The sequence below is a fragment of the Anarhichas minor genome, unplaced genomic scaffold, assembly GCF_050575085.1.
Source record: "Anarhichas minor isolate MPS153535 unplaced genomic scaffold, ASM5057508v1 ptg000074l, whole genome shotgun sequence".
Lineage (NCBI taxonomy): Eukaryota > Metazoa > Chordata > Actinopteri > Perciformes > Anarhichadidae > Anarhichas > Anarhichas minor.
Window position 1 is genome coordinate 8,108,803 of NW_027466520.1, and position 258,632 is coordinate 8,367,434.

A 258,632-nucleotide genomic window follows, 5' to 3' on the forward strand; every position below is an offset into this window, starting at 1 on the left:
TGAAACGCAGAACAGACCAAAGTGCTCTTAAAGCTCCGTCTGAAGCCCTGTTTATCACAGGCAGCATCAGGCCGGTGGAAAAAAACGGATAAACATGATTTACCTATAAACTCGTTTGATGTGTTGGTAAGAGAAGACAATTTGTAGGTGTAGTATGTTGTGCAGGGCCATCTGTTTGGCACATCCATGAGGAGCAAGTGTTTGCAGATGTAGGCCTTTTCTGGATATGCGCTTTCTGTGCGTTTGTGAAAGGACTGAAGCCACATGTCAAAAAAATTTGCTGATACTGATTAAAATGTTGATACACTTATCCAGAGTGCCTTCCATTATGAGTCCGACACCATACATGATCACTTATTTTAGGTTTTCTGCTCTTTGGCAATCGGGAGCGGCCCTTTGTGGAAATGAGGGTGAGGGTGGAGGCGCTCAGTGGGGTTTGACACGGCTCAGGTGTCATAGACCTCCCGTTTGTTTTCAGGCCATTAACTCAGGGAAGCGAGCAGTATGAAGTGAAGTGTGGACTGCTGTCCATAAGGCAATGATGGAGTGCTTATTGCTACGGCGTCATGGTTCATCTCACAGCCACAAGCCAATCTTTCACATACATTATTGTTACTGAAAATTACAGTCAATCTCATAATGGTACGTTGGATTTATTGATCAACGTTTGAAATTTATTTAAATGAGTGTGATGTGTCTTTAAACGATGGCATAATATCTACCTACGAGCTCAGGCTTAGCGCTAGTATACATTTTACGCTGGTCCGTGGCATTTAAGCAAAGGATATGCAGACTTTTTTTATGACCAACCATGCCGTTATAAGTGAGTAGGAGGCTGCAAAGTGCTACGATGACTCGGTGGTAATCTGTGATTGGCGACATTGGGGTTAATGTAGCGGAACCCTCTCTCCGCCTCCCGTGCCCCCTAACCCCCTCCGCCCTAGTGTGGTCCCATCCTCCCCACTGGCCCTCTGTCACGCTTGACTCACCAGGGGGTGACTTTTGAGTGACGGGTGGAAGGTGGACCGTGATTGGCCGGCACAGGAGACTGGCCGTGGGTGTTTGAGCGCGGGCAGCCAATGGCGCGGTCTCGGCACAGTTAGCGCAGCAACAGCTCCCCAGTAGAGATAGAGAGTTTCTGTGTGCGAGTGTGTGTTATCTGACACAGAAGGAGAGAGTGAAAAAAACACAAGAAAACTTGGATACGATAAGAAAAGGCCAAACAAAATGAGACTTATGGGATTCTCTGAGGTGAGATCTTTGTTTCTAGAGCTTTGCTTGCGGTTTCTGTGATCAAGTTGTTGTTTTTTTTCAGTTAAGATCAGTGGAGTTGATGTTGAGGGGTTTTGTTTACAGGGCAGAGTATTGAAGGGGTTTAAGTCAGCACGCAACTTTAGTTGGAACTGTTGGGTAAGTTTTCCTTGGTGGACCATCAATGGCTTAAGCACGGAAGAATCTTTTTTGGCTTCTCTGTTTATGGATAAACTGTGTTTCCGTACGATTTGTGAGCAGATGCACACAGTGTCTCTGAAGTAAATATGCTTAAATGGTCCTAGAATGGTTTCTAGGCTTTTCACTGACTGTCTCTCTTAGAATTGAATGCAGTTTTCTATTCTATGACTTTCAAATTCCCCCCTTTATTTCTCTTCTTTTTTTTCCCTTGTTGTAATGTCTCCATGTGTTTTTCTCCTTCTCTCTCTCCATAGTTGACCACGGCTGCGAGAGCTGCCCGAGTGTAAGTGAGTGGCCTGGCTGGACCTCTTCTCCCTCCCTTCATTTCTCCATTAATCCTCCTCCCCGCTACCCACCCGGTCTCTTGTTGTTTCGGGAACCATGCTGATGCAGTGGCTGGCTTGGTTGGCTCTGCTGTCTCTGGACTGGGCTCCAGGCAGCTGGGCCTTCACCACCACCAGGGCTCAGGGCCTGAGGGGTCGCATCCAGAGAGACCGCAGAAACATCCGGCCCAACATTATCCTCATCATAACTGACGACCAGGATGTTGAGTTGGGTAAGGTTGGCACACTTTCTGGTCTTCCTTGAATTCTATAGGCCCTATTCACTTTTCATGGATTTTGGCACTATTATTGCCCTACTTAAAAAAGAAAAGAAATGTTGTTTCCAGGATTTTTTTTCACACTGCCTTAATCAATTTCTTTGTCCTCGAGTACATTTGCATCAGGATGTATGTGGTCTTTCTTCACACATGAAATATTAAATAGAGGCCATAAGCCAGAGCAGAATGGCCATCTGGCCTATTAACTGCTGAATAATAATTTGCCACTCAAGAGAATTCAGTTAGAAAAGATCAGGAGATCTGACTGGACTGGACTTTGTTATATACACAAGTGATTGTCATTTTGCAAAAATAATAACATTTGTCGTTGTGTGTATTGTCACAAGCAGTTTTTTTTCCTTAGTATTAACAATGCATGTAACACAATTAAGACTTCAGTGAATCCGCACTGACCTCCATACTTTGTCCTCCAGGTTCTCTGCAGGTAATGAATAAAACCCGTAAGCTCATGGAAGATGGAGGCACAACCTTCACCAATGCCTTTGTCTCCACACCCATGTGCTGCCCGTCACGGTCCTCCATGTTGACGGGCAAGTACGTCCACAACCACAACACTTACACCAACAATGAGAACTGCTCCTCCCCTTCCTGGCAAGCTCAGCACGAGCCACGCTCATTCGCCGTCTACCTCAACAACACCGGCTACAGGACAGGTTGGTGAAACAAGGACACGCACTTGCATATTTTAACCCTTTTATACACAATGATCACCATTAAGGGCCTGTTGTATGTCCACCAAAGACCTCCTAATGCAGCAGTGCTGGTGATGTTTTCCCATTACTTATTTTGGAAAAGTGGCATTTCTCAGATTCTGATTGGGAACCGTGACCATCTCACTTTTTTTTGCCAATATACTGTCAATCACCACCAGCTCATAGGTCCTCTTAGGCCCTCTTTATTCAACGTGTTTGTCAATGAACATTTTTTACCGTCAGCTAGACTCCACCGCTCTGCCTGGCTGTCTGCTGTGAGAAATGCAAACAAGGTGAGCGTGCCAGATCGCTGTCGTCTCTCACCAGACAGTGTCTGTGTGAGTGATGGGCAGGCGTTGGACGTTTGGACTGGGCAGCTCAGTGGGGTCCTGTGGGGCTGCAGCACGTCCTGCGGTTTTAGAGCTGATGCGTTAGTCCGCAATTAGCCTTCTCGAGGACAGGCTGGCTCCCTGCCCAGCCTGTCCGAGAATGCTGTTCAGTGAAGCCAGCAAAAAGGAGACGAGCTAAAAACGTTATGCGTCACATACACACACACAGATAAAGTCACACAGAGACAAGGAATTTTCACAGGTACAGGTGTAAGCCAGCAATGAAAACATTATTTATGGCCTAAATTTTGGTATTTAAAGAAACCTTCCTTTGTCTCTCTGCAGGCTTCTTCGGCAAATACCTCAATGAGTACAATGGCACCTACATCCCACCTGGGTGGCGCGAATGGGTTGGATTGATCAAAAATTCCCGCTTCTATAATTACACTGTCTGTCGGAATGGTTACAAGGAGAAACATGGTGCCGATTATGCAAAGGTATGTGTTCCTATAATTTCGAAAAAAGGGGACCGTTAACTCATTTATTTTTCCTTTATGGCCTGATATAAAGACTTGACAAATTACAGGTTCCACTCCACTTATAAATACAGACAGTTGAAGCACTTCACTTATCACGGTGTTATGATCTAGGCTGGCAGGAATTTTCATTCAAGAATTAAAGGGAATGACTTGAGCTGGAGTCTCCTCTTTCTGCAGCATCCCTTTATTATGACGTACCTTAACATTTAGACAGCATATTTATGAGAAGCCTGTGATAAATGCCACCCTGCATTTGTTTTTGTCTCACTTTCTGTCTGTCTGCCTTTTCCTCTTATTTTGTCTCACTCTGAAGTTTTACAGAATGATTTTGTGCTATAATGCCACAATAAAAGAAGAGGGAAAACTTCATTTTACAGCTGTGTAACTCTGGAAATGAACACTGTGGTTACAATGTCTTTTTGTAGCTCTGGATGGCATCGGCCATCAATCATCCCCAAATGTTTTTGTAAGAGCTGTCAGTTTGTTTTTCGCAGCTCCATGCCAATATCTTCCCAGGTAGCGTAGTCCTGGGTACATGAAGAATCCATGAGGAGGGTTTACAGTTTGGACATATGTCAAGTTTCAAGATGGCCTACCCAAAAGATGGGCAAGCAAATGTTTGGACTGCTATTCCTCTGCCAAGTTGGACTGAGGTGTAAAGTTACCCACAAGCTGAGGCCAAGGTGTTTACATGACATGGGCTTGGTCAGTAGTTTGTGGTTTAGAACCAAATGGACACACTATTTGCTATTTACTGACAAAAACCATGAACCTGCTACTACTGGGACAACCACAGGTCCTGTTTTTAGATTCACACGGGGTCAGAAGGTTGTGATATTCCAAACAGTCATTGTGATTAAATGAGTCAATTGCCCAGTGATTTCATTCAATGAGGTCCCATTTGATTTTAGGAGGATGAGCCCATTGAGGTTGAGGCCTTTGTCAAAGACAAAGGCCTGTACAAAGACTTTGTACAAAGACAAAGGCCTCTCATCCAGACCTGCATGAGATTTAGTTGAAGAATATGATCCATGCAATATGTTTCTTCAAATTGCATGACAGAAGACAACAGTCATTATGACACAAAGCAATGCAAATTCAAGCCAGATGTGATATGTTGGTGTCAACGGTGCTTGAAAGCTTGTAAATAATAACTCTTCGTGAACAAGTCTCATGACTTCAAAGCCTCAACTCCCTACTGCATTGACAGTCAAACCATCTTGGCTGTTATACAACCTAAAATGTCAGAGTATCAATTTTAATGGGTGAATGTCATTGGGGAAATTAAACCATGTGTGAATGGGTTTGTATTATGTGACACTTAGTACTAATCATCTCCAAAAGGTTCTGGGAAAAGTGATACTTTTCACCTTCCTGACCACTTTGGAGCTGTTGGCCGGTCATTCCCCATGACACATTTGCTTCCTTCTGACCTGCCAGAGCCTTTAGCAGCGGTGGCTCAGATTATGGGGAGCTGGCAACACATAGAAAACAAGGATGGCGATGCTTCGCCATATGCACGCAATCACCAGCCTCCATGGGCATGTGCAGCCGCCAGGCCATTGAAGCTGGCCCGGCTATAAAGCCTATTAATAGAGACAGGATGAATCAGCCAAACCCACTTCTGACATTTCAGGAAAATCACCCTTTACCCTTTCATTCCGAACCCGGCACTCCCTTCCGCATGTGTTATGCCAGACAACTGTGGCAAGCCAAAACTGCAGGTAGAATGGTTAATCTGTTGGAAACTTGGCAAATGATATTGTGATTCTTGTTCAGGGTGTGACCTCCTGTACATTCAAAAAAACAGACTCCAGCGTCTTTTATTCAGCCTGGAATAAAGGTTTTGAGATGTCCGGCCTGTGGGTGGTTTGATGTGACAATATCACAAGTCTAAGCTCTTTATAGTAAGCTACAGTTTAATTCACTCATTTGTCCTCCCTGCCAAATAGATCTGAAAAACAGAGCATTCGGGGACTTTGTGTCCTTCCCATCTCCTGTGTACAAGTCGCTTCTCACTCGAGCTCATTTCCCTGGTAGAGTTTGAGGCTTATAACTGTCGAGGCTATTGTGTCTTATTTGTGTCGTTCCATTATCTCCCAGAGTGAATCCGTGACAAGAAGCAAGAAAACACATGTTGAGTAAAAGGGAGTCAAACGAAGCTGAATAGGAGAGGAGGAAGCTGAAGGAGAAAGGGAATGGATTGCCCAGAGAGGATTAGAGGATGGGAGCTGTCATAACAACATACCATTTGAGAGCGCCAGGCTCCTCTCACCATCAAGTGGTGTCACATTCAATAGTGCGGAGATTCACTGATGAGGCAACAGCCCATATACTGTATACACATGCACAGACTCAAGCACACACTCACACAGGCAAGCTGCCAGCTGTTGACTCGACAAATTGGTAGTGTATTCAATGGCCCCAGTTCATATGCTCAGTGGCCCTTGTCCATTTATTTGAAAATGACTGGATGAGGGAAAGCAGCATGTCGTGGTGATTGGACTGCGAACGAGTTTTATCAAAGCCCATGTTGTTTTGCATTCCCCCCCCCCCCCTATTCCACCTTCTCTGTAGCCTTCTTCTCTAGATGTGATTTTAGCCCTGCAGCACCTAATAAATCCTGTTTATTCTCTCTTTTCCAGGACTATTTCACAGATCTGATCACCAACGACAGCACTAACTTTTTCCGCATGTCTAAGCGCATGTACCCTCACCGCCCTGTGATGATGGTCATCAGTCACGCTGCTCCTCATGGCCCAGAGGACTCGGCTCCACAGTATGCCGAGCACTTCCCAAATGCTTCGCAGCACATGTAAGATGCATTCAGACTCACTTTATCACACGTGCACTCATCATGGTTCCTACATAGCTGCTGCTTTATGGATTTTTTTTTTCTCGTTAACCTTCGATTTGAATTTTCATGATTTGGTCTGTATAACATTACAGTATTCATGCGCCTCAATCACCAGTGATGACAGGTTTTCTTAGAAGCTGCTTGGAGCGACGACTTGGCAAGCGTGAAATCAAAATGATTTATCATCCGAGAATAGCCGGGGCACATACCATGAAGAAGATCACGGATGGCCTTTTTTTTAATGGAGCACATGCCAAGCCCACGTTGGCCTCCAACAACTCTCATTACTGAGTTGAGGCAGAGTTGCAGCACTGTGGGTCTTTCCATGGCAACATGCCCTGCCATCTCTTGGTGGGCCTTCCAAAAAGGCTCCCAGGTTGTCCCACTCCACGGGGTGGGGGGGAGGAGGTTGTTGTAGAGAAGTAGATATAAGTTTCAAGACTGCCATTTCTGCTCAATATTCCTTTTTTCTGTTTTCCAGCACTTTCAGTGTTCCCCACTTCCTCCCTCTCACTTTCAAACCCACTTAACATTCTCCTCTGTCTGTTTGCTCTACCTCTCAGTCGCTCTATCTGTTATATGTCTGTCTGTCTGTCTCTCTCTCTCTGTCTTCTGTCGTTTTCTCATCCCTTGCCGCTCTCCCCCCACCCCTCCCTCTCCTCCTGTGAAATTCGCAAAGCACTTCCTGATCTTGTCCATATCAATCAGTACTTTCTCCCCGCGGGCTCTTGGGATGAGAGGAATGCATTGTGTGCTTGGGAGAACACCCTTTGTGACATTAATAATTTATTTTTAGCTCAAGCCTCTGGGTGAAGGGGGTGGACCTGGGGCCCGGAGGTGACTAAAGGGGTTGCCCCAGTGATTGTGCGCCTGAATATGTGGTGAGGTTACTGTGGCAGCAAACACAGTCGGTATGGGTCGGTGTTTGATTTGGTGTTTGTTGACTACATACTTGCATAACAGATATGGAAAAACGTTTTACTGGCAGATGTTGTGGAGCAAAGTTCTTTGATATATATGATTATGTTTTGAAGTTGTTTGAGTTTGAATTGGTTCAATGGGCTTTGGTAATTCTCTACAAAAGCCATTAAGTCCCTGGTAAGGTCAACCACCAATGGAAATGTGTCTGGTCTGCCACTTTCTGTCTTTCCAGCAGATGTCGTATACCTCTAACCCCTAATGCATATAGTTGGGAAGAGACTGCGTGGCAGTAAAGAAGGAGCTGCTTCATAAATCAAATGAGCATCTGTACTTTTGACAGCAACAATAGCCGGGGAGGGTTTGACGTTAATGTCATTAACATTCCTCACTGAAGGTGTTTTTTACCCCGTCTCTTAGATGTCAGCCAAGCTCCTGACTTATTTTAAACACTATAGATGTAATGCGGTCCCTCAATGGCATGCCTTCTTTATAGCAGGGAGCGTATTGAAGTTATTCTGGTTGTAGCTAGTTGTTTACGGGAATGTCACTAATCCTCATGCGGGATGTGTCTATGTTAGGTTCTGTAAGGTCAGGAGGCATTCTGGGGTGAACAGCGGGCCCTTGGGCTGTAATCCAGGGCTAATACAACAAAACACCGACGTACGTATACGTGACAGGTGGCAGGTGTGACCTCCCCTATGGACTGGCTTCGTTCCATTGACCTCTGCATTCCTGGTTCCCTTGTGCCCAGGGCCCCATACCTTGGTGGCCCATTGCCCAGAGACAGGGCCCTTTGTGGGGCTTATTAGACCGCCTGGCTAGGTGGGTGAAGAGTTCACCCTTCCCACAAAGCAGGCCTGAGGAGACGAGGGCAGAAGGCGGCTCACTCAATCAGAGCAAAGCAGCTCCCAGCAGGTCTTCATTAAGTATCTAAGTCTTGATACTTGTCCAGCTGCTTATTCAGCGGTAGAACCCGTTCGTTTGTAGTTTAATTTGAGTGAATTTCGACAGTAATTAATTGTTGTCGTCACATTATATGCCAACACTACTGACGACAAATATGACTATGAATTCTGGGGATGACTATATTATGCTTACAGTATGTTATTCATATACTATTTTGCTTTGAACTGCAGAAACCTTGCAGGCAGAAAGTCAACTTCATACATTAGTCTACCATTTATCTCTCTCCTTTACTCTACAGCTAATACCGCAGACAGGTGAACAGCTTCTCTCAGTTCTAACTCTCCACAAACAAGACTGCCTCTGCCTCCCTCTTGCTCTTTATCCATGCTTGTTATTCCCCATTTCAAATGACCATGTCTTATTGAGTTTTTGGTCCAGAAGTTGTTGCAAACTTGACTTTGGGGCCTATTATTTTCTCAAGCAAGTGCCAACCCTCAAATGACTTGTCTGTGCCAAGAGTGCAGCGGAGCGGGGAGACTCTCGTCTCTGTGTGAGGGGAGAGATGGTCGGAGAGAGGTGTGGAAAAACAGCTAAGGTGCTGGCTGCTCAGTATTAAGACATTTCCTTCAACAAACAGAGGCGCTATTGATGCGTGTCAAACACACTGGACAATTGCGGCACCTGTTACCGAGCAGTAGTTTGTGAGAAGTACCAGACAGGTGTTTCTTGGCATCTTAAATGGAGTCCTCATAGATGTTGCGTGCTCTGATAACTCACCATGACTATTTTCTTACTTCTATGAGACTTCATCAGGTACACGGTGTACATGCATGTTCTCAATCCCAAATGCCTCACGTCTCCCTCCTTTGTGTGTCCTCCTACTAGCACCCCCAGCTACAACTATGCCCCAAATATGGACAAACACTGGATCATGCAGTACACAGGCCCCATGAGACCCATCCACATGGAGTTCACCAACTTCCTTCATCGGAAGAGGCTGCAGACACTCATGTCTGTCGATGACTCAGTGCAGAAGGTAAGTGTAGTTATTGATGGACTTTTTTCCTATTTCTTCCTCTGAGGCATTTTCTCTAAATGTCTGTATCTTCTTATCGTCACTCACTTTACTCCTTAGGTGTTTGACATGCTAGAGGAAACTGGAGAGCTGGACAACACTTACATCATCTATACAGCAGACCATGGCTACCACATTGGTCAGTTTGGATTAATCAAGGGCAAGTCGATGCCTTATGACTTTGACATCCGCGTGCCGTTCTTTCTGAGAGGACCCAACATAGAGTCGGGGGCCGTGTAAGTCCAACTAAAATCATTATCAGAGTTTCTTAGCTTGCAAATTACATCGTCTCAGAAATGAACTGTGCTGGGTGTGTCTTTTTTTTTCCTCAGTGTTTGTTCGCGTTCCTTGGTTTTGTCATCTATCATCACTGTATCTATTTCAGAAGATTAACTAAACTTTATGTGCATGTATTTCTTCAGAAACCCTCATCTGGTGCTGAACATTGACCTAGCCCCCACCATTCTCCACATTGCTGGGCTGGACACGCCTCCAGACATGGATGGAAAGTCCATCCTTAAGCTGTTGGAACAGGAAAAGACTGGCAATAGGTCTGTATGGATCCATCATGCCATGCTGTAATAGATATCATGTACAGTAATTGCATGGTGTGCATGACATGTGCAACAGTCCTATTCGTTTGCCATTATTGAGAAAATGCAAATTTCCATAGCAAAAATAATTGCTTTTGCTCCAGCTGAGCTCAAAGTGGGTTCGGGGGCAATTTGGTGGATTTTCCTTGGCTGCAGGACTTTGGCTCGGATTTACTGAGGTTATTCTTCCGAGTAGAATTTGTTTGCAAGTTGAATCATTTGTTTCCCAGCAAACCGTACAAACAGTGTCCAATATGAATAAACCATAAAAAAGGCACAATCATGCTATTGTTAATATATCTGCACTGTTAAAGAAAAAATATAGACATAAACATTTCCAGGGCCACATAATCAAGTTAATGCTCAAATAGCATTTAGACTGTTCCCTTGAACCCACAAGGTCTTGAGCTCACTATGATCAATCATAATATTGGCTTGCTGCATGCCTGACATACTGCAACTGATGGTGAGTGCAAAGGCCATATGAATTTTATAAACTTTGTGCGCTTTGTTTTCCCAGATTCAAACCCAACCGGAAACCCAAAGTCTGGAGGGACACATTCCTGGTGGAGCGAGGGTAAACTGGGGTTTTTTATTCCCTTTCCACACCACAGGCACATCCATGTCATTGCAGAGCATTGTGTGTCACACAAAACCTGACCAAACATTTCAATGAACCCGAAATGTGCAAAAGGCTCAACGACGTTCCCTAGTCCAGCAACACAGCCATTTTCCCCCAGTTAGTTGTCTTCTGACAGACATTTCCTGACCACAGTCGGCTTGGAAGGCAGTGGCGGTGGATGAGGTTGAAATATTCCAAGTTGTTTGGTAAAGCGATAAGCGGCTGGCAAATTATGACAGTTCACGCAAGAGGCGCCGACACATGTGTAACCAGGTCATTTGAGTCTTTGTCTTTTAAAGGGGACCTTGCATGTTTTAAGCGCATGACCGGGGGCCCTAAATCTGACTTAGCCTGCTGTTCGTGCACTGGCAGAGACGGACGGAAGATAGCTAGGCACACGCAAAAATAAACAAAGACTAGCCAGGCTCAGGATGATGTTACCTGAGGAATGGCTGGAAGGCTCACACTCAATCCACTCGCAGGACATGTCACCAGCTCCCCACGGTGAGGAATGCAGCAGCCACGCTATAGCCAACGCTCGACTGTTTTCTTTGTAGCGCACGCAATCGTTTAGAGCACATGCTCTCTCGCAAACCCTGTCAGTTCTTTATTTAACCTCGCCTCTGCTGCCCGATACGTGCTGCAGAAAGTTTTACCTCCAATCTGACAGCCCGCTTTTGTTCACTTAACATGTTAAACTGTGGTAATGCCAAGGGTTCACTGACAGACACCTGACAGCTTGGAAAGAAAGAATCCCATCAAGACGTTGCATGATACAGGTGCCCAAGATGAAAAGGTTCAAATTAAATAAATAAGAGGGCGGAAAGACATGGGTAGGAAAAGCACTGGGAGAGAACAGTAACACTGGTTGAGGCCAGATTTTACTGGCGGCATGTGTAATGATACTGTATATTACGGCATGTCACGTTCTCCCATACAGCTGCTGTTTTTCCCCCACAATCATTTCCTCACAATTCCTCCCCCCCCCCCCCCCCCCAAAACCCTGTCATCTCCTTTCCACTAATTTGCTCATTTGCCAACATCTGCAGACACGCATCCAAGAGTACAAAAGAAGCACTCGTTAGCTGTGCCGCTGTGCATACAGATCAGTCTCCTGCTGGCGCATGTTTTCGTGACAGAAGAACTAGTTGTTCTATGGACCGCTGTGTATGAAATGAAAAGAGTGTCACCTTTGACATGTGGGGGCTTTAGCTCTTTTAATCCATTCCTCCATTAATCCACACTGTTTATAAAGGCTGCCAGCTTGTGCGCCTTGTCTCTAAATACTGAGATTAGCCTCCACGGACCTTTCGCTCTGTTACTCAAGCACTGATGTAGCAGCACACACACACACGGAGTAGCTAATGTTTCTGGTACAGTTCTCTCACTGCTCGATGATTTAATATCCTCACATGACCTTACAGTACCGTTCCTCTGAACCAGGGAATTGCTGACAGACAGCTGGGGCTGACTATGTTGTTTGAGAATCTAATAATCTGCATAATGCAGCCGTCAGGGAGTGACATCGACAACAACTGTTAGCTCTTTAATCACCCTTGGCTGAAAGGGGTTGAGACTACAGCCAAGCCAGTGTGTGAACGTTGGCCGTTTTCCCCCTGGAACAGAGCGCTAGACAGGATTGTACAAGACAACGGCCCTAGTCTTGCAGGGCACAGGTTGTTCTGTGAGTCGATGTCGCCGTCATTCTGTCTGTGGGTCGCAGGGTATAGCCAGGCCATGTTGGCAGATAGTTGGGGGTTAGGGGAGGTTGGCATGGCCTCAGCAGAGACTCAGCCAGGCCTTGTGGTAGTAGCAGAGGAGAAAGGGGGGGGGGGGGGCAGTGCAGTTGAACGGTCGAACAGCTTGGCCTGGAGCTGAGCACTGGTGTGAGGCTGAGCAGCGCTACATGCCCAGACCCTCTGGCACACAAAGATGCTTCATAACGTGTCCATTCAGTGGCCGTGACCATGAGAAGCACACAGTGACAGAAAGTAACACAACAGGAAACAGTGACTTAAACCTTCAGCTCAGTTCAGTAATACTTTCATAATTTAATAGTATATTGACTCGCTGAATAAGTCTCTGTTGATGCTGATGCAGTTGTGTTTACTTGGTGTGTTGTGCAGAAAGATCCTGAGGAAGAAGGAAGACTCAGTGACCACTCAGCACACCAACAGCCTGCCCAAGTACAAGAAGGTCAAAGAGACTTGCCAGCAGGCCGAATTCCAGACACCCTGCGAACAGCCTGGACAGGTAAAACAAACACACCCATGTGCAAATGAAATGAGCCCCTGATACCCACCAAGGAAAGTTCTTTTCTGTAACTGTAATGAGTACCACTCTTGCTGTGGCCTCCAAGTAGCCCGTTGAGCTGTTCCACAGAGCCAAAAAGTGAAATAGCCATTTAAAGTGCATCAGTTGGTTGATAATTGGATCCTTTTGCACAGTTTTGTTAATGTGTTGGTACTTTCCCCTTTCATCTGTGCCCATTAAACAGCCAAGTGGTACAGTATGTGGCCTTGGAGCGCACAGACCAGAACAATACAAATTGTTACAAGTTTTAAGTTAGCGTTAAATGACAGGCAGGGTTTCTGAGGGGCTGACTAATGCAGTCCAGATCCCAGTTTATGGTCACATAAGTGTGTGTATGAAGCAATCAGTTAGAAAGACAGTGATGGAGCAATTCCAGCGGAGCTCAGCAGTGTGTTGTGCGATTGCACGCGAGGCTTGTGAATACAGTTACATGTATGTGTGTCTGCACCTGTAATAGTGCACACAGCATTTGTCTTCTTGCAGCAGTAACCATTTACAGCGTACGTCATAATATGTTGCTGCATAGCATGCAGGATACGGTTTGGTCCTAAGTGGCCCGTCTGGCATGATTTAACATGACCTCCCAGTGAGCGGCCTGAAAGCCTGCGGTGTTTGTCTTACAAAATTACAGGGGAGATGTTACTCACAAACAGCCGGCAAGTGCTTCATCGCTCGTCTTCATTTTGTTCTTATCTCTCTTTTTTCCAGCTGGTGTTCTGCATTTTACAGTTTATCTCCCTGTTGCAGTTTAAAAAGTCAAACTGGAGCATTGGGGTCTTCAACAAGGACATTAAACCTCTTAAACCCCATTTAGGTTAGAATGAGAGAAGTTTTTTTTTTTTTTGAAGTCTTGGAAGTTGCTGCCTTTTGAATATGACAGCAGAGCAAAGCCTCTGTAGTGTTTCCTTTAGAATCATTTAAGTTATAACGGTATAGGTTTGTTATGGGCACACCAGATTTACTCACGAGGGACAGAGACAAATCTCTGTTACTGTATAGTTTTGGGGGTGCATACTTTGGGTCTTCCACTATCTGCTCATGTTTCAGCTTGCACGGTCAACCATGTCTGCTCCTAACTAACCACTCCCCATCCTCCGCGTTTCTCATCCATCTTTGCTGTCCTCTCTCTCTCTCTCTCTCTCTCGTTTTGTCTAATGCTGATATAACAGCTCTGTTTAGCAAGCTATTCGTCACCATGTGAGCCTTCCAGAAGAAACCTGAGCTGCCTCATGGCCCTTTGTTTGGCCCTTCGTTCCCACACTCACCACCGATCATCAGCCCTGCGCTCTACAAATGTGTCTCATCCATTTATACAAGACCTCACCAGCGACACTACTCAGTCACAGCTTTCTTTTCCGAGTGGGAATACATGTTGGGGAGGACAGAAGATGTAGGCAAGTGCGTGGACATGTATTTATACAATTACGCTGGTGACGCACTTGGCACAGACGTACCCCGTGTGAGAGTGATAGGGGTTTCCTCTTTATTTTCTAGACACCAGACAGCCACAATTCATCTCACACGGTCGTTTTGGTTTATCTTTCCTGTTGCTTTTGGATGCCATTCCTTCCCACAGGCTGCGATTTTCCTGATATATCTCACATAAGTATGTGTTCCTCGAGGAGTTTCTGAGATTGAGACAGAGGCTTTTGTCTGAGATTGAGCTTTTCACTTATTATTGGCTCTGCGTGACAATCTGCTCATTGTTAAAGAAACATGGACATTTCCAAAAAGGGATACAGCTCAAGGACACTTCAAATTTACACAAAGAAATGAAGTTAGCAGAGAGACTATTGTTTCTCCCTGTTTATTTCTGCTGTGGTTGTCGTTGTGCAGAAATGGCATTGTGTGGAGGAGATCACAGGGAAATGGAGGATACAGAAGTGCAAAGGCGGTTCCAAAGAAGGCTCCAGGAAGAGGGCCCGCAGCCTGAAGCCCCGCAGCAGTTATGACAACAGAGAAAGGGGCTGTGACTGTGGGGAAACGCTCCTCAACCCCTCCAGATCGGACCGCCGTTCCCACCGCCAGTTATCTGGCTCATCAGGCCATCGTGAGTATACGTGAATCTTTTTTTTAATTTTTTAATTTTTTTTACTTATAACATTGTATGATGTCTGTCTATCGAAAGGAAATCTGCATCGGCTCAAGCCTTGACCTCCTGCTACTAATTATTTACACTCTTAAGGGGAGACATGTGTGTGGAAAAAGCAAACATCCTGCAACAAGTCCTGCAATTTGTTCTGTGGATGTTGCCTTGAGTGTGTGCGGGGTTGGGATTGTGGTTTTGAATGGTTTGATGCCCTCTAGTGTTGCTTAGAAAAGGTGCAACTGATGTGTGAACACCGAGAAGCTTTTAAGATATAAGATGAGTTGAACATTGGGGGTTTGATACATCAGGAACACTGAAATAAGGAGTTAATGACTGAAATTGGTACATAAAAGCATTGCTTGACTCAAGTTTTTTATCACTTTTGTAGGTTTTCGTCCTCGTTTTGTCCACACCCGGCAGACCAGGTCCCTGTCTGTGGAGTTCGAAGGTCAGATATACGACATCGACCTTCAAGCAGATGATCAGTCTGCAGTCCGCCGCCGTGTCATCTCAAAGCGCCACTACAACCCAGAAGACCCCGAGTTTCACTTGGGGTCAGATGACCGTTCGGAGGAAATGCTGGCGGATGATACCAATGCTGTGGGATACCCAAACTCTGTGAAAGTCACCCACAAGTAAGAAGGCAGCTTCCCTTCAGTATCTCAGCGATGGCTTCACATGCAGATACACTTTGTATGTCTTTCAAAAGAGCAGCGTGTGACAGGTTCCTCTGCATCTGTTCCAGGTGTTATATCTTGATGAATGACAGTGTTCATTGTGAAAGAGAAATCTACCAGTCCTCTAGAGCCTGGAAAGACCACAAGAGCTATGTGGACCAGGAGGTGAGTGTACAAAGCTCAGAATCTCAGACCATACGCCTGACACACACACACACACACACACACACACACACACACACACACACACACACACCTTCTCCAGGTTACTAATGTTGTCAGTGGTCAAGGATTTGTCTTAATAGTTGAATATAATTGATAGTATTTGTTGCATATTTAATTCCAGATTGAAGCACTTCAAGACAAAATCAAAAACCTCCGTGAAGTAAGAGGCCACCTGAAGAGGACGCGACCAGATGAGTGCGACTGTGGGAAGAAGAGGTTCGTCGTTTACATTTTCACCTCAAAAATACGTTTCTCTCTCTCTCATGTTATTTCCAAACAGAATGCAAGTTATCGTGACATGTTTGAGGCCTGATGCAAACCCCTATTGGAGTCCTTAGTCTCTGTTTCTGTTCATAAAAAACAGCTATTTTAGCAAAGGAGACAGAAACAAGGCAGAGAGATTGAAGAGCAGGAATGGTCAACTCCATCCGTTTAAGTGAGTTTCCCCTTTAATTATGGGTTTGCCGCATTTAGATTCACCCCTTTCCTTGTTAATGAATACTGACCATGATTTGCATCCGATCAAGTGTGAAAAGATTGTATGTTATGATGCCTAACTGTACATTCTTGCTGAATGTCTGCATGGTCACTGCATGTCAGCTAAACCTTAAAGCTCACATTCATTTAGATGACTTTGTAGATCCCGGATGACCAGCCCAGCATGTGTGTGTTTTAGATGTGTACTGTTGATGTTTGTCTAGAAATGTTCTTTGTTTGGTCCCTGAATGGAGTTTAAATGACAATGCAGATGCATGGCCAGGGATTTTGTTTTTGTGTGTGTGTGTGTGTGTGTGTGTCTGGAAGTGATTTGAGTGTATGGAAAGACAGTGACTCAGAATGACTCAACAGAGGGGGGGAAATCAGTCGATCCCTCAAACACGGTGATCAACTTGCACCAGGAAACATTGGAAACAGATTCTGCCGATACAAAGCAGCTGTTTTCTCGCTGTGCCTGTTCTGTGTTCAGGCCGGGAGGAAGAGGGGACAGTGGCTAGAATGTCATGCCAGAGAAAATTGGACCTAGTGAGAGCTTAAACATGAAAGTAAACAGGCTGTCATCTTCTGGCATCGGCGAGGCCTTCTGGAAGTCCCCTCCGGAATCCTCCACCACTGCGGTTACTGGCATTAGAGAGGGGCAGGGGGCTGATGTCATCTTTTGCCTCAACGCTGTTTTGTAATTCTCTCACGTTTCTACTCACAGGGAGCCAGCGCACGAACTAGACGGGAAGGCCCAGTTGTACAACGAGATCCGCAGAAGAAAGAAGGAAAGGAAGGAGAAGAAACGGCAGAGGAAAGGAGACGACTGCAGCCTGCCCGGCCTCACTTGCTTCACACATAACAATGACCACTGGCAGACTGCTCCTTTCTGGACGTGTATGTACATCGACTTCAAGCTCCTTTGACAATGAATAATTTCTAATGCCTGTTAAGATATTTGTTAGTTGTTGAGGTGGAATTGAGTGCAATTACAATGAATCTTGATTCCTGTCTAGTGGGGGGATTCTGCGCGTGCACCAGCTCCAACAACAACACCTACTGGTGCTTGAGAACCATCAACGAGACCCACAACACGCTGTTCTGCGAGTTCTCCACTGGCTTCCTGGAGTACTTTGATCTCAACAGTGACCCCTACCAGGTGGGTGAACAGCTGCTTCCAGGCATGCAGCTATGAAGCCTTTCCAGTGGCACCTGCTTTCAAAAAAACTGTAATCTCGGAAGTTTAGAAACATGCAATTTACATCCGGCCCTTTGTTGGAGATGGCTAAAAATGCAAATGTAACACCATGACACTAAAACAACATTATTTGTGTGATTGTTATTAAACTTCTGTGTGTGTTGTGCCTGTGCAGCTGACCAACGCGGTGTACACGGTGGATCGGGACGTGCTGAACTCTCTCCATGCCCAGCTGATGGAGATGAGGAGCTGTCAGGGTTATAAGCAGTGTAACCCTCGCCCAAAAGGCCAGGACACAGGTGAAGATGCTGACTTTCTGCACGTGTATTGATCCCTAGTTAGCTGTCCAAAAAAAATGTGTGGACATGTTGTGCCAACAATGACTGAAACAGATTTCACACACAGAATAATTGAACCAGTTAAAGTCTCGACCAGATTATTAAATTCAAATGAGTTAAATGAACACTTGAATTAGCGATATGAATGTATGGAAGTCTAGTCTTCTGCCGTGTTTCCAGTCTGTTTCAGTCTCAGTGGTGTGTGTATTTGCATATATCTGCATGCTGCATGTGTTGATGACCCTCCTCACTGATGTATGCTGGGATTCCAGGAGGGAGGTCAAGGAATCTTCACAGTGTGTCTTTTGTGTTCAAAGTTCTCTTCATAAGGACACACACTAAGACCTCTCTCTCTCAGCCCAGGACCTTCCACTCTTCCCCCACTTACTGTACAAATACTGAGTTTTGAATGAGAGTATTTTTCAATAAACTTGGGCCATGACGTCCTGGCCATCCTCCCCGTTGTGACTCACTGAGTGTTAGAGATATTATTTGGAGGGCGCTGTCATCAAGGCAGTTGAGGCTGTCATTTCATTTTGGGCCCGTTCATGCATCACTGCCATAATCAGCCACAATGTAGTTTGTTTTTTTTTTTCTCCTTACGACCACCAAACGACCCAAGCGTCCTTACTGAGCAAACATCCCAGCAAACGGAGGTGGTTAATAAGTAATGCAGTGATGACGGAAGCCTGTATGGCAGAGCCGTAGCGCGTTCGTGTGTGGCATGAACTGGCTGCGTTGTTTATGTCCTGAGGATAAAAAAACTCAATGTCTGTAATTACCAGCTGGAGAGTGGGGAGCACTGGAGCGGCCAAGCTGCTCTGAGAAAACTGATTGTGTTTCAGCGCTGGCAACGGTGGACTTGTCAAAGCCGTGCCAGCACACGTCACATAGCAGCCTAAAATCTCTTACTTTTACTGGCTGCCCTTGCTCGGCTGTGATGCCAGCTCCCTGAACCAATGAAATTGCTTGTTGTGGCTCCACCAAAAGTGATGTTTTTGTTGGAAGAATAGGATTATTAAACTATTACTATCTGGTGAAATGGATCTCACGTTTACTTGCATCTATTTGCGGAGTGTGACTTCACCATCGTGACCACCTGACTGGATAACCTTGTGTGTTTTGCTTTGAAGGGGAAACCCCCGTTGAACTCTACACCTCACAAAACACTGAACAATCATCATCTCCATCCAGCCCAATCGTATGACCTTTCAAACTTTTCCTCCCAGTTTTTCCTTCTATTCAAATCCAAAATCTCTTTCCTCGTCATTCCTCCCTCCTGATTCTGATCCGTCGGATAATTGCATTTCTCCGTAGGGAGTCGCAGCTGTGCATGAAGACCTCTTCAGTGTGAATGACCTATTTATTTCCCTCCCGTATCTCCCTGATTCAGAGCATTAACAATCGATTGCTTTTATTTTTCCGATCAGGAGGTAAAGATGGAGGAAGCTATGAGCCACACAGGTATCCACCAATTTTTGTTTCTCTTCAGTGGCTTCTTCTTTAACACCTGCATGGGCCGAATTGCCTCATTCCCACTAATCCATCCATCCACGGAGCTGCTGGCGCTTAATCTGTGGCTGCATGCTGGGGACACGCTTTATTTATTTTTTTATCCTCATTAAAGCACATTCATTTGTTGTCACCTCTGTGCAAACAATCTGCCTTCGCTTTTATCTGCTGCGTAAAATCAGTCTGAACATATTACAGATACTACATATTACATATTACAGTTACACCCCCCCCCCCCCCCCCCCCCCCCACACCCCAAAAAAGAATTAGGAGGTCACAGAGGTGCTGAATATGAGCTTCTACTTGAGACCCAAGCATCAAGTGCACGTGGATGACAATGCATGATACTGTATCATCCCACCTCATGCATCACATTCTACATGAAAGCTTAAAGGAGTAGTGAGACATTTTGGCCAAAAAGATCAACACTACTCTCGTATCTGCACGCTAAATATGGAGCTTTAGTCCACAGCTGGTTAGTTTAGCAGATTATCAAACGCCAATTAATTAACTTTTTACAAAAAAAACTGTATAATTTGCAGTTTTACAGCGGAGTGGGCTAGCCATTTCCCCCTGCTTCCAGTCTGTATGCTAAGCTAAGCTAACTGTCTCCTGGTCTCAGGAGGTAGATCGGCTGTTCGATCCCTGGCTGTCGGTGTGTGTGTGTGTGTGTGTGTGTGTGTGTGTGTGTGTGTGCATTAGATCAAATCCTGATGAGCAGTTTGGCCTCTGCCATCAGTTCTATGAATGTGTGTGTGAATGGGGTAAAAGTTGGGTAGGGTAAAGCGCTTTAAGTGGTCGAAAAGACTAAAACGTTGTTTAAATCTATTTATTAACCATCTAATTCTCGGAAAAAAAATCCAAAAAATGTCGGACTATTCCTTTAATATCACCCTCCATGTCATTTCAGCCACAAATAAACCGTCATCCCATTAGTGTTGCAGTGTAGCATGCCATTCAGATGCCTCTCATATTCACTCATCAGCTCGTGGTAGAGTGGACACTTGAGTTGCTGTGACCTCTCTGTCCTCCCACTGATCTCTGTTTGTGTGATACCTGCTTACCAGGCAACAGCAGCATCCAAAGTGGTCAAAGAGGAGACCAAGCCTCCCCTTCCTGTGAGTCCCTGAGCCTCTATGTCCAACCATCTTCATCCTCCCGCTGCAGTAGCTACAATGAGTCTGATCGCACGAGGAAAGCCAACCTAAAGTGGCACTGATGCTTCTTTTCCTCAGCTTTTACTTGCAGACATCAAACTGAGCCTTTTTTCCTGCAATTTTCTTTTATTTGTGTCTTTTTCTGATATTCTTTTGAATTCCATTATGATTTTGTGTGGGCTTACACCATTCAGCAGCAAGCTCCTTTTCTCGTTGTTTCCTGAGCATCTTCTTTTGTTGATCACCTTTTCTGAGTCCTCTGCTGTTAAATTATTTTATTTCAGGTTGCCTGACTTTGCATTTCAATCCAGTGCAGACCTTTCATTAACTACGCCATTCCATTTTTTTCTTTCATGTGCAGATCATTATGTTAGTCTATTATGTATCATTTAATATTTTTCATTTCAGTCTGTCTCTCTTATGTGAATTTCTAAGGCCGCATGTGTTTGCACTACTCGTGGCTTGAGCTTAGTGTGGGTGCCGTGTTTGTCTAATGCTGCTTTGCAGTTAGTGTGTGTGTGTGTGTGTGTTGCTTGGGGCCTCGACCCCTATGCAACTGGCTGCTGTAGAGAGAGCCGGAGGCTGGGCATTACTGCATGGTGTCTGACTCCTTCTTCTTTCTGCAGCAGATTCTCACCGTCTTCTGTTTCTTTCTGTTTGGCAGCACACAGCCAATGTGGGACGGACGACAGGGTTAAGCTGCCCAACTTGACAGACGAGGAGGTGAACTGGCAGGGACTGGAGGATCTGTATAGCATGAACGAAAGCCTTTATGAATGTAGGCCTGACTACAGCCCCGGCCCAGACAACTGGGTCAACTTCCAGAAGGATATAGATAATATGTTTGCACTGCGACACGTTTTTAACAAATTCAACCGAACCCATGACGACTCCACCCTGCCAGAGCTGGGCTCCGGGGCCGGGGGTGGAGGCTTTGAAGAGGGCAGCGGGGAGCAGTTGGCCTCAGCCGGCGACGTCTGGCCGTTCCCGGCCACAGAGGCTCGCCACACCACCCCCGCCCCCAGCAAAACGCCGTCACCACCACCCACACCCAGGCAACTGGAACCTGTTGTCAACGACCTTCCCGAGAGGCCTGCGATGTCATCACCATCGGGTCCAAGAAGAGACGGGGTTATCTTCCAGAGCGACATGTGGGCACCGCAGCTGGAGGAGCTAGAAGGGGAGATGTTTAGCGGGAACGGAGTGACGGAGCTGGAGACTCGACACGACAACCTGCTGAGTACTCACAACAGCCTGCAGGCCCAGCTGGAGCCCGGCCTGGGCCTCGGAGAAGAGGACATTTTCCAGGCCCAGGGCTACCTCCCTTTCTCCCCGCAGACGTTGAGGCCCAAGGTGCAGGCCAGCACCACCCGGAGCCCCCCCACCACACAGACTAGTGTCGGGTTGGTAGTGCAGGTGCTGCCTCAGTCCACGCTGCCCCTCACCTTGGACTACGAGGGCAGCGGTTCTCTGCCTCAACCCTCCAATCAGACCCTCTGAGGCCGACGCATGCGCTGATTCAGCATACAGACAGTTATTGGGAGATGAGCTTGCCGAGAGCAACGGCAAGTGATGCCACCTCAGTCAGTCGGAGTTGTATGAGTATTAAAGTTATTGTTTATTTTTTTACAGGTGCCTACTAGTAAACAGTGTTATGTTTATGTTTTTGTTTTTTCAAATATATATAATTAGAAAAAAGAAAAAGCCTTAATGCAGCTAAACGTAAGTGTCGGGATTAAAAGTGATTAATTCCGCATTGATAACACCATTGATGTTTTTAATGTTTTTATGAAAAACAAGTGCGAGTGGTGAAACCATTTCAACATCAGTCGGCTTTAGAGTCTATGCATCATAAACCTGCCCAGTCACCGGACGCTTCATCAGTACAGTACTCTCTCTATATTCATAAAAAGGTTCAAATGTACATTTCAACTTTTCCACGTGATGACCCTGTTTGCGGATATGAAGTCTGTGTCCATGTGTAAAATTAAATTTTATAAAAAGATTATTTCCTACCAACTAGTTTTTTTTTTTAAACTAAGACGAGAACTGGATTGTCACTTGTGAAAAAGTTCCAGAATCAACATCTGTTTTACAAATGACTTTTAAAAAAAAGTATTTTTAATATTGCCGAATGACAACATTCTTTGCATTTGTTTCACCTCTCTGTCATAGAGCATTAATAGTATCAGAAGGTTTAGACAATAGGACAGTTAACAGTAAGTAAAGTACTGACAGCTCGAGCTTATTAACTGATTAGTTGCACGAGTTCCGAGTTGCGTTTGTCACAGAATCTTATTTTCAGTAAAGTTATTACAAATCGCAAGCAAATGCTGACACAATCACCAAGGATTAGAACATGTTTGTTTTTAATGGAGATGTCACCAATGCCTCATGTGCTGTATGATGTGGAGCTTCTGATAATCCGACAGTAAAGCGCTGCACATGGCCAATTCATTTTGAATGTAACTGCGTAGTCTCTAAGAACCGGTTATAGGACAGCACACTGTGTTCTATGACGGTAAAATACTCTGCAGACGTTGCATAAAGTAGTCCCATGTTTAACCTTTATGCCTGTAGTTCATCTGTACCTTCTGGGTAGAATACGGTTCCGCAAAAAACCCAACGCTGTCCTTTTCTTTCTTGGCAGCGTGTATGTGTGTGTACAAAGTGTTAGAACAACTCTGGTTTCAGGAAAGCCACGAAGCTGTTAAATAAACCCTTTCAACCTTCCCTGTGACGTTTCCGTTGTAAGTTTTTGCCGCACCCCATATACACGACGCTCTGCAACAATTCATCCATCCGAGTCCATTTTTATCTTTTTTTTTTTTTAATGACAAATATCAAGTATTCAAGGCATTTGTAAACCAAGAGTTGACAAACATCAATCAGACCTCTGCTCCCGAGGAACAAAAGCCATCAGAGCTCGACTTTCAGAATACAGCTTCTACAGTCAACCCCAAGTCATCTGTGTCAGTAGTAGTCCAGGCATGTGAACAGCAGGACACGGAAGTAGTAGGTGTCCAGTAACAGTAGTGTCCAATAATGATCCTTTACCCTCCTCTGTACAGCACTGTTCTAGCAGGGAAGTCTAGATAAAAGCTTCAATCTAAATTTTTAACATTTTTATTCAAACATGTTCATTTAGTATTTTATCAGAACAGTATTTCTCAACCCTTCCCGTGTGAATAATACTGTTCAGGCACGAGACAAATCCTCTGTTTTGTAGCTGTGTCATTTACAACCCTTTTTTCATTTTAAGCTACAATATCGTGGGTAAATTCATAAATATGCTTCTAGCTATGCGCGAGCTCAATAATACGCTTCATTTGATTTCTCAATATTTACACATCGATCACTTATGAATATGTAATTTGAGGTACTAAGTCACGATAATACTAAAATGAGTTACTGCCATTACCACGTGATCATCTTTAACTGGCAGAATACCACGAATCTTGGCCCAAAATGTTAACTTTTAAAATGTATTCACTGCATCGAACTAATCAGAATCATTTATACAATAACTTTATCAGATTAGTTTAATAGTTAACCTTTTAAGCCAAGACTTTCATAGCAGTCAGACAAACCGCAACATTCACTGGCCTTCACACAATCACCTCTTTGTCCACTAGAGGGCCCCAAACACCCAGGAACTGAATACTCAACATCCAATCACTAGAAAGGGAGTTCATTGTTTTACATGCTCGCTGCACTACTTTCTTAAAAGCCTAGACTACTAGATAACTACTATGTACATCTGATGACCATTAGAATGGAGAAGCCAAAGTGACGCATTCCTTTCCTTTCTTGTTGCAAATAGATAAGATACAAATAATTTAACTTTGAAGAAGTTTTAAAGTCGGTCAGATTTGTTGAGGTTTTGCCACATTCTTTAAAATCTCCATCGCATTTCCAGTTTCAAGTACAATCACATCTTTTGGACATACAGTAGCGTCAGCACATGGTCAGAGATGAGTTACCTTTCTAATTATTACACGTCACAATAGTAAAGTAGTGTGGTGTGTACTGAAATATAGATTTCATAGAAGTCAAACACTACCATTGGTGCTTGATCAGCTTTAAGCTACATGGTTACTTTGCCCAAGGCGAGGAGCTTCGTCCGACGGGCGCAAAAGACAACAAAGCAGAATATCGTCGCTCGACTGAGAGGACAGCGACTGGCTTCTCGATAGCTAGCGTGTACCCTGGTAGCTAGCTTTGTGTACTGGACTGGCCGAGACAGCCTGAGAGGCACTGTTGCAGAAAAAAGGGGGAAAAAAAAAACCACTTCTTCAATTCTTATGATCCAAACGACACCAGAAAAGAGAAAAGGCTCAAATACAAGAGAGGTTGCTGATATGTTCACAGCTCAAACTGGAAGGGGAAATGGAATTATGAATGAGCCGACAATAACATGTAGCAATAGAGCGGGGAATAAGAAAGAGGTACAGATGTAGTACAGAGGGAGCTGTACAGGACTGAGGAGGGAGGAGCTGTACATAGGATCTTGCATAGTACAGGTTTGTCAGTTGTGCTTTAGAGGCTGTGTTGATGATGACTCATCTGTACAGAGATTTTAATGCCCTGCACTTTAACAGTAGCACCATGTGATGTCTTTACATCATCCGAAACCTTCGAGCAGAGGTCTGACCTCCTGTGTGGACGCTTGTGTGTGGCTGCGGCTGATGATATGCTCAGAAAGAAAGAACATTTGTCAGTCTCCTGCACAAGCAACAATGAGCAGCCCTTTAAATATGGTGGCTGCAACCTGCGTCTCTGCCCGTATGTCCCACGGCAGCTGTGGAGCCCCGCCTGGCGTCTCATTGGTGGGAAGCAGACACTGTGTGGTGAAGAAACACAAACAGGAAGGCACGTGTCACAATGGACCCCCGGAGGGATGCTTGGAGCGCTCTCAGACACGGGCGGAGTGGTGATGTGGCAACAGGATGGGCGGGGTTATTGCTTTGAGGGCGTTGCCGGGGCAGCTGAGGCTGCTGTGGCCACGGTTGAGCAGCAGGGCGGCGGGCGGGTCCGGCCGAGGCGGGATGAACACGGGGCAGGAGCGGGTGCGCGCGTGGCTTTTGTGACCTCCGGCGTGGCAGATGAGCTCGCTGACTGTGCCCAGAGGAGGCAGGTGCTGGCGCCAGCGATCCGCTCGCTCCTCCTTATGCTTGATCGAGTACCAGGTGAGAAAGATGAAGATGAAGCCCACAAACTTAAGGCTGGCCGCCAGGCCAAAGTAGACGAAGCGGAACGAGGTGACGTCGTACTCCCAGCAGGAGCCGTGCACTCCGCAGTCCTGCTGCCACAGCATGCAGGTGGTGTCGATCACAGCGCCAAAGTAGATGGGCGTGGGGATGTAAGCTGAGGGAGCAGAGAGTTCAAAACTTAAAATCTGGTAAACAAAACAGTTGCTGTGTGTAATTTCCTGTAAGTACACACGGTGAAAGTAGATCTAAAAAATCATGACAATTTTGTATACAGTAAATTGTGTACAACACGTACTAAGCAGAAATAGGTTATTTTTTCCATGGTTGATGGCAGGCAGTTGAACGGCTTTCAGGGCAATACGCCACGCCACGCCACGCCACGCCCCCTCTCCGGCGCGATTCACGCGAATGAACACAAATAGTCCCCGGCGAGACCGGCGGTGCGAATGACGCGAATACGTTTGGTGTGAACACGGCATAAGAAGAGAGGCCCGAGGCCTGCAGACTCACAAGTGAATCCCTTTGCAGTTTAAGTGAATGGGGACGATATTGTTGATTGTCATAGTGTTCAACCAATCAGATCTTTAGTTTGACATGTTGGGCGTATTCTTTGACGTGCCATAGCCTGCTAGCTGGCCTACAAGTACGTGATTGGTCAGTGGGCTAGCGTGACATGTTGGGCGGTGACAATCCCAATATCTGCTGCCTCTGTGAGCAGACATTTTCAGCTGCAGTCAGAGCAGACGCACTCCATCAAAAGGTGTTGGCTTCAAATAATAACCGTAGCTGTGTTTCAGCTGCAGGACAGCAGTGAAGGGCCCTGTATAAAATGCACGGCCCGCCCGCCACTGCAACTGACTAATTCCCAAACTCAGGTGCAGGTGAGATTTGGGTGTGGATATAGTTACCATACTGTACACGGGATGCAATATATTAGCATTTGAATATGAATTCGCAAACATAGACAGCTTAACAATGTTAAAAGGATCATTTGTGGAGTTACTTGCAACAGTTTAAACTTTTGTTGTGACTTGTATGTATGATTTAAAATATCTGCAATCTGCAAAGCAGAAAAAAACAAAATATTTGTTTTGTAATATACAGCGCTATGTCATTACTGCTAATGGGTCATAATAGGTGGAGTTTTGTGAAAACTGTGCCATGGAAAACATAGTGAACGCTGGACTAGCAAATAGTGGATTGATAAAAGGAGACATTATCTGCCCTTCAGAACAGAACAGAATAGAACAGAATAGAATAGAATGCTGGAATAGAATGCTGGAATAGAATGCTGGATGGAACATGTGTGTTCCATCACAAGTTCGAATAAAGCCAGATGGCTTGTGCCATTTAACCTCAGTATCTTCAACCACTCAACACCCAGGTAGGAGCTGGCTTCCAGCCTGAGGTCTTTTGTCGGTAGCCACGGACCTGATGACCGGAGTTGGAGAAGTGACAGGCACGTCAGGATAATCCATAACAGGCAGGAGATCGGAGCTGAGTGAAAAAGTGGTGATGGATGAGGCGAGGAAACGGAGGAGGCAGTTCAGTCAGCTGCCAACGTTAGCTACACGCGGACTGGAGGGCGGCTAGCTAACAGCTAGCTGAAGAAGCAGCAGTCAGACTGACCGCACCAGGACCAGGAGAGGCTATCCAGGCAACCCGCCTCAGGGCAGGAGCAAGGAGCATGGACACGAGTATCCAGCAGGGAGCCGGCTGGCTCGTCGGTAGCCGCCGGCTAGCGAGAGACCGCCAGCTAGTTGTTCAGGGAGTAGACGGTAGCAGTGGAGAGCAGGTGCAACAGGTAAGCAAACAAATCCAAGACGAAGCGTTGCAGTAGAGTTCAAAAACAGAGAATAACGGCTATTTACGGTGATTGAACTTAACGACACTGTTAAATAAAACCAAAATGTAGGTTAATTTGTGATTAGGGTAGGAAAAACAAACAAACAAAAACTGCCAGACTGAGCGGAGTTGGACTCTCCAGCGTCCCCCGTCAGTTGTCAGCGTGACAACTTCCGCCCAGTCTTCAATGCTACCAGGGGGCAGGTAAGATACCAAACTCCTGTCGTGTAAACCAGTAGCATATCTGACCTGTAACATTAGGACAGTGTTTGTATGCTCTCGTTCACTCACAACTCTCTGGCTCCTACTCTATCAGCTGACAGTGGGCGATTTCGCCACGGCCTCCCTCAGTCAATCATATGTTTCCCATCAAACTTTAAAGACCTGTTCTCTTCTCTGCAGTCAGTTGTCATTTCAGAACCGATGTGACCCTCCTCCTCATTCATCATCACATCCGGTGCTCAAGGTTTCTTCCACTGAGCTCAGTCCCACTCCATATGCCATCGTCTAGATCTTCAACCTACCCCTACTGCTTTAAACAACTCCACAGCTCTGAGGCAGGCCGCGGCAAAACCACTGCTCATAGTAGCTATTACAGTTATATATATATGGGATTGTGGTCAGGCTTCCTGAGGGACTCTCTGGTAGTAGCCCTGGCTTCTCTTAGCCAATGCTGACGGTTGGCGATCGAACTGTGGGGAAGACACAGTCGCGCCCTTAAAAGCCCTGCATAGTTGGTTATCGCTGTGTGGGGCAAGCCACAGGCTGCGTCAGCATTGCGTAAATAAGGTCGACCAGTCTTCAATGCTACCAGGGAGCAGGAAGTCTGCGTGCCAGTCTGCCTCAGAGCTCACTTCAGGCTTCCGGTGTGTCCGATGTAGTTGGAAGGTTGGTATAGTTGGTAGGTTGAAGATCTAGACGATGGCATGTGGAGTGGGACTGAGCTCAGTGGAAGAAACCTTGAGCAGCGGATGTGATGATGAATGAGGAGGAGGGTCACATCGATTCTGAAATGACAACTGACTGCAGAGAAGAGAACAGGTCTTTAAAGTTTGACGGGAAACATATGATTGGCTGAGGGAGGCCGTGGCAAAATCGCCCACTGTCAGCTGATAGAGTAGGAGCCAGAGAGAGTTGTGAGTGAACGAGAGCATACAAACACTGTCCTAATGTAGGAAGTTAGAGTAAATCCCAACATTTTACATAGTTAATTATTTTACAACTGTATGATTATAAATACTATATTTCAAAATAGCACTCCTATAAGCAAAGCCCTCTAAGTTTTACTGTACTTTACTCTCAGTAAATAATCAATGTTAACAATTTGATATTAAAGGAGTGATTTGGTAATCCTAAAGTCACTATGGTGGCACCAAACATCCTGACCAAATTACGTAAAGTGGTAGCAGTCAAAGTCTATTCTGAATCCAAAGTTACAGGTCAGATATGCTACTGGTTTACAGGACAGGAGTTTGGTGTGAGTATCTTACCACAGCATCCTACTGCTTTCAACAACTCCACAGCTCTGAGGCAGGCCGCGGCAAAACCACTGCTCATAGTAGCTATTACAGTTATATATATATGGGATTGTGGTCAGGCTTCCTGAGGGACTCTCTGGTAGTAGCCCTGGCTTCTCTTAGCCAATGCTGACGGTTGGCGATCGAACTGTGGGGAAGACACAGTCGCGCCCTTAAAAGCCCTGCATAGTTGGTTATCGCTGTGTGGGGCAAGCCACAGGCTGCGTCAGCATTGCGTAAATAAGGTCGACCAGTCTTCAATGCTACCAGGGAGCAGGAAGTCTGCGTGCCAGTCTGCCTCAGAGCTCACTTCAGGCTTCCGGTGTGTCCGATGTAGGATGCTGTGGTAAGATACTCACACCAAACTCCTGTCGTGTAAACCAGTAGCATATCTGACCTGTAACTTTGGATTCAGAATAGACTTTGACTGCTACCACTTTACGTAATTTGGCTCAGGGTGTTTGGTGCCACCATAGTGATTTTAGGATTACCAAATCACTCCTTTAATATCAAGTTGTTAACATTGATTATTTACTGAGAGTAAAGTACAGTAAAACTTAGTTAGAGAGCCGTCACGGCCAAGCCGTGTGTGTGTGTGTGTGTGTGTGTGTGTGTGTGTTTTATGGGGTGGCTCGGACCTAGTCTCCTCCTGGCTTCTTGATTACAATTCACCTCACCTGCCCAGTCAACCCAGCTGCCTTCCAACAGTATATCTACCCCGGTTCTTCATCCACTCTTCGCAAGATCGATGTTACAACTTATGTGGTAGTTTGTTCGTTCGCAGCCGCTCTGTTTGAAAGTATTTCAGAGTTTTTAACCAACTGTCTTTTCATTGCATTGACAATGTCTTCCTGTTCCTGCAGTTTGGTTCATCCTCCCGGTTCCCCAGTCTGCCTGCCCTGCCGCGCGTCCTGCCTGGATTCCACCCTCGCCCTCCTTGGATTTCCTCGCTGTTTTCCCTGTAAATAAACCATTACACGCTCGTACTCCCTGTTCTGTGCCTGCGTTTGGGTCGGCCACCACACCCCGTGACAAGAGCTTTGCTCATCGAGTGATATTTTGAAATATAGTATTTATAATCATACAGTTGTAAAATAAGTAACTGTTGAAAAAGGAAAAAAAAGGTCATAGTATAGTATGTCGAAAAAAGTTTTTAAGTCATACAGTCATTAGTATTTTATACAAAGTAATAAAAAGTCTAGTACATCTTGAAAAGTCATCAAAAAATGATGGTATGTGTCATAAAAAGTCATCAGAAAGTCATAGTATTATGTGTCGTAAAAATGCATAGTATAGTATGTTAAAAAATGCTAAATATAGTCTATCATAAAAAGTCACAGTATAGTAGGTCGCAACAAATGTCCTAAAAGGTAATAGTATTTCATAAAAAAGGTAAGAGTCATAGTATAGTAAGTCATAAAATATTTTAAAAAGTCATAGTACAGTATGTAACAATAAGTCAAAAATATCTAAAGTAGTATGTCGAAAAAAGTATATTGTAAAAAATGACATGGTATAGTATGACATAAAAGTCATACAAAAGTTTTAATTTAGTATGTCATGAAATTATTACACAAGAATATATAGTATATATAGTAATGAAGAAGTCAAAAGAAACAGACACAACATAGTGTCATAACAAAATTAAAATCCTTCAGTGGTTCAAGAGAAGTGATGTGGCAGCTTTATGTTCACACAGCCATACCAAGCAGATTTGAGGCATGTAAGGGCAGTGTTTACTAACCCTGAGGGCTGCTCAGGTGGTCATTTACTGTCCAATTATTGACAGATTTATTACAAATATGTTGCTTTGACTCATTGAAACCATTTCTCCTTTCCAAAATCCTTTTAACCTTAAAAAAACAGCAAATTGAATACAATCGACAAGGGATTATAGTAGTTTAAACCCATAAACAAGGTCACAAAACACACAGTATGTGGTCCTAATATGTTTATCATTTAACACAGCGCAAATACTCAGGAACTTACCAAGAGTTCGGAGCAAGACAAACTGCATCCCAAGAGCAAAAGGCCTCTCCTGTGCTTTGACAGACCTGAGAAAGGAGACGCAACATGCAAATGATTCACTGCATTCAAATAAAAGAAAAAAATGTTCCATGTATTATAATTGTAAAACAGACAGAAAGAGACTTTAAGCAAAGTGGACATGAACTGAAACTAACAACCAGCTGTAACAGCACTGTGAGAACTCTGTGATGATTGGCAGAGCCAGTCACTTACCTGAGTGTGACGATGATGGCGGAGGGCTGGGCACAAGCGGTGATAAGAGTGACAATGAAGAGGAAGATGAGGAAAGGGATGAGGGTGTTGCAGGTGCGGTCACACTTCCCCGAAACGGCATAGCCGTTTTCGTTCAGGTAGGTTTTAACGATGACCAGTTGGAGCTGGTTGACCTGGCCGCCGGAGGATGGGGTGATGACCTGTCTGCTCTGCACACAGCCACAGTCTGTGTAGTTCCTAATCTGTGGTGAGAAACAATACAAGTATGTATGGGCACATACATGCCCACTCGGATGGGGTAGCTCTCTTTGTAAGATGACTAAAATCTGACGCTGATTCCAAACATTACTGATATTGTTGCTACATTGACACACACACACACAGGCTGAATGGGTGGCACCAGGGATATGGTGCAATCTAGACATTCCTTTTCCTCATGCTGTTATAACTTCCTATCTGACATTGTCGTGGAGTCGGACACTTCCTGTGCTATGGGAGCAGAATGTACAGAGAACAGGTCTTTGTGTATTCATTGTGATTATTAGTGTGTCCGTTCTCTGAAATCAGAATTTTGCATTCTACTTGATGTATAAATGGCTACATAGCAATTATTTCCGAAACAAGAAAGCAATGAAGCTATGGGCGTAGCGAGCATGCGTTATGTGTGTATGAGTTTACCCCGGTGCTATCATTGCCCACGGTGTTGCATCCAGCCAGACAGGGGTTGAAATAGGTAATGCCGTCAGAGCCGCAGACCGGAGCGTACTCGTGGCTCCTGCAGCCACAGTTCACGTTGCAACTGCCCGTCAGGTTCCTGTGGGTCATCGTAAGAGTCGGACTGCACGAAGGGACACAGAAAACATTTGTTAGGAACAACAGGGACCCATTATATCCACTTAATAGACTGTTTTAGTGCAGGGGCTACATGCACTGAGAAGGTTTATTTTCTTTTTTTGAATCCCACTTTGGAGATACCCAATGCTTCCTGGTGCAAAGAGGATGATACTTATTTTCCCCTCTCTTCTTCCCTGCATGGCATCCCCTCTAGAAACGTTTGTTTCAGCAAGAAACAAAGACCCAAGCAGCCATTGGGTGGGGAGTGACACCTCCAGTGCCTCGGGAGGCAGTGTGGGAACAGACGCTGGACTTTGACTTTGTCTAAACCGGGAGCAGTGAAGCGAGTCCTGGGTTTTCTCTGGGAGGCTTCGCTCTGAGCCCTGCGGAACAGCCGGGGACGGGACCCCGACAACACAACAGCCTGGGAGCGACGCTGCAGCGTGCACTTACATACACAAAACCAACACTGACAATACATATTGTTATTATGTGTTTAAGATACCAAACAGGAAAAAACATACAAATATCTTTTGCTACTTCTTGAAATCAGTGGAACGTCATTTTTCACAAGACCATAAAGTGAAACTCAGCCTCATTTTTATATTGGTTGTCACAGGGGAAGTAGGCCCTGACATAACAGTGTTACATTCCACACACTGTGTGTGAGGGAGAGAGACTGTGTGTGTGTGTGTGTGTGTGTGTGTGTAAAAAAAGGCATTAGCCCTTGCCTGAGTCACCGGCTCACTGCACTGATTGCACATGTCTTTTTTCCCCCCAGACTAAACCCCGGCTCTCACTGACCTCTCCAGATGTTGTGGCACCCGAGCAGAGTGTTCAAGAGGCCGAGTGGCTTAATGTGGTTTAGTGCTGCAGACACTGAACAGGCAGAGTGAAGGTTTATCAAGATGCTTTGTAACAGAGGACACAAAGTTGTGTTCAGCTGATTCTGAGCATTGGACCGCCGACTCACTACACAGCAGCTTTTCATTAAGCATACAGGCCAGACTCATAATCATGCGACGCTTTTGCAGATATTCAAGAACATTACATAACTTCATCTCTTGGCTCTGAAAAAGTTGAGGACCTTTAGACTTTGTCTTGTCCTTTTTCTGTAAAATAGCCTCCAGCCTGCCAGCGGGGGAGAGTTATGTCTAGACTAGTGACACAAAGGGTGGGCTTGGCCTAAACATTCCTCATGTGGGTGCTACCGGCGACTAGTGACCAGTGCTGTTCATAATGAGGAGCCGCTACTGGCTCACACGTCTTGTTGACCCCTCTTATAAACACTGGCTTAAACAAAGACCACAGTTGTTAACGGGTCAGCCGTGGGGCTTTAAAGGGCCCGGTAACTATTTGGCAAATAATCACTATGGTTAACTTAGTTATGTGAAAAGTAAATTCACAGAGGTTCAGCAGTCTCACCTCTTTGTGTTCAGTGTTTTTGTGAACTTCTGAGATGATGCAGTTGGCCTACAAAGGCAACCAGGTCCATTATCAAAAAGTATTTTTATACATCTAATACTTTTAAATTAAATGATTACGCGACATTTGGCAGAATAAGTTATGAAACATTAGAATTTGTATACAGTAGATATGTGTTATATTTGTATGTCTTTTGCATCATAGTGCCCCTCTGCTTCTGTAAGAGTGTGTTTAATAGTCGTGTGTGCCAACAGACCGGCCGCTCCGTATTTCTGTCTGCAGGGGCTGACACATCGGATGACTTGTTGTGTTAACTGTGCAGCCTGGCTGCTGATGTGGTGTTGAGCACCAGCCTCAGAAATAGAGGTGGCAGAGTGAGTCAACGGAGCCACGAGAGCAGATGCCAGTGTTGCCAATTAATCATTTGTACTCCCAACACATGATGGCCCACACCTTTCTCCTGTATTTCTATAGATAGATATAAATTCATAAGCAGACTTTTCCTTAAATAAGCCGTTTAGAAACAAATGTATACCTGGCTTCATGTACCGCACACATAAAACGAGTCATATTGAATACATAGCATAGACATTGGTCCTTACCCAGTGGTGTAAGGTATGTTGATGCCTCCTAAATTGATGCTCTCGCAGCCCACTATGAAGAGTGTGGAAAAGCAGAGCAGAGACACCCCGCTGCAGATCATGGCCAGCTTGGCCGACTCTCTGGCGCCGAGCTTCAGCTTCTTGATGATGTAGCCCCCCAGCACGATGCCCACCCCGGCACTGGGTACGATGATCAAACCTGCGAGACATCGGGGGAAAAGAAGAGAGGGTGAGATGGAGGGGGGGAAAAAAAACTTCAGAAGTGTTGCGGCATGAACGGCATAATAATAGAGCAGCTAATTGGTGGCAAGAAAAAAAATGTTAACACTGACTTAATTGCTGTAATGCACGACTGACTGAGTGAGAAGCATCTGATCTACAGTATTTGAAACCAGGAGCACTAACATGAATAATGTGAACTCGTCATGGCTTCATATAAACGATTGTATGGTGGGATCACAAGAGGATTTGCCCCATCATTGTGACCAAGCTACGCTGTGGGCTACCACTGAGTCATTATAGACAGCTGTGCTCTGTGGCAGCACAGAGCACGCGCCCTCGGTCCACTAGAGCTGGTCTAATTGACAGCGTGAAGAAAAGGCAAAGCTCTGCTGCTGGCAACTTGGAACCGGGTGTAAAGTGTCACATTGTGCAGGAGTTAAGGCCCGGGGAAGGTTGCACATGGTCAGCCCTCGAGCACCGGCCACAGGCACTCGCGCCTGCTTAACGAGCAAGATGGGGGTCAGTCGGCGGGGGTGAAGGGTCGTCAGAGATAGAAAATGTGTCTCTTTGAGGACACTCTGAGAGAGCTCGGCAACAGACAGCTGTGCCATAACATTGTCCTGTTAAGTGCATGTTTATGTGCTAAAACCTTGTGCTTTCTGCAGGATTAAACATGTATACAGCCACGCCAGATATCATATCACAGTGACATAAGGCGCACACACACACACACAAACTATTTTGTAGGATTAACTGCCACACAAGTGCTCTACACATATTTTATCTGGATTGAGAGTCATTTGATGAATGTGAGCATGTCGGTGCTAATCTATTATAGAGATCCTACATCACAGACGTTGTGAATCTCATGACAAACCTTTGCACTGCTTTGTCAGCTCGTACAGCAGAGATAGAAGAAGAGAAGTCAGAGCGTAGAAAGAGCATAATGGGGGAAACTGCATCCGAGGGAGGCGTGTGCGACGGGCTCCAGTGCTATTTCTGTAGCGACGTCTAATCAGCATGTAGTAGCGATACGGACTCACCGAGGTGGTCATTTGTGAGATTTCCATTTATCATATTTTGACATCTTTTATTTCTACATTGCAGTGTTTATGGTTCACTTCCTACAGATCGCTTGGCATATAGTAAGACAAAGCTATTATATATTTTTATTTATAGCCTTCTTTGGACTCGTTAGCCACTGTGGCTAATGCTGCTAATACTAGATGCAATGAACGTAACAGTGCAAATACTTCAAGATTAAGTGCAAAGTTATGTTGATGTTTTATGAGTCCAGTTATTTGGTTATTTGTTGCATTTGAAGCAGGATGTTTTACATCCAATCACAGCAGTTTGAACAAATAACACACAATGAACAGGAAATGTAATGATATTCCCGTAGTTGACCCGTCTTGAAAAAAAAAAACAATCAGAGAAATGTCAGTTGGCAAGTCCATCCGTCTGTCTGTCTGAGGAAGCACTGTGCTCCCATCAACAGGAGCGCCCTCTCCTCCTCCTCCTCACCGAACATCACATCCCAGCAGCTTGGCATCGTTCAAGTAGCCATGGCAACCGCACCGCCCTCTTGCCCTTACCCCTTGTATCCTGGCAACAGGCAAATGAGATGAGGCAATGGCATTGTGCGTGTGTTTGTATGTGCATCCAGAGGTGACCATATGTTAGCTAGAATACATGGACGCACACACACACACAGACTTAATTGAATTTTCAATCACTCCTAATAATCCTGAAACCAAATTTGTTGCGTTTTAGTACGACTGGCTTGGATCTGTAGATGATATATCTGTGGTGCACAATTTACAGGCTCCCTCATTACAGGCTCCCACACATCGTTCATGGTGGCCCCACAGGGGACACAATCACTCACAAGACAACTCTATTTATGCCCGACTCTGCTTCTGCAACTGTGATGGAGTCGATTGACAGACGCCCCTTTTAGACTCACCGGTGTATATGCTGGCGCTGGAGGCGGGGATACCAAACTGGGACTCGATAAACTTGGGGATGAAGGTGATGAAGGCGGTGACGATGGCACACTCTGCCGTGTAGGACAGGCTGACGAACAGGAAGGTCGTGTTGCTGAGGATCCTCAGGGCTGCCTTGGGGAGTTCTGGGGAGGGATACAAGACAAGAACAGAGCACTTTATTACAGTGGTTCGGCAACTAACACACAATCAGCCTCTTCGTTTGGCTCTCACGCCCCACACCAGCTGAGCTCGACGGAATCATCAGAAGAAGGGTCATTACCGGAAAGCTGTAAATAAGAAGAAGCTGGTGTCATAATTACCTCGTGTAATAATGAGTAAATACAACACCGTCTTTAAATGTCTCTGAAAAACACATAAATAAACCAACCATGTCTCATTACATCTGGTAGCAACTATCCTTGTTTCACGCCAGACTGCAGGAACAAACAAGACAAACACACAGACGCCCATTGTAGCCTGAAACCCTATGAAGCTTGAAAAACAGCCATCTAGCTACCGGCAGGTTTTGATGTATAATAAAAGTATGAGGATCATGTGCATTTCTGCCGGGAGCCCAAAACAATCCACGCTCTGCAAATCCAGCCCGAATGCCGTCATCCTTGGTTCATCATAACAAGGGCAAGCATGCCCTTTTTACGACTGCCCGAGGGGCAGTGTCCATACGATTTGGCTGACATGATGGAGAACACCCTCTCAGCCTGAAAGTCAAAAGTCATGTGGTCACACTGTAAGTATACATTTCTGTTACCAGGCAGAACGGGGGTTTTAAGCTTTCCTCTATGGATCCATTGATCACTAAAGATAAACATCTAATGTCACTTTCTGCTATGCAGAATAAAACAAACAGGAGCTAGAGGGGATTCAGTTCCTTACTCAGCACAAAATGACCGATTAGATTGAAAATGACACACCATCAATGTCCATTTTGCCATTCTCCTGCCCAATTTACAAGCATCAAATCATGTTCCTCTCAACTGTAAGTCCCATTCCTAACATCCCGTTTAATATGGAATCATGTCACAACTTTGAGAGAGAGAAAACTACGTCTGTCAGATCATTTTAGGACCACTATGATGGTTGTCCTGATTTGTTCAGTGTCTAGTCTCTCGCATTTCAAAAGTTTGCTTTAAAATGTCTTTGCCAGAGAACACAGTCCTCAGGGTCACCGCAACATACAAGCTCCTTCATCTCCAGACGGAGGGCAAAAGATTTCAGGAGCAGGTTTGACAGAACGGGGATCTCCGCAGTCCACAGGGACCTCGGAGAACACCCAGGACACGCTGCGGGGACGACATCTCCAAACTGTCCTTGATCTGGAACACACTGCTGGAGAGAGCGGAGGTCTGCTTTGTTATTTCGTTCGTCTTACATCCAATGGAAAAAGAAGAATCAGATTGAACTATCGGGTTATTCATTCAAATTAAGGCCACGAATATAAAGATTCATATTTTCAGCTCACAAGAGACACGATTTTCTCTTCGCTTCTTTCCTGCAGTTGATATCCAAAAAGGCCAGGAGAGGTCCCTTCCTCTAAAATGATTATCAGGAACTTAAAGAAGCGAGGTCACTTATGTGCACGCAACGTTTCTCTATTTAAATGAATCTTAACTTTGGGGGCTGATCGTTTTAACTTTAATTAGATACGGAATGATAAATGGCAGAGGAGAGAGAATTTATCAGCAGAATATGAGTTTTGGGGATTTTATCATCTACCTCAGTTCCTGTTCTCTGTGAAGTCTTTTTTCCTCTCTCACTCTCTTTCTGTGAGTGTATGTGGTCTGTGAAGGGCCACATTTGGCAACAAAAGTCAGACATCAGTGTGTGTTTTAAGCCACGTGTTGAGGGCAAATATTAAGACTTTACAGTCATACAGCTATCATGAGGGGCGTCTGCTGTCTCATGTGCTTCACACACACACAGACGAAGAACAGAAAGAACAAAAGAAAAAGGCAGGACAGGAGTATGTAAAGTGGATTAGTATTATTTTAGTAAGGAGGTTATTATGAAGGCGGCACGTTGCATTTATTTGGGGATAGCCGTCTTAGCACTAATTCAACTAACCTTGTTGTAGGCGGGGCAATGTTAGCATCTGTCGATGTTATCTCGGATCAAAACAAAAGGTATGAATAGAATGGTGACGCTAATTATTTCATTCCTGTGGAGCTGGGCTGTAATCTTGTCTGGAGGGGGGGGGGGGGGGGCAGATGGCGAGGTCCTGTTGACGTCTACAGCAGCTGCTCTCTCAATCAGACCGACCACCGGCTTCGCAATAGTTGCCACACTCGCTCCGTTCTTGTGGGAAATGTATTTGAGGACTTGGTCAAACCGTCTCCTCCATCAGCTTTTTGCTGCACATTTCTCTTTGCGAGGAGACGGGTGTTAATAGCATTGTATTTGTGATAGCTGTCAATGCACTGTAGCTTAAACAAGTGATGTTTCAACCCATGAAGCGAGCCTCAGCAGTGGCAATAAAAAAAAATCCCCAACCAACCAGTTTAAACCAATAATAATATGAGATCCATCCAGCCAATCAATCGGAAACTTTCATAGAGAAGGGAGGAGTGTGTGGACCAAACAATCCGTTGCAGCTCCGTATCAGGCTACATTCTCAGCCCACCCATTTGAGCGGTCCAATCAAATGCATTTGATTGTGTGACTCATACCCCTCTTGTAACTGTGCACCGCTCAAATATGCATCTCACTGGGGAATACGTCACAGTACAGAAGCTAAAGACGCTCTAACCTCCATTTCACTGGGATTTTAAGAACAATGGTGGGCACAGTCTAAAAACACTTTAAATTTCTGACAGATTTCATGAATTTAATTACGACAACTAATCTAATCTGTAATCTGAGCATTTAATGTAAAAGCAGGCCAATTTAATCCACATTTGGATGGGAAATAAATCACGGATTAGACAAGCTATACATTTATATAAAAGTCTTCAATGATTAGTCAATCGACAGAAAATGTATCGCCAGTTATCTTGATTATTGATCTGGTTCTAAAATAACATTGGGAGGATGTCACCTTGGCTTGGAACATACTTGACAAGCAATTAGTCGATCAATCGATTAATTCCTTTTGTCAGTTTCTTACCATCCGTCAGGAAGTTTAAACATTGAGAATTAAATAGTGAGAGTTGAGTCACACCTTATTTGAAAGTATTCGTTGAAACTACTTTTGTAAAATATCACTTTGCTTCACGGTATCTGTCGGGTATCTGCCACTGAAATATAATTGTGATAGAACATTTGTGGCTCATCTATTCTAGCAGAAAGAAAGACATTTTAAGAGTTGCTTGCAAACAGCAGTTGCACAAGGTCTGCAACATTCCATAGTCAAAAGTGCGTCCCTGATGTGCACTACTGAAAATATTCAGTGTTGGCATTTTTCAGTGTTTGCTGATGATCAGAAGTGGAAAAAAAAAAAAAAAAAAAAAAAAAATCCTCGATGAAAACAGCTTCTTCACACATTTCACTGAAAGTGCTGAATTTGTGCGATGGACGAAACACAAACCTCAATAGAAGGACACGCACAGCACTATAATACATTACAGATCCAAACATTGAAGTGCCTGGGTCGGCAAAACTGGCCATAGTTTGCACAACAGCCCCAAACATCCTGCTGGGACGAGTAGACCAGTAGGAGAGCCGCTGGTCTGAAAAAAAGCTTTAATGCATTCATGGTTGCATTTCGTGTTATCTGCTAGACTAATCCTGCTCCAGGGAAAGCACATAAGCATGATTCTGTGAGCTATACACCCATTTAAATAAATGTTAAAATTCACTTTAGTTGTTTTGCGTATAATAAAGAGTGTGAGAGCAAACATGCACTCTACAGTTTTGCTCTGCTGCTTAGACTCTCTACTCCTGTGTGGGGGAACGTGACTGAGGTCCCCTGAGAGCTCATTTAAGAGAGAGCGAGTGTGTGTGTGTGTGTGTGTGTGTGTGTGTGTGTGTGTGTGTGTGTGTGTGTGTGTGTGTGTGTGTGTGTGTGTGTGTGGTGTCTAGCTGAAAAAGAATCAGACAAGAGGAAGCTGGGAAACACTGGAGCAGAATAGAGCTTTAACCAGGGGGCTCTTCCAGGGAAAGCCAGGAGATCCCTGGTCTATCTGACTCAGAGAAGGAAAATAAATGCTCTTAAACCATTTCAAATCTTCCTAATTTGTATGTTTTTTTTATTCAAAACTGAAGAATTCCTGATTGTTTGAAGAGTATAATGTCAAAAGCCGACTGTCCTAAATTTGAACAGCAAGTCCCCAACTGACAGGAATTATTTATGACTTTAAGCCATGTTTGCTATTAATCTACTAAAGTAAATGGAACCACATGTCCACCAAAACTGCCCGTGTTTAAAGTGAATCCCTGCTTCCAGCCTCCTCCGTCACAGATCAATAACATCTTTAAAAATGAGATCTCAACGGAGCTTCCGCTGTTAGATAAAATGACTAATCCTGGCCATCGATGGGATCACGGGCCATTTGTACATCAATAACTCACAGTTCCTTTATGTCGGGTACTCGCGACACCTCCAGAGGCGGAAAGGGAAGGCTGATATTATCCGTTTCTCACCTTTGATGTCCTTTCCAAAGCCCATGGAGGAGGAGACATTCTGGTCTTTGCTACTGGACTTTTCCTTCATCACATCGTCGTCGCTGGACACGTCGCCGGGCGAGCCCATCTTTTTCTTCTTCCTCTTTTTGTGGCGCGGGGGAAGCTTTTTGGGGAAGGCAAACATGGGAAAGATGACCAGAAGCATGGCTACGGCGCACAAGAGAAAGCCGCTCCACCTGACGGGAAGAAACGACAGGGCGGGTTGTGAAGACACTTGAGAACACATCATTGCACGAGAAACGCACCTAAGGGATCGGGCAATTGCACAGGTGTATATTTACCAGTTGCCAACGAAGCGGGGGTCACTCTGATCAATGTTCACGACCGTTTTGGGGTCGACGTAGAAGCCGATGAGGACGCCTCCCAGCAGGTAGCCAGCTGCAGGTCCCAGAGCTCCCATCACGTACATGATGGCTGGAAGAGACACAGAGAGAAGCAATCAGAAACTTCTAGAACATCAAACACCCTTTAAACTAGAGCTACTATAACTCATTTATACATTTTGATGAGCATGACTCTCCATTTATTCCCATTATTAAAACAAGACGACAACACTTTGTTTCAGAGCAAGTTTGTTCAACTTCCTTCATTACTACTCTTAATGACCTACTGTTAACTGTTTAAATCAGACCCGTGGGTGCTGCTCATTACCCCTGATGCATAGTCCACCACATTCAGAACACCTGCACCGAGATCAGTGGGAACTCTCCACCGGCCCCGAGGTCATATCTCACAGCTTTTGAAGCGCCTGTAGCAGCCGACCTAAAAGCTCCGGAAGGTCTCGCGCTGACCGGAGGGCCCGCCGGCAGCTCTCCCACGCCAGCAAACCTCCGAGAGCGAGTGGGGTGAAACATTAGCCCCCGGGGGCTCTCGGGGCCCCTCACTGGAGGTGAACAAATCACTCACTTTGCCGCAGGAAGGGAAAAACTCATTAAAGTTAGATAACCTCAGTTGGACAAGTGGAAAAACCTCCTGTGGACATCCAGCAGAGACGAGAGTCAAAGCCATTTACTAGCTGTAATCAGGGGGCAAACTTTCTATAATTACACCTGGAACATTGCTGCTAGCGGTCAGGGTGTGAGAGTGCATGTGTGTGTGTGTGTGTGTGAGGGGAGGAATCAGCTTTTTACGATGTGCGTGTGTGTGTGTGTGCATATGCATTAAATGTTTCCGTGAATGACTCATTCACAAGTAGACTGAACAGTTATTTTTCAATTTTCACTGGCGAGATGTCTACAAACATATCTGCCAGATTACATAACAGATGTGCACACACACACACACACACACACACACACACTTCTCCATCAACAAAGTTTGATTTTCTCAGAATTAAACCTCAGAAGCCATTTCAGCCGCCCTGCCAACATTTGCATACAGCACACCTACATCACAGGAGGGTTGCATCTTTTACTGCCCTCATATTTTCATCCCAACACTTTGAGTGCTTTTGGAAATCCATTCCTCCCTGGATGTGGCCAACAGAGCACACGTTAACGCCTATAGTGCGGTTCCAACAACGTCCCAAAGCTCACATCCTTATCCACAGTTAATTAAATCACGGCTTCTTTAAAACGGAACTATTGGGGAGTGAAAGAGAGGAATATATTACTGTAAGAACAGAAGGCCCTCCAACAAATCTTATCAGCCTAAATAGGACACACAAACACGTATAAGTCTATGCGAGTGTATACATTTAAAAATACATTTGGCAGTTTCATACCTATAAATCTAGCAGACATGAATCCCTTCTCTAAGCAGGTGTCCCTCCCTCTTTCACTTCTCTGTCCCTCGCATATCCCATTTCATCTTTGGAACTCCTTTCACTGCACCATTTCTCATATCCTGCTGGCTGAGAGAACCAATTCCCCGTGGCAGTCAAACAGCTACACAACGAAACCGGAGAAATTACCCACCAAAGACAATAAACAATTAATTACAATACCTGTGCTGGTGAATCACGCTCTTGTGGTAAACAGCTAAATCATTTCTAAAAATCTATAAAGCACAGAACATAGTCTATAATAGGCTGTCTGGCTGTAAAGCCGACTATGTACAAAGATGAGGGTGAGACTGGTACGCATGGATTTTAATCTTCAATACAACTAAACATCTGCCACATAAAGAAAAGCCCAAAAAAGAATCATTCTCGTTACATCACCTTGCAGACTGCTGACCCTTCCTGTGCCCCAAAATATAACACACCATCATTTAAACACACCCAGGATTCAACCAGATACACCGGGCGCACCCAGCCGTTCACTCGTTAGGCAAAGGTTGAGCGCCAAGCGTGGTCCCTTTGGATGCCCCTTTAATCTCCATCATCCCCCATATTTCATCCCCCTTTGGGTGATTGTGTAAGCGCCTGTCTCGCCACTCCATCCATCACGTTAACAGCACTCGTGTCCGATTGGAGGACGAAGGGGGTCGTAAACCGCGCCTGGATCCGTCGCCCTACCCTGCCCGCTTGGCACCGAGCCGTGATATTCAGGGATGAAGGGATTGGAGGGCGGAGGCCGGGCTGAAGGGCGGCCAGGGCAGAGCCATCGGATTGAGGAATATGCTGGCACAGCAGCAGCGCTCCATCACACACACACACACACAGGCTGCGGTCGCAAACGTCAGTCGAGCACAGGGGGTGAGCGCCAATGTGACGCGCATGACGGGTTCACCTCAATTACGCAACACACCTTTACCAGCAGCACGTGAGGGAGGACACATTACAGGCTTCATATGGCTTTCTACACGTGTGGAGGTAATGCATTAGTGGCTCTCCATTGCCGTTATTAAATTAAAAAAATACACAAAAGAAGCACCACAGCATCGATTATAACTCAGTGACTTTACCGTGAAGCAAGGTCACTTCCTCCCTGCATATTAAATACACACACACGAATGCTTAAAACGTGCATGCACATGGACATGTGACAGGGGCATCATGGGTAAGAACAGAGGAGGGATACGGTTAGAGAGTTTTATAGTGCATCCGTTGACCTCAATTTAGAGTTTCCGGTCCATTATTTGTGAGGGATGGACACGGCGGTGTCAGGAGGAGGAGATTTACGCAACAATATTCCAGAAGCAGGAAGGTAATATAGAAGGAAATAAAAACTGATAAATGGAAAGAAAATTGGCCAGGAGAGCAAGCGGAGACAAAAAAAAAGGAGAACAGATGAGGCAGGAGGAAAACGGCCGAGAGTGATGGAACATAAAGAAACAGAAGGAGGGAAGAGAGTCTGTGGCGACTGATCCGGCTGTGTAACAGAGTGTAAGGCTTGCTCAGCAACAATCCCTCTCATTTCTAACCTTCGGGGATCTGCGCGGCTCTGTTGTCTCCACTCTGCCTCCTCCCGACTCTCCGTCTGTATTCATGAGCTGCACTGACTCATTCAGAGCTCGAAGGAATGAATGGGGGTGAGTCGGAGAGAGAGAAGACGAATGGCAGCAGAGAGGCGTGGATATGAGGCATGACTACAGGAAGGTAGAATGCCCAGGTGGCTGCTGATGCTTCCGAACTGGTGTAAATATCGTCACTGCAGATCCATTGTATCTTAATGCGTTTCTGTTATCTTGCAATCCTCTTCACATACAATTAATTTGTTTAACTGATTGCTCCTTTCAGCTTTGCGGTAAGTCTTAAGTCTTGCAACGGAGCAACTTCCCTTTCCTGAAACAACTTCTGCAAGAACTGCAAGGAACTCTGGGATACACGGCACCCAGCGGCTTCAACAGTTGCCGTGGCTGTGAATGGAATTTCAGGCACAACAATAAAATGTCGTCTGTAACGCTCCCCCCCCCCCCCCCTCCCCTCTCCTCTCCTGACCTTCTGTTCTCCTCACCCCTCACCCTTGAGACGCAGCCGGAGCAGAGCAGAGGATGAAGGAAGGGAACGCAGAGCGACCGGACCCCATGAGGAAGCACATTGCGCCTAATGAAGCGGCTCCCTGGTGGCCGAACTCATTAGCACAGGTTAATGATTTGATTTCATCGCGCAGACAAAATAGAAAGGACGGGACGTTCACTGCCTTGTCGGAACACTGCAGGGTTCAAAGGTTGAGGCGAGGCACTTTTATCACATCTGTAACTCCACACAAACTGGATTTGAGCACACCGTGTGTGTGTGTTTAGGTTTACATGTAGGCCATGTGCAGTAAGTCTCATTTGTGTTCAGATTTTCTTACCATTTTGCAATAAAGGCTGCAGAGCTGTGAGCCTGGCTCTCTGTAGACAATCAATTATGTAGCGGCCCACCGGGCTATTAGCCTCCAAAGCCCAGGCAGGATGGCAGGCAGCAACACAACTACCTTGGATTTGTATTCAGTGGGTAACGCCAGCGAACCAATCTCTAAAAAGATTCAATCAAAACGGTCTTCTCTGCATTATTCAAGAGCCGTGTCATGTTGATTTATGCGACGCTATGCCTCACGCGTTATCTATTTGCTCTGACGCGGGGTAATCGATTCCCACATCTGCCGTGTGACAGAAATAAATCGAAATCAGCCATTCCGCTTTATTTAATAACATCCTCTTTATGCGACACGTCCGCACACAAAACTAAGAATCCTCACGCGCTGCACCGACTCTTTGAGAAAGTGACGCTGCAGGTGGCGGCTGTGTGACGGATGATCTGTGCGGCTGTGAAAGAGGACGAAAAGAGAGGGACAGTGCTCTATGTATCCCTGTGTTACAGGGATCAATTCAGTCATGTGACCTCACCCCCTGAAAGACAAGAGGAAAAAAGACAATGAAACAGGGGGGGGGGGGGGGGTGACAGCATTGTCATGGCAACTTGCTGACACAGCAGTGTCTTCTTACAAGTCCTAACCTTACAATTCTACCCAGAGGGCATGCACGGGAGCTGTGGCCTCACACATACACGGATGCACACAGTGGGACTAGTAGCATTAATATGCCTTTGTTATATATGCCCGCGTTGATCCTCTCATGTTGCATCACGTTCTGTACCGATGATCAATCGGACGCTATTTCAGGTCGTTAATTGTCTCATCGCAGCCTCAAATGTGAAAGCAGCAGCATTTGCACCGCAACGCATTTCAAGAATAAAACAAACCGCTGATGAGTGTTTTTTTTTTATTATTAGTTGGAAAGGAAGGATCAATCCGGGCAGAACACAGACAGCCAACCAGTCTGAAGTGTGTGGAGGTGTGTGGCAGTTATTCTGTAGCAGCCGGGTGTCATTTGCATGTTTTAATGAAGGTAAACACGGCGGACGGCCGTGCATAATGGCACTGTGCTCTGGCAGGCTGCAGTTGCAGATCTATCAATATATTTGTCATGTTGCCTTCAAATATTTTGCGCGGATTTAAGGAACTTAAGAAGATTTTCACACAGTATAAAGCAGCTGTATGTACGACAGATACTGTACACATCGCTCATATTAATGCAGAGATAAATGGAGACTGATTTACCGACGTTCATGCTTTCACCACATTCAAATTATCGCTCATAGCGGAGATTGCACGATTGTGCTCCTGCACTCAGCATCAGGTCAATAACGGTCTATATGGGTACTTGTACAAGTGCTTCGCTCCTATAGAATGAGAACCATCAGGGAGGGAATCAAGAGGAAGTCGAGAGAGAGGGTGTGAACAGAGAAATAGGCCGGGGGAAGTTAACAGCGGTAGTAGTAGAGGTGGTGGAAATGAATGAGAATGAAGTGCGATTGAAAAAAAAAAAAGACACCGTTACAGTTTCCATCAAGTAAGATTAAATTTGAAGTGGCACAGCAGCGTCAGGCAGGTATACCAATATGTGATTGCATGTGTGTGCATATTGCCAGGAAACAGTTTGAACTTAGTATACAAGACAATATCTGTCAAATGTTTTTTGTAAATGTGGACTATATAACTATATAACATTTTTGAGCACCTTTTCACTGTTGGCTTACCCGACGGCTTCGTTGTATGCGATACTATTCATTAAAATGACTGCAATGGCCAAACAGGTGGGAATATAATCCACTCATGCATTCATAATCTGATGGTATTCATGTAACATTGTATAGTACGGTACTACTAGTCAATGAAAAGAGTGCTGGCGTCCCACAGGCGGAACAGTGGGTGGTAAAAGGATGAGATCAGAATGAAATGTGGGCAGGATGTGGTGAATGTTTTAATGGATCAAGTACAGTAAAGAACTTTGATCCCGGTATGCAGGTGAGACTGGTACAGACAGAACCATACGAACAGCAACATCAAAGCTGACTTTGGAAATCGGCGTTCAGGCCACCCATCAGGCTTTTGAACCGCTGTACCTCCGGGCGTTACTGTTATAAGCCCCTTCAGCAAAAGACAAGACTTATCACAAGGGGCACAAAGGACTTAATCAGCATCTTGAGTCTGCTTTTCACATCCCATCCCCCCCTCTTGCGTTATTCGTCGATACTCAAATATTTAGAAATTCAGTGAAAAGAGAATTTTCTTTATCTTTGGCTGCTCCAATGCTGCAGGAGGGAGGCGAGTCAACGCTTCGTGCGTTTCCTCGCCATTGATATTATTAACCGTTTTAACCAGATGCGATTCAGCCAGTCAGCAAAGACAAGGCAGCTGTACCAGTGAGCCTCATCAGTTGCCGCTTAAGCTTCTAGCATGCTTAGGCTCTCCTGAGGGACCCCGGTACGACGTCCCGTGTGCGTCACCACGGTCACGGATCGCGGCTCTGATGCAAAATGACCGTTTTCTGCTGATTCCGATGCTGGCGTCAGGCTTCTGGACCTGCACTGACAGCAGAAGAAACACAAAGCTGCTGCCGCTGCTAACTTCTGTCAGCATACACTTAAGGGACCGAGGGCTGCGGTTGAATGAGAAGAAATCGAAATGGCAAACGGGCAAAAGATGTGGGATGGTGGCGATGGAAGGAGAACACACACCAGGCCAGTCCTCAGCGGCTCACTGTTCTGCGCTGCATTAAACGTGGGACTGAGCCTCTGAATCCATCACTTGATTCCTACATAGTGTTGTATAAATGAATGAGTAAGTGAAGATGGTTGATGCGATGTGATTTTACTGTCATGTTAAATTCTGTTCACACCAGCTGCTGGAAAGGTATTTTTGTGAATGCCGTACACAAAAGGAATCCTACGTTGTTGTCAGTCAAGAGGAGAAGAGTTCTCGCCATCCATGCCAGTATTATTTATCAGACAGCTGGTAATGTATCTCACTCTCTCTTCCCCACAATCCCCCCTTGTGACAAGCCAACACAGCTCTCTTTAACTGGCTTACTGATGGAATGTCATCCAAAGACTGGGCCTAATTTCTTTGCGCCTCCGCCCTTTTATAGGACTTCATTTTTTAAATATCTCTCACACACTGCCACATTGAGTAAATCCTATTGCTCTATACTTAATTGTCTAATCCACCATCTTTGGTGGGTTTTCCTCATAATACATCTTTCTTTGTGAATCTTACTCCCGTGCCTTTTACAGAACTTGAGCAAATACACAATTTCTATTCTATTCTTGATGAATTGCTTCCAATGGAAGGGCAGTTCCAAGAATTTTCACAATAAAAGCTCCTATTTAGACAAGTTCGGGTCAGTATCTAGCAAATTTACAGATCATGATGCACAGGTAGGCCAACAGGCAGGAACAGAGGGTCCACGGTTATTTTGTCCCCCATTTCTGGACACGCTGTTAAATCAACAAATTGCTGGTCTAGGTTCGGATTAGTCATCAGATTTGTGAGATTAAGGGCACAATGAAGGTTCATAAAAAGGCATTTCCAAGTGGAAATTGACCACACTGTAGCTTCACAGCTTCATCAAACCGTTGGAGTCATTGTGGAGAGGAACACTGGGCGTTTACCTCCATTGGTTGACGGAAACATATGCCGTTATTATGCCTAAACTTGCTTCATTATCAGCTTCTGATCAAAACTGTTCCAGCCAATCAGAGGGGATCCTTACACTACCTCTCGCCAAAACACACGCACACTGGTGGAGTGCCGTCACCACTTTGTGCATACATAATGTTCCAGCATTCGAGAGGGTGGCAGATAATCTTTCAGCTGATGAGGGGCCGTGAAAGGGACATCTGGGCCGGGGGGTGCAACCACATTATACTTAGGCACTGAGCATGTGTGTGTGTGTGTGTGTGTGTGCGTGTGAATCCATTTGAGTAGGGAGTACGGGGCTTAGGTGTTATGCCAAAAGCTTGCAACAGTGAGAAAATAGTTTTCACTGGTATCTTGAAAGGATAACAGGCTAAACGATTATTAATAGCTGAGCTTATGTGATCTTAACCATTAATCTGGAATACTTTGAGGACTATTGGTGTGAATATAATGACTGTGGCAGAACACGCAGCAGATGGAGTGAGTACATAGCAGCCCTGCTTTCATTCATATTGCCTGTTGTAGACCTGGTCTGCAGCAGAGGTGCCGCCCGCACACTGTGGCACAAGTGTCTGAAGCCGGCCTCGCCATTGACTGGTCACACTTCTCTGCAGACTCTTCGCACGGGCACAGACGTTTGAATACCGCTGCATGCTTGTGCAGGAAAACCAACACAAACACTTGTGCTCACTCTCAACAACCCACTAAGCCCCTAACCTCACCCACCCCCAACTGCAGGTGCACACACACACATACACACACATACACACACACACACACACAGGCAGCTCTAAACAGCTGCACTCTCACCATTCGCATCCCTCAACGGTCTTCCAACAACTAGGCCCCCCAAAAATGTAAAACACACCGCTACAGGAACAAAAACCTGATAGAAAATTAGCATTAAAGTAGCGGGCTTTTATTTAAGATGACCATAGTACCTACCTGTTTAAGGCTATTAAAAGAATGCTACTGTGTAAAATTAAAACTTTTCTCCCAAACATCCCACAATAATGAGCAAACTCGGATCAGCTAACATAAGTGGACGGCTCTTGTCTAAACACTGTCTGTCCAATGAGCAGTGTCGCAGTTACACGTTAGCCTATTAGCCCGAGTTATATAATGCACAACCAGCTTAACGCTACATTTAGAGGCATAACAGAGCTTGGCAGAGCCGCCGCAACAGACAGAAGAATGTGCACGGGGAAATCTTTATGCATTATTTTTCAACAGATTTGTATTTGAGTGTGCATGTGTGTGTGTGCAGCCTGGACACTAGAAAAACAGCTGAAGGTCAGAAGGGGACAACAATAAGAGTCCGAGCAAAAAGGACAACCAGTGAAAAGAAAATGTCAATGAATCAAACACATTTTATAAAATAAATGCTCTAGTTGTCTCACCAATGTCGCTGTAGTTAGCAAATCTGCGTGGATGTCCATGTCGAGGACCGTATTTGTTGACATTATCCTCAAATTTGTGACCAATAATACGTTTTTTTTTTTGTGCTCAACATGTTCTTACACTTATGTAAATGTCATTAATACCAGCGGCCCCTCCTCCATCACGCTCCATCTTAGCAGCAAAGGGGTCAAGGAGAACAATAGCCAGTCCACTGCTCTGAGGGCATAACACTCGGACGGTGGGGGGATTTTTTTCATTTCTGTAGGAAAACAAACACCCGACAGGCTGAATCAACTCGGAGGGCGGGCTGAGCCGAGCAGATAAGATGAGGCACGGAGGGGGATGTAATTGAGCTCGATGTGGACGTACAGGCCGTGTGTGTTCACTATACGCGACCACTTGATTCCAGAGAGAGTTAATGCAGGTCAGATATGTCGATTCTAGGAATCTAGTGCTTAATAACAACCGTATCCTCTGTTCTGATTGCCATCGTAGGACATACCGCACCCCTGGCGCCAGATACTTAGTGACAATAACTCATTTCCTGACTGGACACAACAGGCAAAAAGGGATGGGCATGTTTCTCTTCATGACGCTGATTAGTTCAATCAGAGAAGATACACAGAGAGGCTTCAGGTTTTTGAGTGATTTCAGCCAGTAGAGACGAAACGACAAAGGACATCTTAAGTGGAGTGGCCTCTCCTCTTGTTTGTTTTTTTTGTTACAGGCCATAAAACACGTAGAAACGGATGCGATACCTCAGGGGACATAAAGAAGTATTAAAGCTATCCATCTAGACGGGAAATGTAAAGTGAGAAATAAAAATAGAAGGCTTTTTGCAAGTAAGATGGTGGTACTGTAATTTGTCCACATTGACCGACATGGTTCAGGTAATTATGTAATCCCCCCCTGACACTCGATAATTAGGATTCATGGCTTCGTGGGTAGAGGGGGAGGAAGTGTCTGCCAGCCTGAGCTTTTTGCTCTGACTGTAGAACATCTGACCAAACACATAAACCACTCAGCCATAACATTAATCAGTCTGGAAATCTGAATCATGTTTTATTTCCCCAAGCAGATTTCTAATGTGTTAAACGTCCAAAAACACACGAGAAGCAACAATCCCCTGCAGTGTTTCTCTGCAGTCACAATTGAACCGCCTCAAAAGCTATTTGGGGGCATTATTTAATCTCAAGTCAATCCCCAGCCAACAACAGCCAGGGATCAAGGCAGATTTGGTAGAACAACACGGACCAAAGAGCCAGCGGGGGAACAAAGAAAAAAATAATAATAATTCTTTCCCGCATAGCTTAAAACAAAAGGTTTCTCAGAATTCCTGCGATCACGAAAAACCTCTTGCAGCGTTTCCCCAGGAACCTTCCCACACTTTCAAAACAACACTGAAAAAGTGTCCAGCAGTCATCGGCCAATGAGGCGCTGACCGTACTACGGCTGCTGAGGTCAGGACCCCTGCCTCTGGAAACAATCGCACTCCCACACTAGTCTGAACGCTTTCCGCGTTATTCCATCCCTCCTACTCTGACTGCGGACTTATTAAAAGACAAATTGTCTGGAGGGAGTGCAGGTTGGTGGAGAGAGGAAAAAACAAAGAAAGGCTTTTGAGTCATCAGTGGCACAGGATCCGCCTCAGAGGGGTCAGTGGTTCACAGGAGAGTCATGATAGTAGTAGTGGTGCTGGTCAGAGCTGGCAGGCCTGCAGTCTGCAGCTAAAGAGGTCGCCTGCTGCTGAGTAACAGCACTGAGTGAAGGGACACGGCAGTATTTAAAGCTTCCTTGAGGATAAGCCAAGGGGACAGTGATGAAACAGCCATCTTCTAATATGTGTGCCAGCCTCTGATGGGGTCAAACGTGTACCCTAACAGATCCCGAAATGTGATCCGTCAGCAGCCTGGTGGGGCGGAGAGAGCGGCGGGGAGAAGGCAGCGTCTCCAGGGACGCGTGTGTGTTTGCGTCTGTGTGCGAGTGTGTGTGCAAGATCTGCATTTTGCTTTGGCTGCTAGGCAGAATAGGACAAACAGTTTAACGGAATTGACTGAGTGAGCACAGAAAGGAAAGCGCCAGGGCTGTGACTGGTAATACTTAATAAAAAAACACGGCGAGGTACGACTGAGAATTAAATGTTCATTCCTGTTGTTTTCTCTCTAATCTGGTGGACACACACACACACACAACACACACTTTAGGAGAGAGACTGAGAGCAACTGTTCTTTCTAAATTTGTCAGAGGGAGAGAGCAGAGAACACAACCCTTGTGCTTATGCGAGCATGTGTGTGTGTGTGTGTGTGTATATCAGAGAGCGCAGACAAGACCAGTCTTCAAGCCGTCCCCGTGGGTGTTAAAGCTCCTTCTCTTCCTAAATTGGGCCCCACCTCTTCTCCTCCTCTTTAGTAAAATAAACGGCCCTCTACAGTCCCACTATGTCAGGCCGCCCTACGTCCGACGTCTCGGTGTTTCCGTGAGCATCTAACAGAACATTAATAATGCACACAAGCACCAATAACACTCACGAGTGTGTCATCGGCACTACAGACGAGTTAATGCAGAGGCAGTGGGACTTTTGTAGGCCGGGAGGAATCGATTAACATGATCCTGCATGTAGAGAGGGGGCAGCCGCATGTGCATTTGTTTGCAAAGTGGCTGCAAAGTCAAGACAATAAACAGGTTGTTAAAGACAAACTGTGCACAAACAAAGGGTTATAACAACAGTATGAATTCCAGTTGTATTTTTGCAGCAAACTGAGTTCATACACCTCGTCTGGAAGGCGGCGCGGACATGCAGACAGCAATCTAATTAGAGCCGACCTCTCCATTCACCCCACATCAATAACAGCTTCTCAGTATCATTAGCCTGTAAATCACAGAGGTTGTTGCCCCCCCCTCATAGCTGGAGGTCACAGCCACTGTCCGAAGCTTGTAATGGATCAACAATTCAATGAGGAGAATTTAGGTTATTGATCATTTAGATCTGTGGGTCATAGCGTTGCCAAATCAGACGGAGATGTTGTCAGAGTGTCAGAGTGTTGGAGGCAACAGTAAACAGCGGAGACTGCAAATCGAGAACAAAAGCCGGGTGTTGTTTCAAATCAAGTTTGTTTTCTCGTTTACTCCAGAACTGTTACTCAACAGAAGAACAGAAGCCTCAGCGAGTCACCTTCGTACAAGATGGAGTGGCTCCTCAGAGACAAACGTTCACCATAGTAACGCCGAGAATGGTATGCTGTAAATCTGTCAGAGCAGAAAGAGAGAAAAGAGGCAGAAATGTGCACACGGTGGCTACTTCCACACACGAGCTGCCAGGTTTTGTCCTTATAGTCTCTGGAGGAGTGCTATAAAACCACTAAAAGAGAGAGATATACGAAGCCAAATTAACTACACCCTCATTTCACCGTTCGCTAACAAAGTGGAGAAGAAGATGAGGTAAAGTTCAGATGCTGTGCCCGTTACATTACCATAGAGATGTGGGGCCAGAGCTGGGAAACGGGGTGACGGGTCAGAGGGAATGCCCTACTGTGTGTGTATGCATGCATACACAAAGATAACATCCTGACGCGCACACACACACACACACACTCTCTCTTTCTCTTCCTCCAAGGGCACCAGAAGTACCCTCAGTGTAAATCGCATTGTCCTAGAAAAGCAAGCAGCTCCTCCCCTCTGAGCCGAAGTAAATTGAGAAGGGGTTTACATTAATGGGTGTGTGTGGGGGGGACCATCTCACGGTAATTCCGGGTGGGGGGGGTAAGTCTCCTCGAGAAATGGGTAGCCTATATCCACACAAAATTAGAAAATGTAAAAAAATTGCTTGGAGGGTTTAAGGATGAACAGGTTTAGAAGAAGCTACATGTGACCCTCTTGTAGGGAGAACGGGGGACGGGTGGAGGTTAAAAAGCTACATTTCAATGTTAACTCTTACACTCGCCAAACAATGTGTCGTTTTCTGAGGTGAAATAAAGAATGTCTAAAAGGTGGATTGGATTTAAACTACCGTGACAAGCCATCACCACCTGGACTTTCATGCACCAAATACCAGAACAAGCCTTAAGAGAATGTCAAACATTAAAAAATGTACTGAAAACACCTGGATAATAAAACTGAAGCCCAGCTACCATGGTTATTGTGACTATGTGATATAACATCTAGGACATTTTCCCCCAATTCACCGCAACCACAGACATGTCAGAACATGTCTGCTTTCCCAAAACAGCTTATCCCTCCGGGACTCCTCCGACAAAAGCCATATCAAGGTCAGTGCATCTGTACTCGTTGCCTTAGGAGCCTTAGGAGGTCCCGATGCATCTGCTCTGCAGTGCCGAGGTTTGGGCACAGCAAGCCCGTGTTCGGGGTTGTTTTCTCCTTGTTTTCCAGCCTGGTTCAATAAGCTATGCTGCATTGGCTCCCTGTGACGCAGGGTCCCGATCAATACTGGGTCTCGGGGGCAGCGAAGCGGGGAAGCGAAAGGACTCAACAGAGAATATGCTTCACAGGCTGGGTAATGTTGTGATCAAGTGTAGCAGCGCGGCTAATGCTGTGCAACCGTGTCAGTGTTGTTTTCCGTCCAACATGGGTGCACGCACTGCTCCTCACACGAGACCAAAAAGAAAGAAACACAACTCGCATACTGAGAATTTAACGCTGAACGGATCAATTGAAAGAGGCAAACATTCAGCGGCCATTTTTCGCTACTTTCTGGGATTTAATCCAGAATATAAACCAATAGATTAACCGATGATGGGTACAATCATTAGCTACAGCCGTACACACAGGTGAGTGGGACAGTGACCATCTGTGGAAAGACACCAGATCGAGGGGCACCCCATGGCCCCCATGGCCCAACTACAGCGCTCAGGGAGACAGCAGGATTACTTCTGCAGTCATGAACTCCTCTGTGAGCCATGTACAGTATGTGGTATGCGTGTACCAATCACTCGGAGCGAAACCATTAAGGCTAGCAAAGCACCGGCATACCAGATGAATCACAGAATACCTGTCAAGACGTGCACAAAATGATTTGCCAAAGGACAATCGGACAATCTGCTAAACATCAAAGCATGTTGCGTTACTGCTGCGAGCCTTCTGTGCGCACACGCGCACACACACACACACACACACACACACACACACACACACACACACACAGCAGTGTTATGGAGACACACACCCAAGACAGTACAGGATCATTAATCATAAGCAACCCAGTTCTGCTTCTCGTCCCATACTCTCATGTTCTTCCGGCCCGTCCATGGTTGACTTTGCAGATTCTGTATTTACCTCGATGTGGTGCAGAGGTTGCATGCCGCGGAGAGAGGACAAAGGGGGGGCTGGTGGGGGCGAGTGCATTTTGTTGAACTCTGGAGGTACACATACATATATACATACAAGACCAAACCAGCTAAAAGCCGCCTTCTTCATCTATCAAAATGCAGACATCAAATAAAATGAATGACAGGACATCTTACCCAAGTAGAGAGATGCATTTTCTTTCTTCACGTTGTCGTCCAGGTAGGTGGGCCCCAGGGTGTAGATCGGCGTGGACCCCATGCCCACAAGTATCTGGGCGCATATGAACAGAGTCACATACAGGTTGTGCTCGTTGCCTTCCTGGTCGCGGGGGCACGACGCCACGTCGAGCTCGCGCCCGCTGCCGTTGCCGGTCTGACAGAGGCCTTCGCGGCCCATCGAGGAGTTCACCTCCTGGATCTGGTAGGGCGGCGAGATAAAGTGGGGGAGGGAAAACAACGCCGCCCCTACGGCGATGATCACACCGCCCACAGCCAACCAGCGGGGCCTCTGGCCCCTGCCCCCGAAGTAGGAGATGAAGACCACCACCAGCAGGCTGCCGATGTCGAAGCAGCTGACCAGCAGGCCGGACTCGGAGCTGCGCAGGCTGTAGCGCTTCTCAATGGTGGTGATGACACTGCTCAGGTAGCCCGAAACCATCAGGGACTGAATGAAGGTCAGGTAGCACATGCAGAACAGGAAACAGCGGGAGTCCCTCAGGATGACCCGCGCATACTTCCTGGCTGGGATGCAGATAAGGCGGGTGAGAGAGAAACCGAGTTTTTTACCGCCAGCGGCCCTGCGGCCCTCCACGGGTAGAGAGCTACTGAGTCCCATCATGCTGGAGGCCGAGGGTGAGAAGTCCGTCCTGGAGGAGGGAGTCTCCGCCTGACTGGAGTCTGGAGTTTTGGACCGGAGCTCGCTGGCCTCCTCCACGGCCACACAGGCGCAGGCGGCCTTTCGATCTGCCGGACAGGGTCCGTTCAGGATGGGCAAGCTTTTGGACTTGAAGCAGGTCTCCGGGTCCATCGTATACTGGTCCTGGAGCTCACGGATCTCCAGAGACTCGGACAGATCGCTCCCCGTTTCGTCATTGTCCGATGAAGTCATGGTGCGGCCGGAGATGCAGCTTCTGTTGGCCCCTGGCTGCGCTGAAGAATCAGTCAATAACTCTACTGCCACATGAGGACACAGTGGAGCTGGTGCTGGAGAAAAGACCTGCCAGCGGGTCGGACCGAGCCCCTCTAGTTATGTGCATGTTTTATTCCACATAGCTTACAAGCCAAGAGGGATATCTTGCCTGAATACAGAGGAACATCAGCTTCCTTATCTTAACACTTTAGAATATTGTCTGAGGAGTGAATTTTCAATAAATATCTTATACGGTTAAAAAATGATCATATAAAGATAACAAAAAGGTGCTGTCTTGTCAATGTTCCCCCAAATTAGGATTCCATGTGGATTTTATGGCTCTTTGTTAGATTCATTGGGGGTTTTGTAGCCCTTGTCCCATAGATGTGCAGCATCCTATAAAAAAAAAAGGATAAAAACATGAAAATAAAATGTTAACACGTTTCAAAAAATGTTGCTACTTGCAAAGTAGACATGAATACATACATACCTAGAAGTAGAGACAATAAAACCGCTTTCACTTCTGGCTTTATGGTAATATGTCCACCCTGGATTAAACTGGTCACTTCATAACGATAAATCGCTAACGCTAGACACATGGAAATATCACAATAAAAACAAAGAAAATGTACCTACAAGGCCCAACAAACGCATATGTGTATAGGTGTGATACTGTCGCAGCGGGGAACCTTAAATAACAACGAGCGTTCCTTTGTCAAAACGAGAAATATATCTAGAGAACAAAAGACCACGCTGTCCACAAACGTCTCACTCATGACTTTGAAAAGAAATTTAAAAAAAACCCGATTCAGCACGAGACATTTCTGAAATTAAGCGACGGTAAGTCTCGGCCTCGACTAAAAACGGCGACAAATATTATTTGACGTAACTTGAGTGAAAGGCTGGTAGGTTCAGAGGGCTGTAATACTCACACAGGACAGAGGGAGGTAGCCTGTTGTTCTCACGGAGCGGCCACTCAGCGAATGAGGTCTGTTTGATGCGGATGGCTGCTGCTGGTGGGCAAATGCTGCCTTCGAGGGCTGTTGGAAATTGTAAAATTCAGAGATCGAAGCACCAATAAAGCGGAGGGGGAAACGCTGAAAGAGGTTTGATCACTTACACTCATTAGTACATACATATAAAAGGTGATATAGATGAAGATTATACAAAGTGATTTACTAACACATTTATTAATTATTGATATTATCCATGTAGACTTACCCTACTGCTTTTATAAAGTAGCTTTGTGATACTTGAGCTCTACAATTAAAAAGAAAATAATCAACATCACACATGTCTTGGTCTTCTTCGCTTTTTTTTTTTTTTTTTACCAAACACACAAAGATGTGACAACTCTTATTTACAACCTTCCAGATACACTGAAACCCAACGAGGAGAAGGTAACTGGAATGCAGCAAACGTGCGTATGAATTATTTGTGTCCTCAGACACATTGGGACTTGTAGTTTCTAACGTGAACAATGTATAACTGTGATGAGAAACAGCGACTCTCTGAGACATGGCATGTGTGGAAATGCCAGTGCATTCATATTTTCATTCGTTAATTTCGATTACTGTATGACATCGTATACCAGCATGCCTTTCGGCCCATATGGTGGCTTGTTAAGCGCATATGGACCGCACGGGACCCTTGCTGACCCAGCAGTGATTGGTAGAAAGGATTCTGATGGCCATTGCAACAATACATTTGGTACATTTATAAGGTAAACATTAATAATATTGTAATATATAAATAAAGGTAATTGATTCTGTATCTGTCTACATAAACATAAACATTTGACACTATATTTTTGAAAGGTAAAATGCCACTGAATGGAGATTAATTGGAAAACGTCGTTGCTGACAGAGAATTAACTTGCACCTTTTTGTAGAGAGGGAGTTGACTCCCAGTGCCTGTCAACAGGATGGATGACTTACCCCAAGGTCATTAATTCATTTCCTGGACTAAGTAGGCGGGTGATCAATCCCGCTCCTCCTCCTCCACTCCTCATTCTGATGCTCTTTGGTTCCTTCTTGGAGGAATAGTGTTTGAACGAAACCTGAATGTCAAATCTCTGCTTCACTACCCAAAATTGGTACGTGTGAAAGCAAATGTCTAATATTTTTGTGACGTCTCCTATCATCAAAAACACTTTGTTTTAAACTAAAGTGACACACAAGCTTAGATTTTATTCCCCAAAGTGTGAAGACTCATGCAGTCCACCACCTTGTTGGTGCCTGATGGAGAAAGACTGTCTTTCATAGGGATCAGTGAGAAGCATCATGGTCTATAGAGGCCTCTGTGGCCTCTGTTCAGGGGTTTTAATGTCCCTCTCTGGCTATCAGCATGCAGAAGGCCAATCAATACCAATCAATACCTCAAGCCACCATGAATACAAAACAGCACAAAGGGAAGAGAGGAATTATTCCACAAATAGTGGCACTGTATCATTATGGCAAATCATTTTGCATATTTTGAAGTCCAACACAATACTGCATCTCTAATTCTTTGCAATCAAGTAGAAGGAGTTCAAGAGGAGGAATATGCAACACACTGTTTATATTCTTTGTCCACAGCAGATTTATTTTTGCCAGACAAATGCCATTGAGTTAGAGAAGATAGGGAAGTTGCAGGGGCATTCAGTTCTCCCAGAGTGTGACTGGAGACAACAGGAGTGGCTGTCTAAAGGTTAACATGTTCATGCTTCTTATAAAATAGTTCTAATGTAGAGTACAGTACAGCTTCAGAAGAATCAGCTGCAGAGGAACAAAACGTGTCTGTTTTTGGTGCAGAAAAACAAACACAAAACTTCCCGTGTGAAGGAGTGAACCAGTACAATAGAGACTGAACAAGCATGCCTGCATTTTTAAAGGGGGGGGGGGGGGGTCGTTACAAAGCTTTCCTTCATATCTAAATGTTTCCCACAGTCATCGCCAACCGTTATTGCTGCATTGCATTTCTCATAATACCCAGCAATAAAACAGCCTCTTATTAGAGCAACTGTAAAAATCTGTTTATCGCTCATAGGGGGTCAGAAATCAAATCTATTTAAAATATCAATATTGATGGGCATAATTCAGACCAGTGTTATGCAGAAATTGATCGCTCCCCATTGAGCTGGCTCTTCAGATGGTGATGAATGTTTTATAGAGAGAAAATTCAATCAAACCCAGAACAATTTACAGTGTGATGGAGCGATGCACTGATTTCTAAACTGCGCACCGCTTCCACAAAGGAGAGAAATACAACACCACCCCCTGGTGCACGATGTAGTTCAATGAGGCCAGCATCTGCCGAGCGGCTGTGTTTCTGAACAAGACCAGTAGATGGCGCCCAGTCCTCAAGACTGTAAGCATCAAACAGAGGGACGGGTTGCATCATATGCAGGTTGGGTATTTCTCTGGTTACACTAATATTGCATATAAGGCTTTGATTTTAATTAGTAAAAGATCTATGAACGATGTGTTTACCAGGTGCACAGTCTAACCAAAGTTTGTATCAAGTTGCATCAATTTTGATCGATCTTTTGAATCTGTGCCTTACAAATGTACATATAACCATTATGATAGAGAGCTGTGTTACCACTTTAAATGAATTGAAAAAAAAGGAAAAAATGGAGAAAATTATTTTCTTTAATTTCATAAAAATTGATTGTTAAACTGGCAATATACATATTACTTTTTATTTTATACGTTATTTACCGCCAATGACATTCAGCATTCCTTTGATTAGGGCATTTAATTTGGTTTTGTCTTCCTTTTCCACATATAAATATTAAATTTACTCTTTCCAATGTTCCAAAATGCTTGTTGCAAAGATGTTGTGCTTGTGAGATATCTTCCTGTCAGTCACTGAGTGATTACATCATCACCATCATCATCCTTCGCCATCATCTGCAGCCTGGTCCGACACTTCCCATGGCCTTGGGCCGGTCTCCCCCTGCTCCATCCCACACTCTTCCTGTTAACCATCCCAACTCTATTGACATTACAGGAATCACTAATGAAACACAGTCTGTTTCTCAGCTCACCGTGTCTGCCTGTGGAGCTATTAAAGGGCCTCACACACAAACCTATGCAGACATGTGTGCTCATAAATATACTGTACGTTCCCATCCCCCCAACAGTTCACCCATACACACAGCAGTCTTTTCCTGTATGTGTAGCCTTGGTTATCATATCCACCCAGTAACATACGGGAAAATGCAACGATGACAGACATTGAAGTGTTTGCATCTGTAACTGGAAGTCAGGGGTGCTTCTAGTTCCAGGACTCCAGGATACCTGCCTCATAAGGAAGCATAATTAAACCTGAATAATCAGCGGGCTCTTCATCTCAGGGCCTCTTGATTGTTTTTTTGCATCATGAGAAGAAAGGTGAAGGAAACAATCCATCCGTCTCTGACTGTTGCACGGCTTCATCAGCTAATGGCTTTACAACAGCACTCAAAGATATAGGAGGACTCTATGCTTGAACTATAACCCTCTGTGGTACTGTTTTACCACATTCTGTTTACTGGAAAGGCATCCTTTTAAATTAGCAGTCCTCCTTTGTGCTGCATTCTAAGGTCAACATTCTTGTGATGTGGACAGACTCCCTGGTCTGCTGTCGGGACTACTCCCCAAATTAGGTTACCCATTCAGAGGGGCTTGCAACTGGGAACTTTGCAACCCAGAGAGCGGCTGATGCATATGAATAAGGCAAGCAGATCAGGACAGAAGGGTGGTGTAGTAATTGTGTTAAAAAAAAGTGCAAGGGCCCCAAAATAAAGACCCCCAGTATAAACCTGCGGAGCCCCCCTCACTGTGCAGAGCAATCCCAGCAGATTGGGCCCCATGCTTATGCAAAAGTCATCACCCCCATCCCCTCTAGACCCATCACCCTCAACCCTTGGTAGGCCAGGTCACCCAATGAGCGGACATACACACAGGACCCTCCATGACAAAGACTGGCTGAATGTCCCTTTCCTAATAAATCACCAGGACATTAATTAACAAATATGTTCATTGGTAACAAGAGCACAATAGCTCCATTGCCTGTAGAGACTTTTAACAGTGATAACACAAAGATGACCTGAGAATTCCCCCCCCTGCTGAGGGGAGAATTGGAAAACATTTGACTGATTATGGATTACTGCAATGCAAATTTTTCATATCAAGAAAACCTGAAAAAAGGCAATAAAAGTCTTAAATGTTAGAATATAGCATACTCCTTCTTCTTGTGGGGAGTTTACTGATTTAATTTCAGTGTCTAGTATAAAATAGAATATTTGCAGTCAGTTACACACATCTGCCATCTCACTTTAATCCAACATAGCTAAACTATTGTATATTACATTATTATTAAGGTTTGCTATCAATCTTGCACTGAAAACAGCAATGGCAGCTCATCTTACAGTAATCAATAATCAAAGCTACTTCTTTTGAATCAAATCACCATCTCAATACTGGTTACATTTCTTCCTCGTCAACATTGATGACGAACGAGAAAAAGACATGTGTCAGTCATTTATTTTAATTTCAATCAAAACAGAAGTGCACATGCAAATAAATGAGCTCAACTCATGTTGTTTAATAGACTGATGGGCCGCTTCTAGTATTAGTTAAAAAAAAAGGCAGTTTAGCTGCATACTCAGCATGACTGTCCTTGGAGAAGAGACCCTGGGTTTACTGTAAACAGTGGGGCTGCTTCAAGCCCTCTTCAATTCCCCTAACACATATGGAAATGGGCCATACCTTCAAGGCTTTGTCCTCCTCCAAGAGCATCCACACAGCCTTCACACTGTTAAAGGAGGGACTGCCAAACATTTCATATTCATGGGCCACAATACCTCCATATGAATGGGAATAATTGCCCTTTAGAGGCTTAACTGAAGTATGTATGCAATTTTCAGGCCCTTGGGCTAAGGTGATCAGCCACCTAAGCAAGAGGGTGTGCTCTATCATCTGTTGGAGGGAAGGAACATCTGACCGCTCTAGTATGTTACATAGCTCCCAATATTATGTACAGTATGTATGTGTGTGTGTGTGTGTGTGTGTGTGTGTGTGTGTGTGTGTGTGTGTGTGTGTGTCAAGCATCGCTGTATCTGTGCAGATTCAGATTTTTATCTGCTGAAAAGAAATGCGAAACTTGTGTTTGTTTTTGTTTAGAAAAGGAAGGACGAGTGAAATAATTCAACACATTACACCACAACAAACACCTTTTGGATGCAGAACTTTGAAAGGAAAAGAACTCATCCGTCTGCTGAAACTAATGCAGCTTTGCCATTGCATATTTTTCTTCCCAAAAGAAAACATGTTTCCATTGCTGAATGAAATAGTTCTGATATAACAACATCAGATAACTGAAATGTTCTTTTTGGGACAGCTGTTGATCGTGAAAACATGTATGTCACCCAGCTGTGGTGCACCTCTTCTCCTCTGTGCAGGGTGGGCCCTACTTGGATGAACCTAAAGGGAAATCCCCTTCCTATTGTTGTCATACCACCCTGACACACATCAGCCCCTCTGAAGCCAAAGGTACTTGAGCGTGTGCCTTCTTAACCCCTAATGAGGATCCTTGTGCCCAGCTCATCCCACTAATTACCTTCTAGCCATACTGTAAATGGGCCACTCCTGATAATCAGCCTAAGCCGGGAGGAAGGCTGGATGGAAGCGCAGACAGAGGGAGACATGGATGGATAGGGGATGAAAGGAATTAGGGTATTTCAATGAAACTGATTAGCTGGGACCAAAAGCCCCAGTTTGACAACTTGTTAAGTTTTGATGACATCATCCCTGATGCTTACGGTGGATCTGAGCAGCTGGTTGATTTCTTTTTCTTGAGTGTGTTTCTGCTTACAGAGTTGGGTAAACTGTGCTGTGTTAGCAGTGCAATAACAACTTTTGCATGTCTGATTTTGTACTGAACAAACGTTCACTAATTAGGTTTTACAGTCGTTCAGAGTGTGTCGCAATGAAGTTTTCTGAATCATAACTTTGAACACATTTGTGGAATTAGTCTGTTGATATTTTATATTTCCTTATGGTCAACAAACAGCACCCTATTACAATTATTGCCTTTAGCTAAAGCCTGATACAGCTTATTGTTTTGTATGATAGGGCTCCATTATTGTCTAAAAACTATTAAAAACATCAACAAGTTACACTGTTGCACTGGCTGACATATTCCTTTGTTACAATAAACATGGGCGCTGTAGTTGTTTTTTAATCAAACCCACATACATTAACTTTGTGCCGTAAATACTCAGTTGTGAACCAAACCGCTCCAAGAGGCTGTCTCTCTTTCAACCCCCCTCTAGTCCCCAATAACAATACTATTTACTCCGCTTGCTAAAAACTACAATGCCCAAGAAAGTATTTAGACACAGGAAAAACTGAATTTGTAGTTAGGTTCTTGAGACACAGCTGCTAATAGGGCAATGCCTTCTGCCCCCGATCCACACACACACACACACACACACACACACACAATGCAGCAGTGTTTGCACTGTAATTACTGCAACACTGTCTTTGTCTGGACCATAATCCGAGGGATCCATTGTTGGTCATACGTGCCTCGTCCTTCATTATTACCAATACTTGCCCTCCTCCTTTCCACTGAAACCGCCCCCAAACCTCCTCCAAAAGGCCGTCTCTCTTTCACCCCCCCCCCCCCTCCGCCCTGCACTCAAGAGAAGTGTGCTGCACCACAAAGGCACTAAAAAGAGGCACAATTAGCCCCGACAGTAAGCCCCGGTGTGGGCCAGGAAGCATGCCGCTCAATGGAGACAAACTTTTATACGACACTTTAATGCAAACACTGGAGTGTGCTGCCTCGTGCCTCGGTGCAAAGAGCGGGGCCACTCTCATCACGGCCCTTTGTGACCGAGAAACAAGTGGCCATTCATTTTCATTTATTAGTTACCCATTAATTGGGGAGGCGGGAAAAATAAATCATCAGTGGGCTGTGCCTTTAATTGAATCCCATGCTAGTCAGTCAGAGATTGCTCTGTCAATGATTATATGGGGATCAATACAGTAAGGGCAATTGCTATCTGAGATGGGGTGTGTTTTTTTATACTGTAAACCTCTTTGAGAAAAACCTTGAGAGCAAATAGAGCTCTAGTGTAGTAGAGTAAGAAATCTAGTTTCCCTCTTACAAAACAACTTACACAATCTTACACACACACACACACACACCTTGTTCTGCCCTTGTTTGGGCTGCTGAGCTGTGTCGGGGCACTTCAACAGGTCTCCACTGCTGCTACGATCTACACTGCAGGACCCACATTAATGATCGGCAGACTTAAATAAACCCTCTGTGGTTGTTCTCTATCGATCAGGTGATCTGGCTATCAGATAAGCTAACAGATCTATGAAGGACTCGTGCTGTAATTGAGTTGCTCTGAGGGAGTGTGTTCAAGCACACGTGTTAACAGGCACATTGCATGGTGTGCTCCTGGAGGATTATCAGCACACTTCAGGCACATCGTGTTGCTTTTGTGTGTGTGTGTGTGTGTGTGTGTGTGTGTGTGTGTGTGTGTGTGTGTGTGTGTGTTTGTGTTTTATACTGGCGACCCAAATGGGAGCTGTGCTCCCTGTGCTAATTATGAGTTGTAAAGCGTGTTGTGATTGCGGTTGTTGGTTTGAGTCCCAGAGGGGGATCAGTATTCAGTCTGTCCACTGCGCTGTGTGATTAGAGAGACCGGGGAGAGGAGGAGGGTAACGTTTAGGTTATGATGTTGGACCAATGTGGAGAATCCCCTCATATGTATTTATTTTTTGTCATTTTGTTGTTTTTGACTGGAGTACATGCATCTTGAAATTCATCAAAAAGTCCCAAAGATATTGAGGACAACATAGTCTTCTTATAAGGACAGGTTAATGGATATGCCAGAGATCACTGAAGAAAGACAGACTTGACCCAAAGTATGGATCAGGCAGCTATAACATTACAAAACAATGGTGGAAAGTTGATTAATGTAATGGCTTGCAAATAGCCAGGAGATATATTCAATGTAAAAAAGAAAAACTGAAAAAAATACATACTGACATCTGAGACGTCTGGAAACAACTATTTGTTCCATATTATGTTATTTTTGCTGCCAGGTGTTAGTTGTATTAAATATGTAGACTTCAGAGGGTTTCCTAATTAAGTTTAAAAAGTAGCCATAGTGCCATAAACTGTTATTGTGTGTGTGTGTGTGTGTGTGTGTGTGTGCATGCATTCATGCCACTTTCATGCTTCTGTGACCACCCGTGACACTAATTTTACCTGTCAGCTCCCTCACCACAGCAGCCCTACCGGCGACATACACTGACTAACACACACACACACACACACACACACACACACACACACACACACACACACACACACACACACACACACACACACCACAATCACCTGTCCGTTCAGAGCTCTGCGTCCAGCAGGAGAAGGGTTACAGGACAACAACAGTCACAGTCTGGGAGCTGCCTTCATTAGATGTGTATTTTTTTTCCGCAGGAGTAGAAGGGACAGTCTAATGGTCAGGTTTAAGGCTAATAGGGCACAGGGGGATAGGAGCACCTGAGTGAGGCACATATTACAGACACACACTGACATATTAACGCACGGGGTGAAGCAGGGATGACACACAAAAGAGAATAAAGAGGCATAATAGTGATTGTTCTATTAAAGCACTTGATAAGGTAGAGGGGAAAGTAAATTAACTTTCTCTTTAAAAGGCTCAGTCCACATATTTTCTCACTTTTCTTTCGAGCAATCGAGCTGTGCAGAGAGTTTTATCTGTGGAGGCATTTTGATTGAAAGTGGTGCCAATTATTCAAAGAAATCTGTGGAGCCGTGACTTTGTTTTTACTGTCGCAAAAGGATATTCACTCATTGCGATGGTGACAGAGACCTGGAAACCTAAATGTGAAACTACCATATGCCTTGGAGCTAACATGAAGAGATCACCAGAGATTTTTCTGCTAAATCCTGCCAGTGATAACCAACATCTACACTTTTCCAATTTTATTCTCAGTTTAAAGAGCGATTTAAGAGGATCACTAACTCTATGAGTATGGTTTTCAGACAGACTTGAATAACAGTGCTTTAAAACAGCTTCTAGAACAAGATGCCTATCGCAACTTTCTGACCCTGACCTTATAGAGCAGCTCCAGTTCGCATAACTCTCACACAGTTACCTCTGTGGTAACAGCGAGGATCCACATCTCAGCCTCTAAATCAGGGCCTGCAGCCCATTCGGGCTTTCCCAGCCTCTCTCCTCCTCCTCCTCCTCCTCCTCCTGCTCCAGACAGAACTGATGGCTTTTGTTTGCAGAGGAGCATCATCGCTCACAGCTGCTGCTGTAAATCTGGCCAGCTTCATCATGTCAGCCAAGAAAGCCAAATGAGCTCACCCTTTTGGCCTCACCTCTGTTGCAGTGGTGAAATATGGAGGATGACGATGATGATGGTGATTATTGGTGATTTCCTCAGTCATTAAGGGGAGGAGGGGGATTGTTGTTCTTTGTCTTGTTTATGTGAGGCGGGTCTACTCAGGGCGGGATGAATTGTCTGTCCTCGGGTCACTGTTTGGATCACCTGGCTGATTGTATTTCAGCTGTTGATTAACTGGCTGGATTAATGCGAGAGCAGTTTATGGAAGAAAAGATAGAGCGATTGATCGAACTGTGTCGCTGCTCTGCCACTGTCTTAATAAATCTGCGCTTTATAAATGGAGCACTGAGGTTCTCTATCTCTTTCCAAGGCGAACCCTATAGACCCCTGCTCTTCTCCTCTCTCCTCATCCCCATGTTCCCTCTTCCTTTAATTACTGTGTTCATGCTTGACGGGCACTGATGACTTGATTAAGCCTGCCGTGTGCAGTTCCAGTCTCTACCCTGCTGATGAATGAGTCTAAAGCTTATTAACTTACTTGTTCTGATCAATAAGGCGCTGGGCTCGAAACGCTGCAAGGACAAGAGAGGAAACTGCTGTGCTGCTGCTCCTCCACCGCCGGCAGCAGGGATGAAATCAACACACATGATTAGCGTGTGTAACCAATCCTGCTGCTCTGTGGAGAGAGAGGGGAGCACAGCTGGATTGATTTTCCAGACTACTTTCAGTTGCAGAGGCGTTAGAGTCAGTCTTTCCGTGATTTTTATGATAAAGATTGCTACCTTAGCAAACATATTAAATTATTAAGGTTGAAATGTATCATGCAATGCTAATTAAATCAGCACATAGCGTAAAAAAAGAGCCCGACATGGAGGGAATTTGAATGGAAAGTCAAAATGTCCCAAAAAAAGATACAAGTTTTGGGTGTTAATCTGACTCTGAGCAGCACTTCTTAACTTTGGCATCCTTTCTGCCAACACATCAGACAATACGTTGAGTTATCTATTAAGAATTTGATAAAGGTTAATAAAAAGATTATTTTGATTGTCTTTTCTATCTTTGTGTTGAGTAGTGTCAATTAAAAAAGTTCAATCGACTTCACATGCTACTAAATAAACTGCCAACTTGTTTTGGAGCTCTTTTACCGTTTGTATCACCCACAGAGGACACCGCTCATACATTAGCTCCCATTGGAGGCCTTCTGACAGCATCCAGGAGGCAGCGGATGAAGAAGGGTTACATCTAAACCCTATTCCCCCGAGGAGGCCCTTCAGCACCACCAGGGCCTTTAGAAATGAGAGGCTCATCATTGAAGCTAATTTGACCTCCAATGGAATCAGCCGGCGTGCATGTAGCCCACACAGCGCTGAACAGATATTGTTTGAAGGTGACATCTTAACTGATAATCCTTTGAACAGGAGATTATGACTGAGGAAGGTGCCATGTGTCTGTCTGCACCCCGGAGCCACAGAAAACAAACAAAAAAACACGCTGTCCTCTCTTCACATTCCGATATTGATTATTTTTTTTGTGCTGTAGATTCAATCTTTTATGGTAAGAGGTTCCAGTATTGATGTATTGTGGTCAGTGATACACACACGAGAGAGCTGAAAGGTGTTTGATTCATTTTTCATGTCGAGAAAACAGATGCTTCCTGTTGCAGAGAAGATGCATACGATACCCCCCCCCCACACGCCCTTGTGTCTGAGAACTACCTCTGGTTTTGTCGGGGTCCTTAATGAACAGGACTTTGTAATGTAAGCCTTTAACTGTCAGCAGACCTGGCTAGGCTAAACAAGACTCGGTGCAGGATGGCCCGTATTGACCTTTGCTTCCCCTCTGCTGGCTCTTGTGTTTGGAGCGTGTGCGAGAGTGTGAGCAGCAAAGTCTTCTGGGAAGAACCCTTTAAAGATGATGCGCACCATTAATGTGACTGTAGGTCGGCTCCATTTCAGAGGCATTGATCTGCTGCTGGAGCTTACAGAGTGGCGTGGGCCAGCAGCGCTCAGTCAGAGAGGGTTAGAGAGAAAAGTCCGGAGTTGGATCTAAAAATGATGTAAAGATGGGGTGCTAATGCAGGAATACTGTGGGTGCTAAAGGTCTCACTTAGGTTTAGTTGAAACAGAGTTCTCCGCGCAGCTTCCAGCAGCATTCAGCTAAATCCGGTGCCTCTCAGCTCAAGGACAGAGAACTTCCAAGGGAATAGAAAAGGCAGGAATTTCTTGATTGAGTATTTGCCTTTAATTGTGCAAACGAACAGAAATGTCCACATTACCGTGTCTTCATCAGAGTCAAAGAGAACAAAGACAAAAATGCAAACACATATATATACCCAACCTACAACAGGTGAGCAATTCCCATTGGATAATTGGTTCAACAGGATTTCAAATCTATTGGATAGTGGATCCACAAATGGGAGTTGCCACAGCCCACTGATGTGTGTTTGCACAATTGAAGACTGCAAAGCAATCAGTGTGCTCCACTCCTTTCTTTTCTCTTGCAAGCTCACTATGTTTAGTTTTGTGTTTAAGAAAATTAAAGATCATCACAATTTTAGTTTGTGTTTTTTGGATTAGATTTGATCTTGTACAAATATATGGATTAGGTCATAACGTGATTGCATGTCCTTTTTACTTCTAGTTTATTTAACAGGGACAGTACATATACACATTCTTCTACATTTGAAGAATAAGGCAGGATATGTAAAATGTATTTAACAAGAACATCTCTGTAGTTGTTGAAATCACTGTTTCCCTTGTGCAGTAGAAACTTTGTTGTTTGCATATATTTGAGGAATCTCTTGTTGCATTCCAACTTGTGCGCCTGAATAAATGCTTTGATTTATTGTTGGTTAAGATTTGTATGGAAAGGCAAAGAAGGTTGACATGTAGATCAATCTATTTTACAAAGTCCATTAAAAAAAAGCTAGGGACACATTTTATACTCAGAGTGTGGACACTTAGCAGACTCCACTAAATCCCGAAGTGAAGAAAATACTTGCAGAGCTCTGCAGTTTTCCTCTGATAATTGTACATTATCAGAAATATGGGCTGACTCTTACCGTATCTTGGGTCTGAGCGATCCACCGTGACTTCTATTACCTCAGTCAATAAGGACATCGTCAATAAAGTAGTCTGGGATGTGTAGTTTGTATTAAGTGAGGGTTTATGTCTTTCTCGAGTATCGAATATTTAGTTAAAATAAAACAAACGGCACGGAGTTGCATTATTGCATTATTGAAATGGTGAATGTCACAGAGTAACTGATATTGCTTCAATAATGATTGACTACGGAAAAAGCAGCAATGCTTGCCACCTCTAATTAATTGGCCTGGTGTTACCAGATGAATCAATGACCATCAGAAGATTGTCTGTGGCCGAGATGAATCTCATGTGTTGGGAGATTGTTAAAAAAGCATAAACAGATCAATGGAGCTCCACTTTATAGGCTTGGATATGGCTTAGATATCCATTCTGCTTGATGTTGGACTGTGTGTGTGGGGCAGACGGACCGCTTGGTAACCAGAGCCGTAACACAAGCCCATTTAGCATATGGCTTTTTTTTTACCACGGAGAGGTAAACACAGTGGGGAGGCCAGGAGAATAGTAAAACACACTGCTTGGGTCAGATCTCCCTGTGGAGCCACACAGGGTGGACACACACAGAGGACACAGTGTCCAATCCCAATGACAAGCTGAGGTCACTCTGCTCAGCAATACTTTATGCGCGCTTTAGTGTTAGTTTTTTTTTCTACTGACTTCAGTCTTGTGTCAAGCTTGTTAAAAAAGTAAAAGATGCACCTGGTCTTACGTTTTCCACTCTCTACCTTAAAGGTTCTCATCCACAGTCCTTTCCCCCTATACCCTGCAACCTTTACGTCCCCCACTCTGTGGGTCACGGTGCATCTATACGTGTCTCAACACTCGAGGATGTTGATATCAACTGTCAAACCTTTAACCCTAATGGGGCTTTTTTTAAAGTGACAATCTTAACAGATCAATGCACCCCTTAGGAGTCACATTACAAAGACCGTCAATGACCACACGTGAAGGAGAGGGTAAAAAAAAAAAAAGGAAGGGGAACAACATGACACTGGAAGCACACGAGACAAAGTCAGCCGAGACATGTACATACCGAGCTCATACCTGCAGCTTGATTTAATGGATGTCTCGGGGTAATTGTGCTGCAGAAATCCTTTGTCTGCTCAGGAGACTTGCCAGGGGGAGGCCCCTCCAACAGACTGCTGAAAGGGCGTAAATGACCAGCGGTGGCAGGGTGTTAAGAAGTTAGATGCCGGGAAGCAGCACCAAGGTGGTGCTAAGCTAGAGAGAGGCCACAACGGCCTGTTAGGGTACATTAGGTGGAGGAGAGGGTCTTAAGGCTTCATGAATGTTTCAGCAGGACGGGGGGGGGGCATTTGTCTTCCAGCTCAACTGTCAAAAAGCCATCATGACTCCGAGTTGGGGGGGAGGGGGAGCTGCGGCTCAGACGCCAAGACACTCTATTTCCCTGTGGCGGAGCACGCATACACCATCGCAGGCATGGACAGACAATGCACTGAGGAACACTCCCACGCAGCATGAAAAAACAACAGGAGTACATGTACTCTTAGCTGTGGTAGTGCACTCAGTGCCCGCCTCATCCGTCACAGTTTTCCATCTCCATCACTGTCAACACACATGCTGGTGAATCACTGCCTCTTGTCTCCTGGACGAGCAGGTTTAAGACCTTTCAGCTTTACGCTCACTAGTGTTTGGCACCGTCGCAAAGCATCAGGTGCTTAAACACTCATTCCTGCCCCGAGGTAGCTGCTAAACAGCCACACCTCGGGGCCTTCCAGCCTCTTCTCCCCTTTGACCTACTCAGACCTTTGGGAGCTGCCTGGGGTCACGGTCAATTGTCCCGTGAACAATAGGAGTGTAGCTGTGATAGCAGCAGAGACCAAATAACTTAGTTGGTAAATTGTTTTATTAAAGGCAGTGGAAGGAAGGAGTAGACCCTGAAAGAGGAGGATATTGACCCTGACATCAACGTGTTAGCATCAACAATGTCAGTACCAAGCTTCACATGAGTTGCAGGCCTGTTCCTGGCACACATGACATGCACACGTGTTTCAATATCTATGCCACGGCATGGATACATTTTGATTTTAGCCACTGTTTAAAACAGAGAAAAGACTGTTTACCCTCTTAGCTGCACCATCATTGCCCTAATTTAGAGCCAGTCCCACCGACTTTTAAGAAATCTGAAGACATTTGGATTTACACTTCTGTATGAGAGTATGTTATGATCCTGGCTCAAAGGAGGCAATATAAAGGAGTCATCCTTGTGCTGCCTCACACTAACTTCTTTTAGCCACGGTGCGGGCTTCCCAAATCAGACTGTAGGTTGATAGAGCGGCAGTACGGCAGTGATTAGAGAGTGTGAAGTGGGCCAGAGGAGGTGATGAGAAGAGGAGGGAGCTAACTAGCTGATGAAGCAGTTGTCCTCCCTTGTCTCTGCACTGTTAGCTTTGTTAAATGTGACTGACAGCTATTGATGGACATGTAGCTGACCTGCCCCCCTCTGTCCAACACTTCATGATCATGTGTGTGTGTGTGTGTACCAGAAATATATGGCCTATACATAAATATAAGTGTAGATGTTTGTGCATTGCCTTCACGTGTTTGTGCCTATAAGGGCTTGGGTTGCAGGGTTAGAGTGCACTGTTGTGGCTCACTCCTGATCTCTCGTGATGGTCCACGGGGAAATCAATCATCAGCTGTCCTGTGTGGCTGGTGACTGTGCATTCTCCAGGAAGAAGAGATGGAGGGAATGAAGGAGGTGAGGAAAAGACAAGAGTGCTTATTAGCTAATCCACTTCATGAGTGTGGAAATCTCCCGCTTCCTTCACTCTCTCGTGCTCTGTTTGTTCATACCACAGTTTCTAACATAAGATACATATCATATGGAATACTTAGTCTTTTTCTCAAACATATAAAACACACCACACATATACATCTTCCTCCCCCTCTCTGACAGCAACAGAGTGAAAACAAACAGACCTCTATTTGACTGTGCAGAGTCGATGTCCGCCATACGTGAGTGTTGCCCTCTGAGTGTTGGTCTAAGTGGACAGCTTAGTTAGGATTAGTTGGGGTAACAGCAAACATCTTTAGAGGCAGGGAGGCCACCTCATCTGTGCATGGATGTGCATGTGGCCGGAGTACAGTGTCCATATGTTGTAAATCCTTCCCTCAGGGACAACACATGGTGTCCCTCTTTTAATGGTAGAAAGTACACATTTAACACTGAAATCCCCCTTCTGATCTATGAAAACTATGTTTTATGAAATGTCAAATTGCACCTCAAACTGCAAGCTGCAAGACTGTGACAAATGGATTATAAATATCTAAATTGAAAGACTCCTTGGGATACATCAGTGGATTTATGCGAGCATGCACCGGTGTTTGTGTCTCTTACTCTGGCCAATAGTGTCGTATATAGCAGCATGTGGTCCAACTGTCCTAAAGTACGAGTTTAGAAGACATCCCAGGGCCTTTCAACACCTCCACCCCACCGAGAGAAACATTTGCCTGAGAATAGACCATGGCACAACGGGGGCAGACAAAAACCACGAGGAAACTGTCACATGGCAATTACATGGCCTCAGTCTATCGGAGCATAGCATATGCTAAATGTGCTTTTTTTGTAAATGTACTCAAAATTGGAAACATGCCAACACAAACACAAAGACAGAGGGGAGCGAGAAATGCGGGGTCATTCTGACACAGGAGTGTGTGTGGGAGAGAGGGAGGCAGTGTGTGTGGGAGAGAGGGAGGCAGGTAGGGAGTACTGTGACAGTCGCTACTCTTCTTGCTACCAAACTGGTGGCTTCATCACTCACAGGAATAACAGTTGGGTATACATGCAATATAGCCTTGCGCATAAAGACACACAAATAGCACACCGAGAACTATTGTAAAGCGCATCGCATGGGGAGAAGAACCGTATAACACTTTCTAACATCCCGAATGACAATGCCAGATGTCAACCTACAAGCAGATTTACTCCTCTCGGCACTGTTGCATATGAATCGGCTGAAAAGAAGAGCCCGGGGGTTAAATAGTTCAAACAGGAGCAAGGACATGATAGATAGATGGATGGATAGATGATAGATAGATGGATAGATAGATAGATAGATAGATAGATAGATAGATAGATAGATAGATAGATAGATAGATCCCATGAGACTCAGGTATACAGTAGATTCAATGATGGTTACTTTGGAGTGAATGTGTGTGTGTGCGTGTGTGTGTGCGTGTCTGTGTGTGTGCGTGTGTGTGTGTGTGTGTGTGTGTGTGTGTTAGGGGGCAGTAGGACAAAATATGTTGCCCCATGGGACCACAGTGGAACCTCACACCAGCCCCCACAGAGAAGGATAAGGCCATCTGCCCTCTTCACTCATCAATCCCACCTAGAAGACACACACACACACACACACACACACACACACACACACACGCACACACACACACACACACACTGAGTGCTGGGCAGCAATATGGAGAGGCTTTGCAGACAGTGTTTGATCTGCCTTTCATCCAGGCAGCAGCATGCAGGCCGCTGAGCCTCTCTGTGTGTCTCCTGCTGTACTGTCCACTGTCCCAGTGGAAATCACTGCCGTATAACAACAGCTCCAACCTGAGGCATGAATGGCAGGACACAAGCTGATCAGTCTCATCTTCTCTTGACTGAGGGAACAGGAAGGGGGGGGGGGACACACAGCCCAGTGGATCCATTCAAACTTAACTTACTTAACACAAAAAACCCCGGGTGTGGATCCGATCTCAGGACATGAGTAGCTAAACCTGAATGCCCAAAGTCATTATGTTTTTGAAGGATATACGCTGATATATTTGAGCGCGTCAAGTGTCACATTTACTGTAAGATCAAACCTTTTACACTAAAAAGTAGAAAGTTTCAGAATTCTCCTTCATCTTCATCTGGTTTGAGGCAGACTGAGGCACAGATGGACAGAGAGCTGGTGTGGTCATCGGTTATGAGTCCACTCAGCAGAGAGTCTGAGGCCTGTCTGAAACCAGGAGCTAGTCTCAACATCAGCCAGACTACAGCAAACACACACACACACACACACACACACACACACACACACTACACTGACAGCTATTAGGCAATCAATAGAAGCTAATACATCAGAATATTTGACCACTCAGCTCCACTAGCTTATCAGACTGAAAGGAAGAGAAGAGAAGAGAAGAGAGGAGAGGAGAGGAGAGATCTACAATCATACTGTATGAGTAAATGCATTTTACGAGCATGAAGCACAGGTGGTAAGCCTATCCCCGCACCAATAATCTCTTCTTTATATCAATAGACATTATTAATTGATCACAACACATTCAGTTATGGGATGACATCATGCATTGTTCAGGAGAGAGTTATGGCCGTTTGCTTCAACCTCCGAGGGAATTAACCTCAGCAAACCTAAGCCATATAAATCCAGAGCTCCTATCATTAATATCACATTAATATAGAGATGAATCTGACGGATGGCCCCCCAGAGGCCCTGTTAACTTGCCAGGAGGTTAAGTGTGAAATCAATCCGTATAAACGACCTGGATAAAAAAATCCTCCCGTGCTGGAGCAGTCCTAAGAGTCCTAAATCAGCCAATCAGAGATGGAGGCGCTAGTAAAACCAGTCTTTTAGCACGGCTCGCTAACAATCTCAGTATTTCAGCTCTGGCAGCTCATTCTCCTTTTTTCTCCTTCTGTCTCTCTGTTTGTCTTTGTTTCTTCGTCCCTCTCCTCCACCCCTCTGCTCCTGGAAGGCCACAAAGGGGAGTATCCTCTCTTTTCACAGCAGGCCCCTCGTGGAGGCTCGGGGGTTGTATACATGGGAGGCGCAGGGCGATCTACACTTGTTCAAGCATCCATATTTCGGCCATTTGAAGAGAGAAGGAGGCTGTTAAACATTCAGTGAGGAGGTTGACCCCTGACCCTGAAGGCTGCTGTCCATCCGTTACAGAAAATAAACAGAGAGGCTGGGCAGAGTGGGACTGACTCCTCTCCCTGCAGACGGCCCAGGAGGAAGTGCAGAAAACAAGAGTGTAATCTTCAGGCCCCTATTACTTTGATCTGATGGCAAAACAGGAAGATTTCACAACAGTGTGATCTTTAAAGCGTTTGTCATTGTGGAATCACTTATGTCTTTCTTGTGCTTTTTGCTTTATTTCTCTTCTGCCAATGCTTCAATATCCGTTGTAGGTCTCACTTAGCACTGTCGCAGCATTGTTGTGTCTGACTGCATGCCCGCAGTGTGAAGTATGGCGACCCAGAGGTTAAAGGTGACATGACAGAGCACCGAGACAAAGGCTGGACACGGTTTCGTCAGTCAGACCTCACATGCTGCTGCCACCACCAGGTCCAATTGGATCTTTCCTCAAATGAACCATAACACACACACACACACACACAGTTACATCTGTTACAGAAGACCTATCTATCTATCTATCTATCTATCTATCTATCTCTCTATCTCAGGAGAACACATGTGGGACAGTTGGTGACAGTGTGAGGGCAGATGTCAGTCATGCCGAGTTCCTTTGTGCGAGGAGCAATAGACCACCTTACTGCCGCACTCTATTGTCATTCATTTGGTCCAGTGGGGTTTGTTCATCTTTACTGTGAGCGTGCAGACCTTCAATCCACCACTCGGCTCTATAGAAACGCACCAGACAGTGGATGCATACGGAGGGACACATGCAATGGCTGGACTGACGCAATAGGTGATAAATGCACAGGGTCCACAACAAAAGCACACACACACACACATATGCAGATGCAATCGTCTGCAAAATGTTAACCAGGACACCATCCGTGGAGTTTATCTGAATTATTTACTAAGACTGATGGACAGCACTTTTGGAGAGATGACACAACAAAACGATGAAAAAAAATCACAACTGATACAACCTTTAATTGGTTTCCTTAAACTGTTGGAAGGAAATAAATCTCCTGTTTCCTCTTTCATTTCAGAAACGTATTGTCTGCCACATTTAGCAAAAAATCTTATTTTGTATTTAACAAATTGATTTGTTCTCAACTGAGATTTCAATGAAGGACCCGCTCAATACAGACATTAACCAAAACCAACACTCCCGTTTCCATGCGCTTATTTTTATTTGTTGATCATGAAAAAGCGGACGCTGATCGGGAACAAAGGAAGACACTTGTGATTGCTTTTGCAGTCTTACATTACAGTACAAAAAAATGTTCATTTATAAATTAAGAGAGTGAATAACATTTATTTTGTACACAAGTAGGCTCAGATCTACAATGATAAAAAATAGCTTTGCTTTTCAAGCGTTTGTCGATGCAAGAAAACCCAACATAATAATAATAATAATATAATAACATTAATTATTATTATTATTATTATAAAGGAATCACAATGTGTCCACAAACAATTACATAATGAAAGCGTTAAACCACAAAACAACAGATAACATATTTTAACATATTATAAATAGATTTAGACACATTTTTGCCTACAATTTAAATGATTTAAATAGGGCTCCTATAGAACATTCGTCTTTCTTAAGCAGCATTTACATAAAGAAAAACGACGAGATCCTACCTATCTCTTGTGGTATTACTGTATAGATGCAGTCTTTTGTGATACTTGTATCATCAAAAATCCTAATAGTACACACAATTAGAATGGTTTCCTTTGTCCGGATTGACTCAGTACAGTCTGGCTCAGTTCCAGGGCCGATACTCTGGATTTAAAACTGTTAACCCCGTGTAAGGAAAGTTTTGTCCGGCGTTCTTCTGAATGTTTGGATTGTCCTTCGCTGGCTGCACGGGGCCCTTCTGTAATCCACTTCCTGGAGAAGGAGGAACAATTGTGCTGTCCAACATCTGCCTGTCTGCAGAGTGAGAGAATAGCTCAATAAAACAACCACGTTTCAAGGAGGATGCTATGCAAAATGTTCCTTTTGTAGCCCAATATGTCTTCATCCGTATTTGAGAATAAAGACAAAAATATACTTGTAAAATATAGCCGAAGAAAACTCTTAATATTCGATTGTTCAAATCTGTTGTTTTATTTTTTAATGTGTTTCTAAAATCACATTAGTTAACCAACGAATTATATCCAGATAATAAAAGGCAAATATTGCCTAATATTTATTGTGATGGCAATAACAATTCCTTACTTTTATGATTTTTCATGTGATATTTAAATTCCTGCTCGTCTTGGAAAGAAGCTCCGCACAGGGCGCAGGGAAGGGGCTTGTCCTTGGCGTGGGTCCGCCTCACGTGGCTGTCATGGGCGGCGTGAGAAGCGAAGGCCTTCCCGCAGTGCTTGCACTTGAAGGGCCGCTCTCCGGAGTGCTGGCGGATGTGTGTTCGCAGAATGCTGGAAGCAGTGAAGGCCTGCACGAGAGGAAAGCGAAATAAAACAGATAAGCTCTGGTATTTTATCCATAGTTGCATCATTTGTGTTTCTATTTCAATAAAGGCTATTGAAGCTCATTGAGCTCATTTGGTTTAAAGTGTGATCTCTGGCAATTGTATTTTATTGTTGAATTAATTTATGTATAATTATTGATAAAAAAAAAAATGAATCAGACATTTTTCTTTCCAACGAGTCCTAGCTCTTATGAAAGCTGTTACCTTCTAGTCTCGTGGCATATTGCTTAAATTGACTAGATAAGGACAAATGAGATTAGGTTAAACAAAACCTAGTGTAGTGCATAAAAAAGGGAGGATATCGAGAAGAAAGGACAAAAAAAACTTCTGTTCATTCCAGGGCCATAAATTAAAAGTATAATCTCAGCAGACAAAAGGGTGGATGTACATCTGGCGATAATTAGCATGTAAGTGTCTCCGTGGAGCGTGCCCCGAGAGCAACAATGATGAGGGGCTCGCGCCAAATGCACCATGACACGAGGAAGCACTAAATGGATCCAAACTGCGGGCTGTAGGTTTTAAAAGATGCGTAGAAGAAGAGGAGTGCAGGCCCGCAGGTCGTGTAGAAGATACATACTTCCATTAGTTGTTTTTTTACAATGTGTCAAAATTAAATTCAAATTCTATTTTGTATTATGAAGTTTCAGTTTAAAATGATTGTGGTCAAATCTATTATGAAATGAAAACAAAGGGGCCTCTTACCTTATTGCAGTAAACACACTTGTATGGCCGTTCTCCGGAGTGCACACGCATGTGTTTGTTGAGACTGGACGACTGAGAGAAACTCTTTCCGCACACTGAGCACTGCGGATCAGACAGAAAAAAACATATAAAATGTAAAACATCAGTATGAGTTAAAGTTATAGAGTCATATTAATTAGTCATATCTTTCTATTTGGAAGGTAAGTTGACTTAAAGTCAAGACTTTTTTTCTGGAAGACTTAATCTATCTTTATTGTGTTTATGAGTGTTGGGGGTTTCAATTGATTTTTTAATAACTTATTTTATTGATATATAGTTTGGATTCTTTAGGCTAAAAGGTTACCACCAACTAAAGGTCTTAAAATAATTTGCCTTTTTAAGAGGCCCAATAAAAAACCCGACGCATCCGTTTCTAAGTGACGCTGTGGGGAGCTGTTCTTTCAGCACCACGTACACTTTTGAGCGCACCTGTCGACTTTACTGCGCGACGCAATGACGTAATGGTCTGCAATACGGGGATGGAATAGATACCCAGAACTAAATGCAACACACACGCACGCGCAGTGTTTCACCTTATGAGGCCTGTGTTTTTCGTGAACGTGCAAGATGTGGATCCTTAATCTGTCCCTCTTCTCGAAAGATCTGGTGCAGAGGTGACAGGGGAACTTCCTGTCGCCCTGGTCCACGCAGCGCGTGTACTTGAGATGTTTATCTCTGTAGTACTTGTACGCAAACACCTTGCCGCATCTGTCACACTTGAAACCCTCATCGGTATCTGAGGAAAGGAATTATAGAAAGAATATGTTTAGTGGTAAAACTATAGAGGAGTGGATCAGAGAGGCAACCCAACAGAAGGTTAGGATTCTGACCTTCTGGTGGGGGGACTGCGCCGTTGTCCTCTCTGGGGTCCTTCAGGGTGAGAGGGATGCCGAGGAACTGCATGTAGCAGTCTCCGTACCACACCAGCAGCTCCTGACCCGGCCGGATCTCTTTGCAGGCCTCATAGAAGATCTGACCCTGGACCTGTACAGCAATCAGGTTCTGCTCCTCTGGGAAACGAGCACACTTCACCGAAGACATCCAGTTTCCTGAGCCTCCCCTGCCATCAACAAAGTGACTCAACCGGCCGTTTTCAAACACCTGAAGGAGAGAGAAAAGGTGGTTTACATTAGATAGGAGTTAAAAACGATCTGATTAATTTCCTGATTGGCTAGACCGCATTTGGAACAGGACGTTTTTGGAGCAATTGTAATGCATTACCTCCCACATCAGAGTGTTGTCGTCGTATGTTTTAATCTCGCTGGTATTGACCAGTTTCCCTTGGAAAGGTCCGAAGCGCGTCCCTTGAGGGATGCTGCTTTTGTCTGTGAAGACTCCACAGTGTGACACGTTTCCCCACGCTGCCTGGACGACGGTTAACCCTGCAGCACAGCGTCCAAAACAGAGTCACGTCTCAGCCGCGCCTTTTGTCAATTCAGATACACACACAATTAAAGTTGATTTATGTAATGGAAGTTGGCGAGTCTTACCGTCTGGAAGGTCAAGTGTTTGTTTGTCCAGTGGACGAATGTGAGAGTTAGAAACTGAAAGAGAAAACAAACACAAATGAGCGAATGGGTGATAAAAAAGCAATGGGTTAATTAATCCAATTTCTGGAGGATCTAGAGAAGTTGATAACTAACTGAATATTATCATTTGTTAAAAGTGATACGCATTATTAGTCCGTATAGTCAGCAGACAGATGTTTTGGGTCATTTCTAGCCAAACCAAGGCCAAAGTATCCCGATGTATCGTCTCATATGAAACTAAATGAACATCCAACAAGTTAAAGCAGAAGTCTCACCTGACTTTTCGGGCAGGGCCAGTCCTGATATGGCGTGACCCACGGTGCACTCCTGGCTGCCGGAGTAACCGTAGAGCACCATGAACAAGTCCTCCTCGCTAAAGTTGTAAGACGCGCGCGCTTTTTCTGGCGACTGGAGGCGAAACAACCCGTCTTTAGGCGGCGAGGTGGCGGAAGAGGAGGCGCAGGACGACCTCTCGCTGGACGGGCTGCTGAAGTCCGAGGACAGCGGACCGGCGGCGTGCTCGGTCACCACAGCGGCCAGCTCCTCCGGTTTGGAGTACAGCGGGTGTCCGGGCAACATCTGGCTCAGGTAAGGGATGCCGGAGGCGCTCAACATGTGCTCGTGCAGGACCGAGGCGTGGTGGTGGTGGAACGGTGGTGCTCCGCCGCGCAGGTTGAGCGGCAGGTTCGCCTGTGCGTCCGACACCAGACGACCGAGGGATTTGAGCGGGTGGAGGAGGCTGTGAGTCCCCGGGAAGAAGTCCATGTAGTGGTGGTGGTGGGGACCGGGGAGAGGGGCCGGGTAGAAGCCTCGAGCGGGACTGCCCTTCAGCATGCCGGCTTGGATGCAGGTCTTGTCCTTCAGCACTACGGGGATGCTGGACAGGGACACCGACATGACAGCAGCGAGGGGGGAGGGCGACGGTTCAGATGGAGATGTGAATCTTTCAGTGGGTGAGAGAAGAAAGAAGAGGGGGTGGGAGAGGAAGCGAGGGAGAGTTATAAAAGTTTAATGCAAGAAATCTAAAAGAGGAAACATGACATCAGGAGAGGTTGACCACCTGAATTGATTTTTTTTTTTAAATGTTAGTAAGCCTTTAATTTACTAATCCAACAAATGATAGCTAAAATACTGATCTTAATGTGGTAATGTTGATTAATGTTGATTCAGAATTTTATTGAATCTACAACTTCTAAAACGCAGCCAGAATTTCAGTTTTACAATTAAACCCGACGAAATAAATATGGACACCGACAGACAAAACATTTCTGAACAAATCTATTGCGTAATAATTAAAAAGCAGTCCACGGTGAAATTGGACAGACGATTTCCAGCTGTGGGGACACGCACCAGAGCTGATGAGCGGCGTTAAACGACCGGCGAAAATAAGGTGTTTTCATTTTTAGGAACCGTTTACCAATCAGCCAGTAAATAGAGAGACAAATCAGGGTCATGACACTAATTAAAGAACAGTCAGCCAGAGCAGAGGTCAACATTAATGAAGCATTTTATAGACCTTACAATTACTGTCAGTGCGGAAAAAAGAGAGATATCAGTAGGGGAAATGTGAAAAATATTTGCTGAAGGAAATTATTATAATCAAGAAAAATAAAACAAAAATGTTGAATTTAACAGAAATGAAATTAAACACAATGAAAACACAAATTTGATTATCTTAATCCTGTGGTATTTTTTAAAGAACATCACATACAATAATAAGTCACAAATAACTCAGTCAGTACCACATACCGTAATTTCCTATATAAAGGTGCATCAATTTAATGTAAATTGGAAAAACGAAGCTTACCTTGTTAAATAAATTACAGATGTTTCACAGTGAAGTTGTCTCCGTCATGTCCAGTATTATAGGTGTATCAAATCAAACAGAAAATCTCCAAATTGTGCAGATATGAGCGCAGCAGGTCTAAGCTTCAGCGTGCGTAATGTGCTGCAGGGACCTTTCTCTCGGTCTTTCTGGTGGTCGGTGGTCATCTGAGGGCACCTATACTGTACACAGGCAGGTCTGCTGAAGATGCTTCCCTGCACCTTCTTCCTATTGGCCAGGAATCAGCTCAACCTCATGCATCTCAATGTCCCACAGGAATACATTTTCTCAGGGACAACCCACCGCGTTCAGCGCACCAGTCTGCTTTCTCTGCTACAATGAGGCCGATGGAGAGAGGTTCCCAAACATTTCCATATGAGGACCCCCCACCCCAACACACACACACACACACACACACACACACGATCCGATTGTATCTGAGGGCCCCCCTGTGGAGTCTAGATGTGTGTTGTTATGACTTGGATGTGGTGAATTAGGAAGAGAGAAGAAGAATGGTTGTTTATCGGCGCTCTTTCGGCTCAAAACGAGTAAAGCTGTGACAATTCTCTACAAATACTTTGGTTTAGTTTAGACCGCATGATCTCGTGCTTGTCATTATTGTATCATTAAGACTCATTTTAATTTTCTTTTCTTGCTGAATTTTGTATTTGTATGAAAGGATCACTTAGGGACGAGTATTGCAAGCTAAAGCTCAGGCTATAGGCAACATGTTGGGTTGTCATTGATTTATATGCTTGTCCCTAACATGTAAGAAATTAACTTATTCATGTATTTATATCGCTAATTTAGGCGATATAAATACATCGAAAGGTGGCATGAACCAAAAACAAAAAACTCGCAAAAATCTGTTTCTAGCCTAATACTTGAGGTTATATCTAATGCATCACCTAAATACATATGTATATATATACAGTTTAATTGTATTTATTTTAATATTTATTGTATTTTACTTTGTTAGCCCTTTTAGTCTATAAAGCTTAACACTTGTGCATTTTGTTTGATTTTGGAAAATACAATGAATGGAGGCCTTAGATCTTTTTTTTTGTCCTTTTTCTTTTAATCACATGAAATAAGAGTCACTCGGTTAAATACTGCAATAACAGAATTCTTTATTTACAAGGCAAATAGCATCAGCGAAGCCATATTAGTTCACAACTTGCATAACTGTGGTTTTTAACTTCTCTTGTATATCTAATTTTGCATAAAATGCTCACACACACTAGGGGTACAAAGGTGGATGCAGGTATACAGTGTGATTCCTGTGAACAATGCAGAAAAAAAATATCTGGGGGGGGGGGGGGGACACAACAGTAAGCTTTCCTCAGAAAGTCCATATAGTATATTACATATTGCTTCAATATCCCTATGCATCATCTTTTCCATACAAACAGTGAGGGAGGGGGGGGATGAGAGTCTTCAACCCAACACAGAATAGAGAGCAATAATGAGGAACAGTTCAACTGTGACTGAGTCTCCAGCGACTGCGAAGAAGAGCTGAGCGATGACGCACCCATTCAATATTGTACACAAGTCATTATACAAATTTATACAGACAGCGGTGTAATGTACAAGAACGAGAACGGACGAAATCTAAGGCATTATGCTAGGGTTTGTAGCATTTCAAGGTTGCATCTTAGCTCTAAGAAATTGGCAGACAATACAAAAGGGCATTTAAAGTTCTTCAAAACCATAAGTTAAAAGAGAGAGAGAGAGAGAGAGAAAAAAAAGTTTTTTCGTTTAGTGGGTCAAAAGCCTGGATATTTGTAAGGGGCAAAATCATTTATTTGCTCCCGTCCTCATTATAAATGCTTAAAAAATGCATTGCTACCACATGGCTTTAAATCTTCTCAAAATCTTGACAATCTTTGGAAATTTGCAGAGGGCTGAGAATCATTCTTTAAAATGGCTCAAAAAGGCTTGTTCTGCACAACTGTATGATACAATCAAAACAGCATTTATCAAAAAAAAGAAGAAGAAAAGAAGAAGAAAAAAAAGAAGAAGAAGAGTGATCTCCTGTAGGCCCCACAGCAAGACAACTGCAGGACATCTGCAATGATGACAACCACAACACGAACGCAGACTTTTGTCCCAGAATTGACTCGCTACAGCTTCAAATTTCATTTACGCAAGAAGCAAAACAGAAGCAACAACCGGCGACTTCCTATCTAAATGCCGAGAAGAGCATGGTACAACACCACATTGTCAACATGTTGAGAGAAAACACCATCAGTCACATCCTTAGGCCTTCAATGACAATACATTCAGAATGATTCTCTTCCTGTTTTTACGCCGCAACATCGACAGTTAGGACCCTGTTAAGTGACATCATCATTCAATTTCTTGTTTTCCGTGGGCCTCGAAGCACGCTAACCAACAGGTCGTCTCCCTACGAAAATAAAAGCTGGTAGAATTCAGAAATCCAATTGAAAGGTGAGGATTATTTGGCTTGCTCCAAGTCTGTCCTGGGTTTAAAATAGTTATAAAAATGTTTTTTTTTTTGTTGTTGTTGAGGAAAATGTACTTTTGAGGTTAGAGAAGATGACTTGCTTTAAATCTTGTGACCCCGACTGGGGCACAAGAATAGCATGTCATTACTGAACACTTTTATAGTTGAAGTAAGTGCCTGAGGTCATAAAATATGGCTAAACGTCCGTCAGAGCAGGGCTCATGAACCGAGCAGTCTTAACTCTGACCTCTGCGATAGAGGAGTGGCTGGAGGCAGAGAGGGCGTGTGTCAACAAGGGGATCACAAACTATGCCTCCCTCTCCAGGCCTCAGCCGATGCTGCATAATCTATTAGGAACGCTGCGTGTGGATGTAGACTTTCTTGGTACAAACTGCAATAAAAAACGGTGTTTAATACTGCATCCAAACGTGGAGCAAAAATGTGTCCTTTTTCTATTCAGGAAACTGTACAAAAATTACAAAAACAAAAAGACAAAAAAAAAGAAGAAAAAAACAAAACCCAAGAGATTCTCAAGTAATCGTTATTGCTTGTTTACATCACACCAGAACAGTTTGCACCTAGCAGCTTGTATGAAGCACTTTTCACTCCAGACGACATAGAAAGCACACTTCTGTTATTTTTTATCTTTTTTTAGTTATTGTATGGCTGTGTTGAATTTGTATACGTTTTTCTTTCTTCTTTTTCTTTGTGGTGTTCTATGCTAAAGGCAGAGAAGCAAGCGATAATCTGTACACTGTATACACAGCACACCCCCTTACAATCCCCCCCCCCCCCTCACCCGTCTGCATCGTACCAGAACATCAGATTGTAAAGGCTCCCAATCCACTCCCCCCCCCCCCCCCCCCCCCCCCAAAAAAAACAAAAACCCTTCTCTGCTTCAAGAGGCAGTTGTGACCAGACGGGGGAACCAAACCCTAAGGAATAAAATAAATAGGAAAGACAATGTTTTACTTATTGGTATGTACAATCTCTGAAATTCATTTTCAAACCATATATGCTTTTTGAGATCTTCTTCTGAAACTAAAGGACCAAAGTATAATCCATTATTCATGTTAATAGAAGAATCTTCTCAGAAAGAATACAACCTTTACTGTTAAAATGATAAAAAAAGTGCCTCTTTCACACTTTTAAAATCTTTTTTTCTTGTTGCTACTAGGATAAAGAATCATCTACAATAATTAAAATGAATCTATACAGAAAAATAAAACTTAATTTAATACACTATATAAACCTCTTGACTAAAATTAGTCTAATCATACAAATTGCCGTTCCACTCAAACCATTCTCTTCTGCAGTGTTTTCAAGATCATTTTTTTTTTTTTTTCAACCATATCTTCATTCTACATCTTAATTCTCACGACAAGAAAAAAAAACAACAACAAAAACTAAAATAATAATAAAATAAAGAACAGCAAAAAGGCAAAACCGGCTAAGTTTTTGAGCTCCGTCCGTGAATTTGAACATAACTTGGAGTCTTTGCTGCCATTTCGGAACTATGTGGAAATGTCACAAATGTGTGAGAAAGAGAGGACGAATAAAAGAAAAATCAGTGTACGTCATTATTTTTTGAGATGAGATTGTAAATGGCCGCTGTCCGCTGAGAGGAATACATTCATCAGAACAAGGGATCTCCCAACCACTGCTGCCCCCTTAGGTCGGTGTCCCCCAATCGGGAGGCCTACAGTAAGTCACACTACGGTGAATGCAGCTGGACAGGCTGACAGACTGGCTCATCACAAGGCTCTCTTCCAGGAGGGTTAGGCGTGTTGGACAGAGATCCGCCATCCCCCCCCCCAGCACCTCTCTTCCCTCTCCTGTGTCTGCTCGGGGGGCCGGGCTCCTCCGGGGCGGCCGAAGAGGCCCGGCGGGGACAGGCGGCAAACGTGGGCTGGGGAGACGAGGTCGGGGCACCGCCCGGGCTGGGTCAAGGGGCAGTCGGTTGGTTACATGTTTGTACAATTTTTAAAGGGCCGACGCGCTCCTTGCTCCAGCTGATCAGTGAGCTTCAGGCTCAGAACTCCACGAGGGTCAACAGTATTTCTGCAGAGAAAACAACAACATATTAGATCACAACTTCTAAAGCACTTCGTGAATACACAACTCAACAAAACACTCGGACTCGCAGAACTTGAACTTGTCTGCAGTAAATCAGCCGCATGTGCAAAAGACTACAAACAAATAGAAATCCTTCTTGGAACACACCATCAAGCCTAAAACAAGTCAGTAAATCACAAAAGCCCGCACTAATGGCCAAACGGTAAATAATTGAAATAATCTAAGTGCCAATATATTTCTATAATCCTGGAAGGAGGATAAACCAAGTGACAGATATACTGGTATCTTACAGCAGTCCGAAGTGCAGACAATCAAACAGCAGCACCGTGGTTAAATATTCATGGCCCTTTATTGGGCTTAAAAGCATTACGGACAACAACAGTGCATCTCACAGACAAAGCTAACAATACCAGGGAGACAAAGGAAGAAGGATTAACTTGGTTGACATTAAACACATAAACATATTTGCACTTTTACCCGATTTTCATTGAGTGACTGAGGTCAGTTGTCTTTCAAATCAAAGTCTGACTTGATTATGTGTGTGGAGTGTGTGGAGTGTGTGACGGATCTGTGCCGCAAGGAGTCACGTTTTCCACGTTAAGCAAACCAGCTGATTAGTCCAGACAGGCCAGCCTTTGAACATCACGCAGTAACTCCATATTCTATATAGTCTATATAGGCTAAATGGTCTGGCTCTAAAGTGCCCGCTGCTAATTACATCATTGTCCTCTAAGTTCGAGTGAAGTATCAGAACTCCAGCTAGAGGAGTTACGTAAACTACTGAGTAAATTATTCACCAGCACGGCTGTTCAATAAGTGTACCCAAACACTTAGGGCCTCGCGATGAGACAAACGCATAGGAAGCTGGGAGTGTGGAGAAAGACAGACGGAACCTTTTAGTTTTACTTAGTCCCCCGATTGCTGTGTACATCTGTGAGGGGTCCATGTTGTCGACCACTAAGGCTTAAACTCTACAAGTGCGTCTTATATTCAATACAATTCCTCTTAATTTGGTCCGGCCATGCTAAAAGGATGCCCAGCTGTGTAACTTGGAACTGTAGTTTTTGCTCCTCCCAGTTCTAAAAACATCCTTAATTTTGTTTACCTGTTCTTGCCCCATGGAGGGCAAGCCGGGTGAGGGCCCCGAGGCCATGGATGTGACACTCATCTGTCCGGCCATCTGGCCCATGCTGCTGGTTGCCATGTTGCCGGCCATGGAGACATTGTTGAGGTTCAGGCCATTTCCGTTGTACATGTTGCTGTTACTCTGCTGGGTGAACTGCGGCGAGGCCTGCTGCTGTGAGAACATACTGGGGAGACGGGAGGGGAACGCAAAGACGCTCAAACATTTAACAAAGGGAGCGGGAAAGTTCCTTCGGGAGCGCTAAGGGAAGTACAAGTTTGGATGGATTTCTGTTTGTCTATGTGTTTCCAAGAAGCATGTATACAATTCACAGACTACTTAAATTAGCAGAAAATATGTTGTCGTGGAAGTATAAGTGTAATAAAAGCTGGAACAGGAACCCCGTTTTTTGGTGACATTTTTGACAAATGTGTACTGTTAAAAGAATGCCAGATCAGCTATTAGCAGTTCCCGTTTCAACTTTACTCATCAACAGACAACTATCACAAAAGTTATTGTGATACTGAAGAAAAAAAGGAGAAACATGATGATTCTTATCAGAGATATTGGTATCCTTGGAGCCTAACGGTCTAATGAGGATTCATTTCGGAGGAAGTTCCATCTGTCCTTACCTGTTGCCTCCTATGTTGCCTTGTGGCCAGCCGTTCAGGTCAGGGGAGCCCTGGAAAGCAGCGTTTCCTTGGCTCTGCTGCATCATCGGGGACTGTGTGTGGGCCATGCGGGGAGAAAGCAGGGGGCTCTGCGGTGCGCCCGGACCTCCGAAGCCTCCGTCTGCCTGTTGGCTCATACCTGTGTGCGGACGCATCAAGATCGGTCAACCATACTGCACCTGCAGGGACTCAACTACTAACCAACGTACTGAGTGGAGTAAATGTTAGCATTCCATGTCATTTACACAATCATGCCGTGGGCATCTAAGCAAACATGATGATCAGAGTGAATAAAGACTTCCAGTCTGCATTCAGGATTATTGACAGGCAGCTAATATTTCCTACATGCACGTAAGCGGTGAACAGGCAAGGAAGTAGGAAGAAAGGGAATAAGGAGATGGCTTGGGAGGAATGGGAAAGAGAGAAGTAATGTCTAGTAGAAGGTTATCGGTCTGTACGAACCCACGGCCCACAATCAGATTAAGGTGTGAGGGACAAATCAAATATGTCATTATGCAAATCTGTATTATACTAGATTATCAGTTTATGTCCAGATTACTAGGTGCAGGTTCGATTGTCGCTCTGCCTGCTCACAATCTTAAAGAGTCTGGTTTCAGTGTGTGTCCTCTGCTAAACTTTGATTATTGTGCTCTTGGCGCCCTCTGGTGGAGCAAGACTGTACAGCCAGGACTCCATTTTGGACAGTGCAAAGAACGACGAGAGTACATGGTCACTATTATGCACTCATCAGTGCATAATATTACAAATCAGATGATTGCAGCTACTAAAAAGCATGTGATGCTGTGCAATCAGAGTCACATCACAGACACAATGGCACACACACACACACACACACACACACACACACACACACACACACACACACACATACATACATACACACACACACACACACACACACAGGATGTAGGGTGAAGTGTGTGGTAGGCTGGGGTGGGGTGGGGGTGGGGGAGCAGTACCTGAGTTGGGAAACTGAAAGGCACTGTGCTGCATTTGGGGGCTGAGTACGGCCCCGTACTGTCCGCCCATCATGTTTGTGTTTCCCATCATCATCTGTGAGGAGGAGGAGGTGGAGGAAGAGGAGGAGGTGCCATGCATGTGGAGCTGAGGGTTGGGGGGGAGAGAGGGCAGGCTGGGGGAGAGAGGGGAGGAGAAGGGGCTGGTAGGGGGAGGTGGCGAGGCCAGGCCTGTACTGGTACCGTAGCTGGGCGGGTAGGGGAACTGCTGAGGGTTGGCCTGGGGGATCCGGGGGTTACTCATGCCTCCGGCGGCCATGTTGGGAGGCAGGTTGAGACCCTGGGCCCTCATGGCCATGCTCCTCTGCTGCTGAACCTGCTGGGCCTGCTGCTGCTGCTGCTGCCTCTGTCGCAGGTGATTACTCAGCAGCTCCCGCTGACGCTGTGCCAACATCTGAGCGTTGATGGTCCCCTGGAGGTGGGAGGAGGAGGAGGATGTGTGATAATAGAGAAACAGAAAAAAAAGAAAAAGTGTCATAGATCTTCATTAAGCAAGTCTACAACCCACTAAACACTGAAGTTAAAGCCTTAAATTGACTTCAAGCCGTCAACAAACTACTAAACGCTACCTCGACTCATAACTACATGTCAGTGCAGACAGAGCATGTGACGGCCGCGGTGACCTACCTGGTTTGGAGCACTGGCTCTAAGAGGTAGGTTCACATTTGACACACTACTCATCTGAGTCATCATTGGCTGACGGTTCTGGTGGGACAAGAGACGGAAGAAGAGGTTAAGACAAACGCCAGTGAATTGAAATAACTTTAACATACTTAATTCCTGCTGATTTGTAATCCGCACTGCTCACTTCCAAGTGGATTTAAAGGACATTCAAGTGAAAGACCAGCACATGGCAGGTAGACCTAAATGTCCCAACTATGTACCTACTAGTCCTTGTGTGCACAGACGAGCTGCCAAAATGTCAACCTCCAGGATAATTACACAACTCCCGTCTGCGTGTCACACAGCTACTGACCAAACAGAGCGGTTACAACAGAAAGGCAAAAAAAAAAAAAAATCAATGGACAGGATCACTTCCAGTCTCGAGGCACGTGTACCTGCTGTGACTGTAGCCGGTGCTGGAGCTGTAGTCGTAGTGCGTTGGGCTGGTTGGGGACGACCCCAGCGGGCCTGAGACCGGGCCGGGTCTGCATCCTCATCATGGGGTAACCTGGGCGGGGACCTATCTGGCCAGACATGGGGTGGAAGCCTGGCTCTTGCATGGGGGCACCAGGGTAGCCCCTTTGGGCCATGTGGGATGGCGGGGGAGCAAATTGCTGGGTGTACATGGGGGGCTTTTGGTCTATTATCATGGAGGGGTCCTGAGGGAACTGGTCCGGCTCCATCGTTTGATTCTGAAACAGGCCGCCACAGAAATAAATGACAAAAATGTAGACCCATAAAAGATAATAATAATAAAAAGTTACTAAAAACAATAACAATAAACGTGATCTCACCTGTTCTACCAGACCAGGGATCCCCAGAGCACGATCAATCTCCTCCAGGCCGTCAAAATCCTTTAGTGCAGTGTACAGCTGGGACATCAGGGCCCCCTCGTCTACTCCACTGCCTTCACCAGAGCCGTGTCCCGTACTGCACAGCAATTCATCCTGTTGCGCAGAGTGCACCGGCCTGGGCAGAGAGGAGACGGTACTTAATATAGCTACAGGAACAATCTAATGACGACAAAGTAGTCTGATAACAAGAGAAATGCTACTCTTGAGAAGTGAGGCCAGTGAGATGTTTCGACATTATTAAAAACATGCGATGGTAATTTGCAAAGGAGCATCTCACCTGGTCTGGTTAACGAAAGCCGTCTGGTCGATGGGCATCATGCTGTCTGGCCAGGGGGCTGTCTGGTTGGGTGGAGCCTGTTGTTGGGTGAAATGGTGGCTGACCATACCAACATCCATATCAGGTTGGGCTAAATAGGAGGAAGAAAACACATTAGGACAGGATAGTAGGCAGTAGACGGTCAATTCGACAACTTTGGTTCTCATTAGGAAAACATCTGGCAACCTAGATGATGGTCAATATTCTTAAACACAGAATAACCAGCACACAGCGTCAGGTTAGGCATTAGGTTCATCTCTGGAGTGCTGTACTATGGTTAGCCACTGGGTGGCAACCTTTAACAATCAACAGCAATAATAGAATGTGGGCGAGTTGAGGTCTTCTCATCTGTGCAGTTGTCTGCGTTAAATGCTTTAGCACCTTTTGTATTCTTAGGGAGACAGAGTAGATGAAGAAATGGGGGCTTTATCGTCACGGGTCAATGTAGAATCTACTCTATAATGTCGTACTGTCATCTAGTTTCTGCTTTTTAAACTTTATGTTTTTGGGGCACACTGGGCTCTCACCACCGGCCATCATCGGGGACTGGAGCATCGGTCGGGGCCCCGGCTGGCTGTTGGGCCTCATGGGGGCACCGTTCGGCCCCATCCTGCCTTGCATGGGACCTTGCTGCCCAGGGCCGGGCGCTCCCAGAGGAGGCGCAGAGGTTGAACCTGCCCAGCCCTCCTGCTGCTGCTGCTGCTGCTGCATGCCTGGCCGTGGACCCCCTGGAGCCATCAGTCCTAGAGGAGCAAACAACACAACGGAGACGAGAAACGATGAGAAATGCTTCAGGACATCATGTCCCCACGATGCAATGGTGTAGCACAAGGTGGAAAGACATCTACTGGGGGATGTTTGAGGACTTTTAATATGTGGAAGTGACAGAAACTCTGCCAGTGTGGGTGAATAAATATTTCCTGTCAAAGGAAGTGAGTCACTGTGCTATGACATGATATGTCACAGGCTGACAGCGACACAGAGGTAGAGGGTAAAAAAGGTCGTTCCTCAGGATTCTAAAAGCAGCATTGTTGACAAAATCATTCAAAAGGCGCACCACTGTGACCGAAAAAAACATGACTGTCACACCCACCTGTGCTGACCATCATGCCGTGACTTCCCACCATGCCTTGCTGCTGCTGCTGCTGCTGCTGCTGCTGCATCAGAGTGTAGGGGCTGGTGGCCCTTATGGGGTACTGTAATGAGGGCTGCTGGGGGGACACGTTCATGTCCAGGGACACGCTCCTCACAGGCAGACCCCTGCCCGGCTGGCCTGGTCGGACTCCCGCAAAGTCTGAAGGCAAGGAATGGGAAAAGTCAATAATAAAATAGTACAAACTGCTTCATCTATTTAGAAGGATTTTGTGAACACTGTGAAGTGTGTGTGTGTGTGTGTGTGAGAGACTCACTCGTTGGGCCCATGCCAGTCCCGATGCCCCGGTGTTGCTGCTGCTGCGCCGCCGCGCCAGGATTGGTCTCGGACATCTGCAGGATGTCGTTGATGATGTTCTGTTTGTCCATGGGACTGGGCAGCGAAACGGGCCGCGGCTCGCAGAAGAGCTGCGGCTGAGCATTCTGCAGGTCGTTCAGGATGTCGTCCAGCTCTGACGACTGGAGCGAGCACGGAGAGAAAAAAAAGGGGGGGGGGGGGGGAGAGAAGCATGTGAAAACAAGAAACGGATGAACCACTTAGGGCCCACATTTAGAAACCAATTGCTGCTTCACCTGCAGACTCAAACAACAAAAAAAACATACACTACAACACTTGAGGAGTCTTTTATCTTTGAGATGGGAACGGCAGACTTGGCCTTGTTTATAACAGAGCAGGAACCCCGGGATAAAGCGGACCACTTTCCATCAAATCTAGGCCACACTCCACTTTGACTTATCTTATCAGACACATACTACTCCTCAGCTTAACAGCTGGTGTCCTCAAAAAGCACAACTGTGTCAGACCCCCCCCCCCCCCCACTTTTAGTTTTAAAGTTCACAATTGTTAAGCACACATTTAAGAATGCCATATTAATCGGAACATTGTTTCGGTCCACGATGAGGCTTCTGAAGCCGCTTTCTACTGAATAACATGGGAGTTCGGTTGGTACTCTCTGCCCCCCCCCCCCTTAAACAGCTGGACTGAGCCGGCCCAACACAGCCCAAGGCTGCATTTTTACACAGCTGGGCTTTGGACAATCTGGCCCCGTTTTTTTGTTTAGTTTTTCACACAACTCTCTTAAACAAAGACAAGGCCACGCCGGGATCTGCTTTTTCACTTGCGGAACTGACGAAATTGCGATAAATCTTTTGTTTTACAACACTGGCACTGTCTCCTCTGTATATCTCTTTCCATCTGTGACACACAGGGGGTGGACAAAATAACAGGAATGCCGAAATAATGCAGTCCGATACAATCACCAATCTGGCACAATTTCACCCTAAGTGGAACATTAGTAACTTCACAAATGGCAACAGTAATTGCAGCATTAGTGTATTGAATTCGATTTTACATACAGAGAAAAAAGATGGCGGTCACAGCCGAACAGAAGCATCAGCGTAGGTGATCATATTGCTTCTTAAGAGAGGCCTGAGGGACTTTAGGTAAATAAGTCGCACTGGCTGGAACCGGCCACGAGAGTGCAGTACGCGAGGATTCACTGACGAGTCCTCATCGTGACATACTGTACAGCAGCAAAACAAGCACACCAGCCACTGTTCCAATGTTGTACTCTGCTGTTCCAGACAATGACTAGTATCTGTTAGGCATGTACATGATAATACAGATTACAGGGCTGGCCACAAATGCCTGATAGAAAGGATATCTTACGTGGCCAAGGACTTAAGACGGCATATGCTGTATTGTAAGATGTAGGAGAGCTAGAGAGAGTAGCACAGTGAGGGGTGGGGGGTGGGCAGTGGTGGGAGAGAGAAAAGCCCTAATGAGGTCAGGAATGATGTAATGCTCCTGTACGCTCTCAGCTTGCTCTTTTCCTCCTCCTCCTCTTCAATTCTCTCTCCTCCCACTTTCTGTTCTCTCGTCCAGTTGCTTTTACCCTTAATGGGTCCCATTTCTATCAATCCCTGTTACTCTCTTCTTCTTTTCAATGCATGCATGGCCATGCATGTCCTTCTCTTCTGCATCTCTCGGGCTGCTATACTATATTTGGTGAAAACTGCAGGGATTCGTAAGGCCAAGTGACCTCCTCCGCAGATCATTATTTAAGTTCCTGACATCAGAAAGGTACTCGCGGCGGGAGAGCAGCTAAGGACACACACTGTGAATTACAAGACGCTGTTTGTTTGAAACCCTGTGTTTTTCACTTCAGAGATTATCACCGAGCACACAAACGAGCATTGTTAACTACTCGAAAAAATGAGCGAGCGAAACTAATACTTTATTTGGTCCTCTTTGTTTGTTGTCAACAATTATCAGTAACTCTCATGGCCCACTTCCATGTACTTTAACAAGGCCTCTTAGACTTCAAGTACGTTTCTTTATACAAAGGGGACTCGCTCTGTACAGCTGCGAGCTTAAGAACAGCAGAGGCTGACTCTCTCTCACATCAGGGTGGCGATGTGGCTCTGCCAAACGTGTATTCTTACAGTTACACTTAAATTGTAATGATGCGATACAACTTCCTGATCCCGACTTCACGCGCAGCATGGGCCCCGATGTCAAAGTGGACTGGAGGAGTCGGGACATCGTGCCTCTCTGACCTGGCCCATGCCATTTCATAGCAACGGGAACCGAAAAATCAGGGTGGGTAAAGCAGAACTGCCACTGCCAAGTAAGGCAAAAAGGAAAAGCCATTTCATTCCAGAATCAGGCCGTTTGAAAGAGCTGAAATGGCGATTTTTAAATAGATTACTGCAATATATGAAGGTTGACTGCCCTGTTAGGAGAGTTACTACTGAATACTTGTTACTTCTTTGTTCCTGGTATTCACAAAGAGATGAATCGCATTACATAATTTGCAACTACTTATTTTTCTGGTATTTCGGGGTTTTGAACGAGAAAAAGTGAAATCGAAAAGAGAAGTTAAACTGAGCAGATATACTTATGTTGCAACACACTGCACGATTAGGTTTTATTGTGGGTCTGGGAATAAGAATCAGATTTGTAATGGTCACATATTATATATAATACCTATAATACACCCAGTATAGCATGCTCTCAATTTCTCCCGATGACAGCGGCGGTTGTTCAGGTAATGATAACATTGAAATACTCTCTTATCCTTTGGAAGACTTCTGGCTCACCAGCTCTTGACATTGAATGTACTAAAGCACCTGCGTGATGTCTGATACAGTACGTTTGACCGTGAGCGAGCACTGAGCACCAATGGAGATTATATGATTGGCATGCAGTTTGACATCATATCATCTCTTATAGAATAAAAAGTATTCACAGCCAGAAGAAACGACTGAAGGACCCATTAAATCAGACGATCAGACTGTACTGCATGAGATTAAGTCAGTCATCTATTTTCTTTACCCACTTACTTATATTCAGGGTGAGTGAGGAGCTGTAGCTACTGTGACCTACATCATCATACTTTATTTGACCGAAATACTGAGTTGAGCAATAATTTCACATGGCAACTCGTGTTCCCACAGTGAACAGATTCTATAACATTACTGATGATTGGTTGCTAAATTTTGGGTTAGATTAAAGAGAAAAAGGAACGTAATTATTAATATGCATTACAATAAGGATACTACTGTGTGAACACACACACACATGTAAAACACACAGATAATCCTGCGTCCCATCGGGCCATGGGGCTAAATGACCATACCTATAGTTCCTCCAGCCATTAGCTGAGCCGCTACTACGGAGCTCTGCTCTGATTTCTCATTTAGCTCTGCTCCAGCCATCAATAATTCAGCCCTCAAACAATCATGAGGAGGAGAGAGGAGGGAGGGAGGGAGGAGGGAGAGGGAGGCAGCGAGAAAGCAGTGGGTGAGGTTAGTGGAGAGAAGGATGAGTGGACTTTCTAACTAGTACAGTCAGCTTTCACACATGGCCGAGCAGCAGTTCACCAGGAAGGAGCAGAAACCCACTCGCGCACACATGTAACGGCTCGAATGAAGTCGTTTAGCAAAATGCTAAAGACTTTAATCACCGTCTTACTGCGAAACCCCAGATTTCATTTGTACCATCGTCACAAGGCAGAAATTATAACCAATTTAGTCGTAGCACACTGGCCCCTTCTAGAAAACAAAGCCTCAGCATCAAGACGTACATATTAAAACCTCTATTTCTATGTCCCTCTTTTGTTTCTGGTACATTGCTCGTTCTACAAACACACCACTCCCTCTCCCCTCTATCTCCATGGTAGCAGAGAGGACATGCAGGAGCATATGGCTCATCATTTTCACTCTGCCTGCCGAGGCTGGGCTCTCCTGGGGGTATCTACACCTCTCTCATCTCTCCTTCTTTGTTCAGTTCGGCAGCTCTTACCCATCCATCCAATCACCCTTTCCTCCTCTTCATACGTACCAAAGAGGACAAGCAGATACTGTACATACAACAACTACCGCGCGTAGCTAAGCTGACAGTCTGTACCACTGCCCCTCTGTCTGCATGGGGGAAAAAACACTGTTTCAATAGAAATGAGGCACAAACAAGGTCGGGAACAATAAGAAAGCAAACCCCTTACAACACCAACACACTGGTCTTTGCACACTTCTCCAGAACAAGTTCATTTCTACAAGAAATTAGACTATTGTTTAATGTTCTTGACATTCAAATGGCATGAATATCACCTAGACTGTGGACTGGTCTAAGAAGAGGAAGGTAACAAGAGAAATAGTGACAGCAAAGAACGTGAAAGAGCGTTCATGTTCTTTTGTGTAATTCTATGTAATTCTGTGGTTTAGCAGTGTGTGATACAACTACATATTGCTCGACTTGTGTCTTGAACCTGTGTTTAGTAGAGCACGTCACACACAGGTTTCCTGTATGAAAGGCTGAGTCTCACCAAACCACTGGTTCTCTTTCCCGCATGAGAGACTCGGCGTTCTGCAACACAGAACATTTTTTTGAGTTTAACCAGCAACACTCTCCCTTGCTCACTCCTTCTTTACTCCTTTCCTCCTCTTCTCTCTTTCAGCGCCAGGCCTGACCTGAGCTCGCTGCCAAACCTGTGGATTCTGGCCAAACGCAACCGGGATCAAATGGCTGGAGAACCACAGGGACTCCTTCCAAATGTCACAGTTGTTTGAAGCTGGCGGACAGCTTCCCTCGGCTTGTGCTGCCAACGCATAGGCAGTAAAAAAGGACCAGATGTGTTTATATATACGTGAATAAGAAAACATGCCTGGCGTCTGAAGCGTATATGACAAGACTGTACCTCTGAATGGGACTGTATGTGTGTCACAAACGCTGTCTGTCTGACCGCTACACTGCCAGCCCGTTTGTGTGTTTAGCTGTAGCATCCTGTGTGGACATGGGACTCGGAGGAGTCAACATCTGCTACCTAACCCAGATTAATGCTCAGACAGAGAGGCGAGGCAAGTGGAGCAGCACAGGGCAGAAAAACTTTTACGTTTTCGCAATGGGCTAAAGAGAAGGAGGTTACGATCATTCAGCTTTAAGGGGCAGCTCTAGTTCTTTCAGCATTATAAAGATAAAAAGTGAAGCAATAAACAAGTAAGACACACAAGGAGGAGCTTTTTTAAAAGTAAAAACGAACCTGTTCAGCCCGGTCGTATCCCGTGTCTTGTTTCTCCGTCTTGACAAGAGGGTGTTTGCCTCCTTCAACCTTCACCTCCCCGGGCTCCAGCTTCGGTACCTTGTCCTTCAGTCCAGTGTCGTCCTTATCCAGTAGGTAGCGTAGCAGGGCGTTGTCCTTCTTCTTAGGGCTCAGGGGCTCCTGCTTAAGAGCAATGTCTGCCCCAGAAGCTGGGCCACCAGCGCCCTGGCTTTGGTCTTGGCCCGGCTCTTTGCCTGTGGCCTCTGCAGTGAGTTTGGCCAGGTCTACTTGAGATGTACTGTTCTGCAGCAGTTGGTGGAGGATCTTATGTTTTTCCTTCAGGGATGTTGCATGAGTGTTCCCTCCAGTGAGGCCACCCCGGACCCCGGCACCTGCCTGGTCCTTACCCTCACCTCCAGGGGACAGGGGTGTCTCCAGGGGCTCTGGCTTGGTGGTGAGCAGTTGCAGTAGCTTGGTGTGGCCCTTGTTGTCATGAAGACGATTGTGAGCGTCGTGGCCCTCGGGGGGCCCTTCCCTCTCCTCCTTGGGCTCGGCTAGGTTGCTCTCTGTCTGGCCCTGACCAACCTCTGTGTGAGGTCCAAATGAGTCTCCGGTAACACCACCAGTACCGCTGCCTCCTCCCAGTTTTGACATCAGATGAGTGTTCACCCCCGACCCCGGTGTGACGCCAGCTGGGGAGCCTATCTTTCGGTCAGGAGACCCTAGTGTGTGTGCATGAGGGGCCCCATGCCCGTGTCCTACACCGTGGCACTCACTCAGGGCCTGCAGAGCTGACAGAGAACTACTAGTGTAGCTGTTAGCATGGGTGCTAGCCGTGCTACTACTACCTGCACCTCCAGGTCCTCCACCGCACATCCCCACTGGGGAGGGTGAGTGCAGGCCTCCTGCTACACGGGGGCTGCCTGCCCCCCCAGGACTACCTCGGTGCCTGGGAGACATCATAGAGTTCTGTTGAGGTGGATGGGGTCCACCTGCTGGGATGGGGCTAGCGCGAGAAGGGCTGTTCATCCTCCAGTTGGGGCCCTGCTGTGGCGGCTGCATGCCCCCAGTGTGGTTATGCGGCGGGGGGCAGCCAAAACGGTAGCCCTGCATATGACCCCCCATGGCTGCCGGTTCTCTGGGACCAGCAGGGCCTGGCGAGGAAAAAGGCGTGCTGTTGCTGCTGATGGTAGTGTCTTGGCCCTGGGGCCCTGAACCTGGCAGACTGCCGGGGGTTGGTGGAGTCATGGAGGGAGTGGAGGAATTCATCGGTTTGGGAGCCATCCCTGTGGCCTGACTGCCAGGACCCATGTCCTGGCCCATTCCACATACTGTCTGCTCTCTAGAGGTTAAAAACAGACACACAGGTAATACAGTTGATTAGTTCAACCGTTTTCATCACCAAGAATTTTCTGTCGACATTCTAAAATAGAGAAAATTGGGGTTTTTCGAAAAGGGCCATTGCTGTTGAATTTTCTATTATTATTTTCGTGTTATATATTTTGACCCTAATCTAACTAACTATCTACATCTGTCTTTTTGAATGAACTTCCCTTTGAGTCTGATTCAATTGTGAACCCTTTTTCCTGAGACCCACACCCCCAGCAAGCACGAATGTACACATTGGAGCTTGCATCACATCCACACAGAATACATGAAACCATCGGGTCGTGCTGCAGGGCATCGACAGGCTAAAACACGTAAAGAGGTTCATGCCGCAGGTTTGTCTCTCTCTCTTCCTGACACAGGTGTAGGTAGCGAGACATACCTCTGAAGAATGTGCAGGGACATGTAGAGCTGGGGTTCGTTGGTGGCGGGCGAGCGCACCAGTTTACTCTTGGTGTGGGCCGACACGATGGTTCCATCAGAGAGGGAGAACCGGTAGATGGGGCTGAATGCCTGGCCGTGGCGGAGCACTGAGGACACGTATACACACTTATCAGTAGATGCACAAAACATTTCTTACTCATATATAATTTGTATACAAATCATGAACTAACAGACCACTGTCGCTCCGTGATCCGTACGTGTGAACCGTGGATTATTACACAGTTAAATGTTAACCTTCACAGTGTCAAATAAAGTTTTACTGATGATCTTTGTCGGAATTTATACTTTTCTAGTCGCCGATCTCTGATAATGTCACATTGTAAACAACAAATCCGTGTTGAAATTGCCAGAGGGAGAGCTAGTTAACGATAAGATCGGCACTAACGGTTTACGAACAAAGGTTCCATTCGGTTACACGATGATGCGTTCAGGCTCTGTTCAGTGAAAATGAGTATTGGGCGAAGGTAAATTATAACGTTATCATAATGTGCTCACATGTAATCTCGTAAAATGTAGCGTCGGTGAGAAAGAAATCCAGTTGTTTGAAGGAGATGAGAGGGAATTATGATCCATGATTATAATCCATAAAAATAAAAAAGAAAAAAACACTATAGATGACTATAACTAAAAGTAGAAGTATAATTTAGAATTATTGATGGTTTACTGACTTCAGAGCAGTTGAAAGGATTTGTTGGACGGTTGCAAAGGGATCTGTATCTGCCAATACGGATCATTAATGATCGGCGTAAAAACAAAAACGTGATCAGGGATCTGAAAAAGTTATATTTGCTCCCTTTTTTCTTTTGTGCTGATCTGATCCGTGATACGATCCGAACCGTAAGTTTTATGATGCGTTGCACCACTATTTCTCTGGCTTGCCTATTCCGTATTGTTTAGGTGCGGTTTTCAGTTTGCGTTTGTAACAGCAATAAAATGATTACCTGCTCTGAACCAAACCATTAGCTTTGGTTAGAAGCGACTCGTGGTTCGCCCCGTGATCAAATCACCGTTTGATACTAATGCAGTGGTCTGACAGCAGCACCATGAAGACCAAAAGAAGTACCTATCAAAAGCCATTCATTAAAGGAGATATTCTTTGCAGTGAGAGGCATTACCTTCCTGCTGATGCCTCTTGGCAAAAGACATCTCTCCGTCGTTCTGTAGGTGGAACCTCTGGATGCAGCGCCTCACCAGATCCTCCCAGCCCGGCTTCATGGACGCCCGCAGCAGACTGGTATCCAGGGACGTTATCTTACCTAAACACAGAGGACCGGATTAGAGAGGCCTTAGTCAGTCATGGAAATAATGATTTTTATACACGTATAAGCTGAGCTGATGGGGATTCAATGTCGCTCTCAAACATAAACATGTAGAGCAGCTGGTTGACCACAGTATGTGCTTCACTTGGCCACTTTGCTGCACAACAGCTCTGTGGTTTGATATTGATTGAAGAAGTACTGAGGATTTACTCTATTTACATTTTAAATACAACTTGTCTGTGCTGGTGAGGCACTGGAATCATCTGAAGACAAAGTCCTGGCTACAACAGATTAGATTAGTATTTGTACACACTGTATGCTCGCCATTTAGATACAACAGGTAGAAGGAGTCATTCTAGTAGTCACAGTTCTGCTCAACTATCTTTAGAACGCTACAAACACAACCATGCTACGTGTGTAAACACAAATACTCATAACAGTTGTCCCTCGCCGGTTTTCAATTTAAATGGAGGTAGCGATGCATTTAAAATGTTCTCATTTTCAAAAGCACTGGGAGTGAAACATCTTGTTCAATCGTATTTTATCCAGAATTGAGCATCCTCAACAAACAGGCTAACAGATGTGGGCATGCATACAAGCCTACAATAGTCTGGGTGGGGAACTACAGTAAATTACTATATGTCAGCAAGTAGCTATGCGTGTGTATGCCACACACAAATGGTACAAAAAGCACATCAAAGACCAGGTGACACACAGACAACCGTCTGCATCCATGCACTAGTGTTGAGACAGGTACTTTACCTCCCAGAGTGCAGACGGAGGCGGGAGGCCTGTTCAACTAAAGCCTTCTCCTAAGGGCCTCAACCAAGGATATAATAATCTTTAAATGCCTAAACTGTAGTGTGAGGTGATTTATGAGCTGGTGACATGGGATGAGGGTGTGCTGAGCATGTGCCAGTGTAAAGGCACTATGTACTTTTTGTTATTTTTGCAACGCAGGGCAAAGCTTTATTCAAACAGCTGAAAATGCTCTACAGAATTGGTAATGGGGGAATATGGGCTTTTACTGAACAGTGTATTTCTGCGGACTGAGAAAAATAAATCTAGTTTGCTGTGAATGCTCTTCACTGTGTTAGTTCGTAGTGTACGGTGTGACTGGTTGGAGTACCTTGCAGGTCTTGGCGTGTGGTGAAGCTCTCGTGCGTGGGATGCATGGGTCTTTCCTTCATTGGCACCCTGCGAGCCACACAGATCAGGCACGACTGAAAGTCTAAAAAGAGAGAGAGAGGAAGAGAGAAAAAGAGAATGGAGGGAAAGTGTGGAGGGAAGATGATGTCGAGGACGTAACAAAGATGACAGGCCAGAGACAGAGGGGATGAGGGGGGATGGGGAAGGGGAGGAGAGGGGAGGATGGGGGCGTAAATGATCGAAACAGAGACAGGGAAAGAAAATGAAAATCATGTTATTCCCAGGCAGCATAATTAATACAGTTATTAATGAGCATGGGGATCAGGGCTCCGCTCCTTTCATGAGGAGGAGCAGCAATCGCTGGCAAGGGAAATGATGAAGTGTGACCTTTGAAGGTGTGCGTGTGTGTTTGTGTGTGTGAGTGCTTGCATGTGTGTGAGTGTACGTTTGTGCGCATGTGTCCCCGGCTGGTCTCACCTACAGTGCCATCTCACACTGATGACACCTCCCCTGGCCCAAAATTAAAGATTGCCATCGCTCAATCATGGCAGTTTCCCCTAACACACACACACCACCAAGTCCAGGACTGGGGTGACCCCTAAAGGTCTGCCATCTAACTTTCCTGTGCCAGTAATACACCCCCCCCCCCACCACCCCCCCCCACCACCCCATCCCACACATGTTGCTGGCAAAGAAATGCATGCCAGGGCTGACACACACACATTCCTCATTTTGACTTAAACAGAACCTCTTGGGTGGTCCGGCCCTTAGATCTGTGAATCTCTCTCAATTCTCTTGTTTTCCCTCTCCTTCCTTCCTTCCTCTGTCTCTGGCTGGACAGATTCCTGCAACTGCAGCCACTGATCCCGCCTTGCTGCTCACACGCACGCACACACACACACACACACACACACACACACACACACACACACACACACACACACACACACACACACACACACACACACACACACACACACACACACACACACACACACACACACACACACACACACACACACACACACACACACACACACACAACTCTGGCCTGGGTCCTTGTCAGTCTATTTGCCAAAGTATGGCTGGCAAGCAGCTGGTGCACAAAGGGAGCCAGAGAGGGGGAAAGACAGGTTTAGACTTGGAGTGAAACATTTGCATTTTCACTTATTGTTTTAATTCATCACCGAGTGATAGTTTGGCAGTAGGACGTTATGGTTGCTCATCAAAGCCACTGAGGATTTAGGTAGTTCAGATGTAAAATATTGGAATTGTTAGGAGGGCTTTACGTATCGATGGTTTAAACGGTGCTGGAAGTTTTTGGATGAAGGACATTCACTTGTGAAGGAAATGTACTCAAACTACAGGATCTCAAGTTCCAGTTTAAAGGCATGAAAACCATTGGAAAGCCCAGTGACCTCTCACTCACTGTAAGGAGCACAGAGCCAACATACAATGTAAATCACTTCCCAGTGAAAGGCGAGCAGATGTTTACGCTAGTGGCCACTGGAAACGCAGCATCTCTGCTCACAGATGCTCCAAAACATGTTCATGTCAACATGAAGTCTTGATACTGGCTGTTGAGAATTATCTGAAGGTTATCAAAAGACCGGTTTACTACTGATGCAATAAAAGCTACACCCTTTCCTTGGAGTCATTTGCCTAGCTTTGTGAGGGATGTACATGAATTATAGATAGGCTTTAATGACAGCTGCCCGGCCTCTCGCCTCCCTTGTGTCACTTAACTTTTCATGGATGTAAGTCGAGTGGCACCAGAATGGCTCCTCGTCGGTTGCTTATACAGCTTTTCACATACAATGCCAGTTTTAAGACAAAATGCGGCTAATTCTCAATGACCTAAGCATGTTGTCAATGGCTGCAACGTGGATTCACATTTATAACCTGTCCAATCATATTTTCCGATTGAGTATCCTATTCTTAAATTGCAAAAAGTGTCTTAAAAGTCTATTACTCTCAATACTAAATGTTCAAAAATGTTCCTGGTACTATACGTATCACAGGAATTGAGGCCATTTCAACAGATCCCAAAACCATGCTGGTCAGAGGTTGTCTTGTAGGGTCACTAGCTTTGTGTCGAATGATCCTCTATCTATCTATTTATCCACTCCCCCCCCCCCCCCACACTGTCTCCCACTCTCGCTCCATACCGTCTCCTTCCTCCTTGATGGACTTGGGCTCCGAAACGGCGAAACACTGCATGGTCTCATATTTCTGCTGCTGAGGCTCGTGCAGCTCGTCCTGGCTGTCGCCGTGGGGATTGACCAGCATCCGGCAGTTGAAAGTGTGACTGTTCCTCCTCGGACTCTCGCTGGACCACGGGACGCCATTCACTGCAGGGGGGAGGAAGAAGGGGCGAGGAGGGGAGATTTACAATGTGGTCGACCTCCTGGACATATTATTTGATTCATTTTTATTTACTGCGGTCAAAAGTGAACAACAAAACGGGGAGCGGCGACGAGCACTGCCAAGAGAGGCTACCACGCTGCAAGTGACAAGACGTAATGAGAGCAAGGCAGAGAGAATGAAGGCGGAGAAAGTGTAAAAAAAAAAAAAAAGGAGAGAGAGAGCAGTTGCTGGGTAGAGATCAGTCGTAATGAGCAGTTGGAACCCTGAGCCCTGTGCCATCCATCCACAGCTTCACAGCCAGGCCTCCATATACATGTCCTCTAAAACATCATTGCCAATCTTTCTTCTGTCCAACACTTACACAGGCGCGACCAAACACGCATATGCACACACGTGTGCAAGCAGACGCACACTTACGTACACACACACACACACACATGCGCGTAGATAAAGAGACATGTACAGTCACGCACACAACTCATTTAACTCGAGCAAACTCCCATCACACTCCATCTGGTTTGTGATCTCATTCGGTGCATTGATAATCTCCCCAGTATCTGGGACACAGCCCGCTGATCATTTCCAGGGTACTCCGGTCTGTGCTGCTCTTCCACCCAGATGGCTGGGCACTCAGACCTCAATCCCGAGCACCGGGAGAGGAAGGCGAGAAGGGACTTAGAAAGAGCTCCTGATGGGGTGCGCTGACATACATTGAAATCACCTCTTACGTAGATTGTGGAGAAGGAACGGAGGTAGGTATGAAAGGAGAGAGAGAGAGAGAGAGAGAGAGAGAGAGAGAGAGAGAGAGAGAGAGAGAGAGAGAGAGAGAGAGAGAGGCGTACGGAAATAAATGGCCTGCTTTCATGAGATGAGCAATGCTAGCGCAGAGACAATGCTTTTCAGGGAGGCTAGGAGAGAGGAAAGCGAGAACATATAGATGGGAACTTGGTAAGGGTGAGCATAACACGCAGCGTGAAGAGACGGGGATGGAAGGGCATGAGATGAGATATAGGAAAGGAGGGATGCTGCTGACAGGGGAGAGACGCCGAAAAAATAAGTTAATTAGCTGAAAAGGGAGGGAGGAAAAGAGGAGCGAGAGCAAATGTCTGGGCTGAGCATCGGCAAAGGAGAAAATGAAGAGCCTATAGGTTGTATGCGCAGTGCCAACCCTGTATATAAAGCTTACATAACACGTTGTGTTATTCAGGCGTCCCACATCCTCTTCGTAGCAGTTTAGCAGTAAACATTTTAGCGTTTTAAATAAACTGACATCACGATAAAACAGCCACCGCCAACTGTCTGAACGGAGAAAAAAAAAGAGAGGCGATGATGGTACAAGACAGAGGAAGCACACTATGTAAGAAGCAAGAGATGAGGCCAGGGTGTGAACAAGAGGGTACGAGCACAGGTGGGAGTGATGCAACACAGAGGACATACGGCGTCGGGAACAGAGAGAGAGAGAGAGAGAGAGAGAGAGAGAGAGAGAGAGAGAGAGAGAGTGAGAGACGTGGAACACAAGTGACACGGCGAGACACAAAGTGACAGGTACAAACAAAACAGAGAGACAGAGCAAAGCAAAGGCTGGCAGGGAAAATAAGCTGGAGGCTAACCGAGGGATTTGGGCAGCAGGTTCTTGATGAACTCGGCATGATCCCCGACGTGCAGCACGCTGTAGACACTGGTGTTCATTAGCTCCTCCTGGTTGTAGCGCAGGTACTGGGTCACATTTTCAGACACGAACACAATGTTACCCTCCATGTTCACCACAAAGAAGAAGCCGTCCAGGGCCTGGAAGAGAGAAGGAGAGGAAAAGTAAGAGACAAGTTCAGAGCAGGCAAGTTTGTTTATTTGAATTTGGGTTTTTGAGTAAAACTGTGCTTGACACCTTGTACGTATTTCCCAGTAATACTGGCTGATGACTAGCTGCTACACCACTGAACCCGAGTAGGTTATTAAAAGCCTGATCCTTCCTCATGCATTTCTCCACTCATCGTATATTGGGATAGTTTTACTGTTCTAGTTTGAAACTCTCACATCCAGCACCACAAGCTAAATATGGATTTACAAAGGATTTCGTACAAATTCCAGACATGAACGCAGACATGTTCTTCTGTTGTATGTGGACCTTTGGCCGACCGTGGTCAAAAGAAACACGTTCTAAAAGTGGAGGGAAAACATTTCCAGGAAGTGTTTTGATAATACACTGGTAATTCCCATCAAGTTGTGTAAATATGCGGCACATCTACGTTGTGTTAAAAAAACGAGGCAATTGGTGCATTGTGTGCTGGGTACATCAATCACTCCTGCAGATGCTCGGTCGTGTCTGACAGAAAGCAGGATAGAGGCATGTGCCTGCAGAGATTGGAGGACGTGGTGGAGGAGGAGGAGGAGCACTTAATTGAATGAATATAGCCCCAGGTTGGCCATTACACACAAGATGGTGTCAATTAGGCCATCAAATCACCCAGAGCTCTTAAAAGGGAATTCTGGTGGCTGTAAAGCTGTAAAATCTAGTGGCAAGATAAGGGACTACTGCCAAGGTGTCTGCGCCTCGCCTCTGCTTAAATAATCATTACCTTCACACCACACAGTTTACATTACATGAATGAAAATGAATCAAATATTTTGATATATTTCATGATATAATGCATATTGCCAGTTGCATATTTGGTTTTCCCACCCTGGTTTGATTGCAACTACGCCGCAATCAAACCAGCGGGCTCAATTTTTTGGGGTGTAGCGAAGTCATATATCCCGTGTTACACATTATCACATTGGAACATAACTTTTCCCTTGCCTGCATTAACACAGCACCCGCTGAAAATAGACTTACGGGGGATCTCATCTATCACTGCGTGAAGCGCAGCGGTTCCAAAAACGCAACGCGGTTGTTGTGCAAGTCCACCCTGTGTGAAGGAAGGCCACGTACTGGACAAGTAGGGCAAACATAAACAGAGCAAACACTCTTTCGTGCCAACTCTTGCCTTCTTCCAGAGGCTCTTGAATAATGCCGTTAGCCAATACCTTCATTTATAAGGCCCTGATTAAATATACACTACGGAGGTGACAAAAGCCGATACAAATGAAGACACTCTAAATGAATACACTATGAGGCACCGCACTTACCGTGCTCCATTTTGCTCCCAGCCTCCTGCTGTATAAGTCTATGCTGCTTAACCTCCCACAGCAAATGTACAGTCGGCAGTGAATTGTTATGCTGTAGGGAATAGGGTCAGGTCTCCTCCCCTCTCCTCTCCTGGTGTTACTGTTATTTATGATACGATACTGGTGCTTTGCAAACGGGATCTCTCTTCACATAAATTCTTGCTAACCACGCTGTATTTTCCGCATGACAAAGCACAACTGTCTCGTTAAAAACAATTCAAACAGGTCTCTTGTGGAGCTCGCTATTGAACTTAGTACTTTTTGTTTTTTAGTATAGACACAAATGTGTACGTAGCACTGAATATCAAAAACTGTCAAGTACCTAAATCTCGCATCAAACTTATTTTTGGATTAGATGTTTAGTAATATAATTTTAGTATTTATTATGTATTTTCAAGGCAAAGTTCTCATCCAATTACATGTGATTAAACTATGTTTAACGGAGGGGCGTCAATCACTTTGGCTTCTTTTGTTAAAAGACCACAAGAGCTTTCAAAAGAAAGTTGTGTTTTTCTTTAAAGTAAGATATCAAAGTCAGCGTTATTGTATTTGTATTATATTGGCACTGGTATCTCAGCCCTCGTCTCTTCTATTGTCTGACAATGTCATCACACCACACAACAGCAACCATATGGAGCAATCTACCAGGAATGCAAAGCACATGCCACAGCAGTCATGTAATAGAAGAAGACTTGCCCCCCCCCCCCCCCCCCCCGAGGGTTAAAACAACAGCACATTTTGTTTTTTTCGCGGCTTTCTCCGTCTTCCTTGCGCTCGCATGAGAGTGGGCTGCAGAGAGCCTTGGAAGAGGGTCGCGGGGCGCATTTCCTGCCGACAGCCAACCTCCTCAGAGCATCCCATAATGAGCCCGGGATTGGCGGACGGACGGACGGGGGGGACACGGTCAGAGCGGAGCGGGTGTGAATGGCCGATCGCTGTGTTTTGGGGGGGGGGGGGGCGGCTGACAGATGGGAAAGCATGCAGGCTGCACTGGGCTATATTTAGCCGCGAGTTAGTATGTCGATTCAGTGACGCTGGACCAGGAGAGCTATAAATATTCCATGACAGGACAGATCTAGGAGCAAATGAAGGGAAGATGGGAGGGCGAGAGAAAAGAGAACTGAACAAGTACGCGAGAGAGAGAAAGGGAGGGAGGGAGGAAGTGAGTGAGAGGGGAGGCTCAATGAACTGATTCATTCGCTGGGCTGTTGCTTTCTTTCCCATTATACGTAAGCACTTCAGTGGCCCTCCACAGGACAACGAGGCCATTGCTCTGCCTGGTGATTTACAGCCAATCCGGGGCAGATACAAGATGCTGGCAGCATTTACGCCACACAGCTACACTCATACACAACCACGACCGAGTGTGACCCATTTTGGATTGTTCTCTGTTATACAGAAGTCTTCATTATATACCGATCTTGGTTCAAAGAGGAGGAGTATACCCCGAGTGAGTGTTCAGTGTTCGGTATCTCGATATGACACTGTGAATAAGCAAAGATGACCCACCTCCAGCATCATTGGTCCCAAGGCATCTTTGTCAATCACACTTTGGCCCGTTGATGAGACATCCGCCTTCTGCACCTCCTCCTCATTTGCTGCTGCAGCTTTTTCTGCTGACAGAAAAGTCAATGACAGAAAGGTTAGAGGCAAACAGAAACAAACGATTGATTCGAGAGAACGTGGATCTCAATCTTAAGAAGTTGACATAAAACCTCCCCTGCACTTATACGAGGTGACGGCATTCCGTTGTTACGGGGAACAGAACTACATCACAAAAACATGCAGGTCAAAAAAATGAGTGAAACCATTTTTGCTTCGCTCTGACATTGACCCACATACTTCAAAGAGGTCACTCCTTGACAAGACTTTGAACCCAGTGTCTTTCCGGCTGTAAAGCAAACACATTTTGTCCCGTCGTCAAAACGGCGTGGCTTGAACCCGAGCAGCGAGCCGAGTGAAAGGTCGTTGTAAAAGGGCCGTGTCAGAGCACGCAGCTGCCACGCTGGTGGCAGCCGCTGGATGGATTGCATTGTCCCGTTCAAAAAAAAAAAAAAAGGGGTCTATTATGGAGACAGTGACAGTGTGCGAGCAACTCTCGCTCCCAATAGAGTAGCAAAGTTGTTGCTATGTGGTCAGGCGGCAAAGGCTAACCCAAAGAGTTGACCATAAACCCTTTCATAACTGGACCGTGACTCATTGCATCACAACGATGTTTCAACACCACGAACATAGTTTATTGTGCTGCGGACTCAAAGGTGCTGCCACAAACCTTTTAATGTAATTAAAGCCTCCTGTAAGCTCCTGTACCTGCACTGTGGTGTTGTGCAGTTGTCCATGTGAGTGATTGGGTTAATAACCATGCAGAGAAGCCTTATGTTCAGAGCGTAGGTTGTCCTACTTTTGGAGATGATGATGAGAGGCGGAATATGAGTGGGCTGTTGGAGGGGGGGGACACACACACACACACACACACATTTAACTGTCGCACCATGCCAAGAAGAGGACTGACCATATGGTGAGAGAATGTTGTGGCGATAAGCAAACAAAAATCATGTCCTCCTTTCTTTTTGTTTGAGGGGGGGGGGGTGTAGATGTGTGAACACTGACACAAATGCAGGTTTCCCCTCCGTGGGCTCGTTGCAGCACCGCACACACCCACATTCATCTCTTTCAGCATTAATGATGTGCGCATCAGCAGGACCCCTCCAGGCCCAGCGGGGCCCAGTATACCAGCACAGCTGCCCTGGGTACAGACCCATCACTCAAAGTCAGTGCAGCCCTCACTGGCTCTCCGTCCGTCTACAGAACTGTGCCACAGATAGCGGGAGGAAGTGATTATTTATCAGGGTCATGTCTGCTACATAATCTATAACTGTCAAGACATTGGCCTTACACTCTTTTCTTCTCTCTCGTATTTTACATAGTGGTGTGTTTTTCGACATTTTTCACATATGTTATAATGAATACAAATAATGTACTTCACTATCTACTAGCTGCAGCTCAGCAGCTACTGTGTGTGCCACCCTGCAGCCTGTGAAAGCTGCGTCGGCACGAGCGAGCCGTTAAAGAGTGTAAAGGGAGTTGTAAAACGCTTGACGATGCCCGTATTTTATAAGCTCTTTAAAGATATCATAACTCAACAACTATTAAGAAACAACAAGATGAAAACAGAACGCATAAGCCTATGCTGAGCGCACAACTCCACCCTGATTTCAATCAGGGAATCTGTGTGCAGACTGCATGAGAGGAACAAACAGGGACGAGTTAACAGCTTTCAGTAGGAGGCCACTCTTTCAAAGGCCATCATAGTCTCTGCAGGGCTGTGACACCCATCAGTGAGAATTATTAAATCACATTTGTGTAATTTAATACATTCAGTACCGTCGCCAGTATATATTTCACACAGTAACGATGCTCTCAGGGCGGGGGGGGGCGACAATAACAAGCCTATGGAAAGAGAGATTGTGAACCATACGAAACAGATGGCAGATGATGTGCAATGGAAAGAACACATGGTGGTGGTGAAGTGACTTTGAGTATCAAGACATCTACGTGAGCGTTCAGTGCATCCCTGACTCGACATGAACCATGCAAGAAGAGGTGAAGCTCTCCGTGTTAGCGATGAAAAAGTGTCTATCGCTGGAGTGTTTAGCCCTTCCCCTCAGAGGTTGCTGCACAAACACAATCATGCCTTTAGACACAGCCGGGGGATGTTACTCTAGCCTAGTGTAAAAAAAAACAACAAGAGTGAGGAAAGGAAAAGAAAGGTGGGAGGGAGGGGGTATGAAGTAAGACAGTAGCGTGGGGGGGAGGGACGGTCAGACGGTAGCCAGAGTTTTGTGTGTGATTCCTTGCATCACATTGCTCATCATTACATAACGCTTGGCTCTGTGAGTCACATAAAACAAGTTGACATCATCAGTCGGTCCACTCGTCGGTCCTCTCGCTTATTACAACAGGTTAATATCTGCCTTGATGTTTACGTAAAGAAAGCTACAACTGCTTTTTTGCTATGTTTGGACCTAAAAAAACCTGATGATACTGTCGATGTTGGTCTGGTAAATCCAACATGAAAACACAGACCTCAACTAATTGCTAAAGAGAACCAAAAAGGAGAAGCTGGCGAGTACAACTGAACAGGCTGATCCATTCGCCTGATGTTCTGGCTCAGGGTAGAAGTGGGAAAGACCGGCAGCCAACAAAAAAAACTGCTCTGGTTCATCCACATGATGAAGTGATGGAGGGAACATTAAATCACATGTGCTGCTCTTTAGTAACAACATCAATTATTGTGTGTGGACCAGATCCCAAAGCATAATATTTATGACATTAGACCTGATGCTTCTGCCAACACGGTGCCACCTGTGCCACTTGTGGTTATGCTGCAGCATTAAAACCACAACCACATCCGTATATATCCACGATATTGTAGCACAAGTAGCTTCAATTCAAACCGGTGTTAGATCCATTTGCAGGTATTCACTTAGACTAAGCTGTATATGTAGGTTGTATGTCATAAAAAAAACAGATATTATGAAATAAATATTATTTAATGGTATTCCTTTCACTGTTGTTCTGTTTGGGACCCGTCACCTTTGACCTTTTCTTCAACAGACATAGATAAAGTGTGAAAAAAATCTTTAGAGGTTGTACCTTGCTCCTTTATTTGTCTGATCTGTTTCACAGTTTCCTTCAGGATTGCACATTTGTCGGGCTTGACGTTGAAGTTGTCGATGTCGTTGAAGTTGGCAAAGATCAGCTCGGCGAGCTCTTCGATGTATTTGTTCTCGTGCTCGCGGTTGCGCTTCTCGTTGCTCCGCTTCGGACTGCAGAGACAAAGAGAGAGACTGGGGTGAGAGAAAGCGATGACGGAGGTGGTAACAGCAGGAGGGATGGAAAGCACAAAAAGGATGTTTAAAATTTGGGTAAATTGCATATATTGAAGGAGCAATTCTATCACAAAAACAGAATGAAAGAACCTAGAGCAGCGGCAGGAAAGAAGATTTATAAAACTACACCACGGATGAGTGTCCGCACACGTCTCTTGATATGACTGAAGAGCCCTCTCGTTTTCATAGCTGCCAAAAGACACAACATCTACTGCGAGCCTTGGCATGGAGAGGAGTCAGAAGAGGGATAAGGCAGGGGTTAACGATTCTCCATATGGCTTGAAATATATCTCGAGGCCTCTTCATTGTGCCAACACGGAGCACAACATCAATAAAGAAAACCCTCGTTCTTTAATGCTCGTCTACAGATAAAATATGCAGATTTATTGTACAGACTGTAACAGTGCTCCGGGGTTAGCTGCCACAGTATCATAGAGCCATTCTTGGTAACTACTAGAATGTGAGTATAAAATACTTTATAAGTGGCTGGAGCTTGATTCTAATTCTCGCCATTTTCAAAAGTCCGACATCGCCTTTGTTTAATGGGTAATAAATGGTTTGGCAATGGGCAATTTTGGAAAGAAACGGTCGTTGAAGCAAGTTGCTGACCACGCACTTTTGATAAAAACGTCTGAACTTGACGATTGCTGTGCGGAAATGAAAATGTATTTCCCTCAAACCTTTCTCGTCGCGTTCAAGTGTGCTCAATTAAATCAAGTAGAAACATCTTCCTGTGGGAGAAATCTGCCATTTGGCTTGAGGACGTACCTGGGTCCCAGAAGTTCGGCAGAACATTCTTTGCGTTTCCGTGACTCTGCCCGGGCAGGGTCAGATGGGTTTTCACCGACTCCACTCATCCTCAATGCATATCAGCGTCTGAAAAAAAAGAAGGAACACACACATCTATGAAAACACGCATACGAAATTTGATGGATTGACTGCAAACTGCAAAATTATGTGGAAAACCACTTATATATTGTCGGCGTGTGAGCCTGCCAACATGTGCATCTGCACACAACACACACACACACACACACACACACACACACACTCCTGCGCTGGGGGCACAGGTTGATCCACTCCAGGAGAAATGAGTGAAAATGGAGCGGAGGAAGAGATTCAATCATTTCCCTCTGATGGTGCGGCTCTCCCCAGAGACGCTGAAATGAGAACACGGCGCTTTGCCCACAGCACCAGACTGCGCGCTCAACCACGCACCAAGAAAAGCCCATTCGTTACACGATACCAGGCAAAAGCCCGCAGTGAGAGCAGAGTGGGGTTTATAATCACAACATGTGTCCCTGTTTACAGAGTGCCTCTGAGATCGCTTCACCTGCAGTGATTTGTAAGTCACTCAAAAAATGAAATTTAACAATAATATCTCATCTGCTTTTTCTGAAATCAGGCCACAGAGCACGAGATCCTAAGTACGAATTCATGTTGTGTTACTTGCGCGACCTAAAGTGACAAGCCGGCCGAGGGCTTACTCTGCAATTTCAACGGTTATGGTTATGAATTGATGTTGTGTTCCTAATCCAAATCAATGTAGAGACACTCACAACAACTTGAGAGCCTTTGGAGACGTGTCCCACTGTAGATGCCGAGCATCCACACACCAACCTATATTTTATTCCGCTCCTCTTACTTTGCGAGCCGGCACCGGCTGAACTTCATGCTACTTAATGAAAGACAATCAATTATTGATCAAAGCAATGTCTTATTAATTACCAACATCATCTGCACCCAAAAATTCTGATGGCGGCTAATGGACTTGGATTTCAATCGAGGACGATATCTGCTGCGTGCAAGATGTGAACACTACTTCAAAACAAACGGTGAGGTCTGAAAACATATGCATGGGAATAATTTCTCCTTGCAACGATGTATGATCTGCAGACATTTGCTTTGATAGGGTTACAGAGGGAGGGAAACGAGACCTAGAGATAGAAAAATAAAGCCTCCCCCCCAGCACGATGCAGGGCAGGCCGTGCTGTGATACACTCTCAGCCACTCAAACCATGGAAACGGGTGACAAACACCGCTCGCTGCTCAGCCATTACATAATGCACAACAGAGCACGGCACGGCGTGGAGCAGGGAGGAATAGCATAGCTTAGCAGGAGCAGGCTAAACTAAAATAAAAAGGGAGCTAGTGACCATGCAAACTTGAGCCTGGCTCCCTCCTGGCCTTGAGTGACCTACTTTAAGCTAATGGTAGGGTCTGTGCTCAAACGGATGAAGTCACAGCAGTGGTGGCTAGAGAGGCAGAGGAGACTCTGAAGGGTAAAACACGTCCCCACTGTTCTGTTGATAAGTGACTCGAGTCCTGTACAGTTGTGCGGGATAAGTGATGAACACAAACATCGCCGTGCACGTGTCCTTTGCGTTACGCTCTCGTAACGGCATCGGGGTTGTCGTTACGCGGTGCTCTCCGCCGACATTACAACGGTCTCTTATAGCAGAGGTTGTGTGCTTTTATTAATGACAACAGAAACAGGCCATTAAAACTCGCACAGCTAAGTGGCACTCTCCGTTCCTATTGGTCGCGCCGGGGCTTTCCAGCACAAGTTACCATGGGGATTCTAGACCCGATTGGTTGGGCTCGTCCCGCCGGGGACGAATGTGATTGGTTGCCTTCGTCTCCTTGACATGGCAGTAATGATGGGTCAGTGTACGTTGAGACAAAAAAAAAAAGAAAAGAAGAGAGACTGGAAGTACCAGGCACGTCTCAATGACACCAACACAGACAGTCAGACTGCCTGGCAAGAGGGCTGGCAGGCCAGTGTTGTTGCTGGGGTGTCCGGTCCTCACGTGGGAAGACTAGCGATGGATCTCTAGGCAGATATAAGCAGCTTGGCGCTGGTATTAGAAAAGGACCTGTTACCAAAAAGAGAGCCGAGTCGAGCTGCACCATGCGGTGGAAATGAAGCAGAAGTGAACGGTAGCAGGCTGCTTCCATGCTCCAGTGACACTGAAAGTATATGAGACCAACTTTAATGTTATTATTGTTCAACTTCTCCGTGCACCTAGGAAGTAGGTGAAGTTGTGCCAGAAACCCGCACTCTACATGTTTTGTGTTTAGGCCGGATAAAGTCATCTCTTCAGTCTACCTTCAGTAGGACACGTGCATATAAATGATTCACTCACACTTAACGATAGCAAAAGAAAAGCACAACAACCAGTGTTGTTAAAAAAGATAGAACGTACAGTCTGATGTCCCATTTCATAAAGGAAGGAGCGTTATGGAGGAAAACACTACCACAACCCGAAAAACATTTTTAAAAAAACTACATTTCATTGCTCCAGCGACATTGAAAAGCTGTGGTAACGTGGCTGATGAGGCTCTATTGGTGCACCTGTGCCGTGTGCAGATATCATTGACTCAGAGCGATGTAGGGTAAGTGGGGGTTGGGGAAGAGGATTCATTATACGTTGAACTGATTGTCAAATTCTTGAGGGCATCGCTCACGTTTTGCAGTTCATCGAGCCCTCAGCTCATTTAGCTCATTAGTGTAAGTCGAGACATACGGCCCATCATCGTTTCAGGCTACCTTATGTTAGACAGACGGTGTGGAATCATTGTTCACACAAGTATTAGGAATGAAAGCTAGAAAAAAATGAATGGTAGGGCCATAATCACATTTTTATTATAGTAAAAAATGGTAAAGAGAGAAGGGTAAACAAATGAAAATATGGAAGATCATAAAAAATGAGGGCTTCATTTTACACTTGGAAGTATGAACTGCTATCTACAGTTTGTTTGGCCAACTGCTTGCTGTTGCTAGCAAAGCCCTGGCAGCCTGACGATCATTGGGAAAGTCCACACTGACGATGTGACTGGAAATGACGCTGGGGACATGACGTTCACTGGAACAGATAGCCTTTCCGCGCATTTGTTTTGACTCTTCGCAGTTGGGATGAGCTCAAGTTCCCCCACTTACATAAGTGTAGTAAACACCTCTTCCGCAAACACACACTTATAAGACGGCGGCCATAATTGTATATCTGTGTGCCGACAGGTCAGCCCTGTCAGTGTGAACTCGACACTTCATTACAGGTTTTCCTCCTCACCTATCTGTGTGACTGACTCATAGGGCTAAATGAAGGGTTCTGTTATTAAACCACTGTAATAAGTAATAACAGTGCCGCCTCCACAACACAACATTGAGGATTTTTCCAATATCTGAACCCGTTTATTAGACCGATTCACTAGAAATGAGATTTTATTATCAGGACTCGGTGTGCAAAGAGAAGGGCTGGGTGACGCGGAGAAAATCAAACACCAGGATATTCTTTGACCAAATACCTCGATGACGATATTGTAGTGTTGATCATTGGTGCCTTTACAAAATGTTTACGTAATACAGGTTGTGTTTGATAAATAATAATCAGCGATGTGGTTATAATGACTAAGTGGGCAAAGGTAAAGAATAGAACAGCCTGGTAAGTTCAGAAAATGACATCACTGTACTGTAACGACGCCCTAAAAACCAGGAAAAGACACTTATTACGCCATATTATGATATCCAACAATATCTAGCCTCATATCACAATATTGATATATTGCCTGGCCCTAGCGTAGAGATATGCATTTATAAAGATAGACAAGTTAAAGTTTGAAAAATCTATTGACTTTGAAAGCACTGGGTGCACTTGAGGGAGGTGATCATAGGTGTGTCATTGCTCATGTCTTAGGTGTCACAAGAGCAGACTCTCCAGGACCGAGCTGGAGCCAACCAGTCTGGCGAGGTAGGAATGCAGAAACAACAAGGGGCCGCTGCCCGGAGAGCCGAGGACGACACCGTTTCTTCTGTCAAACTCAGCTGGTACAACCTGTACATGACACTCTCTTAAACCTTTAACTGAACCGGTGCAGCTGCGAGGCCTGCGAGGTGATATGCCAACATGGTGACACGGTGCTGTTGGCTGCATGGTCACGACGGGCAGCATCCAGTTATTGTCCAAATTTTCATACGTCCACGATGGAAAGACTCCACGGCCTGTTTTGGTCTGCAAATGTTGAGCTGCGTCAGTGTGACGTAAGAAAATTAAAAGTGTATCTTGATCTCTGAATTTTCGTGGTCAGAGGGAAATCAGTTGCTGATTTTGAAAACGTGGAATACATTTATGCTGATAAATTAGCCAGTTATTTCCCAAATTAAAAAGAAACAAGTACAGAAAAAGGGAGTATATTGATATTTTGGGCTATCAAGCAATACTTGTTGGGTGTGACTGTGAGGGCCTTTTAGCAAATTCATACAGACAAGATCATCACTATACATTCTGTGCAGTGTAACCCCGATCCAAACTAGTGATGTGTAGACAGGTTCATATTTCTTTTACATATATGATTTTGCATACATTTTCCAATCTTGTGATATACACTCCCTGGCCACTTTATTAGGTACACCACCATACACACACACATACACCTTACAAAGCTAATAATGGACAGTTGTGTTTTAACTTTTAATGTTTATTAAAATACACACACGCTGTAAAGCTGCGACACCCCTTCTAACATTCAGGTCTAGCTACTATTACTAGACAGTTATTCTTTAATGAAATTCAGCTAACAACCACACAGTGAGCCAAGCTACATGCAAATCACCAGAGAGGGGGGGGGGGCTTCAAAAACACTGAATCACCAATTCCAGTCATAGTATAAGGGAGGGGGGGTGGTCTGTGTCTGATTGCCAAGGGGAGAGGGCATGTGCCAGTGTGCCATTCCTGTAATGATGTGGGTTAGCAGGGCTTTGATTAGAAAGACACACCCAGAGCTTCTGGAACTTGGGCATGACTGTGCATTAAATTACATCCAACACTATTGGGGAAGTGTTTGAAGTCTCCTGCACTATAATAACGGGGGAGGGGGGCTCTTTCAGAAAGTGCAAAACTACAGTGGGGCCCTGAACAATGTCTCTCTGGTGTGTAATCTGTCCTCACACGGCTTCTTGGCACAACGGGCCCCGAGAGAGAAGCAAGAAAAAACGGGAAAGCGCCAATAAAGACTGCTTCTGGTGTGCTGCAACACTGGCTGTTTGTTTCCCCCCAAACTGAAGAGGAAATCATGACGGGGGAGGGGCCCAGAGGATTCACATCTTCTCAAGTTTACATCTCTAAGTAATATATGCGAGGGTGAGAAGAAGTGCTGAGAGAGCCAAAACACACAGAAACATGTTGGAACCGTGTCAGATGGTATTAAAGACAAACATGCATTTAAAAGCAATATCAATTTCAACAGAACGCAACTTGTGGGGGGGGGGGGGGGTCTGCAGTGAACTCTGGCCTTGCTGACAGCTGCCTTTACCTTGAACCAGATGTTCCGATATTAGGTTTTGGGTCAGTGGGGAGGCATTGGGAGATGGAGGGAGGAACGTGATGACGGATTGAAAGAGATTAAGAGTGTTGTGAATTTGAAACGTTGAACCTTGGATTTAACCAGACGTCAGTGACTCAGAACCTAGAGAGGGATCCGATCATTGACAGGGAGAGAGTGTAGAGACAGTAGAGGAAGACGGGGGAACAAAAAAAAAAAAAGAGGTAACGGGCCTTTTTCACAGAGGCGTTGTAATCAGCGTGGGTGTCACTACTCGGACACTGTCCAGTTTTCACGGTCAGCTAAATTAGATTTACCCCCCCCAGTTATCTGGTTACTCAGTATACTCGAGGTGAACCTACTCCATTGAAATCACACAAACAAGATGCTGTAAACATGGTAGAAGGAGAGGTATGCACCTTGTCTGCTACCAAGTCTCACTAATGAGCTCCAGAATCACTGCAAGGTAATGGCTCTAAAGTGCAACCAGGAGCCAGCTCTCGCCACCCCTCCCTTCCCTCCCCCTCCCCCATTTACTGAAAGCTGATCACGCTCATGAATCTTTAACACTGGCAGTCACTTTAGGATGTCGCAGGATGGGGAAAGGGAGGGATAGCACAGAATGCTAGGCTCTAGCTGTCAGAGAGAGAGAGAGACTCCGGGAGGGGAGGAGAGCTGGAATCATGAGGGGGGGGGGGGGGGAGGAGAAATAGGGAAGGAATGGCAAAAATGACTAACTGGTATAAATAAGCACCTCTCTACAATAAAATCTAGTCAACAACTGATCCGTGGATGAGAGCACTGGATAGATAGACAGTCTCAACTGACCCAGGTAGCATATTTTAGGCCTGTATGTTGACATAGTCAACAGTATATTTATTGAGCAAATTGCTATAATTTGGTTGATGCGATTGTTACACATTTTGTAACCAGACCCTCAACTGTGGTATGAATGGAGCCGACGAGAGAAGGAGCTTTCCCCAGTGTGGGTATAAGCTTGCGGATGCGTGAGAGATTAATACAGTTGGCCAACAGTGAGCCGGCCTATGTCTTTAACGTAAACAGTAATGATTGCAGAATCTGTTTATAGAGATTACCGTCACTTCAATCCAGAGGAAAAAAAAAAAAAATCCCTAAAGTTTTTACCGGACGTCCAGCCCCGTCCACGTGTGCCCGTCACTACCGCCGTGAAATGAACCGTCTGAAGAAAACTGAACATGCTACAACAGAATAAAAAAAAAAACATTAATATCTTTGGCTGGTAAAAAAAAAAATAAAAAATCTGCCTGGGCAGTAAATGTTTTCGTCGAGCAGCCACCTTGGCCGGGAAGGCAAAAAGTAAATTTTGGACCGTGGCTCTGGGTTTCCTAGACGTCAAACACCTCGTTGAGTTCTGTTAAAACACTGGAAACTCTTCTCTGAACCGAAACAGTTTCAATTAATGATCCCTCCATACTGAGAGTCTAAATAGCAATTTTAAGGTTGCCCTATTGCCTCTAAAGTGATGCTGCTGACATAAGAACACATTCAAACGTCTGCATATCGTTCATGACACTCAATCCTCAACAGACATTATAAAAAGCACTGCAGGACGCTATAGGAAATTGAATTAACTTTATCTGTTTTTTAACTGCAGGTCAACTTTGACCTACGAGTGCACTGCGTCAGCTATATTATGTAGGAAAATATAAATACGGCAAGAAAAAAAGAAAGTATTTTGCACTTGACCACAAAAAAAGGTGCACACATCCTGATACAGCAGTACAAATGCTCAGTGAACTAAAGTCCATTTGAACTAACTGCAACCAAACTCGGCTAACGCAAACTATTATTTTGAGTCCACTCAAATATGGTTTTGTAAGAACTGCCGGCAATGCAGTAATCCTAAAAGACACATTGTAGCCACCATCTGAACTTTAACCTGTAGAGTAAATAACCTCACAGAGAGAATGGTGGTTGATGAAAGAGTGGAGCTTTTTTTTCTTCCTTCTTCTTTCTCCGCACATGAATACTGCAGACCAACGGAACTTCTGGATCAGAAGCAACTCTAACTTTGACAAAAAGTCAGGCAAGAACTTGGGGGGGAGAATTAAGCAGACGAAACCTAATCATTGTTTAAAACCGAATTCTGACCAGCAAACAAAGTTCTCACGATGTTGCTTATCTGATGACAGTGGAAAATGCTTTGAGATTTTCATTTTCAAACCACCATTAAAGCGCTTCCCTTAAAAAAAAAAGAAAAAAAAAAGAAGCCAAATCAGCCACAAACTGCCGAGAATTCAGATCATGTACAGGAAACAGTTATCCCAGCTGGAGACGCGAGCCAATAAAAAACAGCCACTGCAGAAGAGACACGTTGGATTGTTTCCATCCACACACACACAAGTCTAATCTCTTCTTTATGAGCTACGATAAAAGAGTTTGCATCACCTGTACATTGTGTGTTTGGGCTGGAGTGTCTGTTTGACACATTGCACAGCACGTGTAAAAGAGAGCTGGCGTTGCTTCTCACCTTGGTTTCAGTCCAGAGAGTCCCTCAGGCCATTGCTGCAAGACGGTAATGCTGCGAAACCTTTAAGCATCGTCCACGTGTCCCTGCTGAGAGAAATAACAGTACAGTACACGGTGTACATCAGTACAACTCTCACTACCATGGTACAACAGTGTACAGTAAAGGAAGGCTTTAAGTTTGTACTGGGCCATTTCTGTACTCTAGTTACATAATGACAAGTGAAGATATAAGAATATATTTAGGGCTACAACTAACATTTGTTATCATTATCAATTCATTTACTGTCATGATTAATCGTTTAAAATTAAAAAGTTGTTGCAACCCTAACCCTAACCCTAACCATATTAGACAATTTTGATGCTTTTGTGTTTGCATTTATTTTATTCGCTGTAATGTAATCACAATGCTTCAAAATCAGCCATATTTTGTAAACAACACCAGCCCACAGTAACACCACTCCCCACACACTGAAGACATGGACAGCTCCCATGGAGGGCTCATCACAAAAGTCCAAAAAAAAATAAAATATTGAACCGCATGCCGTCCATGTTTAATCATTAATTTGCACAAGAAGCAAAACTACTGTAAACTCCTACTGTGTAATCGGCTCAACAGCTGCGTAGAAAAATGATCACAACAAAGTAATGCTACAGAACAGCATATTACAAATCATACTGGGAGTTCTCACAGCCGAGCCTCACTGACTCATGAGTTTCACTACACACCCACACACGCACACACAATAGTGAATTAGAAAGAAAACAGTTACTTCAACACAAAATGCTGTACTTTTGTATTATAAGTCAACATAACACAAAGCCAAACTATGTGCACCAAAATGTGAAACTCAAGCTAACTGTTAATGTGCTTCAAACTCTCAACAAGTCATCTCATCTGGTGCCAACTGTCTGCATTAAGTTAGCATGGAGCTGCAAGTCGTTCCATCTCCTCGGGGACCTCAAAGCCTATTACATCGTGTCTTTTTTTAATCATGGAACACAATTAATTAGACGGGAGAAAAGTTTAAATTTTTAATGATATTCCCATTTGGATAATTAGAAAATGCAACTGGTAACTCAAAGAAAAGGACTATGATGGAAGAAGCTCCCAATGAACGGCCCCTGAGGAAGTGCTCGTCTCGTTCTACATGCAGCCGGATGAAGGGAGAGCCTGCCAGCCCCCCTCTTTGGCCTGGGCGACTTCTCCCAAATACCTGCCAAAGTGAGCCAGCTGAGGAATGCACTCACGTGACGTCATGTTCTGACATAACCGGAGAGTAAACCAACTCCCCTATTGACCCGAAGCCATGCGGAGAGGTGATAGTCAGCGTTCTGAAACTGCTGCTACACATTCACTCAAATAGCCAAAGGTAACCACATGTACAGTTTGAATATGGAATCTTGACAAAAACTCTTTTAAAAAAAAAAAATCTATATAAGATTAAACATTAAGTATGGCAAAAGTATAAAATAGCTGATATGTTTCGACCTAATTTTTATGCAATTTCATAACTCTGCGTTTCTCAACTCCACCTTCCTCTTTTACTTTTCCTGCATAACTCTCAGTTCTCATCCTTTGGAGGAATTTCCTCTGAGCTTTAATGCCGTCACATGCTCGGTCCGGCCCTTGATCTGTGGACTGAGTGGCAGAACAAGGCAGAAGTGTGAAAACACTCCGTTGAGCTAGTTGAACAGTAGTCTTTTTTTTTTTTTTTTTTCAAATCGCCAAACTGGATCAAAACACTTCCTGCTGACAGATCTTTTCCTTGTTTAGAAATGTAATTGGTAAGAAGATCCACTTAATGATAGTGATTCCTCTCATAAAATGATTCAGCGATACAACAGGAAGTATTTAATCAAAGGTAGTTAGAAAAATGTTGTTGAGCAAGTAAAACTGAGGTCATTTTACCGACTGTTGGTGCGTTATCGATGAACATACTTTTATATGCAGGTGTAATGCTCCATGCGAGTCAGTATGAGCAAGGTTCACAGTATGAGAGCGGTGTGATCCAAGACCAGTGGCGAGTCCCATTAGAAGTTCGCGTGCACATCGCCAAACACACACTGGTACAGAAGAAGTTCTCAGGAAAGACCTGCGGAGCTTTCCCTTCCTTGACGGGCTATTATGCTTGGCACGGAAGCGCTGAATGACACACGGCGGAACCTAAACAAAAACACACCACCCTGCCAAGACTGTCACTGAGCCTCAGCGGCAACATTAATCGAGTTTCATGTTACCTAGAATGCTGGCGTGACACAATCAATACGGCTACTTGTAAATCATAGTGAAGTACAAATATGAAAAGTCACAAAAATAAATGAAGCAAAAGAAGAAAAAAAAAACCACACTAAACGTATACACCTTCTCGGGATCATGGGAGTATTTCACATCTGTTTGTATTTAAAGGAGGTCAAAGATCATCAGGTTAAAAGTTCAAGCTCCCATTAAACAGAGTGCAGCCCTTTAAACTGTAACTGGTAACAGGCAGTTTCATAATTCAGCCCAAAAGCTCACATTATTGTTAATGTTGGGACAAAACTAAATGATGACGTGAACTGCGAAACTGAACAAAAACACACTGAGTGACTGAATAACCACAACATATTTCCAAGTTCATGCAGCTTTGAATGTGCTACACTGCCATCAATAAAAAATAAAAAATAAAAAAAAAGTCTTTTGACAGCAGCGGATTGATCATGGGATGTGAGCGGAAACGCTGCCTGAAGCCAAACCTTGGGTGTCGTTGTAATCCCTTCTTTCTCCCAGAGTTGGCAATGGGCTCCATCTGAGCTAACAATGCTAATGATCCGGATAATCAGATTGAGATGGCACACAAAGGGTAGATGGTTCATGTGCTAGAAATTGACCGTAATGGGCCAGGTCGCCGAAAGGCTAAACACCAATGGAGCCGCTACTTGGTGCCTTTTGAGGGGCCCAATAATGGCCTTCAATCCTATAAGAATCAGGGCTGATGTCCGTTCTAATGAAAACACCTGGCTGTGTAGCTCTAGTTACACCAAGGTCTGGTCAAGACCCTCATCCCAACCAATAATCAATTGATTTTGGTTCACATAAGAGCAACTGGGAGGTGTGGTAAATCCCATAATCAGATTAGGATTTCCTCCATGTATACATGTTTCGCCACAAACGGGGCTTGTGACAGCTTATAGGTTAAGAAGTATTGTGTTATAAGCAGCAGGTTTAAACCGATAGACTGGCCGTAGCACTCTGAAACGTACAGCCTCAGTTGTGTGTTGGGAAGCCCAAGAACAAGGCACTCGACACCCATAAACGTCAGTGGTGACGCTCAACAGCAGAATGACAGGAATGTGGTTGTACGGGTTTCTTTCTGGGGAGATGTTTAACTGTACAGCTTTAAAGCAGAGCAACGATACCCATGATCAGGAACACCTTGATACATATCTATATATATATATATTCTTTAAGATGTGAAAAAAACACACCAACTGTTCTCTTAACTCTTACGTTTATCATTTTTACCTGAAAATGAGTGAGCGTATATTTTATCTATAAATCCTCCTCTTTAGCCTGAAAGTGGAAGCATTGTCATTAGGGATGTTGATTATTAACCGACAGTAATAATCTCGACCGATTAATGCCATCAGTTAATATTACGCAAACTATTTTTTCAAAAAGCTGAGCAAAACTCAGAGGAACGGCTCGTCGCTAAAATGACAACAGCTGGTTCATCTCAAAGGTCAGCCCACTTAAAACCTTTTAACTACTAGGCCTATTTTTAGCCCCCTGCTCGAAAATTGCATACTCCTATTCTTTTGAGTACACTACCCAAACTACAAGGTCTATTTTAATCATTTTGATGCTAGAATACTGGTAACACTTGTGAGATGTGTTGAATTGTGTAAATATTTTGTATATGTTACTGGTTAATATAGAAAAATAAGAGATTACACAGCTGAAATTGAAAACATTCAGCTCCGCCTGGAAAAAATGCACTTTCATTGATAAAAGGTTATTGAAATAATGCAGTTTGATCCCTAAAACTTTCCCAAGTCATAGCATAACTGATCAGTAGTTATTAAAAAATGGTTAAAGTTGAATAAAGTGGAATAAAGTGAATAATAAGAGGTTTTAGTACAAAGGGGTCAGGCGAGGTCATCATTTTCGAACCAGCTGTTGCAGCTCTTACATTGTACTTTTATACACTATATAACTATATATTTCACTTTCTTTATCACTCATATGATTCAATACATCCAAATACAGATAATAGGAATCATATTCATAACATCATCAGAGCCAGTTTTGGCTGTCATCTGTAGGATTTTCTCATTTCATGTGTGTGTAGGTGGCTGGATCTCAGCCTATCCTCGGTCGATTTCCAAAAACAACCCCTCCTTCGACGCGTCACAGTCTGAGGAAGACCCATGCCAAGTTTGGTGGTGATCGTCAAAAGATTTCATACAATAAAGTTGCCAGAAGTGACGCGTGTACCCCGGCGGAAATTTCCGGTCGCAGGCAGTCTGACCACTCGCCCAAGCCCCCTTGACCGCTCTTATTCTGGAAACAAGTCGGAAGTCAACAGTATGCAGTTGGCAACAATGACTACAGCTTTGGAACGGAAATTCGGCGACGTTATTATCCATATTTTCATAAAACTTGGGCGCATACCTACGATTTTTTTCGGCGGAGTTCAGCATGAAGGTACGTTTGATCACTCACAACTGTTTAGTGCTTCTACGGATCGTAAAACAAAAGTTAGTTACGTGTTCCGCCACGTGTGCTAATGCTATTACATGCTTTGTATGACTGGGTAGCCGTTAGCATGAGGGTACAAACATTAATTTGAGGTACTCATAACGCCGATTTCTGGCCCGGATTTGGTGCTTTTATGCCACGATATTTTTTTACTTATATGAGTAGCCTATAGTTGTCTTTGGAGTGTATAAGAAGTGACTTATATGATGTTGTTGTCCACACGTTGCTATTTCATCCAAAAAAAAAAAGTGGCCGTGTCCACACTACTGGCTAATAATCATTCTATTTTCCGCATTTGATTTGAGGGGCTCTGAGCCTGAGCGCCCCCCAATTGGGGGGCGCTCGTAGGCAGAAGGTTTTAAGTGAGCCCGGGCCGCTGTTGCTGCTAGCCTGAGGCTAACTCCTTAAACTACAATCAGCAGACAGCAAGCAAGACATATGAACTTGTCTTGATGCAAGTTGTAGCATTTATTCACCGACAAATGAACTGTAAACGCACTGCATTAAGTTCATTGATACGTTACTGCTAACTTCATACTCATCGTCACACTCACTCTCTCTCTCAACCAGACAGTCGCTATCAAATACAAATTTGTATATCTTCTTTCACCATCGATGCAAAGAGGGTTAGGAAGAAGAGGGCTGCCAACGATTTGTACTACAAATCCTGTAGCTTTAGTGACATCGACATACACAGATACCCTCCCATAAAGAACGCATTTAATACACTTTGGCACAGATTTCAATGGGCTGCTCGGATGTGCAACATCAGGGGCAAGGGGCAAGGCGACCCTGTTATCGTCACACCTGTTGCTCAAATAACATCCAGTTCCTTCAGCTGTGACCTCAGGGACAGTGAACACACACGTGCACTTACCGACATTAGATAATAAAAAAAAAGGTGAGTCGTAATGACAAGAGACAGCAAATGTAAGTAGCTACTAGCTCAAAGAGCCATGGAAATGCAGAGTTAGAGAGAGAGAAGGGATCAATCTTTGTACACGGCATGCTTTTAAGATTTGAAGCTCATCTTGTGACTCGTCTGCATGTCAAATGCACATCTATTGTGCCTGTGTGTCCACCATCTTTTATAGCGGGTCACAGTTTGTATGGAATTAGTTCCCGTGGAGGCCTGAGGCCGTACAGTGGAAAGCAGACTCGGGATAAGGAGATCAGCAGACACAACTGTGTCACTTCATCAGCCGAAGGCTTGAGACAATGTGACGGGCCGACGCTCAGACTCACAGCAAACGCGCACACAGTGTCTGACGAATCTGCAAAACGCAACTAAATACAAGTGGATCGAATCAGATTTAAATTAGGAAGCAAGAAAGAAGTGCATAGGGTTCTTCTGCTTACTGAACCAACGTGTGAGACGGGTAATAATCTGCAGAGGACGTTGCAGGGGATGACTTTAAACCCCGGCATTACCTGATTAAGAGCGCTGCCGCTCTGACAGTAGAACATGTAATTGGACCAGACAGAGCAAAAGAGCAAAGGGAAGCAGCCTTCTCTCCCTTTTCACAGCCCCCCCCGCTTAACCGCTCAGTGACAACCGGGTCAGGCAGACCCCACAACAACGGTTATTTAAACCTTGACTGAGAAAGAGAGACAGAGTTACGAATAATAGCTCAAATTATGTTTTTTTCAGTTTGAGCATTTTGTGAAATAACTGATAATAATAATAATAACACCCATAAAGTAAATCTGTTGAGGCGTCTCCAGAATAAGGTATTAAACAAATGACAAGCACACTCCCGTGCTTCCATCTTATCTAGCACACTGACCACTGATGAAACCCTGCCAGGTCAGACGGGACTCTGGTCTTCGTGTCAGACACAGTGGCATGTCTGGCTGCTCGTCATGTGCATCCCTTACACGATGGTGTAGCAGAGCTTCCCAAACAGCTACTCATTCAAGTCCAGCCAAACAGGAAACTACGCCACAGTAGCAGGCCCATGCCATATGAGGAAGATATAGGCGGTTGTTTTACAATAAAAACAATGTCCAACACTTTTGTATTTCTTGCCATTGAACAATTATGCAAACTGATGTCAGATGCCCCAAATATTATGAAAGAAGAATGTAATGGAATGTCCTGCAGTAATATGACCAGTGGTGATTGTGAAGATAAGATGGCTAACGAAGATTATTAGAAGTTGAGTTGATTTAGCAGATTCACATGGCGTGAGTAAAGTGACTCGCATGTTATTTTTAGCATAGATTATTGTATAAATCATTTAATTTAAAAACAAAACACAGGCTTGGGATTTGGGATCAAAAACATGTTTCCCTTAAAATCTTTATTTACCTTTAAATAAGAGTGCATTAATGTTTCTAAATAAAACACATTAAACCTTACAGCGAAGGTTTCAATAAATCACGACTAAGGAATCCCGATTACAAAAGTTAGATCCGTCAGGAATAGACATGGTTTTAAAACAGCCATAGCTATGTATAGACTGTGTGGGCTAAAAACGCACAAGAAACCTAATTTTCCTTTTTAATAATACTCTATATTCCATAAGATGGCACGGCGGTGACATTAGAACCCACTGGCTGACTAATCCGTATCCTTGTGGAAAGCCCGGTGGTATAGACGCAAAAAACACACGGTACACGGCAGAGATATCCAACTACAGTAGCAGCTCTGTATCCAACTACAATAGAAGGAACTCCGAATGACGTGCCGGGCACAGCTCGCTCTCTAGCTTTTGCACCCAAATGAAACATATACTGCAGCACTGCAACTCTGCCGTGGCAGGTGTGTTCCTCAGGACCAAGAGGTTTGGATAAGTGGTTCATAAAGTGGTTAATTCCTACTTAGGGTCAAGAACCTTTAGATACCGTCCAGTCAGCTTCTGTAGCATCAGCGTAGCGTCACGGCTCTGTCTCTCCTGTGTAGTCTCTTATCCAATCAGGGCCTTTGTTTTGCGCTCCACTGCCAGATGAGATGGGAGGCGGTTCTGTTTTGACGGCCCACATCAGGTGCCAAAACCACAAATCTCTGGAGTAAAAAGGCATGAATGGAAGCGGTTTGACATGCAAACAAACACACACCACACACGGGACAATTATAGGTAATTTGGCTGTCCTATTAGAGGGGTGAATAAATTATGTAGAATTTCAGTTCTATCATCTTTTATGTCGGTATTCAGAAATACAAAAAAAAAGGAAAAAGCAAAAGGTTAAAGATACTCTTTCTGAAAACTCCACACCAGGAATTAATCTCCCTGTGTTAACAAGGACAAGAATGGCCTTTAACTTCTTAACAGTCACCATCGTTACCTTTTAGTGTGGTGGGTGAGTTCATGACATCTCAATTTCTAAAACGTGTAGTGCGTGTTCATTGCTCAGAGAAGGTGGAAACATGCTTTCTTACCCCCCTCTTACCCCCATTTAAAAAAGAGACCGGCTGTATTTGATCTATTCATTATCATCCCAACGATATATCTATCACACTAGCAGGTAGTGTCTGTTCAGTCCATTGTTAATTCAGAAAACTATTGCTAGATTACTTGCTTGAAAAACAACGGCCGCATGTCCATCGCGTAACTTCCTGTCGAGCTGAATTACATGCACGCCATGTTCACCTATTATCACTGGTCGTTTCACCCGCCGTTTGTGGTTAATTGTGGGAGTTAACGGGGCGCGATATGAGGCTCGTGAACCTGCGCAACATTTTATGCTCTTGTGATTAATAAAAGGAAAACAAGTACTTCAGCTGATGGGGGCTGTGCTTAATCTAGACATAATGTTAATCTACCGTGTTCCTGAACTGTACAGTATGGACGGGAAACACGGGTCAGCTGAGGAGATTCCCTACCGTGCTGAAAACAGCCAAGATAAAGCAAGCAAAAGCATATTATAGGTCAGTAAGGGAACATTGCTGAGTCAGCAGCGAGCGAAAGACAGAGAAAGAGAGGGAGGGGGAAAGAAGAGAACTCAAGCTGGTCGGAGTTTGACCCTCACAATGTGTACAGAAAGGAAAAGCCTAAAACCGAATCCCCACATTCTTCTGGTTTATTACGAGTGAGTGAGAAATGCTGCTGCTCTGCACACGTCATCCCGTACCAGCGTGGCCCGGCCGGCGATACCGCCGTTTACCTCCAACCCAGAATAAGATGGCGCACCAGATTTTTCTCAGGGGCAGATTCACGCTGCATATTTTTTGGACCACCCACCCAACTCCACCGGGGCGGCTTGCTCAATCCAACTTCTCCCCTCCCTCCCTCCCTCCCTCCCTCCCTGCCAAGGATTCCACCCTGGGCAGTGGGAAAGATGCTAGCAGCCAGTGCCACAAACGCATTGTGGCAGAGGGGAAAGCACAAATTAAGACTTCAAACCACGCTGCCTAACCTTTACACACAACTCCTATCACGGTATCAATTAAGTGGATAACATCCTGCACATTTATGATCTACCGTTATCATTCTTTGAGGGGACGGGTGTGTTTTTATGCCTTTCCATTAAGCGCTTTATGTTTAAATAAGTACTTTTTAATTTATTACCACGATCGGATCAGTAAATTACTATGGGAAGCGCGAATACAAATGGACGTGCCGATTTCAGAAACAGCAACAGTTATTAGATCTACCGTATTGTACAGCTAAGCGATACCAGCCTCGCAAAACAAAAAGGGAAAACAGCTGCAGAAGCATTGTCACACAGTCATGTGACCTCTGCCGTCTCCTCTGCTCAGGCCTAACTGGCTGAGGGCACCTTCTTTCGCAATGAGCAGCAGACGCCACAATATCATCTGGCTCGGGAGATCGATATGCACTTCGCTGTAGCTGACCTACATAAGTGGAGGAGCGCGGACCGCCGAAATCCTGCGAGCCTAAAGATCCTCGGAGTCTCCATGGGAGCGGAGCGCGAGGCCGCCCATGGTGTGAGGTTACAAATCTCAGTTTTTCAAAAACATTACAGATTCAACTAATCATATCGCTCTAACACAAACCGACTGCTACAGAGAATTAGCCCACCTGGACGAGCCAAGGACACTTCAACAGGGTTTGTTTGCCAATATTGAGCTTAAATGTCCCTGAATAATTGTTCTGAGACGCAAACTCCTCCACGGCCACTCACTGCAGACTGGACCTCTCGATTGCCAAGAGAAAACTAAAAAGGTGCAAGTTATCAAAGAGCAAATTTGGGCTTAATTTTATCAGCAAACAACTGTAATTTAGCTTACATCTGACAACACTTCTCTTCATTGTTATAGCTCTTTAATGACAAAGCGCTGTACTCTGATAATTTCAGTTCTACGGTTCAACCAAAATAAGATCCTGTGCCCGGCTGCTGTTATGAAGACGGGACCTAAACTCTTAGCACAGATAGAGGGGTTGGGGGGAGGCTGCTTTGAGGTCAACCGAACAACACAATGACAACACGCCTTGAAGCAGAGCGCGAGTAAATAATCCGGCTCCTCCTCTTCCATGTCGAAGCCCTCTCAGCTCTCCATCAACCATCTCTGCCCTCGCTTCCGACGTCTCTCCTCTCCTCTCTCTCCCCCCCCCCCCCCCCATCCTCTCTCCCTACGCTGTAAAAACCTGGCCATTTCCCCACAGCTCATCCCTCACGCCCACCCAGGACCTGTCACACGCCTGTTTCCATGACAACACCAACGCAGAGACAGCAGGGTGAGATGCCCAGTGAGACAAACAGATACCGGGGGGGGGGGGGGGGGAGCGGTGCATCATGTCAAGAATACACCGTGGCCCTCACGGCATGTGATGGACAGATAACGGTGTAAACTTGACGAGAAGACATTCTGGGTGTTTGCGTAACCCGTCTATCTTCCAGTTTGGTATCTTTTAAATTTGAAAAAGACGGGAAAATGGTAATAGTTCAAGTCTTCTTTAACTGGTCTGGTCATAGTGGTTTCCCCCTAAAAGCAGAGCAACCCGTAGCAGTTTATCCTAACAGTCGGTTTCAGAATGGAATTTGGAGATTTGATCGAGGGCAGAAATACTTTGCAACATCCTCATGAAAGCTCAGATTCCTGCCAGCGCTGGATGCTGTTATTTGACTCGGCTTTTTTAAAAAAAAGAAAAAGGAGTACACACATTAAAGAGGCTGTGTGAGACGGAGGGGTATGGTGTTGTTCAGGAGCTGGACGCACTAAGCGGCAGAGACAGGGATGTCATTTTCCAGCCTGGTTCAAATGAGTCAACGTAATGTTGTTCGCCGCGAGAAGTGTGTGGAAAGAAGAGGAGCCGGAAGAGTTAACTCGTAAAACCTGCTATTTTTAAAAAGGGGATTCATGTCCAATTGAAACAGAAGTGTCTTTTAGATTAGTTAGGTGTCATTTAGAAACTTCAGCATTAAGAATTCTCCAACATAGTACTTCTTAGAGTGAGATCCGACAATAAGTATTCTGATGAGAATGTTCAAATAACGAGGCCCAGTAAGGTATTCAGGACTGCAGCTCAAGATTATAAACAATCCAAGCCCCAAAGATAGTATTCTATTCTAGAAGACAAGATATTAAAGAATGGAATCTACAACCAGAAAATCTGGCTTTTTAGTTTGTAATTTGATGTAAGCGATTAATTGATTCTCTAAAATGTTGCAGATGAATTGTCTCATGAAGGACTAATCGATTAACAGACGAATTATTCCAGCAGTAAATGAGTTTAAGCATCTAGAGGAGAGTTTTTCATTCTTCTAAAACTGCTTATGATTCCAGTGGGGCCGTGGTTACAAGCCTGGAATGAGTTCAGCTTAAAGCCCCAATAACAACTGGCCACAATGACCTGGGGTCCTTGTGTGATTTAGGTATTCATCCCAACATCTGTGTGATGTAGTTCACTGATTTTAAGACACAAAATCTGCATTTTAATTGAATTTACTGACAAAAATCGTATAGATTATCCACCAGATATATCTAACGCATAATGGCATTATGATAATGCTGTGTAGCTAGATGCGACTACTGATTTTGCACACAAAATTCAACGCGTCAATCAGTATTAACTGCAAGTATGATTCTCATTATGTCACCCCTCGAAAATGAAAAAAATATATATATTAAGATGTACGTTCACAGACCTCAGAAATAGCATATTTGTAACCTTGGAACAACCTCTACTTTAGTTCACTTAAGCTTAAAAATCGGTGTTTATTGTAAAGATTGTCTCATAACAACACATATGAAAAGTCTGCATAAATGACAAAGCATGTCTGACATAATTACAAAAACAGGATTTAATTCTACATTAGTGGGTGTGCAGTACATAAAACTGATTAGCTGTATAATGACTCTCATATTAGGCCAACAGTAAGAGTCAACAGCCCGAGAACTGGCAGCGCATGCAACAGAGCAAGGGTCAAATGATTACAGTATCACTCAGGTGACGCAACAAAGCGAGCCTATCACAGGGCAAAAGTCGGCGATTACAAGACGAGAGGCTTGTCTCCAATTGCAATAGAAAAACACTTTGCTTTGTTTTATGGAGTCGTGAAGACACATTGAACGTGGGACAGGCGACCCGAAAAGAGCTAAACAACAACACAGAAGGTTTGTGTGAAGGAAGCAACAGACTGATAGAAAAGACATTAATGTAGAGGTGGCTTCCAGACCATGTGACCCGCTGTCACACACACACCTGTTGCTAAAGCTGTATTATACAATGGGTTAAAAGGTAACACACACTACACTAAACTGTGCCAAGTCAGTGTGGAAAAAAACAAAACAACCTCCAGTCAGTTATCCTTGTATAAACATCCACATACTTGCATACACGCTTGCATGAATGGTCATCATCCAAAACACAGTCGTTCTATTGTACTGTTTAGTCGAGATGACACAAAACACATTTCTCCACGCACCAGCCAAGGGCAAAAGCCCTGTTATATTAATCTGAACAGGAGACTAGTATGCTTAGACCTAAGATACAAGCAAAGTAATACTACTACGTGCACTGTACACGCATACTGTTGGAATGCATGCTTTCATCTGTGCAGGACTGCATTCTTTGCAACTAGGGGAGGCGCCATATGCATGGCCCGTGACCTCATCTCTCAAAAGTAAAAGTATGAACCACATGCAATCGTTGTTTCTTTTGAATTCCTTGAGTTTACATTCTACGTGGCTGCCGGTATTGCTGACTGAGATCCAGCCCTTGAAGTTGCAGCCAAACTTGCAGCTGGACAACATATCATATTAGAAGCTCAACGTCGGGTGATGTGACACCGGTGCTGCTGCTGTGCACCATCAGGTGGGCAGAGTGATGCAACAGAAACTGCTCAACTGGTTCCACGAGATGCGTTCCTGCAGCATTACCCGTGAGAAGCGTTGACAATCACCGACATGGCACAAGCTGTCTGCCTGTATAGTCCCGAATCAGTCAAGCAAGGGGGCCCCATATTAGGAGTGCAACAAAGACACACACAAGTCAAAACTCTGGGTAGCATTTCCCCTGCATACTATATGGGCACCTTACATCTTCAGAGAGCACCATCTGTATTTAATTAAACGTCCTGCCTCCGTTTACATCTCACACAATGAAGCCCCCGCGTGAGTGCCACGCAAATTGTGTTGTTAACACATAATTATAAGTTGTATGACGTGTTGGGAACGCAATGCCACAACAAACTGAATGCACCGTTTTTCCTCCTCCGAGCTTGGAGCGACAGTTTTGAGTTTCTCGTCCCCGAGTGCACGGACCAACTTTCTGAACACTTTCGTCCAAATGTTTAAAAAGGAGACCTTTCAACTGGTTAAAGTGCTCGCGTTATATAGCTTGGCTGCTACCTATAGCCTCGTAGTAGAGCACCTCGACGATGCATAGTAACACAAGAGAAACATGAGTTCAGCAAAAACAACGAGAATATGCTCCCTGCACCCTGAACACATGGAGGAATTTAATGAACTTACCTAGTAGCATTTTTAACACCACACAAAAACGATGTTAGCAGCCCGCTCAAACACATGCTGGTAAGAGCTGTCCTGACTCGTTTATTCTGACAACGACGTACCGAGCAGCCAGACTTAGCCTGCGGCTAATCAGCTAGCATGCTAACTACGTTGCTGCTGTACTGGCGAACTTCGTCCGGTGTTGTATACACGGTCACCCGCTCACTCAGCACAAAAAACAAAAAAACACTGACATATTAAAGTATTGTGCACGCTACATTTGTATGGCACACCAGATGTATACGGAGGTCACCACTAAATAAAAAAACCGGCTGACAAACATTGGGAGTAACTCGCTTGCAAAAGCTTCGCTAAATTGAGTTCGCTGCAGAAAACACTATGGACACAGGCAGCGGGGTTAGCCGAGGAGCTAACAATGCTAACGAGCTAACGCCGAAAGCGAGAGCCTGTGCCAGACACAGACACACAACCGAGATTGAAGACCTCGCATTGGATCGGTTTGTTTTCCCCCCTCACAACGAAAACACTCACGTCCCGTCTCGGCAGCGAGCACCAACACGTGTGGCTACTTACGATTTAATACTTTCTGTCCGTGTCCTCGTTGTTAAATTCCGTTTGTCAGACGCCGCTCTGACCTTCGCGGTAGTGAAACAACATTTCTGCTGGCTAACTGTGCCGCCATGTTACTCCTGCTGTGCAAACCAATGCTGAGTGTTTATCTGGAGCTGGTAGCTGCTATCCTCCCCCACACAAAACCACATCACGGGGCTTCCAGCAGTATCAACTCAGCAAACCCTCAACGCTGATTTACCTGTTAAAGGATGACACGATTCTTCACATTTGATCGAACTGCGTACATTTGCTGACATTTAATCTGAAATAAAAAAAAACACTGACATTTACTTAAAGCCCCCACAGTGTCACGACTGTCAGTATCTAATCTTTAAATGTATGCTGTTATTTAAGAGGTGGGGAAACTATGACCCCCCCCCCCTATCCCAACTCAGATTTACCAATATAGTGATAAAGGGTGTTTAAACCAATACATCTACACTAATGGTAATACTGTTTACCAACATGTTTAAGCTCATAAAGATGTTTACCTTTAACAAATAAAAAAGGATGGTAAAAAGAAGACAGTTGAAGTTTCCCTTAACAATACAAATTTAATCTAGTTAATTTAAAGATAGAGACATTGTAACTAAACAGTAAAAAAAAAGTGTTTTTTCAACAAACGTTGAATTTAGAATTTAGAATTCAAGTAATTTTGTTAGCTACTTTACTAAATAACCATATCAAAACGCAAACAGCACGCTAACATGTCAGGCTTTAGACATATTACAAGTAAGCGTGTCCTAGTTTAGTTGCCTTGATTTACTGCGTGGTCAACTATCCATAGATCAAGCAAGCAAGGAGGCGTTTTCTCTCCTTTAAAACGTGTGCAACACTGCCACCAAGTGGCGGATAGGTGAAACATCAACAGGGTGGTTTCTACACGATTTTATGAACAAGAGTAAAGACTGCAGAGTGCAGAAACTCCATGTGGACGCATTTAACCACACACCACCATTTTTGTAGGTTTTTCTCGTTTGTGTTTGTTTATCTAAGGGCAAGGTTTGTTCAGAACGGTGCTCTACACAGTATAAAATACATATTTGTGTGCACATAATTGCATGAGGAGAAGGCTTTTAAACACCATTTATACATAAATGTTGGGTTATACAATCTACACAGTGACTGATGACATAACTGGAACAAATTATGACAACGGACTTCTTTGTCTCCATGTTTTTTGCTCAAGGTTCCTAACAATATCTCCATTCAAGAAAAATAACTCTCGACAGTTGTTTCTTTCAATAAACATTTTATTCCTTTGTAAGATAGATAAAACAATCAGGACAAGCTGAGAAAAACCAAATACACTTCTGATATACTGCTGGAGACAAGTTGACAACCATGACTTACTGTGTACCTAAAATCAGTTAAGGGGTTTAATTCTTTAGAATAAACCAGTGTTATCTAGGCGATTGTTTCTCACGATACTTTTGTAAATTCATTTTATGGCATGTAAGTGAAATACATATATCAACAGTCAATCAGGCTCATTTGGCACGTTTATAGTGGGTTGGGGGAGAAAAAAAAAAAAGAGCCAACAAAATATGTTTTCCTCACACTCAGTCCGTGCTTTAACAACAAATCATTCTTGTGGACATTTTTACCTTTTAAGCAACAATGTGCAGGGACAAACAAATACAATAAACCCATTCCCCTTAAACAGCAAATAATTATGGACCATACAAGACAGTGGTTCAATCAAACTAACTTACTAATGGGATGTTTTTGCCTGATTTTCCTTTCCATATCTTATAACATCTCATATGACTCAAAACTAAAACACAAAGTGTGTTCAATTAATGACAGTATTATAGGCAGAACGGCAATAGAGTCAGCATCATTTCATGGCAGGGGATATGTAGTTTTGTGACTAAAAGCTGCTTTAAACTCAGATTATAAAACGCTACATCAGGTTACTACATCTTTAGTGGCAGTTTTGCACTAAACTGTGAATCTACGTATAGTAGTAGTACAGGGTGATGTCTCCCGTTTTCCTGGGTTGCTATTATGCACACTTCATTATTCTATCCAGGAGTGGATATTGTAAAATCCTCTGCTTCGCTTTCCATCATATCTGTTGGCCAGTGACACGGCGAAAACACATGTCCTGCTGTGTGAGTTTGAACAGTCTGTGGTGTGAACCCAGAGATTATAAACAGGACTGTATGCAACCTTCACTGATGGAAAAATAAGAGATATTATTAGGAAATTCTTACAAAAAAAAAAATGTTTACAAATATCCTTCCAAAGAGGCGAAGAAGAGGAGCTGCTAGCACTTATAAATACAAGAAAAACAAAGGGAAATAAATCACAAGCTGGAATACACACTATTTTGGAAAAAGCATTGACATGACCTGACTTGGGAGAGACATTAAACACTGAAGGCATCATTCCTGAATTATTTTTTACACACCCTATACAAAACAATCTGTATCAATAGGCACTTCTTAAATAAGGTCTTCCTTTTTTTTTTTTTTTTTTTTTTTTTCATAGTTTGTTTGGGAATTTGTTTTGTTTTTTTATTCAAAGTGGCACAGCAGAGCAATGATTCTTAAATCAAGGCGTGCTGGACGACTGCCGACAAGCAAAGCTAAATGCATTCTGGCTCTTGAAGTCCAGCTGGGAGGTCAGTCCTGTGTGGGGGCTGAAAATGCGTATCGTGGGCGGGCGGGGGGGAGGGGGGTGCTGGAGGGACTGTTGGTTGGATGCAGCCACGAAAGCACGGGCTGAGATCATTTCTTTGGGAAGGACGCGATAGAGAGGAATGCATTTATGACGACTTCTCTTTTCTTGCTCTTGGTGAATCGGCCGCGTGGGAGCTCACTCCATTTACTCCATTGGCTAAAAACAAGAAGGGACACATCCAAATTAGTTCCTATGTACGCAAAAACATTATGCATAAAATACAAAGAAATGCATATAGTCTAATGTCCAGTGCTTTGCAGAGGAACACATTTACAATAAAAGTCAATGCGCTTCATACTTTGTGCTCGTTGCTCACCTTTGTCTTTCTTTGATTTGCTCTTGGAAGGAACCAGTTTCTTTTTCAAAGTCTGGGCCTGGGCATGCTCTCTCCACCGGCGCAGCTGGAAGTTGATAAATTTCCACATCATGAAGGCCTGAGTGAGGCAGATGGCAGCCAGGACAGTTATCCTAAAAAAAAAAAAAAAAAAAAAAAAAGAGTCGGCAAATCAAAAAAGGTCGATGAAGAAGCCGCGTGTCACACATCGATACCGCTAAAAATCAGATACTAATTTTTGACCTCTCTCAAGTATAATATTGGTCCACCCTAAGATACTCTTATCCAAAGCAGTCCATTATGTAGGGATAATGATTAGTGACGTTCTTCTTAATTTCCTGCAATCCCAATAACTCCTTTCATTGTAATTTATTGAAGCTGGCGTTGGTGGACAACTCTCTTCCTCTTCTACAATGGAGCCCTTCCTGTATGACTGTTGAACCTCAGTACTACACGGTGAGAGCAGAAATAAGCTTTTGATCCTTTACTCTAAGTGACCAAATTGATGTTGACGGATTTACACCATGGGGATTAAGAACATATCAAGGAAATGGAAATATATATAAATATAAATATATAAATAAGAGTGGGTTTTTTAGGGTAAAATAGTTCCGTTTCTCCTCTTAGACACACTTACCGAACAAAAATAACGTTAAAGTTCCCCGCAGCCAAATCAAAGCCTTGATTCTCAGATGTGGCGAGGCCAAAGCCCACGGTGAGGACGGACAGGGTCAGGGTGAGCAGCCGGCCAAGGACAAACAACACGGCCCATATGGTGAAACTGGAAGACAAGAGGATGACTTTCTCACCACCGGTAACTCCTCACTGGTGAAACTTTCACGGACCGCCACACAATGATTAGTCCACACACACACACCATTCTGAACATGGGAACTCACCCCGTTTGTCTGTTCTCGTTGCTGAAGTAGATCAGTCGGGAAACGTGGAACAGAAGCTCGACGAAGTAGTGCAACACCAGCAGGACCAGACCCAGACGGTTCAGACTGAAAGACACACCATTTCCCCTTTATTACAACCGACAGGAACAACACAGAGACACCAATAACTTTCCCCTGAAGGACAGTGTACAAACACAGGATTCATGCCACATGTTCGACACATGTATTCCAGTTCTTACTTCAGAATGTAGGCGCCTGCAATGTGGACCAGGTACAGGAAGATGTACACAAGTTGGCGTGGAATATCCTCCTAAACAGTAAACACAAAGGATGATGGGCCAAGAACGCTAAATATTGACTCTGCACGTGGAATTTAAGCAAGGCGAGTATGATTCTTTGAAACAATGCAACACAACCAAAGGAAGTCAAACAGGAAGTAGTCTAAGGGTCCAGACGGATGCTACAGCACGTCATACTAAACCATCACAAAATGATGGGCCCGCCCACACACACACACACACACACACACACACACACACACACACACACACACACACACACACACACACACACACACACACACACACACACACACACACACACACACACACACACACACACACACACACACACACACACACACACACACACACACACACACACACACACACACACACACACACACACACCTTCTTTGTCTTTTGGAAGTACAGTTCTGGCAGAGCGTGTAACCAGTAGCCCAGCTGACAAATGAAGTAGAATTTGAACTGGAATCTGAGGGAAAACAGGAGTTTAAAAAAAAATGTAAACGTTTTCATAATTCAGAGCCATACTTGAAGCGCTTGTAAAATAACCAATAAAGTAACACATGACAGCATTTCTTGTCTATTTAAACCACAAAGAAAAAAAAGAAGAAAAAGTATCTCTAAAATGCACACGGCCTCCACACATCAACGTTACAAACTTACGCCATCAGTGTGTGCGGATAACCCTCCCACAGGCTGACTGGATTGGACAGGAGTTTTTCCTACAGACAAAGAGGCATTTACATTACAATCATGGACATGTTTTATTTGGGGGGGGGGGGGGGGGCAAAAACATATGTTGCAAAGAACAACATCAGCTTAGCTACTGTACGTACAGAAAGCAGGATGCTTGCGCCCCAGCCAAAGGAGAATAAGTAGAAGGCGCTGAGCTGGCCCGACTCATTGAACTTGCTGTGCTTGGTTTTGGAGAAGTGCTTCTTCCTGTTGATTTTCTGCAAAGATGAACGACAATTTAAAAAAAACAAAAAAAAAACAGAGCTCAAAGTCTTGTGTAATCAAGTCTGTGTCTCACTTACATCCAGCACATACTCCTGGATAATGGCATGCATGATGATGGCCACCAGCATGTAGAAGAAGGTCGTGGCCAAGTCCTTGATGCCATGGTGGAAGTGGTTCACGGGCGTCTCCTCCGGGCCTTCAGTAGCATGCGTAGAGGTCAGACACATGAATATCATATAATCACATTTATATTTTCATATGTTATATGCTTTTAGATTTTCCTGTGACGCCGGTACTGACGCCTCAATTGAAATACAGCTGAAGTTCTTCTTCTTACTATATTACGTGGATTTTTTTTTGGGTGCCATCTCTCAAACCCTTGGGCATGTGCCGTAGTATTTGCACACAGCACAACACCAGATTTGAACGGTGAAGAACGTTCGGTGCATCTTTTTCGCATTAAAAGAAAATTAAGAGAAAATATTAAGAGAGCTTTAAGAGAATGTTGCTGCATGAGGCCCAATGTGTTTCACCAATATCCAAAATGTCAGATGAACCCTGTTCATCCTTAACATGAACTGTTGATCCATTTTAATTAAATGTAATCAAGTGATTCACACGTTTAATAACCTTGACTCCCGAGGTGAGGTGTTTGGATTAGTGAGTCACGACTGCAGTATTACACCCCTTTGACATTAACCGCCTCAGCACAATAATACGTCATATTAACATACTAACATAACATACTGCGAACAGTTTGGTGACGGCCAAGGCGGTGCTCACCGTTTAAGCAACCACATGACGAAATCAGTCCAATCATTTGTTAACGTCAGCACAGACTAAGAAAAAACCCACAGTGGCACTACTTCATTCGTTTCACGACAGTAGAGTTAGGTGCACGTTATTTGTGCGATTAGATACAGGCTGTGAATAAGTTACAGAGGTACGTACTCGGATAAGAACTGAATCACCAGCTGGCAGCCTGCAAAAAACCTCCAGCCTGTACCGCAGAGTATGACTAAGCTCTGTGGTTGTGCGCTCCTCCAACAACAGTATCTGAAGTTGGCAACAAAATTGTTAACCTTGAAATGAGCAGGACTTGAATCAACAAGCCTATATTACACCTTAGCCCAATTCACCCGGCACAACCTTGCCACAAGAGAACTTTAGAAATCAGGCAGACTAAATTTAGCTCCAAAGGAGGGGGGGGTGGGAAGGAGCTCTCGAATGGGTTTGTGTAAAGCTGTGCAAGAACCGCTCTAGAATGTAAATGAGAGGCTTCCAGCAGGACAACTCTAAGAAAATACCGCGTTGTGTGTCAAAGACAAAACTTGCAGTCTCACTTTTAACACGTCATCCGTAAACATCTGTTCACACCATTCATCTCGTACTCTCAGTTCGATCCTTATCTTACCATTTGTTGATATGGTGACGTTGTACTGGACTGTTATGAATAACACTGCAAACTTTGAGGTGACCTGTAGATGGGGGGGAAAAAAGGGGTTACATGTGTTTACACCCTAAAACTTGGAGCATTGCATTTATATATCAAGGATTCCCTGCAAGAACTAAAATGGAGTGACCGCAACTGTGATTTTGGCAATCTATTATAGCAATTTTAGGTTGATAATACACAAAGATCAGCAATAAATATGAGGCCATATGGGAACTGTGCAAAACTACTGTGACAACTGAAACAATGGGTGATAAAGCTCTGCCAAGTACTTCTGTGGAGGTGTTAGGGATACAATAAAAAGAATAATTTAATGTATATAGGAATACATCACTCAAATAATCACTTTAATTATATATATTGATGTGAAATGACCCAACTAAGTATTCATCAGAGAAGCGAGTATAGCTGCATCAATACAGCCAAGTAATAAGGTTACAATGGGAAGCTGCTTAGTTTTCCTTCACAACAAAAGAACAATTTGACAACACATTAAAATGTAATGCAAGGAAGAAGTAGTCACTGTTGAATTAAATGGTCATAAACGGCCATAATTTTTGAAAAATGTTCATGCTGCCGCCACGACACGATGTACACGTTGCAACAGCTGTTGGTACGAAAAGGGGATTTTACTTTGTAGAACCAAAACAGGAAGTAGTCTAAATCGACGCAGACGTGACACTAATGGCGCTGCTTTTTCACCGAGGATGAAACATCCTTTTTTTTTTTTTTTTTTCAATGCAACATAAATGTGAGTGAAAGTGGACCCGCACGCAGCTCCGAGTCGACGGTTCGGTGTGAACCGGGTTCCCGTTAGTCCGCCCGCAGCCTCGAGAACGCCGTTCGAGCTCCAAACTTTCCGTTTTCGGGGCACGAGCGGGTTCCTCTGTGATGACAGCCCTCTCGGTCGTTGTGTGATTGCCACGTAACACACGTCTACGCACAAAAACCAACCCAGCGGAGAGCGGGTGCACGATTAGTGTAGCGCACCGATACAAATGTTGCAAGTCTGCAACAAGCCGAGACATTTCCATAAACAAGCTGCAAGACGCATCCATACATTACACGTGAACAACTTTGGTGTGTTGTGTTTTTTGTTAATGATCGGGCCTGCAAGACGAGCGATTTGAAAATATCGATCTCAACATGGGAAGCAGCCAGATGGACAGTGGATTCTAATGCACACGTCGCTTTAATGAAGACAACAACGCATTACATCTTTATGAAAACATACCCCCGAATAAATCAATACATCTCGCGGATTAAAAGGCAAAAAGCGAGGCCACCGTGCTGAGGAAAAACTTTCGATCACGGGAGGAAGTAGTTTAGAAGAATACGATCAGACAGCCATGTCACTTTGCAGGAGAGCGGATCATTCGGCACCCCGTCTAGCAGCAGTCCGGGTCCACTCTCCCATTCAACATGTGTGTCGGGACTTACCTCGAACATCAGCCCGAGGAGGAACACCATAGCAACACAGGAAACAATGTCTGCATGGTTCTGGATGACAAACTCATGGCTCAGCACTGGCGGATTCTTGTTGGTCTTTTTTCGGATCCCCATGTCGGCACAACTTTTGCTTTACGCGGCGCAGATGTGGTCGATTTCTGTCGCGATATTATTATTATTATTATTATTATCCGTCTGGTACGAGGACGCTCAAAGCTTCCTACGAGCGAAGGGCCAGGCAGCAATTGAATGGCGTGTCACTCTGCTGCTAGTGGGAGGGTCGAGCCGCGGAGGCTGATCAACGACACTCTTTTTACGCACGGGAGAGAAACAGCTGGGGCTCTCTATCGCTCCCTAGAGGTTTGGAGTATAAGAGAGAGTATTGCTAACCCATTGCCTGTAAATGCATTTCCTTCTTTGAGGAAGACACTTATTTGCTTTCTTGTGGAGAGTTAGAGGAGTAAGTTGATACCACTGTGATATGTGGAGCGGTATTAATCTTCTCATCTGGCAAGAAAGCAAATAAGCCTATTTTCCCCCCAAAATGTATTCCTTTAATCAAAATACTACACACTAATTATAGATACTTCACGCCAGGGGCTTTGCTGATGGGTACTGTAGTACTTCAGGACACACACATCATACACATAGTGGGTAAGTGGGAGGGTTCAGTATGGATCCACAGCCCCAATTTTTTGCCCTGGGGCCCCCTGGTGGTAGATTCGGCCTTGATCTACTTAGACTACCCACATTCATCACATTTATTCTAAACAAAACATAAAAGAATAAACTGATACTTGAACTGAGTACGTAAGGGCTGCTTTGATCTATTTGAGCACACATGAGGAAGATCATCGTATTGAAATGTAGCCTTAAAGCGAGACTATTGTGGGATAATGTGGCTTAAGAGCAGAACAAGTAGAAAAGAGTAATAAAGTCTTTATACTGACTGAGTAATGTCGCTTAAGTTTGGTCATGTTAGCTAACATTAGCCACCATGAGCTACTGGTCATACCAGGCCAAATCAGGCTGTAGCAGTGTAACTATTTCAAGTCTGTGTTTTGAAAATATGAAGCACATTACAGTATTCCTGATCTTGGATTGAGATTTGCTCGCAGTTAATGTAAGTGCTTGGATTACAGGAAAGCCACTGTGCAAGGTGTGCACAGCAATCAAAAGATACACCTGTCTTTGAAAATGAAGCAATACGTCTGGGGTTGTCCCGGCATTTCACCACTGACTGGCTGCAATTCAAGCCACCCAAAAAATGTCTATAGGACAAAGGATTGTGACAGGGAAGTTAAAGCAGGAACTATTACCCAGTCATACACACACACACACCCTTACATGCACACTGGCACAAGATCTGTTATGTAATTACACATTTCTGGTTTGACTGTTAGTTCAGAAGGTTGTCACGAGGGTGGGGCTTCTCTCGGCTCACAAGTTTCAAGGAAAGAGAAAGAGGACGGCTGCATGCAGACGCTTGTGCCTCTGTGTCTGTACACAGCTGTCTGTCATGGGAACAATATACTGGTAAGTTGAATTGATGGTGATATGCAGTAATAATTGTGTGTACATTAAGGCAGAATGTGATCAATTTGGGATTTGTATATGAGCTCAGAATCATTTGTAAAGAATCTTTATGAAAATACAATAAATTAACTTTGGCTGTATTTTTATCGAGGTGAAGATAATATGAATGATATTTTGATATTGTGCTGTCTTAAATTAGTTCATTTTTATTGCTTTACTTTATCACCAATGGCCTCTCATTAAACAGTTTAATATTATATTGAGTCTAGAGGATGTAAAGACTTTATGGAAACCTCTAATGAAGTTATTTTGTTACTGAGAAAATAGGTTTTAAAATGCCATTCAGGTGTAAAATAAAAAATACAGTAAATCTTATAAAAGACTTGAATGCACATCATAAGTCATTTTATCATTCCTGCCGATAACATCATTTTCCTATCATGTTTGTAAGTATGCCATTTAGCAGGACCCAGTGTTTATGATAGAGTTCAAAGGGCAGCAGACTGCAGTCACGTTGCATTTCACCACCGTCATAAGATTTGTGGTAAACCTGCACAAGATTTCAACGAAATGTTTGCGCCTGATAAGCACTCTGTCTTTCCCATGATACTCATTGTTGTTTTTTTAAACATCATGTCGTAATGCTCCTACAGATTGACCAAAATGGCACCTGATCTGCTGCGGTCCAACACCAAACTGTCCACAGCAGCTTTTCCTCAGAACCTTCAGAGCGAAACTGAGCAAACCACATTTCTACCTTCATCGCAGAGCGACGCGTTCGGTTGAATGACGACACAAATGCCTCCATCGGACAATCAATACACTAAACTGCGATGGTTACTGACCATCGCTGGACTGTTCTTGTATGTTGGGGACATTTGGACAGACATCAGACTGGCCGTGAAATATTTTCGAGAGGGTCATTTTGTGTGGGCCGGACTGACTCTGGTGTTTGTGCTGGGTGGGCTGCTGGTGACGCAGATCTTCAGCTACGCCTGGTACAGGGACGACATGAAGGACGTTATGATGACCCCTGAGGGGGAACCAACCGTATCAGGCTTGTCCAGAGGTAGCCTGGTTGTCCTGCACCTATTTGGCATGGGCATCTTCAGCAGGTAGGACCTCGATAAGAGTGCAGCACTGCATTACATAACATAAGCTGCTCCTGTGGAACGCATGCATGTTGCGACTCAAAATGTGTGGTGTGCAAATCCTGCACATTGGCAATGTGAAAACTGGAATAACCAGATATAAGCTGCAGTGTATTGTAGGATGTGAATCACCTGTCTGTGCACCAGCAAAGGAGGAAATACTGACTAATGTTTGTTGTCATTGTGTTTGGCCACCTGTTGCTAGGTATTGTCGCCTGCTGAAAAAGGGCTTCGCAGTGGTTTGGACACCTAGACATTCCTACACAGTGGACGAGAGGAGCGACGTGCACAAGAATTTGTTTTGCATGGCGACAGATCTGAGCATGCTCAAGCTGTTTGAGACTTTCCTGGAGAGTGTCCCCCAACTCCTTCTGCAGCTTTACATAGTGCTGGGCAACGGGGGTTGCTCAGTCTTGCAGTGTAAGTAGAGGCAGGAAGTGACATATTTTGGAATTCGCTGTGTCACCATGTAAAGCATCCGTCCATTTCTTTCAGATTTCTCCATGGCGTTCTCCTTCTTCAACATCGCCTGGTCCCTGGTTGACTATCGCCGCTGCCTGCGCAGATCCCTCCCCCACATCGGGGAGATGCCCTCCGGCCTCCCCACAGCCATCTACCTCCTCTACAAGCTCTGCACCATCAACAGCCACATCCTCAGCTACACCCTCCTCCTCATACTGAGCCCCTACACCGCAATAGGCCTCACCGTGCTCTGGCTTGTGGGGACCACCTGGACACACGTGCTTCAGACCAACTTCTGCTCATCCCGAAGGCTCGAGCTTCTGTACCGAGCGGTCATCGGAGTCATCCTCACGTTCACCTTTTTCAACGTCAAAGGAGAGGACACCAAGGTGGCCATGATCGTCTACTACTCGTTCTATGCTTTTGTAAACATTGCGGCTCCTTTGCTGCTGGCTCTGTTGAAGCCAGAGTTGCAGGGCTCCACGTTTTTGCTGACAGTCGGCTTTTTAATCATTGGAGGATCAGTGCTGGGGCTGGTGTGCCTCGTGCTGTACTACCTCCTCCTGCATCCCAGAGAGAAGTGGCGAGAGGCGGACGAGGTGGACGGCCTGGGGAAGGAAACACATGCCGCAAAGAGAGTACAAAACTTTTTACAGTCTGGATAATCTATTTCTGGTTACGGGAGTGCGGAGAAAAAGATGGCTGTGAATCTGAGACTACTGTTAACTACTACTAACAATAGAAGAGCCTTTAGTTACAGAGAGGTGTCATCTTGATGTTGTGCCTTTATAATGCTAACAGTTATCTTCTGAGGAAAGTTAGCTTTTTTGCTATAAAGTTGACTATATAAATTACATTTTATTTATTATTGTTTACTAAACTTGTCAAAACTACATATTTGTCAAACTACATATTTATTCTTAGCAAAAATACTGTATTTGTAATAACCCTTATGGAATGCATTGTCTCCTTGGATATTATATATCACTGCGACCAAGACTGTTCCATTAATAATGCATTGTATTAAAATCTAGAAAAGATATTACGATACTTGCAGGCTGGTTTTTTTTACCCACACTTTCTTTTTATGTCACAATCATAACAGACAGTTGAGTGTACTTATCGTTCAGTAACATCGCCTCACCTGGCGCCGCGTCAGCAGGATTCTATTTGGTGGGTGTGGAGAGATGCTTACTTAAGCCTGTAACACACGTTAGACACAAGGTGGCGCTATTGTCCAGGTTGACTTTTCTAGGTTAGGACCCATATCACCCAAAAAACCCTCATACTTTCAGTCAGGAAACATGCAACAAGATTTCATGACTTTTCTAATCACAGTAATGTCTTCTCCCTTCATATTTCAAGAGCCCAGCTGGCTGTAATCTCACGATACTTGAGTGCTTTCATTGTTCATCTTTATAATCTAAACCATAATTGTATGATTTATGCCATTCCTTTAATTATACAGTCCTTTGTTTGAAATTGCATGTTAATTGTGTTTGACATATTTTTGTTCTTTTCCTGCCTCTTTCCACCTACTCCACCAGAGTGTCTCCTGAGCATACTGATAATCAAAATTAGCCAACAAAAATATTGAATTGATCGCCACAGATAAAGCTCACTGGCAGCACACAGGCTTGAATACAGTTTCTCCTGCTCGTGGCCACCAACATCACCTCCCTGACCTCAAATTAAACTACCAGCTGCTTCTCTGATCCTTCTCATATTAATCACTGGAAACTCAAAAGGTGGCAACTTATAAAATCCCCCTCTCCTCAGAAATGATGAAGACAGAAGTCAATGGATGAGCTAACTAGAAATAATAACAAACCGGTGCTAATTTTGTTTTGACGACCGGCAAAATATTGGGCGAGTCAAGCCGGAGAGCCGAGGACGCCGTTTCTTCCTGGACGGGGCTCGACCGGCCCAGTGTGAGCTCACCTGGGAGGAACGCTGGCAAACCGCAGGGTCCAGAGACCACCATGCCCCCCCACCCCTTCTCTTCCTTTAATTCAGCCAAACTCAGAGCTTTTTGACTTGTTTATTCCAAGGGGCCACTTAAACTTTCATCTGTCAGTTGTGCTCTATCAGACACACTCCATAAAATGACAAATTTAGTGAGGAACTTGAGGGAGAAATGAATCACTGCCAGGTAGTTACCACACAGAACTCAGTTTTACTGGTGCTAGCTGCAGACTCGAACTCTTGGAATTATTAAATGTTTTTTCTCAATGTTTATTTAGAGTCAGCAAAGCTACTTGTCCTACATAAATAGCTTTAAAGTAAATGCAATCCTAATGTAGAGTGATGAGATGGATAGAATCTCGATAGCCTACCTTTGAGAACCAAAAGAAGGATGTTGCACCACTGCACCTGTAGGCAGGACACATCATTAGGGAGGAAATAAAGTGACTTCATCCTTTGCATTTCAGATGATGGATGATGCCCTCTCTCCCTTCCACTGTATATTTCCTCGGGTTTAGTGGACTAATGCGACGTAAACCTGCCAAAGGGCCTTTTATTGGGAGAAGATGCATGTGTCCTGGGCTGGACTAAGCAGTCTGTCCCTTTCCGTCTTCCTTTGCTTTCATTGAGTTGCACATACTTTTGGCTGTGACTCACCACTGATAGCATTGCCAGGGAGCAGTCACAAGCCATTGGGATGTAACGCCGTGAGTAAAGCATTACCTCCCTCTCTCTATAGGAGAAAACAAGCAGAGAGAACTCTGGCGTTGACAACCTCTCTGTAATTTCTACTTCTGGCACTGAGAGCTTAATACCCAGTAATCTCTCACTCTGATCTCAACTGTAATGCACCTCCAGAAGGGCTGGAGAGCATGGTGAGAATCTGAGAAAAAACAAACAGCGCATCAAAGATGATCATATGTGACAGTGCAAGCTGAATCTCCAAAGCACTACAGGCCTTCGTTCCGCTCAGCCAAAGACAGAAAACATTGACCACCGAGTGCACAAAACACAAAGACGTGTAAACTCACACCGCAGTCACCGTCGGCAGCTCACTTCTGCCTGATTGAACGCCGCTCAGCGTCTGCGTAAACAACCTTGACCACTGACCTCTCTGTAACCATCACTAGCTTTTCACCAAATCTTATCTTTTTGTTTTCCATCACCACATCCTGCAACAAGGAAGGGGGGGGGGGGGGGGCCTTCCCGGCGTACGCCATCCCCACAATTTATACAGACACAATAAACCCAGAGAGGCAGGCTGTTTTTCATTACGGCTTCAAAGTCCATATAAACCATGATTAATGAAGCCCTGAGACGTTGTATGTCTTTAATTATTATGACTTGACTGCTGCAGATGCATTAGCGAGGTTGGCGATCTGTACACGTCTGCCTGGCTCACTCGGACATGGCAGCTTCGACTCGTGCTTGGAGAATTCCCCGAATGTGGGAGACGAGGACGTGATAGAAGCCCCCCCCCTTCTTTTTTTTTTTTTGCAATGGCACAGAAGTTTCTTTAATCACTGTACATGCACTCTTACAAATGAGTTTGGGCAGTGACAGATTGGAGAGCAGGCTGAGGATAATTACATGCAGTGGGCTGGTGTGTGATCAGAGCATGGCATTGCGTTACCCAAGGGGGCTCTGTAAATAAAGTCCTCATGCAATGAATGAGGATATTGTAAAGTGCATTACGCTGGGCACAATAGCCCCGCCATTGTTACTATATGGATTTCTGCTCCGGAGTGGCTGCCGGTGTTGTATGACAACAACTTCCACGGGGAAGACAATCTAGGCTTAAGCAGAAAATATTGTGGATGAGGTCAGTTGTTACCATAAATCTGACACAAGGCACCAATTACCCACAGTATAGTCAGGGAGAATGAGCTTAAGTTGGGATGCATCTTTCTGTTCTGGGACTTCCAAAGGGACCCTTTCATGGAAATGTATTTTTTCAGTTATAAAGAAAAGCATCTTGTCAAAAATCGGAATCAAGACCCACACAGTGAAGCTGTCCAGTTATTAGAGTTTAACACAATTCAATAGATACATTTTGAGAAACATCACAAAGATTGTTATTCATATCTTGGGTTGTAATATGTACAAATATGCCGACACCATCATCAAATTGAAGTCATTTGTTACAATAGATGGACAATAACAACGTGTCTACAGCCATACTAGAGGCTTTGACACGGTGACACTTGGACCTAAATGCTAACATTGGCATGCTAACACCACAATGCTAACATGCTGATGTTTACCAGATATACTGTTTACCAAGTTCTCCACCTTAAGTTTAGCATCAACACTTGCTGATTGGGACTAAACGCAAAGTGCAGCCGAGACTAAATGTCATTCGTTCTGCAAGAAAAAACAAAGTGTCTCATCCTCATCGCGAATGTCTGTCCAAAAAGACAACCCATCCAGGCATTTCAGTACGGACCACAGTGGTGGACTGACTGACAGACTGACATTGCCATCAATAGAGCCCATACATCCATGCTAGAGTCACACCATTAGCATTGGCTAAAAAGTGACGCATGCATACTGTACAAACTGAGCATGTTTGCTTCTGGTGACCGACCTTTTACTTCACTTTTTAATAATTATGATAAGAGGCAACTGGACCAGCCAGTGCAACAAAGATGTACCCAATATGCACAGGTTTTGTGACGTAAAAAGGTTCTCCAATTTTTTATTACCCTCAAACGTCAACGGAGAAACAACAACAGTGCAGCTCCAATCGGGGCAGTTGGTGTTCAGTGCTGTTTGGGAATTAAACGATACTTGTTGAAGTAAATTGCAGTAGTTAATCCTCTCTTGCTTCCAGATTCTTTTCTCAGCGAGTCCATGGACCCAGTTCGGGGCGAGGACGATTAATTCATGGGTCATGTTAATTGGCTAATTAATATAAAATATAAAATAAATGGTAGAATTCCCCATGAGCCCTTCTTAAACTTACATGAAAGTCATCTCAAAAGGACTTCAAAGAACTGTGGGAGTAATTAAACAAAGTGGACCGTCTACTCCGAGTCTCGTACAGGCAGTGGGACACAGAAACAAAGAGCAAAGAGGAAGCTCATTAGTGTAATCCTCATTTAGGGCAGCCGGTTTATGTTTCACGGTCATGGACGCACATAATGGTGTATACCCATCCCAGCCCTCACACACAGTGTCTCTGACACACACACACACACACACACACAGATAGAAAACAGAAGCCATGTTTGTGTTGGGCACGCTCCCACAGCATACAGGGTGATGGATTATAGAGTGTTCCTGTTTATTTATGCTGTGCTGGGTAAAGGAATATAGGCAAAGACCTCATGCATACAGCCTATGTATAGCAAATACAATCAGCCGTAAAATAAGATTGCATATTGTGAATGAGAAATGGGTTCACACATACATACACATACTGGGCTGCAGTCACACACACACACACACAAACACACACTGGTCTTTTTTTTTTACAGGGGAAGCTTGACTTGATTAACCTGGCCGGGGGAACCCGACATGTTTTTCCTTTTACGTCATGGCCCGCTCCCCCGAGCGGCTCGGTGGAAGCCATCAATTCTAGTTTGTCTGCAGTTTGTCTGTTTGAATTTTTTGTTAATCTGTATCATTCTTTGATGGCCTGTTGGCCCGGCGCAGGAAGTGCTGAGTGAAGACCGTCGCAGCGTTTCTTACTCAGACATCATACATCATGCTTTCTTTTTTCGTTCACCGAAAATATCTCAGTTGGACACACTGTCCTCTGCCCTGTGACTTTGAGAATGAATGTTTCTGGTATTTTGAAGTTTTGTTTTACTTTGCCATGGATGGATAGAGGAACACGAGTTTGAGAAGGCGAGGATTGTCAGCATGGCCTATGAGAACGGTGGGGAGGTGCACAGCGCCTGTGACTGTGTGACTATGGGGGACAAATGCTTTTCTCTCACACAGATACTCTCTGAGCTGCGTACACTACAGCTTATCACCCCCTTGACCATTTTTCTCTGTTTCTCCCTGTATCAGAAGGCCCATAGATCTTGAGTGGAGGGAAAGATGCTATGCTTGATTATAACAAGAGGTCAGGTCTTTGATGCTGGTACGGTGAAATTTGTTATATGTTAAGCCAGTGCTAATGTGATTATGGACATTGATCCATTAAATCTACTGTAAAAATGCAGCCTGCACCAGTTTTGAACTCGATACCGAGGGGAAATATGAGAGGTACTGTGAAACCTTAAAGACGCTTTGATGTAATATTTAACCCATCTGCAGCAAACGGGAGGGGGGGGGGGGGGGGATGTCCATAAAAAGCGTTTTGGGCCAGAGTGAGAGGGACAGGCCGGTGTGAGAAATGGGATGTGTGATTTTTCTTTTTTTTCTCTCCGGTCTCTTGCGGTGCCGTTGCAGTGTGGGCATGAAAAAGGGGCAACTGCCTGTCACGATCACCCTGGAGGACGTTTTATCAGGGCAATAAAATCAGGCTCTGTGTGGCTGGAATACTCTGTTGGAACTCCCCCGCCCACCAGGATCAGCCCGAGTCTCAGACTATCGCCTCACTCCTCTGCTGTCATGGGAAATAAGTGTAAAGTTTAGCCCAAGTTTGCTCCTAATGCAGAGAACAGTGAAGCAGTGAGGCTTAGGAGAGGCTTTTGGGCTGATTAGCATACCGCGTTACAGATAGAACAGATAGAACTTATATTTGAATCAATATAACAGAAGATAATGTACATCAATACATTCCAATATGGTAAAAGTAGATAAACTACTTTAAATAAATCCCACATGTCGTGCTTTAGCAGGACTTCTGCGCTCATAAGTTTAAGTCATTTTGATATATGCAATGACTAACGATAAGATATTGGTTCATCAAAATGGGTATTTCTCATTTACAGATGACAATTAGACACCGTTTTGCAATTTCATCCCACCAGCCGCAAAGCCACTTTGGGCCAGAGGTGTCTCCAGGACCACATTTTGACATGCTGACCCACAAGGAGAGAACAATACCAGCGTCGCTGCCGCAGCTGTTAACAGGCAGGCCATGTAAATTCAGCTTTAGCTAGCCATGGCTTTTTTTTCCACCATCTTAAGCGTGAGAAAGCTTTCTCGCGTTAGCTGTCTAGTTGGCTGTCTTTCTGTGGCGGAGAGCGCAGAGATGACCAAACCAGAGTGTCGATCCTGCAGACAAGCCATGGGCAGCAATACAAAGCCACGACTGCAGTGGCTAACTACATAACCAGAGTGCACTGCGGTTTGACTTGCTTTATTTTTGTGGGGGGGGGGGGGGGGGTTACAACAAAATCTATTTTGTTGTAACTGCAAATTTAAAAAGCTGTTTTCACAGAAATCATACATCTTTATGACATATTTCTTAAATAGTAAAACACATATTTTGACCAAATATGTGCTGCGCTTCGCCACCGCTTGTCGTGATTAAAGGTCCTCACTTCATGCCTCTGAAATATCGAGGATGCAGAGTGTAACTGAGGACTTCTACCATCTCTTTACCAGACCCTGAGGAAATGACTTAATTCAATTGTGGGTTCGCAATAATTCCTAAGAGGGTATCCCACTTTTTTTCAAAGTGTGTCTTTCTCATCTTTGTAATTGTAATTTGTTCAGGACATTGGATCTGATCACATATACTTGTATGTGGCTGCCACAAAAGAGGTAGTCTTGACTTTTATCTGATTCCACGAGCCTGCCACGAACTGTTAATGTTGTGTAACTCATATAACGTTGCACTAATAACGTCATATCGTCTGGGATCAAACGTTTGAGGATTGACTGAGAATGAAGCAGGACTCTCAGAGGAAGGCAAGTTTGCCATCAAGGAAAGTCTTTGCTTATGAGGGTCAAAGAGTCAACGTGTATTTAACGTATTCACAGGGATAAGAATGAATAATCCGTCCTATAAGACACGATACAGAACGAGGCGTAGGTGAACGCTGATGTCTATCCATGTTGATTCGGGTGTCAGAGAGCTGTCAGTGTGACGTCTCGCTGGGATGTCCACAGTGCACGGCCTTTCACTCGGGCCCATAATGCAACAAAGGTGTGATGACTGAGTAATCTCCTTAAACAGGCTCCCTGGCAAAGCCACGGGTTCACTCCTGGGCCCCGGAGTCTGCACCAGAGGAAACTACAACCCCCCTCAGATCCCAAACTCAGATAAAGCACACTGATGACATCACCGTCTCCTCCGGTTTTTTTTAAAACACCCCAGTGGTCCTCCCTTATTAGCATGTGCAGTGTAGCGGGCAGCATGAATAATAATGTGCTCTCCCGCTCACACCGACTGAGCTATTCGAGTTGAAACCGCAAAGCTCCGGGCAGCAGCCAAGCTAAACAACAGTCAAGGGGGGGGGGGGGGGGGGGGGGGAGGATGGTCAAAGCATCACAATTAGAGGCAGTTTATTTTGTACGCCGCCTCTGCCAGAGGGATCGCACACACTGTAATTTTGCGCCAAGGATGTTTGAGACTTCATGTTGCTGGAGGAGTCGGTGGAAAGTTTACGCATATTCGGAGAGGAGTTGCGGTCAGAGAGGTGACGCTGGGTGGAAGTTGACCAGTAAAGTGGAAATGACGCAAGTGCTGTTTTACGGAGAACACGGGACAGAAATTCAAGTGTGAAGTGCCTCCCTTCTTAAAGGGGCAATGGGGAACTCAAACAAACACTACCCCCCCTGCGCGTGTCCCAATATGAACAAATTACTCTGTGATAGGAGCTATAACTTTGACTTATGATTATTATTGATCATTTTATGAACCGTGTGAAGCAAAAGTACACTTTATGCCACCCAAGGGTCCTGTCCAGGCCGGGCTCCACCATATGTACCCAGAAGAGGGCTCTGGGTTCAGGTCGAACACATGTGGGATATCCCCGCTCAAACACACACAAACATGCAGAGTTTCAGCCTTATTCTAAAGCTCTCTTTGGGAGTTTTTGGCTTGTGTAGCCATGCAGTATGTTGCTGGTGTGGCCCTTAGCTGCTCTGAATGGACTTTTCAGATTTATTATGACAAGGATGAGAGATTATCTACGCCTATACAGTACCTGCAGTGTTTTATTGTACTGTTACTTCAGAAACAAAATGCAAAATCAAGGTTAATCACACTTTTAATCGCAGACTAAGAAGACTAGGAGAGTTATGGAGTCTCAGGCGTTCCTATCATATCCCCTTGTGCAAAAATAAATACATGCAGCAGGTCAATATTACACACTTTTGAATACAGCATCTTAACAATTTAAGTGTTAAAATTGCCAGTAGTGTCTGTGTCATTCTTATAACTGCATGCCACGGACTGATATCTGGCCAGTAGATGGCGGTATTTGTACATGGAAGTGCTATCCACCTACGAGGTTTACGTAAGGCCCCGGCCTTCCAGGGCTTCCAGTCACTGGCTGCCCGTGTCTGAGCGAGAGGGCAGCGGTCAGAGGGACACCTGATCCGGCCTCATTACCGTCATCACCACTCCGCACTAATTAGCCGAGTGGCCGACGCTCGAGTACACCGTCCTTTACTTAATGACGGTTTTAATGAATACTTTTCCGTGTATGAACTGCGTTAAGACAATGAGCCTGTAACTCATGTTACTCTGACGGACAAATCTTTGACAAGCACTGTTTCTATAAAAAATAAAAAAAATCTTTTGTTTTGTGTTTTGTTTTGCAGCGATATCCAGAAATACAGATATAATAGCTGAGATGGTAATTCATCGTCTAGAAGTTTCAGCACTAAACGGACAGAAATCTAACGGATAATTAAAAATAATATTGGCTGAGAAAATCTAAATAAACATTTTGAATTAACATTTTTCTTGAAGCAATTTTAAAATGCTGATCGCTTTTTAAAAGCGTCTGAATGTAATGATTTGGTATCGGCGTGGTTAATGTTCGTGGTTATTATTAAATATATATAAACTGTCATATTATATGGTAAAATGTCAAAAAGCTAAATAATAATATAATAATGATAATATAAAAAGTTCCACAGTAAATCTGGAATAGTACAAATTGCACAAACTACTATTTTATTTTTTTACACAAGTCACTTATCAATGTATTTCATTTACTATTTCGACTCACCGTTTTATTGGAGCCGTTAAGTTAATTATCGTATTATTATAATTCAACATCGAAAGTTATGTAATATAATATGCAAAATATTCAGGATGTGTATAGTCACTTTATCTTCTCGAAAATTATCATTATTACTATCATTATTATTAAAACATTACGTTGTCGACATGTCGAAGAGGCTGAATAATTTACCACAATATTATCTATCGATTGACTCTACAGGAAAAAAAAAAGGGATCCGTGCGCAGCTCTCCGGTGTGCAGCAATATGGGCAACAGTAACTGTCTCACTCACAACAGCGAGTGATCAATAATCCCGGCGGTTTGGGACAGTGGGGGCAAGGCACATGATGGCAGATTCCATGAGAGGGGCAGCAGGACAGGGCCAACCTTGACACTAAAAGGACGATTGAGTTTCAAGACAGCGAGAAGTTCAGGTTTCATACCTAAAATGAAGTGGCCACAATTAATGAAACCGGAAAATTACAGTTGGCTCTTGGATGTCTATACACATCGAAGCTGTGTAAGCTGTTTAGATTTAGAAATTTGTAATTTATTTTAGCAAGCGGATAGAGGATATGCAAATTTAGAAGTCTAAACTGTGTCTGACTTATTGTTTTTATTTTTTTAAGGTTTAAAAAAGACTCTCAAAAAATGATATTTAAATGAGATATTATTGTATTTAAATTCCAAAATTGCAGAAATGAAAAGCTCCAAACAATTTAAGACAAAGGCAAAGCCATCAAATGACTTTCCACTTTTGATCCAGGTCCGACACCAATACTGCAGTAATGTTCCCACCTGTCCTGGAAAGTGATAAAGCTCTTCATCTCACTTGCATGCTTTGCCAGGAAGTGACGGCCTAGTGCTCCTACTTAATGATTTCCACAGGACAGGCTGTGCATGACGAACGCCAGAGAATCAGACCTCATCACACACACACACACACACACACACACACACACACACACACACACACACACACACACACACACACACACACACACACACACACACACACACACCAATATTATCTATCAGAGGGATACTCCACTTGGTCCAGCGCGTCTCAGTACTGCCTGTGTTTGTATAAGCTTGATTTTCACTACTGGAAGGTAATAGCCATCTGCCCAAGCAGGCTGGAGGGGTATCATATTTGAGCAGGTAACTGACGGCTATTAAAAATCACACACTTGGTCTCGAGCTCCTCTCACTCTCTTCCTCTCTCTGACACACACACACACACACACACACACACTGCAAGTGACTAAATGAGACGGGGAGAGAGGAAGAAAGACAGAGATTAAATATAGTGCCGGCGCCGGTCTGTGAGAAACTTGAACACTGGCAGGACATACCAGGCAGAGGAACATGGCGTTGATGATGGTGATGATTTATAGGTGTAATGTTTGAAAAATCTGCAGTACAAGAGGTTTGTTTTCCGCTATAATGGGGTTGGACACGATGGTGAAAGTGTAGGTTTGTAGTGAGGCAGGCAGACACATGGTCATTTGGAAGAGACAGAGCCGGCCAACATAAATCCAGGACACACTTATATGACCGGACTGACAGGTGAGTGGAGTCAGTCAGGTCCAGGTTAGCTGCATTCCCAGGCCTCGTCTCCTGTCCAGGTAGTGTGACCCCCCCCTTCCCCCCCGTCAACCCCTGCTCAAAGGGCATGTGCGACCCCGTGATGACATATGACCTCTTCAATGGCCCTCCCGAGCCGCATCTGTCATTTCCCACAATCCCGCTCCCATTTTCATCTCAGGGTAAGCTGGAAATTACAGGAAAGAACAGTGGACGCTTCCTGTTGCCAAACTAGAGCACAATCTAGAGTCTGGTCAATTTCAACACAGTGGATTTAGGATAAGAACTGGTCAACAAGATTGCGCTTTATTATTGTTTTTGCATCATGTAATGGTGACAAAAAAAGTTAATTTGCATTTCTTTTTTTTGTAGGTTTTACAGTTTTTGATTTTAAAGTTTGAAGGATTATTGCAAAACAAAGACATGATATTTCATTAGTTTCCTTACTCGGCATGTACAGTTGTGTATGTTTGGGGGAAAAGTCCCAAATGCATTACTATTTGGAAAAAAACAATAGTGCACATTTTAACATCTCATTTATTCAGAAGACACGGGGAATGTTCATTTATTCCCCCGGCTATCTGTAATGGTCTAATTACCCTCTAAAAGCTTCTCCATTGGCATCTGTGTAATGAGGCCCCTGTAGACTACAGGTTGACATAAGACTGCCTTCAGCTCACCCCCGTTGCATCTTAACCCCCCCCCCCCACCCACCCACCCCCCACTCGCCCCCATCCAGCCTTAGGGGGGCCTAAAGTGGAGCGACCAGCAGCGGTCCATCTGCACAGGACAGGGCGAGCGCAGACGGAAGCCATTGAGGTGGAACATACAGGAGAGGTCCTGACAAGATAAAGATATCAGGAGCAGACAAGGGCAAAGGAACATATTGATGGAGAGGGCCTCTCATAGGGCACACCGACACCAGATACCTGCTATTTAAAACAGTGGTTTCGCTTGCTCATGGATTTGTCCGTGCTGCGGTGCCATAACCTAACTGAGAAGGCCATGAACTCTCTCTTTCTCTATCTCTCTTCGCCTCGTCCCTCTTCATCTCCCACTTCTTAACCCCTCTTTTACACAGTGTCAAGCAGACAAACACAGTCACCCCTATAACCGCTAATGCTGCCGACATAAGGCTCCATCTTTGGCCCCTAATGAAACCGGAATATGTGTTATGGAGTTCCAAACTGGATCATATTAAAACGGTCCTCCTCTCTCTCTCCCACAGACTCTTCCTCAGACTTAACCATTAGGGCTGCTCTGGTCTTTCAGTGCGACAGGGCCCCCCAGCTCAAGCTCGTCTGGCCGAGGGCCAATGCCCCTCTGAGGACGGATGCTGGGATCCAGTCTACCCATTGGCCATGCATTGTGTGGAGCTAAGTGACAGTGAGTCTTGGGCAACAGCTGAAAGACGCTGGCGGTATGAGCCTATATGGGGGGAGGGTCCGATCTGGCTTAGAGCGCTGCCTAAATCTCCGAAAAGTGGAAACAAAATAACACAAAAATGTAGTTGTTGTCTCTAGCAGAAGTTACGTTTTTGGTTCTAAGTTGGTAAAATTGTTTAACAAATCATAGATTTCCTCTTTTCATATATGCAAACAGCAATGTATAAAATATTATGAATACTGAAAAGAATTGATACATTTAGTTTTACACCAATGTGGCATTAAATCGATTTCAATATTACCAAGACATGTTGCAAATGGCTCTTTCTGCTGGAAATGACTGATCTACAATTCATTATTTACTTGAATTGTTTTACACACACACACACACACACACACACACACACACACACACACACACACACACACACACACACATATTTCATTGTTTCATCCATCAACCAGACATCCGTCCCTCTCTTTAAAGCCCTGCTCCGTCCTACTAAGGTACATTGGCCTTCCCCCCCCCCCCCCCCCCCCCCCTCCCCAGTGACTGGCCCCTCCCATGTTCCAGAGCCCATTATAGCCCCTCAGTCCCTTTCCCCCGTCACCAGCTCTCTCTGCTCCTGCCCCCCCTCCTGTCACATACCCCTGCCCCTGCCTTGTCACACCCCTGCACTGATGGATGGTTGGGGTCAGTGGTTCAGCTGTGGAGTTCAAGCCTGCGGGCTCCGTGGACTCCCCCCCCCCCCCATCCTTCTGCCGCCCTACCCCCCCCCCCCCCCCCCCCACCTTTTTTACTACTCCTGCTCTCTCCTCTCTCTCTTTCTCTCGGATGAAAACAATGTCAGAAACCCAAAGCTGGGCACTCAGCTGAGAAAACTCATAACTCTCCCCTCAGCGCCCACCTTCCCCAACACTCACTGTTAACACTTTCATTCCTCGCTGGGCCCTCAAATAGACCCGGCTTACTGGGGCCACATAAATCACCGGGGGGGTCAGGCTGGGCCTAGAGTCAGGCCTCACCTCATGTTCAGTGGGTGGAGGCAGGTCACCCACTGTCACTGCACTGTGACTTATCTCTTTATAATGACGCCTCTTGGCTGTCTGTGAATGTGTGTGAATATACATGTTTCCAATTTTAAAAACTTTTTTTTTTTTTTTTAAAGGACTTCTCAACTTTAATTCTTTGACATTGAGTCAAATTACAACGATTGTTTTTGCTACTTTTGGCCGAGCGTTGCATTAGCTCACCGTGCTCTTTGTGGTGCTGTTTACCGTCTGATTCCGCGGCCTCACATCTGCGGAGCTCTGGCCACGCAGCTCCTGATCACCCCTGTCCTTACGACTCCATAGCGAGGGTATCTGGAGAGTCTCAGATCCCAGACCTGAATCCATACTGACACACACTCTGCTCTTATGCTAATCACGCTGCTTAGGAACATTGAACCGACACGGGGGTCGGGACTGGGCTGGACAGGGTTTTTTTTCGGGTGGGAGGCCCGACGAATTCCAGTAGTTTTTGAAACGTGGCAATTATCAGCATTAGCCTGCACCCTCGACTCAAACCACCAAAGTGAGCGGAAATGGCAGCAATCAGGCCCGATTTCCCTCGGAGATGCTGGATGGGCTGGACACACACATCCCAGAGACACGGGCCCTCAGTCCGGGGAGGGAGAGTTGCACCAGATCCCTGCAAGCCCTTCTGACAGATGGGAGCTGAGCGTGGCGAGTCCCGGGGCTGACAGCAATGTTGCCAAAATTGCTCTTGGATTGACTAACAATTAAGATATCAGAAGAGATCACGGCAGCTCACTGACAGCTGCTTCAATTGTTTGCACCTGCTCCTCATGGTGTTCCGCACATGTCTGGCACGGATTAGGCCGACTCGTGCTGGCCACATTTCACCTTTCCACAAGTGATTTACTCCAGAATCCTCCTCACTAGCTTGTTGAACACACCCTGTGGCTGCTCTCCAATTAGGATGAGAGAGGGGGGGCGGGCAGCGTATTGGCATCAGTATCATCGTCATTAGCAACATTGTTATGTACCTCTCATCTCCTCTTATGCTTCTGTTTGATTGATACAGTAGAGTTTCCAGTCCGTGATACAAACAAAAAACAGCTTCTGTTTGGTGCACATGTAGTTTATGTTTGGGGTTGTGAAATCCCAGAGGTGTTTGCATCAGTGGCTTTCCAGCACACTTGCAGAAGATCTTGATAAGCCGGTGAAAACTGAACTCTGGGTTTGTTGATGTGATAAAGAAAGCGTTTATGTGGTGCGCTGCTGACTGCTTGTACCCTGAACCAGTGCCACTGGGTTAGGGATGGACAGACTGATGCGTAGATGGTAAGTAAAATAAAACAGTCTAGTTCACCAGAACTATTCTGTACTTTTACCTACTGTCAGTTGCGGTTGTAAATGGTCAAAGGAGAAATATGATGTCATACTATTTCTTTCCTTAGTGAGCATCAGTGATCTGTTCTAGAGAGAAGGAGCAGAGGGATGAAGAGTGAGGAGCACCTGCGAGGAGAACGCACACATACGTGGATGCATGAGCACACAGTTGTGTGTTTGTATAATACGCGCAGTTCAAACAAGGCAACTCTCTCCTATTATCTTTCTGTCAGCTTTGGCTCCATTAAAACTGCCCTCCGCTCAGTGCACAATAACACCAGTATTCTCTGTGTGCCGTCATTGCCCATAAGGCACGGGTAAAGCTTCCTCTCTGCCTGTGCATGTGCACCAACAGTATTGCTTATGGACCTGTAGACAAGCCAATTACCAAAGTATGTCTCCAAAAAAAAAAAAAGAACAGGAAGGAAGGATATCGAGGTGGCAGCCGGTATACCCCTCCCACTACCACCTTACACAACTGCACACACACACACACACACACACACACACACACACACACACACACACACACACACACACACACACACACACACACACACACACACACAAGCACACACCATTCCTCCCCTTGTCTGGCAGGGGGAGACGAGGCCAGTTGTACCCAGTGCCAAGCCCTCTGGAGCCAGGCCAGTCCCGCTGGACCCTCTGGATCGTATTCTGGTGTGGGCCGTTGTGGCTGGTTGGTCCCACTGTGTAACTCTAGCTCGGTCTCTGACACAGTACAGGTATGTCCCCTGTGGCCCAGATTACCAGGGGACTGTGTAAACAGCCCTGCTAATCTGAGGAAGTATCCTGTTGGCATATTTGCGAAGCCTGCCTCGGCGACAGGTTTGGTATTTCATTTAAAAAGACATTGTGGGCATCATAAGACGGACAATCGAGGGGATAAATGTGATTTATTTGGTGCAGGTATAGCATCACTTTAGAAATGGGAAAAAAAACCTTTTCTGTTCTTGTTCCTTCCCAAAGACATTTTGAACAAATGTCAGAATGTGTGAATTCTCCATTTTCATCCCATAATATATTAGACAGAAATCTGCTATGTGATGTGAGACAATCTCAATATAAAAAACCCAAATCTGCTAAAAAAGTGCTTTGAATGCATCTTTTTCACATCACTCTTTTGTTTGAAGATGCATTTTAACAAACATAAGTGAAATATGGACATCAGAGATCAAAGTAAATATAAATACTCTTTGTAATATGTCTGTGACTTTAGACTGCTCTAACATAATGAGGAATAACCCTTCAAATGACCTTACCAAAATCTCTGTATCTCCTACCTCACCTTCTCATCTCGTCATGGAGAATTCGGGTCGCTGCATCTTTAAGTCACTTTAATCTGCTAACAGCTTGGACTTGGGCCACTCGGTCATTTCTTTGGCCCTCTTTCCTTTGTCCTGTATGTCATCTCCAGGCAGACACTGTTAAGATATTAATGGCTGCATGATGAGATGGTCTCCTTACAAGGCTGCCCTTACTAGATAATTGATCATGTAGTGAATGACATGTCGTGGTTCAGGTTTAGGTCCAGCTGCCCCACCACAGAAGCATGGTCATCTTTTTTTTCCTTTGTGACACACCTTTTCTCTGGAGGCACCACCGTCATGGTCTCAGGTGGACAAAGTAACATCTATAAAACATTAGATTCGATAAAAAAATGAAGGGGGAAATCTCATCCAATCCCGGTCTGTGGAGGAGAAGAGAACAGTCTAGCCATGAATGGAGGAAAAAAAAAAAACGTGAGTGGAAAATCCTGAGACATAAATCACACATTAAATAATAATTCTTCCTGCGGAGTACAAACAAGTCTAAAAACGTCCGAGTGGTTTCTTTTACTGTTGCAGTGACTAATCCCAGAGCCCAATGAGAGAAGTAATGAGCATTCTTTTCTGACATGAGTGTGTTTATAGGAGCGCAACTCTAGCATGTAAAGAGAGACGCATGGAAGCACTTCTCTTCCTTGGAATAAAGTAATTAAGGATCTCTCGCTCCATTTTTTTCTTCTTCTTCTGCCGCTCTCAGCCAAAGAACGTAGCTTTCTGCGTGTCAGTCGATCATCGCTGCAACTTGACATCCTGACCCGGACATTTAATTTATTGATCTTCATTTTATTCGGATGTAAGGACTCTTTGCTCTTTTAAATTAATCCAGGTTTAATTTGGCCCGGGCCCCCTTATCCCACCCAGCATGAATGGGCCCTCTGTGGGGGCCGAGCTGGCCCTGGCCACCCAGTTTTATGGGAATCTGCAGTGAATTAGAAAATCTGTCAATGCGAGAGGAGCTGCGCCGCGCGGATATGCCGTGTCACTCCACCTGTAAAAGAACTGCTCTTTGTCCATTATCTCCCAGGCTTACCTGAGGAGAGTTAACCTTGAGGTCAATAACATCTCCATGGTGTTTCATGACTGGCTGGGCCTGGGCCGGGGGTCTGAGGAGAGCCATTGTTAACACGGGGGCCGCAGACCCACACTTCCTCCCTCTTTTGGCTCTCCCCATCAAATACCTCTGGGAAACAGATCTGTAAAGAGCAGCGACGGGAGCCATAAAGACGTGATCACTTTCACAGGAAAGAGCAGCCACCGTACCGGTTTGTCTTCATTGTGGTTCATGTAAACCGCTCATTTCTTTAAATGAAGCTACAGCCTCATGGTATATTTTCCCCGGGATGTCATTCGTTGGCATGCTGCAGACCTTTTACCTTGAAACATTTTAAATTTAGTCTCATAATTACACATAATATATAACTCTAGACTAATACTCCATCCACGGACCGCTCTGTACCCCCGAAAAACCAGGGATGTGGAACCTTTGGCTGCATGCTCTCTTCCTCTTATTTCCCTCCCTCTTCTATGATTCATGCTCTTCTCTAGCATGCTCTTTGTAGTTAAGCATGCTGGTATTCAAATCTAAGCATCCCAGATTGGACTATAATTTGCCTGTGCATATCTATTGCTCTCCCCGTAATCATCCACATGGTAGAAATAATTGTAAGATTGTAGGAAAGTTTTAGGTAGTGTGCCAGGCCTATAACAAGTATTTTGTCAAAGCAGGGTAGCATTATTTCTTTCAATCCAACCCCTGCTGTGAGTAACAGGAAAGGTATTTATGTTCGCCGTTGCCAGAAATGGATTCAAGATGACGAGGAGGGAATAAACCGACTTGTAGACTAATTAAAAAAACGTATATAAAGCTCTGTTGTGACAGTACAAACAATCAGAGAGTATAGTCTGCAGCATTCATTTGATTATTTCTGCGCCTGCGGAGACCTTATACAAACTGACGCACAGTCACAAGTCAGTTGATGGTGTCTGTTTTGAAACGCTCCTCTGTTTAGAGGGAGCCATTTGAATAGGATTTGACCAGCATGTAAATGGTGGGGTTGGGAGAAGTTTACACTGAGAACAGGCAGGCAGGTGCAGAGCACGGGGGAAGTCCAGGTGTGCCGCCGCCGACAATGACACAGATGCACTCTGTGTTTGTTGTCTCGCAGAGGAATATGTAATTCACCTTCCTAGAAAGTGGTTTGCTTGAATCAAATATCATTTTCCTTGCTTACTGCAGTCATATTTTCAACTTTTTTTTTAGCCGCTGCAGTTCTGTTAGTGCACACAAGGAACAAAGGATTTGCCTAATTTGACTGGATATGTTTAAGTCAGCCATGCATTTTGTCAACAAAGGCCAACAAAGCGAGTCAGACAGCTCAGCGCTACGCAAGCCGACAGCAAATTAAACAGAGCTGGACTGATTACCGCTTGCTGTCCAACGTGGATTTATTTTTGCCAAACAAAAGCAGAGACAAATGTCTTGTATTGAGGTGCTCATGGGAAACATGTCTTCTCCCGTCTTTTCCCATGTTAAACACAACCCATGCCCGCCATGTTTCTGCAGCACTTAGGCCATGCTAGCCAGGTATTGATCTGTGCTGTAGAATAGGAGGGCCCTCTTTGCCGCCGCTGCTTTTTTTTTTTTTTGGAAAACTATGTTGTCATTGCATTCACTAACAGCCCCAAGGGGGTGGTGTGGAGGCGAGGGAAAGTGTCGGGCCAAGCACATCACCTGTTCCTCCGACCCAAAATAGGACACAACTTGAGATTCAATTTTAGCAGCCAGTGGGGCTTAGCGAGAGCAGCGACATGGGGCGTAACGACCGGCGGTGAGTGACGATCGCAGGCCCTCACTCACAATCAGAGGTCCCTGGGTGGCCTCATTTCACTATCTGCCACTTACTGTGGCCTGTCATCAAGCGCGGACACTATTAATAACTGGATATTTAGATTTGGTTTTCTATTCAGGCCTTATTTGAAACTAGTAGTTTCTGTTTTATTACCCCTTGAGTCTGAAAGGTTCCAAAGAAGTTTGTACTGTCTGTGCTTCCATATCTGAGATCATCTCAGTGGTAACAATAGGAATTAGACCATGGCTGACAGGACAAGACATGCCAAGGCAAGCAAATTCTTTGAGATAGTTAAAGAAAAGAAAAGCTCCTATTTCCTTAAAAAGATCTCCACCCTAACAGAAGATTAAAACTCAAATAATCAAATTGGGCAGTAATCAAAAATCACAAATCTTCCTCAAAGGAAAAGACAGAACCTTTTCGTTGATTTCAGCAGCTGCATCTTTCTTTCTTTTTTATCTGCATTCAATTTGCGTGTTGTCTCGGTGCCATATTAAAACACAATAAACCACAAAACAAATATTTGTTTTTCTTTCCTCCGTGGAAGTAGTGGGCTTTGAAATCCAAACCAGCCGCCTCGTAGCTCAAATTGGTGCTGTGAAATCTAAAGTGACAAAGCATTTCTCTCTCTCCCCTCCAAGCCCTTGTCCAGACTTCTTTTTATTTGAACCTGCTAAGAACAGCAGATGTTTCACTTTTTCATCATTTGGAAAATGCATACCTGCTTTCTTTCTGCTATTCTATATTTAATCCTTTGTGAAGGCTTGTGGTTATTTGCGGTTGTAATGACGCCGTTTCCATTAAGGAATAGTACTGCTAAATAGACCCATTACTCTCGACCCTGCTTTCGTCGTAGGAAAATGACCGACCACCGTAGTGATTGGAAGGAGGCCCAGCCTGGATCTCGAAACAGAAAACACTCACACCTGAAAGAGACAGAGGCAGAACTGGAGTCCCATATTGTAATCTGAACCCATTTTCAGCCGCTTCAGGTCAAGGTGGCTGCAACAAGTTACTGCAAGCTGAGACGTCCTTCTTCCTAGCCATGTCCTCCAAGTCTTCCTGGGGATCTTGATATATTACTGCCAGATAGGCAAACCCTCCAGGGTTTTATTCACTCTTGTACAAGTTGGAGGATATCTGGTGATCAGATGCTTGAACCACCTCAATGAGCTTTTTTCTAGAGAAAGTGGATGGTGCCGTTGGGGGTAGCATATCTGCTTTTTTTGCAGATGATGTAGTTCTCCTCGCTTAATCCAGTCTAAACCTCTATCGTGCACTGGGGTGGTTTATACGTGACAACCAGTGAAGTGGCTCTTATACCGCACTGTCATGGTTAAGAGGTAGCTTAGCCTTAAGGTGAAGCTCTTGATTTACCTACTGCTGCACCTCCCATCATCCCATATGGTCATAAACCCTCAAAAATGTACAAAAGAATGAGATCACAGAATGCTGCGCTGTGCAGATTTGGTCCAGTTCTGCCGGAGAATCTACATGACTCCATGACTTTGATAACATGTGAATTTGTTTTTCCATAGAACTGAAAAGATGGAAGAACAATTCCCATATTTTTTAAGGAACACTCACCTGGAAAAACCCCTTCCATCACCAAGTGAACGAGGGCAACATTTAGCTTGTACAATAAGTGGGTGCCTTATATAAGACACATTGTCTACTGCAGGTCTTTTGCTCCCTTACGGGATCACACCAGCATTGACGGAGCTCATGGCCCGCAGCGTTTTTTGTCACCGATCCGGCTGCGTTGTCCCCTCAATGGGTGACACTGACGCTAGGATGTCACCTGGACTTTGTTTCTTTGCGTGTCTCCACCTCCCCACCCTTACCCCCTGGGGTGATTCCCAGGCCTCATCTCCTCTCACTCCTCCCTTTTGCATTGAGAGATTAAACAATGCACCGCGAAGCCTCGAGGCTGTTTTTTTTACACCTTCGAGCTTTGTTGTTCTCCCTCCTCCCTCTTTTTGTGAAATGTACAAAATAGCAGGGCCGATTGATTGCAAAGAAATATTTTGGGAACCTTGGAATAAGTGCATGTGGCCAGCAGGGGTGTTCCACAAAGGACTAAAGGACTTATTGTTGTCGTTGTGTGGCATTATGGTGGCAGCCCATAGCGTGGCAGCACTGTGACGACCCTTCCTTTCAGATTTAATGCAGAGTGACGTATTGCTGATAATCACGAACAGATTGAGATCATCCATGTTGCTTGTATTTAGTGAGTTCTGCAGTTGGCATAGTTATATGGAAAAAAACAGTGTTATTATGAATATAATTCCTACAGTGTTTGATTTAGCCAATGGGAGGCACCCTGCTAAAAAAAAAGAAGAAGTATCACTGTCCATTTTAACCGGAATGAGCTTGTTTGTATAACGATGGTAGGAGCGGTTTTGGAAGGTCTTTCACAGTGTGTTGAGTTCAAATCAGTTTCCTAAAAAAAACAACATACAACTGTGCCACAGTAAACCAAGAATCCTCTAGCTGATGGACTATGTTTGACTTAGAACCTTGAGTCATTAGAAGATAACGTACTTCCTTAGATTCTCCAGAGAATATACTAAAAGCTACAGCAAAAGATGCCAGTCCACAGTTTACTGCTTGTAAATGGCTGCTATGTGTCAGTGCATACATTTGGCACTCCTTCTCTGTAACATTCTGCCCCGTCAGTGGAGCGTGCCCGTGGGTCTTTTACTTCATTGTTATTAAGTGCCTTGTATCCTTTCCCTGGTCTTAACCGTGATGACAATGCTTTCCAAATCCCAATCATTTAGAATTCTGTAAACAGACCACCGCTTTCATGTGCGCACAAACTACACAGTGAATACCCTCTAACAGCACATATCAATTGCTATTAGGACGAGGGGAAAAAGAGGAGAAAAAAACAGGGGGGTCCGATTATCCCCGAGTCTCTAACAGGCCAAATAAATAGTACCATGTGAGTGATTTGGCCCACATGGACACCCGAGTCCAGGGGAGTTAGAGTTGTCCAAAAACCATCAGAGGTTAGGAGGGAAGTCAGGGTACCTGCCTTACCTCCGCATCCCCTCATCATTAAGGGCTTAGTGTCCCAAATGGATTTTACAGTCACCACTCTGGGACATGGAGGCTCTAGGCTGCACAGTCCAATGAAAACCACTTGTGGAGTCAGGGGTGCTTTCGAATAAAGGACAACAGTGATTATTATTTTAAAAAAGCTTGGCTATACATGTTTAAATAGTTTATCCAAATGACAAAAAAACAATGTCAAGGTAACCCACCCAATAGTTGTCGAGATATTACACTCTGGACCAAGGACAGACAGGCTAACAGGCCGACATTGCCATCGAGCCATGCCGATAAATGATTTAACTGAACAATATCTTTGCTGTCTGGGTTACTGTTACTGTACGCAGTGTTCTTCGTAACTACTTTGAAAGAAGTGTGAATCTGTTGACATTGAGGTCTGTGGATAATCCAGAGTTACAGGGCTGCTTTTTCTGGAAAGACGTTTCTATCAGACTGAGCGGTTTCTGGAAAAAGATCGTTTTTCCAACGCAAATTTTCACCACAAGCAAAATTCCATTCACACCGGGGGTTGAAGACGGAAATGGTGAGGGCAGATCATGAAAGAAAAATAAAAAAACAAACAAAACTACTTAACCCTAGAGGTAAGTGAGAGGATATGCATTGATTGTCCCGTCAAATGCAGATCCTGGCATTCTTCCCATTAGAGCAACGTCTGCCTCATTTGAGTGTGTAAATAAGCCTAAGCCCATCCACGCAAGGTAATGGAAATGAGTTAACGTCCAAAAAGCAGTTTGGATCAACTTGCTCATCCTGCTTGATTTAAGATTCATGGTGACAATGCTGACTGGATGACATGACGGTCTTTGTCAGCCACATCTATCTCTGCAGAACTGATTGATGGTTTTATTTGTGTCTGCCTGCCTTCACCTCACTGAAGACATCTCTTGGAGAGACAGTAAAAAAAGACAGCATCTGTCTACCTGTCAGCCTTGTTGACCCGTTGACAGGGAGTCTTTGTAACTTAATATCGCAGAGAAAACGTAGTGACCTCGTGCCGCCACCAGCCTTCTGTCACAGTGTCGCAGTGGGAGCGTGGCGAGGCCAAGTGAGTGCAGAGAAACCGAGGTCCTGCTTCCTAGTCATGGGCCTGTATGTCTAAATGCAGCAGCACATGGAATTGTTTGCAGTGGAGCTGACCCCGAGTCAGCGCTGTTTGCGAGAGATGGAGCCTGTCTTTTATCAGTCCCCATTAGAGGGGACAGGGCTCGGGTGTGAGTGTGCGCCTGCGTTTGCATCTGTGTGTGTGTGTGTCTTTGCTTGAGCAGCCACATTAATCTCCATGAGTGAGCGCTAGCAGGTGTTAACCTATGTCACTCCTAATCGCCATGGCAACAGAGTCGTGGCACCTGGAGGTGTATGTGAGGCTGTGTCATGTTGTGTTCATCGACCCCCCCATCATAACACATGAAGATACAAACAACTATCTGTGACTACATAAGCGCTGATTAAAAGAATAAAAGAATAATCTGACATTTTGGGATATATACGCTTATTTCGATGTGAAGATCGACACAAATCTTGTGCTTTTCCAAGGTGAGGCTAAAGCCAAGCAGCTATAAAGACTGGAAACAAATAGCCAAGTTCTGCTTCAATAGTATTAATTAAGTAAAAGAACAAAACAAAATGTAAAGAAGTTAAACATCCCTCTGATCCAGCCGTCTCCTGAAATAATAAGCGACTAAATGCAAGAACAGCATCTTTTGCTCCAGCATCACTTCATCCCCCTGTAGGCTCTTGAGCACAAGATGAGACTATCTTTTGGGATTAACTCTAAAATATCTTCCTTACGGCGTAATCATTTCAGCTGAGGTCAAGTACTGATGGTTTTTGGGAGAGCTCTTCTTAATGCACCCTTAAGTCCTCCGGCTCTTTGGCTACGTTCGTCTGGCAGACAGAAGTAAGAGATGGCTTGTCGAGGGAAGTGCTCGGCGGAGGACTTTGGGCTGGAATGCGGCGCGCTCCCAGAAGGCCGCGCTGCAGGGGCCCCAGTAGTGGCTGCCACACGCCGTGATTGCCAGGGGTCACCGCCCGAGCCCCGGACCCTTCAGCGCCAGACGTTTCTACGCATGATTCGGAGTTCACATGTCAGAATGTTCTGCCGCTCGTTTGCTCCTCCACCGGCTATCCTCAGGGGATCATAAGAAGTCAGAGGATGTGTGCCCGAGTGTCGGATAAGCACATTCAGATCAGAGATAGGAAAAAAAGACAAATTAGGAATGAGATAGAGTGTGACACGGAGAACGGCGAGCTGCGTTGCAGCGGCGTTGTTTACCTTCTGAAGGAGGTGATGGTGAAGCCGAGCGCGGCTAGCTAATGCTGGGTGGCAGCTCTTCTGAGGCCGGGCCCCCTGGGCTTTCTGCTGGCTGGCCCAGCTGTCATCTTTCTAATGATTTCTTTATTTTGCAGGAAGAGCTTGTCGCCAGGGGAAACGCGCCACTTCCGGCATTGGGAAACCCGACGCTGAGGCCAGGCCGACGCTGGGACCCGCTACGTCTGCAGCCACATCACAAGGGATCAACACGCCCTTTCATCCTGCCTGTGTTTCTTTGCTTTCTTTCTCCCTCTATCCACACAGTCATCAGTATCGCCCTTTCTTTTGGAGCTCCCATTTGTCCTGGGGGGGGTAGCTTTACTCCTCAGTAGTAATAGTTTTCTTTTGACTTCTAAATGATTATTTAGTATTCCATTTGGTGTGTCGCTGATATTCCGATAAGATCTAATTGCGCTTCAACTGTAATGACATTTTAGGAAGTGCATGATGCAGCCATCTCCCTAAATCTCTTGCTTTTGGAAAAGGCAGCGACACACACAATTAATAAACCTTTTTATTTTTTATTTTGCAAAAGTGTAAACTTTTTTTTCCCGCTCTTTTTCGAAAATGGTTCTCGTAACTTCCTGGCAGATAAACAAACACATTTGGGTCATAATCCGCCACATTAAAATGCTTTTGAACCTTGCGATTGATTTTTGTAACGTATCTGAAATCCATTAGTGATTCTGGCGGCGGGCCGGTCGTATCGGGGGTGAGCGGGGTTACGAGCCCCCGATCTCACTCTGGTGTGAGCGAGCTGGCGAGCTCGCTCACATCCCCAGAGAGCCCTCGCTTTCTCCCAGCCCTCCATCAGAAAACCTTGAGAGGGCCTTGAAGGAAAGAAAACCAACCCCCCTCCCCCCTCCCCTCATTCGGTCGAGCATAATCAGGCCCAGCCTCCCAATCATGAAACCCAAGTTGAGCGCGACTTACAGCAGTTCCCCGCGCTTCTCTCTCTCCAGGCCCCTGCTTGCTGATTGTTCCAGAAACAACAGATGGAAATTGTGAGCGTAAACATCTAAATATTGCAGGAGTCATGGCTGAGAGCGGCGTGGAGCAGAGGTCCTCTCTCGCCATCACGGGGAAGCTATTGCAACATGAAACGGAGCAAAGCCTTCAGAAAAACAACCGCTTTGTGTCACAAGTGATAGCTGTCAGGATCCAACACACAGAAGCATAAACACGCACACACACACACACGTAAACACACGCAGTCCAACCTGACCGACATGAAGGAAAAGACTGAAATCAAGCGTATGTGAATGGTTAAGGCTGAGTCACTTTTTGGTCGATCACATCTAATGAACAATTCTGCAAACAAAGAGTACGATGAGTCAATTCTGAGAAGTCAAATTGCCAAGACGGGATACTTCAAACACACAGAGACTATTCATTATCATAGAAACTCAAACACTCAAAAAGTGAAATGTGTTCTTGTGTATCTAACCCCCCTCCCAAAAAAAACAATAACCCAGCTAACGAAAATGGAACACTGAATATATATACATGTGTATGTATGTAAAATTGCTCTCATTTTAATAGATCTTAATTGTGGTCGAGCAATCTGTACAGGGGCACCTGAGAGTCAAAGCATGCAGCACAGCTGAAATGTAAACATTTTCGGAGACTGATTGGTATCCCAACCGCAGGACCGTTACCTGTCAAGTCCGAGCAGCGCTTACCAACATGATGAGATGTGTGTGTGTGTGTGTGTGTGTGTGTGCGTGAGTGTACATTTGTGTGTACATACATGATTATATATGATTGAAACCCAGGCCGGCTCGAGACACTAAAAAAAGCCCTGGTTAAAATCAGAGAGTGCTGCTCCGCTCCAGACTGACAACGACATCATATAATCTAGATTCTCAGAGATTTGATTTCTGAACAAAAAAAAAAGTTCATCAGAAGAGAAAGTGAGCCTTGATGAGCCAGACAATTGTTTTCCTAGATTATATGATGGCCAGGACGTGGCAGCTGATATTTGAAATGTATTTCAGATACAGAAGAAAGATTCTGATACAAAAACATCCCCAAAGAATCTCTTCTAAATGAATATCTCCGTGTATAATCTGTAATAATACATTTCTAACCTCAGGAGCCACGGAAACAATTCAGTCTACAGAGAATCATTCAGTGCAATTTTTAGGAAATTGATCAATTGATAACTTGGGTTGACTGGTTTTTTTTCTGTTATAAAATAATAATAAAGAATATATGTTTAGTGTGAAAACATCTTGCTTTTCTCTCCCTTTTATAATTGAAGACATAACTGTACTTTATATGGTAGACATTCATCTTTATTTCTGACATTTTGTTTCTACAAATTGAGTAATATTTCGAATTTATAGATTCATTAGTAATCATACATCACCATTAAAAAATGTATTATCCACCCTGTTTTTTTCTTCGTGTTTTCAGAAATATTTCTGTGAAACAATGACTCATACACGGCGGTTTGGAAAGCTGTCTGGCGTATTAACAAGGAACAGCGAACCAACACTGGAGAACAACTGAGTTTCTTTAAATTTCACCTTCACGGATTTGACACACTGATTGTCAACTTTCTCAAACCAACATCCATTTTTTTTTGGGATACAGTTTTCAGCCATGACTATATGGCGCTCACCACATGACCATTGTGTTGTCTGGGAGCCGTGAGTTCTCCCATTAAAGCCAGTGATTGACAGCTGGGCCCGGACTGGAAACTCTGTTGGGGGCTCAACACTACGGGGAGGCTGCCATTGATATCCGCTGTGTAATTTTCTATTGGCAGGTGGGTTATGGCTGTGATTAAATCTGGGCTTTAGGCCCTGCCATCAGCATTATTGTGTCGGGATTCCCCGAGTCCCTGCTCTCCGGATCCTCTGTCACATTCTGTCATGCCAGCTTTGGACCCTGCCAGCTGGCCCCCCGTGGCATGGCATAACACGGACTATGTTAGGGCCCCCGCCTATGCTTTCTCTCACACCCACGTACAAACACTCTCAATCATGCCCTCTCACTCTTTTTCCACTCCCCCCCTCCCCCCCTCTCCCACCATTTAAAGCCCCACGCTGTCATCCGGCAGCACCGTTTCTATTTATTTTAGTCTTCTGCTGCTCTCTCAAGCGGTTGCATCTGTCCATCACGCCTTTGCAGATCAGCTGGGTACAGCCACCGGTGGCGGAGGAGGGTCACGCCAGGTTTACAATGTAATTTGCGTCGGCGAGCAACGTGGTTGTTAGTGATTACTGCTAAATGTCTGGGACGTGCAGGTCTGGCGTTGGTGGGCACAGACTGGGACAGCGGCTAAAGGTCAGCCGTGCTAAAACAGAGACGCTTCCTATTGATGTCTGACTGGCGTGTTTGTCTAAGAGCAAGGAGGCGAGAAGAGCCAAAGCCACTCTCATTGGCTTTGGCTGAGGCCACTTTACCCCACACACATAATTGGGGGAGGCTTCAGCACGAGTTTGAATCATCTCTGAGCCGTCAACATCACAATTACCCCATTTACCCTCCAAACACTGACAAATTATTCTGAACTAATCTGCCTTTTTTTCTGAGAGGGCAAATGCGGTGGATTCAAATACTTACAGGGACATAAAATAATAGCAGCATAGCAGGATAGAAAATTAGCTTGAATCCTTTAAATACTTAATAACTACAACATGATTCTACTTACATGATCTGCTAAGTGTGTCAATTAAAAAATCAGAGGCAGACAAAAAAAATAAGCACATGATTAAATGTTGTTTGCCACATAAATATGAGGTTGGGATGAAATAAACATGTAACCACCATTTTTTCACTTTTTCAACAACAAACATATCAAGAATAAACTACTGTGAGCCTTCTGTTAATTATTTTCTAAATTAAATTAGTTACGTAGTTAATGTCATCCGAAAAAATATTTTTTTTTAGGAAAGTAATTTGCATATTGTGTAAAATGAAAACAGACAGAGCATGTGAGGTAATCTGTGTCTGTGTTCTTCCGATAGTGTGTCATACTTTAAATTAAGACTCATGGTCAGCATGAACTCAATAAATAGCTCCATCGGTTAAAACTATATATGTTGTTTTTAAAAAGCAATAATTAAAACAGAAACAAAAAATGTATAGGAACAAATTGATTGACAAAGTCGTGAAAAATTGGAACGATAGAATAAAGCACCCGTGAGATATGACAGAAAGACGACCACTGGGGTCTGCGGGTACCCCAGTTGGTAGGATTAAAGGTTCTCTACGATATTCAAACAACTATTTTCTATGTAAAGATATAGCGAAGTAAAGTCTACCTGAGCAGAGAATGAAATTGCCCTCTGTTCGTAATCCGAGCTTCTCTGTGCTTTGTTGCCATAACAGGCCCGGCGGCGCATGCTTTTTAGTGCATGTGACTTTTTAGTGCATGTGACTGACCGGCTCACGGACGCCGCTCTGCATTGTGCAACCGCAGTTACAGCTGCTAATGCCGTCCCTACCAACAGCATCCTCACGTAAGCGAAGCGTCCACTCTCCGGTTTCCCCCGTCAAGCACTGTTGCCATTGATTGCGCTGTTAGCGGCGAGGCGCCGGCCAAGCTGCTGTCATGTTGAGAGTCGTGTGGAGGTGATAGATATGCTCCTGAATTTTGTATTGAGCACCTTAAAGGTTAAAGCACACACACACACACGCAAATGCATGTTCATATATGCCCCACAATATATTTCAATCATTTTTCTCAGGTATCAAATGATCATATAGGCCTAAATATATTTCAAAATCTATTTATAAGATGAACTTGTACTTATAAAACTATATATAGGTATCATACACCGGTATGCAGTATGTGTTATATGTTATCGCCCAGAGCTACATTGGAATATTATATTCCCATAAGGCTCAGCTTTCTCTCGTTTTATCTGGTGACCGTGGTGGCTTCAAAATTAGACTGTGAAATGTCAGGTGCATACAGTATATCATCAGCGCAGTGACCTCTTGAATCGCACACCTCATGCTGTGAATGTGTCAATATTATGAAGTGCTGTCATCTGATCTAATGGGGTCCATGTCGGTGGACAAAGTGTGACCCATGCCTGGGCACACACACACACACACACACACACACACACACACACAGAGCCTGTGTCACTCGGCCTATTCCGGGCTATTGTTTTAACAAAATGGTTTACCCATGTGCAATTTGTTCAATGCTGTATTTGTGACTGGAGATGTATCCGATTACATTTTTCCTTGCCATTAGACTGTGGCTTACTCGGACAAAAATTCCCTTCGTATTTGCAGATTCAGTGACAGCGTTCTTATTTTGTCAAATCAAAAATCGGAGCCAGAGGGTGAAATGCATTGCAGCCTCTGCCAGTCTATCCTCCGCCTGTCTGCAGAGCAACTTGTAATGCAATGAGCCGTTTTTGGAATGCACGAACACTGACGTAAAATCAAAATCTGTGTTAGTGTGTGTGTGTGTGTGTGATGCCTGTAGAAAAGCAACAAATGCCAAAACACACAAGAGACATTCGATGTGTGCTGAAAGAGGGGCCTTGTCTGCCTCACTTCAACACGGCAGACATTCACAAAGACGTGGAAAAATAGATGTTGAGAATCATCATTATTACCGCTTGTTTTTATTTCCTCTACTGCGGCACAGTATCTGCCATTGATGTTGCCTCCATTCGCCTTTCTTTATTGTGTACCTTTAGTATCTATATCTGTTGACCTTGGGTGTGGGGGATTCCTTTGGGTGCTTGAAATCATTTCCGCCGATGACCTCACGCAGTTGTCAACTGGGAATTGGTTCGTACAGAACAATTTGGTATTTCTCTCAGAAAGTGAATGTAAATGATATATTTTCTCACACAGTGAAAGAGTCTGGGAGTCGGGAGGGTTGTCACAGAGGTAGCCAGCTCGGCTAGCAGACGTGCACGCTGGCAGCGTGCTCATCACAGACGGTAAAACTGTCAAGTGGAAGGTGTCTTTGTGCCACATGAGCATACCAAAGCTGTGATGCGCACTTGACCCTGTAATCTCCACAACCGACACCGATCCAAACACATCAGACACAACCAGATTCATGATTTGTTGAGATAATTCTGTGTGATTCCATATCCACACACACCGCGGCCGTGTCTGGGCTCAGTGAATCCCAACGGTGAGAAAGCCACATTAAAGATGAGTGTTGTTATTCTGCCTTCAGTCCTGCTAGACTCATCAGTTATCCTCTATGGCCTCCAGGATGTCTGCCATCCCCCTCCCTCCCTCCATGTTTGTTTTTAGAGAAATCTCAAAGTGGAGGAGTATGGAGTGGGTGAGCCCGACGCAAAAGTAAAAAAACACATCTTTCATGTCTAAATAAACCTGACAAAGAAATGCTTTATGAACTGCCACCTGAAGGTAGTCCTAAAAGTCGCGGTGAGCAAAGTGGCCATAACGTTTAATCCAATTGGCTTCCTAACCGTCTTAGCAGATGGTCGGCTGTAATATGAAAGTTATTCACCCACTCACTACGGTGGTGTGTCTGTTATATCACCATGTCCTGTTATTCTTTATGGCTTCCATAGGCACTAAAGAGGAGAGAAGTTATTTTCTTTTCATTACTTCTCTCTCTTGGGGCACTGGGAGACTTGGTCCAGCTCTTCCCCTTCAGTCCAAAAATTCTTTTCAATTAAAGGCCTATCCTACCAGATGGTAGAGACATCAGACCGGCGCTCTGTTGATGTGCTGCCCCTTGCAACCCGATGGACAGCCATTTCATTTACCAGGCAGTAAATCTTAAGGCACCTAATGCCCCCGGCACCCGACAACGCACACCAGCCCGGCCCAAGTGTTACGCGCCAGTGCTAAAACTTTTTACCGTGCAATCCTCTGCTCTCTCTTTTGCCGCGGATCAATTAAAAGGATGAGGTCTAAAAAAAAAAACGGCAGAGAGAGAGAGAGAGAGAGAGAGAGAGAGAGCGAGAGAGAGAGAGAGAGAGAGAGAGAGAGAGAGCATTGGAAGCGTGAATAATTTATCCCGAAACCCTATCACGGTGTTTGTATCAGTTTCCATCATAAAGCTTGGAGAGGGAGAGGGGGGTGGGGGGGGAATACATCAGCCTGTGTGACAGGCTCTGCAGGGAGGGTACAGTAGAGGGTCTTCTGGGCAAACCACATACACATAAATCCACTCGCTGTCACCGGATGAGAGGAAATGGCACAGTGAGAGCGTGGCAAAACGACTGCGCCGAAGCTTTGAAAAAAAAACATTTTTTAAGAGGCTTTTCCTATATAGAAAATCTGATTTTTTTTTTTTTTTAAGCTATAAAGGCCTTTGGTGATAGTTTCACATGTTGAAGGGCCATAAACCTCTTGAGTGTAGAAAAGAACATCATAAACAAAAGCATGAAAATCATCAAACTTTGCACATGTTTTTTTTTCTTCTTCATGACATACACAATTTACAGCACAGTCGATGGAGTTTTATTGAGGCACGTGAAAGCACATGAACCGCCAGGTGATGTAGATGGATTTTCGGCTTTTTTGGTGTGTGTGTGCAAAAAGTGTAATATCTACTGCAGCTGCTGCAAAAATATACAAGGAGGAACTAATTTCTTCCCAACTTAATCTAGACTTTGTTTGACAACGAGTGGTATGCATGTGTCAAAATAGACACCGCATACTTCTCTCAGTTGGGGAACTGGGATGAACTTCATCGCTGTGAGATGCACGTAGCTCTCGCTCTGTTTTCTTTTGTTTTCACGAACACGATGAAAAGATCCCTTTTTTGCATTTGGGAGCGCGTCGCACGTCTGATTCCATAACACGTGTATCAGACACTGAATGCTTATCAAAGGAAATTGCGAAGGATGTTAAATCTCGCTCGCTTGTAATATGAGCGTATGATGAGAAGCAGAGATGCTCCGTGGTGGCAAAGGGTGGCAAAAAGCAGAAATACGTCGAGTTTGTGTTTTTGAAAACATGCAAACATAAAACACCCAGTCCATTTTCTTCCCTCACTTGCAGACAGAAGGCAAAAAAAAGAGAGGGAAAGAGTTGAGGGAATCAAAAGATTATTGTTTCCTGCAGCCTGTACAGCTGATTATATGGTAATGTATGTGAAGGCCAGCTATTGTGTAAATACTGTCTCTACTGTTACTTTAACATAAATGCAGATTTGATATTTGATACCTGGCAAATACAGGCAGGCTATCTTATGTGTGGATTCACATCTGTATATCAAATGTCTGCTTTGAATATAAGGATATGCAGTTTGTAAGCATACGACGTATTTAAGCAGGGAAAAGACAGAATGTAAATGCAGTAGTGTGTTTTGATGAAGGACATCAGAGCTCATTTGCTACCTATTTCCTGTCACGTTTGGAAAACGGAGCTCCCGTCGAGTGAGCGAAAAGCAGCAAGTCTGAGCTCACCTCGGCTCTGGCCAGTAATGGCAGCCCGCAAAACTCCCACTGTTCCCAGCTGCCGAGGAGGGGAAGAGGAGCATGGGGACCGAGTGGCTGCTACTGCCAGTGGAGCTGACCGCGAGCCGCGTCTGAAGCCCGGGCCAAACCTCCCCTCGTCCCAGAGGATAGTGCCATTTTTCTGCAAGAGCGAGTGGAAGTCTGGTTTCAGCTTGTTAGGCATGCTCTCTGCCGGGTACTCGTTCAACGGGAGCTCGGGGACGTTGGAGGAAATCCCAAAGAGTCGAAAAGAGACTCAGTCAAAACAAAAGGCTCCTGTCGGGGGGCCAGGGCCCGCAACCATTTTCACACATTGTTCTGCCTTGTAAAGGTGTTTGCAGTCACTTCACTTATTACATGCATGGGTGGAGACGGGCCTAAGCTGTTTTACATGATGGGGTTTTACATCTAACGGAAACATTCCAGTTTCTTAAAATTGGGGTCTTACTTACTTCCTTAGTTAAGAGTGTACTTTGAGTATGGGACTACAGCCAGGAGGCAGTTAGCTTAGCTTAGCATAGCTTGAAGACTGGGGAGCGTGGACATAATGCTAGCCTAGCTCTATCCAAAATTTCAAAAATCTAAGAGTGGTATCCATCTTCTCACTTAACTCTTCATACCTCATTGCCCGTTATATGAAATCTGAATCAAACAAGGATTATCTTTCCTGGTGGAAGCACGAACACCATGTGTTGTTACGTCAGGCATGACTTCTGTATGTCTTGTCCATCTCTTCTCCTAATCTGTCCTGCATGTAACATATGAGAATGATCTCTTTCAGACAGACACGGGTTGAGGGTTGAAGTGTCATTTTACTCAGCATCCACAAATAGAACGTGCGGAGCATATCCCCCATGGAGGTGAATGCATATCATGTTAGCAGGGCTGAGTAGGTGCTAACCTGCTGCTGGCAAACCTCGACACTAAACAATACTTGTTACGGAGAAACACAGAAACTGGATCACTGTTGTGAACTAATGTTATGTTGGAGTAAAACACAAGAAAGTGTAACGCAATCTAAAGCTTATTATTGTGAAGTCCTGGCTCCCTTGACAGATTTTACATTGCAAGTAATAACAACAAGGACGTCTTTAGAGTGGATAGTGCGATGTGTGAATTAATGTTAAAATCCTTTTTTAATTTTAAGGGGAAGAATGTGGTATTTGTTCCGGCAAGTTAGGTAGTCTCGCTTTAAAGATTAGGGTTTGACCGGAGGTTTGTTAACAGAACATTAAGAGGTAAAATGTCTCTCTGATACTATCTTACAGTTCTACTCAAGTGTTGCCAAGATTAAATCTGTAACAAATTATCTGATCCCCGCCTGTTCTCTGCAGACTTAATCATCCCGTGCCCTTAAATACACGCCGGGCCTTGTGGTTTGGTGAGTAACAAAGAGTGAAAATGACACGCATTAAGACAGTGTCAATTACAGAAACCTCAACATCGCTATCAACATAGAACAGACACGCCACCATTTGGAGTCTTGACACCGTATACGCGCCCTGATATTTACCTGAAGCTGATGTTGGAAAGTCTTAACAAAAAAAATATCCCGGGGCATCGAACAAGCCGCCCAAGAAACCGCTAACAAGTTCGCTTCCTTCCGAAACACCCTCCCTCTGGGTGAAAGTCTGCGAGCCGTGCCAGCGAACATAAAGACGTGATAACTAATATAGCCTTGGCTACCTCGCCAGTGCCCTGCAGTCACAGGCCTTATTGTCGGCGTGCCTCTTTTGAAGCCATGGGGAAAATATCAAAGTGTTGGAGGCTGACAAGAGCTTTGAACAATTACATTTTGGCTTGGTGACAAGAAAAAACCTTAGACAACAGGAGGGAGGGATGGAGGGAGAGAGAAAGAAAAGTGACAGATAAAGAGAGAAAGACAGGAGTGCGTGGGTTTGACATTTTGGCTTTCCCAATCTCTGACTGATGGGGCGAGGAGCAGAGAAGAAGAAGAAGAGGAAGAAGGGGGGGGGGGGGGGGGGGGGGGCCTCGGATATTACTTTCCTGAAGCATGACAGCTTGACAAGGCAGCATCCATTTGAAGCGGGAAGGAGCGGGCCACTCACAAGCCCTGGCACATGAGGGAACTGCCACAGATAGAAATGCAAACATGGAATATAGACACACACACACACACACACACAGCACCGTACGCATATAGACATGCTCAGGAATGTGCGTCCGTCTGAACAACAGCGTTAGAAGTGTCTCAGAGGCATCGAACAGCGGCAGGGTGGAGATGCCAAAGACCTCCAGTCATTTCCAATAGCAACGAGCCTGTCACATTGGCATCCTCTGTCTGACAAACGGCGCGAGAGAGGAAGAGGGGAAAGAAGGGCACAGGAAGGGAGCAAGAAAAGGAGAAGGCCTGGTCTAGCTGCAGCCTGTTCCCAGCCAACGCAGGAAATGAAGAAATAGGATCACGTCGAAAATATGCACGCCCTATCATCCCGAGAACACCTTTCCAAAGGCCACAGGCGAGCCAACGTAGGATTTACAAGATGAACCTTTCGCCAGATGAAACAATCCTATATGGAGTTTGTTGAGAAATGTGTTTCAATGAGCAAAAATAAATAAATGTACCGGTGGCTCTAGCAAAGGTGTGGAGCACAATCAAGCTATTAAAAACACATAAATGAGCCACACTGTCACACAGGAGGACATGCTCCGTCACTACAATACACTTAGGCACTGTAGTTATACGAGTTGACGGACCTTCCTGGTGAATCAAATGTATTTAATTCCACAGTTGAAAATATTCAAATAAAGAATTCTTTATTAAATAAAGAATAGCATCTTCTATAGGAACAAATGGGCTTGGGGTGCCACAGACAGGGTGGTCAGAGAGCATTGGGAGAAAGAGTGAGGGAGCTGGTGGGTGGGATGGTGACATGAATATATAACACAAGCAAGAAGCTGTGAGAAGAGGAAGCTTTGCATGCGGTGGCTTTGAAGCAGGTGGGGCCGTTTCCCTCCTAGTGGGCAGTGATTACTGTTGGCTGACGTCCACCCAGCCTGCAGCTATATAGCAAAACATTATCTATGGCTCAGTAAATTCCCTTTTATTTGATTTCATTTCTCCAGATTGAGAGTTCCTTCGGTTCCGTGACAGGAGCCCATAACGCATGCACACGGCGAAGCCCGCAAGTTTAAAACACGTCTCCATAAATCCCGCTGTAGTTTATACGCTTGTATGTATTGTGTGATGTTTTGGAAGTGGAAGTACATTTACGAAGCGTAAACATGTGTGTGTGCTCATCCGCGCTATAATCAGGATTCATTTACTGCTCGTTAACAAACACACACACACTGCTTATTGCCTGATTATTATCAGTCAGTCTTTGACACATGCGCACGCATAAACATAGAACATCTATGGTGATTTATAAATGTGGTGTTTTTTCTCTCACTGTAACGTGGTTGATGATTTTTAAGCAGCAGTGCCCTAAATCTCTTTGAATGGAATTATGGAAGTATTATTCTTTTTTTTTATTACAGGTTTGAAGAAACTGTGGATGTTTATGGGATACACTTAAAGAGCCAAAAAAAAAATGGGTATCAGCTGGGTTTCATGTCTCTCTTTTTTCTTCTTCTTCTTTCTGTTGCTCTCTTCATTGAGACGTGGGGAGCTCATAAAGAGAGAGAGAGGGAGAGAGAGAGAGAGAGAGAGAGAGAGAGAGAGAGAGGATCTGGGTGATGTAATTTGCTCTTAGCGTCAGTGAGGAGCAGTCCGGTGATTTAGCAGGAGTGTGCTGAAGACATGACAGAGACTAATTGCTTTCATTAATCACGTTTTGCCGGGCCCATTTCGAGGTAAACTAATTGAAATCCTCTTACCTGTCAGGGCGCCAACCATTGTGCGCCCGGCAGGAGTCACGCGGGAAGGAGGGGCGGGTTGAGGGGGGTGGGGGGGGGGGGGGGGGGTAAAGGTGCAGCGAGAGAGTGCAGGAGAAGGAACGGGCAGGAAATGAAGCTTTAACTACAAATAAACCGTGCCTTTGTCTAGACAAATCTCTTTTCAAGCCGTAATGCTCTCTGAAATGTGTTAATGTCATGTAAAGTCTTTCAGGGGGCTGCAGAGCCGAGGAGAAGCCAAGCGCAAATGTGGCCTGGGAAGAAAGGCTCTTTTCCAGCATAAAATACCAAATCAAATTATTCCCCTGACCCAGCTGCCAGTGGCGTCAGGAGAGAGAGAGGCTTTAGGCCTTAATACCTTTGTGTGTGTGTGACAGGGGCCATTACTGAGGCCCCTTTACGGTGGAACAAAACAGAGACATCAGAAGAGCCCGGCCTCTGTGGACAGATGGAACGACAGACAGACAGTGTAGAGGTAGAGGTGAGAGGATTCTCTGGTCAGCATGTAAAGTACAATGTAAGAATCAACTACGACTTGTTTTATACTTCACCATTTGCTGCTTCCATTTACAGTCAGGCCAGTGGATTAGTTGCACGTTCAGATCCAAATATGAAACCATTGTTGTGGACATTTTGTGCATTATAGTGCATTACAGCATTACAACCCTTTAATTATACAATATCCTATCCTGTGTGTAAAATAAAGGTGTTACAAAAACACGTTATGTTGTAATCACCACTTAAGTCACAGGTGTTAAGATTACAGCGCACAGGTCCTTCTTTCAGAGCTTCAAAAGCTAACCAATCATGTGACCTGGGGGTCTAATCCACACATACTTGTCCACCTCAACATTTATTGTACCTCGCTGCCAATCAGCACAGGGTTTGGATTTAAAGAACGGTCACACCTGCATATATACGCACATACGCACACACACACACACACACACACAAGCACACACACCTTTTTGGCAGCGGTATTCAGGAGTTGCATAAAGGACAAATCCAAAAGTGATTGCCGTGTGAAAGGCCCTCCTCCTGCCTTGAGAGTGCGTCTCCAGTTACGAGGTCACAGACAATTAGAGAGAGAGGATCAGACTGTTGTCATGGTGCTGCAGAGTGACTCTCTCTCTCTCTCTCTCTCCACACACACACACATGTGCACTGATACATTACATGAAACGTGCACATTGACAGACATATAGAACCCCTCGCACATTTTTTTTTTAATCACACACCATGTATACATACACACATACACTGCCGTCAGCAAACACCTTCCACTTCCTCTTTCCCCCCTTCCCTCCGTGTCAGACAGACACTGCCTCAGGCTTTGGAGAGCAGACATTTCTTTTTTTTTTTTTTTTGGGGAGGTGAAAATGTAATTTAAGGTTCAGGAATGGCTTTATTTGCCAGAAAAATATTATCCGTCGATCTGCAGGGTGTTCACTGCTTCCTGAACACCTCTTGTCACCGCGCTGCCTTCCCTTGTGGTGTGTAGCGAGGAGGGAGAAGGGCCTGCAGGGACACGGGCCGACTCCAGATCTTATCGCCGCTACCATCCCGTATTGGGTTACATCCATTTTTTTTAATTTAGCATACTGGGAGACAAGTCAGCATTCACAATGAAGCCTTTATGATCTGTGTCAACTCAGTGCCAGGGACGATTATTTCTCTCCATCGCCCCGCGTATAAACGAACGCACAGCAGCCCAACTCCTTCGGCTTTTACTCAGCAGGACATTACAATAGCCCTGCAAAACATGCTATTTCTGAAGCTATAGCTAACCTACACCTGTCACTCTAAAGATAGTGCACAGTATCTAACATGGGTCTAATCTAGGTTCAACGAGGAGATGGGCTGTAACTTACTTGTAGACATGAAACATCCACCCCAAATAAAGCCCACGACAACAGTGGGAAAATATATTCATATATTTACAGAAGTATCTAATACTGGATACTGACAGCATGTGGGGAAATCAAAAGCCTGACAGACCTGCTGTGCCGAGTAACGGTTCTTAAGCCGTGACTGGACAATCGCTGTTTGCGATCCATACATGCATCACTCTTCTGAACTCTGCCTCCCTCTCCCGTGCTAACCTTTACGGTGTAACAGTAATAGGACTAGCAGCTTTTTGTCAGGAATGATATCCTTCCAGTAGGCTAAGTGCTGATGTGAATTGGCGTGGAGCTGTGTGGCTCAACGGTCCTGAGCAGCTCATGAACTAACTGAAACAATTAACATAGTGAACTCTGTCAATGCTCTGATTGTCTTGGCCGGTGGTTCAGAGGGAGAATCATGAATTATGTATTGAGGTTTAAATACCCACATCCCCCGTTTGTATTCGACCCGTAGCATGCAGGCCTTTAGATTATGCATGGAATTTTTTGTTCATTCATACCTGACCTGAGTGATGACTGCTGTTGGCTGAGGGAGGAGAGCAGTGGGACGAGCCGGTGTCCTCTTATCAACGTTACCTGCCGGTGAGTGTGTGTTTCAAATGGCATACTGTACAACACGTCTATTCAGGAGGTATGAGCGATCAGAGGGCAGAGGTGGCGTACAAGGGAGGGCATAGCAGAGGGTGAATGTGGGGTGGGCAGCTGGGGGCACAGGGGAAGGGGAATGAGTGAGGTGTGGGGAAGAAGGGAAGGGGGGGGGAGGGGGGGTGCTAAAGCCTTGGTTTCCTGTTCCCCAAATTCCCAGCTCCTGTCCGGAGCAGGTACACAAAGCCTCCCTTGAAGGGTTTGGAGAGGGGCGGCAGGATGAAACGCAGCCACTGATGGTTAACAGATCTGTCCCCCTGGACGCCACCCCCCTTTCTCCCTTCCCTCCCCCCCCTGGACCGCTAGCCAGCACCCTCATTTGTTTACACTCTCCCGAGCCTTTTTTGGCATTTTCTGGCCAGGCCGGGAGACTTGGCGGGGCTCCATGCTGCTGATTGCCATATTCCCTGACCAGAAATGTCACTTACCACTTTGCTCTCCTTCATCCACCAGTTAAACCCTTTGTAATCCCAGAGAAGAGCAGAGTCACCCAGGATATAGAATATTTTCTCTTGTCCCAGTGGCTCCTCGCCCCCCCCCCCTTACCACCCCCCCCCCTGTGCTGCACCTCCATCCCCTCTGTGTCCCCTGCTCAGACAGCGGCAGAGCAGAGAAACCATTTCAGCCAACTGGAACGTAACATTAACATTCCTACTGGGGCAGAATGGGCCCAAGAAAAAGAGACAGACTGAGGAAAAGATACATAGAGAGAGAAATGTGGCATAAAACAACTCCCAACTCTTTTCTATTTACAAGATAAGTGTCTTTTTTGTTAAGTTGTTTTCCCAAATTTCACTTATCCTCAGTGGTATCTGCAAATAGCTGTAGTTATGTGTACACAGGTTTTTAGATATTTGGAGCAATACAAGTCCATTGTAGCTCACATATTTAGAATGTATTTAGAATATGTTTTAAAATGTCAACAACAACATGTCAGGGTTACTCTGGATAATTCACAGACCTTGTTGTCGACAGTTTTCATTGGAACTTCCTACTACCAAAGAAAGTGGCTGTCGACAGCGTGTGGTGGGGATTATCCAGAGATGTCGCTAACCCTATACCACGTATTGTATTGAAGGTGGCAGTAGCGGTAAGTGAGAACAGCGTTGGGCAAGTAATATTGGCAAAAGTAATAAGGAACAATACTCACTTGTACTTTACTTTCAACACTCAGTCAGCAGGAAACAACTCCACAGCCTCAATAGCAACTCTTCACATCTCTGGTATTTAATATGTGTAGAAATAGAAAACAGACATTCTGGTTTAGCAAGCAGCCAGCCTATGGGGTTTTGCAGGGATTTACTGACCATCATCAGCTAGCTTAACGTTAGCTCACTCCAGAAATTCAGTGCTCACACTGGATTTTATCAATCAGATGAACCGACCCTTTAGACATACAGGAAACATGTCACTGGGGCACACCAGAGCACCTAGACATAGAGCACTGACACAATGTTAAAACCTCTATTTCTTCTCAAATTGCATTTTGTTCCTTGAGTAAGGTTACATAATATATCCATGCGGTCGTAGCTTCTTGCAAGTGTAAAATAATTAAACGAATTATTTCTGCTGTAGAATTTCAGGACATAAAGCAGCAGCAGGACTAACAGGGGGGGGGGGGGGGACACCTACCTATGAAACAGGGTTCACCTTTCCTTCATTTCTACTTCTAGAAAAAATAACATCACCCGTGACTTATTGAGCAAAGACAAGCCAAGGCGGGACACAAGGCTGTTTTATTAACCGGATGACATCGAGTTTATTAAACTGGCCGAGAGGCTCCTTCTGCTGCCAGACGAGAGGGAGCTTGGCCCGGGTCCGGGACCCGACTTGGGAGAGCCAGCCCAATTAACACCCGAGAGGGAGGTCCTTGCAAACACACACGTACACTTTCTGAGCACGCACAAATACACAGAAACGCGCTGCTCACACACACACACACACACACACACACACACACAGCATACAGGGAGGTCTGGAGGGGCAGCAGCAGCCAAATAAACCCTCAGGGACCAGGTAGCTCATAGCTCAGAGTTAGCTAAGAAGTCATCCACGTGCACATTTACACACACACACAAACACGCACACTCACTCTCACATTTGTAGGGTGGCCTTAGCTTGCCATATAAATCTCTGCCACTCACCTTCAAATAGAGTGGCGCGGTGGGCCCAGTAAATATGAGGGAGTGTGTGTGTGTGTGTGTGTGTGTGTGTGTGTGTGTGTGTGTGTGTGTGTGTGTGTGTGTGTGTGTGTGTGTGTTTGACCGCAGACGCAGGTGGAGCTGTGGTGCGGTTGAGCAGACGGTGAGCATCGCTCCAGGCCGGGGCCCTGGCAAACGCAACACTACGACCTCATGGTGGTTGTGAGCCGTGGTGAGAGGTTATGTGAAAGTGTGCCTTTGTTGCTGAATTTGCTCAGCGAATGAACTTCAGTAGCTGCTGAGCTACAGCACTCGTTGAACAAGTAATTATATTGTTGGAGGAGGCAGGCAGCGGGAGGTTACTGCTTCAACTTCCGAAGACATTAGTTTGAATACGTAAACATTAATGCAGCATCTTGATGACTGGCAGACAGAAGAGTAACATGTCAACATGTTTTTGATTTCACAATATTCGCAGCAACTACTGCGGTGCTCGTGTAGGGTACATGCACGATGAGAGACAAAGGCTGCCGCTGTATCTCAATGCTTTATTGAAACAGCATGGGATTTGTCAAAACAACTACTTATAGTAGAATAACACATCATTTTCCAGTGCGGGATTCCAGAAACCCCTAATACTTTGCAAATACAATTTCCTCATCAATGGGTGCATGTGTTGTGTGACCTCTTTGAGTCATAAACCACTCTGCACATCCATTAAAACCAAATCTTTTCTCCACCAATCAGACTCAAACTTGCCACCAACGTATATGCATAACTTTGTCGAGGTCTAGACTCCCTTGGGAATGCCTCGTCTGTGTGGGATGGCATAGCTGTGGACGCCTGGCCCCTTCGGAGTTGACACTCCTGGCTGGGATCCCAGGCATCCACAGCTTCCTGATTACCAGCTGTCCCTGTCCCACTCTGCCTGTCAAGTCCCTGTAACTGAGAAACAAACAAACAGTCAACAAAGGGCCTAGTTTAGCACCACCGACCGCCACGGCGTGACAACAGGTTTGTCATTCTCGCTGCCTGCGAGGGCTAAATGAGCCCTGCGCTCTGGAGAGGAGCGACAAACCTCTCTGCGTCTGAAAACCACCGAAGGAGGAGCTGCAGTCAGTGACAGCGGGTTTCGTCTATCTCTGCCTCCAGATAAACTGCATCAGCCAAACCAGGAATAAAGAAATGCAGACTGAAACAACCTAATAGTGGGTCCTTTTGGTTCTTAGATTGAGCAGAAACTCCTTGCAGCTCTGCTGACGGATGGAGGCTTTACGTCTCCTCCTCCCTTCTTTCTCTTATTGTCTCAATCTGTGGACATCTGCTTGCTAGAGAGACAAATCCCCCTAACTTTTGACACACTAGCCACCAAGAGGAGAAGCCTATTAATAGGCTTCCTGCTCATAAAAGAGATGTGGCAGATCAGGTTTTTTGGGGCGGGGAGTTTGATATGCATGTAATACAATATTAGTTCAATTGTGATGCACCGTCAGAGGCCCCCTCTATGGAAATCTGCATGAAATCACTGTCTGGGCAAGGTCGTAAATCACCAATGGCGTTGTTTATTATTGCAGTACAGTTTTATGGAGGGCGGGCGCTTTGCTGGGACGTCCCGGAGAGGAATGCCCAACAGAGGACCTGCTAGGTAATGGCCCCTTTATTTCCACAAGGGGGTTGACGGGAGTTCAGTGAAGATCAGGCCTCTTGAGAATTACATGGTTACTGTTAAGCCTGATTAAAGCATAGGAACCACCAATATCTAACAAAAGCAAACACACGACATGTTCGCTGGATCTACAACATCATCAACTGGTGATAAATCTCAAAGACGATCAAAGTTCTGGTCGAGGATTGTAAGTCAGGTACAAGCCAGACAGACTCTTATTTTTGTTCCCCTCTGTTTTGCACGAGCAGCCAGAGCGGCTGGCCGACATGCTGGGACACCCACTTTTTCTTTCACAAAACGTCTGGTCTGGTTGCGTCTGACTTTTTCTGCCAGGTCTCTGAGCATCGGGAAAACTTATCAAAGAGAACAAACCTCTATTCTGTGCTGCAGAGAGAACGGTTCTCCTCTCCGAGAAAGACAGCCAGTCAGGACCACAGACACTACTTAGTCTTTCAGCTGTTCGGATGTGGAAAAAGCACATTAGGGGGCATTGTGCCGGCACATTCCGGCGGTAGCAGCCCGACTTGCTTTGTCCAGCCTGGCAGACATGCACGCCTCACTCCGGCCATCACTCCCACTCCATCTGAAAACATAATTGATCTGGATATTAAACGAGCTGCGTGGCTCTGAATCAAATTCCACGCATGCTAAATTCTCCAACGTGGTTTTGAAGGCCGGACACTTTCTTCCCCGTCCAGGCTAGTGTTACATGCTGGACTGTCTTAGCTGTGACCACCTCATAAAACCAGCCTCATAAATATTGTTCATGTGTTATTTAAACTAACGCAGATCTCTATGACTTTGAGTTGTTTGATTGATGTTAATTATGCATGGAGGCTCCCTCCAGACATACGCTATGAGGATAGAACTATTACAAATACTGGGCTGAGCATTGGCTCGGCTGCTGGAGCCTCACAAATGTGTGACGCGCGTTTTACATTGTTGAGGCTGTCGAGAAAATCTTGCATTGTCTCACCGGAATTATGAAAAATAAATAATCAATAGAAATGCAATCACAAATACGTTAAGAGTCTTCAAGTCACGTTAGTTATTCCTAAACAAAAGCATGCCCGTCACTCGATCGTAGCCTTGTTACGATTGTATATTTGTACTCGCTGTTGTGCAGATATGAAGGATGTCATTAGCATGTGGGGGTGCGATGTTGTTTGGTCTAGACTTGCACCAGCTCCAGTTTCTGTTTGCTTCCTGGTGGGATTAGGGGCTGAGGCCTGTGACATCAGTCTCAGGACACTGGGGACAGTACTATTAACACACAATGGAAAGCAGTGAAATAAAACCATTTTGTCCACAGACAAAAGTATTTGAATGTTTTGTGTTTTACAAAATATTCTAAATAATGTTTTAAGTTGTAGTTTTAAATAAATAAAAAAAATCAGAGGTCAACATGTAATAGTTCACAAATCAGTTTTATTAATTTAAACACAATCAAATAATAATGTCAAAAACATCTGTACACATATTTTGCAGACACAACAATCTTTTGCATTTCACAATGAGGCCCATGTAGTGTAAAGTATTTCCAGTTTGCATTTATGTTTGCAACATAATAAAAAAAGCGTGCTGTATGAATCTATAAAACGTTTCCTCTAGTTACCTACCATTACCTTGATCTAGCAGCAATATGTAGATACCCCCGGAGAGCGGGGGAAGAAGTTGTTTTGAGAAGATGGGGTGGGGTGGGGGGTGGGGTGGGGGTGGTCAGGGGAGGGAGGGATCCAAATTGAAACGTAAAGGCCAACAGTGATCATGTGCAAAGGAGGGAAAATTAGAAACACAACGAATGGGTTTCCGTTTTAAGAAATTCACAGTCGATAGCACATGTCCTGTATGTTCACAAACCCCTCGAAGTTAGTGGCTTTTCTCTCAATGTTAATTATGGTTTCCCCATCCACAGACGAAGAAGCATTATGCAAAGGGATTTATGTCTTTCAACTATTTCAAAGTGGGACACAGAATGTAATTTAAAAGTCGAAATTAAAAACACTACATCATACAAAATTAGGCTCGCTGTACAAGTTGTTATAGCGCTTGTAAAAAAGATAATAAAACCTATTCAAGCCTGCTTGTCAAATCTCAGACTTTCTTCAAATTTGTTGTTAACATGGCTCTCAGGAGGCAGGGAATTGTGAGTTTTCTCACTCCATATCCAAAATAACATCAGAATTAAGTTTGCTTCCAAATATATGGGGTTAGGGCTACAAGCTGGTGAAATGCCATAAGGACAAAAGATGTGAGCTACCTGTCTGAATAACAACCCCCCCCCCCCCCCCCCCCGCCCAAAAAAAACCAAATACCTCTTTCCCTTTCAAATATGAGTCTAAAAGGACTTGCAGTAGAGGAGACCTGTTATGCTGTATAAAGATGTGACTGAAGTTTCCTGTAAGGACGAGAAACATCACAGAATCAAATGAAAGGTCATTGACACTTGACATCCATGCTTTTGGTCTTGACAAAACAATTTATCACAAAATCCCATTATCTACATATTTGTTTATTGAACAAAACTTGAACACATCAACACTTTCAGGCGCCGCACAAGCTCATGTGCGATGGGATGCCTTTGATTATTTTTTTTTTTACTTCAATGAAAAAGCATTGCCACCTTTCAAGAGCACGTACCTAAATGAATATAGGAAGGAATAGTCCAGTGATTACAAACTTACACACACAAAAAAGATTTCCTCTATACACGATTGTCTCAGCCTTGTAAATAAAGTTTTTTGTAATTTTCCTTAAATATTTAGAAAACTCCCCCTTTTTTTGTTTTGTTTCTTCCATAATCGTCTTCCTCTCGCTGTGGTGTAAATCAATAGTACTTTGTCAAAGGCACAAGTCTTTTGTCGTCGAGGTACCTTCTCGGTGGCGCGGTGCCGCTCACAAAGTCTCCGTTCATAAATAACAAGCACAGGACTCCCAGGCCGACGGTTAACAGAGGAGCAGTCGCTTTGTCTGTCTGTCCCGTGACGGAAGAGAGACTAAAAAGTAGGTAGACAGATAAGGAACAGAAAGAGACGGGGGGGTGGGGGGGGGGGGGGTGAACAGCTAGAGGGACGGAGAAATGTCACCACCAGTAGTCGTGGGCCTGTGGTTTACTGTAGCTGAGTTCTGTGGCGGGGCGGGCGAGGCCATCAGTAGCTCTGCTCTCCTCACAGGTGTGAACCCTGAAAGAGTCCCGGCACAAACAGGGGGCCGTAAAACACTTTGACAGCTTCAGAAAACGGCCAATTCACAGTAACCAGGGCAAGCAGCTGCAGCGCCGTAAATTCACCTCTCTCCTTCGCTTCCAGAGAGAAAAAAAAAAAAGTTTAGGGTTAAGACGAAGTGTGACCATATGTCAGCACATTAACCGTGTGCTCAGCCTTTTTTTTTCCTCCATTCTCCTCTTCTTTTCTTCCTGTGTAGTGGAAGACAGACGCCAGGCCGCACAGGGGGGAGGGGGGGGGTGGGGCGTATTTTCTGAGCTGTAGGATCTGTGGCAAGCGTGGGACGGGGACGGAGGGCGAAGGTGAAAGGTTGCAGGGTGTGCTGAGGCGGAGCAGGGTGTACGATGGTGGTGTAGTGCTACAAGTACTCCAGGTCTAGAGCGTGGTGGAGGGCCATGAGGTCTGAATGGCTGGAGATCCTCCAGAAGGGCATGTTGTGCTGAGGGAGGAATGAAATACATTTGATTTAAAACACTGGATGTGGCACATTTTAGGGCTAATAAGAAATATACAAGATTTGAATCGATCCGTTCAGTCATTTATCAAAGCAAAAAACACACACCAGAGATTCTTTTTTTTTTCTCTCCAGAAAAGCAAATTAAAAGATGTTGGGAAACCGTAATGGGCATTTTTAAGCTGAGTTATTATCAAAAAAATAATGGACATATCAATCGATATTGAAAAAAAACATCTAAGCGCAAAGAAGATTTGACTCTTTACACCACAGCTAAAACATTCAATGAATGGAGAAAGCCTGGTCCTTTCACCAGGTATAGCAATCATATTAATAACGCACGCAGACTGCACCTCTTGCTCCCTTGTGCATATGTCTTTGCGGCCTCTACCTAATTTCTCTCCTGCATTAACATGTACTTTTATACCACCAAACTAATCCAGTGGCTGTCTCCAACCTCACCAGAAGTGAACTCCCCACAGGCTCTTTTGAGTGAACCTCCCGCCTGCCAGTGTGTGTGTTTGGGACGGTGCAAATGAGCTGTTGTTCCCGAGCAAAGGACGGGGGGGGAGAAACCTGAGTCGCAGAGAATGAAAGGAGCTTGTCAGGTAGAGTCCTCGGCTCCTCAGTGTGCGGAGCCCATTACACTCCCCTTATCAAAGGTATGGCCTCTCCCAGGCATATGTTCCGCTTAGAAGAGCCTGCACTGACCCTTAAAAAAGCTCTTTGCTTTTTGTTTTGTAAATTGTCTTTGCTTTTAAGTTTAAAAGCGGCAGATGCTATCGCTGCCTTCTCTCCCAGGCGATGGTAATAACTGAAGGCGGAATTGTTTCAGGGATTGCGGATTTTTCCTTTTTTAGGTGGAGGAATGAGGGCCCGAGAGAACTTTTAGACTTCTGTAGTTCTCACAATGTCACGTCTGATGTGCGCCTCCTGACGGGTGAAATTGTTGTGTTATTTCAAGTCCTCTCTGATGTTGACACAGAAACCTTTTACCGCATGCCATGTCCTGGGACTCACACTACTCAGACGGAGGGGGAAAAAAACCCCCCGCCTTATCCTTCCATCAATGTCACAATCCAACAACTCAAGACGGAGTGAAAATATTTGCATATTTTTCCACAATCATCTCTCAAGTCCATATTCCCAGGGTGTGTTTGCTTTCCATAACACAGAGCTATTGTTTTACACACCTCTCCAGGGTAAAGGTTGCTACTTCTTCCTAATCGCTGCCTAATCGCTCTTCATCTGTCCTCACGCTTCTGCTCGCTGTTTACTGAAAAACAGGTGGAAAGGGAGCTGGAGGCTTTTCAAAGGGAAACTCCACGTCTACACCCTGACACTGTGGCTCACCGTAACTGTCAGTGAAATATGCTCTTGGGCCGGCGATTAATTTTGCTAATGAATATCTTTGCTGTGTGCGGCTTTTGCATGTCGCATTTGGTGTACATCCAAACTTGGCAGAAACGCCGAGTACACAAATTGCGGAGCAAGAGCCGACAGGTATGGGCAACGTAAGAGGCACCTGAACAGATACCGTCGGCTTTCTTGAACCTTTCTCGTGCTAACAGGCTTGGCATTGCAGTAAATATTCTAATTTCATCAACAATGATTTAAGTCTCCTTTATGCGCGTTGGTTCTGAAAGGGCTAGCATTACACACACAGCATTCACGCTGCTCAGGGCAGCGAGCAGGAATATATAATTATGCCATCTACCCTCCCCTGCTCTGTAAACCTGAGATGGCGGAGGAAGAGCACTGATTACACACTACAGACTTTCTCTCTTGTACTTGGACGCCCTATAAGAGGATAAACGAATGAAAGTAAAGTAAGACTGTTGAGGAGGACAGAGCTAGAGTGCTGATTCCTTTCTTTGGAAAAGTATGGCAGGTATGTTTTGTGTTCTGTGAGCATTCAATAATGAACTCCTGACCTTAGGGAAAGTCCAAACATTTTCTTTTCTCCTATCTCCGTGTGTTTCCGACGAATGTTTTCACCAGAGGACTCGATGTGTATGCAGTATGTGGTGCCTATTGTTCCGAGGCTTCTTACCTTTTTTGAGCCTTGCTCCTCTTCCACACCGTCTCCAACAACAATGTAAACAACTTTCCTCCCGAACCTTTGAATTACTCTCTCGAAGCAGCTCTCCTTCCCTGTGGGGAAGTCGACAAGCAGGATGTTAGTGGAGCGTTGAGTGGATGCAAACAGATACAAAGGCCCTCGCACGGACCCACACTAAACACCGTCAAGTTGATTCAAAGGCACAGGGTGACAAGAGCCCCTTTAAAAACACCACACGTACAAAATAGGGCAGAGTGTAAACACTTTGAGCTCAGCAAGGAGATGTGATAAGATCAGCCCTCAGATAAAGGCAATCTGAAACGCATTAACTCTGCCCTTCTGCTCCTCAACCATGGGACAAATGGACTTAAATCAGCCAAAATCACTCTTGCATGCCACGGGGTCTGGGTTAGGAGGACTGGTGCGCTTAACGCTCCGAGGAGCCCTGAGCTACACTCCGCTCCAGACTCCTGCGCTGATGGGCCTGAAAACGTTGCGGGAGTGAAGCTTGATGTTTATTTTGCATTTGAAACAGTGAAGAAGGGGAAGTACTGGAGGGAAAGGGGGGGAGGGGGGGGGGGGGGTCTTGTTGCTGTGGAATGACATAAATGTGCAGAAGTGGTTTCATATGCAGAGACTGAACAGGAGAGGCCTGGGGAGGCCCAGCGCAGGCCCAGCTCCAGGAAAATAATCCCAGGCTGATTAGGCCTATTCCTTCATAGAAGAACATCAACCGTCTCCGGTGACTGAATCTCCCACCCCATCCACGCCTCTGTCCCATCACTTAGGTAGCACGTGTGTCTTAATTCTTTACACTCACCAAGCTAAAACAACAAGCATTAATGTCCCAAAGTGACAGATTCATCACAGCGGGCAAAACAAAAGAGGGCTGAAATCACACATTTTACCTATTTTGGTTGCACTATAAATATTCTCGATAGGAAAGACTATCCCCAAGCCGTAGAGCAGGACCTTAGCCAGGGCAGGGATGAGCTGCGTGGTGGTCACCAGGATATTCACACAGTTTGACCTGCAGCAGAGAGACAGGGGAGGAGAGCAAAAGGGATGACATCATTCTACATCACTCTGAGGGAGGACAAAAGAAAACACAGCGTACAGAAAATAAAGACGCCGCAATGTATCAAATGCTTAAAACATGTCACCCAGTGAAAGGTTGAATCACAGCTTTTAAAAGTCGGATCTCTAAGCACACTTTCAAATATCAGAAGACAAAGTCCATCCAGAAGAGCATTGGTGTTTTCTTTAATAGCTTAGGAGTATTGAGTTGACTTATTTACACCACATGAGAGTTTATATATGTGCGGTATGGGACTGGATACAATTTTCCTCACTGGAGTCCTACCTTGAGTGGATTAATGTTAGTGCTTTCAGTGCCAGTGTTAACCAGGAGTCCGTCAAGGCTTCAATTTCTGCTCGCAATTGCAACCAGGCTTCCCTTTTGGCTGGGCCCAGCAGACCTGAAACGCAGGGTAACATTGTTTGGGTTGGACCAGCCCTCAGAATACCACTGAAATTTTAAAAATTTACCCTGACCAAGTGGTGTGGCATGTGTGCTTTCAGAACACACGCGCAGACACTCACACAAACGGCCACACAAATGAGGAGACATGCATCTACAAGCTCAGTTCTGCTCGACAGATCTGTACAAAGCAGCGCTGCTTGTTGGGGGGGGGGGGGGATTACCTCCGACGTTATTTTTGTAGGTGGTGTAGATTTCTTTTACTCGTCTGTAGCGGAAGGCCAGTTTTCTCATCCAGTCCACGCCTCCCCGCACGCCTGTGGCCAGACATAGATTGGCACTGGTGGCCGCTGCGTGGAAACCGTCAGCGCCGAAGTTGTACGTGCTGAGATGAAGACAAAAAAAAAAAAGAATCTGTCAGCACAGGCTGCGCCGACGTTGATGCGAGCAAAATGGCACAGTTCATTCTGACTATTCAATACCTCAGATCCTGGCCGTTGTCATCGGAGGACACATCGTCGATATGTACCTGGTCACATTCCTGGAAGACACAACACAAATACTTTGAGTAACGTAGGATTCACACACTCTTAAAAAAAAAAAATGCAGTCCTCTTTTAGAGAAGTTTCTTTCTTTAGAAAGCACTCTCACCACATGTTCCTCGTAATTTCTCACCAGAAACAACATATTCATTCAGGAATTTGTGCTTTGGCTGGACACCTCACCCTTAATCCCACTCGCCTTGACTTTCTCTGTATATCCTTTTGAATAAGTTCTCAGCATTTTTCTTCCCTTGCGCCAATACCAGCTCTGTCCAAACAAAAAACTAACCTCATCATTAGTCAGAATGGACTGCGACCACTAGAGGGGTCTAAAGATATGCACACGCACAGACATAACCAATTAAGTCTCAATCTAGCAACTCCAAAAACTCCCCAGGTTGGCATTGGAACAGCTATGTCTGCGAGTACTGATAGAAACACACACAGTAGAAGGATGTATGCAGGCTAGCTGAATGTATAAAGAGCCCTAAAGCACTAGTGGTCTGTGCATGTGTATGCGTCTGCGTGTGCATCTCTAAACATGTGTGCACACTCCTCTTCCCCTTTGGGGGTCCCTGGCTCCTCTTGGAAAGGTAGAGGGATTCTGCAGCTCTGCACTGATTCTGCCGGTACACAGTAACACATTCCAGACTTTCTGGCAAATGTAACCTACTAGAAAAATTGAACCTGATGCTAACCGCCAATGAAATTATGACCTCTGATTGCTGCTGCGCCACACACCAACACAGCCCCGGGGCCAGTCAGCCGGCAAAAGAGCGCAGGAGAGAGCAGACAAAAAAATCTGTTATTAGTTTTCCATTTATAGGAGGGCTGTAGAGCCTCCCCCTTTATCGCCTCTCGCCGGTCGGTCCCCCTCACCCAGCTAAAAATGTGAGGGAGTCCTGCCTTGGCATTGAGATCAACACATTTCACTTGGGGCAGAGCGGAGAGAGACTATAGCTTCTTTTTGCTAAAACGTGTGGCGGCTCGCGATTTAGCCAACAGGAGTTTGAGCAATAGCCTTGTTAAGAGCAAAGGGCTTTGAAATTGAATGGGACGTCAAACTCTCAATTTGTTTCAGTCAGCCCTAATCTAGGACGAACAACAGACAGCGTATTGACATCTCCATGAAGCAGTTTAAAGAATTTCTCTGGAAAGCTACGAGTTTTAAGCGTGTTGCGTAGCTGCCAACGATCGTAAGCCTCACCTGTTTAAAGTTACGTGAGAAATAATAATTTCTCATGGAAGTTGAAACTTGAGGGAGAGGAATTCCTCCGGTCTCAAGTATGAAAAATCCCTCCCGATTTTTTGAGCTTTTTAATTAAGTTTCATCCGGCTGTTAAGACACCAAAACACAGAAAGGACTTCCTTGTTTTAAGTCAATCTAAGTGAGGCCAAATGCTGACGTTATTGCATTCCTCTCTAATGCTAGAGCAGGGTAAGGGTAAGGGCTTTGGACTGTAAACCTTTTTTATTTAACTGGTTCCCCTCTGAACAAATTTTTCATCTCCCTGGATTTGTGGGGAAAGGGAGGGAAGAGCGACGTGAGGAGAAACTCAAACCAGCTGTTCTTTAACAGAATTAAAATCTTGACCCCCAACCCCTGCTCTAATGCAGCCATTCTCTCGCCAAGCCTCTCCCAGCAAGCCCTGAGATCCAAAGAGGAAAAGACTTTGACCCCGTGACCCCTCTCCCCTCCTCTGTGGGGCTCCTGCACCCCGATAAGGGAGGGGGGGTGGAAGGTATAGAGAGGTGGGGATGGTGGAGAGCAGCGGGTAAAGGCTGGGGGGGGAGAGAGAGTCCAAAGTGACCTCACATGGAGCCAGCTCTGAGCCCCACGTTCCAGAAGATGGACTGCCAATTGGAGATGGGGTGCTGGCGGGGGGGGCTCTTAGCTCTGTTGGCCTAATCTGTTTCTAGACAATCACCGGCAGATCTTTAATAGTTGGAGAAAGCAGCAATTTGTCCCAGCTTGGAGATCCGCTGCCAACAAATTTATGGATAATTTATGTTCGCAAATTATCTCTGAAATTTCTTTCTCAGAGCGAAACCCAAGCCAGAAGTACTGGTGTGCCTAATTTCTTAAGTAGTGGAGGCATGTCAGTTTGTTTAGGAAAACAAGCACCTCATGCAGCCTTCTTTCAAAGCATTCTGGTGCAAGTGACCGGAATGCTTCTATTATCCAGTAATTACTTTACACAATCAGCCGACAGCAAAGCGCTCGTTTGGTACATCATTGCCTAATTGTATGCTGTCTCCCGGCACCTTGTTTGATGACAATAGTTCCTGCTGCTTGTTCTTCCCCTGCAATGTGTTTCTTTCAGAGTCTGACAGCCAGCATGGATCAAAACAGCTATGTGAGAACCGTATTACTCAGCATGTTAATTATGGGCCTACTTTAGGTGCCAGAGCCAGAACTCCAACATGACCCGAAACACATAAATATGTCTCAGTAATTAGGCCTAACCGTTGCCATTATAATTGCCGCCTGATTATGAATGATTTTTCATGGACTTTTCCCAAATCCTCAGAGCTAATAAACACATCAAACCTCAACTAATGTTAAGCGTTAAAACTAAATTAAAATGGCCAAGAAAAATAGACTGTACCCCTTTACATCTCTTTGTTGCTCTGTGTTTACATAGTTAAGTCTGTCGATATTATAATTCTTAGTTAACAACTGAGCTTGAGAACTCCAGATAGAATTTTTTTGTGTGTGTGTGTGTGTGCGCTGTGAATAAATAGGGAGGGGGTTGTTGGAAGAATTTGCGGACTCCAACAATTACTGTTCCCAGCTGGGGCTGGCATAAACCTCTGCACTGGCTTCCTGGGAGGACGGGGAAAGCTAATAGAGGAGGCGGCTGTGGGTAATGTTGTACAGTAACCCTTACACATACTCATTAGGAGGCACTTGAAGGCCTCGTAAACACCACAGAGCCATGGATGGTGCAGGTTCAAGTCAGTTAAGTACAGTCGTGGATAGGATGGAAAGAAACTCTACGGGGTGAATTATGAAATACCAAATAAATAAAACATCTGTGAAAAATGCACACTGAGAATGCAGACTGCAAATCAAAAATGAATGTGTCACATAAAAAAGGATGAATATGAATTTTTTGTGTTATATTAGTGTTGCAGGAGTTGATAAAACAAATCATCATCAAGTCACTGAGTCATTGGAAAGCTTAAAGGAAAAGTAACATGCTGCTATTATTGTGTTTGTATAACATTAACAATGGAATGAGAGGGCTTCAAGATGGTGGCACTTTGAAGGGCAGTCAGAGAACTTCTTAGAACCTTTTGAACATGTCTTTTCCGTCAAATCCCCCCCCATCCTCCCCTCACCAAGCAAACAGTGGTCTCTCTAAAACCGACATCACCGCTAACTCGCGCCAGATGTTCCTACTGTACTCAGGAGTGAAGACCCTCCACCAGAAGCCATCGCAATTACTCCTTAAGCAAACACTCCATCTTTCTGTTCAATTTATCAGCAGCATTCTTCTCTTTCATCTGCGCCACCAAAGAGTCTGCATCTATACAGGAACGATGCCAAGAAGATGCTCAATTGAAGACAGGATGCTTCTGCCTCGGGATGCTTCCATCTCTACATCATTCACTCTCTCTTCCTTTCCCTGTCTCCCTGTCTTTCCACCAGTCGGCTGAACACTCTTCACTTGCGGAGGAAGCTATCAGAGCCCTCTTTGTCCCCCCCCCCCCGGCATCTGTCATTAAGCAATCAGCAATGACGGCCCGAGTCTTCCTGCAGCCCCGGAGAGAGCTGCAGAGTGGTGACTGCAACAGTCAGAGGCAGGGAGAAGAAAGACGGGGCCAAGTCAGCAATGAATGTTACCAAAACACAGAGAGGACCATGCTATCTATCTAACTCTTAGACCTGCTTCCCCCCCCCCCCCCCCCTCCCCCCTCCTATGAAGGTCTATAGGTCAGTGTCCACTTATTGGATACAAGCTGCCCCGCTCGCCCCCTGTCTCTCATCCTCCCTCAGGTGAGCTGTTGGGGTGGGGGTGGGTGGTCAAAAGCGCAGTGTGAGCGATAACAGCCGTCATCACAGCATTCCTCGTGACCCTACAGGCTAATGCCATGTGAAAAAGGCTCATCCATGGTTCGCAGGTTCTCAATACCGCCACTCCACCGGCAGTGGCTGTCATCCCCCCCGCGGTCTGTGACCCCCAGCAACTTCCTTCTCTGTTCCCACCACAGGCACCCCTGTCTGGGGGAGGAAAGGAGGGGAAAGGGGGGGGGGGGGGGGGGCTGTGATTACCTGGGGGTCAAACACAGGATGTGGGTAACAAAGGGAGAGTTCTTCGAACCCACTTCATTCCAATCCACAATCTGTGCTTGAACTGCCACGGAATTCAAACAGCGGCGCCAAACAAAGCACAGGTACAGAAAAGTAGATGCTGGTTTTACAGAAATTCACACGATCAGGAAAAGAGGGAGGACGCTTTGCTCAGGAGCAGAGGGAATTTCTGAAGCGGTCTGCGAGTATAATGACTGGAAAAGTTGAATAAAAACAAAAAGAATCACCCCACAGGTAGGGAGTGAAAAGTATAAATAAGTGTGATGCACGGTGTAATGGATAAGCTGCTTCTCATTATTCTCCTATTTTTTTGGCGTTCAAAGTCCAAACCACACCTCAAGGAGAGCGACATTAAATGTAATATTAAATCTCAGTCGTTTCAGCATTTTCCCTTCGCAACAAACGTATCCATAGAAAAAACTGATTATTCTTGGACAAAAATCTGTGCACGTTTCTGCTCTCTTCCCCCACAGACCATGCTGGGCAGGTGCTCTTTAATTCAGGGCAAGAAATCTATTCTTAAATATCATCATTTGTCAACAGACAGCAATGTTATATTTTCCGTGCAGCCTCAACCCCTATTGGCTGTGTTAGGATAGTGGGCAGAGAGGGTGGGGGTGAGGTGGAGCTCTGTGGAGCGAAGATTGACAGGGTGGCTTTGAAACCTCCACTTTCCCTCTGTAGTCTTTCCAAAACACATCAGCGGCCCCCGCCTCGAGACGTGATGGAGTTACGTCGAGGAGCATGACAGCACTGCTGCATCAGTGGCCAGGCACATGATGAAATACCCACATTAGTGTGAACAGAACCAAAGAAGCCCATCTGACAAAACATACTGTAGAAAAAAAAAATCGTATTCCTCGGTTTCACAGTTTTTCAATGGTGCAGAACTCGATGGGTTGTTCAGTTTTACGTGTTATGATAAAGTCATTGAAGTATGTGCCACAAAGCTACAGTGTACAGTTGGTGACTGATCAACTGACTGACTTGATTTCGTGATTCAATGAAAAGCACAGCTAGCATTATGTTCCGTCCTTACTGTGAGTAAAATCTTAAGAAAATACTATCAAGGAAAAGGCCATAAAGCTACCAGTCACATGGATGGCGAGCACAGGATCTGCCTCTCTACGGTGGGACGTAAAACAAACAGAATGGCCTCCACACTAAGAGGCTCTGGAGGGCCATTTCAGCCACTAGGAAAGGGTAACCATGCGTTTCACAGCATCTCTCATTAACAGGCAGCCCCTGGGTGAGAGTGACAGAGGAGGTTTCAACCCTGGGACTGAGGCTGGGAGCTATAAAAGGTAGTCAGCTCACAGTGTCACAGGGTTGCTCCACAGATACGTATGTGTGTGTGAGTTCGAGAGTCCGTGGGTACTTCCATGAGTGTTCGTACATTATGTATGTGTGCCTTAAGAATTTGCAGCACAACATTTTTAGCTTGCATGTGCATAAGTGTGTGAGAGAGGGTTGCACACAGCATGGAGGCATCAGTGGACTAATTTAAAATGTTCCCACCTTTAGAGACCTTCCCCCCCCTCTCTCTCTGTGAGTGGTTTGCCCCCATGCCCTTTATCCTCCAGACAGGGAGGGTTGTTTTCTCACCCAGGGAAGGGGGAGATGGCAGCCCTCCCGTACCCCACTGAGAGGGGGGAACGCAGGGGGCTCGGCCAGCGAGAGAGAGAGGCCCCCGGTTCCCACATACCGCTCGGCGTTAGCGCACCTACAGTAAACTCACACCCTGAGTCACAGTAGAGCTGTCAGTCTTCCCGGCACGCTCGGCCTCAGTGGGCTTCATTATACACTTCACTTTAGACCATCAATTAACTCCACATTCAACCGCACACCCAGCGCTGGCGTGAAAATGTATTATATTTCAAAAATAAGATATATGAACAACAAATCTTCTTAGTAATTTACTAGTAAAAGTATATTATTTTGAAAAACATTGTTATTATAATTATTCAAATAAATAAATGAATAAATAATTAATGAAAATATCGATGTTACCTTAGGAAGTTGTTGTTAATTAACGAATTACAAAAAATGTAGATTTTGTAGAAAATGTTTTAGGTGTAAACATTGATTATAAGTTTATCTCTGTAATTATTGAAATACAACTTCTTCTACAAGGAAAATTAATACAGTGGAGGTCACATCGATGGGGATCATATTGCCTTGAATTACTTTCCTATAATACTTCCTTCAGTCAGAGCATTTTTGAGGATAAAAGCAGACTGTGCTGTTCATACAGCACCACACTTTGTGTTCTTTTAAAGGGCTGAGCAGCAAACGCTTTGTGCGGGATAATCGATAGAGAGATTTGAGTGTGTGGGTTGGGAGGGGAAGTCTTTTGGGGAGGGACGCACCTTCAGTTCTATCTAACGGTGAATGGAAAAAGAGAGAGCGCTGATCCTGAAAAAGGTTAGAAGAGAAAGAGGGAGAGAGAGAGAGAGAGAGAGAGAGAGAGAGAGACTTAAGGGTGAAACTGATCCCTGTTGACCCCTTCGGCGTGCCCTCTTTCTTTTTATGACTTTCCTCAGAATTGTCACTCACTCTATCAACACACACACACACACACACACACACACACACACTTGAACACATAATATACAAGACTAGAGAGTGGCTTTAAAAGGCTGAGCACAATATTATGATTAATTGTGATGTTTAGAGGCTTGTAAACAACCCTTGAGAATTTAAAAATGATTAATTTATCTTAAAAACTATAGACTGCGAATGAAGAAGTGGGTACACCGAGTCCATATTTAATGTTCTTGTGCAGAGGCGGGCAGGACAACAGTGTTAAGTCTTAGATGGACCACTCACACAAACACACACACTCGCACACACAAACACACACACACACACACACACACCCCGTTAGGCCACTAACTCTGCACCTGTGTTTCTGCACAGCCTCTGGGGTCTCCCTTTATGGCTTAGACTAAATTAGATGGACCATATGCATTTCTGCACATGCTTAAATACATAACTGCTGCTGGCTGTGGTATTTATAGTTGGACTCTATTTAGCTTTATCTGAGATGGAGGGCTGTAAATCAGCAGAGAGGAAACACAACTGGTTAGGCATTGCTGAGAACTGGCACTTAACACTCAGACTGGCCCAGCTCAGTTTAAGAGGAGCGATCAATATGCCTTCAATAGAATGTCGTTCCTCCTCTACTATAATTGTTAATGACAATCATCGCAGCGTCTGCAGAGGGGTCTTGAAATTGGACGTCCTAAAAAGCATTCTTGCAGCGGACCACACGTTGCTCTTTTAGTCATAATACTGCTCTACTTTTAGCTGGAAAATATCTAAAGCCTCAAAGTGTCAAAAACAAAATCTAATAATTTCGTTACTGAGATAGAGCAGATGAAATATACACGTCGCATTTTACAATAACTTTATAAGCAGCCTGAGCTGCCAATTCGTCTGTGAGCGGTTTCATCACACATGAAAAGAAATCAAAACACGGGACAGATGTTGAGCAAAACCACATTTAAGCGTTGTCACAAACTGCCATTTTTTTTTCAAATGATTGGGGCACATCTATTAAATAAAGTGCAGCTCCAATGGATTCTACATGGCCAGGGCATAAGGGAATATTTAACCAGTCAATTGCAGCCAATTAACTTTGATCACGATGACTGCGTTTTGGAATCTCAGTCACTCGTCTGTCTGGGAGACTATGAACGTTTTCCTTCCCTGTCTTTCTCTCTCTCTCTCTCTCCCCCGGTTTTTCCTCCTTCTTGGGTTTGCTTCGTGTAACACTTCCATGAACATGGTGGTGAGTAATGAGACTTGGCAGACCGGCTGCAGATCTCTTCACACTTAAGTATCAAACAAAACATTTCCTCTACTGTGAGGTCAGCATAAAGCAGGACACTGAGGAAAAGTGCTGGGTCAGTGGGATCACATTCACTGGGAGAAAGAGACTCAGAGGAGGAGGAGGAGGAGGAGGAGGAGGAGGAGGAGGAGGCAGGGACAGAAATCGCAAAAATAAAAATCATAGACAGAGAATTGGATAATGCTATAATGTTGAGGGATATAGCATGAATTGCTTTGTTTATTGTTAAAATGTGATGAGCACTGATAGCTGGTGCATGCGTTATGTACGGACAAATGTAGCACACACTTTTCTGTACATGCAGTCTGAGCCTATAAGCATCCCTGACCCTCTGGTCTTTTACTTCTCCCCAGAGTGAAGCAGACACTCTTAACATCCCACCACACACACACACACACACACACCTCCCTACCCATGATCCCTCTATGCCTGTGCCCCAGAGGCAGATTTCACACTCGCCGTACATGAATCAGGGGGGGGGGGGGGGGGCAAAAGAGGTGTGAGAGGGGACATGGCGGGGGCTTCATGCTGTGAGGCTAGGGTCTGGGGTGTAGGTGGACTGCGACACCAAGCACACAGCATGACACGGACAGACGGAGTGGCCACAGCAACACCAGAGCTTGACAAATTGAGCTGGCCTCTGTGGGAGTGGGATGGAGGCGGGGGGTGGAGAGCAGGCCTGGTGACCCAGGAATGACGGAGGCTGACAGCACATGTAAAATTCATGGTAGTTGGGCTCCGAGGTAATACTTCACCACTATGGGACTGATTACTGAGAAACAGGCTCCACGCTTTGAAACAGTTGTTGCTGCTTCAACTGAAAACTTGATGGAGTGCTCATAGACTCCAGTTATACATTCCTCTGACCGCTCAGACCATCGCAAGGTGAACAGAAGGCATTTGGGAAGATCACGAACATAGCGGAGCTACAGGCAGCTTAAAGATGAGAGAAAAACACATAGAAATAGACCTACCTCCAAGTCGTTAAAGAATAGGTGTGTGTCGGCCAAGTTGAAGATCATTTCTTCCATCCTCAGGCCTAATGATACAGATGTCGGAGGATCCTGGAAAATAGACAATTAAATCTAATTAAAATCTTTCCTCTGAATATTGAGGTAATTGTGTTCCATTTGAAGGGGGTTAATGTGAAACAATAAATAACGCTGTTCCCTGTAAATCACTCAATTGACACAGAAATCCTTTTAAATTCCCCGGCAGGCTATTCCCATAAAAAGAAGACATTAGGCGGACTTGAAAGTTTCAGCCTCTGTTTACGACTCTCCGAAAAGCGACCAGAATAGTCATCAGAAAAAAAAAGCATGTCTCTTCTCAGGAAGGGTGGTCGGTTTGGAAGAGTTGGGGGGGGGGGGGGGGGGGGGGTCACGGTCTCATCGTAAATAGCCCATTCGCCACATACTTGTGCTGATGCATCATCTGATTGTCTCTCTAGGTGATTAAAACAATACCCCCTGAATCAACAACTTGGAGGTGTTATTTGATATTTAAAATAATTCAAATAAATTAAAAATAAATTTAAAAAAGATAACGCGTGCGGACAACTGCAACTTTTCCTTAAATCATGATCTCTGTCAGTAATGTGACACGTGCTGTAATGGTGATAGGGTTGCACTGTCTGTAAGATAATACCGAGACAAGAGTGAACTACGTTGTAAATAGTTAATGAGCCTGTGACAATGTGTGCGATTTTCCTTTTAAAAAGATAATGAATTGACAAAAAGTATTTTTCAGCATAAACATAAAGATATAAACCAAATCAAAATTCACTACCACATACCATTATTATCACAAACAACATACAAAACATGTTATAATTAATTAACTGACTGGAGAGAAGCGCTACCATTCTTTTTTGTTGCTGCACAAATTGAATACCTTTTTTTTTTTAAATCTTAAATCTTTAATCAACAGATTGTCTTCAGCGAGCAAAGGAGACAATAGCAGGCTGTGGAGGAGGATTGTCTGCAGCTGGGTGAGACGGCATTAAAGACGGGAGCAGAAGCGGGGATTAGGGAGTTAAACCACCTGAAGACACACCTGAGCTTTCTGCTGATTAACTGTCACACCCCACAATGCTTATGTTTTCACCAAAATGACAGCGGACAAACCACACAAGTAGACCTCAATCCCCACTTCTAGAGGCTTTCTCCTTCCTCTTAACCTCCCAGTTCGAATCAATCTTTCAGTCGGAATTCATCAAAAATAATTAGCCTCCCACATCAACCGGCTACCGGCTCCCTCTCCCCAACCTCCGCCGCTGTTGGTTGACTTAGCATAAAGGGCCGGTTTGGTGGGAAAAGGCAGTCTTCAAGTGAATCCTCTCCAATTAAATCTAAACAATCAGTCAGTGAGGGAGTTAAGAATACAAGCAGGCCAGAAGGCCAAAGTGCTGCTGCTGTCACTGCTCCAGCGCCACCTGTCCCGAGATGTCAGTGCCATCCACGGGGGCGCCAAGTCCCCCCCCTCCCCCCCCCCCCCCCCTTTCTCTGAGCCCCTTACCAATAACAACCCCCCATCCATCCCCACCCACTTTAAGCTCCAGCTCTGGCCAGCCCAATAGCGGCACAGCTGGCCTCAGCCATCAGCTTTATGGGGGTGAGCTGCCTTGATGCCAATTAAAAGAGCTGATAAGAGCAGCAGTGTGTTTATGTGTGTAAGAGAAGGAGAAGAAAAAAGAAAAAAGAGTCGGAGAGAGTGGGTGGGAGGTCACAGCGAGTGAGAGAAAGTGTGGATGTGTGCACACATCTATTTATAGTAGGCTCAGAGCAGCTAGGGGGGGGGGGGGGGGGGGACTGTTTAGTAACTTTTTTGTTTATGCCACTAAGACGGGGATGACATGAATGACAGACGGGAGGGAAGAGAAGGGCTGGTTGTTGTGGTGGATGTCGGTCTGCTTCACTTTCTTTTCTGAGGAAGCTTACAGATCTGCGTGTCCGATAGGCTTTGAGGTAGCGTGCTTTGTGGTTGCTCTGAATAAGCATGTCTCCGTCTTATAATGCTGCTTTAATGTGATAGTGTCAGCAGGTTGGAGCATGAGAGAAACTTTAGTAAAAAAAAAAAAAAAAAAAAAAGGGACTGAAATGTGCAGAGGAGGAGAAAAAGAGGGAACAAAAGAGAAAACAGAGTGAGAGGGACTCTAGCGGCTGTCACATCCTATATGAGTTCTGATGAAACGGGCCCTTATGGAGTCAGGAGTGTTTCCTGTTTCAGAGGAGCACACTGGAGACCCTGTGTATGCATGTGTGTGTGTTCATGTGTGTGTGTGTGGTTGGAGAGTCCCTCATCACTGAGCCACAGCTCCCTAAGCCTTATAGCTCTCTCTTTACCCAGCATGCCGGGCTGAGAACAAAGTAAATAAACAGTGGAGGGTCGTGGGGCAGCCCTCTTTCACCCCAAAAACAAAACACTGCCCCCATCAAACACCCCTCATACCAGAACAAAGGCGCAGAGCTCGGGCTGCAGACGCTAAGCTCTCTGACATATGAGGAGCAATATGTCATTTTTGACTTCAAAACCAGACACCTCCATAGCCAAAACAACCGGTGATTACAAATGTTACTCCCCCAAGAAAATAGAATTAGAGATTTATTACTTATTTTAAAAAATGTGAGAGTGATGAATTGATTCAATAGTTATACACGTATTTATATTCAAATGGAAAAATAAGACCTGGTGATTTGAAGCACTATTAAGGCTACATAGAACCTATGACCTCAACAAAACGATGAGAATATAGGATTTTGCTTTATTTCCCAAATTGTTTGTTTTGAAAGTTTAAATTTAGAGAGGCAATTCACATGGAACAACAAATAGCAAAGCCTGGACAAGTAAACTCTTCATCTTATTCACAGTGACATGGGATGGAAAATAACCTTCCAGTAAAATAACAATAAATAATTGATGTACACATCTGTAATTGTATCTGAATCCTAATTAAGGCAGGTTTGAGAGAATCTCTGTGTTCTAGTTTGAGTTTTGACTGAATTACATTCGGTGGACTCAGTTTCCTGCCAGGGTCTCCGGGGAGATCCCTCTCTGAAAAGGATGGATTGAGAAGCACTTAATTAAACTAACAATGTGGCATTTCTGAAGGAGAAAGGAACACTTAAGATGTGTCAATAGACGTCCAGAGTGCAACTGTTGTGAGACCCTACAGCTGAGCCCCGACCAGCCATGCAACAGCTGCAAAGAGCAGTCAAATACTTGTCAAGCCTCATTGGGCCTATTAAAAAAAAAAGAAACAATTATCTGTACATTGAGTTCTGCTCTACCTTCTCACTGTGGACTCAGTGAAATCTATCCCCTGCTCATTGGCCATTTCCAACCACTCTAATCTTCTTTTTTTTTCTCCCCCTTCTTTTTAATATTCATGTGTTTAGCTGATAAAGTGCACCGCTACTGCCACAGTCTGATGTCACTCACCCGTCCATATCTGTTGGCATAAGAACCCGTAAGCAAGGAATGGAAAACGATGATTGTTTCATCCAGGTCCCAGATGAAAACTCGCTGGAGAGATGGGGAAGGGGGGGGGGGGGGGGGGGGGAGACGAAAGAAACAAGGAAAAAAACAGAGAGAAAAGAGGCAAAATCAATGGTGCACTCTGTCGGGCTGCAAGGTGATCCTCCTGGTCAATAGGCCAGGAGCGTGTATTTGTGCGCCACAGGGACCAGGATCCATTTGCTCGGGTTGGTCACCGCAACACTCCTCCCATCACCCCACCGCACGCTCTCCATCCTCTGCCCTTTACATTAGCGTAATCAATAGTGACAAACTAATTAACTAGATATGTTAACACGCCATGATGTCAGCGCTATAATGGGTGCTATTAACTTTGTTTGAATTCACATCATATTAATGAAGAGGCCTCTTGAGTTTATTTTGACATATGGTCACTATCAAAGTGTTGTATGGCTCATGGCTCAATTCAACCATTGTTAGTCACAGTTCGTGTCTGGTCTTTGATGACTAGAATATATATTATATTATATTATTCACTTCAACGATGACTCACTTAATCACAAGCCTTATTGTTTATTTACGAGGCATACATCAGAACTTTATATGTGTTTAGTGATGTCATATATTCCACACGGCAATCAATAATGCATTCATAGTTAAGGAATCAAATATTTAAGAACGAACGCCCATCAAGTGTTAAAGCTGCTGTGGCGGCCATATAAGTGGATTAGTGTCCATGTGCCTCAGACAGGGCGAGGCTGTCTGTCGCCAAGGTAGCGGGCTCACCCTACCTCAAGGTCGGAGTCAGGCGGCGGTGATGGGTTGTTGTTCCTTCTTCCCCGGCCACGTGACTTTCCATCCGATGCCCGGCGCAATCGATCCGAATCTGAATCTTTAATGGGGGTTGATGGACTGTGGATGGTACTGTACTCTACTGCTGAAAGGAAGGAAAGAAGGAAAGAATAAAAAGAGTGCATCGAAGATGAGCTATTATCTGCTTTTAGCAAAGAAGAGTGAGTGACCATTTGTCTTGATGTGGGACGGACAGCTTCCTGGGACATTTTTATTTGTGTTTTGTGCCGGCCTACAGGTTTACAAACATATCATAAATCATTTGCGGAACACAGTTACTAAAAGCTATAGTGCTCCATACTGATTTAATAAACCAGAGGTAATGGAGTACATGTCAACTAGATATATCAGAGATGTCATTTATATAAAGTGGACGACTGTGTATGAAATTACGTTTAGTTAAAGCCTGATGTCTTTGGTGTTGATTGATGACAATTTCGAATGCAGCCATAACGTTTTAACTGACTTATAAAGATACAATCAGTGCTTGATTGCTAGATGATGCATTAATGTCACATGAAATTATGGAAAACTCTACATCAGATTTCAGTTAGAACTTTTTTTTGTCTTGCTTGCCACACTATGTGATGGTTGAGACCACATCCTACGCCTCCCTTTGTGCATTTGGGTTGGGACATATACAGTTCTTTGGCATTTAGCTCATGTTCTCTTATCAGGAGCAACTTCCAGTCAGTGAGAGGGAGGGGGTTCGCTGGCTTGCTTGTTTGAAAAATAAACACGGCTCTCAAACTCCCGATATTCGGGTTACGCAAGGCAACCTTGTGACCCTGAGGTTTGATTCTTACCTGGAGGGTTCTCTGTGAGGGCGTGGCTGGTGATGCCAGTGGGTGGCTCCTGGAGGGTGTAGGTGGTGGTGGTGGTGGTGGTGGTGGAGGGCGTGCTGGGGCTGGTGTTGTTACTCGTCATGTAGGGTGAAGTGTAGGGTGAGCCGTTGTAATACTGAGCATACTGCCCCTGGCCAAAGGCTGGATAACTGGCGTAGTCCTGTGGAGAAAGACAGAGTAGGGAAATGATAGGTTGCACGCACAAGGCAAGTAAAGCTAAACAGAAAGATATGTTCAACGTGGTGTGAAAGGGAAGATTTAGATCAAAAAGGTGAAGAGAGACAAAAGGTAGCCAAGTTGTGGAAGAGAAGTAGCAGGTTTGGCAGAGTAACGTGAGATATGCCCTGCACCAGCGTTGCTACTTTACAGTGCAGATTCCAAAACATAAACGCAAACACATGTCTGTTCTGTCCGACATCTGGTCTTTTTTTTTTTGTTTTCTACCTCTCCCTCTCTTCTGTGGCATAATACATTTGTGTTGGAGGAAGTGCAGTAGATAATCCCGCATACAAATCTTTTGACGTCCCGAGTGATTTATGTTGGAATGTGTCATGGATGAAATGTAACATATTGAGTATGCATGTTTCATAAAGATTTCCAGGTTGGGAAGACGTCTGCAATTCCCACTCATATAAACTCATAGCTGCCTACTGATATCAGATCGCAGAAATGGAACGAGCAGACGGAAGTGCGCGGCTACCTGCTGTGTGCTGTTGAAGCCGGTGGAGTTCGTCAGGGAGTTGTTTCCTGGATACAATCCTGACGTTGTCGTGAAAGTACCACCTTTAGGGGGAAAAATAACACTTTTGAGTGATGTATAAAACATATTTTATCAAACAACACTGTCAAATCTGCAGTACTTCAAGCAGTGGAGTCAAGAAATGAAATGGCACATTGTTCGGGGGGGGTGAAAAAAGATATTCTTTTGTGAAACAACTATTCGAGGTGGTGAACAGAGGGAGGCCTGAGGGAGCGCTCCCAACAGTGGCCTTATCTTTCTCCTCTTCCTTCCTTATCAGTGATTGGATCAGGCCTGATGAATGACAGAGGGGGGGGGGGGGTAGAGAGGGGTGAAGGGTGGACAGAACCTGCTCCCACAGCCGTCCGAGCCCGCACAATGTGAGGAAGACAAGAGACTTTTGTGTGTGAGCTACCGAAGGGTGGCGTGGGGTGAAGGAAGGGGTGGGGGGGGGGATTTGGAAACGATGGATGGAGCATGAGGGTGCCAGGGGGGTGTGCATGGGCAGTGTAGTGAGACAGGGATGTATAGGGAAGGAGGGTTGAGGTCGCAGTGAGTAGCACAGAGGGGGTTTTCTTGCCGACATCCAGCCCCAATGAATATGTATGTTCCTCTTTCCACTTGTTCAAAGGACGGTCCTCCTGGGTAATTAAATCATTCAAAAGGGTTGATAGCATCTAATGGCTTAATAATATACATGATATGAGTTATAGAGGAGAGGAGCAGCAGCAGTGGTGGCGGCCCCCGGGGGCACGGCTTCTCTCTTCAGCGGCCCTCCACCTGCACCGGCATGTCAGGAGGAGCAGATTAAAGGGGATCACAGACTGGTAGGGAGACACGGAGAGAGCCGTGTGCATTAAAGCTAACATGATCCCAACTGTTTTCAACGATCTGTGTGAGCAAAATAGTTTTATAGCACTAAAATATTTCATTTCATTTGTATATAGTGCTTTATAAATGTATAAGTGTTGCTTCTTATTGGCAAATTTAAAAGAGAAAACTATCAAATCTCAAAATGTTTATAATGCCACCACAACAAAGAACCAAATGAAGCTGATTTATCCATTAAAAGAAAATCAAGCAGGTTGGTTTAGTAACAGAGGGTTCAGTTTTAAAGACTTTAAAACAAATAATCTATCAAAAAAAGTTTAGAAATTGCACAAAAGTGTCATCGCAGTTATTCAAACCTTTACAAATACAACCCCTGGGTAATATTACATGCTTCTGTTCATAAAAATACAAATACATATATCTACAGGGGACATGAATTAGCACTACCATTGCATTATTTAAAAAAAGCGCCTTCACTTATCACCACAGTGATCCCCCCGCAGCCAAAAAATATCCCGCAGTTTGAGTGAAAACGAAAGGGGAGATACATTTACTGTTCCTAAATGGGGGCGTAATTACACCTTTGTTCCCAGAGACAAACAGAGCGAGTTCCTTTCATCCTCTGGTCATTGGCCCCATCAGGAGGGCCCTCCCACACCGTGACAAACGTGAAGCAGCTTTTAGTTTGGGGGGGGGGGGCATGAAGGGTACCGTATGGAAACCACGAAAAAGAAAAGACGTAGGGCAGTGTTTGGCCTCGTCAGTTGGCTAAGTACCCAGCACTGTGGCCCAAAAAGAGAAACAAATACCTCCCAAAGCTCCCAAGATTACTTGGATCCACTAGTTATTTGTGCAGTTTCTCACTCTCTGCTTCCAGCAATTACACACACAGCAGATTTTTTTTCATACCTTGTTCTTCCTGCTGGCGTCTACCGGTTATTTTCATCTAAACTGATCTTTCTCTTTGTTGTTCGGTTTGATATTTCAATGCCTGCAGGCGGAATTTCCGCAAGAAAGTTCAACATCAAGTGAAAGTCGAACAGAACGATATGACAGAGACAAGGAGGAGTAAAAGGCTGCGGAGGACAACAACTTAGCCTAATGCACGGTTCAAGCGGCCATAAAAGCTCTCACTGGCGGGGTTTGAGGGTTGCTCTGTGGAGAACAAGGAGCCACATAAAAGCCGAGGGGGACCCCCGCTAGCAGTGAGAATGAGCCCATGCTGTTGGTGGTGGTGCTGGTTATAGTAGGGGGGGGGGGGGGAGAAAGAGGGGGTCTTGTGGTTCCCTGGGGGGCATGTTTTCTCTCCCTCCCCCTGTCCTGCTCCAGTTAGTTCACTCACTCAAGACCAGACATCATCCCTCCCTCCTCTCCTCCTTCCCTCCTGCCTTCTGGCTCCACAATTGGAAGTCCATTTGCTTTGCTTGATCAATCCCCTTAGCCATGGGCTATGTCTATCATCAGTGCACAATATTTGTAGCAGAAGTTTGTATGCCCCACTTGGGAATAGGCTATCAAGTCCAGATGGGGCTCTCCTTTTAAAAAAGGCAGACGTGGCTTCAGCTTCTTTAGCTCGCACCGCCACTGGGACAGAATGCTGGAATCCAATTATTCACCTAATTAGCATCTGCTCAGTCCCCCCCCCATCAGCACAATCTCCCTGTCTCATCACGCACCATTTTGCTGACAAACCATGCGCTGCCTTACACAAACTGCCACTAGTCGTTGCAAAACTGAGGCGCACAAAAACGCTGGTGTCTTTTTTACGATTTGGTGCCATGACTTTAGCACCCACACAAAGCTCCATGGCATCGGACATGAAAGTAAGGAGTAAAACCAATAATCTAATCGTCCTCCGCCTTGACAGCTGGCCACAGGCTGGTGGCGGGGACACTGACAGAGAAGGGGAGAGGGGGTATCAGATGTGGAAAAAGAGTCTTTGGTTGGGACACCCAGGCCCGAGGCACCTCGCCCGGGCAGATCAATAGGCCAGAAAGAGTAATGATGATGGTGTGGCAAAGGGCCAGAGCCACAGTTAGAGAACTCAAGGCCAGAATAGTGGTCAATCTGTCATCTAACATGGCTGTCAAATACTAACGCACTTAACGCTACGTGGGGCATCCGATAGCCAGAGATAGCAGGAGATAGCAGGAGGGAGAGACAGAGTCAGACGGAGGGAAAGAGAAAGACAGCAGTAAGAGCATAATACTTGGAAGATGAATGGGCACATAATACTGTCATCGTGAGTTAAACCACGAAGGGCAGGACAGCAGCTTGAACATTCTGCTGTACATGGTCCGTCTCTTGTTCCCTCCCTCCCTCCCTCCCTCTCTCTCTCTCTCTCTCTCTCTCTCTCTCTCTCTCTCTCTCTTACTCTGCCTCTTCTTTTTCAGGCGGTCGGCTGCACGCTGCAAAACTCTGGCAGTGGCCGACTGTATTTGGTTAAGAGGCGTGGAAAAGAGGCTTCCCCGTGCCACATCTGCTGCTGAGCTGGCGTTATTTATTGTGAGATTGTTGCTTCCCAACAACATGTGGAGATGTTTTCACTGTCACACTTTAGATATTACAAGTGGGGAGACAAAGGCTGTGCTAGCTGTTGGCTAAGTGTCCTCGCCCAGTGCAGGTGGAACAGAGGCTTTGTGAACCAATACAAACAGAGGATAATAGAAACACTATATGGCAGAAGGCTTGATCGACATTTAAACAGAATGTATGATTGGACAGGGAGAGCAAAAGAGGAGGAGTGCAGGGCGCAACGACTCCTCTTTCTAAGGTTTCAAGGCCATAAATCTCTATGTCTCAGCTCTAAAACAAATACAAATATGATCACAGGGAGAGAAAAAACAAATGCTGGGGAGTGGGGAGGACATGGCTGGTGCCTCCTAAGTGCCTGCCATTTTCCATCTGTGTTGATTCTTCTAAGAGGAGAGGAGAGGAGAGGGAGGCAGCCGCCGTGGCTGCAAATAACAACCGTCGGGATGCAACCGTCTTTTGGGGAGTGTGAGGGCCGTGTTGTGAATCCGTCTGGCTCTGCGTGCTAATAAATCAGGGACAGAAACCTTTTTCTCTAATCTTTAATACAAAAACAAAAAAAAAGAGTACTAAACCTTATTTGGATGGTCTAAGGCTAAGCAGAGGGAACACATGGCAGGAACACGTAGGAAAAAAGGGATGTTGGAAAAATAATGTAAAAGAGAAGACGAAGATGAATACTTTAAAAGGACAGAAAAGGATACACAGATAGAACAAAGCAGGAAAGACTCGTACCAGCAACCAGATAGTCGGTGAATCAAAGTCAATGCTCTGTCTGTCGTTTTGTAAACCACTCATAATGTTAGCCATTTCAGCTATTTCGCTGCAAACATGTTACAAGTGTAAAATTGGACATGCTGACAACTTTAAGAGTGAGTGATGGCATCTCACGCATTTTGACCCCCATACAAACACCCTAATAGACATGTGAAGGTGCACAGAGAATGAGATGAAGCATTCACAAAGACGTCCTCACCCTGCATCTGGTAACTGTAGGGGGCCTGTCCTGTCTGAGGCGTTGTGAAGCCAGAGCTGTAGCTCAGGAAGCCGGTCTGGCTCGGGGACTGGGACTGGGTCAGACCCCCTTCCGTCTTTATGCCTGCCCACAATGGACCTAAATCAGTTAGTGACACCAGATCGGTTTGCTGCACAAACAACAGTCAACGCACAGGTTTCAATAACACTGGACAAAGCAGAGGGACACAACACACTTATTCACAAAGGACGAGGAATTTTACTATCACGAATTGTTTAGAAATATTATCTCACACTGAAGAGTTGTCTACTTGGCTGTAAAACCAAAAAGCGTGTTAGGACCAGGATTGTTTGATTTTATGTAGTGTTATTATTATTATCATCTAATATAGGTCACCTGTGAAAAGATGCACAAGTAATAAAACATTCTGCTTGTGTTTGTGAGTTAAACTGGCCACTGCTTACGTTCAATCAGTCACAATGCAGTTTCTATGCAGCGGTAGGTTGCAGGACTCCATTCAAATAAACAGTGTAAATTCCTCCACATATTGGAGAGTCTTTTGGGGTCAAAACACTCGAAAGACTTTGGACAAATAAAGCCCACAGCGAGCCATGTACTGTGTGCAATGCCAGAGAAAACCAGTTTTTGTTTTCAGATTTGTATCATTAATCTTTCAGATCTATCGGAACAGCTTGACGAGCACATTTTATTGCAATGAAGGAGAGTATGCAGGCACTAAACAACAACTCAGCATCTCTGCCGCTCCTGCTTTACTGGAGGAATTGTGGGAACAAGGTTTGTTATGAGCAAGGTCTTGGACCTTGGCCTTCAGGAAGGAAAAAAAAAATGTTTAGTTGTAGTCAACATGCATCTTTTAGCAAGACAAGAGGAGGTTTTGATGTGTGTTGAGAAATCTTACCATAGGCTGGGATGCCATAGGGCTGGCCAGGCTGGGGGTAGCTAGCATAAGCTGCGGCCTGCTGCATTCCTGTGGTGTACTGCGTCTGCCCATACGCAGCCATATTTTGGGATGAAGGGGTAGGAAGAATATGCGGATATGTTCTGCTATTTGAGAAAAGAAACAAAAGACAAAAGTGAGAAAGGGAGGCAGGAAGAAAAGGGACCATGTTTTACCCCTAAAACCATAACACACACTTTGCTAACTGACAAATTCCTTCTGATTGTGCTACTTCATTTTAAACAGCGAGCCAAGCCGTAGGCCCGATAGCATGGCGCAGCTCATATGGTGGAAGAACAATAAATGGCAAAGGAAATTTTTTGCAAGATAATAATTACAACAGATTTCAGAGTACGCAAGCTGCAGACATCCAGGCAAACAAAGCCGGTCGAAAAACCCCCCGATCTAGCACAAGGATCTAATTAAAGAGCCAAATGAAGTTGGTTGCTGCTTATTTTCTTAAAGAAAAATAAAAGAAGCCTTACTTGGAAGGGTATATCTGTGGAGAGAACTGGTGAGTTTGTCTTGGGCTGAAGCCACTGGTTCCAATAGCTGAGGAAAGTTAAAAAGAAAAGAGGCAAGCACATATTTAAACATTAAAAAATAAGGTAAATATTGTCTTTTGCCAACAGAACTTCTGGATTCCAAGGAAACAGTAATTACATTGCATTGCTGTATTTATTTCGGTAACCTCATTTAAGGTTGACAACCGGAGACCAATAATGAAGCAAAAATAATCAGGTAAGAACATCAGGTTTTTCTGCTGACCCGCGTATCTCTGAGATACTTCTGGGCTGCTATGACGACTGCTGGTGTAAACACACACAGGATGGACTGAATCAGTCTCGGCCTGTGGCTTCGGTTGCCTTGGGCCTTTTTTCGAGCCACAACCACATTGGAAGTGACTTCACTGATTGCAGGTAATGAGTGCTACTGCATAATCATTCCTGCATTAAAGCGTACGACTATGTGATTCCACGGTGCTGGGAAAGTTCAGCCACAAGTAACTCACAGACGCACACTTGTTTTGAATCTGGATTAAGGATTATATAAAGACACACAGTGGTCGTCACCGGTAGATTGTATTTGTTTTGTAGAGTAACAACTCAGATAAACTCTTCTAAATAGGAAACTTTCTATTAGTGTTCTTAATTTGTGCATGCAGGCTTCAGTTCGAAAATTTGAAATATCAATTTTTAGAAAATTAGAAATAAAATAAATCTAAACAAAATATTAAATTCCTGACGCACAAAAGATCCAGCCTGCAAGACTTCAGTTACAAAATTGACAGTAAAAAGGTTTTATTGGTTTTTACTGAATATAGTATTTACATCTACATTTGTAATAGAACACAACAGGTGAAATTCAAATTATATTACAATACATTAATAAATTAAAGTTTCATAACACATCTACATTTAATCATATTCATGCAACAATCACAGTTCTGCCGCATTACTCGCATTTAACTGCAGCGGAGCGATGCAGTTCTTAAAGAAACATCTGTCTAATTGGTCGTGACATGTAAAATAAGGGATTTGGTTGCGGGGGAGCGCTAACTGTATGTAACTGAATGCTGTAACCCCTCACACACGTTATTAATATTGAACACTTTTCCCACATCAGCAGCACCTGCCACTGGACAAAACATGCTCTTCTCAACGGAGCTTTGGATTTCCCCGTGGAGGATATCAGGGTGTACGATTACTAAATTTCATTAATATTGTCAGAGACAAAAGTCATGGCAGTGATTTATGCGCTTCTAGAGTTAAGTATCAAGTGCTTAGTTAAACAGTTAAGGAAATACAGGAAAATTAGCAGCAAGATAACACCATGCACAGTTGGATACTATTAATAAATGTTTATAGAAAATAGTGCCGCAGGTTGACATATATACTGGTGAGGGTGGGAAAAGAAATAAGCTGTAAAGTTATCACATTTGTGATTATTTCTTTCAATTCCTAAAATACTCATTATACTCGGAGGTATTTAGGAAGAGATGTCCCTGCGCGTGTGTTTATGTGTGTGTGTGTGTGTGTGTGTGTGTGTGTGTGTGTGTGTGTGTGTGTGTGTGTGTGATGTTCCCGTGCTGAGAGGAGGGTGTGAAAACCCTGTCTCTGACAGGCCGATAGAGTAACAGCCCGTGGAGAGTGAAGGACTACTGGGACGCCGTGTCACCCCACTGGACAGACAGGTTCAGTGCATTACAGGTCATAATTCTGTCCTCATTGGCATGGGAACACACACACATACAAAACAAACACATGCGCAAGAAAGCACGGCATATAAATATGCTGACAAGAGTAAGGCAGAGTCGCTTGTGCTTCAACACTCACACACACTGACACACGTATTGGTGTTTTAGCTGTAGGGACTCTTCCTGGGGCCCAGCTCATAGGTCACCCATCTCTAGGCTCATCCCTCACTAATCAGTTCTGCAGCTGTGTGTGTGTGTGTGTGTGTGTGTGTGTGTGAGAGAGAGGCAGCCAGACACATGAGGGCACACACACACACACACGCACAGACACACACACAAACTCAACAGTCCTCCAGCCTCACCTGATCCTGAGAAGCTGTCTAGAGAGGTGTCTGCTATTGAGGTGACGATTTCGCTGCTGCTCATTGGCTCGGTTTTAACTGCGAACAAAGAAGCCACACTGTCACCAGATGCACCAAATCAAGTCTGGAAAAATAAAAAATAAAAACAAAAACAAAAAAGATTAACGATCTCAGGATTTCAGACTATGTTTTAAAAATATAAGAAAAAGTAACTAAAAGTAAAATAAAAACAGAACCGCAAAGGGAAGGAGGGTGGAACAACATTCCAACAGTATTTATAATAATGGCAGGAAATTTATATAAATAATTAACACTTACTTTTGTATCTGTTCAAATGGTTCACTCATCTTTATTGGTAAAGAGGTGTATTATAAATTTAGAATTGTGCTTGAGCCATTTCCTAATTTAAAGCTCATGAATTTATTTTAGATATGTATTTCAACTACTTTCCAAGCACAATATGAATCAAACTTTAATTTGACAGAACATTCTACTTGGCAAAAAAAACGATGACATTATCTTTTACATTTAATAATAAATTAGTGCCTTATCAGTACTTGAATGTAAACGACTGTAAATGTGTGATGGAGTCACAGATAAAAGAAATTAGCTCCGCAGGGATGTACGACTACAATTGAAATGTTAAGGAAATGTACGGCGTATAAAATCTTTTTAGGAGTGTAGCGAACGCTGTTTGACCTTGACACCATTATACAGCTCAGCGATAGATCTGCAAAGACAATTTCACAGCTTTCTGACAGCTCAGGAACCTTTGAAATTAATCCATTTCACTTCAGGCGGGCTGGAGGACTTTTTCTTTTTTTTTTTCTCTCTTTTTGGCAAAACAAATTGACAATGTGGGCAAGGGAGTCATGCTCAGTGGAATCCCTCATGGGTTGAAGAAGCTATTTGCTGTCATGTTTTACATGTTTCCGCTATGCTCGCTCAGTGCAGAAAACATATGTTGGCGAGGGGCAAAATGCATTTGAAAAATACACGGATGAAAAGAAATAGTGGTAAGATGCATGCATAAGCTAGGACACACTCAGGTCACAGAGCACACAATAACCACTGTGTTCAGGAAACGGCGTGGAACGACCAAATGAAAACAAAATGCACAGTATGCAATCTGGCCATTCATTAACAACGGAATCAAATCCAGTCGGTGTAAAATCATGCTTGAACAGAATACCACCACAATTACAGCAAATACCAAAGACTTTCTGAATGAAAGGCACAATAGTTGAGTCAACTGATACAGTATTTTTGGGACTTTCAAAAAAAACACAAATGAAATGTCTTCATAAGTGAAGTAAGTGGTTCGAAAAGGGTAAACTACAAGGAGCGCGTTCATTCTCGCCCTCAGTTGAAAACACCAAGTATTGTCCTTTCATTGTGTCACCAAGAGTAGACGAACCTGCAGCGGACTGTGAGTTAGAACCTAACAACCAGTCTGCAGTGGTAAGCATTGTGATGTTATCACCTATGGGAAAGAAAGAATGGCAAAGGGACACATGACAGTCTGCACCATGTCCACGGGTCCTGTGTCACGAACACACAAAGAAGAAAACCCTGAGCTCAACGCACCGACTAACCTGAGGCTTACGTGACAGGGAGGATTGTGTTGGTTTGTGACATGGGCATGACTGCTTTACTAAACAAAGGCTCAGATTTAAGCGCAGCTGAATCACCTGAGTAAATAACTATGTACAGTGGAGACCTCATGCAAAACTCCGTCATTTCCATGCTATGGGCTTTGAATAATTACATGGTTACTTAAATAAACAGCTACTAGTTACTGGAAAACAACTACTGGCAGCATTGAATTGTCGAAGCTAGAGTCGACATTGCAAATCAGCAAATATGAAGTGCATGTTTAATGCTATACTACTGCAAAAAAGTATTGGTAATTCACTACAAATGCATTAACGCTACACTGCACTACTTTCATATCAAAAAGTCAGCTTCACATGGATTGTTACAATATAGCTTCTGCCACCATTCTCAGCCCTTTTTTTCAAATGTACAACAGCACACAAGACTAGAGAGAGCAACTAAAGAGCAACGGCACCGCAAACATACCTTCAGTGCCATTGGGTGTCATGGAATTGTTATTGATGTGGGAGTTGTCGAGGTTGGGACCATTAGGAGACTCACTGCTTCCACTTACTCGGCTGTGAGGACTGGCTAGATCCTGCATTTCCATAGACCTGACGAGACACACACACACACACGCGCACACACACACACACCAAATCAAATTACACATATCACTCTGGTTTCAGGGAAGACACGCAGCTATGGTACACAATGCAATGTGCACGATATGCGGAATTCAGCAGGCCAGATTTAGATGAATAAAATATGGTGGTGATAATACAAAGTAAAAAAAATAAATAAAAAGTAATAGGAATGAGTTAGTGAGGAAAAATAATATTCCATTCAAGCTACGTTTGAAAATCATTATTCACCGCGATTTGACTAACAACTACCTTGCACGTGATTTATTCAACTGCATTTCAAATACTGGTGTTTTTGTGCGATGCCAAATGACAGCGATAAATTAAACATATGAAAATGAAAGATATATACAAGCTAAAATGTGACACACACACACACTCACATTTGCACAAGCAACAACAGATTGGAATTGCGAGCTATGAAACGGATAGTAAACATCTTGACATGGCAGTTCCTGATTTCTCTCATTACAACAATCTCACTGCAAGTCACCGTTTTACATGAAGTGAACACAAAAGTGTTTACTGTCAATTTACTCTGCTGTATCTTTAAGCAAAAAATGGCCTTAAGTGTTTATCGTTTTGTGCGGTATATCGAAGACTGTTAACAGATGTTTGCTGGTTTGAGGCTATGGTTAATGTGCCTGTTAAAAGTGCAGCACTCTGCTTGATTGTAAGAGCCCATGCCTCAGTGATAGGCAGATGAGAAGCTCATGAAGCATGCGTTTGCTCTGGCAAGCTCCTTAATTGTTTCTGTGTTTATACAAAAGACCACGCCACTGAAAACATTATTCTATCTTCTCATTTGTGCACTCAAAGGATTTGATCAAGTGTAGACAGTGGGGAAGAAAAGAAGGCACGAGTGATTTGAAAACGACGGCCACAAGCTGTAGACCCCATTTGTCTCTGCCACTGTTTTCCATTGCAACAGTAAGTTAATGAAATTAGGACACAATGTTTTGTACATTTCCAATTATATTCCGGAGCTCCGGCTATCTCTGCTATCGATAAACATTGGCCTTTTACACGAGGCCGCAAAGATAAATGCTCAAGAAACTCGGAGTATTCTGAGTGCTATCAGATGGCACGAAGAAACCAGATTTATCTCACAAAAAGATTCAATTCGGATATTTGATTATGTGCATCTATTCCATTTAAGATGATATTATAATGTTATGATACATTGCGGTACAGCTTGGCAAATGTAGTCTTATTTTGTGATTTAAGTCCAATTTAATTCATGGCAAAAAATATATATATATATTTAAGTATTCTATAACAAATCAAATAGACCAAGATTCAAGCAACAAAAAAACCCAGTAATAATAAAAATAAACAACGACACAAAAGGTTAAATCTGTCTTTTTCACACATACTACCATAACGGAAGCTGCATTGTCCTTTTCCCAGAAGTATATTAATTTACATCTACCCTAAAAATATCACACCCTCCAAGCACACAACACCATAGAGGTACAATTACAGTTCAAGCACATTAAGGATCAACAATATTTCTACATCTCACTACTCAACCCTGTTTTCTCCTCCTTTGCCCAAACTTTTTATTTCTCATTAGCTGACGGCTACAGAGTCTTTACTATCTCCAATCAGACAACACAGCCGGCTGAGAGAGGCTGACAGTTGTTCAGCAGAGTTGTCTAAGTCAATCTCTGCCGCCACGCAGAGAGCTACACGTCTCTGATGCTGCTGGCACTGGCTCAGCTGGGCTCTTACCTGGACCTTAGATGGCTTTGAGTCCTCACACACCACACTCCCTGTCTTTATTCTGCCTCCACCTGCCGCAGCAGCAACAATGTCATTCCTTGTTATTGCGGCTCAATGTCACAGTCCAGAGCCATCCATGACACAAAAAAGGCTTGTCTGAGAAAACATTATTGTTATTCTGGAGCAGAATGGGAAGAGAGGGCTGGCGGGGAAGAGGGGGGGGGGGGGGGGGGGGGAACAGAGGCGCGCATTGTCTCTCTCTCCGAGCCGCGGCCCTATACTCCACTGTTGTTTCCTCCTCCGGGTCCTCCCTCCTCCCCGAGCAAGGGGAGCACGGCCAAATGACGGAAAGGTGATTCATCATTGGTCTACGACAGCTGCAAACTGGATTAGCCCTCCCCCCCAATCAACATGCAAAGCGGCTTAGCCAAGGTAAGCAGGAAGGGGTGGAGGAGTGTGGGGGGGGGGGGGGGGGTTGTGGGGGCGAAGGTAGGCAGAAGGGTGAGGGGGGGTGAGGGAGAGCAGAGGGTGGGAGAGCCTGGCCGCCCGCTTTCCTGCTCGAGGTATAGCCTGCTGCTGGAAGGGAAGACGGGACTTGTTGAGCGGAGCCAAGTCAAGCGTGACGCCCCTAGCATCTCCAGCAGATCTTTCATCTGCAATTGACACTATCTGAAATTTATCAGCACTCCCCCCTCCCGGCATACTGACAGGTCCTAATGACCGTCAGGGCTGCTTCCCGCGGGCTTGCCCCAGCCTGGGGCCGTGGAACAGCACAGACATACACAACTTCCTCACTTCACGGCCGGTTCACAATAGACAGAAAGGCAGATATATACATATATATATATATATATATATATATATATATATATATATATAAATCGTCATTGTTTCTTTCTCTGTGGCAACACAAAAACTCATTCTTCAGTCTTTTTTTTAAATGTATTTTTCTTTAGAACACAGAGACACATAACTCATGTCTGTATGTCTGCATACACACACACACACACACACACACACACACTTATGCACAGGCCACTTCAGAGGCCCCCAGATCAGTGGTGCAAATGCGCACACACACACACACACACACACACACACACACACACACACACACACACACACACACACATACATACATACATACATACATACATACACACACACACACACACACACACACACACACACACACACACACACACACACACACACACACACACACACACACACACACACACACACAGGGCACTTTAGAGGCCCCCAGATCAGTGGTGCATCTCAGACAATGAAGGCGACTGGAAACAAGAACACGGAGAGCATATGGAGCCACATATGTTTCCTATGACGCTACGAATGCCTCTATTACTCTCCTTTAGCTGACAGTTACATTTTGCTCTGTCCACTCCCGCTCTGCTCGTCTCTCTCCAAACATCAAGCAGAGCAGTATACTCGCACGACTATAGCACTATATTAGACTTGACTCCAGCCCACCATGGGAATACAGGGTCCAAAAAAAGGTCAAAGGTATTCAACTGGTCAGGAAAAAGAATTGTCTTTTTAAAAAAAATAAAAAAAATCCTTGCATGATTTTTTTAATGGTTGCCTGTTTACATGAGCCAGGGTAACCTGAGCTGCATGAGGTTTTTTTTTCTTCTTCTTTTTTTCAACAGGCTTTGCTCTTCACACCAAAGCAAAGCCTTCATGAATACCATTCCAGCTTTACAATATGCCTTCTCTCCCACTGCTAATGGCACTAGCCTTCTTTGCGGAAAATAACCATTACATTTCATTCCCACTTTAAAAGCGACGGACAACGGCAGTGCCTCCCCTCCTGACATTTCCCCAATGCTAAAATATGAACGCAAGAGTGTTCATGGAAAAGAAAGTCCACGGAGGTACGAGCCATAAAGACGAAAGAGAAACACATTTTGCCACAGCACATTAACAGCGATCACAGAGAGAGCGCATTGTGGTGGAGAGATGTGGTATGGTGTGTGTGTGTGTGTGTGTGTGTGTGTGTGTGTGTGTTCGGTGGCTGGTTTCTCTGTTCAGCAGTTCAGGCCAATGAAGCCATTACCATGCTGGTGTCTCAGCCATTGCCAACAGGTGAAACCGGCCAGGTGAAGAGACAGAGGGGGAAGATGGGAGAGGAGAAGGGGGGGAGGGGGGGGGGGGGGATTTAAAAGCACTAGCCTTTCTTCTGCGCCGCTAAATATTTATTGTTTAAAAAAAAAAAAAAGGTCTGAATTCAGCATCTTTGATGTGCTTCTTAGTTCAACCTGAACTGCCAGGTCTTTGAAGCAGACAAGAACAAAGCCAGAGTAGATGAAGCGCTGGAAGTGTCATGAAGAGGAGGAAAAAAAAGAAAGAAAGAAGAAGAAGAAGAAGAAGTGCCACAACACGCTTCACTCACGTTTGTTTGCTGGCCCCTTTTTGTTTCGCTTTACTTATTTCAAGACCTGCGTCTCCAAAGGTAAACACAGCCACAGCCAAGCTTTTAGCATAGATCATGTCAGCATGCAGGCTGTCTGACCCGCCACCAATCGTATATATATATATATTCACCTTTGCTAGATATTTCATATAAGAGTTATACCGCTTGCTTTAAGTGTTTTCACACACTGAAGCTTACTGTTGCAAATAAAAATAATCAAAGCAAACATGATGTTAAAAAAGAAATATGCTTAGTTTGTTCCCCTTCTCCCCTCCCTGTGTCATCCTTACTTGATATTAATTGTATAGGGCACAGCCTGTAGTCCTTTGAATTGTACAGTCTACGTAAGCCATGTGTTGCGAGTTACAACTTTTGAAAAACAATGCTTTAATCAAAATCTAACTTTAAAACAGCTAATCCCCACTTAAGCTGGTCAGCTGAATCCACATGGTGGCCCAGGAAAAATAAATCCACTCTCAAAGAATGTAGATGCAGACAACAATTGAACACAGATGTGAGTGGAATTAGGCACAGTTTACAAAATGCTACACTTCACTTGTGTCTCTATACGTGGCCGAAGAAACGACGGCTGCCAGCAAATGCAACATTAAATAGCTCGGCGGTTGTTTTTTCTTCATCCTAAAAAGTAAAGTATTTAAGATAAGACAGCCTTTGCACATTTAAATAAAATGGATAGAACATTTTAAAATAACATGGTGGTCTGATTTTAAACAGGGCAATTTTCTAAACATGTTTTCTGAGAGGCAAAATAACACTAGTTTGTTTTAATGCATTGTTGCAGCAATATAAAACTTAAAAAAAATTTTTTTTTATATTCCATAAGCATTTGTTTATACTGATCAACTGTACTGGTCTGTACTTGCTACAAGGATTAGACTTGCGGCAAACAAATGATAAAAGCACATGGTGTTATTATGACACATAACTTATAATGTTTTCTGTAATTAAAATCATAATTATTAACAGATGTGCTGTGTGTTGATATGCAATTTGTCTCTCTCATTTGGCTCAATCTGACATGGGGCTCCGGCAATTCACTCAATAGCTATACGTTAAATCTGTTAATACTGTGCTCTTCAACCTTCAAAATGATTTCCAGAAGGCCAGTTCGACCCTTTGAGGGGCCATCAAACAAGAGTTAAGGTGCACATTTTATCACAACCTGCCTATATACCACCGTGACCACCGCAGGACGCGAGAGGCTTTACAACACGAAGATGAAAGAAAGTCCAGTGACAAAATCTCAACGATCATGTCACTTTAAAGCTTGTTGGCTGGTTATTCTTACTGTCTTAAACCCGAAGCAGTGTTGTTGATTATCATCTCTGCAGGTTTTAAAATTGCTTTCACATCAACATTGCAGAGGGAAATAAAGTTGCAGGTTTTTTTTTTACATTTTAAAGAGGAATTAAATGATATGTGATTAGAGGGACGTTCTTCTATAGCCACATTTTCAGCACGATCCCTTTCAATACAATTTATGTTTCAGGCGTCCTTGTTGTTACAAACACAACACACGAATGGGTTATCAGTGAATGAGAACCTGCAATCAACAGAAATCTTTCAAGCTCATTTCCTGTTCTTTCAGCCACATATTCCAGATCCAAACAGTGGCGTGTTAACAAAATAACACCCCCACAGTATTTAGTAAACAACTCCTGCCCACTAATCACCCACAATGGGTTACTTAATAGGAGGTCCCCTATTTCCTTCTTCTCTCTCTCTCTCCCCCTTCTCCCTCTTCCTTCCTAATAGCTCTATCAGTGAGGCTCGATCAATTAGCCCTCTGTGTCTTTCACCGTTGTCAATCTCCTCTCTGAGAGAAGAGGAAGAGGGCTCGGCTGGCTAGACACATCTATACGGCAGGCATCAGGCCTTGGGCAAACAATGTCACCGTCAAACCGCCGACCACTCCTGCTTGTACACACTGCTGCTATACACATGCACGGAAGCTCCACATGCCAGGCGGAGAGACCCTGATCGCTTCCCTGCGTAGAGAGCAAATACACAGTGCAAACAAGCCCCAAATCAGCCTGCTCATTATCTGTTAATTGGATAAATAAGGTTATTGTGCGAGTGAATGGTTGCAGCAGGCGATCACACACACTGTCATGTTTGTCTGCACGGAGCGGAGGCCGCTCTGCAAGCAGTCTTTGGCCCCATATAGCCTAACCTCTCTGTTTCCTCTCTTTCATCTACAGACACACACCTTTTTTTTTTTTTTTAAACGCAGGCGTTTGAAAATGACAGGAATTAGAAGGTGAAAAAGGAAAGAGGAGGGAAAAAACAATTTGAGAGAGATGAAATGCCCCTTCACACACACACACACACACACACACACACACACACACACACACACACACAATAATTCCCTGACTTGTGATGTAAGCCTGTGATCATACGCAGAACATTAAACCAGAACATCCTTCAATTAGAGAGGCTAGTGATTAGAGCGGGTGAGTCATCTTCACTACATGCGAAATATACTGGCGAGTGGAGGAGCAGCACGGCCGGGAGTCGAGGCCTGTTGTCTCGGTCAGACGGCCGAGAGCCTCTCAGGTCTCCTCGCAGCATTCCTGGCCTCAGCAGATGGCATTAGATGTCAACTGCTTTAACTGTGTTGCTTTCTGTTTGTTCTGCCAGTCAAAAAGGGGACTCCTGCAGGGACCAGCGTGTTTTCCTAGCCTGATCAAAAATGTGAACTGGGCCAAGCAGAAGACGATATTTTCAAAAGGGGAGTTTGGATACATTTGGAACTAGTATATGACTCTCTCCTGCTAGCAAAATAGACTTTATTTGCTATTTAAAAAGGTAATTTTTATAATTCATGGAGAATTTTTTTTAAAGGTAATTATGTTTAGGTATGAAATGTTAGGGGACTTTTTTTTTTTACAAATATTTATAATTACACACAAATTGGACTGTTACATTTCTAAAACTATTGGACTAAAAGCAATTATTATAATACACTGTAATATACCATGAATTGCTATTTGAATTAAATCTTACTACATTTTTAAATTGACCTCTTCATCGGGATGAGAGTTGCATTTACTTTCACTTAAATTAAAATTAAGAATCCATTAAGAGCACATTTTTTTTGCTGTTTATCTATCATTGTCAATAAATTACAGCTGACCTGTGACGATTAAAGCCTTCCTCTCTGCTTGATATTATTACCATCATTACCATAATTTTTGAATGGCTCAACAGTATTACAATTCTTAGAATATTAAAGGTGTAGTAGGTGCTTTTTCAAAATACAACAATTAATGACAAGATGAGTGCAGAAATGAAATGGTTACTCCTGCTGCTCTGTTGATGTGAATACTTTGATTGACATTTATATCTTAAATTAAATGCTGACGCAAATGTGCAAAATAAAGGAGATAATTCCATACACACACACACACACACACACACACACACACACACACACACACACACACACACACTGAAATACCCCCAAAATTTGAAAAAGAATAGACAAGACAGTAAGTAAACAAACATACCAAACATCACATACAAATTAAAGCCATACTCACTACAATTATGGTTGAATCCCGGTGTGTTTATCCCTTCTTATAGCTTCTTAAAAAAAATAAAAAAGAATCTTCTACAGAGAGATCGTTCAGTCCAGAAGAACAGACAGCAAACTTTCTGAAAAAGAGTGTCGGTAGAATCTGTAGCACAATAAATGTAAACTACAAGACTGCTTTTTTCTTTTTCATTTTAGGTGTTGGAACCCATGGAGCCCCGCGCCGTATCTCAGGAGACCCGGTCCTAGTGAGAAAGAGAGTTGTCCGATTACTGCTTCAGGCAGTGACTAGTGAGTGTCTGAGGGAGAGGGAAAAAAAGAGAGAGAGAGAGTGAGAGAGCGAGGGAGAGGGAGGGAGAGGGAGGGAGGGAATGAGGGAGGGAGAGGGAGGCTGCTGCCGTTTTGAAAAAGCAGAAAAGTTGCTCGGTGCTCTCTCACAGGAAGACTTTGGCTGTGGAGGAGGCACGGGGGAGCTGTGCCTCACACCAGCTCCCCATATGTCATCCGCTCACAGCTTTAAGCAATACGGCCCTCTCCAGATCCTATCAGTTGAGACTAAAGACAATGAAATGTCAGATCTCTCCGCCGGCCTGCTTGCCCACTGGAACACCAAGGCTCCGCTCACCCCAAGGGCCCACGCTTTTCTTCCCCCCCCCACACACACACACACTTTCTCTCTTGTTTTTGTTATGCTCTTCTTCTTTTTTTCCTACCACAAACCACTTTTTTTTTTGCCCTCTCCTGCGAGTCTTATAGGTCGCTGCAGGATTTCTCTTTGTCGTAGAGGGACTTCTGAGGGTAAACAAGGGCTTAGCGTCATTAGCTTAGGTGATGGGAAGCCGGAGGTTTTAACAGCAGCCCGAGTGGCTCTGCTCTGTCCGTCTCCACGGCAGTCTAGTGGAAGTCCTCCGTCAACACGTGCACACCACGTCTGTGTGCAAGGTAATGACTGCCTTCTGTCTGCTCCAGGTTATTATTTCAACTGCGCAAAGCTGCTATGGTACACAAGGCCATGCTGCTACTGATGAGCTCAAACTGGTGATTTATTCAAGCTGGTGATGAGGCTCGCACAGCGTTTTGCTTCAATATGTCACGACTACTTCTTTCCCAAGAATATCAGTTCTGCGTAATGAACGGCTGAGAGGTCAACGGACCATTTAAATGTTGTTTAACTTCCACATAATAAAACTGTGGGGCGAAATACCGACTGTAATACTGAAAAATGATTACCAAGAAAGAGGAAACCATACATTTGCTGTGGTAAAGAGGTGGTGACAGAAGAAGAACACCCACGGCTAGAAGAATAGCATACTGTGTTAGCGGTATGTATGCGCTGCTTGTACGTTACCTGCTAGTCAGTGGGTGATAATAAGAAATAAAGAAAGGTGGCCTGTTGCTAAAAGAGCAAAATTCGAGTTCACAACCCGTACTGAAAGCAGGTCAACACACAACCTCTGTAGCAGTCTTCAACAAGGAGCTGACAGAAATAGATTCAAGCTGCGCTGCTCCTGATTTAAATACACTGCAGCGACGGTGTGGACGAGCTCGAAATGCAAGCGCTACTTCCCTTTTCCAAAAGCGACTGCCCACAGGTAAACACGCGGGTTTCAATATCGAAGCAGTTTGAAATATATTGCACGCCGAACAGGTTCTTGATAACTCGATTGACTAATAGATGCTTGGGGACTCTCAAGTAGCTATTTCTAATAGCGGAGGGGTACACATGCCAATTGAGTTACGGCATTTACTCTGTCACTCTCTATTTCAATAAGCAGCTGCACAAAATTAGTTTGAGATGTGATTTTGCAAGTGAGTTATTTTCAAATTGCACAGTATAATTATCCAGAGTTGTTTACGCCTCAGCGACCAAACTCACATTTTCCTCGGCCTCGCCTGCATGCAGCGCTGTATGGTGCGTTTTCAGTCAAGGCTCCAATCAACCATAGCAGTTTTACTGGTGATTGCCATGTTCCACAGTATTCAATGAAAGGATGGTAAATGCAAAACAATCCCATAAAATGTAGGTTCAACTTTTGATTTGTCAAGATGTTGAGGTCGGGAATGATGCATTTGAACGTGTCATTAAGCTTTTTTTTGCAGTAAAAAGCAGTCGCATAATAAAATATGACATTTTAAGAGGCACTAAGATGCATTCGACATGTAAAAACCTCATTAGATGCACACATTAGAACACTATAATGATATTCTCTGCCACTATAAAACACATATATAGCCTAATGGAGTCGTTCTACATCTGCCAAATGGAAGCTTAACATAAGATGCACTGATAGTGTTCGGCTCTGAAACGTCACTTGCCAAAAACTATATCAAGTGAGAAATTTGAGACGTGGGCTAAGATTAAATGTGAAGCCGTTCTTTATTGAGGATTATCTTGATGGGACTCAATGGTCCTCATGTGGGGCTGCAGGGATGCCTGCCTGCAATTTAGAGTGAAGAGAGATCTGCACTGTCCTCCGCTGCCAACAGGTTATCCACTCAGCTTCTCACACACATGAAAATAGACTCACTTCCAAATGGCCGATTCTGTTTTTAAGATAACCAATGGGTGGATAATGCGCGTCTAACTGGAATCCGAGTGCTTTGGAAAGTTTCAGATCCTAAACCGCTGTGAGTTTCTTCCTCCGTTGGTCCACAAAAGGGGAACATCTCGGTAAAGCGAGTTTGCTAATCTTGACAAAGAATACATAAACAGAGTGAAAGGTGCAGGAGCGGTGTGACAAGGGATCAAATGGTACGGATGAAACAAAATGCTAACACCCTGGTGACACAGTTGCAATATTTTCATATATGCGTATGCTGCAAATTTGTTTTGGGTAGAACTACTACAGTGTTGATACAATGTCACACATTGAGGGGGATCAAGTTCCTTTTTTTTTTGACATAAGTCTCAGCAGAGTGTTACACTCCAAACCTTCCCCCAAAGAGGGAAATCTGAACTTAGGATAACTTTGGAAAAAAAATAACAGTTTTTATATATTTACACAAGCATTACTAGGTGAAGTGTTCACCTATTAACTAGGGAGAAAATACCAAAAAAAAAGAAAAACCGTTAACTACACAAACCTCCCGTCCTACAGCCTTGCCCCTGACACAAGTGGGACATTAAGTTTGCTGGATGGTAATTTGTCAAAGAGCTCTGTAAGTGCTAGGTACTGGATATTCCCGAGTTATTCAATGTGCATAGTTTCCTGTTGAAAATAACCGAGCTGCACAGAGTGACATATCCTTGGTAAAGCAAAGCAGCACTGATGACCAAGGGGAAATTCAAGATCATTTCCAACACTGTTCCATTCCTCCTCTGTTCCCCACTGCTTGTGTTTTCATGTGAAACTCTGTCACACTAACTTAAAAGCAACTCGCGTTGCAACAACAACAGCCATAGCAATCAAAGCAAAAAAAACAAAAAGCAACCAACATAATCATTTTGAGGCCCATAAAACATGTTACCTTGAGTTTAAGATGTCTTTGTACATGCAGTAGTCAAGTACAAACAACACAACATTAACCCATCTATCTGCCAGGCTTTCATTAAACTCGAAAGGAAAACTTTGATGATGACAAGTTGCCGCCACAAAAAAGGTTTCGACAGCGCAGACAGATAATTTTGAAGTCCCTCAAGGTAAATTAGTAGCGAGACAAGTGCTTTCAAGTGGTGAATGAAAGTTTCGAGTGAAGCCAGAATTCCTTATAAACAAACATCGGGTCGGCCCGCCTCGCCGAGGAGCAGCGATAAAAGTAAACACAGCATACCTCGACATGAAAATACAGTGGAGCTTTCCTCCACTAAAAAGCCAGGAACAAATGAAATGGTTAACCTCAGCGGACGTCAAAAACTTAGATTGAAAGAGTGACCTTCTTGTTGTAGCTATTGGCTCCATGGGAGAGAAAAAAAAAAGAGAGAACATTCTTAGAACTAAGAAAAAAGATCTGTTTGTATAAAATATAGGAAGCACACCTAAGCACAGAACTTCAAAATTTACACAAGTGATTTCTTGTGTTATTATTGTGTTAAGAAACCCAGTGCATGCTGAGTAGTATTTGATTAAAGAACACTCAACGGACACATTTATCCAAGCATACGCCATGAGACACACGTTGTACTTTATGACTGGGGAGGCACACCTGGAGAAAGTCTATGAGGACCCCGAAAATCCTCAGACAGACACTTTATTGCTCTCCAATGGCCCCAAACAAGCCAAACAAGCACACTTTAGAGACCTATTACTCAGAATGAGACATCACTATGGCTGGAAGTATCACCGCAGGCATTACACTTAAAATATATAGCCTGTTAAAAGAGAATAATAAGAGTAAATTCAGCTCAATGAGTCACGTAAATATTTTGAGATGTATGCATTCCATATATTCAGATTTTAGTTATCAATAAGTTTGAGATGTGCTTCATTTATAAATTAGAGTAGTTTTTGTTGATTCTTTTTATGTTGAGCTGCTTTTGTCAGCCTCATTAGTGTGTCACCAAATTGGATGTTGGATAGCTTAACTTCACTGGTGCATTTTGAAATGATACAAAAAAATGTTTGCAGTCTGGAAGATAGACAGACAGGTTCACTGGATAGATCATAAGTATATATTTGCCTGCTCTTTTTCCTAAAAGCCCGGCAATTTGACAATTTGCAAATAGACAGAAAACATTTCGATTTAAAAATCATTCGCAGTTCATTCTTGTAAATTGAAACAAGCCATCTTCTGCCTCCTTTCCCTAATTTCGTAGCTGAAAACTTGAGGTTTACTGTGATTGCAAACACAACTGCTGAGGAACCAAGTTGAGCAGATATCAGTGATAGTTGATAGTTACAGGTTGTACTAAGGATGGAGGGTGTGACTTTCCGGTAGTAATCTGGTATTCTGGTTTAAACACAGAGCCTCGTCAGCAACGGCACTAAATCTAAGTCAGCTGCACCCTAAAATACCAATATGTTTGGTAATAAATTTCCAGCACCCCTCTAATGGCAGCATTTGTCGGGGCTGCCCCAACTGTCCGGGACGGCTTCTGACTTGCGCAACCCAGGCGGTCAGAAATGTGGCACTCCCCGTCTTCTCCACAGCTGCCTGCCCAGTTGGGCCCAGGTCATCAGCAGGCTCGTAGTGGGTCTGGCCCGTTGAGGAAGGAGGGGCTGGTCATCACTGGGAACTTATGATCTCCCCACCACCAACTCCCCAACGGGTTGGAGTACAAATGCAGAGGTTATAGACTTAACTTCTGCCTTGCGACACCACCCCCCTCAGGCTGACTGCCTGTTCCTGTACTCCCCCCCCCCCCCCCCCGCCCCCTAACCCCCAACCCCCTGAGTCACTCACCAAACCCCCACTAGTCCCGCCACAGTGACATTTGTGAAGCCAGAAGTCCACATAACAAAAACACATTAGGCAAATGTCTGGGGTCAAACGTCTGTTTGAATTGGCCAGATGAAAGCCACTTAGATTGGGTCTGTGCCATTCTGCTCGGAGACTAACTACAGTTACAAAAGAGGCCGTGCTGTGCGAGCCAGCGGTTTGTCTCACTGACAGAATATGCTTCCACATTCAAGTTCTGATACCGTCCGTGCCAAAGGACGAACAAAAGAGCTCGCACAAGGCTATTTAAGCCCGGGGTATTACCAATCAGCTATCTATCCCTGCATAAATAACAAAACAAATACTACAGACCGGAAAAATAACTTATATTTAACCTACATCCGCATTTGTTCACTAAGAGGCAAGTGTGAGCTAACACAGCAGGGTTTATTTGCAGCGATGAATGGGCATTCCCATTGGACACCGGTTTTCAGTAATTTTAAACTCCTGGACAGACTTAACAGCTGGGCTTATCCGTCTCCCCGGCCTCCTTCTGCATGCGCACCGAAGCTCAGATTAACTAGGCACCAAATGTCACTCATTTTATAGAACGGCAGGAAACATGCTGAGCCGCACAACTTTTTCACAGCCTTGAGGACAGTGTGAACTATTAGCAGCTTGCCAAAACCAGTGGGTGCCTCCAATCATATCAGAGGGACCTGCAGCATGACAAGAAGTTCCAAAATAACCGATGGGCTAATCACAGTTTAAGACGATGCGAGGAGAGTGCTGACGTATATGCTAATACCTAACCCCAAAGTACCTCTCGGTGACTTCTGTGCATGTGTCTGGTACTTGTCGCTGCAGTCATCGTGAGTAACGGAGACAGCCTTTCATTTATTGTTTTCACTAGAGCACTACTGCTGCACTATCAATATCCAATGAGCAGGAAGAGCTGTCCAAGTTACTTTACAAATTAGAAAAAACAAAGACTGCATCGTCCGAGTGAGGAAGCCACTAACAGTTGGGTTATAAACCCAGTAGGAAATAACAAATACAACGGTAATTCGTGGAAAGTAAACATCAATTCTCTCCGTCCCAATCCAGTGTAATTGTAATGCCGGTCCACTTTCTTGAGAGCAAAGACTTCGCAGCTTCCCGATGCAGTTCATTTGGACAAACATATCATTGTGAAAGACATCAGTAGAACCGACTGGACCAAATGATATGCCAACTTTCCATGTTTGTTTCCTCCTGATGTGTTTGGATCAGCAGTGGCCCTGCTAAAAGGTGACTTCCTCCACGAGGAAATGGAATTTGCAATGCACTCCTCACAGCACACTCTCCCTTTGTACTGAAAATATGTTGTATCTCATCTCGCTAGAACTGCTTAATAAGCCATATGAGGGAGAACAGTCGAATAGCTTATAGTTTTCTATAGCAGTAACCCACATATTGGTACAATATTGCTCTGTTTCAATGGAAGACCTAGTGCTATTAGACACCGACTAATGCATGGTGCTACTGAACAATTTAAGAAAAATGTGCTTTTTTGCTGCAGTAAAATAAAAGAGATTATCAGTAACAAAAGCAAAATGTGAGAGACAAAAAACATACACTGACAAGTCAGTTTATAACTTTGTTGTCTGTGTCCTTTCCGTGAATTACTCCGCCGCTAGAAGTTTTTCCCGTAAATGTTTCATCTTCTTTTATCGGAATATTTGTTGCAAAGCAGCATTACTGAAGGTGCAATTCAAGGAGGAAGTAACAAACGGACTTAGGTCGGTGAATAACCACAACAGTGGCGTTAAGAGTGAGCATGGTGCTGGAAATGTATTGACAGCTCACATTTACGTGCATTTAAAAGCTTTAAAGACAGGCGTGATTGATTGTTAGTTAAGTTAATGTATCTAGTCCATAAACTAAATAGATTCCTATTGATATCCCACCTCTTTCAAAAGTCCATCTATCGTCTGGCCTCTTCAAGACTTCTCTGTGGACACAAATGTTTCTTACCGTGTCTACATTTTGTTATCAAGAAGCCATAATGTTTTACATTTTGACATATACTTTTAATCCGGCAACAACTACAGGTCTTGAACTGAACCGTGACAATGTTTTTAGGGTCGATATGAAACAATTGTAGCCACGTGTATGTAAGGGTAGCAGTGGGTATGAGAAACTAGAGCTAATGATATTACAATATACGTTATGTGGACTAAAAGTTAAAGACAGATTTTGAAATCGGAGGCAAATTTGATGCAGCTGCCAAATGCCTGAAGGGAGGTCTTTTCCTGAACTCTGTTCTTGACACCTTTGGTAATTAATACGGCTTTTCAACCCTGTGACTCAGAGATAAATTATCTCTTCAATATGGAGGGTTTCCTGATTAACCTTTTGCTAAAGACGCACACTGGTGAGGGAGGACGTGATGAACTGCCAAGGACCTCTGATGATGATGCATGTGAATCATCAATACCAGCAGCTCCGTACGGCTTTGCGGAACACACGAACTGAACCACAACAAAGAAATTCCGGTCATCCGGGGCATTGCCTCTGGCTCCACAGTAAACATTACGTTTTGTTACTAGGATCCGCTTCTGGAGGCGGAAAAAGCAGACGGTGGGAAAAAAACAGGAGAGAAGAGTGTGAAGCCGTCTTCCACTTGACTTTGTGACTCAACTCCTGAAGCCCCAGGTGTTGTTTTTTTTGTTCTCAAAACATCCAGACAAATGTCGAGCAGACTTCCAGTCCATCAAAAACACACGAGGTGTTCTCTCTTCTAGAGGAATGAATAGAATTGTTGGTACTGCTTTCTGTGCCTACTCGTACCAGCTAGATAGACCTATAAATAGCTCCGCAGCCTGCCATGGAAACAAACAACCGCCTAGCCTCGGATCAGTTACAGGAGTAGCAACTTTTTTATAGGTCACGAAAACTTCCAGTTGCCTTGGAAACAATGTGGAAGAATAGAGCACTTTTTGGACACAGAACAGGTAATACTGGTCAGGGCAATTAGAGGGCCCATTCTGTTGAATAGGAGTTATCTGGGAGCCGGCTCGGGGTAATTGAGGGGTTTGCTCATTCACCGGCCACCAACTGTTCTGCTCATGCTGCACCTGGGCCGAGGCACCTTGAACAGCTCACAATGGAAAGAAATGCCTGTTTGTTTTCTGTTAGCCAGTGGGAGGTATCTGGTGGAAATCTGCCAAAGGACGGGACTGGTGGTTTCTGATTATTGATTTCCATTTTGACGTTGATAATATTGTTAATTCTGTAGCCAAGTGGAAAGCAAACGATCCATTTGACTGCAATTGTGTCCAGAACTCTCTTTCTGCACGTTATATAACAGCAATTTATGTCTCTGGCAGCTTTGTATTATTTGTGCGCATCAAAAGCTTTAATATTCAGTTTTTTTTTGTCTTTATATTCTTTCTCTGCAGCCTCTTTGAAGGTCCTTTGTTTCTGCATTTGTTGCGGATACCAGACCATAACTCCAACACATCTGGATCAAACTCTTCCTCTACTAAAATCCAACCTACATTCACAGCTGTGACTCTCGGAGCAGCTTGGCCCATCCATTGCATGATGACTATGCAATTTACAAAATGACAAGCTAGCTGAAACCCTGCCCTGAAGAAGCCCCAGACTCTGCCTGCATTATTAATCAACTATTGATGAAGGCCTGATAAATGCACTCGGCTCACCATCCCAATGACATTCTTGACTCCTGCCCTCGGCCACTTCTCTGCCAGCCTATATATTTCTGTCAGTTGATACAAACGTTTGGAAGATGTGAAATGTGCTCATTTAAATCACAAAGGGTATAATTGTTTCCAACATTCGTATCAGCTTACATATCTCAACCGTACTGCTATCTCTCTTGCCCGAGAACTCAAATAAGCACATTTCCATGCCAGCTAATTACAGTTTCACACTGTGTGACATTCGACAATCTTCCCCTGTTCTGTTGGCCAGCCACCAAAGTCTTCTAATGTGCTCACACAAGGGGAATCAACATGCCAACCTGATGGAGGTATACAAATATCAGCAGAGAATTACAGGCAGAATTTTTATTACTTCTCTGCCTTTTAGGTATTAATGTAAAATTCATCAGGCTTCAAGAAACTGGAGAGAACATTGTTTTAAGAATGCCAAAACTGTGACAGGCTCTCTTTTAACAAAGTGGACAAGTCTTCTATGGAAACTGAAGCGTGAATGAATGTATTTAAGCACAGGGAATGCGTAGTACCCGAATGGTTTGTGGTGACGCTAATTTAGCAAAAATAATGCACGTTATCTAATGACAGTCAAGCACTCCAGCAGCCCTTCAGGCTGACCTCTGGGCCTGCAGGTCGTCCATATCTCCACCACATCACCTCTAGCAGCTGCAGAGCACTTAATAAATTGCACCTTTAACAAAAGGGAAAAGGTGATGAATTGAAAAAAAATGTTTATCCCTTTCGTGCATTATTAATGCAGCCTCTCCCTCAAAATCGGCCCGGCGATAAATAATTAAAATTAATCTCATTATGGGAGTTTTCATTATAGGATAATTTAATTAAATGAAAGCCCAAGGACCTCAGAGGGGCCTGGAGCCACTAGGGCCCCATGCCCTGCTCCTCTAATGGGTCGAGGACAGGAGAGTGCACTGGTAATGCACAGGAGCACATACATTATTTAATGGATCCCACTAAGTAAGGACAGATCAATGATAACTTGTCATCTCATCAATATGTTGAAAGCATTCCAGAGCCCACTGCGGGACAAATCCCAAAACTGGAATAGAAAAATATCTGCACACACGCGCACGGAAAGCCCAACACACATGAAGAAAAAGCACATGCACATTTACTGTGCGCCGAGCAATGTCACGGACCGTCATTCGAGGATGCGGCTATGAATATTCTTTGTCTGCGCGTATTGAAATGCAATACCAACCAGAGGATGCCTGTGCATTTTACTGATGGGAAAGCAGCGGTGGGCCGGAGGTTTGAAGGATGAAGGGAAAAAAAAGAGTACGACTTTTTTTTTTGTCTGTTGCCTACATTCCAGTTCAGGTCAAACATGCTTCTCCAAACGGTGAAGGGTACAAGGTGCACATCTGATACCAAACAATAAATGATGTCGGAGTCAAATGGCAGCCATTAAATACTTCTTGGCGAATAAGAGGAGGGGCCGAAAGAGGAAGCGCGTATCTGGGTCTGTCTTGTCTCCAGGAGCACTTAAGCACTCTAATTATCACACAGCAGCAGAAGATGCACACTTCTAGCTCACATTGAGACGCCTTCAGCTGCTTTCCCACCACACCGGGGTCAAGTTCTTGGCTATTCACAATACAATAATATATAAAATGTACATGTCCATAATAGATACTCTACTATTAACTTAACAAACTCTCAAGAGCTGCATTGTGTTTAGCCCTCTCTACAATATGCCACATTATGCGTTATTACTCAGACTCTGCTGTTATTGCCAGACTCCTACAAATTAAATGAATGCCATTATTACGCTTTAAAAAACATTGTGGGAAGCGTGCGATAATGAAGAACATATGCGACAGACTCGCATTAGAATGCACAAAATCTCTCATTATGTATATGCACGTCAGGCCTTCATTTCAAAGAGGAAATCTTTAACATAAACATTAGCATTTTGTGAAAACAACTGAGTAATTAGTTTAGGGCATAATAAGCTGGGGGGTAGGCACACAATGTAAGAAAGCATTCTGGCTTTAAAATGAATAAAAATTGATTGTGTCCCAATAAAAAACGAATTGGCGGAGTGTTAACTGGATTCCACATAAACGTCTGTAGCAGTCCCTGGCCGCTTTATTGTGTGCTAATGCAATAGAGAACACTTAGCAATAAATGCTCCTCTCTGATGAGCTCACAGAGGCTTTCCAAGATGGCCTGATGAAATTGTAAAAATTAGATTTGAGCTAGCTGCTAATGACTCCTAAAACAAAGGAAAATCTCTAAATAGAATTAGCCTGCCCTCTTCTTCTCTAAATTCATCATATGTAAATTACTGTCATTCGGAGAAATATGCTTGCCTGGAAGGTAAAGCCTTCATTAGAGATCTCAGTGGGTTTGGGACTCGAACAAGAACTCCTCCAGGACATTTAAAAAGTTTGAGTGCTGAGAGAACGGTAAAGGTATTGTTCATTCATGGCAGCAGATCAGCGATATGACTTAGAAATCTATTTTTTATTATTCTTTTTCAAACCAACATGGATTTTGTTCTGAAGCCGAGGGCATAGATGCTATGAGACTCAAATACGGAGTGTGCAAACAATGTTGTCGTTGTCATCCAGATTTTTGTGTATAATTTGAAATCCATTTGTGCTCAATATATTTCAGCCAAGTCAATGTGCAATTTCTGAAAAATAGCCTTCTCACATATACTATCCTCAGTGGATCAGCTCATAAAGGCAGCAGCAGCACAGGCAAGTATATAGTGTCTAAGTGACAGGTATCCAATAAAGATAATTAAATGAATGAAAGTCTGATACATAGGCAGTCACATTAACCATTAAGTGCATACATTTTCATTTTAAACTTTTAACAGGTCTTTTGTTTTCTGGGTTTTAATAGCTAACCTATTTGCATTTCATTCCTAAAATTATTTCCTTAATCATCATAAAATGAATTTGCGTAGATACAATCTTACAATTCATACATTCGAAATAGTCTGAAATACAGAACATTGGCATTAAACAATACAATTCGGTAGATGGAGAGAAACATTTTCTAACTCCGTCATTCAGACTGCTCCGAGATAAACACCACAACCTCGTCAACTTAAGGTTCACCAGCATTTTGCGCAATTCTTACCAGCAATTATTTGCCCCTCTGGAGAAGCCTCCACTTAACCACTCAATGACGATTCACGCTCCCCTCTACTGTTTGTATAGGTCAAGAAAAACAGACATGTATGACAACTTTGCAGGAATTACGCACCAATTAAACAGGATGAGCGGTGTTTGCAGGAGCTGCTCAACTGTTTCCTTATGCAAACAGAGGGCCTGCCAGTTGCCTAGCTTCAGGACACAGCCCTTGTGTGTTCCCTACCAGGTAGGTAATTCACTTATCTGAACCATTGTTCTCTGTTCATCCCTTCTGAATCGCACGGCTTTGCCATGAGATTTGCCCAGCTTTAAGGTAAAACCTCCGCCAAATATAAACACAGACCTCACACTTTTTCCCAAAGATAAAACCGTGCAGAATGTTTAGTGACCCGAAATGTCAATAATAGTAGAAATAGCTTGAATAAAAATGCATTGTCCACACCATACAGCAGTACTATAACTGCATGGTAAACTGTTATAATCGAATGGACTGTCAACAATATTTCATATTTATACAATTGAGAAGAAAAGCAGAATATTGGATTCATTATGCAGCCAGAATGTCTGCTGGACACATGTCTGCATGGCAGCAATTGAGACTGTGACTGCGTGGTGGTGAAGTCTGAGTGTTTTCTGAGGGTCTGACAGGAGGATCACACATGGAGCAACAGCCAGACTGCAGCTGTGGGGTATTTCCACTGTCCATAAGCACCTACCTATTAATGGGCTTAAACTAACTCATAATAACTCAAATGTGACAAACTGTTACTGCACATTTAGTAACTCTTGCATGCAATTATTTCTCCTCAAACTAAATGCAAGCAGACTTTCTACATTGTATTCCCTGTTCCCCTTTGCTGTATACAGTATAAGAGGAAACAAATCAGGTATGGGTGAAGGCAGAAAACAAGGCAACAGTAAATTATATATGTGTGATGTCCCAAGCTAACTGCAAACTAAGCTACGTCCATTTATGATATGTACTGTGGGTTCCACATTTGATGTATCTGCATAGTTATTCGGGCCCTGATGTTCTTGAAAGAGTCAAGCAGCGGATTATTGTAATTGAAAGTCCATACTGCGACAGAAATAACCGTTCTCACACAGGGGCTAGACCCACTGGTGCCTTTTGCTGTCTGTTGGCGAGAACTAAATATATTTTCTGCATTCTGTATGGCATTCCACACGAACGCATACGCGCGAGTATTTAACAGTGTATAAGAATAAATAGCTTTCTCAGCCAAGCCTTGAGACATGTCAAAGATGGGGTGCACATGTACGTGATTGGTTTGCTTGTCGAACAGCTTACTTAATATCTAAAGTACAGGAGCTGGTGTAAAGACGTATTCATGTCAGTATCTTCATTTTGGCTTTCTATTTTTATCAGATTACATTTGTAAGAAGTCAGATGAACTCTGTGCTTATACATATTGACAGAGTAATAACACTTCTGGCAGAGCAGCAGGGCCTAATTTCTAAGGATCTTAACAGTGAGCCAGAATTATGTCACTCTGACCACCTGTTCCTCTGAAAAAAAACGAAAAAAAAAACGTCACTGGCCTTAAGTAGTTCCGGCACGCATCCAAAATGTGAACTTCTGAACCGGAGTGCTTACTTTCTCATTTGTGTAGAAGCAGGAGGCGGCGGCGTGTAGCAACAGCCACTCTAATTTCGTGGTGGTAGAGGAAGGGTTTACATAAGGGATGTGCTGTTCTGTGCCTGTCACTCAACCTGCCTCTGATTGGCAAACACAGGATTGAGGCTGAAGCTGTCACCTAAAGGCTAATGAGAGATTAAACATCAGTAGCAGAAATGCGAAATATTGCAGTCCAGTAGTCCAGCAAGGAGTTCACACTTGCATCCGTAGAAATAAGCAGGAGAACGTTTCCTTATTGGGTGAATGGAAATAGCGCTCACAGACTAAAACTAATCCTTTCTCTGTCAAGTGAAAAAAACTAAATGTTCTGCTGCTTACGCCGTCTGTCTTCAAGACTAAGTTGCATTGCAGGTGTAGCACAAGTATACAGTATTTCTTTTGGACTGGAGCTCTAAAATAGCTTTGGAAGCATCGGTGGACCTCACACACAGCTGTGGTTTGGTGCTGCTTACATCATTGGAGTTTATGCCAATTAGCCTTTCTCCCTATTTGCAGGGCGTTTGTCATGAATGAATGACACATCTAAAAATAGATGGAACTTGCCTTCACAGCCAATTAGCAGTTTGCCTACTCTGACTGACAATAAAAGAGTAAAAATAGCAATAAATGTTTAAAGGGACAGTGTGTAGTCTCTGGAGGCATCCAGCAGTGTGGTTGCAGATCGCGACCAATTGAGAACCCCTCCGCTCAAGTCGCCCTTTCCAAGACTTCGGTAACTCGAGCGGCCAAGTGCGACACCGAGGAAACGTTGTTCGCCTCGCTCAGAGGCAGTCCATACCGTAACAACACTGCTTTAGAAACATCGGAAGTCGGATGGTGCTACCACGGTTTTGCACTCTATACGGGTCACGTTCCTGCAGTTTCACATGCGCATCTGAGAACTACGGTGGCCTTTCAGGTCAAAGTGAAAATGTGAAAGGCATGGCTGTGCAACACGGTGGACTCTGTGAAGAGAACCCGCTCCTAAACTAACAAAAACATAATCATTTTTAGTTTCAGGTGATTATACAATAATGAAAACATACTAGTGTATCGCATTTCTGCTATGAGATACCCCGAAATGCTACACACTGGCCCTTTAAAAAGAATATGAATAAAAAGGGACTATCAATTTATTAAATGTCATGACTGCAATGGAAATGATTTCCATTTTTTCAAGATAAAAGTACTTTAAATTTGGTTTATGACCACAAACACAGTTAAGAGGCTGAGTCAAACACCTACCAGGAGCTCCACAGGAAGAAACTGCATCGACTGCACAGGACTCCTGTTAAAACTAAAGAGGCTTCCTGAGGAAACCGGCCCAGCAGTGGTCCATCGTGGGGAGCAGGGCACCCACTGTACTGCGGTGGCCTTGATGGAATCCGCTCGCACTAAAGGCCTATGTGCTGACAGTGGGGATAATGGTGGAGAGAGCTATTCCAGGGGTCCTGCCACTCAGTCCAGCAGATGACCTGCACGAGAGGCTGATAAGCCGCAGACACAGACCGCCAGTGTCCACACAGTGAACACTTCAGCGAAACCTGAAGTAATGTTTCAATCTGGGAGCAGCACAGGCAGAGACAGGCAGGCAGGCAGAAGAGGGCACTGTTTTTCCTCAGTGTTACACACATTACAATACAGTGGTAGAAGTATTTTCACATAAATGGCATTGAAATACTCTTAGAAAGTATTATTTTCCGTGTGTAAAATAATATATAAAAAGAGGATAAGCCCGTGGACTTTTGTAACAATGTCGGTCATCATTACATTACAATGAATATTGACAAATTTAATTTTAGGATTATAGATAAATCTCTCTAAAACACTACATTAGGTCCATTCAAGGATCATAATACACCTACTTTATGAACGTATGAATGCGTGTGTGTGTGTGTGTGAATGCTGGAGCTGTGTGTAGAGAAGTAGCCATATGCCTTGCTCCATTCGCTCCATGTGTTAAGGTGTCTATCATGTGTGAAACAAGTTTTCTTTTTTTTCTTTTTTTCTTCAGCCGTGCCTTTTTGACTCTGATGACATAATGCAGGAGAGGGGTGGGTGCTGGGGGAACCGTTCCCCACTCTTACTTTAATAATACACCTTTTTAAAAAAAAAACAGCAGCCTTTTCACACCAAGTTCAGCAGGAAGAAGTAGTAAAAAACGAAATGGGCAAGACCTACAGTATTTCATAATTAATAGGTAGCAGTGAGCGGAGAGCGGTCCAAGCTGACGTAAAAAGATCAACAATGTATAAGAGTGATCATTCATTCTCCAGAAAATTACGGATGAAAAACCCGGAGCCGTATGTTATTCCTCTCGCAGCAACAAAAATCATAACAAATTTGAAATACGCGTCAAGCTTTTTATAATCTTTGATTGCTTTGCTGTATTTGGAAGTCGTACAGAGCTGCTTCTCTGCTCGGCTATACGATCTAACTGAGGTGGTCCCAGGCTCATACCAGGTCACCCACCTGCAAGCAGTACTGTAAATTACTTGGTGGGCCTAATTGCCCATGTCCGCTGTATTACTATAAACCACTAGTGCTGTGCTAACTCTATTGTCAGGTACTTAATCAAGGCCACCAGATTTATTTCCCTGCACCAACTCTGGGGACAACCACAAGCAGGGGCCTGAGTAATTGGATCTTTTTTTTTTTTTTGCATCTAAAATTAACCACCTATTCTTAGTGAGAGCTGGGAGTTTGGAAATGATAACAATAATGATATCAAACCAATACCATATGAGGCCTTGCCTTTCATACCGGGAGTTGCATAATGCGTAATAGACCCAGATGTTGCTCGGACTGACCTTACCTGGGGGGGTACGGTGCCATTATGCCAATCAAACGCTGTAGCACTTGATCAGTCACAGGCCTTAAGCAGACTGGAGGAACTCAATTATTCAGTCTCTTACCTCACACGTATACGCTGCAGTAGCAACAGGCGTTAAGGTTATAGCACAATCCCTCCTGCACGGACCGACACGCAGGAAGTGACAATGGAGAGAAATGAATAACCACGAGTTCAACTGGAGCACATTTTGAGAGCGAATCTTCGCATTTTTTTTTTACACTTGACAAACTACTTCTACAAACTACAAAAAGAAGACATGGAGATTGATGATAAATTAATTCTGTGAAAAGATATTTGGGGATAGGAAGTAAGAAAAGACGAGGGAAAGGCACTCAAATAAAAACATATAACAGCTTTTAGAGGTTAGATGGACTTTGTTAAGCAACAAACTTTATTCTGAGCGTGGACGAGCCGGAGAGCTGCAAGGATTAGATGAATAAAATGAATTTTTCATGCAACAATGTCAGAAATTGCCATTTTTAGCCTCTAAAATGTATAGATTACCTGCTTTTCTCTGTTTTGTATCATATTCAAATAAATATTTTTGAATTTTGGACGGACAAAATAAGACATTTAAAGACATCACCTGGAACTTTGAGAAACTGGGATGGCCATTTTCAGTATTTTCTTACATTTTACAGACCAAACGATTAATTGAGAAAAAGAATAGCAGATTAACTGATTTAAAAAAAAAAAAATGTAGTTGCAGCCCTAATGAGCAGTTTCAAAAGAATACACTAAACATGCACTAATTAAATTTTTGAATATGTTTTCTATTCAATTTCCTTCATTAGGAGACTGTATATAGTACTTTGTAATAGAACTCCTTTTTGCCAGTGCAGCAGGCGAAGCAGTGCAGAGTGAGAGAAGAGTGAGCACAGAGCATGCAGAGGGAATGTGGTCTGTGTAAGGATGTCAGAAGCATAATGGCCAGCTGAGTCATAGGTTATAAAAAGCTGTCATTTGGGATTTCTGTCCTCAGCAGCTCATCACACAGGACCTGTGAATTATTTATTACGCTGGAAACTCAAGTGCCCCGTTACTCAAGACCGCCTGGTTTTCTGCAGTTCCCTTTCCTCGGGCTTGTTTGATAAAAGAACAGCATTTAGTCTTGTAAGAATCTATTTTATTAATGCGACTACTGTGGTAATTATTTTATATTAGATATAACAAATTATACACCAACAGTGCAACTAATGAGGGCTTTTATACAATGAAAGTGTACAATCAGAGTGTTTGTATTATTAGGCTGGGCCTTGTATTTACTTTGCCCGCAGTCCAAATGACCACCTAATTAGCACTCAGCGTGCATTAATGAAGGACATTTTTATTATATTACTGTTTTAGTTGTTTTTTTTTAAATACAGGCCAAAGAGCCAAGCCTAATAGCAACAATTTGGAAACTCTTATAAATACATTGCAGCGTGCATGATGTCGTGACAACATCATAGATCACACTTTATATCCTAAATTAAAGAACCCCTAAATCAGTCTCACTTCACCCCCCCCCCCCCCCCCCCCCCCACCCCCACCCCCCTCAGTTTTTGATAGCAAAGTCAATGCAAATCAGCTCAGGCATTTTTCCTCACTTTGTTTTGTTCTCAGTGTATGAAAATGGTTAAAAATCCCATGGGTCAGTGAAAATGATCCCTCCACTCCAGTCGCCTGCTCTAAGTCAGCCAAAACATTCCAGACATCAAAAGGCAGCTTTGCCTACCAAGGGCCATTTCAGTGTCCCAACCTCCATGGCCCAGGAGGACTTGGTTATTTGGATAAATTAATTTCTGGAGTCTGCCTGAGTTGCAAAAACAACCTCCTGCCTGACAGCAAATTAGTCTAACTGAAGAACGAAGAAAATGCATAAGGTTAAAGAAAACACATGCTTTTTTTTTTTCTTCTACCAAAAAAATAGATTTTCTGTTTACCGGCTGCTCTGCTGCGTTTGTGCTTTTATATATCTTTAGAAAGTTTAATAAAAGCATACAAAATATTGTTGAACACATCTGTGAAGCTGCCTGCTGGCAGGTGAGGAGTTTCAAAAGGCTGTAAAACAAACACATGCTGTGTACAGTACACAGCTGACAGGCGGTGTGCTATAAAACAGGCTGCTGTAAAAGTTTAACAACTGTCAGTGGTATTGAAAAAAAAGATATAACATTGAAGTCTCAAACATTCATAAAAGAGAAAAAAACATTTAAAAAAAAACTGTGTGCACAGACTGTGAAAATGGGGGGGGAATGGTTACGGAGGGAAAATTATGCAAACAGATGAAGACAATCCAGAATTAATGGTCCGCAACATTTTCAGGCACTCAAAGAGCTGTCCAAGGACACCATAGGGGAGACTGCATGGCCCCAGTAATTGGAGGAGCATGTAACTTCAAAAGTGAGGAGAACAGACTGAAGAACTCTCCTCTGAAGTCGAGTCTTAAAGAAAACGTGAAGCACATGTACAGTGTTTAGGGAATCTGGTACATGTGTGAATACAACTTGTTCTGCTCATTGCTGCAGACATGATACATCGCAGCGCTTCCGCTGTGCTACCACACTTTCTTTTTTTTTTTAAACGGGAATGAATTTCTGAACTCGAATCAGTGGGTCACAGCTGCTCCATCTCAGGTCGGTGACTGACAACACAAGATGCAGCAAAAGGGAGATCAAGATAGTCCACAGTTGTCAATAAAGGTGTCCATAAAATATATCATTTCAGAGGATGTGAGATCACCCCGAGAAATTCACAAGATATTAAAACATAATGACCATAAATCCAGACCTTCAAATGTGAGGATTCTTTGTCTTATGTGATCTTAAACTGAATATCTGTGTTGCTAAAGCACAATAATACACAATGTGGCTCGTGTATCATGAACAGCAGTCTGATTACTAACACCTAGAGTCAGTAAACCTGACACTTAAGTATAATAGTAGAGATTACATTCAAATTCATCCATCCATTGTGACTACAGCACCACATGGTTTGTGCTACCATGGACCTCTAGTCGGAAGGGAGCCAATAATCAGCAGCCACCTCGTCATAACATTTAACCAGGTGCATAAATATGGCAGCTTCTTGAATTCACATTTAGCCACTGAAGGACTGTACTGATATTTGACAACTTGGTTCTGCGAGACAAAAGGAAAACATCCAATCAGGGAACCACCGTCTATACACAGTTGATGCTTACTCGGTGGCTTTTGCACTGGCAGGAGGCCTGCGTCTGCAACCATGGACTGTAATCATGACGGCATCACTTTGACATAACCTAAACTTCTGTCTTGATGATGTGCTCCGGCTATATATCATTAAAATGAGTCCAAGTCGAGAGGAAAATGAAGACAAACTGTATCATTTTGGAATGGGAAAAGCAGAGGGGGAACACAATCTTCCCAAGGTCCTTTTGGTCTGAAGGGAAGAACACCATGCATGCTTGAGTCAATCCAACATACACTAACTGAGGAGAAAATGTCCATTTTTAACCTGCAATCCGTCACTGTCAGAGTGTGGTGCAGAGTAAAAAGGAAATAATTAGCCAAAAAAATGACTGCAGCCTGGGGCAGAATGAATGAGAGTAAAGCCGAGGTGCAACTGCTGTTAACTTAAGGCAAATGATATTTTGATAAATGTCCTGCATGCAACTTGAACTACCTGCATCGGCCTATTTCTGGCAGTGAAAGCATGCTTGAGGGACAATGTCAGACAACACATGTTACAAACTACCGCACAATGCAAGCGCACTCGTTGGTCTACCGTGTGGTAAACAAAAGGCTTGTTTTGATGGAACAGCAACTGCATTATGCTGTATAAAACTTCAAAAACAGTGTTGATTACTTTTTGAGACTCAACTACTGGAAGACTGAATACACTGACGTAATTTACCCTCAGGAAGAGTAAACACTTGTTTACAACTGCAATTAAAATACATATAAATATATAACTAACTTAGATAAATAAACAGTTAAGTTGTTTGTCCTATGAAAGCATTCATTTGCCAAGCTTTAATTTATCACCGCGGAGTGATACCTCTGCCACAGCTATGACTAGAGCTATGATTCATATCGCTAGCGTTCTCACTGTGACTACTGCTGCTGTCCTGTCCCCGCCCATATTGGGAATATACCACGGTGTCAGTTCACCGCACGAGACAACCCAATTTGGCAACAATTGTTGCGTCAACTGAGAGGGAACGACTGACAGAAAAGTAACAAAAGGAGTCAAACGTTTCCTACCTTACTGTATCACCGCGGTCACCGCATGCAACAAGTCTCTCCGTCCATAACCATGAAGTTTACCCGTCAGCGACTGTTTCCTTCCCCGCTTGAAAATGAGTCCGTGACATGCACAGCCGTGACGAGGGGGGGGGGGGAGGAGGGGGGCATAAATGTCCCGCATAAATATGTTATCAATGTCCGACATAAAAGCTCAATCGTTTACAAATGCAGGGAAGTCGGAAGGTTACAGTGAATTGATGAGATAGATCCACATGCGTCGGTGCGCGCGCTGCCCACTGGTATCACACATGTAACAGGCACGAGCAAAACCTTGTACACACTGTTGGCTGTCACAGGTCACTTTTTCCTCTATCAGGTTGACTGTACCTGTCAACAACAGGTATTTTGATAATATTTATTTAACTCAGCTACTATGGTTAGTTTAGACAACGCTTGTTTTTAAACAATTTAAAATAAAGCTTTAATTGTGTACATTAGTTAGTCTACTTAAAAGGCTTTGAGGATGCTCAAATATTAAAAGCACCTTTGCTGTGATTCACCATATGATGGTGCTTGTATAAAGTAAACTACAGAACTCTCTGGCTGTATATGAACGAGAGCGCAACCTATAGAACCATCAATATTGTTGAATGACTATCAGTGTAAAAGGGAGCTTCTTATTGAGTATTTACTCTAAATATACCAGATGTTTAAAACTTCAATTTAATGGTAAATCTATACCCTCGTTGTGGAAAAGTAGATTATATTTATCCTTGCTTTGGTACTCTTTCAGGCCTCTAAACATATTACCACTAAACAAACTGCAAGTGGAGAATCTTTAATTGAACTGCTCACAACTGATAGACATGCAACCAGTGATGAGGGGTCACAAGGAGGTATCGCTGCATATTAAGGGGTCAGGCAAAAAAAAAAAAAAAAAGGTTGGGATTAGAATAGGAATTTCTGGTACAACTTCCTCTACTTCCTGCATGCAGTAAAGGGAAAAAAATCTAAAGAGGTCAAAGCTCTTGCAACACTTGGTGGTATAAAAAAAAAATATGATTTTTATTCTATAATTGTTGACCTCTCTACATTGACTATTACACAATTACAGATCGCTTTGGAGAACACAACCGGATATAAATCATCTGTAAAATCAGTTTGTGTGTGAAAATAGCAGTTTATATATATAACGGTTGAATGAATGCAACATCCATGCTTGCGCAAATAGCCTCCATATAGTAAAGCAATTGTCCTTCTACTCCTTTGATAATATCAACTCATTGGACAATGATTGGATGGACAGTCTTTAACAGCCTTCAGCAATACATCACAAGACAATTCTGATGATTTGTTGCATCAATTGACTGCTCACGTAATCTCATTTGGGTTGGAAAATGCACTCATCCAAAGGTTCCAGTCTAGGCCTTCATTTCAACACAGCAGCCCACACACCTTACGATAAAGGGGTTCGAGTGGATGGAAAGTGCCACATATCCTTGAGAGCATTTTTTAATTTCTTGGTGCTCCATCTGTTGAAATGATAAAGTGCAGCCATAATGGAGTGCAACAAGATTAAATTAATCAGGTTTGTCCATTACACCGCCGCAGGCTCTTCACGGATGATTGCAATTTTCTCTGTCAGGCCCATTATTGTAAGATCTGCTTAGTGGCTTGATGCAATTAAAATGGACTTAATGTAAATTTAACAATACAAATAACACTTCTGTCTGTGTACGTTGAAAAGGGGTGCGGCTGGAGGGTCCTGAAGTGCAACGGTAAACACCCACTGTTACCATTTTTAACTTCAAACAAACCAGGGTGCTATTTGATTAGTCCGGAGTTGTGATCAATAACTATGTTTCATGTTTTCATGTTCTCCGTGATGTCAAAGGATCCGGTTGCACAGACCACCCTTGTCTGGACATCGGCAGTGAGGAACACAACACCTTCCACAAGCGTATCATGATGCCCATAGATCATTTGAACCTGGAGAGAGAGGAGGGGAGTTTAATGGAGTCGCTCTGATGAAAGCACATAAAGTGCACGCCTTTACTCCTGTGTATGAACCTCATGGTCCAGTACGGTAGGTGAGGCCGACTTGAGAGAATTTTCATTAATTTTTCCCAGAGCGTGATCTAATATCTTCCTGATTGGTTGCTTCCTCCGACTGGATCAGGTCACTGCCATGGGACAAAGCCTACAGGATGTGTGCTTAACAGGAGGAGATCTCTGCCTATAGCGCCACGAAGCTCCCACCGCCACTTAAACACGGGAACGGCGGAACTGTCACGCCAAAAATGTCAAACGCTTTTTATTCTCAGCACCTCTATAATTGTTTGATTCATGCCATACGATAAAACATAACAATGCACCGATGCTTTTAGATAGTCCTTTTTGAGGACCAGGTTTTTGGTGGTATACCTCTAGGTCTATCTGGAACCTCTGAGCCACATCTGTTTTAAGTGCTTTCACTGGATTTGAGGCAGCTGAGCTTAAGGTTATTGTGGCTAAATGAAGAATTACCATAACCAATCAGACAATGCACTTTATTACATTATATGCTGCATTTCATTCTGGGGTTCAGGTGTTTTGTATTAGTCTCCTATCACATTACACGCGTAGAGGAATAACCCACACCTGGAGAAAAAGCACATATTTTCTTTGATATATGAAAGGAAGGAGGCAATATTTTTATTTAACCTCTATATAATTTTTTTTCTTCTTTACCCTGTTTTTTTTTTCCATCACACATTGAGATTTATAGTACCTGGTGTGCACCAGTGTGTTTGTTGGAGGCACCTTTCACACAAGGTGCATTCCAGTGGTCATGGCAGGCCAACAACAAGTCAATCAATCAGTGTACACCAGTATAATTTAGGAGGTGTCACACAATCTCTTTTGTTAGCCACAGGACAGCAGTGAGAGTCAGAGAGGGAAGCAAGGCAAAAAAAAAAAAATGCTCTTTCAAACAGCTGAGGACACATAAAAAGCAATATGAGTTGCCTCCCCATTTCACACTATGCAGCGTTTTATGTGGTTTACATGAATCACCGATTGACAATCACGCACAATTTAAGACAGCGATGCATTTTATATGGAGCAAAACTAAAAACAGTAATTTGATACATATTTTATATGATTACGGTTTATTGGCCCCCGTAGAGAAGCATCATTGAAGTTTATGCCCCAGACTCAAGAAGCCAAGTTGGTAAGTATTAAGTAACTCGCACAGTGAGACATCAGCAGGGGTGCAAACATGTTTTACTCATAGTTTTGGTTTTGGGGAGGAGGTTTAAAAAAAAATGAGTGTTTTGAATTTTGGTAGGGGGAGTACCCTTTTGTTTACATTCAGATCACAGATTGTTCCTTGTTAAACCATTTGACAAGCCCTGATATCATGGATAAGAAATTGATATAATATCCAGATATAAGTGCTTTATATTACACAAAAATATGAATTGATACACATTGCGGTCTTTGGTAATTAATTGCCATCTGTGGGCATTTATATGTATGACTGGCTAGACATCTGCCCAAGTATGCAAATACAATAACAACCAAAATACTTTGATTCATTGCTCTGGTGGTATCTGGCCTCGAGGTGAAGGCTGACCAGTTGCCAAATCAAATACCCCCGTAGGTATGTGAAACCCTGAAAAATGCAGCTCAATCTGTCCTTTATCAGCGGTTATGTTGGAGAGGAAGTACGGCCAGTGTTTGAGAGTGGAGCGCAAAATAATGAGCCGCCTATTCCAAGAAATGTTTAATACAAACATACAACCAAATGCCAAAATCCCCCTCAAAAAGAGCTTATGAAGCCCCGGTCCTGTGGGATAGGATAAAGTATGGGAAATTTGTAGTCCTCCAAAACTGCTCACTACAATTACTCAGTACCTGTAGATTATTTTTAATGTGTCATGAAGAAAACTGGCACTCAATGCGAGACCTCTTCTTCACCTTTTACTCAGTCAGGATAGTTTATGGGACATTTAAAAAAAAAAAAAAGAAATCAGGCATCTTCTAAACTTTGCCAAAGTTGGCAGTGGACTTTTTTTTTATCGTATCGATAACCATTGCAGGGAGATAACTTTTTAAATCATCACCATACCAGCATGCTTTTGGCTCATAATAGAAAATTGCTTTTGGAGGAAATAATGTGTGTGAAGGTTAAAAATGTCATAAGGAGCACTGGAGAGGAGTTACCTTATTGGCTCCTCTTGTATATAATATGATTCCACTGAAGTGCCATACGCAACCGACGTCTTTAATATCACTCACTGACACCATTTTCTGCCAGGTTTGCCTTACATATCTGTGGTTTTATATAATAATACAATTACTGGTAGATGTTCAGGCCAAGAGTACTTGCTCATAAAAACATTATACATATAAAAAATAGTGCTAACAGCAGACTAGGCACTTTTTTAAAAAGCACTTATGTGCATTGTCACTTACAGGTGCTATCACGGCATTCTCTACTACAAGGTTGTATTTCAGGATGATGTCATAATTTTCTTTTGAAAGGGGGAAAAAATACTTTCATTTCATTTGTAAAGCATCCACTCTGCTGTTCTTTAATGAAGATAAAGTGCCATAAGAAACAGGCCACAGCCCATCTGGTGGAACTGACTTAATCATAACACATATACCTTCACCAGGACTTCAATGTATTGAAAACATCTATATCCTAAAGTGGGAAAGACACGCTGAATGAAAATGTGTTTGCCTCATAGCAGTATAGGTCAGCAATAGGTGTGGTTGAGTCCGCAGACAGATCGTGATCATGTGGATTAAACTGCATTTAGCCACACTTGTCTCATGGGATTTTCCTTGGCTACATGCAAGCAGACGCCGAGCCAAAGCCCGGCTCAGTATTTTGACAGCAGAGCCAGAAGAAACAAAAGTGTTTTGCTTTTCCGTTGAAAAAAGCGAGGGAGAGAGAAATGAAGATGTAGTGGAGAGAAACGGTAGTCCCTCAGCCACTGCCTTACTCAATCCATATGCTAGGCTTAGAGGCAGGAAATACCCACAATTCAACCGTAATCAGGGTAGAGGCCGCCTACCCCATTGGAACGGACCTGGTGGAACTGATTGGGCACCATTAGGGCAAGCAAGAGCTAAATATGCAGCACACTCAAAATGTTACATTTTCATACGGCCAGAGACGCAATCACAGTAATGGAAGGGAACAAGTTTTATCTCCCGTGAAAAATGAACTAGAAATGGATTTGTGATGGTTTTTCTGTATGGATTTTAGGTTCACGTCTAATCTAACGGCCTCAGCCTGCTGCCAAATACATGTGAGTGCAATCGTCACACACTCGCCTTCGATTAGGATGACACTTTTCCAAGTTACGCATGTTTCATCGCTGCAAGAGCACGTTAGGTAAAAGTCTCCCAGAACCTCACTGCTGCGTATTCTAAGTCCACTTTGACCCGCAAAGGAAGAAAAAAATTTGTATTTTGTTCGGTTGCATTGCTAATTCACAAACTGACTCTTTTCTGCGGTGTCAACATTCAGCCACAAGTAAGACTTCAACGGAGAGAATGACAATGCTTCCCTAAAGAAGGCAACAGTTGTTTGACAGGCTGGTGGGTTTGTTTCATGATGAGGGAGAACTGCTGGCAGGATTAACCATAATAACACTTCCGTCAAACTAGCGTGCTAGCAGCGGCTCTGTGTCAGAACCAGAAAGGGGTTTCCCAGCTGAGGAGTCCGCATGTTTACTGATAGTTGGTTTGGTTTTGAGAAATAATTGGGGAGGAAACAAGGGGAGCGACAGCTGATGTGGTTTGGTCAAAGGGAATGAACATCTGCCTTGGATTTAATATGTGGCCCAATAAAGACCAATGGCACTGGTGCAAAATCTGCCTTTCTCCCTG

At 44.3% G+C, this 258,632-nt stretch overlaps 7 protein-coding genes across 21 annotated transcripts; 2 read left to right on the forward strand and 5 right to left on the reverse strand.

Moving 5' to 3' along the window:
* Positions 1-1,636: 1,636 nt before the first annotated feature.
* On the forward strand, positions 1,637-22,180 carry sulf1 (sulfatase 1). The gene is made up of 18 exons (XM_076080464.1): positions 1,637-2,008; positions 2,488-2,727; positions 3,441-3,592; positions 6,280-6,449; positions 9,204-9,354; positions 9,454-9,629; positions 9,816-9,944; positions 10,507-10,563; positions 12,735-12,861; positions 14,758-14,971; positions 15,399-15,645; positions 15,756-15,852; positions 16,034-16,128; positions 16,277-16,348; positions 17,114-17,286; positions 17,406-17,548; positions 17,763-17,886; positions 21,259-22,180. Exons 1-18 carry the CDS (start codon positions 1,834-1,836, stop codon positions 22,092-22,094), a joined length of 3,378 nt encoding a protein of 1,125 aa, XP_075936579.1. The 5' UTR covers positions 1,637-1,833; the 3' UTR covers positions 22,095-22,180.
* A 3,329-nt stretch (positions 22,181-25,509) lies between these two features.
* slco5a1 (solute carrier organic anion transporter family member 5A1) lies at positions 25,510-56,778 on the reverse strand. Its single transcript, XM_076080721.1, has 9 exons — positions 55,848-56,778; positions 41,401-41,533; positions 41,078-41,295; positions 36,460-36,624; positions 34,272-34,470; positions 32,089-32,248; positions 31,411-31,652; positions 31,159-31,223; positions 25,510-25,961 (listed from the first exon to the last, which is right to left on the reverse strand). The coding sequence occupies exons 1-9, from the start codon at positions 56,776-56,778 to the stop codon at positions 25,510-25,512; spliced, it is 2,565 nt and encodes an 854-aa protein (XP_075936836.1).
* A 20,933-nt stretch (positions 56,779-77,711) lies between these two features.
* On the reverse strand, positions 77,712-82,333 carry prdm14 (PR domain containing 14). The gene is made up of 8 exons (XM_076080741.1): positions 81,187-82,333; positions 80,873-80,926; positions 80,604-80,764; positions 80,213-80,483; positions 79,916-80,118; positions 79,344-79,445; positions 78,386-78,605; positions 77,712-78,097 (listed from the first exon to the last, which is right to left on the reverse strand). Exons 1-8 carry the CDS (start codon positions 81,806-81,808, stop codon positions 77,928-77,930), a joined length of 1,803 nt encoding a protein of 600 aa, XP_075936856.1. The 5' UTR covers positions 81,809-82,333; the 3' UTR covers positions 77,712-77,927.
* A 3,822-nt stretch (positions 82,334-86,155) lies between these two features.
* Positions 86,156-136,572, reverse strand: ncoa2 (nuclear receptor coactivator 2). Of its 9 annotated transcripts, none has more exons than XM_076080688.1 (22): positions 136,557-136,572; positions 122,128-122,213; positions 114,066-114,173; positions 113,062-113,234; positions 109,915-110,021; positions 106,851-107,028; positions 105,042-105,224; positions 102,854-102,955; positions 101,581-101,721; positions 100,404-100,551; positions 98,636-99,977; positions 93,353-93,554; positions 93,037-93,237; positions 92,471-92,686; positions 91,905-92,034; positions 91,568-91,742; positions 91,169-91,465; positions 90,738-90,815; positions 90,054-90,522; positions 89,035-89,212; positions 88,385-88,589; positions 86,156-87,264 (listed from the first exon to the last, which is right to left on the reverse strand). In XM_076080688.1, exons 3-22 carry the CDS (start codon positions 114,152-114,154, stop codon positions 87,253-87,255), a joined length of 4,626 nt encoding a protein of 1,541 aa, XP_075936803.1. In that variant the 5' UTR covers positions 114,155-114,173; positions 122,128-122,213; positions 136,557-136,572; the 3' UTR covers positions 86,156-87,252. The 9 variants fall into 9 exon arrangements, with proteins under 9 accessions (XP_075936803.1, XP_075936806.1, XP_075936805.1 ...); XM_076080691.1 differs by lacking the exon at positions 136,557-136,572 and adding an exon at positions 136,319-136,507 and having other exon boundaries at positions 90,294-90,522; positions 109,915-110,018; XM_076080690.1 differs by lacking the exon at positions 136,557-136,572 and adding an exon at positions 136,319-136,507 and having other exon boundaries at positions 90,294-90,522.
* Positions 136,573-137,589: 1,017 nt separating this feature from the next.
* Positions 137,590-144,723, reverse strand: tram1 (translocation associated membrane protein 1). The gene is made up of 11 exons (XM_076080695.1): positions 144,437-144,723; positions 142,958-143,021; positions 141,621-141,739; positions 141,420-141,536; positions 141,247-141,305; positions 140,968-141,052; positions 140,518-140,588; positions 140,279-140,383; positions 140,017-140,160; positions 139,362-139,513; positions 137,590-139,201 (listed from the first exon to the last, which is right to left on the reverse strand). The coding sequence occupies exons 1-11, from the start codon at positions 144,557-144,559 to the stop codon at positions 139,131-139,133; spliced, it is 1,110 nt and encodes a 369-aa protein (XP_075936810.1). The 5' UTR covers positions 144,560-144,723; the 3' UTR covers positions 137,590-139,130.
* On the forward strand, positions 143,266-148,639 carry xkr9 (XK, Kell blood group complex subunit-related family, member 9). 2 transcript variants are annotated; one of them, XM_076080693.1, is made up of 5 exons: positions 143,266-144,805; positions 145,849-145,981; positions 146,635-147,096; positions 147,338-147,552; positions 147,628-148,639. In XM_076080693.1, the coding sequence occupies exons 3-5, from the start codon at positions 146,768-146,770 to the stop codon at positions 148,257-148,259; spliced, it is 1,176 nt and encodes a 391-aa protein (XP_075936808.1). In that variant the 5' UTR covers positions 143,266-144,805; positions 145,849-145,981; positions 146,635-146,767; the 3' UTR covers positions 148,260-148,639. The 2 variants fall into 2 exon arrangements, with proteins under 2 accessions (XP_075936808.1, XP_075936807.1); XM_076080692.1 differs by having other exon boundaries at positions 143,266-145,981.
* Positions 148,640-194,802: 46,163 nt separating this feature from the next.
* eya1 (EYA transcriptional coactivator and phosphatase 1) lies at positions 194,803-224,389 on the reverse strand. Of its 6 annotated transcripts, none has more exons than XM_076080386.1 (17): positions 224,004-224,389; positions 223,339-223,404; positions 221,922-221,999; positions 219,848-219,914; positions 219,324-219,469; positions 218,405-218,527; positions 214,027-214,109; positions 213,288-213,486; positions 212,421-212,560; positions 211,594-211,677; positions 208,128-208,217; positions 198,923-198,981; positions 198,665-198,825; positions 198,324-198,438; positions 197,869-197,990; positions 196,952-197,052; positions 194,803-194,883 (listed from the first exon to the last, which is right to left on the reverse strand). In XM_076080386.1, exons 1-17 carry the CDS (start codon positions 224,188-224,190, stop codon positions 194,803-194,805), a joined length of 1,902 nt encoding a protein of 633 aa, XP_075936501.1. In that variant the 5' UTR covers positions 224,191-224,389. The 6 variants fall into 6 exon arrangements, with proteins under 6 accessions (XP_075936501.1, XP_075936500.1, XP_075936503.1 ...); XM_076080385.1 differs by having other exon boundaries at positions 218,405-218,550; positions 219,326-219,466; positions 221,922-222,019; positions 223,335-223,404; XM_076080388.1 differs by lacking the exon at positions 223,339-223,404 and having other exon boundaries at positions 219,324-219,466.
* Between the last annotated feature and the right edge of the window lie 34,243 nt (positions 224,390-258,632).

Excerpts from the sequence above, each read along its gene's own strand:
- sulf1 (XM_076080464.1), top strand. The coding sequence starts at position 1,834 with ATGCTGATGCAGTGGCTGGCTTGGTTGGCTCTGCTGTCTCTGGACTGG. Across the intron at positions 2,009-2,487 it reads CGACCAGGATGTTGAGTTGG|GTTCTCTGCAGGTAATGAAT; the intron begins GTAAGGTTGGCA and ends TTTGTCCTCCAG. Across the intron at positions 17,549-17,762 it reads TCAACAGTGACCCCTACCAG|CTGACCAACGCGGTGTACAC; the intron begins GTGGGTGAACAG and ends GTGCCTGTGCAG.
- eya1 (XM_076080385.1), bottom strand. The coding sequence starts at position 224,190 with ATGTGTAATTTGATTTGGTGTGTGTGTGTGTGCGCGTGTGTGTGTGTG. Across the intron at positions 211,678-212,420 it reads CGCCTGACTCCGACCTTGAG|CGAGTTTTCATCTGGGACCT; the intron begins GTAGGGTGAGCC and ends CCATCTCTCCAG. Across the intron at positions 194,884-196,951 it reads AGGAGCAAGGCTCAAAAAAG|CACAACATGCCCTTCTGGAG; the intron begins GTAAGAAGCCTC and ends TTCCTCCCTCAG.
- ncoa2 (XM_076080688.1), bottom strand. The coding sequence starts at position 114,154 with ATGAGTGGAGTCGGTGAAAACCCATCTGACCCTGCCCGGGCAGAGTCA. Across the intron at positions 113,235-114,065 it reads GCCGAACTTCTGGGACCCAG|TCCGAAGCGGAGCAACGAGA; the intron begins GTACGTCCTCAA and ends TTGTCTCTGCAG. Across the intron at positions 100,552-101,580 it reads CAAGAGGCATCAGCAGGAAG|TGCTCCGCCACGGCCAGGCA; the intron begins GTAATGCCTCTC and ends ACGTGTCCTCAG.
- slco5a1 (XM_076080721.1), bottom strand. The coding sequence starts at position 56,778 with ATGACTTCATCGGACAATGACGAAACGGGGAGCGATCTGTCCGAGTCT. Across the intron at positions 41,534-55,847 it reads AAATGCATCTCTCTACTTGG|CCATCATGTACGTGATGGGA; the intron begins GTAAGATGTCCT and ends TGTCTCTTCCAG. Across the intron at positions 32,249-34,271 it reads AACATACCTTACACCACTGG|TCCGACTCTTACGATGACCC; the intron begins GTAAGGACCAAT and ends CCCTTCGTGCAG.
- tram1 (XM_076080695.1), bottom strand. The coding sequence starts at position 144,559 with ATGGGGATCCGAAAAAAGACCAACAAGAATCCGCCAGTGCTGAGCCAT. Across the intron at positions 143,022-144,436 it reads TCCTCGGGCTGATGTTCGAG|GTCACCTCAAAGTTTGCAGT; the intron begins GTAAGTCCCGAC and ends CCCCATCTACAG. Across the intron at positions 140,384-140,517 it reads GCAGGCGCCTACATTCTGAA|TCTGAACCGTCTGGGTCTGG; the intron begins GTAAGAACTGGA and ends TGTGTCTTTCAG.
- xkr9 (XM_076080692.1), top strand. The coding sequence starts at position 146,768 with ATGACGACACAAATGCCTCCATCGGACAATCAATACACTAAACTGCGA. Across the intron at positions 147,097-147,337 it reads GGCATGGGCATCTTCAGCAG|GTATTGTCGCCTGCTGAAAA; the intron begins GTAGGACCTCGA and ends ACCTGTTGCTAG. Across the intron at positions 147,553-147,627 it reads GGGTTGCTCAGTCTTGCAGT|ATTTCTCCATGGCGTTCTCC; the intron begins GTAAGTAGAGGC and ends CATTTCTTTCAG.
- prdm14 (XM_076080741.1), bottom strand. The coding sequence starts at position 81,808 with ATGTCGGTGTCCCTGTCCAGCATCCCCGTAGTGCTGAAGGACAAGACC. Across the intron at positions 80,765-80,872 it reads AACACTTGACCTTCCAGACG|GGTTAACCGTCGTCCAGGCA; the intron begins GTAAGACTCGCC and ends GCTGTGCTGCAG. Across the intron at positions 78,606-79,343 it reads AGTGTGTTTACTGCAATAAG|GCCTTCACTGCTTCCAGCAT; the intron begins GTAAGAGGCCCC and ends CCTCTCGTGCAG.